Below are 243793 nucleotides of genomic sequence, written 5' to 3'. Positions count from 1 at the left end.
CAAGGGGGGTGGCTGGTGACATCAGCGTCCCTGTTGATAAAAAAAATAAAGGTCCTTGCAAGCCCTGGTTCCGCTACACCACAGCGTCCGCCTCGTGTCTGTAAGGGTCTCAGAACCTTAACGTGGCAAGCCGGAACACGTTCCCAAGTAACCATGAAAACAGAACGCTTGCCCCCGTGGCAACGGGCTCCAGGGAGTCAGTCCTCCGGGATACGCCCCCCCCTTGCCCACAAAGGGCGTCCGCATGGGAAGTCCGCCCTTCCACGCCACAAAGGGATTATGCAGCAACCCAAGATCTTTTACCCCCAGCAGGAGACGTATGCCCCCCGGCCTTTAGAGCGACCGGACGGCCAGCCGAACCGGCCCTTCTCGGCTTTCATCCTTCCTGAGAACCTTGCCTCCGTAGGTAGGACAGCCGTTTAAGCCGCCAACGGGTTTCCCTCGGTCTTCCTGCAAAATGATCCCGTAGGACGGGCGTCCCGCCTGCAGGGGAAATCCTGTGGGATCTGGGCAGGGGTTTGTTCAGCACCAGAGGAGGAGCCCAATTCCCGTTGCAATTTCCTGCGGTACAAAATGGTGCAAGCACCGACAAGCCCGTGTTCTCCCAATAGGACATCCCGTTTTGCTTTCGCAAGGGGAGGATGGATTGAGTTGGCCTGCCCGCCAATCACAGCTGTGTCCATTTCACAGCCTCCCCTTGGCTCACTCAGTCAGGATAATTCCTGTCTAGGTGTGCAGGGTTCTTTTGGTGGGTTCAGAGGAGGGCAACGAGGAGGATCAGGGCTCTGGAAACAAAGCCCTATGAGGAGAGACTGAAAGAACTGGGCAGGTTGAGCCTGGAGAAGAGAAGATGGAGGGGAGACATGACAGCACTCTTCAAATACTTGAAAGGTTGCCACACAGAGGAGGGCCAGGATCTCTTCTCGATCCTCCCAGAGTGCAGGACACGGAATAACGGGCTCAAGTTAAAGGAAGCCAGATTCCGGCTGGACATCAGGAAAAACGTCCTGACTGTTAGAGCGGCACGACCATGGAACTAATGACCCAGGGAGGACAAAAACAGGAAAAACCGCAGCTGGAGAGTCCTTTGTCTGAACAGCAAAGCTCATGGCAATGCATGCACAGCCCAGGCACAAGGAAATGGTACAACGGGTTTAAGGAGCAGACGGGCCGAGTTATCCATGGTGAAGCAAAGCCAGCAGGCGTAAATGAGCAAAGTAGCATGCAGAGGGGACATTTTGCCAAAGGTCGTGTCCGAAGGTCATAAAATCAGACGAGTAGAGTTAGAAGGGGCCTCTAAGGCCATGGAGTCCCACCCCCTGCTCAATGCAGGAATCCACCTCAAAGCATCCCTGACAGAGGGTTGTCCAGCTGCCTCTAGTGTGGGAGAGCCCACCACCTCCCTAGGTCACTGGTTGCATTGTCGTACTGCTCTAATAGTCAGGAAGTTTTTCCTGATGTCCAGCCAGAATCAGGCTTCCTTTGAGCCTGTTATTCCGTGTCCTGCACTCTGGGAGGATCAAGAAGAGATCCTGGCCCTCCTCTGTGGGACAACCTTTCAAGTATTTGAAGAGTGCTCTCATGTCTCCCCTCCATCTTCTCTTCTCCAGGCTCAACAGGCCCAGTTCTTTCAGTCTCTCCTCATAGGGCTTTGTTTCCAGACCCCTGATCATCCTGGTTGCCCTCCTCTGAACACGTTCCAGGGCGTAAGGGGCCCCTACGGAAAACCAGCCCGCGAGCATAAACTCTCTTCTGTTCGTGTTGCAGGGACGCCCAGCTTGTACCACTGCCCCAATCAAGAGAAAGAGCTTTTCGCCGCACCCCCGGCAGGTAACGCTGACGCGGTGCGTAGAATGTTCACGACCAAGGGGCGGCCGTTGCAGGGGGTGGGGGTGAAAGGGCGGGGCGGATCCGAATTTGGAGGCAGGGCGAGCTTTTTTCTTTCATTGACAGCATTTGTAGGTTATTCCACATCGAAAGAGGCACTTTGTTGATCGATATCTACCTCTCTCTGTGTGTGTAAATGCAGGGGTGTAGTGAAACCAGAGTGCACAGGGAGTCAGCCCTGGGACTTTTTTAGTAGCAGGGATCTGCCACCCACCCCAAAAACGTCCACGCCCCTCCTGAGCTGAGCGGCCACCCTCACCGTAGCTATGCGGAGAAATGAATGCCTGAGCTGTGAGATCATAGAATCATAGAATAGTAGAGTTGGAAGGGGCCCATAAGGCCATCGAGTCCAACCCCCCCGCCCAATGCAGGAATCCACCCTAAAGCATCCCTGACAGAGGGTTGTCCAGCTGCCTCTTGAAGGCCTCTAGTGTGGGAGAGCCCACAACCCCCCTAGGTAACTGGTTCCATTGTCGCACTGCTCTAACAGTCACCATGCGTGACAGGGAAAGGCGGGATGGGGCAGGGGCATGTTTGGATTTGAACCTGGGGTGGAGGTGGTGATACTCCTGGAGTACTCCGGGCCGGCGTGATCATGCCATTGGGCCAACGGCACACCGCGGGGACAAATTCTTCCGAGATTCTACCGCTGCAAACTGAACACTAGCGGAAGCTGCAATAAATGTTTGCAGCGCTTCCTCGCTTCCGAACGGGCTTCCGGCAGCACAGAACCCTTGACCCCGATTTCGTTTTCTGACGAACCGTCGGCATTTTTGTATCTACGGTTTCCACCCCCCCCCCCCAGGTTTCCCCCCTTAGCTTTTCAGGAGGGGCGCATGTTAAAGGTATTTCCGTCTGTTGGCAAAAGCCAGGGCTGGCCCCAACGTTCTCACACTTCCTGCTGGCTTTGGCTCCATTTCTGTCGTCGGCACGCACCACTGGCGTCTGCAGTTAGAGTGACGCACCCTTTGAACAGCCTGCTGTGTCTTGTCCGCTTTGCGAAGAGCCTCTTTAATCGCAGCCTGGATTCTGTGGTGCTAATGGGGACGCAGTGGCCTGTGAGGATGTGGTGGGGCCTGGGACTGCCACCCCGTTGCCTGTCCAGCATTCAGACTGGTATCACACTGCTGCGACAACCCAACGAAAAATCAGTGCTCCCCGGACAGCAGAACTGCACATTCTTATAAATGGGTACTCAGAACCAAGTCCCATCGAGTTCAACGGGGCTTACTCTCACGGACGTCGGTGCAGGATCTCAGCCGGAACGGAGAACAATTTGTGGACTGTGGCCAAACCAGTCCACGGGACTAAATGTTCAATCCCCACCATTAAAAAAAAAAACCACAACTTTCCCTGCCTGTAGAAAACTAGTGTGACAGGGAGGAAGCTCCGAGTCTAGCCGTCTTGCGTGCCACTTTTTTTAGTAGAAAAGTGGGGTGTAAATCAAATCAATCAACCGCCTTCTCCTTGCCATGACGGTTTCAGACGTGCACAGTATTGTTCCTTGTGAAGAGCATTCAAACTGCCCGCAGCCAGAAAATAAGTGTCTCAGGGTCCTTGCTGCACCTTCTCCCTGACGTACTTATTTACTACATGCAGGGATGTTCCCCCCTGCCAACGGTGGAGCAGTGAGACATGCAGTCCCCTCCCCTCCGATGTGAAGGAAGGCGAGAGTGAGTAGACGGCACTCTGGATAGGGCCAGGGGCCACTCTCCCTACGTAGGTGGCCCTCGGGCGAGGTCCCTTCTGTTCATTTTACTCTTTCCTTCCTCCCAGGTTTCCACATGGCTCCGTGCGGATGCTTCTTCGACCCCAGGATCTACCGCATCGAGTGGGCAGCGGCCAATTTCGTCCAGCCTTCGGTGTACAAACTGTCCGGCGGGCCAGGCCCGCAAAACACGTACCTTCTGGACAGCCAGAAGTACCTCAAGGGGCCTCTCCAGTCTGTCCCGTACCAGCCCTACCAACCTGTCACCAGCAACCCCCAGTTCGTCCTGCCTTTCTTCAAGCCCGAAGGCCCCGCCACGGGCAACTCGACGGATCACGTCGGCTTCATCGGCAACCCTGGCCACGGCTCCCTGTTCGTGGATGCAGCCCGTCTCCCTGGCGAAGGCCCGGTGCCAAGCGGAGCACACACACTACCGCCAACAGTCCCCGGGTCGAATCTGAAGGAGCCTCCCAGTAGCCAGACTCCCGTGGCTTACGAATGTCTCACCGGGCCGCTGCACCACTGCTCCGATTTGGCCTTCCAAGCGTTCAAGGGTTTCCTCGCAGAAGACGGAGACCTGAGACAGGATTTCGCAGAGAACTCTCCGGTCCGTAATGTCCAACCCGCAAATCAAACCGCTCTCAGCGTCCCCAGAGCAGAGGTCACGGCGGACGCGGAACCCTGTACGGACCTGGACAGCCTGCTAACCGAGGAAAACACTTTGCTGGAAGAAGAGGAGGAATCCTTCAGCCTCCCTGACAAAGTCCTTTTGGAAGACGCCATGAAACTCTTCGATTGCTCTCCGGTGAACTCCGACACCGAAGCTTCCCTGGACAATTCCAGCAACGGCAGTCCCCGCAGGCACCGGGGCGATAGCTTGCGAGACGGCTGCTTCTCTGGCGAAGATTCGTCCAGCGACATCCGCTCCCTCAACCTTCCCGACGAGCTGCTCTCGTTCGACTACAGCGTGCCGGAGATCCTCAGTGCCGTGACAAGCTTGGACTACCTCTACGACATAACCGCTTTTGGGGAGGACGCACAGTGGGAGAGCGGCCGGCCGGCCTCGCAGCCTCCCCCAAGACACGAGCACCGTTCGGATCTGGAGAAAGCGGAGAGCAGCAGCGCGGCACCCAAGAAAACCAAACCCGCGGCCGGAAAATCGAGTCTGGCATCTGCACGGGGCGGTGATGGGGGACCCCGGGAGCCGGAACCTGCCCTAGTGGTTGTCTGACTGGAGTTATCAGCAGGGCTGGACTTGGAACGGTATCAAAGATGGGGCAGGGGGGTTTAGACCCAGCGTCCTGGCCTTTTTGTCTATTAAAAACATATACGAGGTTTTTAGAAATCTGAAGTGTGCACCTTTCTATCGGGGGGCGGGGACGACGACTCCGGGAATATTTGTGGGGTCAGCAATTTGGGCAGGGAGTCGAGTTCCTTCACACGTTCAGGTAAGTGGTGCAGCGAGGTCATTTCAGACTCTGGATTTCACGGTGTCTCTTCTTTCTCTCTCTAACACAGCCTTCCTCAACCTGGGGCGCTCCAGATGTGTTGGACTGCATCTCCCAGAATGCCCCAGCTGGGGCATTCTGGGAGATGCAGTCCAACACATCTGGAGCGCCCCAGGTTGAGGAAGGCTGTTTTAACACAAACACACCTTCTTTAGGTGGCAACACGTACCACTTCACAGTCTTCAAAACGTGCTAAGCTGGCCCTGCTGCTGGGTTTGGGAGTCCCCCCTCCTCGTTCTGCTGGGTGCGGCCACCGCCCACTGTGCCCCGAAGCCTGCTATAATGGTGTCACCAATTCAGGCAACAATTCTTCCCCCCAAACAGGCTGACACCACGTTTGCCAAAGACATTCTCGGTTTTGTTTCCCCAAAGTGGATGGCGGAAGAGTTAGCAACAGCCTATCGTCGCGTCTCTGCACGAACCGGCATTCTGGGCACGGCTGTTGCTCAGAAGATGCCATTACGCCCCCCGCAAACGGTGACTCGTCCAGAGTGCCGACGAGACGCCTCCTTTCGGAACGAGCCATTCTGCAGAGCATCCGCAGCGGGAGAAATTCACTGAGCCGATCAGTCTTGATGCCACGACGTCTCAGGGGCTTGGTTCGAAAGGCACGCAAGGCCGGAGCGAAGGCTTAGCACAGAGTTGGGGAACCTGCAGACGTCGTGGTCTACAACTTCACCATCCTTGAGCATTGGCTCTGCTGAGGGGAACTGGAGTCCAACCACAGCTCTGGAGGGCGTCTGCTGTCCCCGATTTAAGCAACCAAGTATATCCTGGGGCAACTGTCCCGGATTACTCCACTTCACAGGGGTCTCCGAAGCTTTTGGAATTTTGAGAGTGCCCTAGGCACAGTCACAAAATGGCTAGCACAGTGGGCACGGCCAGTCACGAAGCGAAAAGAAAGGAGAAACGAATTCTCAGGATGCTGAACTTTTTATTGTAGATTGTAAAGCCCGACGCGTTTCGGCCTGTACCTTTTCAAGGCCTTCTTCAATGGGATGTAGGAAGAGTTCTGCAAAGATCTTCTTAGCAACAGAATGTGTTTCTCTGATTCATAGCGGCAGTCAGAGAAATGAACCGTCAGAGGAAGACATTCTGTTGCTAAGAAGATCTTCGCCGAAATCATCCTACAACCCCTGGAGAAGGCCTTGAAAAGCTACAGGCCGAAATGCGTCGGGCTCTTCAACCTACAAATCAAAAGTTCCGCATCCTGAGAATTTGCTTCTCTGTTCTTTTCGCTTCATTGGATGCTTTTCTCCCCCTGCTTTTGCTTCCAGTCACAATGCACCTGTCGCGTTTCTCAGAACGCTCTTACTTTCGATGGGGGGCAAAGGAGGAGGCTTGCTAAGCAATCTACAAAGCTTTTATTAAGCAACAAACGTCTCTTCTACCTGAAGCGAGCCTAATCTCTTGGAAACGTCCCCCTAGGCAAAATTATGCAAACTAAGCGAGACAATTGTCCGACCAAGGAGAACAGGAAGCTCCTTCTCAAACGCCCCCGTAACTTCAGGGAGCCTGGTGCGGAGGCAGGTTCTGGCGTAATCGAACTGACTTTCTCACACCTTCCTTCCGCCCTGTGTGTTTGAGCTTCCGGCAGACCCTAGCATCAGCTAGCTTGTTGGGACTCTCACTTCCGGAAGAAAGCTCACTTCCCACTGAGTGCTTAGGATTTGGCCTTGAGGAGATAAGCTCTGGAGAGGACTGACTCCCAGCTAGTGAATCGCCCGTGAGAGCTTCCTCCCTCACTGGTACAGGCTGGCTGGTGTCTGGCGCCTCCTCCTCTAGGTCTGAATCTGATTCTGATTGATTACTTGAAACATCTTCTCCCAAAATAGGGGCATCAGGGTTAGATGTGACAGCTCCCATTTCCCAGAAGGCAAGCTGGTGGGGCTGAAAGAAAAGGATCTTGCTGCAGAACCCAATATGAGCCGGCGGTGGGGTCTATCCGAGCCAAATCACATATCCAACCCCAAAAGAGCCCAACAAAATACCCATTTCACAGAGGGAACACTGATAATACTCAGAGATACACACACACACACACACACACACAGAGAAGCACACTGGGAAATTAATACGCTGAAGAGCAGCACTTCATGCCAGCCTCCCAACTAATTCTTCGAAATTATTAATTTGAAAATAAAATAGAAATCAGAACGGGCAATGAACCGGGCTGGTGCCAAGGAAGGGATCCGTGGGAACAGAGGAACTCCCAGAGCCGGGCATGTCTGGGGAAAAGGGATGGCACGGTGTAGCAAAACCCATCCTGGGCAGGAGGGCCGTTGCTAGAACGTTAGAAGAATTAAGGACCGAGACCTAAGAACACTTGTGCCTCCACATGCAAACTTGAAAGCCATAACTAAGATTCCGTTCAGAGCCACGGAAAGCAAAGACGGCAATGGTTCATTTCTTGACCCAAATCCCACCCACCCCCAAATAAAAGGAAAAAAAGTATTCAATTCACTCCGCCCCACCACATGATCCCAAATTAAGATTTTCCTCCTCTTCAATTGCTCCAACCCAGAAACGCCTTCACGTCTGCCGTGCGACGGAGTCGCCAGCAGAGGGTGCTGGTGCCCCGTTTAAAATCGATCTCGATAGGGATGCATGAGAAATTCAATTCAGTTCGTTTTTGATCAGGATTTACCCGATCTGCGCCTTCCGAAATGCGATGCGCCGACCAGACTTTTGTGTCTGTCTGGTGGCATGTGCGTACGTTCGGAAAAAGCGCCCGGAAAACGCATACTTCTGAAAAAAATTCACGCATACGAGCTTTCATCAGTGGGCGAAGGACGCGTACATTTCAAAGGTGGCACAAAGGACGTTTACATTTGGGGAAATACGCACGGACTTTCATGTGAGAAGGAAAAAAACTCAGAAGCGCGCAACCCGACAGGGACTTGAGTCAGGAAGATCGTCCGGGGGGAAATAGGAGCATTTTGGTGCGAATGGCTGTTGCTGATTCACACCTCCCTAATTCTAGGCGGAGGAGATTTGGGGAAGGATAAACCACGGAAAGATAGATCAGCACGAATTGAGAAGATCTCTTGCAATACTTCATAGGATCATAGAATCATAAAATAGTAGAGTTGGAAGGGGCCTACAAGGCCATCGAGTCCAACCCCCTGCTCAATGCAGGAATCCACCCTAAAGCAGCCCTGACAGATGGTTATCCAGCTGCCTCTTGAATGATTATTATTATTATTATTATTATTATTATTATTATTTATTTATTTACTTATATAGCACCATCAATGTACATGGTGCTGTACAGAGTAGAACAGTAAATAGCAAGACCCTGCCGCATAGGCTTACATTCTAATAAAATCATAATGACTCTAGTGTGGGAGAGCCCACAACCTCCCTAGGTAATTGGTTCCATTGTCGTACTGCTCTAACAGTCAGGATGTTTTTCCTGATGTCCAGCCAGAATCTGGCTTCCTTTAACTTGAGCCCGTTATTCCGTGTCCTGCACTCTGGGAGGATCGAGAAGAGATCCTGGCCCTCCTCTGTGTGACAACCTTTTAAGTATTTGAAGAGGGCTATCATGTCTCCCCTCCATCTTCTCTTCTCCAGGCTAAACATGCCCAGTTCTTTCAGTCTCTCCTCATAGGGCTTTGTTTCCAGACCCCTGATCATCCTTCAAGAGGCAGCTGGACAGTCATCTGTCAGGGATGCTTTAAGGTAGATTCCTTCATTGAGCAGGGGGTTGGACTTGATGGCCTTGTAGGCCCCTTCCAACTGCTATTCTATGATTCTATGTAAATGCACACCCACCCACACCCACCCACTCAACGTTGACCCTTCTTCTGCTGCAAAGGATGTTAAGAAAGGAACTCAGGAACTTTTTTTTTTGCCACAGTGTAAATTTATTTGGCAAGGCGGGGAGGAGTGGGGAAGGGGCCCACACACCCCCTTCTCGGGGGGGGGTCTCTCCCAAATGAGGCGCGATCAAGGGGAACGGAGAGGGGGGGCGGGCTACAGGGAACCAAGCAGATCCGTATCACAGTGGTGTCTAGGGAAAACCTGAAAGAAAAATCTGGGGAGGGGGGGGTTTGGGCTGCCTCCGCCAATTCTCCCTGCCCCCCCACAATTCCCTCCCTCCCCCCCCCCCCCCAGTACTTGAACAGTTCTGCAATCTGTTCAGCGAGTCAGTTAAGGCAAGAGAAAGAAAAAGAGAGAAATTCCTGCGTAGGAAGGGGCCGGGTGTCCCTTGGAAGAGAAAAATCTGGCCTGTGGCACAGCTGCCCGTCTCGCCGGCCCCGCTCCGCTCTTCCGCGAAGACAAGTAAACATTAAGAGGAAACTAAGAGGCACTCGTATCCTGGAGGAGTCGGAAATCCGGCTGATGGGATCCCGGAAAGCTTTGGAATTTGGCTTTTGAATTATTATTATTTTTTTGTGTGAATGGCGCTTCTCCCGCGCTCCGGCTCTAGACCTCCTGCAACGAGGGACCGGGGTCGCCCCGCTCGCGTTTCACGAGGGGCTCGCCGGGGCACCGGGAGTCCGCTTCCGCTTCGCTGCCGAAGTCGCTGATGTCGTCTGCGGGGGAGGGGTAAAAGGGGGGAGGGAAACGGTCACGGCCACGGAAGAGAAGCCACGAAGAACCCCAGGCTGCGCGACTGACCCCCCCCCCACCTTGCGGGGGAGGGTGGGGGATTGCAGAGAGACCGGGAAGACGCGAAGCGACACGTACCTTTGTCGAGGAGAGCTGGCGACATGGATGCGAGATCGCTGAACTGGAAGAGGAAAAATCGGGGGGGTTGAATTTGGCTTTCAGAGGATTTAACAGCCACCCCCCCCCCCCCGGCTTGCCTATCTCCCTCCAGACCTGTCCTCTTTTAAGCTCAGGCTTGTCTACACCGGCCGGCAGCCGCTCTGCAGTGTTTCGAGCTCCAGTCTTTTAGATGCCGACAGTCCCAAGTTCCACACGGAGATGGGTGAGGGTTGAACCCTGTGGGACCGTCGGCAACTAAAACACAGGCTCTAACACGGAGCTCCAAGCTTCTGCTTAAAAACCAACCGAGTTTCCAGTTCTCATGGTTCCGTACAGAGGGCTGTCAGGGATGCTTTATTTTATTTATTTATTTATTTAAGGATTTTTATGCCGCCATTCAGCCAAAAAAGGCTCTCACGGCGGCTTACAAAAGTATTTCTTGACAGTCCTGCACTGAGCAGGGGGGGTTGGACTTGATGGCCTTAGAGGCCCCTTCCAACTCTACTCTTCTAGGATTCTAGGATTCATTTACACAGGAAACTGAATCCTGTGCAGCCAGACCCCTGGGTTAATCGAGCTCAGTATCGTTTGCACTGGCTGGCAGCAGCGGCGTTCCAGGGCCTCAGGCATCGGTTTCTTTGGCGCTACCTGGAGGGGCCGGAGATTGAATCCGTGACCTTCTGCATGCGAAGAAGGGTCTCTCCCACGGAGCTACGCCCCTTCCCCAAAAAGTCTAGCCGCTCACGAAACCCGTTTCATGGCCGTTTTAAACTTCTGGAGAAATGGTCGGACGGGCGGGATGTTAATCCCCTAAAGCGAACTCAGCAGCATCAAGGAGAAAACGTCTGTTTTGCTCTGCGCGGTCCTGCAGCTGTGCCGGGAACCGCCTCCGGCGCGGTGACCGTTCCCTCCAGGGCTCCGCCGGTTCTCACCTCTCCCATCACGGCAATGGGCGTCTCCCCCGTGGCCTGGGCCACGCGGTGCTCCACCAGGTAAAACATGTACTCGTCGTAGAGCAGGCGGATCAGGTGGAAGGAGCCGAAGCTGGCGGCACTGCGCAGGGTCAGGTCACGAATCACCATGGAGCTGGCGGCGGGGAGAGAAGAACGCAAAAGGGTTGGGCGCCGCTCGGGGTATCGGCGGCCGAAAAAGGCCATCACCCCCCCCGGAAAGGCCCCTGGGACCAATCCACGGCCTGTGGACGGGTGCGAGCCAGGATAAATAAGCAGAAGAGGGTTCCCCAAACATCTGGGGCGCATTTGGAGTTTGCGAGAGCGTCGCGGGTGCTCTCGCAAAATGGCTGCCGTGGTGGGCGCGGCTGGACCCAAAAGACGCATTTCCCTGAAGGCAAGGTGGCAAGACTTAAAGAGAAGTAACTCGGCCTTCCGCGTTTACACGCCAGCCGCTCAGTGAAAAATTGAAAAAACGAGCTTAAGGAATGAAATAAAAACCAGGACGGTCAGGGTGTTAAGAGGGGGGGGGAAGAGAGAACCTCCAGAAGTAGTGGCAGTCTAGCTCAGAGTACACCACGCCCAAGGCAGTGCTTATAGGCTGTTTCTGAGCTTCTGGGGGGCATTGTTATGCTCCAAACAGACGCCTTTAAGGTCTGTGGAACGCACCCCACTGTAAAAAAAACAAAAAACTCCCCGCAAACAGAAAACTAGCTCATCCAGGCAAGGGTGTTGCTGGATGCAGAGGAGATTCAGGGCCCAGGCCAGCTGGATGCAAATCTGTACGTGCTAATTGACCTCTAGATACGCAAATTTTTATCACGCTTTGCTTCCGTGTCTTGGGGTGCTACGCCGGACTCAGTTTTCAGGGGGTGGGGGGAACCCACAGGAGAGAAGACGGGATTCCGGTCACCAGAACGTCTTCCTCCTCCTCCTCCTCCTCCTCCTCTACAAGACCATGGGCGAGGCTTACCTGTAGAACGACCACTTCAGCAAGAACTGCCGGGCCGCTTTCGGGAAGCCGGCGCCCCCCTCGTGGTGCCTGAGGACCTGGGTCACCACGCGGTCCAGCCAGCCAGCCCACTGGTCCAGAGAGCTCTGCTGCTGCAGGGTGAGCTTGAAATCCTGCTCCAGCTTCTGCACCAGCCCTTCCTCGCACTGGCACACCCACGAGGCTTGCTCCTGGCGGGCGGAAGCGGAAAATCAAGCAACAGTAGAGCTGGAAGGGGCCTCTAAGGCCATCCAGTCCAACCCCCTGCTCAGTGCAGGAATCCACCCTAAAGCATCCCTGACAGATGGCTGTCCAGCTGCCTCTTGAAGGCCTCTAGGGTGGGAGAGCCCACCACCTCCCTAGGTCATGGGCTCCATTGTCGTACCGCTCTAACCATCAGGAAGTTTTTCCTGATGTTTTGTCACACAGCTCTAACAGTCAAGACATTTTTCCTGATGTCCAGCCAGAATCTGGCTTCCTTTAACTTGAGCCCGTTATTCCGTCTCCTGCACTCTGGGAGGATCGAGAAGAGATCCTGGCCCTCCTCTGTGTGACAACCTTTTAAGTCTTTGAAGAGTGCTCTCATGTCTCCCCTCCATCCTCTCTTCTCCAGGCTAAACATGCCCAGTTCTTTCAGTCTCTCTTCATAGGGCTTCCTTTAACTTGAGCCCGTTATTTCATGTCCTGCACTCTGGGAGGATGGAGAAGAGATCCTGGCCCTCCTCTGTGTGACAACCTTCTACGTCTTTGAAGAGTGCTCTCATGTCTCCCCTCCATCTTCTCTTCTCCAGGCTAAACATGCCCAGTTCTTTCAGTCTCTCTTCATAGGGCTTTGTTTCCAGACCCCTGACCACCCACCCTCGTTGCCCTCCTCTGAACCCCCTCCAGCTTGTCTGCCTCCTTCTTTGAGCAAGGGGCTTCTTTGAGAAACGAGGCCCACAGCGGCTTCCAGCACCGGATCGAGCGATGGAACGCAAACGGCCCTTTTCGGCTCCCGGAAGTGAAAAATGCCAGGCTTGCAGGAGGCACCTACCCCCCCCCCACTTGCAGATGAGTTTGTACTCCAACTTCCATCATCCCAGGCCAGGGACGATGGAAGCTGGAGTCCAAACGCACCTGGGTGGGGCCAAGTTGTGGGGAAGCTGAGGCGTAGAGAGAGTAAGTGCAGAAAACGCGAACCTTCCGCCCCCCCCCCCCCCCCCCCCCCGCAAAAAGCATCGCACAGAAGATTTGGGGGAACACGAAAGAGAGAGAGAGACGGAGACGGCCTGCACCCACCTGTACATTCGCGAAATCCACCCGGTTGAGGTCGCTGAGCATCTGGTTGATCTGGGAGGTGTTCTGCAGGACGGCCCGAGCCGCCTGGGCCAAGTGGTTGAGGGACGTGTAGCGGCGCAGCGTCTGCGCAAAAGCGCTCACCACGCCCACCTGGTCCGGGGCAGGGGTGGGGGAGAAGAAAAGGAGAATGAGGCAGGGCTCCCAGAGGGGGAACATTTGGGAGAAGCGGGGACACCCTTCCGGAGGGCCTCCCCTCGGCTCTGGTTACCCCTCCAGCGCCGCTGCTGAACAGTTTCGGCATAACGGCGAGAACCGCGGCCAAAGCAACCGGCAGGAGGTCCCTGCCCGCAAGGAGCTCCCAATCTAAATCCAAAGCAGGGGACACGAGAAAGAGAGAGAGAGAGAGGCAGGAAGGAAGAAGACGAGAGTCACTAAAAATCTGTGTTTTCAATTGTGGGTTGTTTTTTATTTTCTCAGCATTTTAACACCTAATTTAACTTAAATAAATTTAAACTCTGCTGTTTTAATCTCATATCTTAACCTATATCAATTTTTGCTGTGTGGTTTTATCCCGGGTCGTGCTTTTTTATTTTGTATTTGCGTTTTTTAAATTGTTGGTTGTTTTATTATACTCTTTTCTACATGGTTTTTAGTTTTTGTGAACCGCCCAGAGAGCTTCGGCTATTGGGCGGTATAAAAATGCAATAAATAAATAAGTATGATCTCCAGGCGTTCCCTTACCGCAACGTGGGAGTCCCATAACGCGGAGGCCACGTTGCTCAGGGCCCGGAGACAGGAGCACCCGAGGAACGGCCCACGTCCACCACCATGAGCTCCAACACGGAAGGCAAAGCGTGATAAAAGGACCATACAGCCGGCACGCCTTTCTTTCGCTCTGCCCTACGACGGATTTGTAAGTTGCAACTAGCGTTAGTTTGGAAAAACTGCCGGCCTTAATATTCTCCACCCCACCCCAGGCGCGGAGAAGCGCTCGCTCCTTCAGCCTGGCGTGCCTCGCCGTGACCCTTTCACGCTGACGAATGTGACCACGCCGCCACCCACTCCCCCGTGCCTTTAGGACTCTTCCTTCGAATTCCAGATGGGGCTAGCTTCGCAGCAGCGTTAACACGGCTCCCGCTAGTAGTGAGCCTGGGCGGCGGCGTGCCGAAAAGGCCTACTGAGAAACAAGAGGGCGGTGGAGGGGACCCCGAGCTTTGCGGAAATATGCTTAAAAAACAGGCACACGCGCCGAGGCCACCCTAGCGAGGACCGAGCGTGCTCACAAGAGACGGACGTTTGATGCTATGCCTTCTAGGGTAATGGAGGGCAGATTTGGGAAAGTCCCACTATCAGATAGATGCTGCCCCTGTAACAACGAGGAGGTGGAATCTATCTCCCACGTGTTATTCAACTGCAGCTTCTATCAGGAGGCCAGAAAAGCCCTTAACCATCCTTTCACGCAACGATTACCTGGACGATCGTCCGCGACCCTTATGTCGGTCCTTTTACAGAGTCAAGATAAGCATGCCACCGAACAAGTTGCTAAATTTCTTAATCACGCAATCCTTATCAGATCTGTTATGGCGGCAGGACTTTCCTTTGCTTCTAGCACAGAACTTTAAGGAGGCTCATGTAATCATACTCTGTTTTGATTCCATGTGTTTTAAATATTTATTATGTGTTTTTATATGTTTTATTGGCCTGTTGACTGTAATAAAAGGAATTGAATTGAGTGGAAACGGGAAAGGGGGAACAGCAGGGCTGGAGGAAGCAGTCGCAGCAAGATGTTGTCGCTCGCCGGAGCAACACCTCCAAGGCAGGTCCCTGCCCGAAAGAGCATACAATCTGGGATTCAGCGCCGGCGAGGCAGCGGAGGGAGAGGAAGGGAGACGGAGGGCAGAGCCAACGGGGGAAGGATCTGGGCTGCATTTCGGCTGCAGGCACGAGGAGGGGCCACGTGGGATCACGAGACCCATCGTTCCCGGACCGCACACACACACACCCACCCCAGGCTCACCTTGGTCTGGACGATTTGCTGGGGGAATTCGCTCATGGCATTGATCAGCCAGCCTTCCAGGCTCTTGGCGAAGTTGCGGATGGCTTGGGTCAAGGTACCTGCCAGGCGAGGAGAGCGACGCTGCGTCAGGCCGGCCCCAATGACCCCCCGGGGAGAGCGGAGCGAAACCTTTTCGGGCGCAGTCCCAGGCGTGCGGAGATGGGGAAGACGTCCTACAACTCCCGGCACGCTGGGAACAGCAGGACGTTTCTCCCGTCTCGCAAGGCCTCGCCTCGTGCCCTAGTTTGATTTCCTCGCTCCGCTCCTGCCCCGCCTTTTCCTCCACGGAGGCCGCGCAAAAGCGACGCGCGGGGACACACCTTGAGGGCTAGCCGCTTGGCGTATTTGGGGCCTCGGGGAGGAGAGCAAGTGGGAGAAGAGAGGGAGTGCGGTGGCGGCGGGACCCAGCCGAGCCTACTCACCGGGAACGGGCCGGAGGACGTCCGGGATGAGGATCTCCACCAGGGTCTGGTACAAGACGTGGTCACAGGCCCGCATCCACATCATGACGGGGTCGTGTTTGCACAGGGCGACCAGCTTGTGCCGGGGGACGGCGGCTTTGCAGGGTTCTTCGCTGCTCGAGGGAGAGACGGCACGTTCTACCTCACCTTTCCCTCGCCCGGGGGGAGACTTACCGCAGCCGTCCCCATCCTGGGACCCCCTCCAGATTTTTAGGGGATTTCAGCTCCCATTATCCCCCCCCCCCCCGACGGTCAGAAATCCTGGGGGCCGTGGTCCAGAACAGCACCAAGAGGGGAAGAACATTGGCAGAAACTAGCAGGCAGCAGCAGCAGCCCAGGGGTTTCTCCACCTTCCATCACACCCCAATAAATCAAGTTTCTAGTCCTCGTGTTCCTCAATTAAAGCCTGATTTGAAGAGGAAGGTAGGAAGTGACCTAGAAGGGAGCAGCCCCCCGCGTAGTCCAACGGGCGTGTAGGCTGGGGAAAATGGGAGTTGCAGTCCAAGCGAAAGGCATCAGGATGGAGGAAGGTTGCGTTATGGGTGGAAGGCGGAGCGGGCTGCTGGTGGAAGGAGGCCTCGGATTTGGGGAGACAGGGCCGGCAGCTAAAACGTGTATCTGACGCGTTTATGGGATGTAATCTGCGGTGGGGGGGGGGGGGAAGAGAGGAGCACGTGATGGTTCTGTCGCTACAACTGCACACGGGAACCAAATCTTTCCACGCTCCCAAGTACAGTTTGTATTCCTTGCAGGCATAAAGCAGCTTATCTGGATGCTACCAACCGAAGGCAGGTTCAAATTTAACATTTTGCCTTCAAACATGTGCAAAGTCACCCCTTTTTTTTAAAGAAAGAAAGAACTTGGTTTTATAGAAAACGGGGAAATGATCATATTCCTCAAGCGTCCATCACCGCCAGCCGTTCTAGCCGGCTGTAACAGTGGGAGATGGGAGGCAACGCAGGGCCTTTCCATCAGCCCCGCTTTTAAAACGCTGCTTCATTTCCTCCTCCCTCCCCACCGCTTTCCCCTCTTATGCTGTGCCTTTTCAGATTATACGCCTGTGGGGAGGGGGGGGCTGTCTTTCTTTCACCATAGGTTTCTACGCTGCTCCGGAAGCCTTTTGGGGCTGAGGAGTTGCATTAAAAAATAATGTAAATAAATAAATAAAAAATTGGGAGGGGGGGAATGCAAGAGGTCTCTCAACCCTAAGGATTCGGTTTCAAGTCTTTCCGTTCCGGCAAAACCGATAGCAAGATGCCGTTCCGTCTCTCCTGCTAACACAGCCTTCCTCAATCTGGGGCGCTCCAGATGTGTTGGACTACAACTCCCAGAATGCCCCAGCCAGCTGGCTGGGGCATTCTGGGAGATGCAGTCCAACACATCTGGAGCGCCCCAGGTTGAGGAAGGCTGTGCTAACAACTGTCACTACTGAGGCCATCAGAGAGAGAAAGGAACTGGGAGTCAGGCATTCCCACATCATGCCTTGATCTATATGAGGCTATTGCCGAGAGAGGAAAAGGAAACAGCTGCTGAACTTTGCAACTAAGACTCTAGCGCCTGAATTTCCTGCTGCTTTTTTCCTCCTCCCTCCCCATCCCCTTTCCTTTTGTGCCGTGGTTTTTTTGTTTTTAGATTGTAAGCCTGTGGGTAGGGACGGTCTTAAAAACGTTTTCGTAAGCGGCCTTGAGAGCCTCTATTTTGGGGATAAAAGTGCTATAATAAATAAATAAACCGTCTTACCTGGGAGCAACGGCGGCGGAGTCTTCGCCGGAGCGGGGCTCCGAATTCCAGAACGACCGCCAGAGCTTCTCGACGTAAGAGAACTGGAGGCTCATCACGACATCTACGTTGGCCTAAGGAGAAAGAAGGCGCGTCAGATCCGCGGGTCAGCTTTTACCGCCCCGCCTTCCCCCCTCCAAGTAAAAGAAATCCGACCCCCACGTCCAGAAACCTGCGTCAGATTCGCGGACAGCGGTTTAGATCTAGCTATGCAAACTTAGAGATAATGACGAGGGTTTATTTCAATTTCCCAGGAGGCGACGCCAAGCTGAGTAATTCATTCTCCAAATCCAACCTAATAAATCATTTCTACGTTTGCACCCGGGAGCCAAATCATCCCAAGCCAACGTGATCTCCCCCCCTTTTTTAAAAAAATAAGCTTGATTACCATACAGAGAGAGATGTGGGGGCAGAGGGACGGAGGAGAGTTAAGCCCCCAGCCCCGGCTGCAATTCACTTGGAAAATCAGCCCCTGCATGGCAAATTTTTGTGAACCGCCCAGAGAGCTTCGGCTATGGGGCGGTATAAAAATGTAATAAATAAATAAATAAATAAATAAATTCAATGGACACCCAGGAGCCCCGGGAAATCCATCAGGGGCCCTCGGGAAATCGATTTTGGGTCCAGGGAGCCATGGGAACTGCCGTTCGATGGAGAGAACAGTGGTTCCCCAAGACCGATTCTCACGAGGCTTTGCTGTGGGCGTCCCCGTCCGGGCCACCCACGCCCAAAGAGGGCCGCCTCATCCTCGAATCACCTCGCAATGCCGCCTGTAGAGGACCTGCAGGTTTTTGACGTCGTTCTCCTCAATTCCCTCCTGCAGAAGGACGTCTTCCAGATCGAGGCCAGGGAAGTCGGGAAGGACGCGGGTGACGTCTGCGGGGCCACGAGCGGAAAGAGACGTTTGGGGAAAGGGGGAAAAAACTACCGCGTCCAGGCAGGGGACCCGGCCTCCGCCCAAGAAAAAAAACAACCGCGCCTGGGTTAAGCTGAAACATCCCAGAATACCAATGCAACGCCCTCTCGCCGGCAAAGAGCCCAGTGGACGCAAAGTGATGAGCGATGGGGAGGAAACCCATAAAAGAAGAGCTGGGATGGAATGGAGTACGACTGAAAAGGGTATGGCCGGCGGAAATCCCAGACAGAACAACTTCATTCCGTGGTGGGTTCCACTTACCTATATCTGAGGATGCAAATGTATCAGCAATGTTTTCTCACCTATGAACTGCTGGTGGTGCTGGCTCTGGGCGGCTATGGACTGCTCCGGTGTGGCGTGGAGACTATTCGATCCTCCCTCGGCCACGCCGTCCAGTTTCTGGGAAGGTCTGTACCTACGGAGCACCGGGAGGGGGGGGAACACTGAGAACTGAGGCTTCTGAAACACAGCTCCTTCCATTCTGGAAAATCCAATCTCCTCGGAAAGTTTAAAAACAAGAAATAAAGAGCGGAGGCGGCAGGTGGGACATGATCGCCCAAACTCACCTATCCCTATGGACAAGTCACAAAAGCTGCCTTCAAATGACATCGGTCAGTTCTGTCTATGATAGCTGCAGCACTCCGTAGGGACTCCACCCACCCACCCTGTCCCTGCCTCGTAGGTCTCAGGGACGGAATTTAAGCGAGAAGGATCTTGGAATCGTCGTAGATCACAAGTTCAATATGAGCCAACAGTGTGATGTGGCTGCAAAAAAGGCCAATGCTATTTTGGGCTGCATTAATAGAAGCATAGCTTCCAAATCACGGGAGGTCCTGGTTCCTCTCTATTCGGCCCTGGTTAGGCTTCATCTAGAGCAGCCTTCCTCAACCTGGGGCGCTCCAGATGTGTTGGACTACAACTCCCAGAATGCCCAAGTCCAACCCCCTGCTCAGTCCACCTTCAAGCATTCCTGACAGATGGTTGTCTAGCTGCCTCTTGTGTGGGAGAGCCCACCACCTCCCTAGGTAACTGATTCCATTGTCGTACCGCTCTAACAGTCAGGAAGTTTTTCCTGATGTCCAGCCGGAATCTGTCTTCCTTTAACTTGAGCCCGTTATTCCGTGTCCTGCACTCTGGGAGGATCGAGAAGAGATCCTGGCCCTCCTCTGTGTGACAACCTTTCAAGTATTAGAAGAGTGCTCTCATGTCTCCCCTCCATCTTCTCTTCTCCAGGCTAAACATGCAACGCGTGCAACGCAGGGATTTGTGCTCCCAACCTCCTACCTTTGCTTCTGGTGGATGGGTTGCTGCCTCATGGCCATGTACTGAGCGTCTTCCTGCAAGCGGTTGAGCGGGGAGTCCGGCTTGAGACGGATCCCGTAGTAATGGTATTTTGAATTTCCCCTTCAGGTAAGAGAAAAGAGACGCGTTAAACCCAAAACGAAACGCCTTCCAAGTCTAAGACTTTTTGGGCATTGCTGCTCTGCGTCGGACGCTTTTGGATCGGAGTAAGACCCGGCCCCCAAATACAGCTCTGCCCGCACACCTGGTGCCCAGCCGGCGCGTCCTCAGCCCCATGAAGACGGAGCGGATCAGCTTCCCGAAGGAGGCGGCGTTCACCGGATCCAGTTTGTGGTCGTGGCAGTGACGCAGGTAGTGATTGTAGAGGGAACTCCGGGGCAGGCTGACGCCCTCGGCGGTCTCGTAGTTATCCAGCAGCCATTGGAGCTAGGTGAAAAAAAGAGGCGGGGGGGGGAAGGAGAGGAGAACTCAAGAGACGGTCACTTGGGAGTGAAGCGGGGGGGGGGATCCGAACCTCGCACGCAGGACGTCTTCACGATCCGGGCGCCAGGCCTGGACGACACAAATCTGTAGAACGTTGGCATAAGCTGGTGTGTGGGTGGGGGTGAGTGGGGGTGTAAAACCGGAAGATTTGCCGTCAAATAAAAACACTGCAGTCAATTCTTGGCCCGCTTGCATTGGCTGCCTATACGTTTCCGAGACCAATTCAAGGTGCTGGTTTTAACCTATAAAGCCCTACATGGCTTGGGACCACAATACCTGACGGAACGCTTCTCCCGACATGAACCTCCCCGTACACTGCGCTCAACATCTAAGGACCTCCTCCGGGTGCCTACTCCGAAGGAAGCTCGGAGGATGGCAGCAAGGGAGAGGGCCTTTTCAGTGGTGGCCCCTCAATTATGGAATGATCTCCCCGATGAGGCTCGCATGGCGCCAACGTTGTTATCTTTCAGGCACCAGGTCAAGACTTTCCTCTTCTCCCAGGCATTTAAAGGCATCGAACAACACTAAGTTTGTTTTTCAATGGACCCCAGAATTGTTGTTTTTAAATGGATGCTGTTTTTGTTTTTTTAAATTTTGTATACTTTTAATGTTTGCCATTTTTAATTGTTGTAAACCGCCCAGAGAGCTTCGGCTGTGGGGCGGTATATAAACGTGATAAAATGAATAAAATAAATAAATAAATTCCTGCCCCGCTCCAACCCGGCAGCTCCTCTTCGGTGACGTCTAATTTGCAAATCCCTGCCGCCCTCCTTCCGCCGCCTTGCGGCTTTTCCTTTTCTCTCCGGGAGCAAAACCGCTCCCATCTCAGGCAACGGAGCAGAAAGAAAACCCTCCAATAGCACCAATGGACGGGGGTGAAGGGGGATTTCTTTTTGGGGGTGAGTGTGTGTGTTCCAGAATGTCTGGAGAGGACGGCTAACCCTCCCCTGCTGCAATCCCCCACACACCCCCGGTGTCAATATCACCCCCGGCAGGGAAATTAAGTTACGAAATAAACCTCCCATTGGCGTGAACGGGAGCTCTGGGGAGTAGATGCAGGGCCTCACGTGGCCTGAATGGAAGCCAGGGAGCGATACGTGGCCCTCCTAGCCCTACGCCCGGATCCGTCCCTTGCTTTCTCGCCGCCGCGTGGCATTCCTCCCATTTCTCCTTCCCGTCCGGTGCACCACCGCCACACCGGCCCCTTTCTCCTCGCGCCCCGGGAAAAAAAATAAACATCAGAGAACCCACGCAGAGCTTTGTTGAGGACTAGGAGCATGAACAATGCAGGAACCGCGAAGACGAGGGAAAGGGGGGCGAAGCAGAGGGGGGGCGCGAAGCGACTCGAGGCAAGGGAGAGCCAGGTGGCCAGAAGCAAGGGGTGTTCCTGAGCAGCGCGTTTGCGCCGGGCGGTTTTCAGGGGGCGGTTCAAGGGCCATCGCTCTAGCTTGGCATGCAGAAGAGGTCCTGGGTTCGAGTCCAGCAGCACCTCCAGGTAGGGCTGGGGGGAAAAACTCTGAAACCTTGGGAAACGGCTTGCTAATAGGTGGACCGAGGGTCCCACTAGGCAATTTCCCACAACCCTTTCCTCTGAATCTCAACAGTTTGCCTTCCGGGAAAGAGAACTTTTGTCACTGGCCAGGTTATCAATGGGCATGCCCCCGCCCCAACAGCAAGCCATTTTGTGAGAGCGCCCACAAGGCCCTCTCAGAATTCCAAATGCGCCCATCGATGCAAACAGGTCGGTGAGCCCTGTTAATAGATCTATTCTCCGGCGAGGCTGGCCTTGTAGGTCAGGCCAGGGGTTCAACTAGCGCCAGCAAACGTTCTGAACGGGGCCAAAAAAGAAAGGGCAAAGTCAGAAAAGCGAGGCGCTGAAGTCCGCAGGGATGAGGAGCCGGGGCAGGGGAGAGAAACAGACTTACATGGCTGTTCAGCAAACTGCTTTTGTGTGATGTAATGCCTTCGTTTTTTTGGAGGTTTTCAATCGCCATTTCAAGCTAAAAAAAAGGGCAGCAGGCCAAAGAAAGGGAGAGAGAGAGAGAAATCAGACACTCCGAAACAGCCAGGGACTCGATTAATGCAGACGGTCGATTCAGCGCTTCCCGCAAAAGGGGCGGAAGGAAACTTTTCGCTCGACAGACAGGCAGGAAGGAAAGCAATTGTGCTACGCGAAGGGCAGAGAGAGGAGCAAGGGGGTGAAAGTGTGCAAAGGGAAGCCATTCTGCAGGGGGGGCAAGGAAGGGGGGGCAAACCCGCACGCACCTGCGTACCAGCTTGCGCTGCAAACCGCCAAGTTTCTATCCCTCACCGATTGAGGAGTAACGCTGAAAAGGGGAAGGCGGTGCCTGGGGCAGCCAGAGTCAATCGGGGCGGGATTTCCCAAGGTAGCGCGTGGGGTTTTCTCCCCCATTTCAAGGCCGCTGCCGGACTGAACGCCCCTTCCCCGGGGGAAAGCAAGAGTGAGGCGTGCCGGCTGGAATGATTGCTCGCTCCAAAGCCCACAACTGCCATGGCCCCTCATCACTGGATTGGCCGGCCGGGGTTGGAATCGTAGGGAAATCAACAACTCTCTTCCCACGCCTCGCCATTTTAGTTCAGCCGCCTTCGCCGTGTACTTGAGTCCATGGCCGCGTGGCTTTGCTTTCGGTCTCACCGCTTTCCCTTCCGAGAAAGGAGCATTTGGCCACCGCAAACGCCCAGCGCGGCAGCCAGCGTGGGAGCCTGCACCGTGGCCATTTTGTGACAGCGCCTACGACTCCTGAAATCCCAAATGGGCCCGCCGACCCCCAAAAAGGTTGGCCACCCCTGGTGGCCAACTTACGGCCCTGCAGATGGTTGGGCCTATTCTCCCATGAGCCCTAGCGAGCAGACAACGGACAGGGAGGGTGGGGTCCCTAGGCCAAAACAACCAGAGAGTCCTAAGTTGCCTGCCCTTGCAGTAAGATCCTGGCCCTCCTCTGTGTGACAACCTTTCAAGTCCTTGAAGAGTGCTATCATGTCTCCCCTCCGTCTTCTCTTCTCCAGGCTAAATGTGCCCAGTACTTTCAGTTTCTCCTCATAGGGCTTTGTTTCCAGACCCCTGATTATCCTGGTTGCCCTCCTCTGAACACGCTCCAGCTTGTCTGTGTCCTTCTTGAATTGTGGAGCCCAGATGAGGCCTAACCAGGGCCGAATGGAGAGGAACCAGGACCTCACATGATTTGGAAGCTATACTTCTATTAATGCAGCCCAAAATAGCATTTGCCTTTCTTGCAGCCATATCGCACTGTTGGCTCCTATTCAGCTTGCGATCTACAACCATTCCAAGCTCCTTCTCGTTTGTAGTATTGCTGAGCCAAGTATCCCCCATCTTGTAACTGTGCCTTTGGTTTCTATTTCCTAGATGTAGAACTTGGCATTTATCCCTCTTAAATTTCATTCCGTGCAGAAAACCCGTCAAACGAGGACGGCTTTGCTGCCCCCAGGCGGATAACTAATGCCCCCGCCAGGCCGATTCCAGAAGCCTCCCTCCCCGACGTACCGTGGCTGGAGAGGAGCGCGACGGGTGGGTGAGGGCCTGCCGGGCGTTCTCCATCCCGCTGTGGATGAGGTAGGCGCCCGAGCCGGAAACGAGTTGGCTCCCGCCGATGTCCATCGTGATGCCCACCAGGCCGTGGGCGGGGAGGGATGTGGGGGAGGACCCCCCCGGGCTCACCTGGGCGCTGCCCCCCTGCGGCTCGAAGTAGGAGGAGGTACTGCTGGGGGCGTAGATCTGGGCTTCGGTGTTGTACGAGTAGGCGGAGCGTCTGCGGAAGGTGCGGGGAGGGGGGTGAAGGGGACCGAGAGACCGGGGGCAGGGCGGGGAAGAGACGTTAGAACTCACGGACAGACGGACCTTTCGGGCAAGACCGCAGAAACGACAACCCCCCCCCCCAAAAGCCAACATTTGGGACCACAATACCTGACGGAACACCTCTCCCGACATGAACCTCCCCGTACACTGTGCTCAACATCTAAGGTCCTCCTCCGAGTGCCTACTCCGAGGGAAGCTCGGAAGGTGGCAACAAGGGACAGGGCCTTTTCGGTGGTGGCCCCTCAATTATGGAACAATCTCCCCAATGAGGCTCGCCTGGCACCAACATTGTTATCTTTTCGGCGCCAGGTCAAGACCTTTCTCTTCTACCAGGCATTTAACAGACCCCAGAGCTGTTGTTGTTTGAAAACGGATACTGTATGCAGTTGTTTTTATATTTTTGATGGTTTTAAATTTTGTATACTTTTTAATGTCCGCTGTTTTTTCAACTTTTGTAAACCGCCCAGAGAGCTTCAGCTATGGAGCGGCATATAAATTTGATAAATAAAATAAAATAAACGTTTTCAGGCCAAAACGTAGCAGGCTCCATGTTTATAACAGGCCGAGGGCTGGATGCCATTTTGGGGAGAGGGGCGCGTTTCAATGGCGGCAAAGACAAAAGGGGTGATTTATTTATTTAAAATATTTATATCCCGCCCTATATCAATCACGAAGATCTCAGGGCGGCGTACGGATAAAAACATACAGTATAAAACAATAAATATACACAGTTAAAAACAAATTTAAACCGTGATCCAAGTTAAAACAATATATAATTTAAAAGCAATAGCCCCCACTCCAAAAAAAACCTCCCGGCATATTTCAGCTTAATGTTCTTACTGCTATTAAGGGTCAAATTCAAGCTTGGAGGACGGTAAGAAGGGAGAGGGCCTTCCCTGTGGTGGCTCCCCAACTGTGGAACGATTTCCACGATGAGGCCCAACCGTCGCCGACATTGTTATCTTTCCGGCGCAAGGTCAAGACTTTCCTTTTCTCCCGGGCATTCAACAGCATATGCTGAGTTTTAACTGACTCAAAAACTAGCTTTGGCCTGGCTGAGAGTTTATTTATTTATTTATTTATTTATTTATTTATTACATTTCTATACCGGCCAATAGCTGAAGCTCTCTGGGCGGTTGACAAAAATTAAAATCATAGTAAGACAACCAACAGGTTAAAAGCACAAATACACAATACAGTATAAAAAGTTTAAAACTTTATGCTTTTAAAGTTTTGTATATCGATTTTTAACGTTCAGTCTTTTAGAGTTGGTAAACCGCCCAGAGAGCTTTGGCTATGGGGCGGTATATAAATAATAATAATAATAATAATAAGAAGAAGAAGAAGAAGAAGAAGAAGAAGAAGAAGAAGAGGAGACCCATTAAAGTGAATTGGACTTCAGCAAGATGTGACTAAATCCCATTTATTTCAAGGGGTCTAGTCTAAGTAGTTGGATTTTATACGGAAGAAGCCTCCGCAGACCCAGATTTAGAAAGAATTACTAGGACGCCTTCGAATTTCACAGGAGGCCTCAGAAGGCTTTCACTAGGGAGGTCTCAGATAAAAGAAACACTTTTAAGCTTTGGTGTTTAAGCTTATTTACGATGCAGTGGGAGATTTAGGGCCATGGGAGGGGTGTTGCCTCATGTGGGAAAGGGAAAATCTCCCCCTTGAAAATTGCCCCCTGTGTGGCAATTAAGCTGGTAATTCCCCGGCGGCCAGATTCAGTCTGGGGGGGGGGGTCTGGTGGCCGACCCCTTGTGGGGCACAGAGAGAGAGATTGAGAGAGAGAGGGGTGCACTTACATGGTCTCGTTGGTGTACACGGCTTCTCCACCTTCCACGTACTGGACTTGGGTGGGGTACACATGCTGTACCGTTTGCACCTGGAGGGGATACACACAAACACACACATTTTTATGCTTTCAGAGCCAGCAAACAAGCACACACACACAGAAGGAGACACGCCGTCTGAAACTGCCGTCCCCCCGCACCTCCTCCCTTCGAAAGAATTCGGAACGCCGGAGCAGAAAGATGCCTCAAAAATAAATACATAAGCCCCTTCAAACTGAGCAGGCTGATGGGGGGCCCAGATCCAAGCATGGGCTTTCCAGCGGCTTTACGGAGCACTCGGGAACATTTCCCCGTCCTCGTGCACCAGATTTGCGTTTTTTTCCCTCTTGGCTGCTGCTTTAAAATGTTGCTGCAACAGCTGATGAGGGAGAAGAAGATTCTGACATCTACTTGTCCGGGATGCTGGCTCCGTTCCCAGGCGCAGGTGCGGGGCCTCGCAGGTGGCGTCTGGATCTGCCCCATTGGCATTTCCTTTGCCACCCATGCATCCCGCTGAAACTGACAAGGCCGGGAAGAAGGCACGGCCAGTTTCACCAGACAGCAGAGAAGCAATGGGCGAGGCGGGGCGGAATAGTGCATCCAATGGGCTTTATAGAACTGATAGGACTTTCCACTCTTCGAATACTTGAAAGGTTGTCACACAGAGGAGGGCCAGGATCTCTTCACGATCATCCCAGACACGGAATCATGGGCTCAAGTGACAGGAAGCCAGATTCCGGCTGGACAGCAGGAAAAAAATCCTGACGGTTAGAGTGGTATGACAATACAACAGGGAAAACGTCCTGACTGTTAGAGTGGTATGACAATGGAGCCCATGACCTAGGGAGGTTGTGGGCTCTCCCACCCTAGAGGCCTTCAAGAGGCAGCTGGACAACCCTCTGTCAGGGATGCTTTAAGGTGGATTCCTGCAATGAACAGGGGGTTGGACTGGATGGCCTTCGAGGCCCCTTCCAACTCTACTATTCTATGATTCTATGATTTGTCCGTTTCAGCAGAAAGCGGAGAAGGAGCCCTCAGCGGATCAGAGAAAATTACGACGTTTTCCTACCACACTTTTGGACAGGGTGTGCGTGTGTATGGAGTGGCTAAAAGTTTGTCCCCCCAAGACTCAGCTTTTCGTTGGAGAACAGAGGCTGTCGACTGAGAAGGAAGAACTACATGGTCAAATTTAGGGTGACCATTATGGAAAGGAGGACCGGGCTCCTGTATCTTTAACAGTTGTGTAGAAAAGGGGATTTCAGCAGGTGTCATTTGTATATATGGAGAACCTGGTGAAATTCCCTCTTCATCGCAACAGTGAAAGCTGCAGGAGCCCTGCCTACCGTGACCAGATTCAGAAGAGGGCAGGGCTCCTGCAGGTTTCACTGTTGCGACGAAGAGAGAATTTCACCAGGGGCTGCATGCATACAAATGACACCTGCTGAAATCCCCTTTTCTACACAACTGTTAAAGATACAGGAGCCCGGTCCTCCTTTTCATAGGGTCTTGCATTCGTGGAAGAAATGCAAGAGAGGTATAAATCTTGGCTCACAGGGAGCAAGCAACAGCAAGCGAGAGAGACAGAGATAATGGACAAAAACATTGTGTGTCAACCGCGCTCTGAAGTCCTGCCACAAGACATCTGACCCCAAAAGTCCCAGTTGCCGAAACGTCTCCAAAACTTCCTTCCGTAGCCACGAGGACTAGAAACTTGGCTGTTCCTCTCAACTTAAAAAAATATTATTATTATTTATTGCATTTGTATTACCGCTCCATAGCTGAAGCTCTCTGGGCGGTTTACAGAAGATTAAAACACTTAAAAACAATATACAAAAATTAAAAACCACAAAAACATACAATATTCACATACGTTTAAAACCACTGTAACAACTTTATGTGTGCATGACGTTCTGCAAAGAAGGCAAAAGGGAAGAAGGGGATAGATACCCTGCCTACATATCAGGGGTAGCTTTAAAAACGTGAGAGTCTGATGGAGGTTTTTGACTGCCTGGAGCTGGGTATTTATTTATTACATTTATATCCAGCCTTTTTCCTCCAAGGAACCCAGGGCGGCGTACATAATCCTCCTCCTCTCCATTTTATCCTCACAACAACCCTGGGAGGTGGGTTGGGCTGAGAGTGTGTGTCTGTTCCAAAGTCACCCAGTGGGTTTCCATGGCTGAGTGAGGACTCGAACCCGGATCTCCTGACTCCCAGTACAACACTCTAGCCACTACACCACACTGGCTTATCTCTCTCTCTCTCTCTCTCTCTCACACACACACACACACACACACAATATCTGAGCTACTTATTAAAAAGTATTACCTGCTGGCATCACAAAGTAAAAAAGGAGCTATAAAGCCCTAACACAGCCTTCCTCAACCTGGGGCGCTCCAGATGTGTTGGACTACAACTCCCAGAATGCCCCAGCCAGCTGGCTGGGGCATTCTGGGAGATGCAGTCCAACACATCTGGAGCGCCCCAGGTTGAGGAAGGCTGCAGGGCCTAACAGGACCTCCCAATAAAATGGAATGACATTTTATTCTGGACTAAGAAACATTAAATATCTTATCAACGGTGGAATATTAAGCACCACATCCCCAGATTTCTGCCAGCTTAAATCCGCTCCTGCCACAACTCAGTGAAATTTAACGACAACGGTGCTGGGATTTTGATGGGTCTCTGATGCATGATAAAGGAGACGCCGGAACAAGCTTCCAGCTCTTAGACAGATTCTGAGAAGCGACGCCAGTAAGGGCCGGCTGAAATTAACACTTTGCCCCTGGGTTTTGCTCCCTTAGCTGCGGACGTAATCAGGACGACAGAAACCTAAGCAGGGCATATGCCAGATGTCCACCTGGAGCTCGAAGGGCGGATCGAAGGCTGATCCTGCAGCATATTTGTAGAGTCAGCCTGGACGATGCATTAGACTGCCTAACCCAGACATCATGCTGTACTTTGCATTAGTAATTTGCATTAGAGCGGGGAACAGAACTCGCTGTTGTTGTGGGGTGGGGGATGGAGAGAGAGAGAGAGAGAGAGAGAAACAAGCTTTCTGAACTTCAGTTTTAAATTCAGAAGCCCGAGGAAGCAGCAGCCAGGCACCTCTCCATCGTGCCTGGGTCCAGCTCTAGCTGAGAGCCCCCTCCCTCCTGCTACCAACTGTCACTGCAGAGGCTACCAGTGAGGGAGGAAGCAGCAGCCAGGCACCTCTCCATCGTGCCTGGGTCCAGCAATAGCTGAGAGCCCCCTCCCTCCTGCTACCAACTGTCACTGCAGAGGCCACCAGTGAGGGAGGAAGCAGCAGCCAAGCACCTCTCTATCGTGCCTGGGTCCAGCTCTAGCTGAGAGTCCCCTCCCTCCTGCTACCAACTGTCACTGCAGAGGCCCCCAGTGAGGGAGGAAGCAGCAGCCAGGCACCTCTCCATCGTGCCTGGGTCCAGCTCCAGCTGAGAGCCCCCTCCCTCCTGCTGCCAATTGTCAACTGTCACTGCTGAACTTTGAAACTAAGATTGTAGTGCCTGAATTTGCTTTCCTTTTCCCCCTCCTCCTCCTCCTCCTCCCTCCCAATCCCCTTTCCTTTTGTGTCATGTCTTTTAGATTGTAAGCCTGTGGGCAGGGACTGTCAAGAAATACTTTTGTAAGCTGCCGTGAGAGCCTTTTTTGGCTGAATGGCAGCATAAAAAAAATCTTAAATAAATAAATAAATCAAAACAGTGGTTTGCCCGGCTATGAAATGAAAAAGAATAAGATTCCAAACTCCCGAGGGTGAAAACAACAACAGGCTTTTTATTAAAACCTGCGACCTGGTCTAGCAGCCACCTGAAAATGGATTCCCCCCCCCCGCCCCGACTTTGCATTTTTAAACTATATGAACCAGGATTTCACTTTGGTGTGCGTGTGTCTGTGTTTATTTAGTAGGAGGGGAACAGAGCAGGTTGTTAACACCCACAGGCTGGCATCTGGAGATCAGGCTCTGTCACTGCGTTTGCCTTTGGGAGTTTTCTGAGTCTGTAAGGACGACGGGGGTAGGGGTTTTTCCTCCCCACCTCCATAAGCTCTGGAACCAGGTCATGGTACAGCAAAACCATCAGGTGGTTCACTTTCAGCAGGCAGAAAAGTGCAACTCAAACGATGAATTTGCTGGAGCGTCTGCCCTAGGACGGAAGGTGACAACAGCTTGGAAAAAAGGAGGCTGAGGAGAGACAGGATACAGGTGTGCAAAATGATGCCTGGCGTGGAGAGTGTGGAGAGGGACGCATTTTTCTCCCTCTCTCAAAATACTAGAAGCCATGAAGCTGATGGGTGGGAGATCCGGGACAAATAAAAGGAAGGACTTCTTCTTCACACAGCGCATGGTTAAAGTACGGCATTCGCTACCCCAACATGTAGTGATGGCCGCCGATTTGGATGGCTTTAAAAGGGGGTTGGATCAATTCCTGGAAAAGGTTATCCAGGGCTACTAGCCCTGATGGTTGTGTGCTACCTCCAGTATCAGAGGCAGTAAGCCCATGTGCACCAGTTGCTGGGGAACATGGGTGGGAGGGTGCCGCTGAACTCATGTCCTGCTTGTGAGTTCCTGGCCGACAACTGTTTGCCACGGTCCTTCTCTGTGAGTCCCTGCCAAAGGAAGTGAGGCAGGTGGCTACCAGGAGCAGGGCCTTCTCTGCTGTGGCACCCCGGCTGTGGAATGAGCTCCCTAAGGAGGTTCGCCTGGTGCCTACACTATACTCTTTCAGACGCCAGGTGAAGACCTTTTTATTCTCTCAGCATTTTAACCGTCCGGCGATTTTATTTTAACTTTGCTGTTTTTTTAAATTGGCATTTTAAATCTGTATTAATGTCTGCATTGCTGCGTGATTTTATCCTGGTTGTGTTTTTCTATTGTATTTTACGTTATGCTGCTATACTGCTTATATTTCGATTGGTTTTGATGGTTTAAATTTTTGCAAACCGCCCAGAGAGCAATAAATCAATCAATAAACAAATCAATCAATCAATCAATCAATAAATCAATAAACAAACCAACAAAACACTGGACTAGATGGGCCCTTGGGGTCTGATCCAGCAGGGCTCCAGGTGCTGGAACTGTGTGGAGGAGAGAATTAACGCTCCTGCGGTTTACAAACGGCTCCCGCGTTTTGTTCCCCAAAGACAATCTCCGCTCAACCCCAAGGAAACCGGCCAGGGGCTATTTATTCCCAAATCTGTGCTCCATGTGGCAAGCTCAAAACACGACCAACGGCATTTTCAGAGAGTTGAAAACAGTGGTTTTCGAAGCCACGTTTCGGAAACCGAACCGGTCCGATGACGCAAAAGGTCGGTCGGTGTCATTCCGAAGACGACCCTTGGCTTGAGCAAAGCCGGGAGCCGCCCGGACAACGCGCGGCGGGCACGTTACCTGATGAGAGACCTGTTGGACTCGGGGGACGGTCAGCTGCTGCATCGGCGTCCCTTTGGGAGCGGAGCCGGCCGCTTGCACCAAAACCCTCTGGAAGCGTGAACAGAGAAACAAAAAGGTTGACGTTGACAAAGCCGCCTCTCCGCCGTCCGCACCCGAGAATGTAAAAACCCTAACCAGGAAACGGGCCAGAATGCCTCAGCCCATCCAATCAGGAGAAGCCGGACTTTCCCCGCACATGTACAGCTAGTGCAGCTGCAGTAGCGTTTAGCCTGCTAGTGAACATCAAGGCCTGCTCCAGATGAATTCTACCTCTGCGCCCCCGCCCTTTTCCCAGGCCAACTGCCATCAACTGCCCCGTGGAGAGAAGAGACGCAGAAGCAGGCAAAGAAAACAGTAGAGCCGGCTGCGTTTGGACTCGCCAGCCCCTGAAAGATGAGAAGAGGAAGCAACGCCAATCCAGCAACTTAATTCAGTCTATTTAATTCCTTCCCCATTGCCTCTTCCTTGCGCGATTGTAAGCCTACAGCCAGGGGCTGTCTAGCTGCTTGGAGAGGCTTCTTTTCTCCCCCTTCAAGAGCACTGGGTTAAAATACGGATCCATCCACCAATCCACGCATATTTGGCTGTCCTCCTCAGCCCCAATGCACAGGGGTGTTTGTCAGGATGAACGAGACACAGATCACATCCCGAGCGTCAGCGCTTTTCAGACATCCCACCACTCCGTGGTTTGCGCTAACCATAGTTTAGAACCCCAAACCAGGGCTTGGACTTCCACACACCAAACCATAGTGCTTCCCCACCCACACGCCACTCCTGTTCCCAACTGGCGGGGGGCTCTGGAGGCGGAGCAATGGCAAGGTCATTTCACGAGGTGAAGGGTCTTCGGAGAGGTCAAGCCCAGGGTTGTTTCCCCTGCAATGCATCTGTTGAGCCTTTAAGGGAGGCGCCACCAGACTCTTCGAATCTAAATAGTTTCCCGGCCGATGGGAAAATACGGTTTGTCAGTTTGGACACTGCGCTAAAGTAAAAATGGGCTTCCTCAACCGGAGTTTGGCACGGCGAGCGCGATGGCCTGGATCCAGTTTTACGCTGGATCAACTGAAAGCCGACTTCCCAGGCCCGTAAAAATGCAACACAGAGCGTTTGGGAGACATTGCGAAATGAAGTGACCTCTGTGTGTGTGTGTGTGTTGGTAGGAGATCCCCCAAAATTGGGCGTTGGGACCTCTTGCAGAAGGCAAATCCTGTATCCAACCAGATAAGCATAATATTCAACATAGCACAGGACCTTCAAGGGTCCAAACCGCTCCCCGGGCGTGATCCTTTTTACAGCTTTTATTCGCACGGTCGAGCACGGATTATTTTCTTGTCTTCTTGAGATTACGTCAACCGCTTTGATAACTGTATAGGAAAGCAGTATGGAAATCTGAATAATAATAATATTTCTTATGACAACCCTGTAAGGTAGGTCCGTCTTATCAGACCCGTTTTGCAGATGGAAGGACTGAGGTGCGGAAAGACAGCTGCTCGCTTGCGGCCGCCTGGTGAGTCCACGGCACAGGCGAGATCATAGAATCATAGAATAGCAGAGTTGGAAGGAGCCTACAAGGCCATCCAGTCCAACACCCTGCTCAATGCAGGAATCCACTCTAAAGCATCCCTGACAGATGGTTGTCCAGCTGCCTCTTGAAGGCCTCTAGTGTGGGAGAGCCCACAACCTCCCTAGGGAATGGGTTCCATTGTCGTACTGCTCTAACAGTCAGGAAATTTTTCCTGATGTCCAGCCGGAATCTGGCTTCCTTTAACTTGAGCCCATTATTCCTTATCCTGCACTCCGGGATGATGGAGAAGAGATCCTGGCCCTCCTCTGTGGGACAACCTTTTAAGTATTTGAAGAGTGCTATCATGTCTCCCCTCAATCTTCTCTTCTCCAGGCTAAACAACATGCCCAGTTCTTTCAGTCTCTCTTCGTAGGGCTTTGTTTCCAGACCCCTGATCATCCTCGTTGCCCTCCTCTGAACACGCTCCAGTTTGTCTGCGTCCTTCTTGAATTGTGGAGCCCAGAACTGGATGCAACACTCTAGATGAGGCCTAACCAGGGCCGAATAGAGAGGAACCAGGACCTCACGTGATTTGGAAGCTCTGCTTCTATTAATGCAGCCCAAAATAGCATTTGCCTTTCTTGCAGCCATATCGCACTGTTGGCTCCTATTCAGCTTGCGATCTACAACAATTCCAAGATCCTTCTCGTTTGTAGTATTGCTGAGCCAAGTATCCCCCATCTTGTAACTGTGCATTTGGTTTCTATTTCCTAAATGTAGAACTTGGCATTTATCCCTATTACATTTCATTCTGTTGTTTTCAGCCCGGCACTCCAGCCTATCATGATCCCTTTGAAGTTTGTTTCTGTCTTCCAGGGTGTTAGCTATCCCACCCAATTTTGTGTCATCTGCAAATCTGATAAGATGGAAGACGGGGTGGGGAGGGTGGGATTCCCCGTTTGTGGCTGGGTGTCTTTAGCCCCAGCTGTGAATCACCAGGAAAGGCCCGGCCTCCCCCTCGGGGGAAACCAGGGATGGAGGAGATTTGGCAGGAGGGTAAGTAGAAGAACTGCAGACCACACAACCTATGATGATACATTTATCCCTGGTAAGAGTCGTGTGTGTGTGCGGGTTCTTTAAAAAAGCAGGCAAATATCATTTAGGGAGTGGGGCGGAGATGTCCTTACCTGCTGAGATGCTGGTACCGGCTGAACTACAGGCGCCTGGACCGACACAGACGTCCGGAGCGCCACGGGAGCCACGGAATCCGAACCGCCCTCCGATCCTTGCATGTTTGCCTCTGCAAGAGAGAACCAGGGGTTGAGGAGGACGGACGGACAGACACGGCTCTTAACTGCAGGAGCCAATTCCATCATCCGTCAGAGAAAGCAGTCGCTCAGAGTCAGGTGGCCGAGTCTCGAAAAGAAGACCACATGGCCTTCGGCGGGGGAAGGGAGGGGCGGACGCATGTGCCCAGAGCAAGGCGCACCAACAAGCAAAGTCAAAGAAAGGCTCTGTGCCGAGTTCGGATCGCGACGAAGTTGGCCGTTCACGGAGACCCGAAACCAGAATTCTGACATATTCAAGTTCGGGTTGGTTTACTTAATTCGTTAACGCTCCGCCTTTCTACCCAGAAATAGCTCACGAGGCAGCTACTAACAATGAAGACACCACACATGCAAGGATAGGTGTGTTTTTTAAAACAAATAGCATCAAGACCGAAATATTATACAAACACCACATCGTGTGACTCCGTCTCTCCTGCCAGTAACGCAAAGCGTCAGCCGGCTGATTTGAGAGTCTTTCAAACTCCGGTTTTCCAGAACCGATCAAGCCACCGGCATTCGAAATAGGCAAAGCTAAGAAACTATTATTTTTTAGGAGGAGGAGGAGGAGGAAGGAGAAGCTGTAAGCACATTTTTGAAAGCAAATCCACAAATTTCTCCCTGAACCAGATCGATCCCAGCACGCCTTGACATTCCGTCTAGGGCAGGTTAGGGAAGTCCGCACATTAACCTGGAGGTCCACACATTCCTGTCACCTGAGTTACAGGATGTGAACTCTACAAGATAGGAGTTCATCAGACAAGTGTTTTATCACATGCTCACTACTGTCCACTCACAGTTTTTCATGCATCCTTTAGACGATGCTGTCCGCCTCTCACATGCCTCCTACTCCTTCTTACTTTCTTCCCATGACAAAATATACCCCTTTTAATCTGACTTTTTTGATTTTAAAAAAATGGAATACGCCACCATTTCCTGCTGCGTGCAGGAAAAGTGGTACGATAAAAACGACCCTTAAATGGGCCATGTGGTCTTTATTTACTTTCGCTTTCTTCTCCGGGAAGAAAGAGGAAGCATTGTGGTACAGAAGCAGGGCCGGAGAGGCGATGGTAAGGAACCGTGATTTCCCCCCATCTGATAGAGCTCGTAGTGCCTCTGCGTTCAGGACCGGTGGGCCGAATCGGGGCCGCTGATGTCCCCAGAAGGCCACGCCCCTTTCCCCAGAAGCCCCCCCCCCACCATTTATCGTTTGGTAGTTTTACATAGCTTGCCCCCCCCCGATCTTAAAACGTTGAAGATGCCTCGGCAAAGGTTTTTCGTTACTATCCATAAAAGCAATAAACTAATATATTTCTTGGGGGGGGGTTAGCGGTTTTAATCGGCTTCAGCCATTTTAAACAACAGAGGAACAGAAGCAGAACAGCGGGTCCCTGCCCCACGGCGCTTCCAATCCAAGAGGGCGAAGAGCTCAGAAGGCCGGGATCGACGCTGGATCGCAAAGCCGAGGAAACCCCCGAGTAACTCAAACAGGGTCCGTTCAGACACAGCCACGCAGCGCCTGCCCAGGCCACGTGGGGGGTTTCCACACGTCCCATCGTGGTTTTGAAGCGAGCGGCAGACGGAAACTAGGCTGGACCAGGTGTGAGACGGAATGCAACCCTGGAAATGCAGCGGGTTGCTTCGTTTTATTTTGAATCCGAGGGACCAGGATTTTTCAATGATGATGATGATGTTTATTACATTTAGATACCGCCCCATAGCCGAAGCTCTCTGGGTGGTGCACAAAAATTAAATTAAAAAAGACTGAACATTAAAAATCAATATACAAAATTTAAAAACATGAAAACAGCTAACGTTTAAAAGAATTTTTTAAACGCTCAGCCAGGCCGAAGCTAGTTATGGAGTCAGTTAAAACTCAACATATGCTGTTGAATGCCTGGGAGAAAAAGGAAAATCTTGACCTGGCGCTGAAAAGATGACCATGTCGGCACCAGGCGGGCCTCGTCAGGGAGATCGTTCCATAATTGGGGGGGCCACCACTGAAAAGGCCCTCTGCCTTGTTGCCATCCTCCAAGCTTCCCTCGGAGTAGGCACGCAGAGGGGGACCTTAGATCAGCCTTCCTCAACCTGGGGCGCTCCAGATGTGTTGGACTGCATCTCCCAGAATGCCCCAGCCAGGGCATTCTGGGAGTTGTAGTCCAACACATCTGGAGCGCCCCAGGTTGAGGAAGGCTGCCTTAGATGTTGAGCGCAGTGAGAGGGTAGGTTCATGTCGGGAGAGGCGTTCCGTCAGGTATTGTGGTCCCAAGCCGTGGAAAGCTTTGTAGGTTAAAACCAGCACCTTGTATCGGTTGGGAGCACAATGCGAGTGGAACGGTTTTGTTTTTTTGGGGAAAAAATCTTCCTTGACCTGGCCCGGGAATAATCACACACAAAGCTCAGTTGTTGGGCAGTGGGGATGGAGATCTTCCCAGCAGGGGAAGAAAGGGTTAAAAACACCACCACCCCTCCACGTTTGCTGAGCACGTAGTTTCCAAGCTGGTAACAGCTCCAACCTGCTCTTCAAAACCAAAAATAATAAAACCTGCATCATGAACGGCAAAGACGTCACGGGCTCTGAGTTGCTGGCAGAGACGCGCCCCAGAGTAGCCGGGGAAGCCTTCTTCAACCTGACGCCCCCGCAGATGTGTGGGACTACAGCTCCCATAACCCACCGGCTGGCTCTACAGCAGGCGCAGCCGACCGATGGGAGCGAAAATGCCACAGACGGTACCGTGGTGGCAAAGGAGTTGACGCAAGGGGAGAGAGAGAGAGGGAACAGTCTTTTTTAAATAAAAAATAGCAAAAATAGAACCTAGAGCAGCAGAAAAGCGACTGTGCCGTTCCAGCTGGGGATGGTGGGCGTTGTAGTCCGACAGATCTGACAGATGTACAGTTAGCAGCTGTTGTTCTTAACAATAGTCCGACACTTTGTCTGATGTTACGTGAGTGGGAATATTTGCTGATTAACACACACACACACCCTACTCCGTTCCTCTCCAGTTGCCCCGGCAAAGCTTTTACTGGCCTAGCGGGCAATTAAGGAGCCGGCCGGTAAGTGCGCTTTCGTAACGCAGGAACCCGGGTCGGAGGGAGAGAGTCGCAAATAGACGCTCCCGCCTGCGTCACCCGCGCCGAGCCAAACTCCGGAGGACGAGGCAGATGGCAGTCCTTAGAAACCGTCTCTGTTTACCCTGCGGTATCCAGGCAGAGAGCATGCAACAGGAAGACGGACTGGCGTGGGGTTTTTATTTTAAAAAGAAAGGAGGCCAGGGGATGGAGGGGAAGAGAAACCATCCCAGAAGCAGCTCCTGGTTCTATTTCTGGCTTTCGCCCCGTTCCGAAAACCCGGAGGAGACGCACGGCGTTTGGAACGTGCCCTGTCGGCCAGGGACCCGCAAAGCAGGACACAGATGCAACAGCACCCTCCTACCCATGTTCCCCAGCAACTGGTGCACCTAAGCATACAGCCTCTGATGCTAGACGTAGCACACAGCCATCAGGACTAGTAGACAGGACTAGTTCTCCTCCAGGAATTGTGTCCAATCCCCTTTTTAAAAGCCTTCCAAATTGGTGACGGACGTATTTTTTTTAAGCGCGGGTAGGGTGTTGGGACTACCAGTCCCATTGTCCCCAGCCTGCGAGGAAAAGCCTGATCTTGACAGAGGGTGTTCTATGTACATTGTACATAGAACACTATGTACCATGAACGTTGATGGTGCTATATAAATAAATAATAATAATAAAAATAATAATAATAATAATCTAAAGCCAAATGAAGAACGGTTTACAGGGGTATCCCTCATCCTTCTTTTTCAGAGGAATCCTACGAATATGATGGACCAGCGATCTTGGTCTTAAAAAAGGCATCGCAGACAGATCTCCTGAGAGCGCATTTCGGGGTTTTGCTGATGGGGTTCCCCTGTCCCCCCCGTGACCGTCTTGGAGTGAGAGGCACAGCAGCAGCGCTTGAAGCCGTAGGCTCAAGTCAAACAGGCGTGGCAGGTTTTTGCGATGTTTCCGCAAAACCTCTCAAAACCGCTTTGGCCATGAGTGTCACCAGGACCGAAGCAAACCCCCCTCTGCGATATAAATGTGATCAGCCATGCTCTCAGGCTGCGTCGATATCCCACACCAGCCCTCATAGAATCATAGAATAGTAGAGTTGGAAGGGGCCTATAAGGCCATCCAGTCCAACCCCCCCGCCCAATGCAGGAATCTACCCTAAAGCATCCCTGACAAGACAGCTGTCCAGCTGCCTCTTGAACCCACAATCTCCCTAGGTAACTGGTTCCCTTGTCGTGCTACTCTAACAGTCAGGAAGTTTTTCCTGATGTCCAGCCGGAATCTGGCTTCCTGTAACTTGAGCCCGTTATTCCGTGTCCTGCACTCTGGGAGGATGGAGAAGAGATCCTGGCCCTCCTCTGTGTGACAACCTTTTAAGTATTTGAAGAGTGTTCTCATGTCTCCCCTCAATCTTCTCTTCTCCAGGCTAAACCTGCCCAGTTCTTTCAGTCTCTCCTCATAGGGCTTTGTTTCCAGACCCCTGATCATCCTGGTTGCCCTCAGACTCATTCTGTGCGGTCCTCAGCACCGTCCGGCTCTCCGGAGGCTGCAGGACCACTGTCGCTCTCTCTTGCGAGTACATGAGAAAGATACGGGGGTGACCCAGGGGGAGAGAGCGAGAGCGCGCTGCTATGGGATCCTGGCCGTGCTGCAAGCCCCACCTACTTTGGCTACTGGCTCCGCCCACCGACAGCTTCAGCCCTTCATCGCCTTTGATTGATTAATTGATTGATTACATTTCTATAAGGCCCATTTGCTGAACCCTCCTAGGGTCAACGGACCTTATTTATTTATTACATTTATATACCGCCCCATAGCCGAAGCTCTCTGGGAGGGTTGCAACAATTTTCCTTCCTAGGAAAACCAAGGAGTCTGGATTCGGCCTCTCCAGCTGAGGCGCTGCCTTAAATGCAAGCATGAATAGGCCTGACCTGTTTTATTATTACTCCAAATAATGTTATTGCAGTATTATGAATTACGATGAGCGTTATTATTGCTACTAGCGTTACCACCGTTGCTATTACTACCGCGGCTACTGCTATGATCACTACTATTTTAATTTTATTTCCTCCTAGGCAAACTTTTGACCTCCCTCCAACCTCCGGCAATGCGGAAACCGCTATAAAGGTTTTGCTAAGACAGCAAAGGAAAAAATAAAGGGGGGGGGGGGAAGGCAGCAAAACTCTCTGCAATCACGAAAAACGTGACATTTCCAAAGCATTTCGAAGTACACACACACACACACACACACTCCGGATCTTAGCAAACCCGCCTTTTTTCTCCGTTTGTCTTCCGTTCATCAGAAAGCTCTTCCGTCCCTCGTTCAAAGCCGGAGGGGTGTGTGTGTGGCAAGCCACAGGGCATGTGCAAAGCGGTTTCATTTACGGATGTGCAAGAGCGAGCAAGGGTCTTACGGGACTCTTGCAGGACAGAAGAGGGAAGTCATTTCGTTACTATTCCTGAAAGGATGTAAGGATTCCTTCTTTTTTTAATTTCCACTTCTTGCACCCTACAAATCTATGCTCGTTTCTTTTCTGAGGATTTGTTTTTAGGAAAATCAGGCTGGGGGCGGTGGAGTTGGAGGGGGGGTTGTGTCCGCTGTTGCAAAACAAACAGAATTAAAGGTGGGGAGAGACACAGTTTCTCTTCAGTTACTACAGAGAAGGAATGATTATTTTCCTTCTCCTCCCTCCTCCCTAGTCCTCACCCGCCCTGGAAGGGTTGACAAATCCGCCTGACATATTTGAGCGTGTTTTCGAGCCGTTTAATGGGAGAAAGGCGGGCGAGAGGATGGCATTGTTTAGTTTGGGAAAGCTTTTTATCCGTCGCCGAGCAACCGGCCCCTGGAAACGGGAGTGGACCACGTCGTCCGGGGCAACCGTTGTTACTCGATCAACAATGCAGGACCGGCGCAAAGACAGACGAAGCGGCCAGCTTCCCGTTATTAATTGAACATCTGCATGAGCTTCTCTTTCGACCTGCACCCCCCCTCCGTGCCCCCACCACGATGAAAACTGCAGGAACACAGATCCTCTGTAAGGCCGGAGTTCGGAGAGGAGCCCCCCCCCTCTGCAAAGCGATTATCTCGGCGTGCAAACAACTCTGGCACGAATCGATAATATTGTCGGAGCCTTGAATGCAAGAGTTTTTTTGTTCTTTTTAATTTCGGAGGGGGGGAAGAGGAGAGGGTTTTATTTTGGCACTCGATAATCCCGGCCAGCACGGGGAGGAGATAAAAGATTTTTGGCAAGGGGTTGCCCTGTCAGCTTGGAAGCGTTCGGCGGCTGTAAAAGCAAGGCAGGGGAAATTGCGCCCTGTCCGAATCTCCCCCAAATCGCGCCCCGTCCCTCCACCCAAAAGAGGGGGGGAAACCGCAGCGAACCACAAGGGCAAAACCGGAGGTGCAAAAAACCAAAGCCGCCCACGTCCGTAGCGGGAAGTTGCTAACCTTAAAGGCAAAAGGGAAGAAAGCAACCAATAACGTTGCAGAGGAACAGGTTAACTGGAAGAACGAAACGGCAGCGATGATATACGTATGGCGATAAAGCGTACAAGAAGACCAAAGAGACGTTCCCAGTTTCAGAACCTTCTATTTATTCTAGGGGGGATTATTAACCCCCCCCTTCCCACAGTCGCAAAAGGTTTCCTGGTAATGGTAGACCAATTTTCACTGGTCTTCCGTCAACCTATAATTCGAATTTCCCCAACTCAGGCTGGAAAGCTGCTCTAATCCAGTGTTTTAACTGGACCCGGGAACCGCTTGTAGTAAAACGGTGTCTCTGAGCATGTTCAGAGCGGCTTCTGTCCAATGAGTTCACTGCGACGAGGCCCCAATGCCTCTGGGTTTAGAAGAGAGGCGGCCAATTTCTAGAGCCAGTGTGGCCTAGTGGCTAGAGTGTTGGACTGGGAGTCAGGAGATCTGGGTTCTAGTCCCCACTCGGCCGTGGAAACCCACTGGGTGACTTTGGGCCAGTCACAGACTCTCAGCCCAGCCTACCTCACAGGGTTGTTGTTGTGAGGATAGAAATGGAGAGGAAGAGGAGGATTATGAACCCAAAATCCTTGGGTTCCTTGGAGGAAAAAAGGCGGGATATAAATGCAATAATAAAATAAAATAAAATGTGCTACTGAATGCTAGTCTCTTCCTTGTAGCCTTTCTTCCTTCACTTCTGTCATGGGTAACAAGTTTGGGAGCTCCCAAATCTCATCCCTTTGGAAGAGTGGCTGAAGCAAAACCCATTTTCTGGAAAAGACACAAAGATACGTTACTCGTTCAGGCAGAGCGATAGAGCGACATTGGGTGTGTGCACGCACACCTGTGAGGTTCTGATCCGTGCTTTTTATACTGTATTTCTGTATTTGTGTTTTTAACCTGTTGGTTGTTTTATGACGGTTTAAATTTTTGTGAACCGCCCAGAGAGCTTCGGCTATTGGGCGGTATAAAAATGTAATAAATAAAATAAATGCTTGTCTTGCAGAGTTCTGATCCTTGGATGGTCGCTGGACACGTCACAAAACACTCAAAGGGGGATGCTAGGCCATAGCGACTGGGGAATAGGGCCCCATGATGTCGGGTCACCTCTCAAACCCAAAGTGATCCACAAGAACAGCACCAGAGGCACAAGAAATCAAGCCCTCCAACACACACATTCGAAAACACGCACGCCGGTGCGAATTCACCCCGGGCATTTTCTGTCCCCGTTCCCCGCATTCGCCCGCTCGTTATTATTTTTTAAAAACCAGTTCCCCACAAAGCTTCACATTCAGACCTGCGTTTCAACGAGCCTTCCGAAACGAATTCACTCCCGAGCATTTTGGGAAACCGATTTTAGCGTGGTTTAAACGACCAAGGCCCAGGGGACGACGACGCTAAAACGAGGGCAAAATCCGGCGGACGGCCTGATGGGCACATTGACCCGGGCGAATCCGACGAGTCCACAGGGGGGATTCCTCACGACGGAATTCCACAAGCGCCAATGTGTGGGGCTTGAGGAGCGGGGTTTACGGGTTCACCTCCTCACTCAGCCCAAGAGCTTTGGGCATGCAGTGGTGGGTAGGAAGCGGGGGGGGGGAATCCTTCTATCGCGGTGCTACGGCTTAAACGAGATCAGGGTACGTCCGGCGGGGGACCGTAATCTGAACCTTTTCCATAGCTTTGGCGCCTGGGAGGTGAAAGAGGCAAGACGCCCACTCTCCTCTCCCGGCCAAAAGACCGTGTTTGAGCGCGTGTTGCCGGGGCAAAGAGAGACACAACGTCGCCCCAACCGCTCGTTGAAACATGCTGACACAGTTCACCCCCCCACCCCCGCAACGGATAAAAGGATTGCAAGGCGAGGACTGTCAAGCGAAGCACGGGCCGATTTAGTTATTTGTCTAGACCGGGGGGCTTTACGTCACACAGGAGGAACCAAGCCGAGATCTCTGAAAGTCATAAACTCTGAAAGAGCAACTTCACACGAGACGTGCTTTGACGTCCCGCGGCCGTTGCCTCGCCCAAAAGGTGAGCCCCGAAAGGGTCTCACGGGCGGATCTGTAACCAAAACAAAAAATAAGAGACGCACCAAAATCCTGCCTTCGCCATGAGGCCGATAGTCCAAGGTGACGAAGCTGAAGCAAACCCAAATAATTGACATCTTCCCCTCTATTTACACCGTGTCAGGTTTTCCTCCCTCCCTCTGACGTTTCCTGTATGTGGAACATTAGATTGGAAGCGCCTCCGGGCCAGAGACCTATCCTTTCGTACTCTTGCCCAATGACCACGATCCACTCGGGATTATCCCCTCACTGACATCAAAGAAAGGAGCGAGGGAAACAGCAGCATAAGAATGTAAGACGGATCAGCATCTCGTCCGGCGCTTTGTTCACAGGGGCCAACCAGCCGTCGGCCAGGAACTCGCAAGCAGAACATGCGTGCATCAGCACCCTCCCACCCATATTCCCCAGCAACTGTTTTACAACATGGGCACACTGCCTCAGGTAGCACATAGCCACCAGGGCTAGTAGCCCTCTCCTCCTCCAGGAATTTATCCACCCCGCTTTTAAAGCCATCCAAACTGATGCCATCACTACGTCTTGTGGTAGTGAGTTCCATGGTTTAACTCCGCGCTGTGTGAATGAATCTCCCACCCATCAGCTTCATGGGGGGACCCCTTTGGCTTGTAGTATTATGGGAGAGGGAGAAAAATGTCTCCCGAACAACGCCATGCATCATTTTGTACGCCTCTCTCATGTCTCCCTTCACGCCTTTTTTCTAAGTGAAACAATCCCAGATATTATAACCTTCTCGAGGAGGAGCTGAGGAGCCTCATGACGAAGGTGAAAGAAGAAAGTGCAAAAGCTGGGTTGCAGTTAAACCTCAAAAAAACCAAGATTATGGCAACCAGCTTGATTGATAACTGGCAAATAGAGGGAGAAAACGTGGAGGCAGTGACAGACTTTGTATTTCTGGGCGCAAAGATTACTGCAGACGCTGACTGCAGCCAGGAAATCAGAAGACGTTGACTTCTTGGGAGGAGAGCAATGACAAATCTTGATGAAATAGTTAAGAGCAGAGACACCACACTGACAACAAAGGTCCGCATAGTTAAAGCAATGGTATTCCCCGTAGGAACCTACGGCTGCGAGAGCTGGACCATAAGGAAAGCTGAGCGAAGGAAGATAGATGCTTTTGAACTGGGGTGTTGGAGGAAAATGCTGAGAGCGCCGTGGACTGCAAGAAGATCAAACCAGTCCATACTCCCGGAAATAAAGCCAGACTGCTCACTGGAGGGAATGGTATTAAAGGCAAAACTGAAGTACTTTGGCCACATAATGAGAAGACAGGACACCCTGGAGAAGATGCGGAAAGTGGAAGGCAAAAGGAAGAGGGGCCGACCAAGGGCAAGATGGAGGGATGATATTCTGGAGGTGACAGACTTGACCTTGGGGGAGCAACGGCCGACAGAAAGCTCTGGCGTGGGAAGGTCCATGAAGTCACGAAGAGTCGGAAGCGACTGAACGAATAAACAACAAACTCCTAGGGCAAATACTCCAGCTCTTTGATCATTTTAGTTGCCTGTTCCTGCACTTTTCTCATCTCTCCAATATCCTGTTTTAGGTGCAATAGCCAGAATTGCACAAAGTATTCCAAGTGTGTTCGCACCATAGATTTGTAGAAGGGGACTACGACACTGCCGGCGTTATTTTCGATGCCTTTCCTAATTAAGCCCAACGCGGAACTGGCGTTTTCCACAGCAGCTGCACACAGGGTGTCAACAGCATCACTGAGCTGGCCACCACAACCCCAAGATCTCTTGGAATTGTTGTAGATCGCAAGCTGAATAGGAGCCAACAGTGCGATATGGCTGCAAGAAAAGCTAATGCTATTTTGGGCTGCATGAATAGAAGTATAGCTTCCAAATCACGTGAGGTCCTCTCTATTTGGCCCTGGTTAGGACTCAGCTTGAGTATTGCGTCCAGTTCTGGGCTCCACAATTCAAGAAGGACGCAGACAAGCTGGAGCGTGTTCAGAGGAGGGCAAGGTTGATTAGGGGTCTGGAAACAAAGCCCTATGAAGAGAGACTGAAAGAACTGGGCATGTTTAGCCTGGAGAAGAGAAGATGGAGGAGAGACATGATAGTACTCTTTGAATACTTAAAAGGTTGTTGCACAAAGGAGGGCCAGGATCTCTTCTCGATCCTCCCAGAGTGCAAGACACGGAATGACGGGCTCAAGTGACAGGAAGCCAGATTCCGGCTGGACATCAGGAAAAACTTCCTGACTGTTAGAGCAGTACGACAATGGAACCAGTGACCTAGGGAGGTGGTGGCCTCTCCCACACTAGAGGCCTTTAAGAGGCAGCTGGACAACCATCTGTCAGGGATGCTTTAGAGTGGATTCCTGCATTGAGCAGGGGGTTGGACTCGATGGCCTTGTAGGTCCCTTCCAACTCTGCTATTCTATGATTCCTGGACAGTTGCCACTAGCTCAGATCACGTCAGTATATATGTAAAGTTGGGATTTTTTGCCCCAATGCGCTTATCTCAGCTTATTCACTTTGGACTGATGGGTGCCCCGCAAGGCAATTCACACCACAGATCTCCAGGGATCAGGGCCTCCAGATGACAATACATTTCCATACCTGCCAATGGGCAAATTCCACTAGGACTCAGATAATTTAACATCTTGCAGCTTGCAAGACCTTAGAGCTGAGCTACGCAGCCGCTACGTTTACACCTCCGTAAACAAGGGAGCTGAGGTCTTACCAAGAACTCTGCTGCAATGACGGCCCACCGCATTGAAAAGCTTCACGCGGAACGATCCGGGAAGAAGCCAGCTTGGCTGACGTTACTTTGGGCTCGTGGCCACCCTCAGACAAGGAACTGAAAGACAGAGCTGGATAATTAAGAGGCTTACAGCAGGCCGGCACAGAAACAGAAAGGAAACCGGGGGTCTCGCGGATCTGAAATGCAATCACAAGCCAGGCCAAAAGCTGAAACAAGGAAGGTTGTGCTCTCTGGCTGCAAGCCCCGGCACGCCAGACAGACAGAAAGCAGCTCCCGAAGGAATGTTAGCCAGACTTTAACTGTGCTGGCATTTGAAGTCTCGGGAGGTGGGAGGGGATGTTTTAAATATATCTCAACAGCCCTCAGCAAGAACAACCGCTTTGCAGAACGGGAAGAGGGTCGAGGGACCGTTGGCAAAGGGACGGCAAGACCAAAACGTCGAATCCAACACTCCTCAAGGGAACGCAAGAGCCGCTCAAGTTCCTTTGCCTCGGCAGTGCTACAAATAGTGGTGAAAGAATGTACACACACACACACACACACACACAGAGGAGAGAGATTTGGGCTTCTACGCAAACTCCGGAATCCAGACATGGAATTAAGCGCGTGCCAAGAAGGCCACTTGACGCTCAACGCCTGCAAATTCATTCGGCTCCGACAGTTGGCGATTCCGAAAAGGGTTGAGTATGCTTTGGATCATGGCAAACGCACCTCACAAGCTGCTAAAGTCTTGCCAAGTGGATCCTGCACGTGAAAGACAACCATAAAAACCTGGAAATAAGAGCTTGTGGGCTGCTGGTGGTGGAGAAATCCTTACAATCCTTGTAATAAATAATTTGAACCCGCTACCGAGGACGCCAGAGTATTTTTTTTTCCAGGTCTGAAGCGTGGAAATTTGGCACCGGCACTGAAGGATTTGAAAGATCGCCCCCCCCCCACCCAGATCCGTCCCAGATGATGGAGAAAGATAATTGAATATTTTATACAAGAGTCATATCTGTGTAATTTGAGCACCATGGAAACGGCCCGGTCCTTACCCTATTACCGCAAAGGTTTAAACCCCGTGACGCTAACCAGAAATGCTTTCCCGGATTCTCCTATGTTTCCTCTCGCTGTGCATTAAAAGCTGTTGTGCTGTTTTGAGAAGAAAGGGTTTGACCTGCAAAGAATTTAAAACGTGTAAACACAATGCGAGCCCTGGAAAGGGACAGGGGGAAAGAAGAAAGGCTCATATATATTCCTCTTTTCTCTCTCTTTTTCTCTCTCATATAGGCCTTCACTCTTGTTAATTTTGCTAGCTGCCTTGGAAACTTTTAATTCTAACATTTCACCCTCGGTTTTAAAGCCACAGATAAGGCACATATCACTACCGACTCATAGGGCACGGATCGAACCCGAGCTCCCGTTCAGTCAGAAATCAGGAAGAACCAAGATGAGAGAACTCGAGGGCAGCGAGCCAAGCCACATGCAGCAGCCTGGAGGAAGCGAGCAGACAGATCCTGCAAGATCGCCCTCGCCGGAGAGCAGATAGAAGCGGCTTTAAAATCGCAAGCATGCTGGTTTTTAATTTCAGTTTTTTAAGCAGCACCCAGCAAGGTTATTTCCTGCACATAAATCCGCAGAAAGTTCGCTGGGCGATTGAGGCTGCTGTTACGTGTGTTTACACGGGGACAGACCCCACAACGCAGCGGGGCTTACTTCTGAGTATACGGGCACGGCATTTTTAGTGTATCTTGGAGAAGGCATGTAAGCAATCCAGGTCTGAAATGCAAAGAGAAGGAAGTTAAAATGTTCTTATTTTTATTTATTTTTGCTACAACGCTGGTTCCGTAAAACGCTTCGGGAGACGGCGGGCCTGAAAAGAGGGATTTTAGAAAGGCTTGAACTAAAGGAACGACGAACAGGCGGATGAGAACCGATCCCAACGGCAGGCGGGGGGAAAAGAATTATTCTGGGGTCAGTCTGTTTGCTTAGCATCGCGAAAGACGGGAAATGGGGGGCGGAGGAGGGTTGCGGGGGGCACGGACACAGACCCCCCCGTCCAAGCGCGGGGAACCTCCTCCCTGGGTGGAGGATTTGACAGCTGGCCCGGCGGAACCAGGTGCGGGTTCGAGTGACGCGTGCCCACGCTGGATTTTGTACGCATCTGCCTACTCTCCAGGTGACCTGCCTCCTGCCCCGTCCTGGATTTGCTCCAGCCAACTTCCACTAGTTATATGTTTATATATATATTAATTGTACATGTTTTTATCTTGTAAACTGGAATAATAATAATAATAATCCCGATCCAGAGCGTGCCTGGACTCCCTTCGGCGGCCCAATCTGGAGCCGCTGCTCCTGAACTGGGATCTGGAGTCGCTTCCAATTCCGCTCCCAAATCAAACCTTTTCCCTCCGCCAGCCCGGAGTCACCCCAAATTCTCTCTCTTTTGCTCCTGCTCCCTTTCCAAACGTGGCGCCTTCTTGCCGCCAGGTGTCACTCCGAATTCTCTCTCTCTTTTTCCCTGCAAAAGTCACACAGCTCTCCCTCCCTCCCTCCAAGCTGGAGTCACTTCGGCGCCCTCGGGAAAACTCTTTTATTCCCCCCACCCCCGCACGGCTCTTTGCCCGCCAGGCAAGGACCCATCTCGCACGCGCCGGCTACAATCCGGAGTCCCTGCGGATCATGACCCCCACCCTCACCCTACCCCACCCCACCCCCAACGCGCTCGCCTCGCTTCTAAGAACCCTCAACTCAGAACTCCTCCATTTCTCTGCCCCGAAACCCTACTCTGACCTCAATCCGGATTCGCTCCGCATTGCGCGTCCCTCCCTGGCTTCCTCTCCGAGGCGGAGTCTCTTCCCTCCCGCGGCCGCCCAATGGGGGTCCTGCGCTCCGGCGTGGTGTTTGGGGAGGGGTCAGGTGGCGCTAATCCGGAGTGACTCCGGTTCCGGACGCGGAGTAACTCCGGAAACGGGAGGGGAAGGGAGGGGAGGGCGCCCCGCCTCGGCTTACCTGCCCTCCCCGGCGGCGGCCCCGCCGGGCTGGCCTCCTCCGGGCTGCGCTGGGCTCGGGCGGCCGGGGCAGCGGGCGGCGGCGGCGGCTCCCGTTGGCAAGGAACCGTCTCCAGGGCTACGGTCACTATGGCGCCTCCTCGCGCGGGGTTTCGAGGCAACTGTTGCTAGCCTCCCGCGTGACGTCACGCGTCACCCGCCCGGCCACGCCCCCTCGCCTGGCGCCTCGTTTTCCCTCCCGGGAGGGGGGCGGGGCCGGGCTGTGCCGCGCGCTGATTGGGCTGCGTCTCCGGGAAGGCGGCAGCCAATGGCGTGAGCCTGAAGGGGAGGGGGCGGGGCCGGCGGTTGGCGCGCGTTTTGGCGCGAGGAGGGCCGGCGGGGGGAGGGGCGGAGCCGGTCGCCTCAGCAGAGCGCCTCTGAGCGCGTGCAGAGCGCCACTCCCTCACCCCCGGACGCCTTTCTTTGAGGGCGAAAGTTCCCCTGAGGGTGCGCAGAGTGCCTTCATTCTTCCACACACACACACCCGTCCCGTCAAGTGCCCCTGAGCGCGTGCAGAGCGCCACTCCCTCACCCCACCCCCCCTTCTGGACATACGCAGAGCGACTTTTTCTCTCCGCCCTCCCCGCGAAAGCAAGCGGACGACGTACCTCTGAGCATGCGCAAAGCACCGCCACGCCTGAGCATTCGCAGAGTGCCTTTCTTCTCTCCTTCCCCCAGAACAAGAGGGGCCCAAGCCCCCCTGAGCACATGCAGAGTGCCATTCCCGCCTCCCAGAGGGTGAAGGTGCTCCTGAACATACGCAGAGCGTCTTTCTCCCCCCTTCCCCCAACAAAATAGGTCCACGTGCCTGTGAGCATGCGCAAAGCACCATTTCCTCCACCTGGAAGCATTCCTTTAAAGGGGAAAGCACCCCAGATCATATGCAGAGTGCTTTGCCTCTGAACACAAGAGCAGCACCTTTTCTCCTGAGCAGAGTACAGAAAACACACAGGGTTCCCCCCCCCCCCATACAGGGCCAAGGGCTCCTAAGCATGGGCAGAGTGCCCTTCCCTCTTTAGTATTTTTCTTTTGAATGCCAAGAGCCCCCTAAGCATGCACAGAGGGCCTTTCACCCAGCAGAACAAAATGTTTTATTGCATCATCATCATCATTATATTTATTTATATCTTGATTTTTGCCCAATGCTGGGCCTCAACATTACAAAATTTAAAACACATCCATTAAAAACCTATAAATAGGGATATACAAAAGTTAAAAGAATGACAGTGCATTGCGCACAAGTGACCCACAGCGCAGCCCTACGCATCTCTACTCTGAAGTACATCCCCACTGAGTTCAATGAGGCTTACTTCCAGGTAAGCGGCTGTAGGATCTCATTGCAAAAACGTAGGTCTGGCTAGTCAGAAGACATCACGAAATACTTACTTTGTGAATCTCAGGCAGCCAAAGTGTTTGAAGAAGACGCTGCTGAGCCCGGCTGAATCCTGCACCATCCTTCTTCACCTGTTCTGGCCTCATTGAGAGGAAAAAGCACTCTGCCCATGTTCTGGAGGCACCTCACCATTGTGATAACAGCTCAAGATGTGGCATTTCCAACTGTGGCTTTTGCCTCCGAAAGTGGCAAGTTGGCCACTTCTCTGCCCCACACATATTGGTGCATATAGTCCACCCTCAGGACTCAGGCACACCGACCCATTGAGGAGTGTGCCTGTTGCATCTGTGCATGCTACACACTCTGTGTGTGTGCCTGTGTTGTCCGTTGACAGAATCCCTTCTATTCTATGAAACTAAACAGTCAAGAGATCTCCCCCCATCTAGCGTCCAAAAAGGAGAAAGCAGGTAAGCGAATTCGCACAAAGGATTCCAAAGTTTTCCAAAGTCATAGAAACATTGCCGGCCGTTGCAACACATGGATTTTGGCACATTGCAAAAATACTGCACATATATTCATTAGCATATATAGCACCCGTGGTGAGAATTTGTTGTCTTTTCGGCAACAGGTAAAAGACCTTTTAAAAACGCTGCTTGCTTCATTTTGTTAAATAGGTTTAATGCTGCATTTTAAACCCATCTTCTCTCTCTGTCCTTGCTCAGTTATTTCTTTTAACTGCTGGAGGTTTGACACCCAGAGAGCTTTACTTATGAGACTCATACGTCAAATAAATAAAATAGAAAGTTCTCCATCCCAATGCCGTTAGCTTGCAGAACCCGCTGTCACAATGTGTGACGGTGGATTTAGAATGTAACTCAATTCTTGGACAAGAGAGATCCATCAGTAGTTTTTTTACTGTGATATTCAAACACTAGTTCTCATAGAATCATAGAACAGTAGAGTTGGAAGGGGCCTACAAGGCCATGGAGTCCAACCCACTGCTCAATGCAGGAATCCACCTTAAAGCATCCCTGACAGATGGTTGTCCAGCTGCCTCTTGAAGGCCTCTAGTGTGGGAGAGCCCACAACCTCCTGAGGTCACTGGTTCCATTGTCGTACTGCTCTAACAGTCAGGAAGTTTTTCCTGATGTCCAGCTGGAATCTGGCTTCCTGTAACTTGAGCCCGTTATTCCGTGTCCTGCACTCTGGGAGGATCGAGAAGAGATCCTGGCCCTCCTCTGTGTGACAACCTTTTAAGTATTTGAAGAGTGCTCTCATGTCTCCCCTCCATCTTCTCTTCTCCAGGCTAAACATGCCCAGTTCAATTTAAATCAATGCAAAATGCATTGCAGCAATAACTAATTTCTGTGAAACTTAACTAAGTTGGTCTTTAGGGACCAATTCTATGTGTGTTTAGAAAGAAAAGAGTCCTACAACTCCCAGAATGCTGGGAATTGTGTGGTTTTTCTGTCTGCATAGAATTTCACCCTAAAAGTAAAAAATTCTCTCAAATACACACCCCGCTTCTCTTTAACCTCGGTGACACTCAGTGATGTAGGTTTTTCCAGAAAAAAATCCAGTGCGTATCTGGTTAATTGGTATACCATCGTTCACATCAGGAAATTTCAGTTTGCACTGGAACATTCCCTGATGCCCTGGATTCTACGGCATAAGAAAAATCTTCCAATGCAAATTGAAAATTTCTGTAGGGTTTATAGAATTATCTAATTTAGCGTGTTTATTTAACTTGTCTTTAGTAAACAACAAAGCTAAACACACAAAAAAGGTCACAATATACCGCAGGTATTAGAACTGAAATATTTGAGGGGGAAGAAACGAAAGCACACTTCAATGTGATTTAAATGTAGTATGTAGAACTTTTTATTGGAATACCTGTAAAAATTAAAAGCTTGGATTCTTATAGGCCAGCCTTCCTCAACCTGGGGCGCTCCAGATGTGTTGGACTGCACCCAACACATCTGGAGTGTTGGAGTCCACATCTGGACTACAACACAGTTGTAGTCCAACACATCTGGAGCGCCCCAGGTTGAGGAAGGCTGTTATAGGCACTTGAGCTCTATGCATATTTAGCAGAAGGTATATTCCACCAAGTCCAATGGACTTCTGAACGAAAAGGCGGCAACCTTACTTAGGAATAAATGCCATTGAACTCCATGTTTACTTCTGAAAATTGCAGAAAATAAGAACAAGTATTTGCAGAACTAAAGGGAAGAGAATAAACAAGACACAGTAAGCTGTTCATGACATTTATTTAACACTCTTTCTAGCAAAGCAGAATAAGAGCGCATTAACTTTGTCCTATATTGATTGTGCCTTTTAGAGCTTTTTTTTTTAAAAAAAAATGAGATTAAATAATTACCTTTCCATGATTGTATTACATCCAAAACCATCAAAGATCCAGTATTACAGTCCAGTTTGCCCAACGCCTCCCCCTCACTCCGCTTTGAAACACACAAGAGATGTGGTTCGCATGTAACCATTACCGAGAGTATGAGTTGTCATACTCTCGTGGGTTGTCCTCATGTGTGAACCCTGCAGCATGTTAACCATGAACAATCCAGAGTTTACAACCCGACAGACCAACCATGGGTTCTTTGTGGTTAAAACCCATAATTAAAACATACTGCAGGGTTCACAGGTAACGATAACCCATGATTCAGCCACAACCCACGATTCGACGGACAAGCCATACTCGGGGTTGTCGTTACATGTGAACCAGGTCAGTGTCGAAATCATGCACGCCAATAACTTCTCAGCTCAAATGGGACACCAAAGCACATTCTTCGTCTCTTTGGATAGCTCTACGTTTTTGTTGTTTGTACATGCCGGTAGCAATTGCTGTAAATTCATATAAATAGGGGGTAGATTGATATAAATAGTATGTGGGGGGGGGGGGGAGAGAGAGAGGGAGTAAAAGCAGGGGAACAAACCATGCAACTCCCTGAAACTTTAACTGGAGATAGGTCTTGCATTTACAATAGAGCTAGCCAATGCAGGCAAACAACCCCAAAAAACATAACTGAAGCAGGGAAAAACAGCATCACGCTTTTAGCTAGAACAGCTAAAAAAAATTATTCAGGAAGCTGACTCATTCTCTGCCTATGTTCTAGAAATGCTTGTAGCACCAGGGCACATAATTTTAGGTTATGCTGCTTGCATTTCCCACAGGGGAGGAGGGGAAATGCCGTATGCACCCAAAGGCTGCTATCGACGTTGTCTTAGTGGCCGAGGAGATGTCAAAACTAGTCACCGGGAGGGCTGGACTTGACACCATCAGGGCCAGGAGAAATGTTTGTGGATCAAGGAGCCGTCTATGATTCCTCGAAAAGCGGCGACACATACCCGAATGTGAGTCTTGTCACGTGTGAAGCGGAGACCCCAAGAACAACCTCGCTGTAAAAGGGGGCGGGGGAGTGAGAAAAGAGTTTGGTGACTGTGCTGGATTTCCTTTTATCCAAGAGCGTTCCACCGCACGTGCAAAGTTGACCGCTGTCACCTGTGGACTGCTTTGAGTGGGTGGGGTGAGTGGGTGTGTAGTGCTCTGTTAAAAGGCTACAACACGGCACAGACTGACAAAAGGAAGCCACATCCATAAAATATTCCAAGTACATGGGCGGCATCCTCAGGTGGTTGGCTAGAACAGCATCCTGTAACACAGAGGGAGAAGTGTGTGGTTTGTACAACGACACACACACAGAAAGAGAGAAATCCCTTAATTATGGAATCAAGTCCTCAGTACATTCATTTGGGAAGGATCAGGTGAGAGAGGGCAAGAGGATACAGACGCTGGCGGAAAAGGCGAGATATTCTTGCAACCATCTTCAGCCACGAAAATGACAAGCGTCCGGCAATTTGCACTACCAGAAGGGCAGTTCCTGGCAGGTTATCCAAAACCAGCCCCGGGGGAGATGGAGAAAGAGAAACACGGAGCATGGATGGCAGAAATGCTGTCAAGGTGTTGCAAAGCAAACACAGAGAGGGGCTGGGCGGAGAGAAGTAAAGGACAGCTGAGTTCAGGGAGCTGCCTTTATTGAAACCTCGTTTATCAAGGGAGGAAAAGAAAAAAAAGAGGCGGTGTTTCTCTCTGGGCAAGAGAATCCGTGCAAAAACAGGGTCGCATTTACAAAAGACAGCGGAGAAGAGCCAAGGCTGGACTTCTAATAGAGGCAGACCGGAGTTTGAGCAGCAATTCCGTGGTTATTTGTCGATTGTTTCCGAGTAAAGTTGGTCTATCTGCTCTTGGTACATCTTGACCACCACAGGCCGCTTGAGTTTCATGGTGGGGCCTAGAATAAAACAGGGGGGAGGGGAAGAGGCAGAATGTCAGGACGGCCGAAGAGGGGTGGAATTCCCAAGTGAGATTACTGCAATGTGCTCAATGTGGGGCTGCTGAATTTCCCCACGGGGTGCAATTTTCAGAGAGAGTTGCAGCTGGGGAAGAAAGGGTTAACTCTTCCCTGCCCATGTGCCTCAATACCCGCCCCCATCTTCCCCTGCACGGCAATAGAATGTGTGTGTGCGTGAGGGGGGGGGGGGCTAATTTCTATTGGCTTGGGATCATCTGGGTGCAAATTCGTTGAAGAATTTATTTTCTTTGTGGCGATTTGGATGAGGACTGATTTGGCCTCCTGAGAAATTGTAATAAATCCTAGCAATTTTCGCTACGTTTGCAAAGGTCGCTGCAGATTAGCAAATGCGTATTTCTGTCTCCCATAGGGATGTATGGATTGCCGCAGAGTGTAAAGTGACTCTCTTTCCGTCGTCTGCACATTGGTGGAACTGGGTTTTCCCCAATTCCCTGAATTTGCGCAGATTCGCATATACGTAAATCCCCACTTGCAAAAATGCGCAAATCTCACATGTCATGCGTCAGCCTATGGGAGGGGGGAATGTGCATTTTCAGATGTGTTTTTTAAAAAAAAAACATTTTCTGTGACCAAAATTATGCAAAACTCCAGAAAGTTAAAAAAACAACAACACCCCAAACACGGTCCACAAAATCTGTGCGATTTCGGAAAAGCCTGCGGAACCTGCGGGTCGGATTCATAGAAATCTGAACTCCTTTGATTCCGTTTGCCGTTTTCTCTGACATCCCTCGTCTTACAGGCCTGGGCCCTTTAAAGGTCTAGCAACACCCACGGGGTCCCTTAATTGCCTGTCCCACCCCGTAAGCAGTACTGACGGCTTGGAAGCTGGGCACCCACTTCAGCCACTCACCCAGTTCGCCGCCGCTGATGGAAAAATCCTTGTCGAGGAGGATCCATTTCTGGATCTTCTGGGCGTTCGAAGTCGCCTGTTCGTTGACGGAGGTGACCCCTTTCTGGATGGCAGCAAACACGACCTGATCTTTGCGTTTTATGATGTCGGAGACTTTGGTGCCTTTAGCACCCAGCTTGTGAAAGAAGTCAATGACGTCAGGCGTGAGCTCGTCTTCTGGCTCTCCCGTATCCATGTTCACGTTGCACTGGAAGGCAAGGAATTGGCACATCTCAAGGCGGTCCCACCACAATAGAACTCGATAGAACTTCAAGAACTCGAAAGGTTGTCACAGAGAGGAGGGCCAGGATCTCTTCTCGATCCTCCCAGAGTGCAGGACACGGAATAACAGGCTCAAGTTACAGGAAGCCAGATTCCAGTTGGACATTAGGAAAAACTGCCTGACTGTTAGAGCGGTACAACAATGGGACCCGTGACCTAGGGAGGTGGTGGACTCTCCCACCCTTTCAAGAGGGAGCCGGACAGCCGTCAGGGATGCTTGAAGGTGGATTCCTGCATTGAGCAGGTGGTTGGACTAGATGGCCTTAGAGGCCCCTTCCAACTCTGCTAGTCTATGATCAGACGTGTTGCAAACAGCAAACTGTCCTTTTGCAAGCAGCCTGATGGGTGGCAAGAAAAAAGGAGAAAGTGAAAGGAAGAGAAAGATACAGAGAAAACACTGTAGAAAGAAAAAGAGGGGGGAAAACAGAGGAAGAGACAGAAAAGATGAGAAAAGACAAAAGGAGAAAAACAGAAAAAAGGAAGAAAGAGATAGAAAAAGAGAGTCAAAGAGACAGAGAAAAAGAAAGACAGAGGAAAGAGCAAAAGATAAAGTCAGAAAGGAAGAGAAAGGCGTCAGAAAAAAGAAAAAGACCGAGAAAAGAGAGAGAGAGAAAGGAAAGGGTAGAGACAGAAAGAGAACAGAAAAGATAAAGAAAAAGAGATGGAGACAGACACACAACGGAAATAAAGACAGTCAGAGAAAAAGGAAGGAAGAAAAGGCTCTTGTTCCCCCACCCACTGCCTTCAGCCCTGACTACTGACAGTGTGACCCCTCCTCCCGTTGACAGATTATCCCCACATAACACTTTAATGCGGAGAAGTGGGAGAAAAAGATTCCCCCATCCCCAACTCAAGGTCTTTTCAGGCACCGTTTGGGGAATTGTTGCTCTAGCCACTACACCACGCTACCTCTTGGGGTGGGGTGGGGAAGGGAAGGAGGACCCAGAAATGAAACCAGTGTCCGGGGAAGAGGCGTCAAGAGAAGAAACGGAGACGTACCTTGAGTGTCATGAGCATCCCAAGGAATTTGGCCTTGTCGCCCACCAGCATGACGTTGCTCAGGAAGGGAACGGCCTCTTTGACGGCGTCCTCGATTGGGACTGGGGGAATGTTTTCTCCGCCTGCCGTGATGATCAGCTCTGGGAGAGAGAGAGAGAGAGAGAGAGAGAGCACGGCCCACGCCCGTCAGGACCCTAGACCCGCTGTACCACACCAAGGGCCCCTGACGGCGGTGGGAGGGGGCCCAGGTACTTGGATTTATTCTGGATCGAGTTGTTTGCAAAGTTGGACATGCATTTGCAAATTGTTCTACAGTTTGGTCTGTTGAAAATTCCTTTCCGGCTGGTAGGATATGCACCCTCCTCCCCAGCCTCAGTCAATACGGAGGACCACCAAGTACCCAATAGGTTGCGGGTGGCAGCTATTGGCCAGCGTCTGTGCCGTCACCAGCACAACTCTCACCAATGGTATCACAAAGGTTCTCTCTTTTTTAAAGAAGTTAAAGAATGCACATTCTTTATAAAACACATTATATTAAAAACCAAGAGGATGGCTGATGGCTGAACCAAGGTAGAGAAATGAGCTCGGAGTTGTTAAGTGGGAATCCCACTGTGAGATGTAGGTATGTATGTATTATTAGAATGTAAGCCTATGCGGCAGAGTCTTGCTATTTACTGTTTTACTCTGTACAGCACCATGTACATTGATGGTGCTATATAAATAAATAATAATAATAATAGTATGTATGTGCACATGCATACATACACACTTAGGTGTGCTGAACCCAGTGGGATTCCTTCTGGGAATGCATGTACACACACATGCGGACATAAAGTATGTAGGTATGGTGCCGGTAGTGCCATTTTGGCTATGAAATGGCCAGCATACACACGTGCTGCTGTTAACAGGAATTATATAGATCTACAGCATGTTCAGAGGAGGGCGACGAGGATGATCAGGGGTCTGGAAACAAAGCCCTATGAGGAGAGACTGAAAGAACTGGGCATGTTTAGCCTGGAGAAGAGAAGGTTGAGGGGAGACATGAGAGCACTCTTCAAGGATTTGAAAGGTTGTCACATAGAGGAAGGCCAGGATCTCTTCTCGATCCTTCCAGTGTGCAGGACATGGAATCATGGGCTCAAGTTCCAGGAAGCCGGATTCTGGCTGGACATCAGGAAAAACTGCCTGAGTGTTAGAGCAGTACGACAATGGAACCAATGACCTAGGGAGGTGGTGGGCTCCCCCACACGAGAGACCTTCAAGAGGCAGCTGGAGAGCTGTCTTGTCAGGGATGTTTTAACGTGGATTCCTGCAGTGGGTTGGACTCCATGGCCTTAGAGACCCCTTCCAGCTCAACTATTCTATGATTCTATGACACACACACACAGATATACATATGCACACACATAAACATATACACACACACACCCCTATCAATCTATCTCGTTCCTATTAATAGCAGCATACAGGTGTGTGTTGGTCATCACATTGTCAAAATGGCAGTACCCAGGTACAAGAGGGAAGTCTTTTTGTTTGTCCGACTGAACCTTCACGTTTGCACAAGTACTACCGTATTTCTTCGATTCTAAGACGCACTTTTCCCCCATATAAACATCTCTAAAAACGGGGTGCGTCTTAGAATCGCGGATGCGTTTATTATTTCTTAGAATCAAAGCTTTTTTTTCCTGTTGGTGGTACTGAAATTAGTGTGCGTCTTAGAATCGAAGAAATACAGTAAATAAAGATCTGGGGACACAGCAGGTAAATCCCACACCAGGTAGCAGACCCAGCTTCAATGGCTAAGCCATGAGCCCACAAATACCTTGGTCCTTCCGAGGACAGTAATAAAAAAGCGGGACGGGACTGGATTTACCTTTGATTCTCCCAGTGATATAGAGGAAGCCGTCCAGGTCATGTTTACCGAGGTCACCGGAATGCAGCCAGCCCTCGTCATCAATCGCCTCTTTGGTTTTCTCTTCCATATTTAGGTAGCCCATAAATACGTGGCGCCCAGCAAAGCAGACCTCCCCGATGCCTTCGTGGTCCGGCTTGAAAAGCATAGTTTTGCAGCCCGTGATCTCTTTCCCGCAACTGGAGGGAAGTTAAGCGAAGGCCGGCGTGAGAGGCTGGGCCCAACAAGGGACACAGCTCCAAAGTAAGTTTGCATATATATACATACACACGAAGACCAGCTCCTTCCAAATGGAGTGAGACTACCACGAAGACCAGCTCCCTCCAAATGGAGTGAGACTACCACATCCATCATCCCCAGTCAACACCCTCCACAGATGTAGAACGACATTTAATTATTATTATTAATTATTATTATATTTATTTATATCCTGCCTTTTGTCCAATGCTGGGCCTCCTGCATTGAGCAGGGGGTTGGACTCGATGGCCTTAGAGGCCCCTTCCAACTCTACTATTCCATGATTCTATGAGGCATTACAAAATTTAAAGCATAAACATTTATTTATTTATTTATTTATTATTGCATTTCTATACTGCCCAATAGCCAAAGCTCTCTGGGCAGTTTACAGATTTAATCTGGGTGGTTTACAAACGCCCTTCACCCCGTTTACACTTTTGTTTTCCTCCTGCTTGTGCTGTTTTTATGCAATAGTCTTTAACGAGACTGAAATGGATTCATTTAATAGAACTGGGTCATTTAACACGTTTGGAGTTCCTGCTAAAGTTCCTGCTTTGCCTCAACCCTGGCGTTTTGAGATCAGGCTTGAGAGTGCAGGACACGGAATAACGGACTCAAGTTAAAGGAAGCTAGATTCCAGCTGGACATCAGGAAAAACTTCCTGACTGTTAGAGCAGTGCGACGGTGGAGTCAGTTACCTAGGGAGGTTGTGGGCTCTCCCACACTAGAGGCCTTCAAGAGGCAGCTGGGCAAGCATCTGTCAGGGATGCTTTAGGGTGGATTCCTGCATTGAGCAGGGGGTTGGTCTGGATGGCCTTGTAGGCCCCTTCCAACTCTGCTATTCTATGATTCTATGACTAGAAGCGAAAGAAGAGTATTCTTTGGATGCTGAGATTTCACACATAGTACAAGGTTAGATGGAAACGTGACACACACGCACACACACACACACTTCTAATTACAGCTGCCCCAAGAGATTTTGCTGCCTGAGGTGACGGACATTTCTCCCATTCCATGTAGAAAGACCCATTGGACTGGTAACACTGGTGATGAGCACCATGTACATGTACAGCACCATGTACATTGATGGTGCTATATAAATAATAATAATAATAATAATAATAATAATAATAATAATGAGACGTCCTCCTCCACCACGCCAGAAAGCAGCAGGTAGTTTAGGGGACGTTGGGTAGGTCATGCATCCCGCAGCGTCCTCCCTCCAACACGTTGCTGCCACCCCCCCAGAATCTGCTGCCTGAGGCTACTGCCTCACGTCAGGGCGGGCCCCGCTTCTCCTCCTAACCTTGTCAACCGGTGCGCATTCTTGTAAGAAACCGTGTGAGGCCCGGTGCTTTCGCTCATGCCGTACAGCTCGTAGATCGGAATGTCGAGGCTGAGGAAATACTCCAAGGTGTCCTTCATGATGGGGGCGGCCCCCGTGTAACACTTCGTGCAGCGGTCCAATCCCAGGGCCTTCCGCACCTTCTTGAAGACGAGCGTCCTGGCCAGGCGGTAGTTCATCGGGAGATCGGTAGACCTGCAGAGGCGGGAGGGAACGGGTGCTGGAGACGGCGGGGAAAACCTCACGCAGCCAGCGAGGTTTCCGAGAAGCCGCGGAGGTCTTACCGCGAGGGAACCGGAGCCCTGACTCAGAAAATTCAATCTCCGGCACAGCAGGGTTCGGAAATTATTATTATTATTATTATTATTAATCTAGCACCATCTGTGTACATGGTGCTGTACAAAGTAAAACAATAACTCTGTCTTTCATGAGGACTAGTATCTTGCTTTATGCAGTCCCCAGCATCTGTCCAAGACCCTGGAGGGCACCCACACAACTTGGGAGCAGGGATGCCCGACAGAAACAGGAAGAAATTATGCAGGTCGTGGAGGAAGCGGAGACACATAAAACACAATCGTTCGTTTAGCAGGTATTGGGGAAGACGGAAGGAGAAATAGGATATAGATTCTTCGCACTTACTCAAGAAGGAGGGATGCGGGAAACAGAAAGCGCACGGCATGGTTTTTGCACTCTAAAATAAAACTTTGGAGGGCTTCTTTTGTCAGGCTAAGTGAGGGAACGCGCAGCACATGTGTCAGGCTCAGATCGAAAGGAGCCGAAGGCAAAAAAAAAACCCCACGCAGCTACGAAATGCAACGGGCCCCTTTGCCTCATCCTTTCGTTCCCAACGGCTCTGTGGATGTACTCCCGGCCTTCCCTGTGGCCCAGATATGTTGGACCGCAACTCCTATCATCCCCAGCAGTTGTAGTCCAACATACTCGGAGGGCGCTGCACAGAAGAGCAATGCTGATCTTCTCCGTACCTTCCCAATTCAGCAGCTCCCAGCCTCCGTGGCTCGGCACAGCGCCAGATTTACGGCTGAAACGGCGCACGCGCACACGTGTAAAGTTCCGCGCCCTCCCCGCCACCCCCTCCATTCTTCCTACCCATTGAGGAGTTTCAGGTTGGTCTCCAGACCGACCATCTTGGCCCACGCGGCGATCCGCCTCTTCAGCGCCGAGGACTTCGCCCCGGCCGATTTCATCTTCTCCTGCATCTTCTCCCAGACCCGAGGGACCCCCATGAAAGCCGTGGGCCTCACTTCCTTCAGCGTGTCCACCAAGGTGCCCTGAGAGATCGGGGTGGGGGGAGTGGGGGAAGAGGCGCCGTGAGACGGGAGGACCTGGGCTGCACACAGGAGGTTCCTGGTTTGAGTCCCGCCATCTCCAGGTAGGGGTGGGAACGACCTCCCCCTTCTCCAAAACCCCGGAGAACTGATGCCGGTCGTGTGGAGATTACAGAGAGCAAGACGGACCACGCATCGGATTTGGTCTAAGCCAGCTTTCTGCGTTCTTATTGAACACAGAAATGTTCAATAGGAACTTCAATTAGGACTAATACTGCTTCTTGAGGACAACCCCCCTTCCTTTTTTAAAAAATCAAGAGCCAGTATCTTCTCTTACTTCCTTTGGTACGTTTACCTTTAGCGCGTCCGGCTGTGCAAAGTACGTCTGTATCCCGAACGTTACTGGCAGCCAGATGTCAATCATCTGGGCGGCGACGTGACTGAGGGGCAGGTAGCTCACCACGATCTCTTGCTGCTCCGTGGCCTTGCTTAGGTTGACGTATTCCCCTCCTGCCCGGGCCGTCCACGTGATCTGGAATGCAGAAGACACGCCGGATACTGCCTTGCACACAAGCCGAGAAACTCCCAGTGTGCGAGTTCCCTAAGGAGCACTGTAAAGATTTACACACAGTGGTTCACTGAAGCCGTTGCTCACAGGACAGAGACGTGGGCCATCATCATCATCTCTCGCTCATGGTGGTTTTTCTAGACAGACATGATGGGCTTTGCCAAGTCATGCTGTCTTTTACAGACTCAGGAATTTCCTAACAATTGAGCATGTTTTGAGTCTGACTGCTTTCTGGATGCTGGTGTAAATGTATTTTGGTAGGCCTGGTTTCTGAAGTTCTTCTGTATAGTTTTTTGATGTGACTAACGGAATAATTGTGACCTGTTCCTGTGGCCATAGCTCTTTGACTTCCATGACCAGTGGTGTATATTTTCCTCTCTTTTTGTCTTCCTTTTCAACAACATTTTTGTCATTCGGTATTGCTATGTTGATGAGGTATGTGTATTTCTCTTTTTTTGCCTATGACCATTATTATTATTATTATTAGCGGGGAACACCGACATTACCTGCCTTTCCCCGATCTTCCCTGTTCCCTCTTAGCTCAGCTAGTTTAAAATTAATTTCCCCAACAATAATCTATGGCTCCCTGTTATAATGCAAATTATTTGGGGGGGGGGCAATTAAGACCAATCAGCTTCACCAAAGACCAGGTGCCACATTGGCTTGTGTGTGTAGTTTTTCCCCCCCAACAATGCCCCAAGACGCCAGGAACTCTGGGGGCTTTAGGTACTATCATATCCCCTTGCCTCAGTTTTCCCTTCTTTAAGTACAAACGTACCCATTTCCTTCCATCTTACGTTGCGGGAGTCAGTTTCGGGTCCCCTGATCTTCTCAGTTGCCCTTCTCTGAACTTGTCCCGACTTGCTCTTGAGGTTACCAGCACCTGAGTGCTGAGTGCGGCTAAGCAGGCGCGGGCCAGGAGTGGCCCGAGTGGGTAAAAGCCGCCTCCTAAGTCAACCGAGGCCGCCTGAGCCTCCAGTGACAAGAATTAATCTAGGAGTATCCTCAAAGCTACGCCCGTTCCATCCAAGTCAGGCATCTGACCTACTCCCCGGATTCCGTCACGCCACCCACCCACATTGTCCTGCCAGGATTCAAACTCAGGTTTATCGGTCCTCATCCAACCCACCAACAGTCCAGAGCAAGGCAGGAACAGCAGCCATACGCCGAGTCGGAGTTTTCCCTCCTGCTGCCAACGGAATTCGGATTGAAAAACAATGGGCGCATACCTGTCTTTTTGATAGAACGCCCGTTCTCTGCGCGACTCCACCACCAGGATAACCAAACCTGATCTGATAAGGAGGCAGAGTTTTGCCTCCCCTGTGGAACCGGCAGAAGCCTGTTCCTGGCCTGGGGACGTTTTTTGGGAGCTGTGGGAGGTCGCCGGGCCGGGGTGGGGTGGGGTGGGGATGGGGAGGGAGAAGAGGGCCGTGACGGCACCCCCGAGCGAGGGCGTTGCTTACATTGTCATGGCTTAGCATGACTCCCTTGGGCTGCCCCGTCGTCCCCGAGGTGTAGATCAGGGTGCAGCACTGGTTTGGCTTCTGAGACGCAATTATTTTGTCCAGCTGGTCGTCCGAGACGGTGCTGCCCAGCGCCATGAATTCAGTCCACTGCGTGAGACCCGGGAACAAAAATGAAAAACAAGGAAGTGCAATTGGGTTAGGAGGTTCTACTGGTGTTTCTTTCATTTTAGTATTATACGTATGCCCTGCCTCCTCACCCCACATTCTTGTAAGGAACTGAAAAGGCTCTTCTCCTGGCTATTTTTATTCTTACAACAACCACCCTGTGAGGTAGATCAGGATGGGAGTCAGTGACGGGCCCAAAGACGCCCAGTGAGTTTGAGGGCTGAGCGGGGAACCCAGGTCTCTCCCGTCAACTCTCTTAACCACAATACCACATTGGCTCTATTTTAGACATATCACCAGAGTTCACCAACGTGCAGTGTGGTGTAGTGGTTAGAGCACAGTAGGCGCAAGGTATTTTGCTGCCCCATCTGTAAATAAAAGTCTATTTATTTCACCTCCTGAGGCCACAAATGCTCCCCACCCCAGGGAGTAAAACAGATACAAGCGATATAAATTAAACGTGAAATTTGCTGCCTTTTTAGGACACTGCAAATGCACTGCCTAATGGTGGGGCTGGCCCTTGGTTAGGGAGCCCAAAGGCTAGGACCAGCGAGACCCGGGTTCAAGGCACCCCTCGGCCATGAAGTTTGCTGAGTGATCTTGGGAGCCTCTCTACCCTACCTCACAGGGTTGTTGTGATGATAGAATGGAGGAAGGTGTACACCATTGCGAGCGCCTTGAAGGAATCCCTACTCAGCCATGAGGATCATTGCTACCTCCCAGTCTAACCCACCTCGCAGGGCTGTCGTGAGAATAAAATGGGGTGGCAGGGGCAACAGAACGCACACTGGCCCCATTCAGAAGACACCTTAAACCATGGCTTCAACCGTGGCGAGTAAAGCAAAAGGCCTTATTCACCGTGGTTAAAACCATGGTTTAAGGTGTCTTCTGAACACAGCCTGGCTTTCTGGCTTAACCACCGTGGTTAAAGCCATGGTTTAAGGTGACTTCTGAATGGCCCCACTTTTACAGTCTTTGGCAGAGAAGTGGGGTAAACGCCCAAAAGGAGCAGGGACCGGATTGCAGATTCCCAAGGCTCTTAAAGTTTCTAGTCCTCAATGGTTGCAGAGAGGAGGTATGGAGGGAACGATCTGGTGGCGAAGGCTCAAATATCTCAGGAGAGCAATAGGAGGAGGAAGCCGCCCTGAGCAGGCTCCTCTTCCAACCACTCTGAGAAAAGCAAAAGCAAACGTGGTACATCAAGACGCGCTCAGGAGAGGCAAGCAGAAATTGGACACTCACGGAGTAGAGATTTGGCTTTTTCTCCTTGACTTCTTCGCCATACATGATGATTGCTTTCAGGAGAGGCAGTTTGCCTTGGATCTAGAGCAGAGAACAGCCGGGGGGGGGGAAAAAACTCGTGAAGTGGAAATCCAAGCGCCGCGTCGTTCCTCAGCTATTTCCCAGGCACGATTCTCCTGGCTGGAACACACCACGCGCACCCTCACCCAGGAGGAAAGCACGCCCGACAGCCATAGGGACGCAGCTCTGGCCAGAGAGGGGAGACGTTTTCGCTTGCAGGCGGGACATCCTGCTTGTTAGCAAGGGCGCGGGACCTGTTTCACCGGCGGGCTCTTCGGGGGCCGCGTCCCAGTGATGGGCGGGGCTCAAGGTTAAAAGAGGCGGGGCTTAAGGTTAAAAAAGGTGGGGCTAAAAAGACCCCAAGCACAATTTAGCTTCGTGCATTTCCTACCCGTCACCAGGAGCGACGTTTCGACCTTTTGAACCGGAGGAGAGAAACGGCGCAAAAGCTGGAAACCACGAAACAATTGGTGGTCAAGGGAAAGGGGGTGGGATTTGGGGAAAGGGGCGTGGCCCTCTGGGAAACTCCAGAGGTCTGGATGTGAAAAAAAACCCCGGCCCGAGGTTTCCCATCTCTGCTTTATGAACTTCCCGGTGGTTTCTTTTCTGGTAAGACCAGGCTTTCCCCGACCTGAGATGTGTCAGGATACCACCTCCCATCCTCCACAGCCCTCCGGTGCTGCTTTTTAAAACCACCTCTCCCTACGCTACAAAGGCAACGCTTGCTGTGTTGCAGAAGAGACCCTCCTTTCCGTAAAAGAACCCTTTCAAGCAGGGATGCAGAAAGAAGACAACGGAAGAAGTTTGGGGAGATTCGGGCCGGGGCGAATTTCAGCCCTGCTGTGAAATCATCAACAACAAAAATCCCACAAAGTGCAGCTGGTACACCATAGAAAATCTGTTAACATTTAGGAAATGGTTTTTTTTGTCTTCTGCTGATTAGATTTCCTATTTTGCTATACATACGAAACGTAAGAAAATTTGTCTGTACAGTTCGTAAGATTATACTTAGACAAAACGGCAAGACACCGGAGGTTCCGCTGAGTTATAAGATGGCTATCATGCACGACCGTTATCACAGATATGATATCTGTGCATTGGTATCACGGGCGGCATCTTTAATTTGGTGTAGTCCCGTGATCGTGCCTTGTTTACTTGCTTTATTCCCGGAGGAGACGGTTATCCATGGCTACTATGCCTGACGGCTATGTGGTATCAGAGGCAGTAAGCCTATGTGCCCCAGTTGATGGGGAACATGGGGGGGAGGGTGCTGTTGCACCATGTCTTGCTGGTTCATCCCTGGTTGGCCACTGCATGAACGGAGTGCTGGACTAGATGGACCCTTGGTCTGATCCAGCATCAGGGCTCTTATGTCCTTACTGGGTTATAAAAAAAAACTCATGTGTTTTTGTTGATTGCTCGTTGGGGATCTGCTCCGTTTGTGCTTTTTGCTTTGCCCACTAAGAGCCACAGGTGAGCAATACACCCAGCGTGTCTCACCTCTTGGATTTTCTGGAGCTGCTTTTCATTCTCCACCACGATTATGTTGGCCCCACAGTTCTCCGCTACGTACTGGCAAGCTTCCGGAGAGTTGGTCGTGTAGATGCCCACCGCAAGGCCCCTGGGAGGAGGAGGAAAAGGAGGAGGAAGAGGAAGAGGAGGAAGAAGAAGACCTCTTCAGCCTCGGAGCGCCAGACTTGCAACCTCATCCTGAAACACACACACTCACCCCAGCTGAGAGAGCAAACGGATTCCCAGCGAGGATCCCCCATGCCTCGTTCAGCCCCAGGACTCAAGTTCCATTCCGGAGAAGTCAGAGACACCGGCGAAGGAGCGGGCCAAAAACGCCAGCCCGTCATAGCTGAATGATCTCACTGCTGGTGACTAAGCCCGTGGGGGGGGGGCAGTTCAGTTTTTTACAACAGAGGGGAAATGACACCAAAAACGAGGAAACCAGATGATTGGCAGTTGAGGAAAAGGGGGGATTCCCACCCCTTCAAAAGAGCCCTAGACAGGTGCTAAGTCTCCATCAGGAGCCGTTGCCCTGAACTCGCTAACTTTCTCCGAAGGCCGGGGTCGGACCGCTTACCCTGCGAAAATGGCCCCCACGTCGGCGATGAACCATTCCGCCGAGTTGAACCCCAGGATGCAGACTCCGTGGAAACGATCAAGACCCAGCTGCAAAACGTAAGAGGCGAGACACGCGTGAACCATCTTTCTCCCGGACTCAACCAGGCAGGTTTTATTCCCGAAAGCAGAGGGAGGTTCTTAAACTGATCTTACAATAGCAGCGGAAGTCCATCCGGTAAAGACCCAAGTGTGGCTGGGAAGGCTTATCTATTGCACACAAGTGGGGGTGGTTGCCAAATGACCCTGCCTTGCACGTCAACTGGCACCGGCAGGCTCACAGCCTGCTGCTCCACCACGTTGTGTACAGACCACCAAGCGTGGAGTGGGCCACGGAGCGAGGAATTCTCGTGCAGGCCCAGTGGAATCAGTGATTGCTTTGAGGGCCCTGATCCAATTCACCAGGATGTTCGGACGTACAAGTCTTGCTTGAAGCTACTGGGCCAAGGAATACGAGTTGATCTTTGACCAGTCGCAGGTTCGCTCAGCTAACCTACCCTGCAGGGTTGTTGTTCGGGGGTCCTGGCCCTGAATCTCATTCCCAGGGCCTCTGGATCTCTTACCCCAGGGTGAATCACATCCAGTTTCCATTAAACCTGAGTGTCCACTGATACCAATACAGGGGGCAGTTTTCAAAGTGGATTTCCGCTGAAGAGGGAATCGTTAACGCTGCCCCTTCCCACATACTGAAGCCACCCATCCACCCCTCCCATACCTTCCCATGTGTGACAATTAAGCTTAGAAAAAACCTTTTCCCCATTGCTTTGAGATAGTTTCTAATTTGGATAGGAAATTAACCGGTTGGATAGGAAATTAACCGGTTGGATAGGAAATTAACCGGTTGGATAGGAAATTAACCGGTTGGACAGGAAATTAACCGGTTGGACAGGAAATTAACCGGCTGCTAAGACATTGAAACACAGCCTAGTCATTATTTCTGAATGTGCAGAGATAGATCTAAATTAGCATGCGCAGATTTGCACCCTGTGGGGCACACGCACTCCGCCTCCAAGTCAAAGGCCCTCGCGTCTCATGTGCATGCAACCCCCCCCCCCCAATCCCTCCCCCTCGAACCTTTAAGAAGCTTTTGGCTGCCACCCTGCATTCTTCGTAGTACTGCCTGAACGTCATCCTGGTCCATTTGCCGTGCTTCTTCGAGGCCAACGCAGAGAAGTCCCCGTACTGGTTCACAGTGTTCAGGAAGAGTTCGTGGACTGTGATGGGCGGCTCACACCCAATCCCGCTTTCGTCCATCCGTAGCTTGACCACGCCATCCCGCTTGGAGGTCCACAGCCCCACAGACGAGGGTGCCGCTGTATACCCACAGAGAAGGAAGTTGGGGTGAAGGAGAAGTAAGGAGGAGGGGAAAAAACAATCAAATAGCCTTAAGAGGCAGTGTGGTCTAGTGGCTAGAATGATGGACTAGGGAGATTCGAGTTCAAGACCCCTCTCTGCCGTGAAGCTCACAGAATAACTTTGGGCCAGGCGCTGACTCTCAGCCTGACCTACCTCACAGGGTTGTTGTTGCGAGGATAAAATGGAGATTCCGACCTACCTTTGGATCGGAACATCTCTGCTGCTGACTCTTCGGTTTGTTCAGCTGCCTCCGCCGGATGGTTTTCGACGCTGCAGAAGGAATTGACACGGATCAGGTAGTTGTACTGCTTTGGCTCAAAGAAGGTGAAATCCTTCTTGACATTTCACACACACACAGAAAGGATGGGGAAGGAGAAAGATTTGCTTACTTAACTTACCCGTGGGGAGTGAATCCAGACTGAAGAAGCCCCCGCCCCTGCCCCAGTTGCTAGAATCAAAGCACCACCCAACAGAGATATCTACAAATTTTGCTAAAATTTATGCTGATATCCTGTAACTGAACATACCAATAGAAAATTGGCTGTTAATCCTCTGTTTCTACTTCTGGCTCCGTCACAAAACTGAGATCCAAGCACTCCATGAGAGTGTTTGCTTTACCACTGCATAACCTCTAGGTGGCACTGTGGTGTAGTGGAATGGCACAAATGCACAGGAGGAAAGTGCACGTTCTTTCGCTTTCCCAATTAAATGCTGCATTTTCCCTGCTCTAAAAAAAGCTTGCTGAAAGAGCTGGTTAGACACGGGAGTGAAACCAGACAGGCCAAGTCTTCCTCTAAAGAACCCATAAACCATCATGAGTAGGGAATGATGAACAGAGCACACGATAAATGCCTCCTGTAGAAAAGCCCATATTTATCCACATCATTGCTGATGGGAGCAAGGAGAATTTATTCAATAATAATAATCCAGTTTATGTGTTGCCCTTTAGCTAAAGCTCCCCAAACAAGCAACATAATCAAAGCAAATAAATGAATCCATTTTAAAAACAATGAAAACACATTAAAAGAGTTTTTTTAAAAAAATGTTAAAAGCAACACACAATTTAAAATAACTTTAAAGAAGGAAATCTCCAAACAGCTAAATGATGTGGAACATGTTTTTTTTAATATTATGTTAGAATGCTGCATTTTAACAACACAAAAGCGGCACTTAAAACCCTTTTTTAAAAGCCTGGGAGAATAAAAATGGCTTCGCTGGTGGCAAAAAGTCAACAGAGGCGGAAGCACCTGGCCTCTTTGAAGTGCATTCCACAGTTTGGGAGCCACCACAAAAAAAGCCCTGCTCATGACTAAGCTGCCCACCGAATCTCAGTATGTGAGGGTACTCGGGATAAGGCTCTGGCCAAACAGGTGCAGAAGGCTTTTTGTTGCATTTCAGAACCCTGCCGAACCTGTTGAATCGGCGAAGAGAGAAGGGCAAAAAACCTCTGAAGGCACATCTGAGTTTTTTACAAAGCAGACGGCCCTCTGCAGTCTTGGGACGTCTCCCTCGAAAGCAGATACGGATGTATTCTTACTCTCCAGAAGCCATCCCTGGGTGTTCAGTACCTGGCTTCCGGACACTGAACGGACCCAAGAGAAAAAACTCAAGGAAAGATTTAACACAAGTTGCAGGGGGCACCTGGCTAACGTTTTGCAGGAGAAGTCAGAAAAAGGTTCAAAATACGGGCCGCTGAGAAAAGGCGCCCGGTAATTCAAGTCCGCACACGCACCGCCTGTTTTGCTGCTACCGTCACTCCACGAGGGCGGCGGGGTGGTTTTACGCTTTAAAAGACTTCCTTCCCCCCCATGTCAACGGGGCATCTTCCGGCTTGCGGGGAGGGAAAGGAACAAGGATCCTCCCCTGCCTCCTTTTCATTGGGAGGCACTGGTCTTAAAAAGAGGGTCCCCTCCCCCCCGCCCCCCCCACCCCACCCTGTGCACCCAGCAGGAGGGTGACGTCCCGGCAGTGGCCTCCCCGGTACTGCTAGCCAATGCGGGCCAGAGTTCTAGAACCCAGCACTTGTGACGTCAGCCCCCGGGAAGAGCCAGAGTTCCGCTTCTCACAGCATCCTCGGCAGGGGCCGAATCCTAGCCTGAGAAAAGGAAGTGGAGAACCGCCATCGGCCGCGGTCGGTGGGGGAAGCGAACAAAACTCGGACGTTGTCCCGAGGTGGGACACGTTTCCCGAACAAGGCAAGCGCGCAATTGCAACCGACGAGAAAGAGAAAGGAGGACTCCTTTTAAAAACAGCTTGCAGAATTACTGTCTTCGGGGAGGGTTGGCATGGTACAGAAAGCCCTAAAAAATGAAGGATCGGATTCGTCTTTTCGCAGCACCGTTGATCTCACGCCCCAAATTGCGTCGGTTAAAAATGAGTTTAAAAAGCGGAGTAAGGAGAAAGAGATGTAAACACTGTACCAGGTAGATCATAGAATCATAGAATAGCAGAGTTGGAAGGGGGCCTACAAGGCCATCGAGTCCAACCCCCTGCTCAGTTTAGGAATCCACCCTAAAGCATACCTGACAGATGGCTGTCCAGCTGCCTCTTGAAGGCCTCTAGTGTGGGAGAGCCCACAACCTCCCTAGATAACTGATTCCAACGTCGCACTGCTCTAACAGTCAGGAAGTTTTTCCTGATGTCCAGCCGGAATCAGGCTTCCTTTAACTTGAGCCCGTTATTCCGTGTCCTGCACTCTGGGAGGATCGAGGAGAGATCCTGGCCCTCCTCTGTGTGACAACCTTTTAAGTATTCAAAGAGTGCTCTCATGTCTCCCCTCCATCTTCTCTTCTCCAGGCTAAACATGCCCAGTTCTTTCAGTCTCTCTTCATAGGGCTTTGTTTCCAGACCCCTGATCATCCTGGTTGCCCTCCTCTGAACACGCTCCAGCTTGTCTACGTCCTTCTTGAATTGTGGAGCCCAGAACTGGACACAATACTCTAAATGAGGCCTAACCAGGGCCGAATAGAGAGGAACCAGGACCTCACGTGATTTGGAAGCTATACTTCTATTAATGCAGCCCAAAATAACATTTGCCTTTCTTGAAGCCATATCGCACTGTTGGCTCATATTCAGATCACCTTTGTGTCAGCTGTTCAACCCCCTAGATGTTTCGGACTACACAGCCCAGCATTCCCAACCATTGGGTGCTGATGGGAGTTGAAGTCCCAAACATCAAGGTGGGCAGGTCTTTATTCATTTTGTATGAGGATTTATTACATTTCTATCACGCCTTTTCCCCTCTGGCAAGGAGTCCAAGGTGGCGTACATGACCCCGCTCCTCTCCATTTTAGCCTCACAACACCCCTGTGAGGTAGGTCAAGCCGAGCATCAGGGACTGACCCAAAGTCACCTTGGAGATTCACGCCCACGTGGGGATTTGCACCCGGGTCTCCAGAGTCTCATTCAAACTCTGAACCACACTGATTAAATAACTGCAATCTCCCAAGAATTCCAAGCATTTCTATATGCCGTCTATAATTGTGTTTTTCAATTCATTCATATATCTGTATACACATACCTGCAAACACACGTGTCCAGACCCGCACGCAAACACATGTGTGCGCAGGTAACCAATATAAGGCCGTTTTTAATTTATTTATTACATTTTTAAGGCGTGTACTCAGTGCTCTTGCCTCAATCAAGCAAATTGTTTGAAATGCCAATTTAACTGAAAACTGGAACAGGAATCCAAAAGGACTAACCACGAACATGTGTCATACATATACGGCGGGGCGTCATGGCACCCTCCACCCACCCGCTTAGCACACGCTCAGCCTCTTCCTCAAAGAACCTAGATAAGAATAGAAGACACGGAGTTCTCGGAACGAAGGAATTGCAATGCACGGGTGACGACTCTGGTGATGAGCTGGAAATAGAATTTCCAGAAATACTTCCCTTATGTGACGGTCCCAAATCGGAACTCGAGCCTAGCAAAGCTTTCGCCACCACCAGATTTGTCAAGTTTTTATGGTGTCGCATGGCTCGCTCCTGTGCACCGCGCAACTGGCCGGCCTTCCAAGACCCGGCAGCTGCCATTATTTATTCTTCTTCTCGGAACCAACGGCATAGGGATTCCCCCACATTTTTTAAAAGGCTTCAACTGAACTTCAAAGCCAGAAGCAGAGCAAACGGCTTGAGAGAGGCAGGGCCAGGAAAGATCTCAGGAGGGGATTCCTGGGCACTGGAGGAGGCCTTGCTTCTCAGAAAGGCAGTTTTTGGCCTCTCCTTAAAAAGGAGTCTGAAGTAGCCTCACCAGATGACCTTACTTGTTGTGGGGTCCCACACAGTGATCCCCAAAGATTCTCAGGACTTAGGGTCTCCATGCCTCACAAGGCATGGAGAGAGACTGAAAGAACTGGGCAGGTTGAGCCTGGAGAAGAGAAGATGGAGGGGAGACATGAGAGCACTCTTCAAAGACTTAAAAGGTGGTCCCACAGAGGAGGGCCAGGATCTCTTCTCGATCCTCCCAGAGTGCAGGACATGGAATAACGGGCTCAAGTTAAAGGAAGTCAGATTCCGAATGGACATCAGGAAAATCTTCCTGACTGATAGAGCAGTACAACAATGGAACCCATGACCGAGGAAGGTGGTGGGCTCTCCCACCCTAGAGGCCTTCAAGAGGCAGCTGGACAGCCATCTGTCATGTATGCTTAAAGGTAGATTCCTGCACTGAGCAGGGGGTTGGAGTCAATGGCCTTATAGCCCCCTTTCAACTCTACTATTGTATGATTCTATGGTTTAGGAATCCAGGGCTAACCCTGGTTAAAAAGGAAACCCACCTTAGCTAAAAAAAGAGGAACTTTATTTACTCAATGAAAGCAGGCACTTTGGCTTGAGAAAGTGAGACCCAAGCTGTGATGCTAACCTTGCCTGGAGCAGAGTCACGTAGCTGCTCTTGGTGTTACCCCAATCCTCACACCTAGACCCATATTGCATGCCAACGGCAAGGTGCTCACCCTTTTAAGTCTAAGCACCCAATATGCAATCACACCTGGGTGCACGTCAAGGGCCTTTTCAGGAATGATTGAGCATCTCTCCTCTCAATACTGAACTTAAGTGATGAGTGCTGACAGGCTTAAGAGCCAAAATGGGCCCACTGAGAAATCAGAGTCTCAACTCCAGCCTTCATTCCGATAGATCTCATTGGAGACGTCCCATCCTAAGCTGGCTGTTTTCAAGCACCATGACCATCGTTGGGGAACAATATTAATGAAATACATCAATTAAAGCGTAGACCAACCTGGGAGAAGCGTTCACCGAGACATCGTCAAGTGAGACTTCCTGGGGTTCCGGAAGGGGAGATTGAACAGAGGCCACAACGCATGAATCCGGCACCATAGCTAGAGTCGCCATCTTGTACAGCTGCTCCCTGAAATAGAAAAGTCCTTCATTTAGATGGGAGAAGGGAACAGACAAAACAGAGGGTGACCCAGATGGTGGTCTGGAAACCAAATCCTGCGAGGAAGGGTTGAAAGAGCCAGGGATGTTTCACCTAGAGGAGAGACGAGATGAGGAGATAGTGATAGCGGACCTCAATTACGTGTATGGCCGTCGTGCAGAGGACAGAGCAGACTTGGACTCGATGGCCTTATAGGCCCCTTCCAACTCTACTATTCTATGATTCTATGGTTTCTGTGGCTCTAGAGGGAAGGAGTGGAATGGATGGGTGGAAATAGAGAAGTGGATTTCGGCTGAACATTAGGAGGAACTTTCTAGCTGTTTGGCAGTGGAAGAGACCATCACATTTACTGGAGATATTTTAGTTGTGGTTGGACAGCCGTCAGGCAAGGATGCTGCTATTTCAAGGGTGGAGTAGATTATCTCCAACAGTCCTATCCTCATTCTTTATCAAGGCTGGGCAACTGGTGGCCCTCTGAATGTTTTGCCCCACAATGTCCACCAGCCCCAGATAGCCTGGCTGATCAGACTACAACTCCTATTGTCCCTCACAACACATCTAGAAGCCTAGTCTAGACACTAACAGCATAACCTTAGCCACATCTACTCAGACGTAAGCCCCATCAGGTTTAATGGGGCTTACACTCAATTAAGCAGTTGGATAGGATTACAGCCCAGGAAGTTTTCTTGAGTCTTCTGTCTCCTGGCTCCCAAGGGAGACAAAGGAATCTTTTTAACTTACATTTTGTTATGGGTCCCCTCTGACCCTTTGTTTCTACCCCTATTACACGTTTTTAACTTCTGTTTGGTTCTGGGCTGGTTTTAGCTCATTTTCCTACTGTGCTTTCTCAGGTCACATAATCTAACGCAAGAGCTGTGCTGGATCCTGGCCCAACATTTTGTTCTCACAGCAGCCAGCCACAGGCTCCAATGGGGAGCTTGCCAGCAGAACAAGAGGGAAAGTACACTCTGCCTTTTTATTGTGGTGGTTTTGAGCTCTGAATGTGACTACTTCAAAAATAATTGGCACGGCACTTGAAGAACTGGTTTTCTAGGTATCGTCAACATCTAAGGCCCTCCTCCGGGTGCCTACTCCGAGGGAAGCTCAGACGACAGCAGCAAGGGAGAGCAGGGCCTTCTCTGTGGTGGCCCCCCAATTATGGAACGATCTCCCCAACGAGGCCCACCTGGAGCCAACATCGTAATCTTTTCCGCGCCAGGTCAAGACTTTTCTCCCAGGCATTTAACAGCATACGTTGAGTTTTTAATTGACCCAGAATAGATGGATATTGTATGCAATCTGTTTTTATGGTTTACAATTTTGTATATTTGTTTTTAATGTTCAGTGTTTTAATCTGTGTAAACCACTCAGAGAGCTTCAGCTATGGGGTGGTATATAAATGTAAATAATAATAATAATAATAATAATAATAATAATACAAAGAAATCAGAAATACACACACACACACACACGAGTGGAATATATATTATTGGGTGACCCTTTTTGCTTTATTTAGCTGACCATCCAGCCCCACAGAATTAGAGATATTTATTCATGGCTTCATTTTATCTGGCTGAACCTCCTAGGATGGGGTGGGAAGGGCTTCAGGGCTGTGTGTTTGTAGGGGGGGGGGACACAACCATCCCGATCAATTTGCAGTTTTCCTTCCCTGTTCAAAAAGTTCAAAATGCCCCTCCTAAAATTTTATGACTGGCAGCAAGAACTTAAGGTGACAATAGTCTGGCAGCTTGCCCCCCCTCCCCATCCACGACAGCTTATCGGATGCAGAACCAGCCCTTGAGCTACAAGACGAAGCCCACCCTGTATCCTCAGAGGTCTTACTAGACGACGGCTTAGTAAGAGGGACCGGGTTTCCTATTTGCGTCACTTAAAGCCCCCGGGGTTCTTTTCCAGGGGAGGGGACCCACTCCCTGTTCCTCTCAGCGCACTCGAAGATGTCCATCTGAGGGCCGGCTCTTCCCCGGAGAGCAGCTGGCCTTTGGCTGCCGTCAAAGCAGACGTGCTTTCCCGCACTTCCTCTCCTCTGGCTTTTTAATCTGGCCGCTGTGACTGTAGCAGCTGATGTCAGGCGGCTTCCCTGCCTCGCCATTGGAGAGAGACGGCCATCACCCCACGCGCCGTTGCCCTCGGAAGGAGGCAAACCTGCCCTCAAACAGTTCACTCCCCCCACCGCCACCAGTTCGAAATCATCATCATCTTTCTAGCCCAGCTATCTACCGAGATAATTTCCGTATCGGGGAAGGCAGCTGCAATAGCGGGAAATTCAGCAGGGATCGTACCGCTTCCTGTGCAAACAGATGTGCGAAGTTGGCTCACAACATGCGTGGACAGAGACACGTTTTATGCTGTCGGAGATGCAAAACCTCAAGTCTAGAGGGGGGGAAATCTCCCCCCGTTCTACCCACCCCACCTCCGGCCCTCAGTGCCAGGCTGCTCCATATCAGGAGTTTCCATTTTTTAAAGCTGTCCTGTCCAACTGATGTTTCTAGTAACCGTTTTGGAGGGCAGTGCTGTTTAAATAACACCCTCCCACCCACGTTGGAGTTTGAGCCTCTTCCTGTGCTTTCCTGCACGCACACAAACAGGCCGAGCGCTGAGAATCCTGTTTCTACAGAGCAGAAGCGCAACTGAAAAACTCAGAAACAAACACACTGAATTTGATTACGACATTGCAGTAAAACCACTTCTGTTTACAAACCTTTTCCTGCTCACCTACGGTTTGAACTCCGCCTGTGCGTTCAGCGGGTCCGATTATTTGCTCATTTGATCGGACAACCTGGTTAAAGATTAAGAGGCGATTTCTACAACTGTAAAGTCAATGTTTTGGCAGGAAGAGGCAAGCCGTCACTGTCAGAGATCCAGAAAGTCACATGGGCAGGCAGGAACTGAGATAGGGCTGTGAGCATTTCATAAGCCCACACAAGCACAGAGATCTGGCTCGGGACCCAGCACACCTGAAAACTGCAGCGTCGGAAAAGAAGTTTCTTGTCCTCAAGTCTGCAAAGACCAGCTTGAGAGAACCTGAACAGTGCTGGCGAAGTTTCAGAGATGGGGATTTGAAAAACTCAGCAGTGAGCTCACACAGTTCTCTGCCCTGCCCTCGTCAGTACATATTGCAGCTTCCTAAGTGTGATCGCCTCTGGCAAAGAAAAAAGTCGCCTCTAGGCGATCAGCCAGGAAGACGAGCTGGATTCCGTTCTCTGATGTGGGCTAATTATGTGCCTTTTTTGTGTGTGTGGCCAACTCTAGCCTAGAAAAGTCACGTACACAACATAGCAAAGGGAAGGAGGATTGAGACTCCAATGAACCGATTTCCCAAGATGATATTGGGATTGGGTTACACGTCCCCCCCACCCAGCAGTCACGCCACGGTTAGCGCAACCTCAGGTAAATAGTCTCAGGTTGAGACGCAAGGGTTACTTTGCCCCCGCGGTTTCGACAGCACCGCCGAAAGTGGGGAAATGCACCGTCCGGCTTATCAGGTTGACCAAACATTTGGGAAGGGCACACTTTTAAAAAAGAGCGAGACTGTGAACAAACAGAGTCAGGGCCGGCGGGAAAAGGCTTTCGGCTGGATAAACCTCTTTGGATTTTATGCCACTACAAGGAGATGGGGTACAACAACCTTGCGAGGCAGGAAAAGCAGCTGGTCCCTGGCTAATTCGCTACCGTTGGCTTCCAACAGTTCACGTTTGTCACAGAGCAATTTCCTTACTCCTATTAAGATTTATAATTATAGATGCAGAGTGTAAGCTCCGTGGGGCAGGGAACTGTCCTCAATGCTCCATAAAGCACCATGCAAATTTCATTGAAGAACACGTTGAACTAATCTGCTTCGATTTCTTTGATTGAGCAACCGTCTTCTAAGAGACATTGCAGTCCCTCTGCTACCAGTATTCAGGCTGCGAATGCCATCACTTCAAACGGCACCGCCCGGGCGCAAGAGGGAAGTCATCAGCAAATCCGGGGGTGTGGGGAGAACCCTGATGTTTGCAGAAGTACAAAAAGGTTTCAGGATACGACACTAAGGGGAACTCTCCAAATCAGTCCATCAAGGACTGAGTGTGTTGAGGTAGCAGATTTGTTTTGTTGGGGCGGAGCAAGAACCAGAAACTTGGAGTGTGTGAGGGGGAACGGAATGGAGTCGGCTGAAAATAGATGGCTGGATTTCCCAGTGAGGAAGCATCTCAAACTGCAACAATTCACTCGTGTCTTATGTCCTTCGTCGGCAGACAACCAATATGGAACGCACCATTTTCCTCTGCCCTCGCCTTCCCTTTTTCCTTGTGTGACGTCTCTTTTTAAAAGTGTAAGCCTGAGAGCTGGGGCAGTCTTGTTTACTGATGACCCTTTGGGAAACCCCTCAGCCTGGGAGAGACTGTGTGTGTGTTGTGTGTGTATACACACACCCACTCATAAGAACACTCCTTTACTTCCTTTGGCAAGATTTTGGCTAGAAATTCTGGAATTCCTAAACTCTGACTTGGGATCCTGATGAATGAGAAATGGTATTTTTAAATAAGTTATCCTGGAATGAAAGTTCTTTTTAACTAGCTTCCCTGGAATTTTATCTGGAAGTTAACCTGGAACGTTAACTCACCTTTAACTAGTTTCCCTGGAATTTTATCTGGAAGTTAACCTGGAACGTTAACTCACCTTTAACTAGTTTCCCTGGAATTTTACAAAGTTACCTTGGATTGCTTCTCCTAAGGCTCTGAGATTCCAGAGCCTTGGGAATCCTGAATTTTTTTAACACGCTGACGAATCCCTCGCCCGCGTGCCACTCCCCCCCCCCCGAATCCCGTTTTTCCTCCTCCTTCTCTGGCCTATGCTGCAAATGGCAGAGGGAGAGGGAGGAGGAGACAGCCATCCCTTGCTCAACGCCAGTGCTGTGCCCACCTGCTCTTCTGCTGCAGGCGCTCAGCCGGAGAATCATCCAAGCCGGCTCAGCCAATGGGAGAGGCGCGAGGCGTCATCCCAGCACCGGTCACGTGGGAACGGTCCCCAGACACTGCTGGGGTTACTCCAGCACATTCACCTACATGGGCGGGCAAGGCTCCAGAACACGCTCCGTTTTGCCCTCTCACCCACAAACGGAAAAAGAGACGCCATGTGCTCCTACCGTGGTTTTCTGAGTCACTGTGAAGCAATCTGCCTTCCACCTGCCACACGTTACAAGGAAAGCGGCACATGCGAAGAATTTCAACACCATCACAAACACAAAACAGAGGGACACAGCTGGTGCCCAGGGTCGGGTCGGGTCGGGTTGGCCAGGCAGTTGCTCCACCTCTTCACCATTGCAACCTGCTTGTTCACCTGCCTTTTGCTCTCGCCCAGGCAACGGCGGCTGCCTGTCGAAAGCTAGCATGTCTGGGGGAGGCTAATCCGGAAACCTTCACCCTTGCTTTCTACATGCAGGGAATATTGTCACAGAGGAACTTTCTGGGGTGCAAGTCCACCACCACCCCTTGCACCCAGAAGCAGTACAGCCCTCCCTGCTTAAGTGGTATAGACCCCTCCTCCAGGTTAGGCCGACCACCCAACCTCCGACCCAGAGACGTGGCGTGGCCACCACCAAGCACCAGCAAAAAGCCACTGAAGTCGCTGTAGGCCACGTGGCTCCATTTTGCATACAGCTTTTCCTTCCTCTTTTTAAAAAAGAAACTTTAAAACAGAACGGTTCTCCTAGCTACAGCTTCAAACGCTCTCCAAAACATCCTGGTGTCCGCTTTGCAAAGACAGGTCATGTTGACAAGCGGCAGCATTGTTTGAATATTTGCATAAGGAAGTGAAGCGACAGCAGCAGGAAACAGATCAATTTTATTCTCTTCCCCGCTAAAGATCTAGTGCAGGAGGGAACCTGGGGCCGGCCGTAAGCCACTCACGAGGAATGCAAGTGCCATTCCTTTCCGTGTGTCTAGTCTAGAGGGGTCCAAACTGGATCTGAACCCTGGAGGCCGCGAATCTGGAGAAAGCGTCATCACAACAGTTTTCTCTTCTTCCAGCCATTCAAAACAGGAACAGACCAGCATGTCTAGTGGAACACTGGGCAAAACTCAGTTCAAGTCCTACTTAGAGTAGACCCACTGAAACAAACCGGGCTTTTTAATCACAGCCATCTTAAGTCCCTCTCATTGCGATATGCCTACTTTAAGGAGGACTTTGCACCGGATTTTGGCCCTTTGGGTTTCATGTGCAAAGTTCAAGGTGTTGCAAGCAAAGCGCGCAGAGCAAGGCAAAAGCCGCCACCCTGATTATCGGAAAACTGACCGGTGACGTTCTTTAAACCCGCAAGACGCCAGAAGTGGGCCAACCACACCACTGACATTCTCCTCGTGGCGGTATGTGGTGGGCCTGCGAGGGGGGTGTCATAAAAAGGCTTTGAGTTCCGCTTTTAAGGCGCGCACATTGTTTAAGCGCTAAAAATAACTCGACTCCCTTTTGTCTTGCGTTGCAAGGAAAACTGGAAAGACATCGCTCCAAACCTGAGCCTCTGTGGACCGCTCCCAGTGCAGCGATGAGCAGAAAACAGGATTAGCCATCCCCGTCAGAGGAGTTACTGCAAGTTCACAGGGTCCTTTAAGATGCCATAGGTCAGAACCCCAGCCAGAAAGGGGGAAATCAGTCCAGCCCAAGGTGGCACCCTTGGGCGCTTAACTGTCATCAAAACCACGAACCTATCAAAGCGCTGGACAGGTAAGTGATGGATATACCCTGGATACACTCTTCTTTTAACCTGAAAATGCGGTTTTTATTTAGACTTTCGCATAGTGAGGGAGGCACTCCCGATTCAAGGCTTTCTCCCTAACCTATACCCCTGGGTACAAAAATATAGAGTTATCAGCAGGCAGAGGGCCGAACGGCAAAGGAAAAAGTGTTTTCAGATCTACACCTGTGTGGGTTTTATTTTGCGTTTAATTTTGTGGGGAAGCAGGAGGGAGAAAGGAAAAAAACCAGAGCCGTGGCCCTCTAAATTCTGGCGGAGTCCTAAAATTAAAGATAAAAGATTGCATGTTCTTGTTAAGCTGGCAAAGCCTTGCTAGACAGGGACAGAGATAAAAACAGAAACTCTAAGTCTCTCGGCTGGCTGTTTGATGTGTGCTTCCCATTGTGAAATAAGTGTGTGTGTGTGTGTGTGTGTGTGTGTGTGTGTGTGTGTGTGTGTGTGTATATATATAGATTCCCTTTTTGAAATAGCAAAATCTATTAGGATGTCTTTTTGATCCTTCTCTTTTTTAAAGGAGGCAGATCAGAGGTGAGTTAGAGCATCTAATACTACAAGTTGCACCCTAAAGACGGGAAAATTCCTCATGCATCCATTCCAGTCACTGCAAATCTGCCCTTGCTGTAAAGTAAGGAGACACACACCCTCTCCCTGATTCGGTGCCTTTGAAACTCTGGACACTCCCCTACTACAACTCCCATGATGCTCAGCGAGTCCGCTCAGACCCCACGACTCTCGCAGCCTACCTCAAAGGGCTGTTGGGAGATAAAGTAAGGACAGGAGAAGGGACAGGTACACCCCCCTAAACTTCCTGGACGAAGGGCAGTATTTATGGAGCAGTGGTGCATAGCGGTTAGAGGCATTCAACTGGGGAGACCCGGGTTCAAGTTCTACAAAGCTCGCCGGGTAACTTTGGGCCAGTCGCTGACTCTCGGACTGACCTCCCTCACAGGGCTGTCGTCAGGATAAAACAGAGAAGAAGTTGAGAAAAGCCATCCGTGTACCTTGCTTTGGACACCGTGGAGGAACAGCTATGATATAAATGCAACAAATATAAATACACATAAATCCTCCCTTGTCACCACACCAAATGCCAGGAGTTTTTCCTTGCTCAACCTGGAGCTGGCAAACGACCACACATTATCTCCTGCTCAACTCACAACACCCGTTCGCCAAATTTTCACCAAACCCACAAGGACGCCTCCCATGGCTACGGAGCACCCTTAGCAAAGCACTGGGTGCTGCACCCATAAACACCCGCCCAGACACGCCTCCCAAACTCCAGAGCTTTTTCATCGCGAGCCTCAGTTTACCCACCTGTTATCGTGCACGCATTTATTTTTGGTTTAAAAGAACGCAGCAAACAGGGCTCTAGTATCAGAGACCTACTAAAAAAAAAGGAAAAAAGGAATCTATACTGAACGACAAACCCCCACACATGCATTGCCGTCAGGCTGATTTTATTTATCCATTTTCATTGATTTTATTTTCCCAATTAGCCACAGACCTGCAAATTGCAATTAAACACACACACAGCACCAGGTGTGTGTGTGTGTTTGCTTTGTCTTGCTTTTAAAAGCCACCCCCCCAAAAAAAGCTCTAACAAAATGTTTAAGTCCCGCTTAAACGTAAAGCGGTTTAGCCACCTCCTAATAGGACATAAAACTCTTCTCAAACACACTGGATATATTATATATAACACATTTATACACCACCCCATTGCTGAAGCTCTCTGGACGGCTTACAAAAATTAAAGAGATTAGATTAAGAAGACTAAACATTAAAAACCAATAAACAAAATGTGAAAACAGCTAACATTTAAAACTTTTAAATATCTATCTATCTATATATCAAGACAGAAATACAAACACACACAAAAAACCACATCTATACACATACAAATTCCATAAATATATACACACACAAACAAACACATTTATGCATGCATACACTTTACAATTACACATACATTTATATTTTTATATATATATATATATTTCGCAGCGCTGAGCATTGCAACCCTCTTACCTGTCTCCGTGGAGGACAACCCTTCACTGCCTAGCAAGTGCCGCGCGAGATGCCTTTTAAAGGCGGGGCGGGGCTCGCTCCTTCCCGTAGCCGGCCTTCCATTGGCTGGCCCGCCCAGGGCTGATTGCAGACGCCTGAAGCAGGCGGCGCCATCTTGCGCGAGGGCAGAGGAGGGCTTCCCCCGGGCCCCGCCCCGCTCCATTCAACCCGCCTGCAACTCGCGGTCATTGACCTCTGCGGCGAACTGATGAATGAATGAATGAATGAAAGAATGAATGAATGGCACGTGGTTGATGGGAGGGGGGGGGGGATGTCAGAAAAGGATTGGTGGTCGGGAAAAGGGGGCGAGGCCGACTGAGTGGGAGCAGTGGGATGTAGGGTAGTGCAGTGTAGTGGTTGGAGCGTTGGATTGGGACTTGGGAGATCCGGGATCTAGTCCCCACTTGGCCACGGAAACTCACTTTGACTTTGAGTCAGTCGCTGACGGTTGGCCTAACCTACCTCGCAAGGTGGTTGTTGCAAGGATAAAATGAAGAGGATTAGATGTGCCAAAGGTTGCATATAAATGTATATGTATATGTGTTTATAAATATTTATACGTACTGCGTAGAGATAGTACATTCATAATAATAACAATAATAATATTTCTTACCCGCTTTTCCCTCTGGATCGAGGCAGAGAACAACATTGAATAGAAAAATATAAAATACATAAAACGTATTAAAAAAAATAAAACCAATACATTATTAAACTCCTAACACCTTTTAAGACATTTTAAAATTAGACTAGGTAGGCCTGCCGGAAGAGATCCGTCTTTTTCGCTTTTTCAAATTCAGAAAGGCCATTAAGCTGGCGGATAGGCCTCATCTAGAGTATTGCGTCCAGTTCTGGGCTCCACAATTCAAGAAGGACGCAGACAAGCTGGAGCGTGTTCAGAGGAGGGCAGCCAGGATGATCAGGGGTCTGGAAACAAAGCCCTATGAAGAGAGACTGAAAGAACTGGGCATGTTTAGCCTGGAGAAGAGAAGATTGAAGGGAGACATGGGAGCACTCTTTAAATACTTAAAAGGTTGTCACACAGAGGAGGGCCAGGATCTCTTCTCGATCCTCCCAGAGTGCAGGACACGGAATAACGGGCTCAAGTTAAAGGAAGCCAGATTCCGGCTGGACATCAGGAAAAACTTCCTGACTGTTAGAGCAGTACGACAGTGGAATCAGTTCCCTAGGGAGGTTGTGGGCTCTCCCACACTAGAGGCCTTCAAGAGGCAGCTGGACAACCATCTGTCAGGGATGCTTTAGGGTGGATTCCTGCATTGAGCAGGGGGTTGGACTCGATGGCCTTGTAGGCCCCTTCCAACTCTGCTATTCTGTGATTGTATGATCTTATGCACTGCTATTAAGCAGTATATAAGTATTGTGAATAAATAATGTAATAAATAAGTGTAATGGCGAAGATGACAAAAAGGGTGAGAGAAAAAGGAAGAGAGAATATACACATAAGGCTTAACCGACTTGCGGAACTCCCTGCCTCAGGATGGGGGCCACCTGCTTGCGGTCTTTTGCTGTGTTTACTCGGGAGTAAATCCCACTGAGTTCAACAGGGCTTTCTCCCACACAGGTGTGCACAGTCCTAAGATGGCTTTATGGTTTGTTTTGAAATAGGAAGAGAAGTTTCACCTGCAAGTCATCCCCACTGAAGACAGTGGGGCTTCCTTCTGAGTAAACACGCGCAGGATTGTGCTGCTCATTAGTTTATTTATCAGCTGCTCTTCCTATCCAAGGGGTGGGTGGGTGGTTGCTCCCTCTTTTATCCTCACAACGACCCTGCGAGGTGGGTTAAGCTGAAAAAGTGTAACTCCTGCCCAGCGGTCACTCGAGGCTTCAAACTGGGCCTCTCCACTCTAAATCCAGCCCCTTACACATAACGCTGCCTCCAACTCACCTGTGAGGGCAAAGGGATCCTCCCAGGAAGTCTGCCTCCAAACACCGGTCTAAATTCTAGTGTGGGAAAAGGGATTTCGTGAAGAAATCTCCACGTGATCAGCTCAAGGGAAGAGCTCCAAAATCAGCAGTAGTCTATCTCGATGCCAGACACTGGGGTGGTGGTGGCAAACCATATCAAAGGGCTGTCATTTTTCTGCCCGGCTTGTGGGCTGCCTGTTGGGGCATCAAGCTGTCCGCCATCAGAATCGGGATGCTAGGACCAGTTGGTCCCGACAAAGCTATTCTGGGTGGAGAATCGATCGATTCACAGCCCTTCGGGGGGGGGGGGGTTGAGGACGGGGTTCCCCAAACCGCTTGGGTCAGTGGCCCGGTTTGGAATGTCGAGAGCGGGCCGTGGGTGCTCTCGCAAAATGGCTGCTACAGGGGTGGGTGGGGCTTGGCCATTCATAAAATGGCTGCCACAGAGGCGCAGGCAAAACAGTGAAACGGGCAAGGAATGGGCCAAGAATGGAGCTAACCAAAAACACAAAGCCATCCTTCTGAAGCCAATTAAAGGTGGCACCTGGAGGGCGGCATGCCCGATTAAAAAACTTATTTTTCTTACAAAACCTTAATAACATAGAAGAAATATCAGGGGGGAGCAGTGGGGTTAGTCGAACTTCCATGTTCAGTAGCAACCTATCTTCGAATAACCAGCTCCTTGGAGGAAACTGAGGAAAGGCGTTTTCATCATATGCACCCACCTTGCAGGTTTGCGACAGGCCACTGTTGGAAACAGGATAGTGGTCTTGATCGGACCATGGAGTGCTGCTACGACGACCTTTATTGCAATTATTTTTCTTCCTGAAGCGAAGCTGACCTCCCCTCTTTTACAGCCTTTCCCCCAAAATAACAGCAAAAGTTCTGTTGCTGTTTAAAACCACAAAGCGTTGTTTAAAGCAATCCTTTCGCAATGGGTTTCTTTAAAAAGGTTATTATTATTCAACCGTTTTTGTTCTTTTAAATAGCAGAGCTCAGGTCCTTTAGCTATTGCAATTAACAGCCTGTTTTGCCTGTTGTCGCAAAAGCAAAACACCCAGAAGTCCCCCGGGGTTTCAACTCTCCTCAGCTCGGCTTCTGGGAATCTCATTTCCTCAAGGGCCGTGTAGCCGAACTCTGGAAACTGAACCAATCTCTGTGGAAGGCTTCCAGATACTTTAAAAACACTCCCCTCCCATGTTCTTCCAGTACTAGGGCCTTGTTCTCATGGAGTTGGCAAGCAACTTAATTGTGGGGCTGGACCCCTTTGGTCTGCAACTGGGGGGCTGGCAGGATGGAATTTTCCTCCAGACGCGCCCCCCCAATAAAAAAAAGTCTCCCAATTGAGAAGAGCTGAAGCCTAGCATCCACCCTGACATGCTAGATTTCTACCGGCGGGGAATCGATCCCTCACTTTCAGACATTCAGGCTGTGAGCACCATTGCCTATTTAGTGCAAAATAGAGGTAGTGGAGAGGCGGGAAAGAAATCGTGTTATTATTATTTCCAAATTCAGCTAAAAAATGTCCCCCCGCCCTTCTTCCATAGGATTCCCATCCGGGCACTGACCAGCCTTCAAGCCCTAGGGACCCCCCTCAACAGGCCACGGTGCAAAATTATTCGGTTTACCAACAGAGCTCCGCTTCGAACTTTCACGCGAATCGGTGTCGTGCAGGCTTCGCGCTGGCGAGATGCTTTTCTCGTGAAGCTGTCCACTGTTGGAAACAGCGCAATGGGATAGTTGGGCCTTTGGTCTGCTCCAGAGGGGCTTTTCCTTCAGAGAACTCGACCGATGGCTGTTAGCCACAACAGAAGCGCCATGTCACGAGGCAGTCTATCTGTACCCAGTTCGTAAGATCCTCAGGACGGTGTCACCCAGAAGCCTGTTCCTTGGCCAGCGTCAACAGGATTTCGTTCTCGGGTACGTTAGGCGGTATATAAATGCTAATAACTAAATCAGTACTGGTTGCTGGGATTGGGAACGCCTGTGATGGGATTGGCCTTGCTTGTGGGTCTCCCGGGGGGGTACATCTGCCAGCCACTGCGGGAAATGGGGAATAGATCCCCGTTCAGATTGGATTTCATCTACGCGGCTTTTTATTCCTATGGGGAGCGTTATACCTTGCCGTTAGGGGACAATGTACCTCCCACGAAGAACATCAAGGCAAGGGGTGGTGTGGGGAGACCAACCTGGCCCCACAGATCGGCCAGAGAAAGAACAGCCGTTTCGCTCTTCCCTGCCAGAAGGAACACCTAGAAGAACTTGGAACTAAAAACTGGTGCCTGAGTTTTGCTTTCCCCCCCTCCTTCCTCCCAACCGCTTTTCCTTTTGTGTCGTGTCTTCCAGATTGTAAGCCTGAGGGCTGGGATGGCCTCATTCCTAATCTTTGTGAGCCGTGTTTTGGCCCAAGGGCAGGGGGAAAACACTGTAAAACAGCCTTCCTCAACCTGGGGCGCTCCAGATGTGTTGGACTACAACTCCCAGAATGCCCCAGCCAGCTGGCTGGGGCATTCTGGGAGTTGTAGTCCAACACATCTGGAGCGCCCCAGGTTGAGGAAGGGTGCTGTAAAGCAACCCGTGTCGAGAATGTCGTTCCGCTGCTCAATTTTCGGGCGGCCGTGCGTGTGCTCAATGTTCCGCCCGTATAGCGGGATGCGCCTGCCTTCCCGCAAACGTGGACGTGGCTTTTCTCCTTACTCCATAGCGAGCGACAAAAAGAAACCGAGAGAGAGAGAGGGCGGACCTGGAAACCGGACGGGAGACAGCCGAGAGCCGAGAGGGGCGTTTGCTTTGTCTTGTAAACCCCCCACTCCACCCCAACCTCCATCAAGAGAAACACCACAATATGGGCCCGGCGTGACTCTCTCACCTTTATTTCGTGTTTTTCCTATAAAACTCCTCCATAAAATTTCACAAATTTAACAAAAAAAAAAGCTTCAAAGTCAGGACGAAAAACGCTCCCATAACTTATTACAAACATTTTTCTCCCCCCCCCGACCTCCGTCACCCCATTTCAACCCCCCCCAAACTCCTTTTCAGGTTTTTGGAGCCTCTGGCCAGGCGTATGTCTTACACCTGAACAAGGAAACCCCCCTCCCCCGACACAATTTAATATCCTCTACACATGGACCCAGGTATTTCATACCTTTTGCTTCTGGCAGGACACAGCCTCAAAAATACAACCCAAAGAAGGGACCAGGTACTTGTTCACTTCCTTCAAGAGTGCAAAAACTCCTGTTTGTTCTCAAGGCCTAACACTCATGACCGCCCCCCCCCAAATGAAATTCCAATACGTTTTATGGTTATTCTAAGTACAACCAGGGGAGGGGGGGGGGAGAGAAGAATCCGAATACTGCAACCTGTACACATCTCATGCGAATCTGCTTAATCTGTATAATTCTGTTAGAATATGCATAATGCTGGCAAGCCTTCAGGACTAGAAACTTGCTTAGTTTTTGTTCTGAATGGGAGAAAAAGTGTTTTCGGGTTCTCAGGAAAGAGGGGAACGGTCGCTCCAACTTCGGTGAACGAAGGGCGGAAACGAGAGAAAGCGTTCGCAACGGCGCCTGGGGACGTGGAGTTTCAGCCAGCCGAAACGGTTAAAAATCCGATTTTGTTCCGCAGGAGGGGCAATCGCATCCGTGAAACCCGCTCCTGCCGAAATCACGAAGGGAAGCGCCGAAGCGGGAACCGATTCGAGGGACTTCGGATCGGCTCTTTGGCAAGGACGCATCCAAAGGGCAGAACCGGGTTTACGGCCCCTGAGATCGGCCTTTTACCGGCAACGGATGATGAGGAAAGAGGAAAGAAGCTCGCGTTTCTCAAGTTGGCTCCGAGGCTCAAAAAAAGCAGCCCTGTGCATTCACTTTTACAGCAAGCGACAGTCATAAACATTTCTGCTTGTTCCCAGAGAGGAGAAAACCCGGCGAGTGGGTGTCCAAAATAGAAATGAGGAATCGGGGGGGGGGGGGGGGAAAACCCAAACAACTCGTGAAATATTTACTTCCACCGTGCAAACCGGTGAAATGACTCGAGTTGCATAAGATGGGTGTTCACTGATGAACTTACCAGAAATGAATGCGCTTTTCCATTTCGACTTTCTCCTCTGCCCAAACAGCTCACCACACTGTTGGCTGGTTTCCGAGACCCAGACTTTTGCACTTCTCTCAAATTAGGGAAGGGTTAGGGTTCTCCTCGGACATCAGCTTCTACAAATCTCAGCGTGGCTGTGGGGCCTAAACCCTCCCCCCTCCGCCTCCCAAGCTGTGCTCACCAGGCTAAAACGTCTGCTCACCACAGGCGAGTACATTTGTGGATCCCGGAAATAAGCCTCTATAGGTTGCTAGTCCACACCGGGATTTTTTGTTTAAAAACACCGCCTTCCCCATAGACGCGTCAGTCGCGCATAGATGGCTTTAGGACCGCCAGGTTTTCTATTGCCGCTTCATCTGGCCACGTGCGAAGCGATTTTAAACGGCCGCCGTGGATCAGACAAGGGGCGATTTTGACGCCTGCCTAAGGTAGTGTGCAACTACAGATCCACTCGCAACACCGAGCGTATTTGTAATTATTGTGTAAATGTTAAACAAACTCACAAACAAAACAAGGGAAGAAATTACACTTGGAACGAACGGCATAGTTTCGCCTGCCAAGTTGCACTCCACGTATCCCACGCCTTTTAAAGTGGCGGAATTGCATATAACTGAGGTTTCCCCCAAATCCCACCCACCCCCTTTAGACCACAAAACCCAGAATACTGGGTGGGGAGGGGGGAAATAGCTTTAGGATTTCTAAATGTTCACAACTACTTAAAACACTCGTCTCCCCGCCCGCCCCGCTTCGCCCGGTAGGTTTAGGACTTCTAAAAAATTTCACAACTACTTTACACCGTTGGTCTCTCCCTCCCGTCCCCCGGTTTTATACAGAGATCTGCCCTGAAGAGACAGATTTTGCCCAAGCAGAAATCACCATCCGTTCCAGAATTTCCCCCAAACAGGCTCTTTAAAAACACCAAATTGGAAAGACGGACAAACAGACGACAGCTGTGTCAGTTTTAAGGAAGAAACAGACAAAGTGAGGCAAGGCCGGAGAGAGAGAGACCGAAGGGCATCCATTTGAATCGTCAACTTCCATTCCTTAAAATCTGTACTTGATTTTCCTTCGGGGCACATGCTAAAGCCCTGCAGCAGCAGCCGCCCCGGCTCCCAACTATTTTGCTGCTCCAGGAAAGGGACACGACAACACTATAGTGGACCCACAAACACAGCAGCCGGCCGAAGAAAGGATCTACGATGGAAGGAAAACGAACAGCAGGGAAAGAGACCCTGCAGCCCGAGACAGAGCGAGCAGACCCAACAGGTCAACCACCGAAAGAGGCGTTTGGGGAACACCACGGAGGAAGATGGAAATGGGATAAACCCAAATCGGAGGATGGCCACCAGTCTTCTTTGGGAGAAGATAAAATCGGGGGATTGGGGGGGGAATTTGCATTCTAAAAGCAGTCCTCAAAATACTTCTTTAAAAGTGGGAAAAGCCCGTTTTCAGTTCATTCTCCTACGCTCCCCCCAGGAATACTGCAGTTTCAGAGCTGTTCTGATCAAAGGGTGTTCATTCCTAAACGCCCCGGGGGTTCTTCCAGCCTACCCAAGAATGCAGCGAAGTATGTGGACAACAATACAGCCAGAAGCACAAAGCAGGGAATACTATGCCCTCTTGGGGAGACTTGTTCTCAAGGAGACCTTCAAACCCGACGCTCACGTGAAGGGGATCCTGGCAAAATGGGGCGCATTAGAAGCTGGTGGGGGTGATATGCAGGAGAAGGGGCCGAAAGACCTCAAACTTTGCTGGGCAAGTGGGTGGTGGTACCGGATCCCCACTGCAGCGGATCTGACCACCGTTGGAAGGCCTCATCCAGAAGCTGCCTGGTCTTAGTGCCACAGCCTGACCGACGGCGTGTGTCCTTCTGTGCCAAGCTGGCTGCTTTCCTGCCCGGAGTTTCCCAACGGCTCCCCTTCTCCGGAGTTTCCCAGTGCGCTTGGCCAGAGAGAAAGGGTCGGAGCGAGAAGGCAGGGAAACGCTGGAAGTTGGCATCGGATCTCGAAAGGCAAACAACCGCCGGTCCGGACAGACAGACAAACGGGGACGGAGGGAAGCTCAAACAAGGGCTGGTGGTGGTGGGGTCAACATGACCTCACCCAAGAACAGCGGATCGCCACGTCAGTCTCTTTAGTTGTAACATTTGCACGATAAAACGAGGGGGGGAAGAGAAGAGAAATCCAGACCGAGCGACTGAACACCAGCGTGACTCTGCACAAGCCAGGAGGTCCCCCGCCCCCCAACCTCTGAGGGTCCACTTTAGGAGTCCGAAGCGAGCTCAAAGCAAAACAAAACGTTTTCCTATCCCCCAGTGCCCATATACGTAACGTTTGGCAAACACTCGAGACCACAATCCTATGCCCCGGTTTCCTGGAAGTAAGCCCCACCAAACTCAATGGGGCTTCTTTTATTTTTAGCCGATATGGAAAGGACCGCAGTGTAAAACTCTCCGGCTGAAGATCAGCAGCACCTTGAAAGTGCTACGGATGTGGGGTCGGTGTGTGTGCGTCAGGAAGAATTTCTGCCTGTTTTAACTTCACGTTGAGGATTCCCTCCCAGCCAACAAATCCAGACCAGCCGAGCAACAGAACATTTACATATATTCCAAATGGAGCTGCCCAGCGCTCACGAAAGTCTGTTTTGAAAACCTCGGGAATTTCCAAGGCCTTAAAACGGGAGAGAGAAAATCCCAGAAGAGGGAGGTGCCTTTGATTTAGTGCCAAAACTGCTATTCTAGGAGGAGGAAGGACACCGTTAAGGATGGCAACGACGAGAACGCATTTTGGCAAAGCAAGTTCTTTGAAACACTGACCGGGGGGAGGCGGGGGGAGGAGGAAGGCAGGGCAAGCAACGGGCTGGGCCCCGATTCAGAGCACGGCGTCCTCAGCTTCGCAACTCTTAAGAACTTTCCCCAGAGGCATTTTGAACAACACCAAAAATCAAAAAAAGCAGGTCAGCCCCTACTTTTCCTCACTGCCGTTTTTCTTTTAAAGTATTAACCGTCCCGTCCCCCCCCACCCCTCTGCCCCCCAACTCCTACACGCCCCTCTGAGACCTCAAGACCCAATTAGGCCCTTTTTATACCGTACATATATATAATATATATATATATATATATAAAATAGACAGCGTACAACAATGTAGTCCTTACAGTTAAAGCAGATCAAAAAGGGGGGCGGGAGAAAAGCGAAGGCTTTCTTGAGAGACGGGATTCAGCGCTGTCAAAAGCCTCAAGTGTGAATCTTCCCCGCGCACACAGGAGCGGGTCCAAGCCTGCGTATGGCTGCCTGCTGAGCACAGCGCCTCCCGCCCAGAAGGGGTGGAGAGCGACCCCCACGGCGACCCCCGGGACCCCGGTCATGGCGGATGTCTCAGGGCCGCCACACGATTCAGCTGCACCAACGCCCGCCCTCGAGGTGGCACAAACGTCTCTCCACATTGCGGGGCAGGAAGAGGGGCACCGGGCAAGGTGGGGGAAGCTTCAGACACTGCAGGCGAGTTTCGTCACGTCCGTAGAAGCAGTAACCGCTGAATCGATTCCGTGGCTTCAAGCGAAGCCGTAAAAGTGTAGCCTTAAAATCACAGCTGGAGAGAATCTCATTCTAAAAGGGTTTTTTTTTCTTAAAAAAAAAAAAAAAGAAGCCGGATTTTTTTGTTTGTTTAAAAAAAGACGCAAACGAACAGACAGGAGCGGCGCAGCGGCGCAGCGAAGGATCAGCGCGGCTTCGACTCTACCAGTTTTCAAGCAAGCTTCCGAAGCGAGGGAGACCAGAGTCGCCAAAGGCGAGCGAGCGCGCGGCTGGAGCCCGAGAGGAGAAGTGCAGCTGGCGGCGGCGTGGCTGAACCCTAAGGCAGTGCTTCAGGTGAATCGAGAGGATAAGGCAGCGGCCAAGGTCCACGGGTCCATTCCTGATACCAAAGAGATGGGAATTCTGGTTCCACAAAAAAGCGTCCGGCTCGGGAGGCCGCGGGTCACGTCGCCACGGCCTCCAGGTAACTCTGCAGCTTGCGGACGGTCGTCTCGTCCAGGGAGAACAGGTCGAAGTCGAAGGTGGTGTTGGTGACGTTGAAATGGCCGGTTTCCTCGATGAGGTTGACGATCTGCCCGAGAGAGAAAGAGCGACGTTAGGGACGCACGTACCAATTATGTGCCCAATACGGGGAGCATACATACATACTCTTTCGGCCTGTTCTATTGCTAATACTCAGCTTGCAAGATGCCGGAGGTCGGGACGGCCTTTGAAAGCTACGTCCACTCTTTAAAGGGCCACGTCCAGTAACAGTGCTATGTAAGTTATTTATAAATGCCTACACTACCCCCTTCAGTAAAAAAAGTGCCCTGTGGGTGGCAGCATGACGAGCAATAAAACTACCACCGCAACGATAAACGGAAAAAACAGAACCGTAGAACCAAAGCAACATAGGAAGAACCAAACACAAAGAGCTCGCGCGAGCAGGCCGAAAGCGACCCAGGTGTTGTTTTTCAAGAAGATCTGGGAAAATAAAGATGGAAGAAAAGTATGCGGTTGCCGGAACGCCGCAAGCAAAAAGGCCAACTCGGCTATTGTCAGAAGGCAGGGGGAAATATTTCATAATCCAAAATCGTTCAGTGATTTTGGAAGAGACACCAAAAAAAAGGTCCCTGGGGATAAAAAGAAAGGAAAGAAACCCAGAGAGCCTCTCGAACAGCGGAGGCAGGGAGAGGGTTAGGGTGCTCTACCGTCAAATGTCTGGCGACCCCGTCACCAAGGGCCCCGCCATTTTCCCGCTGGGAACGGGTGTTGAAATTACAAGATCTGCCCTGTATGAGAAACCCAGCTAACTTGGCAAAAGGCAAGAGGAAAACACGAGGGAGACTGCAGAAGGGTCCGCCGTTCATAAGCGTGCGGAATGGCAAAGATCAAGCCTTCTGCATTACTGGGGAGGCAGTCACGGGTAGGCAGCACTAAGCTGAGTGAACTTTTAGGAAGGTCATACAATTCTAGTTTATTTAGATATATAACAAAAGGTTCGATCGCATAAATCATATGGGAGTGTGGATTTAATTCGGAATCGGGCGGCTTGCTGCTCTATGTGTAGGTTAGCAATGGAAGCGTGCGCAAGAGAAGTCTGAAGTTTTTTAAAAGAATAGTATTCCCACCTGCCCTCCGCAGGAAGATGGGGGTCTGGATTTCGGAAGCCAATGTTTCGCTCCAGCTTTTCTCCTGCCTTCTACCAGAGTCAACTGCCCCTCCCCCCCCCCATCGCCCCTGTGCGCCCCCGTACCTGCTGAAGCACGTTCCGTTCCCGTAAAGCCATCAGCCTCCGGTGAAGCTCCACCAACTCATCGGTGTAGGCCTGGGGGAGAGGAAAGGCGAGAGATGAGCACACGGAACGCCGGATCGGGTTCACGTCCGGGCCTATTTGTGGAAACGGGACAGGGTGGGGGGATCTCCCGATGGAAGACCCTGCCATGTGGCAGCCGAGTTGGGAGCGGCTTTTTTGGGACCCGGCGACGGGACAGGGGCGCCCTGGAGCTCCACGGGTAAATGCTCCTCCCCAGCCAGGAGCACCCAAAGGGCAGGAAACAGGCGAGTTGGAATCCAGGCGGGCAACGCAGAAGAAGTTGCCCTCCTTTGCCTGTGGACATGGCAGGGGACGGGGGGACAAACGGAGGAGCCAGAATTCACGCTCTGCATGCAAGAGGGCCCAGGCTTAACCCCCAGCTTCCATTAAAGGGTCTCGAGTAACAGGGGCCAGTTGGAGGGTCGTGTGAGCGAGCCACGCCCAGTCCTGAGGGCACAGTCCTAGGGCAAGCTGGACAAACGATCTGGCTCAATGGCCTAGGAGGCACTTTGGTCATTCAAAAGGGCTTCTACCTCAGAGATGGCTTGAGCCTGTCAGGCGGGGAAGGTTCTGGAACCTCTGGCCCACAGGTTCTATTCTGGACGCCAAGGCTCTGTCCACTGGATGAGACTCCTGCAGCCCCGCTTTTATCTCCGATCTGAGGCTGGAGATAAGAGCGGGGCTCTGCCGGTGGCTGCTTTTTCTGACGCCGGCCCAGTCCTTTTGCTGTGCCTCTCTCAGCGCAAAGACAAAAAGGTGTGGGTGACCGCCCACTGACAGCCTTCTGGCCTGTGGAGGGCCCGGCGGGGAGTACTTTGTCCTCCCAACATAAATGGGCTCTGCACCTTTGCTGTTAGGCCTGGTTTGACTTCTCCCCCTTTCCCTAGTCGGGGCCTCCCTCCTTCTCCCACTCCGAAAGCTCTGCCACTCGACGGAGATACCTTGTCGTAGGTCCCTTTCTTCAAGATCTTTTCCGGCTTGCTGCAGGACTCGGGGCTCTTTCTTCCGGAGATCTGAAAGCAGCCGAGAACAGAGTGCAGAGATGGGCGTACGTTTGCCAGGCGGAGCCAAAGCGTTTCATTTGGTCCACGGAAGGACACAGAAACAGGGGTTCTCTTTCTCCCTTAGGCCTGAAAACGGGCAGCGTCCAACTCTCCTTCGGACCGTGACGACCCCTTCCAGTCCTGCTCAGCCCCCAACTGAGAACGTGGGCCCATGTTGGGGAAGGAGGGGAGGCATGAGCGGAGGCCCCCAAATTGCGCTCCGTTCACCATGGAAGTTTGAGCCAGTTTAGGAGAGGCGAGTAAAGGACCCGCCCGATCTCAGCTCAGCTGTAATCTCTCTGGATGCCCTCCGGCATGCCACTCAGCAGCCTCCCCCACATCTTGTGATATCTGGGGGCGGTGGTCTGTCTTGCGGGGTTGCTCCAAGCAGGATTCACCCCCCACCCCAATGTATCCACCTGGGCTTGGCGTACACGGCGCAGTGAGCATTGCTGTCAATCTGCCCCGTTTATCTGCCTCAGCCGACAGCTGCCTTGGGAACGTAGGTCCACCCACGTCCCGGCTCGGTTCAGATGTAACACTGAACCACAATTTAGCCCCCCGTGGGCAAGCGTCCCCCTCGTTCTCCGATGCGGCTGCAAGACTGGAAACACCTGCGCCCTGATTTAAAACTACCCCCCGTTTGCCTTTACGTCAGAACCAGGAACTGAGTTTAGTTTAAACCTTGGTTCGTCGAAACGAGACAGAAACACACTGTGGTGGCTGATCCCAGCTTGCTTCCGGTGAGCTAAGGCGGCCTTCCTCGGCCTGGGGCCCTCCGGATGTGACGGACTACAGCTCCCAGCATTCTCCAGCCAGCCTGGGGAATGCTGGAATGAAAAGCTGGTGAAGGCGGGATTAAAAGTCCAAACTAACCGCGGTTCCTGGTTGAGATGCAACGACAAACTGTGGTTCTTTCGATCTAGGACGGGGATGCTTCCACGGTAGCTCGCCCAAGCTCATTCAGGTAGGGCCGGAAGCTTCCCGAGGATGGAAGCTTGCTTTATAAAGCACACCGGGAAGAGGCCTGCTCCATTGCGGCGTTACCTTATTGTTCAAAGGGGGCAGCTTCTGGCTGGGAGGCGTCTCTCGACTCGGAAGGCAGGAGTCCGTGCTGTTGTCGCTGTCACTGTCGCTGTGGCTGAGCCTGGAGAAGGAAGCGCAGGGAGTCAGGAGGGCAGACGGCGCGGGCGGGAGACCCACGCCTCAATCCCAGAGGAGGAGAAAGAGAAAGCTGGAGATGATAAAGTAAGACCACGGTCTGTAGAAGCACCTATTTGCTGCAACAGCTTGAGGACGGAACTCCGGGCCGGCCCTACCATCAGGCAGGGCGAAGCGGTCGCCTCAGGCAGCAGATGCTGGGAGGCGGCAGCAGCAAAGTGCTGAAGCGAGAAAGGTGTGCCAAGCGGCCTTCCCCGAACCCCCCTCATTTGGAGGGTATCATTCCATCCTCCGCTCTGGAAGAAATACTCCAGCCCGCTTTTGTACACGGGAAGGCAGCAACGGAGACTCTTTACATTTGGACGCCTGAGAATTCTCGCCTCCCACTGAACACAGAGGCCCGAGGCCGGCTGTACCGCTTGTCCGCTGCCACGCCCCACGAGTGGAAAAGTCGGAGGGGGGTAAAACCTGGCTCGAGCTGAAGTGTTTTTAAAGCCGAAAACAAGCAGGCTTGGAGAAGATAAAGAACCCATGCGGTTCCCGGGCATGTGAAGTGAACTCTTGGAGCCCGGGGTGGGGTGGCTGCAGGCCTGAGCGGGAGATGGGATGTCAGTGAGGCGAACAGGGCCTTCTTTCTCTCCACCTGGCTCCTGGAGCTCGGTGGCAGAGGCCCTGCTTTGCATCTGGAAGGTCAATGGAAAAGTCCCCGCACTTGGAAATCTAGGACAGCCACTGCCAGTCAGTGTCAGCGTTCGTGAGCTAGAGGCTCGCAAAGACTGACTCAGGATCAGGCAGCTATCAATGTTTCTTCTCCTCCAGCCCTCCTCAGATTGGACTGATGATATTTTTAGCGCCCCCCCCCCAAAAAAACGAGTTCTCTGAGTGGATACTAAAAATAAATCAAAGCACGGTACAGCATAAACCACCTCCGACAATAATTATCAGCCCAAGAGGTTAAAAATGCAATATCAAACAGGTAAGAGCAGCCAATGCAACGCTCTGCAGGCCCTGGAAAAACTAGCCTCTAAAATGCCTGGTGCCAAAAGGATTAGCACTGATGGGGCCAGGTGAGGGGGCCACCACCGGAGGGGAAAAAAGGCTCTGCTCTCTTATAGCGCCCCCCCGCCTAATTTCATCTGCTCGGGGCACCTGGGAAAAGGGCCTCTTCGAAAGGAGAAGGATTTCCTTTATATCCCTCTGGACCCAAGCAATTTTAGGGCTTCTCAAGGTCAACACCGGTGCCGATCAAGTAGGGTCTGAAGGCAGCTCTCCCGATGCTTGGGACTTCAGTTCCCAGAAGCCCCTGCCAGCAGGCCAGTGGTGAGGGAATGCCTGGGAGTCCCAATCCTCCGGAGATCTGCTTCCTGCCCACGCTGAGCCACATCTGGAGCAATCTGTTCAGGCTGCAGCTCGACCCCACGTTCAACCCAAGACAAAATTCACCAGGCCTGGACGGAAAGATGGCCGAGCCGCTGCCGCCGCTCTCACCTGGCGTCCCTGCCCACCGGGGTCACCTTGACCGCCGCCTCTTCCCCCGAAGAGCTGTCGTCGTCGTCGTCCGACTCTTCCGACTGCAGGTCCTCGACCATCGAACGCAGCGGCCCTGGGGGGTCAGAAGCCGAGGGGGAAGCGGTTTTAAAGGGGGGGAGGCGTGCCGCGGGGAATTCGGGCTTGGCGCCAAGCAGTCGTGCCGGGCTGTTTCAGAGGGCGCCGTCCGTTTCGGCTCCATTCAGCGCCCCTCAGAAAAGGCACATAGTCCAGTGAGTGCAGCCACGCTACCCTTAGAGGAGGCTGGGGCGACTTAAGACAAATGCAGCCGGCCAGCCGTGCCTGGGGCAGCAAAATAAAGGGTCTGCCAAGCCACAGCTAAGGAAGGGGCCTCCGTTTACCCTGTGTCGGCCTGCCCCAGAGGAAAGGGGGGGCATTATGCAACTCCTCTATCACCCCCCGAGCTCGCCCTGCCTCTCGTAAGAGACCAAGGGTCCATCTAGTGCCGCCTTCCTCAACCTGGGGCGCTCCAGATGTGTTGGACTGCACCTCCCAGAATGCCCCAGCCAGCTGGCTGGGGCATTCTGGGAGTTGCAGTCCAACACATCTGGAGCGCCCCAGGTTGAGGAAGGCTGATATAGTGTGTCCAAACTCTAGTGTGGCGGTCAGGGCCGGCCACCCCTTCCAGAACAGGAAGAAACTCACTCCAAAGGTGCTCTTGCACCCTGAGGACCGAGTTTGAAACACCGCTGGGAAACATGGGTCAAATGATACGCCTCGTTTATTCCGTTGGGTTGCTCTGTTTGGGCTGCAGAAATGACGGTCGCCCGAGGTTGGCCACCCCAGAGGCGTCCGGACTACAACTCCCACCCTCCCCAGCCAGCATGCCCTGGGAATGATGGGAGTTGCAGCCCAACACATCTAGGATCCGCACCAGGTTGGGATGGGGAATGCTGGATTAGTAACATCAGTGGGAATGAATTCTAGCGACTACTTTTAAAAATTAACCAGCAGCGTTTTCTTCATAAACGCCAATATCCGGTATGCGTTTAGCCACGCTGCTGTTGAACCGTTCGCTCTGCCCATCTATGGACCCGCAGAGAAGGTGAATGCACGAGCTCCTTCCAGGGGGCAATGCCCCGCGTCATGCAGGTAACCACTTGGTGAGGCAAGGCGGGTAGATTTTAAAAAACGCACCCTAAAAAAAACACCCTGTACTTCTGGGTCTAATTGGGGAAGTGCTAAAATTCTGCCACGCGGCCACGGCTTGTTCAGCAGGAGCTGCAAACCAGTCGCTGCCCTGCCGCGTGCGACACCTTGAGCCCACCTCGTGCCCTCCAGAGTTCCAGGGTACTCCTCGCTTAGGATGTGTCTATTTAGAGCTGTCGGCGCACCGTTGCAGGACAACCGAAAACACATTTAAGCGACCCGTAATTCACAGGGAGCGGGCGACAGGTGTGGCTTTGCCGGCTACCCGTCTGGTTTCTAGGCACAATTCGAAGGGGTGGTTATGACCTATGAAGAAGCCCTATATGGCTCGGGAGCAGGCTGACTGAAAGGCGCCCGTCTCCCATACGAGCCTGCCCGGGCCTTAAGGTTTTCTGGAGAGGCCCAGATTCTGAGATCTTCAGAGGCGCGTTTGGTGGCGACACGGGACAGGGCCTTTTTGGTGGCCGCTCCCACGCTGCAGAACTCCCTCCTGAGGGAGGCTAGGTTTGCTCCCTCTCTGCTGTCCTTCCGCCGGCGATAAAAACCCTCTACATCACCGGCGCTCCCGATGTGTTGGACTGCATCTCCCAGAATGCCCCAGCCAGCTGGCTGGGGCATTCTGGGAGTTGTAGTCCAACACATCGGGAGCGCCCCAGCTTGAGGAAGGCTGCTCTACATTCAAGCAGGCCTTCGAGCCGGGCTGTTTGGCTGGGTGCCGTTTTTATTCTGCAACTTTTGTGGTTTTCATAGTGATTATTTGTTTTATTACCGTTTTAAACCTGTTTTTCTTTATCTATGACTGCAAACCGCCTTGAGCCCCATTTCAAATCAAATCAAATCCAAAAAGACCACACCAATGAGTGCCTGATTTTTAACGGACTGGATCGAACTCGCTCAATCTTGGTGCCCCCTCCAGCTCCCGCTAGCCTTGACCACTGACTGGGGATTATGGGAACAGGAGTCCAAAACATCTGGGCAGGTGCCACCTTTGCTCATCCTCTACGGTAGCTTACAAAGCCTTTTTGCCACAGCCCACTTGGCAGGCTCCCTTCTTGAGGGGGGCGTTCTGATTTTTCTTCAATATGCAGAGAAATACATTGCTTCCCCCCCCCCTTATAAGGCTCTGTGGTGGGTCGCTTAAAGCACACCGTACGGGGAAGAGATATGCAAACAAAGCGACTGACAATTTTGAAATGTCAGGGGCTTTGTTGACGTTTTGTGAACCGCCCCGAGAGCTCCGGCTATTGGGCGGTATAAAAATGTGATAAATAAATAATTTCCAACAGGTTTTTAAAAAACCAGTCAAACGTATATTGATGTTTAAGCGCCGCTTTAACTGGGCTCCTCGGAGGATCGAAAAGAGGTTTGCGAGTGCTGGCTGCCAGCGGATCGTGGCCTCTGCTTTATGCAAACCGGCGAAGCTCAGCTCACCCCCAGCCAGAAGCTACGTTCTGGAAAGCTAGCTAAGCGGCCCGACTTTCGAGAAAGGCAGAGGGTGGCTGGGTGTGAGGAGTAAAAGCTTAATGAGGCACAGAAATGTCGGGTTCATCTTATGAAGGTAAGAGCAGCAGGCCTGCGGGAACAGGCAAGACGCTTTTACTGTAGATGACTAGGAGAGAAACAGGCCTGACGCCCTTTCAGCGCTGGGAAAGCGCCACGCTCAACCGACCGACGGTTTAACGAACACCAGGTAACGACACGCTCTTACTCGGGCACGGAAGGCTGAACGGACACCAAGACTCACGTGGGGTCTCCACACAGCAACGCACCTTGGCTGTGGTTCTGAGACGGCTCGAAATCAGAGTCGGAGCTGGAGTCGGAGCTGGAGCTGGAGTTGGAAGGGCTGGAGGGCGCGGACTTCACCCCCCACGGAAAGAGAACAAGAAGAGAGAGAAAGAACCTCAATCCTGCAGGTCGGGCGGCAGGTAGAGACGGCACCCGTGACACACACACACACACCCGCCAACCGAGGGAGTTTTTTAGCCACCAAGCAGATCAGCAGCGGGTCTCCAGGTCTGCTGGGCTACAATCCCCAGAAAATCCCCCCGGCCCGAAAATGTGACGCCGAAACGTCTCCGTTTCCTGCGCTCGTGGGTAACAAGGAACGGACGCTGATTGCAAATATTTGATTAAGCTTCAAAGTTGCGATTAACGTTTCCAGGCAATTAGCAACCCGGTGGGAGGACCGCAGTTAGAGCAGCCACGCTGCGGCCGGCGTCCGCCCGCCCAGAAACGGGAGCCAACCCCAAGGCGCCCCCGCTCCAGCCTCCCGAAGCCGCCTCGAGACGCTCACCTCTGATTTCAGAGAAGCCTCGTCCTCCGAATGGGACTCCTCGGCCACGGCCACCTCCAGGGGCTTCTTGACGGCCTTGGTGTCGCTCTCCGGCTTCGCCTTCTCCGCTTTGGCGCTGGGCTTCTCCTTGGCCGGCTTCTTCTCGGCGTAGGACGCGGTCCGGGGGGAGGTGGCCGGGACGGTCTTGGCCGCCTTGGAGCTGTTCTTCTTGGGTTTTTTGGCACTGGGCTTGGGGGACTCCACAGCCGGGGGCCGTTTGCTGGACGGCTTGGCCTCGGGCGGCGGAGGGGGCGGCGGCGGGGGCGGCCCGCCCTTGGGGGACGCGTTCTCCACCTTGGGCTCCTTCAGAGCCAGCTTGGGCTCCTTGAAGGCGGCTTTAGGAACAGGCTTCTCCTCCTTGGGTGGCTTGTTTTCCATGGGCTTGCGGGAGGAATCCTTCGGGGGCTTGCTCGGCTCCCGGTCGGGGTCCCGGGAGGGGTTTTTGCTCTCAGAGTCTTTCCGGGGCCGCTCCCGATGCTCCCGGGTGACCTTGTGGGGCTTGGAGGCTTTGCTGCCGTCTTTGCTCGCCTCCTGAGCGCCGGGAGGAAACGGGAGACGGTCAAAGGAAAGCCCAGGGTAGAAACTCCCGGAGGCTCGACAGCCACACCGGAACCATACAGGAATTTCAGAAGGGGCAAAGGTCGCGAGGTGATATGTGCAAGACGACGCTGCCTTGGACAATCTGGGCTCAGATGCTGAATTTGTCAGTGGAGGCTAGTAACCTTCCGCCGGGGGGGGGGGGGAATGCATTACAATAAGGGACCTTGGAGATCCTCTAGTCTGACCCACTGCTCACGGCAGGAATCTCGCAACTTCAGCAGCCTCCCTGGGAGGTGAGCGTTCCCCCTCTGCTCAAATCCCTCCAGCGAAGGAGAACTCTTCCACCAATCAGCGCCTACCATTAGGACGTTTCTCTGGTTTATTTGAGACGTTCCTTTACTGCCCAATACTTGAAGCTCACTGGGTGGTTCTGTAACAATTAAAGCCATAAAATACAAGGCCCCAAGACCCGGGAGCGAAGGCACGTGGGTTAGCCGCCTCGCTGAAGCTAAGCAGGTCTTTTGTGAACCGCCCAGAGAGCTTCGGCTATTGGGCGGCATGAAAACGCAACACATAAATAAATAAAAGTAAATAAGCCGGTCTGGGTATGGGCAGTGCTTGCACCTGGAAACAGCATATGGCCACCTTGACTTCCATGATGGAAGAAAAGCGGAATGTAAGTGCAATAAATAAATAAATAAAGTAGAGGACGATAAAACTGTAATATAAATCTTAACACACACACACAAGAGCAGTGTACATATTTAAAAAGACAATAAGGGCAGAATCCTTCACATATTTAGACCGGGGGGGGGGGAGTCCTCTTTTGTTATCTGGTCACGCTAGGCAGGACCCCTGCAGCTTTCACTGTTGTGATGAAGAGGGGATTTCATAGAATAGTAGAGTTGGAAGGGGCCCATAAGGCCATCGAGTCCAACCCCCTGCTCCAGGTGCTGCGTACCTACAAAGGACACCTGCTGAAATTCCCTTCCAATGTGACTGTGAAAGATACAGGAGTCCCGTCCTCCTTTCCGTAGGGTCACCCTAACGCGGAGGATTAGAAAAAGTGCTCTTCACACTCTTTCAATACATAGAATCATAGAATAGCAGAGTTGGAAGGGGCCTACAAGGCCATCGAGTCCAACCCCCTGCTCAATGCAGGAATCCACCCTAAAGCATCCCTGACAGATGCTTGTCCAGCTGCCTCTTGAAGGCCTCTAGTGTGGACACAACCTCCCTAGGTAACTGATTCCATTGTCATACTGCTCTAACAGTCAGGAAGTTTTTCCTGATGTCCAGCCGGAATCTGGCTTCCTGTAACTTGAGCCCGTTTTTCCGTGTCCTGCACTCTGGGAGGATCGAGAAGAGATCCTGGCCCTCCTCTGTGTAACAACCTTTTAAGTATTTGAAGAGTGCTCTCATGTCTCCCCTCAGTCTTCTCTTCTCCAGGCTAAACAGGCCCAGTTTACTTATGGGAAGGGTGGAGCTTCTGAACAGCAGTTGCAACCGGAAAGATTATCTGGCCTAGAGAATCTCCCCCTCACTTTTCCTGTGGACACAACTTCATCCATCTCATCTCCGGAGGCCGGACGGAGGAAGGGGACACCCAGCGTGGGCCACAGCTCTGAGGAGAAGGCCTCTGGCTGGCATCTGCAACCCCTAATCATTCTAATTTTTCCCGACATCTATGTGGAAAAGGGAACTGAAGGTTTTAGACCTCCTCTTGTATCACAAACTTTCCCAACATCGTGCCCTTCGGATGTGTTGGATTGCAACTGGACTACATGCTGGGGGATGCTGGGTGTTGTAGTCCCACACATTTTGCAGGGGGGGGGGGAGGCTGAAGATGCAGCCGCCTTCATTCCCTCACAGCGCTTTCTAGAGAGACTCACCTTGGACCCGTGGGAGGGTTTGGTCTTCTTGGGGTCGGAGAAGGCGGACAGCGGGATTGTGGGTAACATGGGGTAGTCGGGGCTGGGCCTGGACACTGTCTCCGCCCCTTCCGGCATCACCATCACCTAGGACGGATGGATGGACAGACAGGCAGGTGAGCAGGGCTAGCAACTATCCCACGGGTGGCCGGTTAGGAAAAAGAGCGGGGGGCGAGTCCTCGGGATGCAAACGTTTTATTTCGCAAAGCCCGACACATCCCTGCTCCCTCCAGACTTAAGACGCAATCCTCCTTTGGGGGAAATGAATTTGCCCAGAAGCCACCTATGGCTTTGGGGCGGCTTGGTCTTGAGTAAGCGAGGGAGACCGTCCACGTGGCAAAAGACCTGCTCCTTGGGGAGACGCAAACGGGCCTGGAATATCGGTATGGATCAACCCAGTTGCACACCTGCTTAGACTCCCCCCTCGGGGTGTGTGGCCATGGGGTGGGGTGGGGAGGCCTGCCGCAATTGCCGCAGCGAGGGCCTGCCGCCTCAAATGCGCCACTACGTCAGGGCCGAGGGCCGGCTCCGCTCTTCCACATGCCGGGCGCCTCGGCTACTCACCCCTCCCGCACGGATGAGTTTGCGGCGGAAATCCTTGGTGGGGTTGTTGAAGGTGAGCTTCTCGCAGCGGAGGTGATTGACGGGCGGGTTCCCCTCCAGGTTCAGGAAGAGGTCGTAGGTGAAGCACACTTTCTTGGGCTCCTCCTGAAAAGCCAAGCGGGGAGAGCTTCGTGAAGGGGTCGGCGTTCAAGGCCTTCAAGAGGCAGCTGGACAAGCATCTGTCAGGGATGCTTTAAGGTGGATTCCTGCATTGAGCAGGGGGTTGGACTCGATGGCCTTGTAGGCCCCTTCCAACTCTGCGATTCTATGATTCTATGGTTCAAGAGTAGTACGACAATGGAACCAGTGACCTAGGGAGGTTGTGGGCTCTCCCACACTAGAGGCCTTCAAGAGGCAGCTGGACAACCATCTGTCAGGGATGCTTTAGGGTGGATTCCTGCATTGAGCAGGGGGTTGGACTCGATGGCCTTGTAGGCCCCATCCAACTCTGCTATCTATGATTCTATGACTGTAATTTAACAGTAACTGTCTGAAAAGTGGGATAAAAATGCAGAAAATTAATAAACAAACCCCAGATTATTTTTCCTCCTTTGGTTATTTCTCTGGCTTGTTGGGAAAAGAGGCAAGCCGGAGTTTCTGGTTCACACGTGATGTTAAAATACAAACGCAGGCCACGGTTTGTTGAGCTGCTCAAGCCTGCGTTATTGTGACACACGCAAGCCACGTCCAGTGGTCTCAGCGCTTTCTTAGAAGGAACCTGGGCACGTTATCTGTTAAAATCTGGCAGGGCCAGCAGGTAGAATGGTGCGGTCACCCTTCTTTGAAAAGGGGGTGGGGTGAGGGAGCAAAAGGAAGAGAGAATTAAACAATACCTTGTTCTTAAAGTGGACTTCAATTGGCATAATGAAACCAGCGTAACCAGATTCTTCCACTTTATAAGGAGGCTCCTTGCAGACTGAGAGGGAAAAGAGGCAGAAAGGGCGTTAAAACTTCAGCGCTAGCCGAGCTCAGAGCAAACGTAAGGCACGGAAAGCCACCCTCTCGCTCTCTCCGCCCGGCCTGAGACCCTTTCCCACCTGGAGGATGAGGAAAGGCTCATGCCGACCTACCTGACAGGGCTCCTGTCACGATCGCAAAAGAACGAACATGTGGAAACACTCCAGCGTGTCGTCATTTTAAAACGAGGAATCGAAAATAAAAGTGCGGGTACCGTACAAAGCTCAGGTGCCACCCCGCCTGCGATGCTGTGTACAGCTCCGGTCAACACGCAACTTTGGGGAAGGGTCAGGGAAAGGCTCGCCAGGGTCTTGGACAGGGGTCTTCCTCCAAAGCGTACCTGGAGGTGCCCGGGGAAGGAACTGGGGCCTTCTGCCTGAATGGCGGAAGCTGCAACGCTGAGCTACGGGCGTCCTCCCCTTCTCAACTCCTGACAGTCCCGGCCGGCGTGGCTAATGGGGAAAGCCCGTTTCTACGGCATTCGGCTGCCCACGGTAGCCAGCCAGGGTGTTTCTAGGAGGCACGCACGTGGAGGAGGCCCCCTGCTAGCCCGCTCCTGACCCCGTACACCCCAGCACACTCACCACGTTTGGGTTTAGGGAAGCTCTGGTGCAGCCGGAAGACGACCCGCTCCACAAAGTGCTGGATCTCAAACTGCTCCGGGCCACGCACGAACACCATCCAGTCGTGGGTGAACCCCTCGGTGGTGGGCTTCTTCCGCAGCTGCGCACGGTGGCCCAGCTCCAGCTTCACCTGGACTGTGCACTGGGAGGGGAGAAGGAAGGTGTAGCAGGGGGAGGGAAAGAGCAAAAACAAGAGAGAGGAGGGTTAAAAACCACAAGGCGTGGATTTCGTAAATGAGGTCGGATCCACCCGTCTTGGGGATTTGGACGTGTCCCACAGCCGACAATTCCTTCGTGGCCGTTAACGTCTTTCGGCCCTTCCCCAACTTGCTGCCCTCCAGATGTTTTGGAGTAAAACTCCCAGCATTCTTGTTCATTGGAAATGGTGCCTGCAGGGAGTTGAAACATCTGGAGGGCACCCGGTTGGACAACGCGGCCCTTCTGGGTCGTAGCCAGACCACGCCACCCCGAAAAACACCGTGCTTTTCAGCGGAGTCGGTTCACGCGATCAGCTCCCAATTAGGCAGCATGGAGTCATTTAAGGGGAAAGAAATCCTGCATTCAATCTGCATTCAATAACAAGTCATATTGGGAATACGCTGATATAAATCATAGAATAGCCGAGTTGGAAGGGGCCCACAAGGCCATCCAGTCCAACCCCCTGCTCAATGCAGGAATCCACCCTAAAGCATCCCTGACAGAGGGTTGTCCAGCTGCCTCTTGGAGGCCTCTAGTGTGGGAGAGCCCACCACCTCCCTAGGTGACTGATTCCATTGTCGTACTGCTCTAACAGTCAGGAAGTTTTTCCTGATGTCCAGCCGGAATCTGGCTTCCTTTAACTTGAGCCCGTAATTCCGTGTCCTGCACTCTGGGAGGATCGAGAAGAGATCCTGGCCCTCCTCTGTGTGACAACCTTTTAATGCCGGGTATTACCTGTGTGTACACACATTATTTACATAAAAAAAACCTTTGTATTTTGAGAACGTGTTTACAGAGCTGCACATTTAAGTGCACGTTCTCGTGTTTATGCAATGAGTACCCAGGGTAATACAAGGATCTCAGGATCGTACATGCAGCCAGCGTGTTATTAGGTAGGGGGGTTTGCACAGACACGCACTGAGTGTGTGCAGGTTACAAACACCCCTAATTTTGCTGAATATATACTTACGTTAACACGTGAAGGAATGCAGCTAGCTACTATTTATATATCACAGCTGAAGTCTACAAAGCATTTAGCCTCTACTTTCTACAAAGTCTACAAAGCATTTAGCCTCTACTTTCTCGGCCATCCTCACATCCAGGCAAAGACAGACACGGGCGCCCGATAGGTCACATGGTACGCAGATATAAAACGCATGCGTAGCTGCGCATGGCTACGCGCGCACACATGCACGCAGGCCCGGCGTGGTGGCCCTGGGTGCGAGAGCAAGGGCCTGGCTTGGAGGTGGCCTCTGCCCAGAGCGCCTAAGGAGCTGCTCACTCTCAGCCTCAGGCCCACCATCAGAAGAAAGAGGGAGATGACGGCACTCGGCCTACCCTGCGAGGCTGTTGTACCGAGTTGGGGCCGTCCAGCCGTCCAGCCCAATATGGCCAGCACAGAGAGGACAGCGCTGTCCAGGTTGCCAGGTGTGTGTGTGTGGGGTCTTTCTCCCAGCCACACCTGGAGATCGGAGCTCCACGTGCAAAGCAGGTGCTCCGCCGCCCAGCCGCTAAGCTTCCAGTCCTCATGGCTCCAAAGAGGAGCCTCACCCACACAGAGGCTGTCAGACCGAAGGGGGAGGAGCCAAGCCTCTTTCTGGAAGAGCTCCTCCCACTCCCCTGAATTTTGGGAGCCAGAGCAGTGCTTCCCCCAACCCTCCCCGACTATAGCAGGTGTCCAATACAGCCAGGCCCCGCCCCCTTTCCCCAGAGTGGGCAGGGCCTGGAGCCCGGGCAATAGAGCTGGCCACTCCCCCTTCCCCAAGTGGGTGGGTCCTGGTGGCTGTCCAATGGGGGCAGGCCCCACCCCCTTTCCCCAGAGTGGGCAGGGCCTGGAGCCCGGCCAATAGAGCTGGCCACTCCCCCTTCCCCAAGTGGGTGGGTCCTGGTGGCTGTCCAATGGGGGCAGGCCCCACCCCCTTCCCCCAGAGTGGGCAGGGCCTGTAGCCCAGCCAATAGAGCTGGCCACTCCCCCTTCCCCAAGTGGGTGGGTCCTGGTGGCTGTCCAATGGGGGCAGGCCCCACCCCCTTTCCCCAGAGTGGGCAGGGCCTGGAGCCCAGCCAACACAGCCAGACCCCGCCCCCTGTCCCCAGAGTGGGCAGGGCCTGGAGCCCAGCCAATGGGACCAGGCCCCTCCCCTTTTCCCCGAGTGGGCGGGCCCTGGTGGCGGTCCAATGGGGGCAGGCCCCGCCCCTTCCCAGAGCGTGCTGGCGGGCGGGGGAGCGTGCGAGGAGCAGCGCCCCTCCTCCTCCTGCTGCTGCTGCTGCTCACCTGGGTGTCCATGGCTGGGCCCGGCCCGGCCTGCCCGCCTCCTCCTTCCTCCTGGCTGCTCCTTCCTCCTCCTCCTCCTCCTCCGTGGCTTGGGGCCTAGCTGGGCCTGGCTCGCCTCCCGCCCTCAGGGCTGCTGCTGCTGCTGCGCCTCCCCGCGCCGCCGCCTCCTCATGGCTCGGGGCCCGCGTGCGCTCGCGCCGCTCCTCGCCGCCTGCGCTGCTCCGGGCCCGGCCCCCCTCAGCGTCTCCCTTTGGCTTCTCCTCCTCCTCCTCCGCCTCCCTCCCCCCTCCTCCGCACACCGGAACCGGAAGCCGCGCGGGCCTTCCTCGCCCCGCCCCGCCCCTCGCGCACGGGGGCCAATCGGCGCCGCGCGGCCTCCCGCCCCTCGGCCAATGGCAGCGCAGCGCGCGCGCGCCGGCCCAGGCGAAAGGTGCGCGCGCGCGCGCGTGTGGCTGGCTCCAACGGCCGGCGGCGCCCCCGGCCAATGGGAAGGGAGAGGGGCGGGCGGGGCCGCGTTGCCGGGGAGACGGGAGGGAGGGAAGCGGAGGCGGCCTCTAGCGGCCGCGGAAGGTAGCGCTGGGAAGGCGATTTGCGGTGCGTGGGGGGGGGAAGGCACTCTGCACATGCCTCTGGGAAAGGCACTTCGCCGCCTTCTCTAACCTCGTGCTCTACACGTGGGTTGGACTACAACTCCCATCAACCCCAGCCCAGCATGGGGTTGTTTTTTTTTACATTTATTACATTTATTTATACCGCACTGTAGCCGGGTTTGGGTGCTGGCTGCAGCTGATGGGAGTTGTAGTCCAACCCATCCGAGGAGGCACCAGGTTGCACGTATTTTATGGTATTTTTGCATTCAATGTTCTTCCCCACCTCGATCCAGAGGGGAAGAAATAAATTTATTATTATTATTATTATTATTACGCTCCATGCTACCGTTCCTTGTATGGTTATTGTAGTAATTTGGGACTGTTTTTATCAGTGCAATTATAAGTGCAACTTTCACTGCAGTTGGAACAGTTGTTAACAGCGTATTTATATGATTTTTTTAAAAAAATGTTCATATGCAAACCCTCAACAGATTTTAATTATATTCAGCGGTATAGAAGTATTACTAACAAATAAATACTGGATTGGATCCACCTCTGCAGGGAAGAAAAATCCCCCTGCGGATAGAAAAGTTGCACGCGAAGGAGGAGGGTTCCAGCCTTTCCCTGCCACGCTAGTTTTCTATGTGCAGGGATTTGTTTGTTGGGATGTAAGAGCTGTGCTGGACGCTGCTTGCCAAGCGGCCAACCAGAGCACGACAGCACCCTTCCTTCCGCTCATATGGATAAGCATTCAAATGGAAAAGCAGCATCAGATGCAGGGACTTTCCAGTCGGCATCCCTGCACTTAGAAACCTAGCACTTCAAGCAGAAGAGTTCTAACCATGCCTCCGATATGCTGGGTGGTTGCTTTTATTTTTTATAGTACTGAGGAAATGTCACGGAGGAGCGTTCCGTCATAACTCAACAGTAAATAAACAAGCACATCAAGGGGAAGAAGCGATCGAACCTAAATTTTCAAGTGGAAGGTGTGCAATTCAGGCGCAGGTAGACTGTGCCAGCGAGAACGAGACCCAAATGTCAGAGAGGGAGGACGTACTCCTTTCTTTGGCGCATGCAAGAACATTCAAACTCCCTCCGTACCCAGGACCAGCACACCAGGCGGAAGCAGCTAAAACCTCCTGCCCCGCAGGGCTTGATTTCTACATGCGGGGAACTGCTTCCTGTACGGAGGAGCAGCCGTTCGCCGAGTGGGACGATCGTTCAGGAAGCAAACCCGGGTGCAAGTGATCCCAGAGCAGGCGTCTAGGCAAAATCTTCCTCCCTCCTGAACCCTCTCCGGTCTTAAAAGTTATAAGACTTGTAAAACCACTCTGGGACCCTTTAAAATGCTTTGAGTAAATAGTCAAATAAAGCTGTGAGGCCATTTCGCCTGGAGGGATTTTGGAGATGTTATTAATGGCTAAGATGTTATTAATGGCTAAGAATGACGTATCCTGAGCGGGAATTTTTGGATCTGAAAGAAATCATGAAAATCCCCCGCCCCCCCATCCCCAAATCCCTGTAGTGCCAACACGGATTGCAAATGGGACACCTTTTCGGCCTCTGCTAAAAAAACTTACGATCCCTCCTAGGACTATGCTTAAAAAGGTGTAAAAGGGTAAAAAACCCTGCTTTTCCCCCATTTTCCTCTCTGCTTCCCCAGAGTGGAATCTCAGTGTGTAAGCCCATTGGGGCAGAGACCCTTTTTCTCATACAATGCAAAGCTCCACCCTTGGTGACATTGCTATGAAGGCCACAGAGCAACCTTCCCCAACCTGGTCCTCAGAAATGCTGGACTACAACTCCCAGCGCCCCCAGCCAGGCTGGGGAACGTCGTTACAGAGGCTGTGCAGCTGGAAACACAGCAAGTGAACTTCAAACGCTCCCAGGTCAGGGGAGACTTTCAAATTTGGGGCGCGTTAAGATGTCCGGGAGAGGAGGGGCCGTGGGATCAATCTTGAGATGACACAGCCAGCAAATTAAAAATAGAACCTTTCTTTTAATTAGTATTTAAACTGAAAGAGCCACGACGTGTACGTTGACTTCCCGAGAGGAGGCTGCGCTCCGTCTCCCCGCGGCTGCCGTCCTACTTGTAAGAGTTTGCCTTGTGTTTGGGAAGGAAAGTAAAATTGGCCGGCACGGGACCCAACAACATCTCACTGCAAAGAGAGAGAGAGAGATTATTTGGGTAAAAAATCTGTTTAGTTTTTCCAGTATCACCCTTCCGCCAAAATCCTCTGCCCGTGACAGACTTCTGAATGAGGACCCCGTGCAGAACACGGAGGCCGGAGGTATTTAAGCCTTATCGTGGATGCTGTAGTTGTACGATCCCTGCCCTGAGTTGCAAGGGGTTGGACTGGATGACCTCCATGCTCCCTCCCAACTTTAAAACGATTCTACGTTTAGGCTTCTGCACGTGTCCTTTTCTACAAGGATCTGGAGCAGGGGGTGGGGGGTGGATCTGAGGCCCAGGGGCCAGTCAGACCTCTGGGCCAGGATTCCGCACGTGGCCGGGCCCCCTTGTGCCGAATCTGGTGGCCGGACAGCTTTTGTCCAATTCTAAATGGTTGAAATGCTTCTCTTGAAGACGGAGTTACTGGCAGTAAGAGCTGCAAGCCAAAATAAGCAGGTATTTTGGGCTGCGACCATTTTGCTGAAATGGAATCCGGCCCCACCCCGGGGCAGAAAGGGGTTCTGAACCCCCTCATCCAGAAAAGGAGGCAGGAGCGGCTTTCTCATGAAGAGAAGGTCACCGTTATGACGGCCATCCACTTGCAATGCTTGCGACACATTTGCGTCTCTCGCTGCACCTCCAAAGAGTTCACGGTCAGGTTTTCTCCTCGCAACAACCCTGCAAGGCAGGACGGGCCGAGAAAACGGGAGTGGGCCAGGGTTCCCCCCCGAGAGGGATTCACAGCTGAGCTGGGGTCTGAGGCGGCCTTTCCCACCACCCACTGCACCGTGACAGTCCTCTGTTCTCACACTGCAGGGTTAGGAGGGGTTTCCTTTCGCTCCGGAGCTGCCAACGTTCTTCTCTTCCTATACTCCTCTCTGCCCAGCCCTGCGCCAGGAGACAAGGAGCCGAGTTCTCCAGAAGCCGGTGCAATGGAAGAGATTCGGTGGGCACGCTCCGCTTCCCAGCTGCTTCGGGAACAGCCGCCAAGCTTGACTGCTGTAATAAGCCGTGCGTGGGGCTGCCCTTGGAGACAATTTGGAAGCTTCGGCTGTGGATTGGGGAATGCTGGGAGTTTTCCCGTCTAAACATGCATCCTAAATGTTGCTCTTTGCCCCAAGAGGCAGGGCAAGAAAGCAGAGGAAGGAGGAAGCCATCTCCAGAAAAGGCAAGGCCTTTTACCTGATCTTAATCCAGTCGCCCACATTTTGGCTTGCCATCAAGGTCTCCAGGTAATCTCGGCCCGTGTAATACGGGGGCCTCTCGTTGATTCTCTGAGGCAGACGCTCCAGTAAGCCGACCGGGATGTACCTGGCCGATGCCAAAGAAGGGGAAAAGTGACCCGGGCGTCTCAGCGGCACAGATTTTAATAACGACAACAATAAACGCTTTGCATTTCTATACTGTTCTGAAGCGTTTGGAGCATCTGGGATCGGAAGCAGGCTTTCAGCATTCCGAGAAGCTCCAATTTCATTTTTAACAACACACGTTTCTAGTCCTCATGGCTGACGAGAGAAGCTTTCGAAATGCGCCGGCTGCTTCCGTCAGAAGCAGGAATAGCAGCAGCCTAGGAGAAACGCAACTACCCAGCAAAGATATGACGTTTTTATTAATTTGCACAATTAAAAATAATAATAATTCTGTATTCAGAAGAACTGCTCGAACATAGATTCCATGTACGACTTGGGTTGTAAAGTAGCAGCGAAGAAATATGAATAGATCTTAAGAGCCCCACCCATTGTCAATAATTCAATTTAAATTCCATGTATTTCTTTTTATTATTATTATTTATTTACCTACCCACCCACCCCTAACTCTTTATTTTCTCTCTCTCTTTTTTATTGATTTTGTCCTGGAAAACTTATAAAATCTATCTATGTATTTCTTTTCTTCTCCTCTCTCCCAGCCCCTACTAGTTCTGATAGCTATATGTTACATCAAGTATCAGAGGCTGTATACAGAGGCTGTATACGCTGTATACATGGAAAACTTCCTGACTGTTAGAGCAGTATGACAATGGAACCAGTGACCTAGGGAGGTGGTGGGCTCTCCCACACTCGAGGCCTTCAAGAGGCAGCTGGACAACCCTCTGTCAGGGATGCTTTAGGGTGGATTCCTGCATTGAGCAGGGGGTTGGACTCGATGGCCTTATGGGCCCCTTCCAACTCTGCTATTCTATGATTCTATGGACCCTTGGTCTGACCCAGCATCAGGGCTCTTGTGTTCTGTGTAAGCCAGCCTTCCTCAACCTGGGGCGCTCCAGATGTGTTGGACTGCATCTCCCAGAATGCCCCAGCCAGCTGGCTGGGGCATTCTGAGAGTTGTAGTCCAACACATCTGGAGCGCCCCAGGTTGAGGAAGGCTGGTAAGCCATCCTGGGTATCTTTTTGGGCCAAGGAGCGGACTAAAAATGCTGTAAATAGGTAAATAATAAAGGCATATATTTACCGAAGGTGCAGAATTCTGCAATTTGAGCAGCACAGAAGAAAGACCTAACGCGAGCTCTACTAGATGAGGCTAAAGGTCTGTCTAGTCCAGCATTCGGTTTCCCAAAGAGGCCAGCCCCGAGGGAGCCAAGAAGTAGGATGTGAGGGCGGCTGCCCTCTTCGGCGGCGGCTGCTCCCCAGCGTACTGTCTCTGACGGTGGCAGCAGAGAGTCACCCTTGCAAATAACCAGTCACCCGGTTTGACTGCAACACTCCAGTTTTAATCGGGTCAAACGGAGGTCCCACAGAAGCCCTCCCCGGGAGCCTCACGCCACCCACCGGTACGGCGTGGCGGGACGTGCGAAACGCATGAACGCCGCAGGGGCTGGGGGGGCGGCCGCTACCTGCACAGAAACGAGAGCCACTCCAGGAGGAACTTCCGGGTCTTCTCCACCCCCTGTGTGTCCGACCCCCAGTGCTCCAGGCCGAAGTTGGTGTAGTCTCTCAGGACGCCCAGCCTCTCGCCGGAGGAGATGTCCCAGTGCCGTTGGTCTTTGATTTCGGTGAAGATCCAGGGCTTGATCAATGCCCCCCTGGGGAGAGGAAGAACGACGACAGGGTCAAAGGGACGGGTGACGCCAACCGGAGGCTGCAAACACACCCACACACACCCGAACACATCTGTAGCTCTAAATACTACGGGGGACTCCTCGTATTCAAAGCCCTCCCGTTCAGATAGTAAGACGTGATTCAATAAGGGCTCTTTATTGCAACCTTATTGTCCTTGGGGATTTAGAGATGAACACATGACCTGGGGTGCAATCCTACGCATGTTTAGACCGGGGGGGTGGGGGGTGGGGAGTCCTACAACTCCCAGCATTCCCCAGCCAGCTGGGGACGCTGGGAATTGTAGGACTTTTTTTCCTGTCTAAACATGCGTAGGATTGCATACGTAATACACTGCAATTTCTATCAGGATATCAGGACATCGCGCCCTTCATACATTGCAATTTCTATCAGGATGTTATAACGCTGGGAATTCTAGGACTTTTTTTCCTGTCTAAACATGCGTAGGATTGCGTCCGTAATACACTGCAATTTCTATCAGGATATCAGGACATTGCGCCCTTCATACATTGCAATTTCTATCAGGATGTTATAAAGCTGGGAATTCTAGGACTTTTTTTCCTGTCTAAACATGCGTAGGATTGCGTCCGTAATACACTGCAATTTCTATCAGGATATCAGGACATCGCGCCCTTCATACATTGCAATTTCTATCAGGATGTTATAATGCTGGGAATTCTAGGACTTTTTTTCCTGTCTAAACACGCGTAGGATTGCACCATTAATACAAAAAGGTGCTACGTTTTTTTCTCTCTCTGCTGCGCCAAGAGCTCTATTAGCATGTTTTTGATTTGTTCTGTGTGGACGGTACACTGTTCTATACCTCTCTCTCTCTCTCTCAGGCCTTAGCTAGACCTAAGGATTATCCCAGGCAAATGGAGGGGTCGTCCCTGCCTGCTCCCGGTATCCCCGGTGTGTCATGGATGTACAGGGATGATCCCGGGATAGCCATGGCCTCAATCTCTCTCTCTCTCTCTCTCTCTCTGTGTACTGCTCAATATGTCTTTGTATAGATAGATTTTGTGAATCTTGCGTTCTCCGTCGGGCCACGGACTGTAAGAAACATGTCTGGTTTGAGATAAAGCATGAAAGCCTCCAGCAGAAAGCCTTCTCACGGGTGAAGGAGGGGAAAGAATGGGTCGCCCACGTAGGGAACTGCCTTGTCCTGCGTAAGGCCTAGATCCGTTTTGTCTACATTAAACGGAGGCAGCTTTCCAGGATTGCAAACGGAGGCCTCTTCCCACCCTACCTGGAGAACCCCGGGGGGTTGAACCTGATACCTTCTGCATGCCAAAAGAGAATCCGGTCATCAGTTCCCCATAACCGGGAGCATTTTTCCCACCTCGGGTTGAAAACGGTAGAGGGAAGTACTCGCCTAGCAATCATAATCCCCGAAACTCCCGTCTCCAAGGCTCGGTTCGCATCTTCGAAAGAGAAGATATCCCCATTCCCTGCGCGAGAAAGGAAGAAAGACGCCGGGGGGGGGGGGGTCAGCTTGACATCGCTTCGTTCGGGAAGCGGAGGGCGAGTCGGAGCTGCCTGGCTTAGCCGTTCCTGCCTCAGCAGCGCTTACGGCTTTTGGGCCTGCTCCAGGCCCCAAAGTCACGCCTTTTACGAGTCGACATTTATCCTGCAGCGCCCGATTCACAGAAAGCTCGGTGCAAATGGGAAGGAGGCCGCAACCTCCACAAAGACAGGGAGAAAAAGCCGGTCCGAAAACCACCTACCGAAAAGAGGCACCGGGTCAGCGATCTGGGCGCACTCCGCGATGTAGCTCCAGTCTGCCACCTTTGTGTATCTCTGCTCTCTCGACCGCCCGTGAAGCTAAGGGAGCCGGAAAAGACGGCAGTTGGCGTCACAGAGGCAAGAAACACGCCGCGCTCCCGTTTCTGGCTCTTTCGGGTTGGAAGACGGAGGACGGGGCTCCCACTGACTAATATCTGAGCTACGAGAAGAAGCTGGCGTCCGGAAAAAGGCCTGGTAGGAAGGAGAAGGTCTGAAGCAACGTGGCCAGAGTGGTGGCAGTGGCGGAGGGTGCGTCTAACCCACTGGGAACAGGTCCTACTCTGGGCATCTTCACCTAAGCAGCTGCAGAGTTGTGGTTTCATTTTCACATGGACTCTTCTCTCTGACCGAGAGCAGTACGGGAGTGGACAAACACCACACGGGCAAAGGAAGACTGCCACGTCCAAGAGAGGAAAGTTACTAAGCCAGGGGTGGGAACATCAGGCCCAGGGTGGAGGGCAAATCCTGCCCTCACAGATGCCCTCGCTAGCCACAACCCCTTTCTCCCAGCCACGGATGTTATTATTATTATTATTATGACTATTACTATATTTATTTGTATCTCGCCTTTTTCCCAATACTGGGCCTCAAGGCGGCCTTACAAAATTTAAAACATATGCCTTTGAAACACATGACGATTTTAAAAGCCCTTAGCACAGAGGGAGGCCCAGATTAATTGCCGGAACAAAAAAGTCTTTGGCTGCCTCTGAAAACCCATCAAGGAGGGAGCCGGCCTAGCCTCCCCGGGAAGAGAGTTCCAGCGCACTGGAGCAGCCACCGAAAAGGCCCTGTCCCGCGTTCCCACCAGGCGCGCCTGTGATAATGGAGTCCCCGTCCCTGTCCCGCTCCCCGCCACAACCTGGCCAATTCTACCGTGATCAAAGCAGCTCCCCAGTCCCGGAGGTTGGGAATGAGTTTGTGAGCCAGGTTGGTCTTCTCTTGCACACCGGTCCGGATCTTGACTGTCAGGGGAACATCCAAGACCTGGCAAAGGGGGAGAGAGAGAGAGAGAAAGGGAAAAGAGGCCACCAGTGAGGGAGGAAGCAGCAGCCAGGCACCTCTCCATCGTGCCTGGGTCCAGCTCCAGCTGAGAGCCCCCTCCCTCCTGCTACCAACTGTCTCTGCAGAGGCCACCAGTGAGGGAGGAAGCAGCAGCCAGGCACCTCTCCATCGTGCCTGGGTCCAGCTCCAGCTGAGAGCCCCCTCCCTCCTGCTACCAACTGTCTCTGCAGAGGCCACCAGTGAGGGAGGAAGCAGCAGCCAGGCACCTCTCCATCGTGCCTGGGTCCTGCTCCAGCTGAGAGCCCCCTCCCTCTGCTGCCAACTGTCACTGCTGAACTTTGCAACTAAGATTGTAGTGCCTGGATTTGCTTTCCTTTCCCCCCTCCTCCTCCTCCCTCCCAATCCCCTTTCCTTTTGTGTCATGTCTTTTAGATTGTAAGGGTGTGGGCAGGGACTGTCAAGAAATCCTTTTGTAAGCCGCCGTGAGAGCCTTTTTGGGCTGAATGGCGGCATAAAAATCCTTAAATAAATAAATAAATAAAAAGGTGCGTCAGAAGCAGATTCCCGGCTTCTCAGAATTCACCCATTGCCCAAATCTTCCTACACGACGCTCCGTACAGAGAGCGAAGCATCCCCTCCCACGGAGGGGGAGCCGAGGGGGCTGATCCCGCAGGGAGCAGCGGTAACCCCCGCGGGCCTTGCACTACAAAGTCAGTAGATTATGGCAGATACAGACTATGGCTGAGATGATCTGTCCACACGAGGTTCTGTGGACGACTGTGTATTCTTGTTACAGATCTGCGGTGTGGTTAGTATCTCTAGGGTGAGAATGGTCGATTTGCAGCTGACTGGCTGAGAGAGTGAGGAAGAGGGGTGAGCGTGTGTGCGAGACACCGGGGGATGCAGGCAGCAGTTTGTTGCGGGACGGTTTGATCTCAATAACGAACACGTCATCTTTCAATGGCTCTATCAAAAGAGGTTCTCTCGGACCTTGATAGGCCAAAATCACGCGCTCAAATAATCCCTGCACAATTCCTGCAGCCCTGTGTGTGTGTGTGTGTTCACAACCCTAAAATCCTAATGCTGAACTTGTACCCTAATTCCTTGTATCTGACCTAAGGGGGTCAGCTCAGAGTTAGGGTTTTAAGTTTGAGAACACACACAGTGAATGGACATCAGGAAAAACGTCCTGATTGTTAGAGCGGTACGACAATGGAACCCGTGGCCTAGGGCTCTCCCACACTGGAAGCCTTCAACAGGCAGCTGGACAGCCATCTGTGAGGGATGCTTTAGGGTGGATTCCTGCATTGAGCAGGGGGTTGGACTTGATGGCCTTAGAGGCCCCTTCCAACTCTACAATTCTATGATTATAGATGAGGCTGCAGTGATTGTGCAAGGATTGTCTGAGAGTTATTTATTTATTTATTATCTTTTTATACTGCCCATCCACCGAAGCTCTGGGCAGTGCACGTTTAAAAACCGTGAAATAACATGTATATATTTAAAACATCAAAAAGATTAAAAGGCCATATAAGACCAGCTACATTAAAGACCAGGGAAAGCCTGTTTAAACAGGTATGTCTTCAGGGGGCGTTTAAAAGATGTTACGTTTTCCGCCTCCCCAAGCAAACGAGGGAGGGATCCTCCAGAGGGCGGGGGCCGCCACAGAGAAGGCCCTGCTGCCGAGGTTCTTCAGAAAGTCAAAGCCAAAAGTCTGTGTGTCCCCAGAGAGGACCGGGTAACCCTGAGCCTTAAAGGGCCTGGTGGCAGCGAAACCGTGGGTGTGTGGGAGAAGGTGGAGTAAGACAGGCCTCAGAGGAAGGGAATTCTTCCCCAGGCAAGGCAGGAAGGCCACACCGGCTAAGAGAAGCCCCTGCCCGCCAACTTACGTAGTCCATGCCTCGGACGATCTGCTCAAACTTGTTGGTGCGACTCATTAAGGCACAGCCTCCACCCTGGGAAGAGAAAAAGAGAGGAGGGTGACGCACACGCCTGAGGCGGCCTCCTCCTCCGGGGCTTCGCCTGCTCAGCAGTCCTGGTGGCAGAGCGTAAGGAGGACGTAGGAAGAGCCCGGAGGCTTGATCGGACCCAGGCTCCATCCAGTCCAGCGCTCTGTTCGCACAGCGGCCGACCAGCCGTCGGCCAGGGAGGAACAAGCAGGACACGGTGCAACAGCACCCTCCCACCCATGTTCCCCAGCAACTGGGGCACACAGGCTTACTGCCTCGGATACTGGAGGTAGCCCACAAACATCAGGGCTAGTAGCCATGGATAGCCTTCGCCTCCAGGAATTGATCCGACCCCCTTTTGAAGCCATCCAGATTGGTGGCCATCACGACATCTTGTGGTAGTGAGTTCCATCCGCCTACAAAGAAGGAGGGGGGCAGGCTGGATAAATGCCAGGAGGTGAAGGCTATCTATGGCTACCAGCCCTGATGGTTATGTGCTACCTCCAGTATCCGAGGCAGTAAGCCTGTGTGCACCAGTTGCTGGGGAACATGGGTGGGAGGGTGCTGTTGCACCGTGTCCTGCTTCTTCATCCCTGGCCGACGGCTGTTTGGCCCCTGTGTGAACAGAGTGCTGGACTGGATGGACCCCTGGTCTGACCCAGCATCAGGGCTCTTCTTACGTTCTTATGATGCTGCCCAGAGAGACCAGGACCCTGTCAGGATGCGACCAGCTACCTTGTTGTAGATCAGGTCGATGGGGCAGCCCACGTTGACGTCAACGAAATCCACCTCGACCGTCCGGTTGAGCAGCTCTGCGCATTTGCTCATGGTGTCCGGAAACGCCCCTTCCAGCTGTGGAAAAGACAGGGGAACGGAGCGCCCCGCTGAAAACTCGCAGGGCGCCCGGACGCACAGGGTCCCGTACCGCGCAATTCAGGAGCATTCACAACTAATGTCTCGAGCAGGAACCGCCGAACTGAAGGGGGCTGTTTCTCCTCGCCCCCCCCTAGGTGCACACCCTAATGACATCTGCTGCCCACACGTCTATGGTCAGAGACAGGACACTGGGGCAGAAGGACAGCATTCGTCCTGCCGCTCCGCCCGGCTTCTCCATCCCGCGGGTATCGCGCTACCTGGACGCCAAAGAGGTCCTCCGTGTGGTGCCGCTTCAGCAGCGCCCACTCCGATGACTGGCCCTGGAGAAGGTTCGTGCACACGGCCATCTCCCCGCAGGTGACGTCAGCTCCGTAGCGCTTGCAGATCCTCCGGAAAGGGAGGTTCCCGCACTGGAATCCACGGGAGAGACGGGAGAGGACGCGGCGTTACATTATGCCCGTGTGACTTGCAGTGCCTGCACCTGCCGAGGCCTTCAATAACCAGGACGGGTGCCGAGTTCAAGACGTGGGAAACTGGGGGGCTGAACGGGAAACGTCGTTCCTGCAGGAGCAACCCTTCATTCCATAATTGGGGGGCCACCACCGAAAAGGTCCTCTCCCTTCTTGCCACCCTCCGAGTTTCCTTCGAAGTAGGCGCCCGGAGGGGGACCTTAGGTGTAGAAGATCTATCTATCTATGTTTCCCCCTTCTTTTTCAAACCGTTATGCTTTAACTGTTATAGCAACCAAATCGTACGCAGACTGACTGGTGGGTATAAGAGTTTGCAGAGGGCAACAAGGACGCCTGGCTCTTGTCCCTGCGAAGTCAAGATTACTTGCGAGTAAGCGGACCGGTGCAACAAGTCGTTGGTAAGGAAAAGGGAACCCGAAAAGTCATGGAGAATACCCAAGGCTGATCTTTAAACCCGGTCCAGGAACTTGTGTGTGGGTGTGTTTACATATATACATTCCTGTTTGTAGAACAAATACGAAAGGACGTTTTCCCTCTCTTGCTTATCTGGTTCTGCTCAGCACGGAGCAGCGCATCGACTTACCGTTGTCAACGGGGCCAGATAAAGCTTGCCGCGGAGATCCAGCTGTGGAGAAAACGGGAGAAAAGCATGAGGCACGAGGGAGGCGTGAGCCATTCCGACGCCCCAGAGTCTAAAAAATAGCGGCGTGGCATTGGAAAAAAAGGAAAGAGAAAAAGGATGAGGCTAGAATGAATGTTGACCCCCCCTGGAGCGTACGTCTTCGTTTCACAGCAAACTGGGGTGGCTGGAAGCACAAGATGGCTGCCGAAAACAAGGCGGGGATTTGCGCCACGCCTCACCCATGATACGTGACATCATTACCCCGTCCTGTATCCACCTGCCTGGGCCCTAAGATCATCCTCAGGGGTCCTTCTCTGTGAGCCCCTGCCAAAGAAAGTGAGGTGGGCGGCTATCTGCAGCAGGGCCTTTTCTGCTGTGGCACCCCGGCTGTGGAATGAGCTCCCAGGAGAGGTTCGCCCGGCGTCTGCGTTGTGCTCCTTTCGACACCAGGTGAAGACCTTTTTTATTTCCCCAGTATTCCAGCATCCTAGTCGCTTCGCTCTGCCGTTTGAAATCTGTCTTTCACATCTCTGCATTGCTGCTCAAGTTTTATTCTGGTTCTGCTTTTATATTGTGGCTTCATAATGGCGGCTGCATATATTTTATGCCGTACTTTGTGGTTTTCATTGTTGTGAGAGCTTCGGCTATTGGCCGGTTTAGAAATGAAATAAACAAAATAAATAAAGAAATTACATTGGGGGGGGGTTAGAATGGGCACCTTTGGGGGTCGGCAAAACCAGCGGACAGCTGCCCCTGCAGTCACGAAGGGACTCATGTCTGGGGATGACCCCTCTCCGCCTGAGAGCTGCAACCCAGTGAGTTAGAGAGGCCCTCTGGCTGCGTTCGGACCATGTAGTAACCAACAGTGGTTTAAGTAGTCAACCATTAGTTGAACAGTCAAGCGTTGGTTGTTGTGTTGGCTGGGGAAAAACCACCCCATGGTTCACTATTCCGCCAAAATAACCAACAGAGAAAAACACGACCGTTGGTTAGCGTGTCGTCTGTTGGACAATTTTGCCCCGTTGAGTCGACCGTTTCGGCTGCCACACAGAGTCCTCCGGCAAGAGCGGCCAAAGCAGAGGCTGCCGCTCTAGCCCAGCCGGCAGAACTCGCAATGGAGGACCGGGGTGGAGAGAGGGGGGGGGGGGATGTGTCAATTACACACAGTTGACTAACAGTCAACTCGACGCCAGGGTTAATCCACTCCAGGGCTGATTATAATCGTGTTGTGTGGGGCGCACCCCCTTGATAATCAACCCTGGAGTTGACTATTAACCCAGCATTGACTATTGGGTTGTCCGAACGCAGCCTTCCCCGGAGTGAGATCCACGCAGCTTTCTTCCGTCCCTTCGTGCGCCTCCAGGCGTGAACACAGAAACATTTGCAGAGCGCCGCTACAGAGGAACAGGAACGCCCTTGCTGGCTTCAGATACAAAGCCCTCTTCCTCCTTACCTTTCGCTTCTCACACGGCCGGAGTTTCACGATATCCTCATCCGTCACAGCGCCGGCTGTTTTGAGAGAGTCCCTGCCGGAACCTCCTTCCTGCGACGAAGGGGAAGCGTCCGGCGCTTCTTCTCCGCCGGCGTTGGGGCCCACGCTTCCTTTGGAAGCAGAGTGGCCCACGACCCCCGGCTCTCCCGGGGACGGGTTCTTTCCTCGGCCCTCGGACCCCCTTGCTGGGTGGGGCTTGGCCAAGCGGCTGAGGTACTCGTTGGACTTGTCGAAGGGGAATTTCTTCTTGCGTAGTTGCTGCTGGAGTTCCTTGCTGAGGCTGTTCCTCACCGCCGGCTTCCCCTCCCACTGTTTCAGCAGCTCGGCGTTGGTGACGTTCTTGAAGTCCTCCCCGAAGTGGGTCCCAGCGAACCGGCAAGTGGGCCCATAAATACACTTGCCAAACGTCTGGAAGAGCACGCAGCTGTCCCCGAGGTCCGGCGGCTTCGTGGCCATGTATTCCTTGACGTCGTGCAGGAAACGGCATCGGGGGCCGAAGAAGCATTTGTCTGCACGTTCCTTCAAGGAGGGAGAGAAAGAGAGAGAAAGATACCGCTATACAAGATGGTGGCTGGCAAGAGGACTCTTTTTTCCTAAAAGGTTTTTATCTTCTCTTACTGCACACAAGCGGCATTCAAGGTGGCTTGCGTAATTCGCTGAAACAAGAAACAAAGGGACGCTGGGTCGTGCCCTGGTAATCTCTCGCCTTGGCTAGAACATAGGACCAGACCCAGGGTCCATCTAGTACAGCGTTCTGTTTGCACAGTAGCCAACGGGAAATCCACAACAGCACCCTAGAATCGAAGAGTTGGAAGGGGCCTCGAAGGCCATGGAGTCCAACCCTCTGCTCAAGCCATCTTCAAGCATCCCTGGCAGACATCTTTCCAGATGCCTCTTGAAGGCCTCTAGTGTGGGAGAGCCCATGACCTCCCTAGGTCATGACTGTTAGAGCAGTACGACAGAGGAATCAATTCCCTAGGGAGGTGGTGGGCTCCCCCACCCTAGAGGCCTTCAAGAGGCAGCTGGACAGCCATCTGCCAGGGATGCTTGAAGGTGGATTCCTGCATTGAGCAGGGGGACTAGATGGCCTTGTAGGCCCCTTCCAACTCTACTAGTCTATGATGCTATGAAACCTATTTACCTCTAAATAGGGGTAACCAGGGAGTCTCAGAACTGTGCGGAGTTTGGGGAAATGTCTGTGCTATGTTCTCTGCTCAGAAGTTCCCGATGGAGGCGGCGTGAGGCAGAGATTTTCAAGCGATAGGAAGCCGGTTCAAGGAGAGAGAGGGAACTCACAGGCGGCGCCTGGCCATGACCTACGCCGGACTCGCCCGTGCACGCTTTACCTGGACGACCGAGGGACACAGGCGGTCCTTCTCGTAGTGAGTCGGTTTCATGCATGGGCGGCTCTTGTTCTGCCCCCGGTTCCTCTTCGGTCCCTGATGCTCCTTTGCGTCTCCACTCGCCGCTTCCGGCAAGTTCGCTTCCTCGCTTCCGCCACCTCCCAGCTTCTGTAGCTTGGCCGGAGGCTCGCTCAGGTCTCCGCTGCAATTCTCCTTCGCGCTGTCGCCGTCTTTGTTACTCCGCAGCTCCCCTTCCCGGTCAAGGTAGGTGTGAAACTCATCTTTCGTCGAGAGGTACCTTGTGAGGAACAGGGCCGGGCGTTAAAACGTTGTGGGCACAATTTTTCAATTTTATTATCGCGTTGATATCCTGCCTTTTTTCCTCCAAGGAACCCAAGGCGGTGAGTTCCTCCTCCTCTTCTCCATTTTATCCTCACAACAACCACCCTGTGAGGTAGGCTGGGCTGAGAGTCTGTGACTGGCCCAGAGTCACCCAACGGGGACTAGAACCCAGATCTCCCAACGCCCAGTCCAGCATTTCAGCCACCACACCACGCCGTCTCTCAAGCGGTTCTGTATGGCGCTGAGCGGCTTTCCCACAGCCGGGTCCCTCCAGTTCAGCCTTCCTCAACCTGGGGCGCTCCAGATGTGTTGGACTGCATTTCCCAGAATGGCATTCTGGGAGTTGTATTCCAACACATCTGGAGCGCCCCAGGTTGAGGAAGGCTGCTCCAGCTGTTTCTGAATGACAAGTCCCAGCATTCCAGACCACTAGCTGGGAGTTAAAGTCCAAAATACCCAGCCTGCACTAGACTAGGACTACAACCTCCAATGCTTCCTGCATCTTTTACCCCCTGGCATCTGGCAGGCCGACCCAGACGAATTCTGAACCAAGCATTTTAAGACGTCTCGATGGCTGTTTTGATACTGTATTGGTTTTATGTGCTCTTTTAATTAATTTCATGTATTTGATTTATATTGTATTGTACTAGTGTTGTTCCCCCGCCTGATCCAAAGGAAGGGGCGGGTAAGATGTGTATTACTATTATTATTATTATTATTATTATTACTACTATTATTATTATTACTATTATTATCATCATCTTTGTTTTTACTTTGAAACAATTAAGCTTTAGCTATTATTATTATTATTATCTTCATCTATTTAAACTTGGGGATTTTAAGATATTCTCCAACGGATGGGGCGGAACATGGACGTTGCATGGAGGCATTTGGGGCTCCAATGGCCTCCGTTTGACAATATCGAGGCCGGGAGAGGCCCCTGCCTCGGGGAACCATCCGCTCGGACTGGGCTGGATGCAGCAAAGCGTCGCAGACGTTTAGGGCTGAGGAGTTAATTTTTAAAGCGAGGTGTGTGGGGGTCTCTGTGTGTGGTGTGTGTGTGGGGGGGGGGGGTGTAGGGAAGCAGCTGTCATAGTTGTATTCGATCCAGAGGGAGAGGCGGGTAAGAAATATATTATTATTATTATTATTATTATTATTATTATTTCATCAGTAATGTTATCTTCTATCTACGACCAATTTAGTTGTTTGTGGCTTTTGCACTGCTTGCTCAAACTAGCTTCATTTACGGCTGGGAGGAAGGGAGAAATGGGGGGGAGACAGGTGTGGGGGGAAATGGGGGGGAGAGGTGTGGGGGGGAATGGGGGCAGACAGGTGTGGGGGGAAATGGGGGGGAGACAGGTGTGGGGGGAAATGGGGGAGGGGAAACATGTGGGGGGAAATGGGGGAGGGGAAACATGTGGGGGGGAAATGGGGAGGGGACAAGTGTGGGGAGAAATGGGGGAGGGGAGACAGGTGTGGGGGAATGGGGAGCAGGCAGGTCTGGGGAGAAATGGGGAGGGGACAAGTGTGGGGGGAAATGGGGGGGAGACAGGTGTGGGGGGAAATGGGGGGGAGACAGGTGTGGGGGGAAATGGGGGAGGGGAAACATGTGGGGGGAAATGGGGGAGGGGAAACATGTGGGGGGGAAATGGGGAGGGGACAAGTGTGGGGGGAAATGGGGGAGGGGAAACATGTGGGGGGAAATGGGGGGCAGACAGGTGTGGGGGGGAAATGGGGGAGGGGAAACATGTGGGGGGGAAATGGGGGAGGGGAAACATGTGGGGGGGAATGGGGAGCAGGCAGGTCTGGGGACAAATGGGGGGAGGCAGGTTTAGGGAGAAATTGGGCAAACTCCTGTATACAGTAGGGGGCTGCATATGGTAGGGGGCTGAGGGGGGTTCCTGCCCCCCATGGAAGGGGGAGGCTGGCAGGCTATAGGGAGGGGGCCTGCAATGGAGGGGGTGGGGGGGCTCTTAGAATGCGTGGGTGGGGGCGGAGGGAGGGGTCGAGCCTGTAGGGGGCAGAGCCCTCCCCCTCCCGCCCCCCTACTCACTGGGCCTTGATGGGGGCCACCCCAGCAGCAGCCTCCATTGCGGTGGGAGGGACGGCCATAGAGGCAGAGGGGGCTAGAGAGGCACCACGCGGCTGGGGGCGCCCCGGCAAGGGCACTTCCGCTCTGCACCGGAAGTGCTGTCGCGGATTCTTTTCTTCCAGCCCCTATCTGGGCATAGAGATTTGAAGGCCTAGAGCGGCGCCGGAAGTCTTGGCCTGTGTGTGTTGGTGTCTCCCCTCCTTTTGCCCCTCCTCCACCTGTCAATCTCCCCCCCCTAATATTACTACCTCCCACTCATAAAAACCAGCTGCCCAGACCCACAGGGAAATGAGCCCAAGGGGCTACCAATCCACAGGGCTTCTCCAGTTGTGGCCCCATCTGCCATTCAGTCTTCAGCTTTGGCTCATCGCTTTTGAGATTGAGAGGCGAAAGTGAGTTAAAATCAATTTCCGCCCGCCGGGGCCGAGATGGGGGACACTTGGCTCAGCAATACTACAAACGAGAAAGATCTTGGAATTGTTGTAGATCGCAAGCGGAATAGGAGCCAACAGTGTGATAGGGCTGCAAGAAAGGGAAATGCTATTTTGGACTGCATTAATAGAAGTATAGCTCCCAAATCACGTGAGGTACTGGTTCCTCTCTATTCGGCCCTGGTTAGGCCTCATCTAGAGTATTGCGTCCAGTTCTGGGCTCCACAATTCAAGAAGGACGCAGACAAGCTGGAGCGTGTTCAGAGGAGGGCAACCAGGATGATCAGGGGTCTGGAAACAAAGCCCTATGAAGAGAGACTGAAAGCACTGGGCATGTTGAGCCTGGAGAAGAGAAGATGGAGGGGAGACATGAGAGCACTCTTCAAATACTTAAAAGGTTGTCACACAGAGGAGGGCCAGGATCTCTTCTCGATCCTCCCGGAGTGCAGGACACGGAATAACGGGCTCAAGTTAAAGGAAGCCAGGTTCCGGCTGGACATCAGGAAAAACATCCTGACTGTTAGAGCACGGTGGAACCAGTGACCTAGGGAGGTTGTGGGCTCTCCCACACTAGAGGCCTTCAAGAGGCAGCTGGATAACCATCTGTCAGGGATGCTTTAGGGTGGATTCCTGCATTGAGCAGGGGGTTGGACTCGATGGCCTTGTAGGACCCGTCAAACTCTGCTATTCTATGATTCTATGATATAATGCCAGAAAATTATGGGGTGGGATATTTTTTTATTAAGCGCTGCCCTTTGTGCCTACAGACAGACGAAACGTCGGAGTGATACATCGGTCAAAACTTCTGGTTTAATTTGGTTCTCGGCGTCGCTGCTCCGGCCCTTTGTATCTCGATGATCTTCTTTAGGTAATGTTGACTATAGCTAAGAAGGGAAGGTGCAATTGTGGTCTGGACCCGAAGCCTCCACGGCGTGCCGCTCTAGCAGTCTGACATCTATGCCTGCGCTCCAGGGATCTGGTGAGGACGCGAGGTTGCTGGTGAGATCCCCCAGGCAGCCCAGGTCAATATTGGGGGCACAGCTGAGCTTCAACACCTCTTACAGGCAAAAAGAAATGCAAGTAGACCTCAAAACCTCCCGGACAAGAGGAAACTTTAGAATTTAGGACCAAATTAAGAATGCGCCGGTTTAAAAAATGTATTCAAAGCAGGAAGAAAAGAAACGCCCCACGGCGTGCGAACGCTGACTTCCTTCGTGGACGCGGCCCTCCATTATATGTTGGCTGGAAAAATGAATCATTCAGGCCTGGGACCCAGAAACATGTTGCTGAAAGGAGAAAAGAAAGAGAGGGGGAAATATTTGTACACGCATCTGTTTTAGAGTTTCCAGTGCCGCGCTTTTGCGAGAATCCTCCAAGGGTTTTGATCTCTTCGTGGTGGAGGGGAGACGCCCCACGGAAGAGGAGGTGGGAGGAGGCCGCAACACGCAGACGTGGAAAGGGGAGGGAAAAGGGGGGGCGTTTCGGTTTGAGGGGAGGAGTCTGGAGAGGCCACGGTCCGAGCTATCCTGAGCCTCCTACAGTGTCCTTCCCTCCTGCTCCGAAATGCCTTCACCAGGAGCGGGGAAAAGCCCAGCCAGCAAAAAATGCAGAGCAGGAGGCCAAGGAGGTGAATAACGTCTCCTCCCACCCTGCATGGAATGACCGTTAAGGCTCTGGATTCGGGGGCTCAGAATCATCGCATAGGACCTTGCCCCCTTCGTCTTTCAGGTGCAACAAACAACACTTTTGAGAACCCGCAGGACCTTTCACCTGATCTTAATCCAGTCTTCCTTCTCTTGGCTGGCCATTAGGTTCTCCAAGTAGTCTCCGTACACGTATGGGCCGGGCTTGTCATTGATCGTCGGAGGCAGGTGCTCCACCGTGCCAACGGGAACATACCTGCCCAGCGGGAAAGAAAGGGGTGGACAACACCGCTCAGCACCGGTGCGATTTTAACCCTGTTGATACGGCCAATAACTCTGAACCATCACGTAGTGCTTTAAGGGGTCCAGAGGGCTTGATGGAATACCTGTTCGCATGAACCAGAGGGAGCGATATGCTACAGGCAGAGCGATATGAAGTCGAGAGTTACCAACACCCATCAAGAATTGATGCCAATCCACAGAAACCAGCCCTATGAAGAGAGACCGAAAGAACTGGGCCTGTTTAGCCTGGAGAAGAGAAGATGAAGGTCCTGCCCGGACCTTAAGATCATCCTCAGGGGTCCTTCTCCGTGAGCCCCTGCCGAAGGAAGTGAGGCAGGTGGCTACTAGGAGCAGGGCCTTCTCTGCTGTGGCACCCCGGCTGTGGAACGACCTCCCCAGAGAGGTTCCCTTGACGCCTACATTGTTTTCCTTCCATCGCCAGCTGAAGACCTTTTTATTTTCTCAGTATTTTAACACCTAATTTAACTTAAATTAAACTCTGCTGTTTTAATTTCATATTTTAACCTATATCAATTTTTTCTGTGTGGTTTTATCCTGGTTGTGCTTTTTATATTGTATTTTGTATTTGTGTTTTTAAATTGTTGGTTGTTTTATTATGCTCTTCATGGTTTTAATTTTTGTGAACCGCCCAGAGAGCTTCGGCTATTGGGCGGTATAGAAATGAAATTAATAAATAAATAAAATAAAAAATTAAGGGGAGACATGATAGCACTCTTCAAATACTTGAAAGGTTGTCACACAGAGGAGGGCCAGGATCTCTTCTCGATCCTCCCAGAGTGCAGGACACGGAATAACGGGCTCAAGTTAAAGGAAGCCGGATTCCGGCTGGACATCAGGAAAAACTTCCTGACTGTTAGAGCAGTACGACATGATTCTATGATTCTATCTATGATTCTATGATTCTATTTATTTATATCCTGCCTTTTGCCCAATGCTAGGCCTCAAGGCGACATCACAAAATTTAAAACATATACATGAAAAACCTATAAATAGAAACATACAAAAGTTAAAAAATTATTAAATATAGTCCAATATTAAAACATTTAAAATGACAATTTTAAAAGTCCTTGGCGCGGACGGAGGTCCAGATTATTTGCCAAAGGCCTGCCGGAACAGAAAAGCCTTTGCCTGCCTCTGGAAGCACACCAGGGAAAGAGCCAGTTTCGCTTCCCTGGGAAGAGAGTTCTAGAGCCCCGGAGCAGCCACCGAGAAGGCCCTGTCCCGCGTTCCCACCAGGTGTGCCTGTGATGGTGGTGGGAGCGAGAGAAGGGCTTCCCCTGAAGGTCTTAAAGCACGGGCAGGATTGTAAGGCAGGATAACCTGGACCCGAGCCTTTCCTGTACTGAGGGTACACCGTTTAATTTCAGTGACAAATCTTGAGTCTGCAGTCCTTTGAGCCTGCCTCACACTTCACCTGCCGGCGTGCGCAGGGTCCTAATTTAAACCCAGATAAGCAGGACGCCCGCCCGCCACGGAAACCCAGGAGCTTAGCCAGGAGCGAAGGAGAGGAGCACCCTACCTGCACAGGTACGAGAGCCATTCCAGAAGGGACTGCCGGGTCTTCTCCACGTTGGAATCGTCCGACCCCCAGAACTCCAGGCTGTGCTTAATGAAATCGTTCAGCATTTCGAGCCTCTCCCGCGCCGAGATGTCCCAATGCCGCTGCTCTTTGATTTCGGTGAAGATCCACGGCTTGATCAGAGCCTCCCTGGGTGGGGGCGGGGGGGGGGAGAAAGGTGAAGGACATCAGCTAGAAACTGGAAGCAGACACACACACCCTTTGGAAACGCTCAGTTCCAAATAAACAGATCTCTGCGTTAGCCCGGGGGACTCATTCCACGCAAAGCCATCCTTTCAGATGACGACAGGCTGTCCTTTCACCGTGCAATCGTTCCACCTTTTAATATATTTTTTTTTGCAGGGGGAGGTGTGATCATATTACGTTGTACGATTTACTAGCAGACTCAACTCAGCTTTGCACAGGTTGGGAGACCCGTTCCATTCGAGACGCCAAAGACTTCGCGCGAATGTACGCAGCGTTCGAGGTCCTTTGGCATGCTCCTTGCCACGGCACATCTCTACCGTCCCCTGAAGAAAGGGACGGTCTGCTGCACTCCCCTGAGGGGCGGGGACACCCTGCAGCAGGAGGAGAGTCAGCAGAGATAGAACCGCGCCCCTCGGCCTACACCCCGCTGGCTTCAAGCTGTATCAACAGTCGATAGTCCACCACAGAGCTGTGCGCTGGTTAGGAAAGGCTGCCACTTAGTGACTGGCAAATGCTAGTTGGGGCTGCATTGGTAGAAGTATAGCTTCTAAATTGCGTGAAGTACTGATTCCTCTCTATTCAGCCCTGGTTAGGCCTCATCTAGAGTATTGCGTCCAGTTCTGGGCTCCACACTTCAAGAAGGACGCAGACAAGCTGGAGCGTGTTCAGAGGAGGGCAACCAGGAGGATCAGGGGTCTGGAAACAGACCTAGCCGGAGATGCCAGGGTTCGAACCCGGTACCTTGGGCACGCAAGGCAGGTGCTCCAACACTGAGCCATGGCTGCTCTGATGAAAAGCAGCTCTGGGTTCTTGCTCCTGAACACAGGAAGACTTGGCCATTAATATGAAGATGAGGCTCAGCCACTCTAGAGGGATTTCTGCCAGAGGCGCTGGTCACAAACGCTTAAAACAAGAAATATCTGTTCCGACATGAAAGCGACTTGAAAAAGGAAAGAAAAGACCCCTTGTATATGGGAAATCCTCCTTCGCAGGGGACATATTTTCCATGCTTTTATTTAAAACCGCATGGAAGAAAAAAGGGGGTTGAGGAGGAGACACTTACCTAGTAATTAACACCCCCGAAACTCCGCTCGCCATGGCTAGATTAAAGTCTTCGAAAGAGTAAATATCCCTGTTTCCTGCACCAGAAGGAAGGAAGGAAGGAAGGAGCCAGGGGTCAATAAAAAGCGGAAACACAAGATGGGTTTCTTACTCGTGGCAGGTGTGGGTGATAAAGGAGGAGCCAGGAAGGAATGAGTTGGGGCGTGGTCCTCTGTGGTCTCCTTGGTGTCAGGCCCATGTACAAAATGGAGGAGCGCTGCTGGGTCAGAATTCGGTGGCCCCATCCAGCCCAGAATCCCAGGGAAGCCCACGCTCAGGGCCTGAAGAGAAGAGGCCTTCTCTGCTGTGGCCCCCTAACAGCCGGCATTCAAAGATCGGCTGCCTCTGAAGAGGGGAGTTTCTGTTTAGCTATCGTGGCTCATAGCCAAGGGAAAAACCTCTCCTCCTCCTCCTCGACTTGGTCCATTAGTTGTAGCCATCACTATCTCTTGCGGCAGTGAGTTCCGTGCATTACGTGATGGACTTTCCTTGCTCTCCTCAGACCCTACTTCATTGAGCCACTCCGAGTTCTGGCGTTGTGGAAGGGGAGAAGCGAAGACAGGAAGGGCCAACCAGCTAAGCCCAAACTAGAGCGAGCCGCCCCCAAATGCAAAATATTTATCTTGCCGTATCGGATCCAGCAGGAAAAAAGCCAGGAGCTGGCATGAAGCGGCTGAAATCCGCCCGCAGAACCTAAGAGGCGCTGACCCAAAGCCACCTACCGAAAAGAGGCATGGGGCTGGCGATCCGGGCGCAATCCGCGATGTAACCCAAGTCTACAGACTTCTTTTTATTCTTCTTCTGTTTCATTTGGCCGTGAAGCTGGGAAGGTCAGAGAAATTACAGTTGGCTCCTGGGCCACAGATCCATGCACGAAAACGCAGCGCTTTGGGGGCCTTTGGGGGTCGGAACGCAGGGGAGAGAGGTCCGTCGGCATCTATGGCGCACGGCAGCTCCTCCGTGCGCCTGTCGGATTCAGAGGCGACGGAACTCCGGTGTGTGTGTGTGTGTCTGTGGCCAAAGGGCAGGAGCAGGCAATAGGCATCCCAGAGGCACTGCTGAAAGCTGCCCTGCGTGGCCCCATTCATACGACACGCTAAACCATGGTTAACGGAATGCTTAACCATGGTTAACGGTGTTGTCTGACACACATTTTCCCCGAACCATCTGCCCCGTTAACCACATTGTGGTTAGGCCCACTAACCATGTTGAGCAACGTGGTTAGCAGCACTAACCATGGCTAAAAGTGTTGTCTGACACGAGTCTGGGGTTAAGGGGTTAAGGCATAGAGTATGAAAAGGAGGACAGGGCTCCTGTATCTTTAACAGTTGCATAGAAAAAGGAATTTCAGCAGGTGTCATTTGTATATATGGAGAACCTGGTGAAATTCCCTCTTCATCACAACAGTTAAAGCTGCAGGAGCTATACTGCAGCTATACTGTGACCAGATTTAAAAGAGGGCCGGGCACCTGCATCTTTAACTGTTATGATGGAGAAGAAATTTCACCAGGTTCTCCATATATACAAATGACACCTGCTGAAATTCCCTTTTCTATGCAACTGTTAAAGATACAGGAGCCCGGTCCTCCTCTTCATACGGTCACCCTAGCATAGAGCTTCCAGTACAGAGTTGCCTAACTAGGTGGGGCCACTCTAGCCAGCGAGCTCTATGGCTGCTCTGGACTGCTGATTCGTGTTTTGCATTAATTTTTGGGAGCGATTTTTGCTCTTCTTAGCAGAGCATGCTTACCGCAGAGCTTTCAAAATCCCCGCTTGCAATTTCCCCATACGAAGCATCCGTTTCTCCTCCTTCATGGAAGCGCCATTACACCCCTCAGGTTGTGATTGTTGTGGTGCCGCTGCCTGATGGTGCAGCCGTCCTGGAAGGCTTCCGCCTCCCCTGTGTTGACTGTAGAGGTATAGCAGGCATGGCGATTGTCACGGCTAACCCTACTGCCCCTGTTTTGGGAGAAGGTGTTTCAAGTAATCCATCAGAATCAGAAATAGAGGCGGCGGCACCAGACACCAGCCAGCCTGGACCAGTGGGGGAGGAAGCTCTCACGGGCGATGCTCCAGCTGGGAGTCAGACCTCTTCAGAGCTTATCTCCTCAAGGCCAAATCCTACACACTCCGTGGCAAGTGAGCTTTCTTCCGCTCTGTGCGTTTCAGCTTCCGGTGGACCCTAGCATCAGCTAGCTTGTCGGGGCGCTCTCCTTCGCAAGTAAACTCACTTCCCCCTGAGTATGTAGGATTTGGCCTTGAGGAGGTAAGCTCTGGAGAGGGCTGACTCCCAGCTGGGGAATCGCCCGTGAGAGCTTCCTCCCCCACTGGTCCAGGCTGGCTGGCGTCTGGCGCTGCGTCTTCTCATTCTGAATCTGATTCTGATCGATTACCTGAAACACCTTCTCCCAAAACAGGGGCAGTAGGGTTAGCCATGAAAGCGATGCAGAAAGCAAAATGGGGCGATGCAGGCATGTAAGCGCTGATTTCATTGGTGCCTGTTCTACAATGACGGCCGTAACTGCCAGGGCTCCTAGCGCTAGGGCTGCTGGGATGCAGCCTTCGTGGTCTGGTCCACCTTTATTGGGTACGCCTGAACGTGCTGTAAGTTACTTGGTTATCCTGAGAGCTTCGGCTACAGGGCGGTATACAAATGCAATAAATAAAATAATAATAAATAAATAAAAAATACTGAAAGAACACGGCCGGGGCATACAGGCAGAAAGGCAGGGTACCCCTTTTTCTAAATGGGGGGAGCCGTAGCAATGGTTTTGCTTACACAGACCTTAACCAGGCTCTGCAGAGCCCGGTTACAAGAGGGTACCGGTGATGTAACTGGCACGAGGGGGATGTAGGAGACCTGCCTTATACCCAGTAAGACCACTGGAGCGGCGCTGGTGAAACGGGGTGCGTAAAACCAAAGTCAAATCCTTCCTCTGAATAGGTGCCCCGGAAGGGGCAAGGAGATTACCATACCGTGACCAAAGAGACTCCGCAGTCCCGGAGGCTGGGAATTATTTCGTGAGGCAACAGCCTTTTGCTGTACCCAGTGCACATCTTCAAGGCCAATGGAACATCCAGGACCTGGAGGAGGGAGGGAGGGAGAGAAAGAGTGAGAAGACGGGGGCAAAAGGGGGCTTCAGGAATCCATTCCATGCTTGACAAAATACACGCTTCTTCGGAAAGCTTTCTGACCGAACCTTTCCCCCAAAGGCTCCTTAAGGTGGGAGTAAAGGAATGGCAGAATCAATGGTAATCACTTGTTGCGGGTCAGTGGTGGGTTTGGGGACCGGACGCCGAAGGCCTATCCCCTGCACAGCTGAGGGAAGCGGAGCTTTGTCCCGCTTCAGCTGGGTGAGTCTAAACTAGGCAAAGACGGAGCGTTGCAGCAATGGCGTTGCTTCCAGCACCAGCTAGGCTGAAAATGAAGGCTAATGTAGCCGGAGCCTCCTGAGCCCCACTCAGGGCTCAGCTATAGCAAATGAGAGCCCTCTGGCGAGAGGAGTCCTTTCCTGCGGAGGAGTGCCCCTTTGGAATCAAGCACTCCTGCCCAAAGGAGCCCGATTCGCCTGCCTTTTGAGGGCGGCCACGCTCCTCTGTGTTAGCAACGGAGTCCCCTGCCCCTCGCAGGGACAGACCTGAGGCCACCTCCCCTGAGAGACCAGGCTCCACCTGGTGTTCTGACATGGACTGTTCTGGGCTGCTCTTGATCTCTGGGAGATCTAGTTCCTCCTTCGAGGAGGTTTCCTCCAGTGGAGGCATGAGAAGCCCTACCCTTGTCCACTTGAGAAGAGGGGAAGCCCAGACCAGGGAGAGATCTTCCGTTGGCCTGAGAGAACTATAGCCTGGTATTGCAGCAGAGCTGCAGATGACACAAAGTTATTCAAAGTAAGTACGAGGAAGGTTAGAGCAGTTACAGAAAGTCCTTTGTGCCCGATCCCCGCTCGGTCAGGAAGCTCGCTGGGTAGGCCAGTCACTAACTCTCAGCCTGACCTACCTCAAAGGGTTGTTGTGAGGATAGAGTGGAGAGGAGGATCATGTATGCCGCTTTGGGCTCCTCCGATGAAGAGGCCAGATATAAATGTAACTAATAGACAAACAAACAAATAACCCAGCACAGCCGAGAGAAGACCCACGACGTACATAGTTCATGCCTTCGAGCTTCCATCTAAAGTTGTGGTCCAGTTTGTTACTGCCCTCACCCTAGGAAGAGAAAGAGCGGAGGATGAAGCAGATATGGACAGATCAAAGGCACCTTCTCCTAGCCTTCCAACCCAGAGGAACTTTCCTCTTCTCACCTATAGAATCATAGAATAGCAGGGTTGGAAGGGGCCTACAAGGCCATCGAGTCCAACCCCCTGCTCAATGCAGGAATTCACCCTAAAGCATCCCTGACAGAGGGTTGTCCTGCTGCCTCTTGAAGGCCCCTAGTGTGGGAGAGCCCACAACCTCCCTAGGTCACTGGTTCCATTGTCGCACTGCTCTAACAGTCAGGAAGTTTTTCTCTGTGGCTTCTGGCCAGAGAAACGGAGCATTACATTCCTGGAATCTAGGGGTTATCATCATTTTTCACCAATCCAAGGAAGTCATCTTCCACGCACATTGAAAGACACGTTTCTAAAAAAAAACTGTCACCCTGTAAAAGTGTTTTAAATCTCCTGGCTGTAGAATATTTGAAGGAAGAGTAAGAGGTCTGACATGAGACAGAGGTTGCGAAAAGTGCTTCCTCCTTCTCAAATTAATTCCTGCAGCTCTCGAGAGTTTGGGGGAATAAGGAGGCCGTGGCCAGTTAAGTCAGAGGAAGCGGACTGCACCTTGGTCTGCCTTGCAGGACATCAGGACATCAGAGGAGCCCTGAGGCTGGATCAGACCAAGGGTCCATCCAGTCCAGCACTCTGTTCACACAGGGGCCGACCAGCCATCGGCCAGGGATGAATAAGCAGGACATGGTGCAACAGCACCCTCCCGCCCATGTTCCCCAGCAACTGGTTCACACAGGCTTACTGCCTCGAATACTGGAGTCAGCACGCAATCATCAGGGCTAGTGGCCATGGATAGCCGTGGCCTCCAGGAATTGATCCAGCCCCCTTTCAGAGCCATCCAAACGGGTGGCCATCACAGGTGGGAGGCTTCCGTCCCAGTGCGCTATGAAGAAATACCAGAATACTTCAGAAAGCCGTAGGGATGCGACAACGCTACCTCATCGTGGAACATGTTCCAGGGGTTATCGACGCAGACTTCCACAAAATCGACTTCGAGGGTCTGTTGGATCAGCTCCGCGCATCGGATCATGTCGGTCGGCGCCGTGCCGATCAGCTGCAGAGGGACAGAGAGGCCAAGGGTCACCCCGGCTGCGAACGCACGGAAGCCCGTCTTGCGCACGTGCCGCCTAAGGAGACGAGAGGCACAACCGCTACCCCCCGAGTGCAGTAGCTCTGCTCTTTCCGCCTTTTTCTGTTTGCCAGAGCTGGTGACGGCCCCTGGCTAAGACTGCTTAAAAAGGGGACGAATCAGAGTCCTGGAGGAGAAGGCCAGCAAGGGTTATTAGCCAAGGGCTAGGAGGCACTCAAGGGGGTTCCATCTATTGGCCAGCGGAAGAACATAGAATCACAGAATAGCAGAGTTGGAAGGGGCCTACAAGGCCATCGAGTCCAACCCCCTGCTCAATGCAGGAATCCACCCTAAAGCATCCCTGACAGGTGGTTGTCCAGCTGCCTCTTGAAGGCCTCTAGGGTGGGAGAGCCCACCACCTCCCTAGGTAACTGATTCCACCGTCGCACTGCTCTAACAGTTAGGAAGTTTTTCCTGATGTCCAGCTGGAATCTGGTTTCCTTTAACTTGAGCCCGTTATTCCGTGTCCTGCACTCTGGGAGGATCGAGAAGAGATCCTGGCCCTCCTCTGTGCGACAACCTTTCAAGCATTTGAAGAGTGCTCTCATGTCTCCCCTCAATCTTCTCTTCTCCAGGCTAAACAGGCCCAGTTCTTTCTGTCTCTCTTCATAGGGCTTTGTTTCCAGACCCCTGATCATCCTGGTTGCCCTCCTCTGAACACACTCCAGCTTGTCTGCGTCCTTCTTGAAGTGTGGAGCCCAGAACTGGACGCAATACTCTAGAGGAGGCCTAACCAGGGCTGAATAGAGAGGAACCAGGACCTCGCGTGATTTGGAAGCCATACTTCTATTAATGCAGGGAGATGGATCCCTTCCTTCCTGGCCAGGAAGAGTGCTCAGCTCTGGCAACTGCAGAACAGAAGTGATGCTCGGACCAGCCTCTGCCGTTGGCTAGGGCCGAGGACTACTTCGGAGAGGCTTTTTCTGCCCCCCAGGTCCCGGCAAAGGCAAGACCACACGGGCCACCTCCTTCGGCCAATGAAAGAGCAGCCGCTCTAAAACTGGCTCACGTCTTCCCTCCGCGCGTGCCTCTTTCTTTTTGCAGTGTGTCTTAAGAGGGCAGCGGCAGTCCTGACTATTAATAGCTCTATAGCGCGCAGAGCATTGTAGGCGCTGTGTAAATGCTAGAATCTTAGTACTAAGAGCTATGAGTGGAAGTCTATGTTCAGATGCAAGCCACAGAGGAGGGCTAGGATTCCTTCTCGATCAGTGCAAAGTGCAGGACATGGAATAAGGGTCTCAAGTTACAGGAAGCCAGATTCTGGCTGGACATCAGGAAAAACTTCCTGGCAGTTAGAGCAGTACGACAAAGCACCAGGAAAAACTTCCTGACTGTTAGAGCAGTACAACAATGGAACCAGTGACCTAGGGAGGTGGTGGGCTCTCCCACCCTAGAGGCTTTCAAGAGGCAGCTGGACAACCATCTGTCAGGGATGCTTGAAGGTGGATTCCTGCATTGAGCAGGGGGTTGGACTCGATGGCCTTAGAGGCCCCTTCCAACTCTGCGATTCTAGGATTCTATGACCTCTGAATACCTCTGGATGGGGGGGGTTTCTTGAATTCTGGGCATGGTGTATCATGCGTGGTCTGATCCAGCAGTGCTACTTGTATCCCTACGCTCCCTTCTCCCTGCCCTGTCGGCATCGATCTACCTGGACGCCAAAGACATCTTCCGTGTGGTGCCGCTCCAGCCGCGCCCACTGAGACATCCTCCCGTTAACCAAATGATCGCACATCGTCTTCTCCGTGCAGGTGATGTCGGCCCCGAACTGCTTGCATATCCTCCGAAACGGGATTTTGCTGATCTGAAACCCAGAAGCGAGATGCGAGGCAGAGCGGCGTGAGGACAAGACCTGTGTGGATGCTAAGGTATCCAAGCAGGGACCGGCCTGGATCCCTGCACTGAGCGGAAACAGCGCCTCAGTCCCCCTGAGGCCAGGGGGAGGGCCGTGGGGACAGGAGGTGGCGAGAATCGTTTCCTGACCCTCCCGCATCCCGTTCAGAGTTCCCCCCCTTGCTTTTCTGGCTACAGGCAGCGTATTTACTTAAAACATTTTATTGTAAACTTTTCTCAGTCGCCGTCCATGGCAGAAGCTCTCACCAGGCGGCTTACAACATTTTTTGTTAAAAAAAATCAGTTTAAAACTTTGGAAGCCATAAAAATCACACACAGCAAAAGAGCGGTTAAAACAAATAAAAGAGAACGATAAGTCAGGAGTCCACTAACCTACCCTTTCTGTCGAGGAAAAGCACAGCTTGTTGCGGAAATCCAGCTACGAGGGAAAAGAGAGAAATAGTGAGGGACGAGGGAGGCAAATCCACATCTAGAGGTCGGCACCTTAAAAAGAACAGCGCTCGAACCAAGGCGGAGGCGAAAATTAAGTTTCTACGCCCAGATCGCGCCGTCGCGCTCCGCAGCAAACGGACGGGTCCCGTACCTTTCGTTTCTCGCACGGTCTCAGTCTCACGATATCTTCGTCTGTCACGGTGCCGGACGTTCGGACCGCTGTGGTGTCCGCCGACGCGTGACCCCCGGGACCCTCTGCGCAGCGGGACATGGGCGCGGCCGACATGTACTCCACGGAACGGTCCAAGGAAAACTCCACCGTTTGCACCTTCTTGAAAAGTTCCTCCGAGAGTCTGTTCTTCACTTGCTTCCCTTCCCACTGCTTCCAGAGGTCCACGTTGACAAGGTTTTTGTAGTCCTCTCCCACGTGGGCTCTGGAGAACCGGCAGGCGACGCCAGAGGGACACTTGCCGAATGTCTCAAAGGCCACGCACCGGTCTCCGAGGTCCGGTGGCTTCATGGCCAAAAATTCCTGGATGTCGTGCTTGTAGAGGCACCGTGAACCATAGGCACATAACTCCGGACGCTCCTTCAATGAGAGAAAGACAACGCTATTCCATCTCTCCGGCGCTCAGCGGCTAAAGCCACAGTCGTCTCTCACCACTCCGCCTCCTCTCTTTAAAATCCCTACGCTGGCTGCAGGCCCGCTCCCAAATCCGGCCAGGACTTCTTATCCTTACCTTCAAAGACCTCCGGGGACTGGGCTACCCAAACATCGTCCATCCTGCTCTTAGGTCCAAACGCATCCTGGCCTGCCAATCTTCGCTCCTCCAACTCCACAAACACACACACAGCCCACCTCCTCCATCAACAGACTTCCTTGTGTCTCCCTCGCTGCCCCTTACACCTGGAACTGCCTCCCGAGAGACCGGCGTAGGGCCACTTCGGATCTCTATCAATCCCCCTTCAAAATCCTCCTCCACCCCATCAAGGCTTCAGCCGTATCTCCAAGCCCTGGAGTATAGAAACCTCTTTCAGCCGAAGGATTCCGTTTCATAGGGCCTGCATATCAGTTGTGGACATAGGCGTGTTCAAGGGGTGTGCCCAGGCACACCCTAATGTCTCCAGCAAGAAGCGCCAAATTGAGGGGGCCATTGAATAGGCTAATATTGCCTCGTAAGCCCACCTCTGGCTAGTGTCACCACAAAGCCCCACCAACGATGGGACTTCAGGACCGTCTCCTCATTCGCCCCCACCCCTTCCCTGCAACGGCCCTCCCACGGCCAGGCAAGCTGAACGCGGAGTAGGGTGTCAGTGTTTAATATGCCAGCGTCTTGGTGCTTAAATTTATTTATTTATTTATTTATTACATTTCTATACCGCCCAATAGCCGGAGCTCTCTGGGCGGTTCACAAAAATTAAAACCATTCAAAGTATAAAACAGCAGTATAAAACCATAATATAAAATACAATATAAAAGCTCAACCAGATAAAAACAGCAGCAATGCAAAATTACGAATTTAAAACACCAAGTTAAAATTTATTTATAGACTGTTCAAATGCTGGGAGAATAAAAAGGTCTTCACCTGGCGTCTAAAAGCATATAATGTAGGTGCCAAGCGAACCTCCTTAGGGAGCTCATTCCACAGCCGGGGTGCCACAGCAGAGAAGGCCCTGCTCCTGGTAGCCACCTGCCTCACTTCCTTTGGCAGGGGCTCACGGAGAAGGACCCCTGAGGGTCCGGGCAGGTACATATGGGAGGAGGCTTCCTTCAGATAACCTTAAAGGTTATCTGAAAGGCCGTAGTCTCCCATATGAGCCTGCCTGTGCTCTGAGATCTTGTGGGGAGGCCTTTCTCTCAGACCCTGATGGGTACGTGGGAGGGACAGGGCCTTCTCGGTGGCTGCTCCGGTGCTCTGGAACTCCCTTCCCAGGGATGCCAGACTGGCTCCCTCTGTGCTACACTTTCGGAGGCAGGCAAAAACTTCTTTATTTCGGCAGGCTTTTGGAACTACTCAGGAGACCCGGGTTCCAGTCCTCACTGGGTGGCTTTGGGCCAGTCGCTGGCTCTCAGCCTAATCTACCTCACAGGGTTGTGGGATATAAATGTAACTAACTAATTAATTAAGAGGCCCGCATCCAACGTTTTTATGCTGGCCGCAGAGGAGCAGGCTAGGTTTTTTTTTAAAAAAAATGTAGGTACATCACTTTTGTGGACTTCGTTACAAGGCTGGTTGCATCTGACGGGACAAGGCCTCAAAGAATCATAGAAGCATAGAATAGCAGAGTTGGAAGGGGCCTACAAGGCCATCTAGTCCAACCCCCTGCTCAATGCAGGAATCCACCCTAAAGCATCCCCGACAGATGCTTGTCCAGCTGCCTCTTGAAGGCCTCTAGTGTGGGAGAGCCCACAACCTCCCTAGGTCACTGATTCCATTGTCGCACTGCTCTAACAGTCAGGAAGTTTTTCCTGATGTCCAGCTGAACCACTCCAGGGCGACCCATCGTCACATACTTTACCCGGGCTACTGAGCGGCAAAGCCAAGTTTCCCATTTTTTCCTGCTCCTTCTGGAATCCTTGTTCATGTTTTGCAGGTGTATTCCTTGGGTTCCATCCTTTTCCGGTTTCGGTACCTTCCACAGCTGGCTCGGATCTTCAAAATTGTCCCCCTGAGCTCCGTTCTCGTTGTTGTCCTGGTTCGAACTCATCTCCTCGTTCGGGCCGGGATGCGAAGGAAACCTTTCCTCCACAGAGATGTTTCTAGAGAGTAGGATTGCAAGTTAAGCTTGCATCTACAACAGCTTTTACCAAGATGTCACTAGTAACATCTTTTTTGCCGCACACGAGGATAATCTTTGCCATTCTCTCCCGGTGCCAAGCCCACAGAACAAAGACATGGGTGGGATCTGCCCCCCCACCCCACACACACCCTCCAATTCCCTCCTCACATCCGAGACAGGCGCTTAGGGCCACCTGGGAAAAAAAAACCCTGACACCTGGTAGCTTAAATCTGGAACTCTTTTTTCTTTGTCTTTTGAATGGAGAAACTGACCCATCCAAGATGGATGGATTTACGGAAGTTTAAGCCAGGTGCATTTATGGGACGGGTTCCCAGTTTAGGGATGGGGCATTTGTGGTCCTACAGATGTTTTGGACAACAATTCCCATCAGCTCTTAGCCAGTGAACCCTGGGAGTAGGGGGGCTGAAATATTGGGGGGGTCTTTGGCAGTTTTTAAAGGGGGGGTTAAGAGGGGGGGCAGAGACCTTGATGCAGGAAGGGGGGTGGGGGTATCTGGAATTGTGGGGGGGCTTTGACTACTTTTAAAGAGGGGAGTGAGCCCTGGGAGTAGGGGGGCTGAAATATTGGGGGGTCTTTGGCAGTTTTTAAAGGGGGGGTTAAGAGGAGGGGGCAGAGACCTTGATGCAGGAAGGGGGTGGGGGTGTCTGGAATTGGGGGGGGTTGACTACTTTTGAAGAGGAGGGTGAGCCCTGGGAGTAGGGGGGCTGAAATATTGGAGGGGTTTTTGGCAGTTTTTAAAGGGGGGGGTTAAGAGGAGGGAGCAGAGACCTTGATGCAGGAAGAGGGTGGGGGTGTCTGGAATTGTGGGGGGGGCTTTGACTACTTTTGAAGAGGGGGTGAGCCCTGGGAGTAGGGGGGCTGAAATATTGGAGGGGTTTTTGGCAGTTTTTAAAGGGGGGGGTTAAGAGGAGGGGCAGAGACCTTGATGCAGGAAGAGGGTGGGGGTGTCTGGAATTGTGGGGGGGGGCTTTGACTACTTTTGAAGAGGGGGTGAGCCCTGGGAGTAGGGGGGCTGAAATATTGGGGGGGTCTTTGGCAGTTTTTAAAGGGGGGGTTAAGAGGAGGGGGCAGAGACCTTGATGCAGGAAGGGGGTGGGGGTGTCTGGAATTGGGGGGGGTTGACTACTTTTGAAGAGGAGGGTGAGCCCTGGGAGTAGGGGGGCTGAAATATTGGAGGGGTTTTTGGCAGTTTTTAAAGGGGGGGGTTAAGAGGAGGGAGCAGAGACCTTGATGCAGGAAGAGGGTGGGGGTGTCTGGAATTGTGGGGGGGGCTTTGACTACTTTTGAAGAGGGGGTGAGCCCTGGGAGTAGGGGGGCTGAAATATTGGAGGGGTTTTTGGCAGTTTTTAAAGGGGGGGGTTAAGAGGAGGGGCAGAGACCTTGATGCAGGAAGAGGGTGGGGGTGTCTGGAATTGTGGGGGGGGGATTTGACTACTTTTAAAGAAGGGGTGAGCCCTGGGAGTAGGGGGGGGTGAAATATTGGGGGGGTCTTTGGCAGTTTTTAAAGGGGGGTTAAGAGGAGGGGCAGAGACCTTGATGCAGGAAGAGGGTGGGGGTGTCTGGAATTGTGGGGGGGGGCTTTGACTACTTTTAAAGAGGGGGGAGCCCTGGGAGTAGGGGGGCTGAAATATTGGGGGGGGGGTCTTTGGCAGTTTTTAAAGGGGGTTAAGAGGAGGGGCAGAGACCTTGATGCAGGAAGAGGGTGGGGGTGTCTGGAATTGGGGGGGCTTTGACTACTTTTAAAGAGGGGGTGAGCCCTGGGAGTAGGGGGGCTGAAACATTGGGGGGGTCTTTGGCAGTTTTTAAAGGGGGGGTTAAGAGGAAGGGGCAGAGACCTTGATGCAGGAAGAGGGTGGGGGTGTCTGGAATTGTGGGGGGGGGGGGGCTTTGACTACTTTTAAAGAGATTGGGGGAGCCCTGGGAGTAGGGGGGCTGAAACATTGGGGGGGGTCTTTGGCAGTTATTCCGATGGAGCTCAGAGGGTCCCTGAAGGTTATGGGGCATTTGGGGGGGTTTAATACTCACTGGTCCCGGTTGGGGAACAACCCAGCAGCCTCCATGGCGGGGGAGGGGCGCTGGCTCGGACCCCCGACCCTCCAAGGAGGAAGAGGATGGCGACACCATAGACGCGAGGGGGCTAGAGCGGCACCCCCAACTAGGGGCACTTCCGGTACGAACCGGAACTGGCCTTGTCTTCTCTTTAGTGCCAATCTCAGGGACGGGCATAGAGACTTCGAAGGCTAGAGCGGCTAGGGTTTCTTCGGCGGGTGTCGCCACTCTACCATTTGTCCGCCTCTATGGGCCAAGCGCTGCAAGCGGCTGAGAGAGGGAGGGGAGAGTGGGGCGTGGCCGTGGTGGGCGGAGCGTAAAAAGTGGCAGTTGATAAAAAGGCGGGAAAGGCGCCTCCCCCCTCCCCCCTTTTCTCCTGGCAAGTCGGAGTAGGGGGATGGGAGTCCTGTTGAGGCAATAATAATATTCTATTTATTTTAATTTCTATACTGCCTGTTACATTCTCTAGGCAGTTCAGTTAAAACCATAAAACACAACAAGCCAGGATATATTTAAAGCATTTAAAGCTATGTATTATTATTATTATTTATTTGTTTATATAGCACCATCAATGTACATGGTGCTGTATAAAGTAAAACGATAAAATAGCAAGACCCTGCCGCAGAGGCTTACATTCTAATAAAATCCTAATAAAACAATAAGGAGGGGAAGAGAATGCACCAAAAAGGCACTGGGTAGGGTAAAACTAGTAGTATAAAGTCAGAACAAAATCAGGTTTTAAAAGCTTTAGGAAAAAGAAAAGTTTTTAGTTGAGCTTTAAAAGCTGTGATTGAACTTGTAGTTCTCAAATGTTCTGGAAGAGCGTTCCAGGCGTAAGGGGCAGCGGAAGAAAATGGACGAAGCCGGGCAAGGGAAGTAGAGGCCCTTGGGCAGGCGAGAAACATGGCATCAGAGGAGCGAAGAGCACGAGCGGGGAAATAGTGTGAGATGAGAGAGGAAAGACAGGAAGGAGCTAAACCGTGAAAAGCTTTGAAGGTCAACAGGAGAAGTTTATATTGGATTCTGGAGTGAATTGGAAGCCAATGAAGAGATTTCAGAAGTGGAGTAACATGGTCAGAGCGGCGAGCCAAGAAGATGATCTTAGCGGCAGAGTGGTGGACAGAGACCAACGGACTGGTGTGAGACGAAGGAAGGCCAGAGAGAAGAAGGTTGCAGTAGTCCAGCCGAGAGATAACCAGTACGTGAACGAGAGTCTTGGCAGAAGAGACAGACAAAAATGGTCGAATCCTGGCAATATTATACAGGAAGAAGCGACAGGATTTAGCTACTGCCTCAATATGAGGAATAAAGGAGAGCGAGGAGTCGAATATAAAGCCAAGGCTACGAGCTTCCTTGACCGGAGTAAGCGTAACATCATTGACAGTAAGAGAGAATGAGAGATGAGGAGAAGGTTTAGTTTCAAACGACGATGAAGCAGCCAGGCTGAGATATCTGAAAGACATGCCGAGATACGATCGTGAACATCAGAAGGTTCCGGAGATGACAGATATAGTTGTGTATCATCGGCATACAGATGATATTGGAGGCCATGAGATTGAATAAGCTTACCCAAGGGCAACATGTATAAAGAAAACAACAACGGGCCAAGCACCAAGCCTTGCGGAACCCCTACTGAAAGGGGAAAAGAGGAAGACGAGCTGCCGTTAGCCAACACGCTGAAAGAGCGACCCACTAGATAGGAGGCGAACTAGTTATAGACAGAACCACAAAATCCAAGGTCATGAAGGGAATCTAAGAGAAGATCGTGATCAACCGTGTCAAAGGCTGCAGTTAGATCAAGGAGAACAAGAACGGAATAGAGGCCTTTAGACTTGGCAGTAAGAAGATCATTGGTGATCTTAGTAAGGGCTGTTTCAGTGGAATGCAAAGGACGGAATCCAGATTAAAAAGGATCCAGAGCAGAGTTACTAGAAAGAAAGTCAAGACAACGAGAGTAGACCACACGCTCCAGGATCTTTGAAACAAAAGGCAACAAAGAGACAGGTCGGTAGTTAGACAGAGATAGCCTATCAAGAGTAGGTTTCTTGAGAATGGGAGAGACTGTAGCATGTTTAAAAGCAGAAGGAAATGAACCAGAGGACAGAGAAAAATTAATAATATGAAGCAAGGAAGGGAGGATAGCGAGAATAAGATTTATAAAGACGCGAGAAGGAATCGGATCATGGGAACAAGTGGAAGGCTTCGAAGAGCGCAGTATTGTAGACAGTTCATCCGCTGAGACCGAAGGAAACACAGAGAAATTTGCAGGAGGAACTGACAGATGAGGAACAGGAACTGGAAGAGGTATGAAGCCCTATGAAGAGAGACTGAAAGAACTGGGCATTTTTAGCCTGGAGAAGAGAAGATGGAGGGGAGACATGAGAGCACTCCTCAAATACTTGAAAGGTTGTCACACAGAGGAGGGCCAGGATCTCTTCTCAATCTTAGCATCCACACAGGTCTTGTCCTCACGCCGCTCTGCCTCGCATCTCGCTTCTGGGTTTCAGATCAGCAAAATCCCGTTTCGGAGGATATGCAAGCAGTTCGGGGCCGACATCACCTGCACGGAGAAGACGATGTGCGATCATTTGGTTAACGGGAGGATGTCTCAGTGGGCGCGGCTGGAGCGGCACCACACGGAAGATGTCTTTGGCGTCCAGGTAGATCGATGCCGACAGGGCAGGGAGAAGGGAGCGTAGGGATACAAGTAGCACTGCTGGATCAGACCACGCATGATACACCATGCCCAGAATTCAAGAAACCCCCCCCATCCAGAGGTATTCAGAGGTCATAGAATCCTAGAATCGCAGAGTTGGAAGGGGCCTCTAAGGCCATCGAGTCCAACCCCCTGCTCAATGCAGGAATCCACCTTCAAGCATCCCTGACAGATGGTTGTCCAGCTGCCTCTTGAAAGCCTCTAGGGTGGGAGAGCCCACCACCTCCCTAGGTCACTGGTTCCATTGTTGTACTGCTCTAACAGTCAGGAAGTTTTTCCTGGTGCTTTGTCGTACTGCTCTAACTGCCAGGAAGTTTTTCCTGATGTCCAGCCAGAATCTGGCTTCCTGTAACTTGAGACCCTTATTCCATGTCCTGCACTTTGCACTGATCGAGAAGGAATCCTAGCCCTCCTCTGTGGCTTGCATCTGAACATAGACTTCCACTCATAGCTCTTAGTACTAAGATTCTAGCATTTACACAGCGCCTACAATGCTCTGCGCGCTATAGAGCTATTAATAGTCAGGACTGCCGCTGCCCTCTTAAGACACACTGCAAAAAGAAAGAGGCACGCGCGGAGGGAAGACGTGAGCCAGTTTTAGAGCGGCTGCTCTTTCATTGGCCGAAGGAGGTGGCCCGTGTGGTCTTGCCTTTGCCGGGACCTGGGGGGCAGAAAAAGCCTCTCCGAAGTAGTCCTCGGCCCTAGCCAACGGCAGAGGCTGGTCCGAGCATCACTTCTGTTCTGCAGTTGCCAGAGCTGAGCACTCTTCCTGGCCAGGAAGGAAGGGATCCATCTCCCTGCATTAATAGAAGTATGGCTTCCAAATCACGCGAGGTCCTGGTTCCTCTCTATTCAGCCCTGGTTAGGCCTCCTCTAGAGTATTGCGTCCAGTTCTGGGCTCCACACTTCAAGAAGGACGCAGACAAGCTGGAGTGTGTTCAGAGGAGGGCAACCAGGATGATCAGGGGTCTGGAAACAAAGCCCTATGAAGAGAGACAGAAAGAACTGGGCCTGTTTAGCCTGGAGAAGAGAAGATTGAGGGGAGACATGAGAGCACTCTTCAAATGCTTGAAAGGTTGTCGCACAGAGGAGGGCCAGGATCTCTTCTCGATCCTCCCAGAGTGCAGGACACGGAATAACGGGCTCAAGTTAAAGGAAACCAGATTCCAGCTGGACATCAGGAAAAACTTCCTAACTGTTAGAGCAGTGCGACGGTGGAATCAGTTACCTAGGGAGGTGGTGGGCTCTCCCACCCTAGAGGCCTTCAAGAGGCAGCTGGACAACCACCTGTCAGGGATGCTTTAGGGTGGATTCCTGCATTGAGCAGGGGGTTGGACTCGATGGCCTTGTAGGACCCGTCAAACTCTGCTATTCTATGATTCTATGATATAATGCCAGAAAATTATGGGGTGGGATATTTTTTTATTAAGCGCTGCCCTTTGTGCCTACAGACAGACGAAACGTCGGAGTGATACATCGGTCAAAACTTCTGGTTTAATTTGGTTCTCGGCGTCGCTGCTCCGGCCCTTCGTATCTCGATGATCTTCTTTAGGTAATGTTGACTATAGCTAAGAAGGGAAGGTGCAATTGTGGTCTGGACCCGAAGCCTCCACGGCGTGCCGCTCTAGCAGTCTGACGTCTATGCCTGCGCTCCAGGGATCTGGTGAGGACGCGAGGTTGCTGGTGAGATCCCCCAGGCAGCCCAGGTCAATATTGGGGGCACAGCTGAGCTTCAACACCTCTTACAGGCAAAAAGAAATGCAAGTAGACCTCAAAACCTCCCGGACAAGAGGAAACTTTAGAATTTAGGACCAAATGAAGAATGCACCGGTTTAAAAAATGTATTCAAAGCAGGAAGAAAAGAAACGCCCCACGGCGTGCGAACGCTGACTTCCTTCGTGGACGCGGCCCTCCATTATATGTTGGCTGGAAAAATGAATCATTCAGGCCTGGGACCCAGAAACATGTTGCTGAAAGGAGAAAAGAAAGAGAGGGGGAAATATTTGTACACGCATCTGTTTTAGAGTTTCCAGTGCCGCGCTTTTGCGAGAATCCTCCAAGGGTTTTGATCTCTTCGTGGTGGAGGGGAGACGCCCCACGGAAGAGGAGGTGGGAGGAGGCCGCAACATGCAGACGTGGAAAGGGGAGGGAAAAGGGGGGGCGTTTCGGTTTGAGGGGAGGAGTCTGGAGAGGCCACGGTCCGAGCTATCCTGAGCCTCCTACAGTGTCCTTCCCTCCTGCTCCGAAATGCCTTCACCAGGAGCGGGGAAAAGCCCAGCCAGCAAAAAATGCAGAGCAGGAGGCCAAGGAGGTGAATAACGTCTCCTCCCACCCTGCATGGAATGACCGTTAAGGCTCTGGATTCGGGGGCTCAGAATCATCGCATAGGACCTTGCCCCCTTCGTCTTTCAGGTGCAACAAACAACACTTTTGAGAACCCGCAGGACCTTTCACCTGATCTTAATCCAGTCTTCCTTTTCTTGGCTGGCCATTAGGTTCTCCAAGTAGTCTCCGTACACGTATGGGCCGGGCTTGTCGTTGATGTTCGGAGGCAGGTGCTCCACCGTGCCAACGGGAACATACCTGCCCAGCGGGAAAGAAAGGGGTGGACAACACTGCTCAGCACCGGTGCGATTTTAACCCTGTTGATACGGCCAATAACTCTGAACCATCACGTAGTGCTTTAAGGGGTCCAGAGGGCTTGATGGAATACTTGTTCGCATGAACCAGAGGGAGCGATATGCTGAAAGAACTGGGCATGTTTAGCCTGGACAAGAGAAGATTGAGGGGAGACATGGTAGCACTCTTCAAAGACTTGAAAGGTTGTCACACAGAGGAGGGCCAGGATCTCTTCTCGATCCTCCCAGAGTGCAGGACACGGAATAACGGGCTCAAGTGACAGGAAGCCAGATTCCAGCTGGACGTCAGGAAAAATATCCTGACTGTTAGAGCAGTACGACATGATTCTATGATTCTATCTATGATTCTATTTATTTATATCCTGCCTTTTGCCCAATGCTAGGCCTCAAGGCGACATCACAAAATTTAAAACATATACATGAAAAACCTATAAATAGAAACATACAAAAGTTAAAAAATTATTAAATATAGTCCAATATTAAAACATTTAAAATGACAATTTTAAAAGTCCTTGGCGCAGACGGAGGTCCAGATTATTTGCCAAAGGCCTGCCGGAACAGAAAAGCCTTTGCCTGCCTCTGGAAGCACACCAGGGTAAGAGCCAGTTTCGCTTCCCTGGAAAGAGAGTTCTAGAGCACTGGAGCAGCCACCGAGAAGGCCCTGTCCCGCGTTCCCACCAGGTGTGCCTATGATGGTGGTGGGAGCGAGAGAAGGGCTTCCCCTGAAGGTCTTAAAGCACGGGCAGGATTGTAAGGGAGGATAACCTGGACCCGAGCCTTTCCTGTACTGAGGGTACACCGTTTAATTTCAGTGACAAATCTTGAGTCTGCAGTCCTTTGAGCCTGCCTCACACTTCACCTGCCGGCGTGCGCAGGGTCCTAATTTGAACCCAGGTAAGCAGAATGCCCGCCCGCCACGGAAACCCAGGAGCTTAGCCAGAAGCGATGGAGAGGAGCACCCTACCTGCACAGGTACGAGAGCCATTCCAGCAGGGACTGCCGGATCCTCTCCACGTTGGCATCGTCCGACCCCCAGAACTCCAGGCTGTGCTTAATGAAATCGTTCAGCATTTCGAGCCTCTCCCGCGCCGAGATGTCCCAATGCCGCTGCTCTTTGATTTCAGTGAAGATCCACGGCTTGATCAGAGCCTCCCTGGGTGGGGGGGGGGGGGAGAAAGGTGAAGGACATCAGCTAGAAACTGGAAGCAGACACACACACCCTTTGGAAACGCTCAGTTCCAAATAAACAGATCTCTGCGTTAGCCCGGGGGACTCATTCCACGCAAAGCCATCCTTTCAGATGACGACAGGCTGTCCTTTCACCGTGCAATCGTTCCACCTTTTAATATATTTTTTTTTGCAGGGGGAGGTGTGATCATATTACGTTGTACGATTTACTAGCAGACTCAACTCAGCTTTGCACGGGTTGGGAGACCCGTTCCGTTCCGATCAGGGGTCTGGAAACAGACCTAGCCGGAGATGCCAGGGTTCGAACCCGGTACCTTGGGCACGCAAGGCAGGTGCTCCAACACTGAGCCATGGCTGCTCTGACGAAAAGCAGCTCCGGGTTTTTGCGCCTGAACACAGGAAGACTTGGCCATTAATATGAAGATGAGGGTCAGCCACTCTAGAGGGATTTCTGCCAGAGGCGGTGGTTACAAACGCTTAAAACTTAAAACTTCTTATGCCACGACAGGCTCTGAACACCAGACCTCCCATCTGCCACCACTTATTATGGGGCGACACAGGCTCTGAACACCAGACCCGGCCGAGGCTACTCCCTGCTCAAGCCAAGCACCACCGCTTGATACGCCTGAGGCAAAGGATAAAGCCCACCTTCCTCTAAACTATGTGGAGAAAGGGGTTTAAAATGGAGAAGGATTTTAATATATATAATAATGCACTGTGAGTTATATCTGCTTAGGTGAACGATTGTCAGAGTGGGTGTTAAATGTGTAAACTTAAGATGATAAACGCCAAACAGACACGTGGGATTTTTGTGGTAGTTTTAAAAACAAAACAATCAAAATGTATTTTTAAAAGTTCATAAGCTTTGTTTCAAACAACATTTAAAAACCTTTTTGAAACCTTCCATACAATCCGGTCACTCATACACACTCGCGCTTTCCTTATTCTCACACAATCACTCTTGAACTTTCTTTATTATCAGTATTGATTAATATACTTCCACTACGTGCCCACCACACCCTAAAGACACCACTCACTACACTGACTCTCAAATTTCCTAGAACGTAAGTACCATAAATACAGAGAGCACTACAGACTCAAGAGTACCTAACAAGTCTCCCTGAAAAGGTTCCCTGAAAAGGTCTCCTGAAAAGAACAAGAACCCGAACAATAATTAAAACAAGAAATATCTGTTCCGACATGAAAGCGACTTGAAAAAGGAAAGAAAAGACCCCTTGTATATGGGAAATCCTCCTTCGCAGGGGACATATTTTCCATGCTTTTATTTAAAACCACATGGAAGAAGAAAAGGGGGCTGAGGAGGAGACACTTACCTAGTAATCAACACCCCCGAAACTCCGCTCGCCATGGCTAGATTAAAGTCTTCGAAAGAGTAAATATCCCTGTTTCCTGCACCAGAAGGAAGGAAGGAAGGAAGAAGCCAGGGGTCAATAAAAAGCGGAAACACAAGATGGGTTTCTTACTTGTGGCAGGTGTGGGTGATAAAGGAGGAGCCAGGAAGGAATGAGTTGGGGCGTGGTCCTCTGTGGTCTCCTTGGTGTCAGGCCCATGTACAAAATGGAGGAGCACTGCTGGGTCAGAATTCGGTGGCCCCATCCAGCCCAGAATCCCAGGGAAGCCCACGCTCAGGGCCTGAAGAGAAGAGGCCTTCTCTGCTGTGGCCCCCTAACAGCCGGCATTCAAAGATCGGCTGCCTCTGAAGAGGGGAGTTTCTGTTTAGCTATCGTGGCTCATAGCCAAGGGAAAAACCTCTCCTCCTCCTCCTCGACTTGGTCCATTAGTTGAAGCCATCACTATCTCTTGCGGCAGTGAGTTCCGTGCATTACGTGATGGACTTTCCTTGCTCTCCTCAGACCCTACTTCATTGAGCCACTCCGAGTTCTGGCGTTGTGGAAGGGGGGAAGCAAAGACAGGGGGTGCGTGGCTGGGTTGCATCTTCCAAGACAGCACAGAAATGGCACAGCTAGAGAGCGGGGCTGGAGCAGGAGAGGACGACGGCGTGGCGGAGACAGGAGGGGCCAACCAGCTAAGCCCAAACTAGAGCGAGCCGCCCCCAAATGCAAAATATTTATCTTGCCGTATCGGATCCGGCAGGAAAAAAGCCAGGAGCCGGCATGAAGCGGCTGAAATCCGCCCGCGGAACCTAAGAGGCGCTGACCCAAAGCCACCTACCGAAAAGAGGCATGGGGCTGGCGATCCGGGCACAGTCCGCGATGTAACCCAAGTCTACAGACTTCTTTTTATTCTTCTTCAGTTTCGTTTGGCCGTAAAGCTGGGAAGGTTAGAGAAATTACAGTTGGCTCCTGGGCCACAGATCCATGCACGAAAACACAGCGCTTTGGGGGCCTTTGGGGGTCGGAACGCAGGGGAGAGAGGTCCGTCGGCATATATGGTGCACAGCACCTGTCGGATCAGAGGCGACGTAACTCCGTGTGTGTGTGTGTGTGTGTGTGTCTGGCCAGAGGGCAGGAGCAGGCAATAGGCATCCCAGAGGCACTGCTGAGACCGCCCTGAGTGGCCCCATTCAGACGACACGCTAAACCATGGTTTAACGGAATGCTTCACCATGGTTAACAGTGTTGTCCGACACACATTTTCCCCGAACCATCTGCCCCGTTAACCACATTGTGGTTAGGCCCACTAACCATGGCTAAAAGTGTTGTCTGACACGTGTCTGTGGTTTAGGGGTTAAGGCACAGAGCTTCCCGTACAGAGTTGCCTAACTAGGTGGGGCCACTCTAGCCAGCGAGCTAGAACATGCTTACAGCAGAGCTTTCAAAATCCCCGCTTGCAATTTCCCCATACGAAGCATCCGTTTCTCCTCCTTCATGGAAGCGCCATTACACCCCTCAGGTTGTGATTATTGTGGTGCCGCTGCCTGATGGTGCAGCCGTCCTGGAAGGCTTCCGCCTCCCCTGTGTTGACTGTAGAGGTATAGCAGGCATGGCAATTGTCACGGCTAACCCTACTGCCCCTGTTTTGGGAGAAGGTGTTTCAAGTAATCCATCAGAATCAGAAATAGAGGCGGCGGCACCAGACACCAGCCAGCCTGGACCAGTGGGGGAGGAAGCTCTCACGGGCGATGCTCCAGCTGGGAGTCAGACCTCTTCAGAGCTTATCTCCTCAAGGCCAAATCCTACACACTCCGTGGCAAGTGAGCTTTCTTCCGCTCTGTGCGTTTCAGCTTCCGGTGGACCCTAGCATCAGCTAGCTTGTCGGGGCGCTCTCCTTCGCAAGTAAACTCACTTCCCCCTGAGTATGTAGGATTTGGCCTTGAGGAGGTAAGCTCTGGAGAGGGCTGACTCCCAGCTGGGGAATCGCCCGTGAGAGCTTCCTCCCCCACTGGTCCAGGCTGGCTGGTGTCTGGCGCTGCGTCTTCTCATTCTGAATCTGATTCTGATCGATTACCTGAAACACCTTCTCCCAAAACAGGGGCAGTAGGGTTAGCCATGAAAGCGATGCAGAAAGCAAAATGGGACGATGCAGGCATGTAAGTGCTGATTTCCTTGGTGCCTGTTCTACAATGACGACCGTAACTGCCAGGGCTCCTAACGCTAGGACTGCTGGGATGCAGGGTGGATCAGTTGGAGGAATCAGGTGCTGCACTAGCCACTTTGTGGTTAGTGTGTGTGGTTAAGGAAAACTTAACCACAAAGGGGTTAAAAGTGTTGTCGGCAAGCATTCCGCATGTGGTTAGCATTAACCACAGCTGAACATGGTTAAGCGAACCACAAAGCCCAGAGTGTCGTCTGAACCAGGCCAGTGATGGAGACCTGGTGGCGTAGGCCCACAAGCCGGCAGGCAATGGCTACTCTCAAAGGCTTATGGGTAGTAGCTGCTGCTGCTGCTTCTAACATAGCAATTTGCTATTTTCTGTATTGTTTTGCAAGCCTCTTTCTGACTGATGGGAAAAAATGGGTCAGAAGCACGGTCAATGAAAAAAGTGCGCTCATGAGGCACCTGGTACCTTATCTGCATGGCTTAACGAGCCTGGTACCTACTAACGAGCTTACACTCCAGAGTTGCTCTGTTCAGAAGCTATGCCAAGACGCCCCATCAATCAGTTGTGATCTCATCTGTGCCAAGAAGATCGCCCTAATTTATGCCAAGAAGTGTCTTACCTATCAGTAATGCCAGTAAGTGCTATAGCACCCTAGGCTGAGAAAGAGTGCCTTATTATATAATCCCAGTAATCAATCACTTGCTTAACTTGGCCACTGTGCCAAGACCAGTATGCTATAGAAGTTGCTTTCGCACCCAGGTCAGGGTCCAGACCGGTCGATGGCTTTGTACAGGAAGCCTTCGTGGTCTGGTCCACCTTTATTGGGTACGCCTGAACGTGCTGTAAGTTACTTGGTTATCCTGAGAGCTTCGGCTACAGGGCGGTATACAAATGCAATAAATAAAATAATAATAAATAAATAAAAAACCTGAAAGAACACGGCCGGGGCATACAGGCAGAAAGGCAGGGTACCCCTTTTTTTCTAAATGAGGGGAGCCGTAGCTATGGTTTTGCTTGGAAAGGAAAGGAACCTCTCGTGCAAGCACTGAGTCATTACTGACCCTTGGAGGGACACCAGCTTTCGCCGATGTTTCCTTGGCAGGCCTTATAGCGGGGTGGTTTGCCATTGCCTTCCCCGGCCATTATTACCTTTTCCCCAGCTAACTGGGTACTCATTTTACCGACCTCGGGAGGATGGAAGGCTGAGTCGACCCGAGCCGGCTGCCTGAAACCAGCTTCCGCTGGGATCAAATTCAGGCCCGGTGATGTAACTGGCACAAGGGGGATGTAGGAGACCTGCCTTATACCCAGTAAGGCCACTGGAGCGGCGCTGGTGAAACGGGGTGCGTAAAACCAAAGTCAAATCCTTCCTCTGAATAGGTGTCCCGGAAGGGGCAAGGAGATTACCATACCGTGACCAAAGAGACTCCGCAGTCCCGGAGGCTGGGAATTATTTGTTGAGGCAACAGCCTTTGGCTGTTACCAGTGCACATCTTCAAGGCCAACGGAACATCCAGGACCTGGAGGAGGGAGGGAGGGAGGGAGAGAAAGAGTGAGAAGACGGGGGCAAAAGGGGGCTTCAGGAATCCATTCCATGCTTGACAAAATACATGCTTCTTCGGAAAGCTTTCTGACCGAACCTTTCCCCCAAAGGCTCCTTAAGGTGGGAGCAAAGGAATGGCAGAATCAGTGGTAATCACTCGTTGCGGGTCAGTGGTGGGTTTGGGGACCGGACGCCGAAGGCCTATCCCCTGCACAGCTGAGGGAAGCGGAGCTTTGTCCCGCTTCGGCTGGGTGAGTCTAAACTAGGCAAAGACGGATTACCAGGCAAACATGTTTTTTTTCCGGAAAAGGAGAGCCGAACGACGGGGCATCAAACAAGTATAATCAGAGCTCCAGAAAGGCGGTGCCAGGCAGAAGTCCACAAGCCGTGAACACAGAGATCCAAATACGAGTCAAGGTCAAGATGCAGGCGTTGCAGCAATGGCGTTGCTTCCAGCACCAGCTAGGCTGAAAATGAAGGCTAATGTAGCCAGAGCCTCCTGAGCCCTACTCAAGGCTCAGCTATAGCAAATGAGAGCCCTCTGGCAAGAGGAGTCCTTTCCTGTGGAGGAGTGCCCCTTTGGAATCAAGCACTCCTGCTCAAAGGAGCCCGATTCGCCTGCCTTTTGAGGGCAGCCACGCTCCTCTGTGTTAGCAATGGAGTCCCCTGCCCCTCGCAGGGACGGACCTGAGGCCACCTCCCCTGAGAGACCAGGCTCCACCTGGTGTTCTGACATGGACTGTTCTGGGCTGCTCTTGATCTCTGGGAGATCTAGTTCCTCCTTCGAGGAGGTTTCCTCCAGTGGAGGCATGAGAAGCCCTACACTTGTCCGCTTGAGAAGAGGAGAAGCCCAAACCAGGGAGAGATCTTCCGTTGGCCTGAGAGAACTATAGCCTGGTATTGCAGCAGAGCTGCAGATGACACAAAGTTATTCAAAGTAGGTACGACGAAGGTTAGAACAGTTACAGAAAGTCCTTTGTGCCCGATCCCCGCTCGGGCAGGAAGCTTGCTGGGTAGGCCAGTCACTAACTCTCAGCCTGACCTACCTCAAAGGGTTGTTGTGAGGATAGAGTGGAGAGGAGGATCATGTATGCCGCTTTGGGCTCCTCCGATGAAGAGGCCAGATATAAATGTAACTAATAGACAAACAAACAAATAACCCAGCACAGCCGAGAGAAGACCCACGACGTACATAGTTCATGCCTTCGAGCTTCCATCTAAAGTTGTGGTCCAGTTCCTTACTGCCCTCACCCTAGGAAGAGAAAGAGCGGAGGATGAAGCAGATATGGACAGATCAAAGGCACCTTCTCCTAGCCTTCCAACCCAGAGGAGCTTTCCTCTTCTCACCTATAGAATCAGAGTTGGAAGGGGCCTACAAGGCCATCGAGTCCAACCCCCTGCTCAATGCAGGAAGCCACCCTAAAGCATCCCTGACAGAGGGTTGTCCTGCTGCCTCTTGAAGGCCTCTAGTGTGGGAGAGCCCACAACCTACCTAGGTCACTGGTTCCATTGTCGTACTGCTCTAACAGTCAGGAAGTTTTTCTCTGTGGCTTCTGGCCAGAGAAACGGAGCATTACATTCCTGGAATCTAGGGATTTTGTTCAGGAAAATTTCTTGGGATCCCAGAAACGGGAGCATTAGATTCCCAGAATCTAGGGGTTATTATCATCATTTCTCACCAATCCAAGGAAGCCATTTTCCACGCACATTGAAAGACACGTTTCTAAAAAAAACCTGTCACCCTGTAAAAGTGTTTTAAATCTCCTGGCTGTAGAATATTTGAAGGAAGAGTAAGAGGTCTGACATGAGACAGAGGTTGCGAAAAGTGCTTCCTCCTTCTCAAATTAATTCCTGCAGCTCTCGAGCGCGCCTGGCTAAGAGTTTGGGGGAATAAGGAGACCGTGGCCAGTTAAGTCAGAGGAAGCGGACTGCACCTTGGTCTGCCTTGCAGGACATCAGGATATCAGAGGAGCCCTGAGGCTGGATCAGACCAAGGGTCCATCTAGTCCAGCACTCTGTTCACACAGGGGCCGACCAGCCATCGGCCAGGGATGAACCAGCAGGACATGGTGCAACAGCACCCTCCCGCCCATGTTCCCCAGCAACTGGTTCACACAGGCTTATTGCCTCGAATACTGGAGATAGCACACAGCCATCAGGGCTAGTAGCCATGGATAGCCTTCTTCGCCTCCAGGAATTGATCCAACCCCCTTTTGAAGCCATCCAGATTGGTGGCCGTCCCAGTGCCAATACCAGAAGACTTCAGAAAGCCGTAGGGATGCGACAACGCTACCTCATTGTGTAACATGTGGCTGGTGTTATCGACGCAGACTTCCATAAAGTCGACTTCGACGGTCTGTTGGATCAGCTCCGCGCATCGGATCATGTCGGTCGGCGCCGTGTCGATCAGCTGCAGAGGGACAGAGAGGCCAAGGGTCACCCCGGCTGCGAATGCACGGAAGCCCGTCTTGCGCACGTGCCGCCTAAGGAGACGAGAGGCACAACCGCTACCCCCCGAGTGCAGTAGCTCTGCTCTTTCCGCCTTTTTCTGTTTGCCAGAGCTGGTGACGGCCCCTGGCTAAGACTGCTTAAAAAGGGGACGAATCAGAGTCCTGGAGGAGAAGGCCAGCGAGGGTTATTAGCCAAGGGCTAGGAGGCACTCAAGGGGGTTCCATCTATTGGCCAGCGGAAGAACATAGAATCATAGAATAGCGGAGTTGGAAGGGGCCTACAAGGCCATCGAGTCCAACCCCCTCCTCAATGCAGGAATCCACCCTAAAGCATCCCTGACAGATGCTTGTCCAGCTGCCCCTTGAATGACTCTAGTGTGGGAGAGCCCACCACCTCCCTAGGTCACTGATTCCACTGTCGCACTGCTCTAACAGTCAGGAAGTTTTTCCTGATGTCCAGCCGGAATCTGGCTTCCTTTAACTTGAGGCCGTTATTCCGTGTCCTGCACTCTGGGAGGATCGAGAAGAGATCCTGGCCCTCCTCTGTGTGACAACCTTTCAAGTATTTGAAGAGTGCTCTCATGTCTCCCCTCCGTCTCCTCTTCTCCAGGCTAAACATGCCCAGTTCTTTCAGTCTCTCTTCATAGGGCTTTGTTTCTAGACCCCTGATCATCCTGGTTGCCCTCCTCTGAACACGCTCCAGCTTGTCTGCGTCCTTCTTGAATTGTGGAGCCCAGAACTGGACGCAATACTCTAGATGAGGCCTAACTAGGGCCGAAAAGAGAGGAACCAGGACCTCACGTGATTTGGAAGCCATACTTCTATTAATGCAGGGAGATGGATCCCTTCCTTCCTGGCCAGGAAGAGTGCTCAGCTCTGGCAACTGCAGAACAGAAGTGATGCTCGGACCAGCCTCTGCCGTTGGCTAGGGCCGAGGACTACTTTGGAGACTACTTCCCGGCAAAGGCAAGACCACACGGGCCACCTCCTTCGGCCAATGAAAGAGCAGCCGCTCTAAAACTGGCTCACGTCTTCCTTCCCCGCGTGCCTCTTTCTTTTTGCACTGTGTCTTAAGAGGGCAGCGGCAGTCCTGACTATTAATAGCTCTATAGCACGCAGAGCATTGTAGGCGCTGTGTAAATGCTAGAATCTTAGTACTAAGAGCTATGAGTGGAAGTCTATGTTCAGATGCAAGCCACAGAGGAGGGCTAGGATTCCTTCTCGATCACTGCAGAGTGCAGGACATGGCTGGACATCAGGAAAAACTTCCTGGCAGTTAGAGCAGTACGACAAAGCACCAGGAAAAACTTCCTGACTGTTAGAGCAGTACAACAATGGAACCAGTGACCTAGGGAGGTGGTGGGCTCTCCCACACTAGTGGCATTCAAGAGGCAGCTGGACAAGCATCTGTCAGGGATGCTGTAGGGTGGATTCCTGCATTGAGCAGGGGGTTGGACTCGACGCCTTAGAGGCCCCTTCCAACTCTACAATTCTAGGATTCTATGACCTCTGAATACCTCTGGATGGGGGAGGGGTTCTTGAATTCTGGGCATGGTGGATCATGCGTGGTCTGATCCAGCAGTGCTACTTGTATCCCTACGCTCCCTTCTCCCTGCCCTGTCGGCATCGATCTACCTGGACGCCAAAGACATCTTCCGTGTGGTGCCGCTCCAGCCGCGTCCACGGAGGCATCTTCCCGTTAATCAAATGATCGCACATCAACTTCTCCGTGCAGGTGATGTCGGCCCCGAACTGCTTGCATATCCTCCGAAACGGGATTTTGCTGAACTGAAACCCAGAAGCGAGATGCGAGGCAGAGCGGCGTGAGGACAAGACCTGTGTGGATGCTAAGGTATCCAAGCAGGGACCGGCCTGGATCCCTGCACTGAGCGGAAACAGCGCCTCAGTCCCCATGAGGCCAGGGGGAGGGCCGTGGGGACAGGAGGTGGCGAGAATCGTTTCCTGACCCTCCCGCATCCCGTTCAGAGTTCCCCCCCTTGCTTTTCTGGCTACAGGCAGCGTATTTACTTAAAACATTTTATTGTAAACCAGTGGTTCTCAACCTTCCTAATGCTGCGACCCTTTAATACAATTCCTCATGTTGTGGTGACCCCCCTCCAACCATAAAATTATTTTCGTTGCCACTTCATAACTGTAATTTTGCTACTGTTATGAATCGTAATGTAAATATCTGATGTGCGGGATGTATTTTCATTGTTACAAATTGAACGTAATTAAAGCATAGTGATTAATCACAAAGGAAAGGAAAGGAACCTCTCGTGCAAGCACTGAGTCATTGCTGACTCTTGGAGGGACACCAGCTTTCGCTGACGTTTTCTTGGCAGGCCTTATAGCGGGGTGGTTCGCCGTTGCCTTCCCCGGCCGTGATTTCCTTTCCCCCAGCTAACTGGGTACTCATTTTACCGACCTCGGGAGGATGGAAGGCTGAGTCGACCCGAGCCGGCTGCCTGAAACCAGCTTCCGCTGGGATCGAACTCAGGCCGTGGGGAGAGTTTCGGCTGCAGAAACTGCTGCTTTACCGCTCTGCGCCACACGTATTGTTCACAAAAACAATATGCAATTATATACTGTGAAATATTTATTTCTTATTACAAATAAATGACCATCGGAAATATGTGTTTTCCGATGATCTTAGGCGACCCCTGTGAAAGGGTCGTTCGACCCCCAAAGGGGTCACGACCCACAGGATGAGAACCGCTGTTTTAAACCTTTCTCGGCCGCCGTCCACGGCAGAAGCTCTCACCAGGCGGCTTACAACATTTTTTTTTTAAAAAAAAATCAGTTTAAAACTTTGGAAGCCATAAAAATCACACACAGCAAAAGAGCGGTTAAAACAAATAAAAGAGAACGATAAGTCAGGAGTCCACTAACCTACCTTTTCTAATGGGGACAGGTACAGCTTGTCGCGGAAATCCAGCTACGAGGGAAAAGAGAGAAATAGTGAGGGGCGAAGGAGGCAAATCCACATCTAGAGGTCGGCGCCTTAAAAAGAACAGTGCTCGAACCAAGGCGGAGGCGAAAAATAAGTTTCTACGCCCAGATCGCGCCGTCGCGCTCCGCAGCAAACGGACGGGTCCCGTACCTTTCGTTTCTCGCACGGTCTCAGTCTCACGATATCTTCGTCTGTCACGGTGCCGGACGTTCGGACCGCTGTGGTGTCCGCCGACGCGTGACCCCCGGGCCCCTCTGCGCAGCGGGACATGGGCGCGGCCAACATGTACTCCACGAAACGGTCCAAGGAAAACTTTGTCGTTTGCACCTTCTTGAAAAGTTCCTCCGAGAGTCTGTTCTTCACTTGCTTCCCTTCCCACTGCTTCCAAAGGTCCACGTTGACAAGGTTTTTGTAGTCCTCTCCCAAGTGGGCTTTGGAGAACCGGCAGGCGACGCCGGAGGGACACTTGCCGAATGTCTCAAAGGCCACGCACCGGTCTCCGAGGTCCGGTGGCTTCATGGCCAAGAATTCCTGGATGTCGTGCTTGTAGAGGCACTGTGAACCATAGGCACATAACTCCGGACGCTCCTTCAATGAGAGAAAGACAACGCTATTCCATCTCTCCGGCGCTCAGCGGCTAAAGCCACAGTCGTCTCTCACCACTCCGCCTCCTCCCTTTAAAATCCCTACGCTGGCTGCAGGCCCGCTCCCAAATCTGGCCAGGACTTCTTATCCTTACCTTCAAAGACCTGCGTGGACTGGGCTACCCAAACATCGTCCATCCTGCTCTTAGGTCCAAACGCATCCCGGCCTGCCAATCTTCGCTCCTCCAACTCCACAAACACACACCTCACCTCCTCCGTCAATAGACTTCCTTGTGTCTCCCTCGCTGCCCCTTACACCTGGAACTGCCTCCCGAGAGACCGGCGTAGGGCCACTTCGGATCTCTATCAATCCCCCTTCAAAATCCTCCTCCACCCAATCAAGGCTTCAGCCGTATCTCCAAGCCCTGGAGTATAGAAACCTCTTTCAGCCGAAGGATTCCGTTTCATAGGGCCCGCATATCAGTGGTGGACATAGGCGTGTTCAAGGGGTGTGCCCAGGCACACCCTAATGTCTCCAGCAAGAAGCGCTGAATTGAGGGGGCCATTGAATAGGCTAATATTGCCTCGTAAGCCTCACCTCTGGCTAGTGTCACCACAAAGCCCCACCAACGCTGGGACTTCAGGACCGTCTCCTCATTCACCCCCATCTCTTCCCTGCAACGGCCCTCCCACGGCCAGGCAAGTTGAACGCGGAGTAGGGCGTCAGTGTTTAATATGCCAGCGTCTTGGTGCTTAAAGATTATCTGAAAGGCCGTAGTCTCCCATATGAGCCTGCCTGTGCTCTGAGATCTTGTGGGGAGGCCTTTCTCTCAGACCCTGATGGGTACGTGGGAGGGACAGGGCCTTCTCGGTGGCTGCTCCGGTGCTCTGGAACTCCCTTCCCAGGGATGCCAGACTGGCTCCCTCTGTGCTACACTTTCGAAGGCAGGCAAAAACTTCTTTATTTCAACAGGCTTTTGGAACTACTCCGGAGACCCGGGTTCCAGTCCCGACTGGGTGGCTTTGGGCCAGTCGCTGGCTCTCAGCCTAATCTACCTCACAGGGTTGTGGGATATAAATGTAACTAACTAATTAATTAAGAGGCCCGCATCCAACGTTTTTATGCTGGCCGCAGAGGAGCAGGCTAGGTTTTTTTTTAAAAAAATGTAGGTACATCACTTTTGTGGACTTCGTTACAAGGCTGGTTGCATCTGACAGGACAAGGCCTCAAAGAATCATAGAAGCATAGAATAGCAGAGTTGGAAGGGGCCTACAAGGCCATCGAGTCCAACCCCCTGCTCCATGCAGGAATCCACCCTAAAGCATCCCCGACAGATGCTTGTCCAGCTGCCTCTTGAAGGCCTCTAGTGTGGGAGAGCCCACAACCTCCCTAGGTCACTGGTTCCATTGTCGCACTGCTCTAACAGTCAGGAAGTTTTTCCTGATCATAGAATCATAGAATAGCAGAGTTGGAAGGGACCTACAAGGCCATCAAGTCCAATCCCCTGCTCAATGCAGGAATCCACCCTAAAGTATCCCTGACAGATGCTTGTCCAGCTGCCTCTTGAAGGCCTCTAGTGTGGGAGAGCCCACAACCTCCCTCGTTAACTGATTCCATTGTCGCACTGCTCTAACAGTCAGGAAGTTTTTCCTGATGTCCAGCTGAACCACTCCAGGGCGACCCATCGTCACATACTTTACCCGGGCTACTGAGCGGCAAAGCCAAGTTTCCCAATTTTTTCTGCTCCTTCTGGAATCCTTGTTCATGTTTTGCAGGTGTATTCCTTGGGTTCCATCCTTTTCCGGATTCGGTACCTTCCACAGCTGGCTCGGATCTTCAAAATTGTCCCCCTGAGCTCCGTTCTCGTTGTTGTCCTGGTTCGAACTCATCTCCTCGTTCGGGCCGGGATGCGAAGGAAACCTTTCCTCCACAGAGATGTTTCTAGGGAGTAGGATTGCAAGTTAAGCTTGCATCTACAACAGCTTTTACCAAGATGTCACCCTTCAGGGGTTTAAGACTGCAATTTCCAGACTCCTGAACGTTGTGTTACACTCGCAGCCTTCCTCAACCTGGGGCGCTCCAGATGTGTTGGACTGCAACTCCCAGAATGCCCCAGCCATTCTGGGAGTTGCAGTCCAACACATCTGGAGCGCCCCAGGTTGAGGAAGGCTGTGTTACAGCTACATCTTTACAGATACGTAGATTTTATATGTAGTAAAATGGGCTTTTTTGCCGCACACGAGCTTAAATCTGGAACTCTTTTTTCTTTGTCTTTGTAATGGAGAAACTGACCCATCCAAGATGGATGGATTTACGGAAGTTTAAGCCAGGTGCATTTATGGGACGGGTTCCCAGTTTAGGGATGGGGCATTTGTGGTCCTACAGATGTTTTGGCCAACAATTCCCATCAGCTCTTAGCCAGTGAACCCTGGGAGTAGGGGGGCTGAAATATTGGGGGGTCTTTGGCAGTTTTTAAAGGGGGGTTAAGAGGAAGGGGCAGAGACCTTGATGCAGGAAGAGGGTGGGGGTGTCTGGAATTGTGGGGGGGGGGCTTTGACTACTTTTAAAGAAGGGGTGAGCCCTGGGAGTAGGGAGGCTGAAATATTGGGGGGGTTTTGGCACTTTTTAAAGGGGGGGGTTAAGAGGAGGGGGCAGAGACCTTGATGCAGGAAGGGGGGTGGGGGTGTCTGGAATTGTGGGGGGGGGGGGCTTTGACTACTTTTAAAGAAGGGGTGAGCCCTGGGAGTAGGGGGGCTGAAATATTGGGGGGTCTTTGGCAGTTTTTAAAGGGGGGGTTAAGAGGAGGGGGCAGCGACCTTGATGCAGGAAGGGGGTGGGGGTGTCTGGAATTGTGGGGGGGGGCTTTGACTACTTTTGAAGAGGGGGTGAACCCTGGGAGTAGGGGGGCTGAAATATTGGGGGGGTCTTTGGCAGTTTTTAAAGGGGGGGCTAAGAGGAGGGGGCAGAGACCTTGATGCAGGAAGAGGGTGGGGGTGTCTGGAATTGTGGGGAGAGGGCTTTGACTACTTTTAAAGAAGGGGTGAACCCTGGGAGTAGGGGGGCTGAAATATTGGGGGGGTCTTTGGCAGTTTTTAAAGGGGGGGTTAAGAGGAAGGGGCAGAGACCTTGATGCAGGAAGAGGGTGGGGGTGTCTGGAATTGTGGGGGGGGGGCTTTGACTACTTTTAAAGAGATTGGGGGAGCCCTGGGAGTAGGGGGGCTGAAACATTGGGGGGGGGTCTTTGGCAGTTATTCCTATGGAGCTCAGAGGGTCCCTGAAGGTTATGGGGCATTTGGGGGGGGTTTAATACTCACTGGTCCCGGTTGGGGAACAACCCAGCAGCCTCCATGGCGGGGGAGGGGCGCTGGCTCGGACCCCCGACCCTCCAAGGAGGAAGAGGATGGCGAGACCATAGACGCGAGGGAGCTAGAGCGGCACCCCCAACTAGGGGCACTTCCGGTACGAACCGGAACTGGCCTTGTCTTCTCTTTAGTGCCAATCTCAGGGACGGGCATAGAGACTCCGAAGGCTAGAGCGGCTAGGGTTTCTTCGGCGGGTGTCGTCACTCTACCATTTGTCCGCCTCTATGGGCCAAGCGCTGCAAGCGGCTGAGAGAGGGAGGGGAGAGTGGGGGCGTGGCCGTGGTGGGCGGAGCGTAAAAAGTGGCGGTTGATAAAAAGGCGGGAAAGGCGCCTCCCCCCCCCCCTTTCTCCAGACAAGTCGGAGTAGGGGGATGGGAGCCCTGCTGAGGCAATAATAATATTCTATTTATTTTAATTTCTATACTGCCTGTTACACTCTCTAGGCAGTTCACAGTTAAGACCATAAAACACGAGAAGCCAGGATACATTTAAAGCATGTAAAGCTATGTAAACAGCCCAGAGTGCTTTGGCTATGGGGCGGTATACAAATGCATTTAATAATAATAATTAATTGAAATTATTATGTAATTGGATTGTTGTATTAAGAGTACAACAAGCCAGGATAAATTTAAAGCATTTAAAGCTATGGAAACCGCCCAGAGTGCTTCGGCTATGAGGCGGTATACAAATGCATTTAATAATAATAATTAATTGAAATTATTATGTAATTGGGTTGTTTTATTAAGAGTACAACAAGCCAGGACAAATTTAAAGCATTTAAAGCTATGTAAACCGTTCAGAGTGCTTCAGCTATGAGGATATATACAAATGCATTTAATAATAATAATTAATTAAAATTATTATGTAATTTCTTTATTGTATTAAGAATTCAACAAGCCAGGATAAATTTAAAGCTTTAAAGCATTTAAAGCTATGTAAACCGTTCAGAGTGCTTCGGCTATGAGGCGGTATACAAATGCATTTAATAATAATAATTAATTAAAATTATTATGTAATTGGATTGTTGTATTAAGAGTACAACAAGCCAGGATAAATTTAAAGCTTTAAAGCATTTAAAGCTATGTAAACCATTCAGAGTGCTTCGGCTATGAGGCAGTATACAAATGCAATTAATAATAATAATTAATTAAAATTATTATGTAATTGGGTTGTTGTATTAAGAATACAACAAGCCAGGATAAATTTAAAGCATTTAAAGCTATGTAAACCGTTCAGAGTGCTTCAGCTATGAGGCGGTATACAAATGAAGTTAATAATAATAATTAATTGAAATTATTATGTAATTGGGTTGTTGTATTAAGAGTACAACAAGCCAGGATAAATTTAAAGCTTTAAAGCATTTAAACCTATGTAAACCGTTCAGAGTGCTTCGGCTATGAGGATATATACAAATGCATTTAATAATAATAATTAATTAAAATTATTATGTAATTGGGTTGTTTTATTAAGAATAAATATCAGCTGTTTTCCTCCTCCACCTCTCCCAACTGCTTACCATCAAGGGATGTTGTGGCCCCCAGTAGACCCCAGTGTGTATGTGGAAGGGGGTGGGTAATAATAATAATAATAATAATAATAATAATAACCCCCATTATCCCTTCCTTATTCCGTGCCAGTTTCTAATATTGCGACAGAAGGAGAAAACCTCCCCTTGATTCTCCCCATTGCCTAATTTTATACACCCCCAAACCGTGTCTTCCACCCTTGTTCTTTTCCCAAAATCTCAAAAAGTCCCAAGCCTTATCGCCTTTCCTTGTTCCAGTTCCCCAATTATTTTGGCGTCCCTTTCGGGCACCTACGTCCAGCTCCTCAAAATCACATCTCTGAGATGGGGCAACTAGAACTCAACCCGGTGTCCCAAATGCAGCCGCACCACAGATCTATATAAAGACCCGTTGCATTTGCAATATGGGCCCCATGATGTTTTTTCTTTTAGTGCAAAAGATCTCTTTCGTGTCATTTGCTGAAGAGGGCAGCAAAAGATCTCCTGCTTGCAGGCCTTGAATTCTTCCCGTGGGAGAGAGGGAAAACGCAACCGCGCATGGAGTCAGAGAACCTCTGGCAAATGGTCTAACCGTTCACCAAGGACCTGAGATAGCTTTCAACTTCTGTTTGGCTGTGTAGAGACCCAGATCCAATTCTATGTTTTTATTTGTTCGTTTTGTATACCGCTCAACTGGCAAATGCTCTCATCATCTCATCATCATCGAAAGCAACGACGGCAAAATAACCAAACGAAACGACGACAATAAACGTGTCAAAGTACTGTAATATGAAATGTTAAAATATTAAAAACATGAAGGAGCCGGCAGTAAAATGACACTTTTCTCGAAGGGGCGATCTCAGACGGTGGTGCTGGGGGACTCCTGCTCAACGCCGCGGCCGTTGGCTTGTGGTATCCCACAAGCTGTACTACAAACAATGTATTTACTCCTGCAAAGCCAAAAATTGGGGCGATGTTCTACCAGGGGAAGAGTTCAAAAGATAAGGGTCTATATTTGATGCTACAGTTTCCAGGGGCGGTCCGGATGTCTGTGCCATGGCCTGCAGATTGTCATTTAGCAGCGACCGGGAGCTGGGCCTTCTCTGTGGTGGCACCCACCCTGCGAAATCATTTCCCCTCTCGATTCTGGTGTGTTTTAGATGTTTGCTGAAAACGTATCTGTTTGCTTTGGCTTTTCTGCAGCCGTGAGCTGTCTTTGAAGCGAGCTCTAATCTACTACTTCAGGGCATTTTTTCTAAACGATTTTGGGATTTGTTCAATGATAACGGATATATAAATAATATATATAACATGCAAATCTATTGAGGAAGAACAAAACAGGTTGCAACATTTTAGAAAAACATCGTCGTCATCATCATCATCACAACCACGACAACAACCATTTCCCCTTTCTCTCATTTGGCGTTCCGTAGGGGGAAGAGATGGAAATTATCTGAAAGTGAATTCCAATCTGGATTTAAATTAACAATATTGATTCCTCCCTTTGCTTTGCTTGTGTGTTCAGGAACCCAGATCTATCAAAGTGCTCCAGTTTTCACCACCCAGGTTGCTGGCAGGATATAGGTTCAGGGGCCAGGAAAATTCAACCAGTTGCACTCATTAGAGAAGGCCTTTTCATTTTTTAATTATTATTTTTTTGCTTCGCCGTTGAAAGGGAAACACAAGAATAGCCTTGTGCGGTTGACTTAGTTATTAAACTCGGTTCCTCCAGTTTATTTTAACAAGTGCCTCTCTCTTGATTGTCAGAAAATAAACCTCACGTGCCAACCACCTTATGGCCAAGGCTATCAAAGCAATGATTGCGTTTAATGAAGACAAGGGGGGCCATTAAGCTATTTCGGCTGGCGGCTTAGCTCAGTTGACTCAAAGAGTTGAATTGCAAGGGGAGACGATTTCACTGCAGGAATTCTAACGGGATAAACTCTTTGGCAGAGAAGCAGGCTACCTTGGAAGGGTCTTCCCAAGCCGTGGCTGCATGGGCGTCTGTCAGGGATGCTGCAATTCCAAGGTTCCTGCATTGATCAGGTGGTTGGGTTAGATCCCTTCCGAAACGCTGATTCTATGAATCCTTGAGGTTCCTCAGAGAAACCCCTTCTTATTGGGGTCCGTCTCCCACTATGAACCTACCAGTATACTCCGCTCATCATGTAAGACCCACCTCCAAGTGTGACTGATGGCAACGATCCAGGGAGGGGGCCTTTTCAGGGGTGACCCCCCATTTCGGGATGATGATCTCCCAGTAAGGTCCACCTGGTGCCAACGTGAACCTACCCGTACACTGCGCTCAACATCTAAGGTCCTCCTCCGAGTGCCTACTCCAAGGGAACTCAGGTGCTGAGTGCTGGCATGACTGGAGCCAAGAGGGAAGTTTCAGCCTGCCTGGAGGAACCCAGAAGATTTTTTATTTATTTATTTTTTTAAGTAGCCCAAGAGGGCACATTCCCCCACCTACATGAAAAGAAATGTGCTGAGAACTGAGCCTTAGAATGTTGAATGTCAATTGCAAAAATAATAATAATGGAAAATTGCACGAGTGTGGAATGGAGTACCGTGCCATAGGGCATGGCTGGCTGAGGGCAGTCTTTAACTGTTGCTTTCGTTGCACAACAGACAAACGCGGCTAGCCCTCTGGAAATAGTTATTTTCTGGCTGGTCCGTTCTCAGCCCGCTCCATCCCAGCCAGGCCTGGTGTTTTCCTCCTTTGCTTTCCTATAAATGCACTCGAGGGCTTTCCCCTCGGAACGAATTCTTCTCTGTCATTTCCACCAAACCCTTTTTAACCGGCCTTTGCTTATTTTTCACTGCACAAGGCCCATCCACCACCATCAAATGTTTACAGTCTTAAAAGCCTGTTCCTGTTCGCTGCTTACTCTGCACCTAATCCTTCCCTACTTTAACCATCTTGGCCTCTGTTGCGCATTCCTGTTTGGCAGGAATCGTGGCCCTGCAGATCCCCAGCTGGTCTTGGGCCAATGCTCCCCATCTTCCTGGACTTTATATCCTTGGACTCTCTCTGCTCAGGCCCTGGCTTCTGCACCCAGCCCTGGAAAAATGACAGGACGTTGCCTTATATTCCTTGTTTTCCTTCTCCCTCCGCACCACTTTTTCCTTTCATGTTGTGTCTTTTTAGGCGTTCAGGCTGAAGCCAGGCACTACCTTCTTTTTATTATCCATCTGTAAGCCAACCTGGGAGCCTTTCTGGCTGAAGAGTGGTGTATAAATGCTTCAAATAAATAAAAATAAAATGATAGCGGAGTCAAAATATTGTTCCATGTGTGCTGGTATTAGTTACACGGACCACCAGCAGCTTCCGGGGACCTCCGGGAGACATCTTTCTCAGCCTCAGCTGGAGATTAAACCTGAGAACTTTTTAATGCAAAGTTGCTACAAAGTTATAGCCCTACCCCTAAAAACAACGCAAGGTTCCAGTCCTCATGATTCTGACTAAAGGGCTGATGGAAATGGTTATATTGGAAGCTCCCTTATATACCATTGCTACATGTAGCACTGAGCGGTAGCAGCTCTACAAATAAAAGGAAGGCCTTTGCACAACAGAGATTTAGTGCTTCCCAGCGGAAACGCTCCTTTCTGGTTGGGGATGGGTCGGCGGAGCTGCTTCTGCCGTCTCCGCCAACCTGCACCCTTTTTTGCTCGTTTCAGATTGCCCCGGAAGTGCTAACTCTTCATAACGCAAGCGGTGGGCGCCACTTGCAGATGGGAATTGGCAGGACGTCAGAGAATCAGCGGAGGCGAAAATGCCCCGTTGGATTCTGTCCAGAGCTGCGGCAGAGGACTCAGCGAGGGCTGCGAAACGAACACTACCCGGGCCGCGTACGTCCCGCACGTTACCCACGCCTGTTTTAAAGAGCTGGTAACTGACGAAGTTCAAGGAGTGGCCCCAGAGGGATACGGCTGGCTGAGAGAGAGGCCAGAGTTGATACGGTCTGGCAGACACCTTCCTTCCTCTCGACATGGGAGCGAAAACCAGGGGATGAAGGAGAAGCCAGATGCCTCCGCCGTGAATCAGAGTCATGCGGAAGGCGCACGTGCCTCTGGCAACACCCCAAGGACTGGGATCTTGCAGGGACAAACCCCGTGAGGACGGCATTCCCACAAGCAGGCCTGGCGAAAATGCTGGCAAGCTGTTCCCCATCACGGACGCTCTTGCCTTTCTTGGTCTTTATGGGTCGGAGAGGCGATAGAAGAAAACGCTCTTTGCCTGTCGTCGTTCCAGCTCTGATAGGAAGCACTTTAGCCTAAAAAGCCAACGCTGCTTCGCCCCCCCCCCCGCCCCCCCCCACAATCGTGGGTCAAACTCCACTTCGTCCCCCCTTCTCCCTTCCTGCCTGGCAATCTTGGAAGATAACCGCTTCGCTCTACTGAAGTAAACGCCGGTTGGAACAGGCATCACGCCTGCCCGACACCCTCCCCGCTTTGCACTCCACAGCACCGCTCCACTTACGGGGACCATCATACCACCGCCTTGTAAATGTCAGCGGTCTGTTCACCCGACATCCGCGCATGCTTTTCCCATTGTGGCGTGTGTCCGTGTGACCCCCCCCCCCAACCCGTCGGTGTGTTTTAACTTCCCAAAATAGGTCGCCCTGTTCTGACCGGGGAGATAGTTGCGCCCCATTTCGGTCTGTGCTGGAATGCAGCAAAGTAAGCTGGGACCCTGGCCAAGTGTATCACGGCCGTTGTAACAAACAACGCCGCCCCCTCCTTCCAACACTACCCCCCTCCTGCTTAGAATGAACTTCGAATGAGGATCCTGGTTTGTTTGCTTTGGCTCTGGTCCGTTCTTCCGTCCGGCGAACTGTGGTCGTTGCGCGTTTATAAAAGAAAACAAGTACACAAACTCCTTAAGAACGCTTCGTGAAATGTTTAGTCCAACAAGGGATCTGCTTATACGATAGCAAATCGTGTCCAGCAACGTTCACTAGCCGGAAAAGCAGTTATTTCAGGAGGCGGTGGAGGCATAAAGGACACGAAATGGCGCTCTGGCCGTTGGCATCTGTGATGTGCATTGACATTCATGTGCTTCGGGCATAAGAACATCAGAAGAGCCCTGATGCTGGATCAGACCCAGGGTCCATCTTGTCACACAGTGACCGGCCAGCTGTCAATCAGGGACCAATAAAGCAAGACATGGTGCAACAGCACCCTCCCACCCATGTTCCCCAGCAACTGGGGCGCACAAGCTTACTGCCTCGGATACTGGAGGTGGCACACAACCATCAGGGCTAGTAGCCATTGATAGCCTTCTCCTCCAGGTATTTACCCAACCACCTTTTCAAGCCATCCAAATTGGTGGCCATCACTATGTCTTGTGGCAGTGAGTTCCATACTTTTACTATGTGCTGTGTGAAGAAGTCCTTCCTTTTATTTGTCCTGAATCTCCCACCCATCAGCTTCATGGGATGACTCCAGGTTCTAGTATTTTGAGAGAGGGAGAAGAATGTCTCTCTGTCCACATTCTCCGCCCCAGGCATAATTTTGTCCACCTCTATCATGTCTCCCCTCAGCCTCCTTTTTTCCAAGCTAAACAATCCCAGTTGTTGTAACCTTCCCTCCTAGGGGAGATGCTCCCGCCCCTGGATCATTCGAGTTGCCCCTTTCTGCACTTTTTCCAGCTTGTCTTGATCCCCACCCCGATATTTTAACTTTTTGTCCAGTCCCTAAAGCGTGAAATGGGGACGGAATTGGAGGCGGTGAGTTAGTAGATGCTCTGAGTCCAACAATCCACACTGTCTTGAGGATAAATTAAATCCTGTAGAAGCTCTCAGGGGCTGCATTCCGGGGGTGGGGGCTGGCTGAACACCAAAAAAAAAAAAGGGATGTGGGGTCAAAAATACAAAAGATCCCAACGTATTTTAGCTTCAAGCTGTTTTAACTTCAGCCCATAAGGCTTAAGAGAGACATTCTGACCCTTTTAGAATGGGAGGAAAACGGCACGGAATCTGCACTATCGATGGTTGGGGGAAGTGGGTGGAGCCAGGGGAGGAGGCGTGGCCACAGAGCCCTCGAGGGCCAGGTTTGGCAAGCCGGCCTGAAGTTCCCCACTCCTGGTCTAGAAAGCTGCTGCAAAAGCAATAGGGCCCACTGGCCTTACTCCATACGGGGCTGCTTCTTGTGTTCCTATTGAGACCAGCCCGGAATAACGGGCTCAAGTTAAAGGAAGCCAGATTCCAGCTGGACATCAGGAAAAAATTTCCTGACTGTTAGAGCAGTATGACAATGGAATCAGTTGCCTGGTGAGGTTGTGGGCTCTCCCACACTAGAGGCCTTCAAGAGGCAGCTGGACAACCATCTGTCAGGGATGCTTTAGGGTGGATTCCTGCATTGAGCAGGGGGTTGGACTCGATGGCCTTGTAGGCCCCTTCCAACTCTGCTGTTCTATGATTCTATGATTCAGAACCATGAGGACTAGAATATTTGTTTTTTAGGAGAAGGCTCGTAGCACTTGCGTTGCGTTCTGGTGGTCTCGGGTTCAATCGCAGGCTGGGAAAGACCCCCGTTCCGAACCCCTGGAGAGCTGTCGTTGCTCAGTCGAGACTGAATTAAGCTTTTATCTTATCTTATTTTAAGCTTCCATGTTTCGATTTGGCAGGGAGTACAATCCTGTCCCCTTCGTCCGGGAGCTGAATCCGCCTGGCCGCAACCCTCCCCTGAGCGACTGCTCATCGACAGCCGTGCCAAACCCAGGCCGAAGAGCTTTCTCTTGACCCGGCTAATGGATTCCCCGTTTGAAGGCTGAGAACTCAAGGCTTCTTTCTGGATTAGAAGCCAAACCAGAAAGCTCTTTAGAGCACAGACGGACCGCATCCGCTTGGACTTGGGGTCACCGCCGGACGAAGACAGCTGCGGAAGGTCTGCTTTTGCGTCCTCCCGGGTTTTTGCCATGGGGAGGGCTTCGTTCATCGACGGCTTTCTCTGCCGGGCGGAAGGGGAGACGTGTGGACGGTGCCGAGTGACCCTTAAATGGGATGGCGGTCAGAGATTTCCATTAGGTACTCCGCCATTGTTTATCTCAGCCGTCACGTCTCCGGCCCGACTTGGACAGCTGGCAAATGGGGTGCTGGTAGTTTTCACCCTGAGTGACCCCGGAGGTGTAGTGTGTCAAGGTGATGACTGATGCCTGGAGGGGGTTTGTTTGGTACAAAGAGGCATCCCGGCCCGTCAAAGTGCATCGTGGGTGGCCTCGCCAACACCTGCGTTCAACACGAGGGCGTCTCGGAGGATATAAACACGGGAGGGAAGCGATCCCTATCGAACCAGTGGAGGGGAGGGCGAGGGTGCCTCTAAACCAGGGGGTGGGACCCTGTGGCCATGGGCCAGATGGGTAAGGTGACCCTATGGAAAGGAGGACCGGGCTCCCGTATCTTTAACAGTTGTATTGACCGGGGAATTTCAGCAGGTGTCCTTTGTATGCATGTGAAATTCCCTCTTCATAACATCGTAACAGTTAAAGTTCTTTAGAGCACAGACGGACCTGCCCTCTTTTGTATCTGGTCACTCTAGTAGAGCTCCTGCAGCTTTAACTGTCGTGATGAAGAGGGGACTGCACCAGGTGCTGCAGGCATACAAAGGACACCTGCTGAAATTCCCCTGTCAATGCAACTGTTAAAGATACGGGAGCCCGGTCCTCCTTTCCCTAGGGTCACGCTACAAATGCGTCCTACCAGTCCTACCCCCCCGGGGTTCACAAGATGGCCATGTCGCTTTCCCTAATCATTCGGTGGTCGCCGTAAGACGTAGTGATGGCCGCTAATTCGGATGGCTTTAAAAAGGGGTTGGATAAATTCCTGGAGGAGAAGGTTATTAAGGGCTACTAGCCCTGATGGTTGTGTGCTATCTCCAGTATCAGAGGCAATAAGCCTGTGTGCACCAGTTGCTGGGGAACATGGGTGGGAGGGTGCTGTTGCACCATGTCCTGCTTATGGGTTCCTCATGGGTAGCTGGTTCACCACTGTGTAAACAGAATGCTAGACAAGATGGACCCTTGGTCTGATCCAGCATCAGGGCTCTTCTGATGTTCTTATGAAGTCCTGGTTTTTCTCGAATTCCACCCCACCTTCCCATTTAAAATGGTGGCGTTTTGGGCTCTGTCTCTTTCGCCTTCCACCCCTCCCACCACCGGAGTGCGGCCCCCAAAAACATCTCAGGAATGACATTCAGCCCTCGGGCTAAAAGAGGTCTGACACCCCCCCACATTAGAAGAAACTCCCTAAGAAGAAGAGGTGTTCAGCAGTTGGACAGGATGCCCTGAGAGGTGGTAGACTCCCATCTGCTCGAGATAGTTAAGCAGCTGCAGCGTGGCATGTAGCAAGGATGCCGTAGTGGCCCGATTCCTGCATTGCAAGGGGGTTGGTCTAGATGACCTCTGAGATACCTTCCAATTTGATTTTTTAAAAAAACAACTCCTGCAAGTGTATTATTATTATTATTATTATTATTATTATTATTATTGCAGAACATTATTATTATTATTATTATTATTAAAATGCCAAGGCAACAAACTTTTTTTTAATTGTTCTGGGTGAAACCGCCATCTGCCCAGCATTCGCTACAAACGATCTCTGAAAATCAATTCTGCGCGTCTCTGGCTCTGCCTTGGTTGCCATCTCGTCATGGGTGGGGTGGAGAAAATGACATCATCCATGACAGCACACCGTAAAGGACTCGCAAACATTTCCATCCCGGCCTGTTTCTAAGGCAGGAACCGTATGATGTCGAAGTCTATATTTTACTGGGGCCGGTGGAATAGCTCAGGGTGTTGATAGTAGGGTGGGATTCGAAAGCTCTCTGACTTCAGGGCTCTTTCTGGGGGTGCGTGTGGAACGTCTGTCTGAAGCGAAGGCCAAACAGATGTTCTCTGATCAGCTCTCCCAATGTTTTAAGTTTTAATTAAAAAGCTGTCAGCATCCTTCTGCCATTTGGGTTGGGGGCAGTAGCACTGGAGGAGGGGGAGAATAAACTCCCACCCCCGTCCTTTTCATGCCCTAAATCCCCCCTCCCAGCTGCTCCTAGCCTAGCAGTTGAAAAACATAAATCAGAGGTGCAGAATGTCGGGTCCAGGGTTCCAATTCTGGGCTCTCCAGATGACACCATCTCCTTTCCCAGCCTTTGTGAACTGGCAGTAAGCGCTTTAAACTAAAACTAGCGTGACTCATACAGACTAGTACTTTATTGCTCGGAATCATACTTTTCTGGCTTTTCCACAGGCACCTGGGTGCAAGGTCGACCGAGGGTCGACCGAGGGTCCATTGGACTCCCCCCCCAGCTGCTCACCTACCCACCTATCTGCAGGATCTACCTGAGGCCTCCGTGTGTGCCAGCAAGCCGCCCGGCCTCCTTTATAGCTTCTGCCATGGGCTTCCCCCCAGCCACTCCCCACCCTGCTCCCAGCTGAGTTTATGTATCCTGTTGCTTAGCCGCACAAAGTTCTTCTCATAGCTCGGAACCTCCACCGTGCAAAGTTCTTCTCATAGCTCGGAACCTACACCGTGCAAAGTTCTTCTCATAGCTCGGAACCTCCAGCATGCAAAGTTCTTCTCATAGCTTGGAACCTCCAGCGTACACAGTTCTTCTCATAGTTTGGAACCTCCATGCCACGCATTGCTATGCATCGTCTTAGCGCATATATATATATGCTGGTATTTTCATCCTCGCCCCTTTTGCCTTCGGCCCCACCTACCGCCATAATGCCTGCCCCCCAAGAGCTTCTCCGAAATGGAATTTGTCCCCAGGTTAAAAGAGGTCCAATACCTCTGACATACAGGATGTTGTCCATATTTTTTTGTCCCCAAGCATCACTAAACGTGTTGCCAAGGAATATTGCTCCCGTTCAAGTCAACGTGATATGTTGCACATAACCAACTCAGTGCAATAAAGGGAGGTTTTTATTGTGCAATCGATCTTCGCCTTTCATGGAATTTTATGAGGGGCTCGTGTGCTTTCCGGTTTCAGCCACCACTTCTTGCATCTTTTTTCTTCCTTTCCACAAACAAGCAAACAACAACAGGACACTAAGGGCTTTGAATTGGTAGCGCCAATAGCACCAGGAATTCTCCGTCCAGACATCGTCTGGATCCATTTTCCTGTCTCATCAACGCTTTCCCAAAACGAGGCATTTAAATGATGAGAAGTTTCTGCGGTTTCACGCATTTCTCAGTCAGTGGGGGTAAACCTAAATTAGATGGGTGTGGGGGAGGGGGAGGGAGAGGGGCTAGTTTTAAACCTGGCCTAGAATTATGGGACGTAAATATAGAGATGAGCTGTCCCAGAAGCACAGGAGAACGTTTTTTTAAAAAATTGTTGTTGTTTGTATTTTTCGGCCAAAAACGTAGCGATGAATTCTGTGTACAGTCGCTCAGCGAAATACAAGAGTCAGGGGAAGCCGTAAGAGTCAGGAATCCGGCCCCCGAGATGGAATCCGGCCCTCGGGCCGAAGGAGGTTTTGCACCCTCGTATCGGCGGGGTGTTTGTGTGTGTGTCTTCTGGTGTGAGCTTCGCAGCGCTTGGTAAAACCCGCAACCGGGATGACGTGGCCAGGGAGGAGGGGGTAGCCTGCCGGCTGCAAATCCCCACATCTGGGAGGCAGATGGGCCGGAGAAGCAGCCGGAGCTGAGTTTGGGCGAGGCCAGCCCCCAGGGTACAGCTCCCGGTGCGCCGGTGGCATTCAGCAGTAGCAGCGGGGCATGAGACCTGGCCAATCAGGGACTGCTGGGTGAGAAATCCTAGAATCCTAGAATAGTAGAGTTGGAAGGGGCCTATAAGGCCATCCAGTCCAACCCCCTGCTCAGTGCAGGAATCTTTCATGCCCCTACTTGAGGAGGAGTCCTCAGAGGAGCAGCTAGAGGCCCCAAAAGCCCAGGGTGCCCCGGAAGCCGAAGCCCCAGACCCAAGTCCACCATCAGACCCGCCGGCGCCTGAGCCCTCTGGGGAGGTCATTGCAGGACCATCCTTGCCAGATGAAAGGGACTCTGACCCCCGGGAGCGACGTCGCCTCAAGCGACAGGCGAGCAAGGCTCCTGTGCGACAGAGTGCTCACCTGCAGAAAAGGTCTCCTCAGGGAGAAAGGGTCTCCTCAGGATTAGGGCTCTGAAAGGAGAGCTTTGATGACTGCAGCTGAGCTCTGGGTGGGGTCGAAAAGGCTTTGGGCTGAAAAGCCTGCATTTGGACTCAGCCAGCGTTGGAACAACTTCGGTCCATCCTGCCTTGAACCGGGCTTCCTGAACCTGGCCTGATACCCTGTTTCCTGACCTTTTGGACTGTCTCCCAACTCTGCCTCCGGACTGTGTAACGTACCGACTGTTTACCTGTGTTTTGACCTTTGCCTGTTCTTATGACTACTCCTGTTTTTGCCTGACCCTCTTGACTGATTGACTGCGTGTGCTCTGACCTTGGCCTGGATCAATCGTCCCTTTGTATATATCTGATCTATAGAGCATCCTATAGCCTAAGCATGACAGAATCCACCTTATGGGCCTAGGAAAGATCAATCTCACGTCATGCAGGATGCGGGCCGTTTTCTGCTCCCCCTCCCCGCCCACCACCACGCTGAGCAGGGCAAAGTCATCATAGAATCATAGAATAGCAGAGTTGGAAGGGGCCTACAAGGCCATCGAGTCCAACCCCCTGCTCAATGCAGGAATCCACCCTAAAGCATCCCCGACAGATGCTTGTCCAGCTGCCTCTTGAAGGCCTCTAGTGTGGGAGAGCCCACAACCTCACTTGCAACTGATTCCACCGTCGCACTGCTCTAACAGTCAGGACGTTTTTCCGAATGTCCAGCTGGAATCTGGCTTCCTGTAACTTGAGCCCGTTATTCCGTGTCCTGCACTCTGGGAGGATCGAGAAGAGATCCCGGCCCTCCTCTGTGTGACAACCTTTTAAGTATTTGAAGAGTGCTAGCATGTCTCCCCTCCATCCTCTCTTCTCCAGGCTAAACATGCCCGGGGTAGGGTTTCAAACGTCTCGTTGTGAGAAGAGGGTACTCATTTTTCCTCGTTTGTAGAGGGTGTAGCTGCGTCAGCCTATCACAGCAAAGCCAATGAAGAGGCTTGAGTCGCAGTGAGATTAGCAATACTTCAAGCGAGAAGGATCTTGGAATCGTTGTCAATCACAAGCTGAATCTGAGCCAACCGTGCGATGTGGCTACAAAAAAAGCAAACGCTCTTTTGGGCTGCATTAATAGAAGTACGGTGTCCAAATCACGTGAGGTGCTGGTTCCTCTCTATTCGGTACTGGTTAGGCCTCGTCTTGAGTATTGCGTCCAGATATGGACAGTTGTGGGAAAAGAGGGAAAAAGCACCATGAAAAGGCTATGCGAAAAAGAGGCGACTCACTCTGGTGCTATGAAACGTCCAAAGAGGTTTCTTTATTTTTCTTATCCGAAATATAAAAAAAACGTTAAAAAAAACCTTTCTGGTTTAATCTTTTTTATTATTATTTCCAAACACGATAAATAAAAGACACTGCAAAGCAAAAAACAAAAACGAACAAACAGAAAACGCAAAAATAAAACGTTCTTCCAATATTCTCCCCAGCAAAAAAATATGTAGCAATGTTATTATTTTTCTTACTCTATCACTGTCAAATCCAAATCTCTAATTTCTCTCTTGACATTTCCTACGTTATTGGTTGAATCCACAGATATACAAGTCATCTTTTTCTCGTCCCTTCATAAAATTTACAAAAGGTAGGGTGACCCTATGAAAAGGAGGACAGGGCTCCTGTATCCTTAACGGTTGTATTGAAAAGGGAATTTCAGCAGGTGTCATTTGTATATATGGGGAACCTGGGGAAATTCCCTCTTCATCACAACAGTTAAAGCTGCCCTCTTTTAAATCTGGTCACTCTAGTATAGCTCCTGCAGCTTTAACTGTTGTGATGAAGAGGGAATTTCACCAGTTTCTCCATATATACAAAGGACACCTGCTGAAATTCCCTTTTCTATGCAACTGTTAAAGATGCAGGAGCCCTGTCCTCCTTTTCATAGGGTCACCCTACAAAACGTTCCCATTCAGTTATAAATCTTAAAGTCAATTTTTCTCTCATTATTGCCATGAGTTTCGCCATCTCCGCTAGTTCAAACATCTTCAGTAGCCGTTCCTCTGTTGTAGGCACTATTTTGCCCTTGCATCTTTGAGCATATAATAATCTTGCAGCTGTCGTCCTATATAAGAATATAGTCCCATGATTCTTTTTCATTTGCTCATCCATAAATCCCAAAAGAAATTATTCCGTTTTCATTTGGATATTAATTTTTAGGATTTTTTGGATTACAGAATGGATTTGTATCCAGAAAAAAACTTTCAACCAAACTTGTGCAGCGCTCAACGTTCCAGATCTGGAGATCCTTCGTCAGGAGCTGTACAATGAAATTAATTACTTTTTGAAGTAATTATACATTTAAAACCTTATAGATATTTTTTACAAGGATTTTTTTTTTCGAGGAATGAGGCAGCCAGAGGACATGATATAGTGGGAAGCCGGGGAAATCAGCCAATCACCTTCTCCTACTCTCAAAGCTCCGCCTACATGCCAAAATGTGATTTAACTGCCCCAACGGCACATAGCCATAACTCTGTGCAAACTCGGACGTGATGTAAAATTTGTGGTAAATCGCGAATGCGAAGGTGCGCATTATCGCGTTTAAAAACTCGGCGCTACGGTGAACGGATGGCTGCGTCATGTGTCCTGAAATGTGAATATGCACATTTAGGTCGGGGTAAAGAAGCTGTATAGGGCATGAATAAAGCAACTGGAAATTTCAGGATGTTTCTCTATCGTTTCCACCATGTGCTTGGGATGGAAGACTCCCCAATTCCACGGCCACCACCGCACGGTAGCCTGAAAGGAAAAACCTCCTGATTAGTTGTGTTGGGTTCCTGTTTTCTCCTTCCCACCGCTGCCCCACCCTTTCGTTCTAGTCTGGTTTCTTTCTCTCCAGCCGCAAATTCACCCGATTACGAAAAAATAAACACACCATTATAGCTACTCCATGCTCGCTCCCAGCTGGCTTTCATCTGTGGAATCTAAACAGTTGCGGGAGCGCCGTTGCAGGAATACGGCTTGGCTTATATTGAGAGCCCGTGTTCAGTGTCGGGACGAAAGCCTACAGCGCACAAGTCCCGGTCGAGGCGTTGATGTATAGATCGGTCAACCATCTGGGTGGGGAAAGGTTCCAAAATTCCCTGCTGAGTTTGCCCCCAGACTTTCGGAGACCTGAAAAGATCTCTTCTTGTTTTGTTTTGTTTTCCTCCTGGGCCCATCTGGACAGGAGCGGATTTGATCAGGTAGCTAGTAGCCATCAGCCACGAAGAGCCGTTGAGGTCTGTTTCACAATCGCACACCCTTCCAAGAGGGCCTTTTTGGTGGTAGCCCCCTGGGCCGTGGAATGCTTTCCCGTCAGAGGCCTGCCTCGCGCCCACATTCCCCAGGTGGTCATGCCCCTGTTGTGTACCTCAGCTCTGGTTTTATGACCTCGGTGGGTTTCTCATTGCGCAGAATTCTACCGGAAGAACATTGTTCCGTTGTCCGGTCGCCCGAATCAGATGATGAGAGACGCATTTGATCAAAGGTGTGTGTTTCTTTTTACCCTCTGTGTGTGCCCCAACACCCCGTGGCAAAAGAAGAAGCTTTTTTTCCTTTTCCGGGTACGAAAGATAAAACAGCGGTACGATTCGGAAAGCGAATCGTCCTGCCCGAATCTGTAAAACTTCGTTCCCACTTTCCCTTCGTTTACATCCCCAAAAATAAATACAGGAACCCTTGCGCAACGCCCGTCAAGTTGCTTTTGGCAAGGGCGGCTGTGTATGTTTGAGTGAGTGCAGGAGCCGAGGGTTTCTTTACATAATTATATCTTATTACCGCTACGCAAATAAACAATTGGGATTTGTGGTGGGCTGGATGAAACGGAGGGGGTGTTGCATGGCTTTGTGTATGTGCGGGTGGGTGGGTGGAGGCTGGTGCGATTGCCATAAAACGGTCTGAGAGGAAGGCTCGATCGAAGGGATACATGCAAGAGGACGGATCGATGGGTGGATGTTGGCTGTGATAGCGAAACGCTGCCTTGTAAGAGCGTCGGAAGAGATGTGCAGCATCAGACCAAAGCCTCATTGGTTCAGCATTTTATTCCCGCAGCTGCAAGCAAGATGGCTTTGATGCAAAAAGCCGGACATCCCACCCATGGTCCCCAGCAAAAGGGGCAGCCCATGAGAAGGTACTCTGCTCTCCATGTTCCTCAGCCACTGGGGTACATAGGCTTACTGCCTCTGGTACTGCAGGTAGTACAAAGCCAACAGGGCTAGTAGCCACTGATGGCCTTCTCCTCCAGGAGTATGTCCAACCCCCTTTTAAAGCCCTAGAAATGGGTGGCCATCACTACGTCTCGTGGCAGTGAGTTCCAGAGTGTAACTCTGTGCTGTGTGAAGAAGTCCTTCCTTTTATCCGTCCACCAATCAGCTCCATTTGGGGTTCTGGTATTACGAGAGAGGGAGAAAAATGTCTCCCGATCCACATTCTACACACCATCCAAAATTCTGTGCACCCCTATGATGGGCATGCCTTCTTTTAATGTAAAACCATGCTCTCAAAAGCACCTGGAAACTCACGCGCGTGTGATTTTGCATTCAAACAAGGTGCAAAATCTTTAAAGGGCAAATGTGGCTTTTTCCTTGTCGTGTCCCCGCGCCGCCGAAATTTGGTGGGGCATATGTCATTCACAGGCCACGTGTTAGCCCCTTCTAGTATAGAGTTAATACCTTCAGCCCTAGAAATCTAGGGTGTCAGGGTTCTAACCTAGGCATTTCCCTGAGCAGCTAGTTCTCTGTGTGCAAAGATTTTAAATTTATTTTTTCTCCTGAAATTGTCAATTCCAGACATAGGCTGAGCATCTCCTACACCACGGTGGGGGAACTCTTTCAGCCCTCGAGCTGAATTTAGTTTTGGAAAAGTGGAGGGCGAGTCTGAAGGCCACGGAGGTGTGGTCAAAGTCAAAAAAAGGAGTCCCACTGGCAGGAGAGCCATAGGAGAGACACCAACCTTTAAGAAGGGGGAAAGAACAGCACAAACGCTGGAAAAGCTCCAGATGACCGATGGTTGGAGAAAAGGGGCGGGGACAAAGGAAGTAGGCGGGGCCATCTAGAGGAGCCTGGATCCTCAATCCCAAGGAGACCAAGTATAGAACTTATGTTGCTGCAGAAATTTAGAGGTCGCGTCCTCCTCCATACTCCAAAACAATGGCCGGCTATGTTTCTGCATCGAACACAATCAATTCGAGGAACGTGTCCCCTTTCTAAGGTTGTCTGGGCTTGTCGCGGCATTCAGGTGCTGCGACCTGTCAAACCGCTGACGCCTGCTAACTTACCTGGCCTGTTCACGATGCCTTCAGACACCTGCAAGCATTCATGGCCAGCCAAGAAGTTTTCAGGAAACACGTTTTAAGTGTTTAGCTATTAAGGGATGCTTTATTTCTTCCTTTGACTTTTAATCCTATTTGCACCGAGTGAGTTCCTTCGCCACCTCAATCTCTCCCGTCCCCGGTCCTGTCCCTCTGCCTCTTGGTGAAGTCACTAAGAAAGAGCGTCGCGTGTTTTTTTCCGTACAGGGTCCGTTCGCGGAATTAAGTCGGCTCGTGTTTTGTTCATAATGGAACCGGTGAAGGCAGGCGGGTTTGATTCATTCATTCATTGCATTTCTATACTGCCCAATTGCTGAGGCTGTCTGGGCAGTTTACACAGAAGAAGAAAAAATTGGGAGGGAAATTCTGAGTTCCTCTCGTGAGCAATGAACATGAGAATCAGGACTAGATGGGAGGTGTTCAACCTATTCTGGAGGGGGTTGCCCTCCCTCTGAAGGAGCAGGTTCATAGCTTGGGGGTTCTCCTTGAACCATCTTTGTCACTTGAGGCCCAGGTGGCCTTCTACCAACTCCAGTTGGTGGCCCAACTACGCCCCTCTCTGGTCAGGGATAACCTAGCTTCAGTCGTCCATGCTACTTTTTTCCCCCTTTTACGCACCCACGATTTCCACCTCTGTTTCATTAGCGCGTCAAATGCCAGCCATTTCGCCTTTTTTACCTTTTAACCGCCACTGGCTCGTGCTTCCTGGTATCGCCACCTCGCCCCTTCCTCTTCCAGTTCATTGGTTCTTGTGGTTGATGGGCATTGTGATGGACGTGGGCGCCTTTCCACCCACCTCGCTCTGGTTTTGCGGTCTACTGTTTTAACAATTTAGTGTTTGATCGATTAGGCGCCGTTTCTGCCTTTCGAGGGGGAGAAATAGCAATGAGACGGCAATGAGTGAGGGGTTGGAGCAGCAGAAGTTTGTTCGAGCGACTCAGCCCTCCCGCCTCTTTCATCAGCAAGACAAACACACACATCCCAAAAGCGGATCATTCGGACATAGCACAAAGATGGCAATGCACGTAGACCAGCCTTCCTCATCCTGGGGCGCTCCAGGTGTGTTGGACTACAACTCCCAGAATGCCCCAGCCAGCTGGCTGGGGCATTCTGGGAGATGCAGTCCAACACATCTGGAGCGCCCCAGGTTGAGGAAGGCTGGCGTAGACGGAAGATCAGTTTTATCCCGCGTGGAGAAAAAATACTGCACTTTTCCCGCCTTAGAAAAACACGGAAAATGGAGAGAAAGAGGCTCTGCCCTCATTTTCACAACTTAACCCGTGTCTGGGCTGTACCACTTCATACTGCTAGTGAGGGCTTGCAGAACACTATGGGTTTCCATACACTTTTTTAAAAAACACACCCCGCAATATAGAAATCTAGTCTCTCAGGGAAAAGGCTACACAGGAGCCCTTCGGCCTGCCAGCTTCATTTTCTGCATGGAAGGATCTTCAGCCTCCTAGCTGAAGTGCGACGCTGAAGTCCCGACACGGAGTCCTCCCGTCTCGGTGAGAACTAGGGCAAAGTTTCGAATCCAAGTCACACACCCCGCTTGGCTTATTAGGGATTAAAAGAACAAAGCGCTTATTTTTCTTCACCACCTCAGGGCTGAAGCGTGGTTGAGCGTATTAACGCAGAAAGGCCGCTGAGCGGCGGCTGCTTTGTAGCTTTCACACGCGATTGAAGACTCAGAATGGCTCCTTGGACGTGTATCGTGCGAGACCCCAGGGAAGCTTCTGGGCTGAGCCGGGGGCAAGGCCACTGAGGAGAAAAGTACCCCAAGCCCCCATGCCTTGGGATCCAGGAAAACTCCAGCCAAGTACAGCATCTCGCACTGGTCAGTGTCTGGCTCAAAGTCGCCCAGGGAGCTTCATGACCAAGCCAGGACTTGAACTCACAACTCCCCGGTACAACACTCTAACAACTACACCGCGTTAGCTTTTCGACCATATGAAACAAAACACTGGTACCAATTTACATTGATTCATGTCATTGAATCCTAGACTAGTAGAGTTGGAAGGGGCCTATGAGGCCATCAAGTCCAACCCCCTGCTCAATGCAGGAATCCACCTTCAAGCATCCCTGACAGATGGTTGTCCAGCTGCCTCTTGAAGGCCTCTAGTGTGGGAGAGCCCACAACCTCCCTAGGTCACTGGTTCCATGGTCGTACTGCTCTAACAGGAAGTTTTTCCTGGTGTTCAGCCAGAATCTGGCTTCCTGTCACCTGAGCCTATTATTCTGTGTCCTGCACACTGGGATGATCGAGAAGAGAACTTCTTTTTGTGGCATTTTTACAAAGGTGTTCAGAGAAGGGCAACCAGGATGATCAGGGGTCTGGAAACAAAGCCCTATGAAGAGAGACTGAAAGAACTGGGCTTGTTGAGCCTGGAGAAGAGAAGACTTAGGGGAGACATGAGAGCACTTCAAATACTTAAAAGGTTGTCACACAGAGGAGGGCCAGGATCTCTTCTCGATCCCCCCAGAGTGCAGGACACGGAATAACGGGCTCAAGTTACAGGAAGCCAGATTCCGGCTGGACATCAGGAAAAACGTCCTGACTGTTAGAGCAGTACGACAATGGAACCAGTTACCTAGGGAGGTTGTGGGCTCTCCCACCCTAGAGGCCTTCAAGAGGCAGCTGGACAACCATCTGTCAGGGATGCTTTAGGGTGGATTCCTGCATTGAGCAGGGGGTGGACTAAATGACCTCCATGGACCCTTCTGACTGTATAAAATTAAAATGGACAGGTCGGTAAGAAATAAATTTATTATTATCATCCTTGGAAATTCTGTGACGCCCACGTGGAAAACCCCGGATCACTCCTGAGGCCTTCCCTTCATGCGTCCATCTGCCTGATGCTTCCAGCCTCTTTAGCATGGATTTTATCTGGCTTTACGTTCCCTCATCCAAGAATTTTCATTGCTTCTCTTTGTGTACAGAAGGGTGATTGTTGTGGAACGAGCAGAGATTAATCATGATGACTCCGTCGCTTGGTTTTTCTGGAATGTGTGTGTGTGTGTTTTTAAAAAAATATTATTATTTTTGATGCCTTTGCATTGATTCATCCATCATCTCAGAACGCGGAGTCCGGGATGGCTTGACATTCCAGAGGGTTTCATTGCTCCAGCTCTGTCTTTTTAAACACTTAAGGACACTTGTCCAGCATCCAACTTTTGTCATAAGAAGCATTAAGCATGCTGCTGTGGCTGGATCGGGCCCAGTTCTTTGGGCTGTGTGTGTGTAGGGGCTGCTCAGAGCAGGCAAAGATAAGAAGCACAGAATTAGCAGTCAGGAAGATAGAAAGTCCCAAAGCGGGGAGTTTGAGGCAGAGACAGTCAAGTCGAATTCCGAATTGCCCCCCCCCCCGGGTCCAAGGAACCGGGGGGGTTCTCAGGGGTGCAGGGGGTCAGCAACACAGGAGATCAGTCTAAAGAAGAATCAGGGGCCAAAAATCCCCCGAAGTTGCCAGGTCCCGGGCCTTGAAATAAAGGTTAAGACTTTAAGCCAGCCTTCCTCAACCTGGGGCGCTCCAGATGTGTTGGACTGCATCTCCCAGAATGCCCCAGCCAGGTGGCTGGGGTATTCTGGGAGTTGTATTCCAACACATCTGGAGCGCCCCAGGTTGAAGAAGGCTGCTTTAGGGTGACCCTATGAGAAGGAGGACAGGGCTCCTGTACCCTTAACAGTTGTATTGAAAAGGGAATTTCAGCAGGTGTCATTTGTATATATGGGGAACCTGGTGAAATTCCCTCTTCATCACAACAGTTAAAGCTGCCCTCTTTTAAATCTGGTTACTCTAGTATAGCTCCTGCAGCTTTAACTGTGGTGATGAAGAGGGAATTTCACCAGATGCTGCATGCATACAAATGACACCTGCTGAAAATCCCTTTTGTATGCAACTGTTAAAGATACAGGAGCCCGGTCCTCCTTTTCATAGGGTCACCCTAGTTAAGAACATCAGAAGAGCCCTGATGCTGGGCTCACAGAGGTCAACCAGCTGTTGACCAGGAACCCATAAACAGGACACGGGTGCAACAGCACCCTCCCACCCATGTTCCCCAGCAACTGGTGCACACAAGCTTACTGCTTTTGAACCTGTTGCTCAAGTAGCACAGCTACAAGCTGCTAGCCCTGGCTTAAGCATCTCCCTTTGGCGGAGGAGACCCTGGCTCTTGAGTAGACCTTTGGACTCCCCAGGTGAGGTTCAACCGATTGTTTTGGGAATTCTACCTTGAAGAACAGATTTTGCTTTTCATTCCTCCTCCATCCTCATCCCTTTTTTCCTTTTGTGCTGTGTCTTTTGGCTTGAGGTCAGGGGGCAAGGTGGGAGCTGTCTCTTTTTCCTTCTTTTTTTTAAAAAATCAAATCTATAAACCATTTAGGGAGTGAGACTTTTTTTCTGCTGAAGAGCGGAGTAAGGCATCATATCGAAACAAAGAAATAAACGCCGAAAAAACGCCGTGGAAATAAAAGGACAGACTCTTTTTCCCAAATACCTCTTTTTCAGAGCTGGTTCTTGGCCTTGCGCTCACACGGCCTAATTTTGGGAACTTTGATCCCTTAAAAAGTGGTGTGTGTGTGTGTGTGTGTGTGTGTGTGTGTGTGTGTGTGCTGAAAGCAATTTAGGCAGAGCTCCAAAACTCAGGGCGAGCGAGGAAGGGATGGAGAGGCTGCCGTGAGAAATCCACGTTCTTTCCCGTTCCCACGTTTGGCCCGTCCTTGACTCCCCGTCCGCAAGCCGAGAACCGGAGCGCGTGAGAAAAGTGCTGGGAGCCAGATCATTGACGGGGATGTAGAAATGGGTGAAAAATAAACAAAACGGTCAAACCTAATATATAATAACTTCGGGTACCGGCCAGGATTCGCCTGACATAGACGAGGCCTATTGAAATGAATGGGACGGTTGGCTTGGACTAACTTAAATCTTATTCTTTTCAGTGGGTCTACTCTACGTAGGGTGGACGTTGAATATAACTTTTCATGTGCAAGCATGCATCAGCCCTTAGGGTTAGGGTGACCCTATGAAAAGGAGGACAGGGCTCCTGTATCTTTAAAAGTTGTATCGAAAAGGGAATTTCAGCAGGTGTCATTTGTATATATGGGGAACCTGGGGAAATTCCCTCTTCATCACAACAGTTAAAGCTGCCCTCTTTTAAATCTGGTCACTCTAGTATAGCTCCTGCAGCTTGAACTGTTGTGATGAAGAGCGAATTTCAGCAGGTTCTCCATATGTACAAATGACACCTGCTGAACTTCCCTTTTCTATGCAACTGTTAAAGATACAGGAGCCCTGTCCTCCTTTCCATAGGGTCACCCTACTTAGGGTGCAAGCCTAGGTGTATTTAGACAGTAACAAAAGGGTGGATCTTTAGACAGGAAAAGAGGACTTCAGCTCCCAGTATTTCCCAGTTAGCCATGCTGGCTGGGGAATGCTGGGAGCAACAGGCCTTTTTTCTATGCTTAGGATTGCACACTTAGCGTCTTCAAACTGAAATGCTTCCTACTTTATAGAACATTCAAATGAATTATATTAAAAACAAACGAAAAACAAACCCATTCTAGCACGCTGAGCTGAAGGAGATGCCCGGAAAAACAGAGCCATTCTGCCAGCCCTCTTAAAAGCATTGATTCCCCTCTTTCCTCTACCCTCTTCACTCCTGTTTCCTTGTGTGCTGTGCCTTTTAAATCGCGAGTTCACAACCATGACCCTCTTGTTGAATTAATCATGTGCAAGGCACTACGGGATCCTTTTTTGGGGGGGCTGACACCTCTCAGCCAAAGGAATTTGGATAAAAATCCTTTGAATCCTTTTGGCTGAGGAATGAGATAAAAAAATCTTTCAAATAAAGACATCAATGAACAGCAAAAACAATCACGGTTTTGCAAAAGCAGCCTGCTCTCTTCAAAAAACGCAAGCGTCCGACGGCCGTCCGGAAAAGCAAACAAAACATAAACCCAAATGGGTTTTGACCGCAGTTCGTCTTCAGTGGTCTGATATGTAAAACAAATATGAGTCTGAGCTCCCTGCACTTGAATTAATGTTTTGATAAGACAAAGGCTTTGCGTAGGAGGCAGAACTGGTGGAGAAATTGTAATCCATGTTGTGGATCTGGGCACGGAGTTTGGATAGATGGGATAGATATGTTTTTGTACATCTATGTCTATGTTATATATTTACATATTAGATCTCCAAAGAAGATCTGGCATGAGGAGGAAGAAGCCATGAAAAAAAGATGTATGTTCAGGCAGCTGGCTGTTTTAATTTCGTAGAAGCCTCGCTTTGGAAGGGGTCTATAAGGCCATCAGTTCTGACCCCGTACTCAGTGCAGGAATCCAGTTAAAAGCATCCCTGACAGATGCTTGGGTACCTCCAGCAACGGAGAGCCCGCTGCCTCCCTCGGCCGTTCCATCGTCCTAATGTTTGCTTTTCAACCAAAATCTGCGTCCCTGTAACTTCAGCCTGTTATTTTGCGTCCAACGGTCTTGGATGATGGAGAAGAGGTTGCAGCCCTCTTCTGTGTGACAACCATTATTTCCTTGAAAAGTGCTGTCATATTCCTGCACAGTCTTCTCTTCTCAGAGCTAAACGTACCCACCTCCGTCAAACTTTCCTCGTAGGACTTAACTTCCAGTACCCTGATCCTCTTTCTTGTCCTTCCTTGAACTCGTCCCAATTTATCAGAATCCTTCTTAAAGTGAGGAGACCAGAACTGGACACAGTTTTCAAGGGGAGGTCTGATCCGCACACAGTAGAGGGGAATGATCCTTCCTGTGATTTTGAAACTATGCTTTTATTGCTGCAACCTACATTCGTATTTGCCTTTTTTGCAGCCACATCACGCTGCTGGCTCATATCCAACTGCTGATCAAGACGAGCTGGAAAAAGTGCAGAAAAGGGCAACTCAAATGATCCAGGGGCCGGTGTCATCTCCCCTACGAGGGAAGGCAACAAAAGCTGGGATTATTTAGCTTGGGGAAAAAGGAGATTGAGGGGAGACATGATAGAGGTGGACAAAATGATGCATGGTGTAGAGAAAATGGACGGGGAGACATTTTTCTCCCTCTCCCATAATACTAGAATCCCAAAGCTGTCATTATCCCATGAAGCTGATGGGTGGGAGATTCAGGACAGATCGAAGGAAGGACCGTCTTCACACAGCGCAGAACTTGTGGAACTCACTACCACAAGATGTGGTGATGGCCACCAACTTGGATGGCTGGATAAATTCCTGGAGGAGGACAAGGCTACCCATGGCTCCTAGCCCGGATGGCTATGTGCTGCCTTCAGTGTGGGGGGAAGCAAATCTATATACACCAGTTGCAGGTGATCAGGATTAGGTGTGTGCTGTTGCACCCATATCCCTCTTGTGGGTCCCTGGTCGACGGCTGTTTGGCCACTGTGTGAACGGAGTGCTGGACTAGATGGACCCTGGGTCTGATCCAGCATCAGGGCTCTTCTGATGTTCTTACGAGGTGGTGGGTGGGTGAAGCCCACCAGCGGCTCTCGGTTCTCTGGCCAATGGATCAGGCCGGAGTCTGCAATCCAAGGGGATGCTTTAGGCCTGGGCCAGACGGCGGAGGAAGTGGCAGGAGAGCTGATTGAAGGCCTTGTCTACACAAGCTCCTTTCGGCAGCTCCATCCAGAGAGGGCTGACGCACGGCCCCTTCCAGCTCCCCACATCTGTGCAGAAAACATCTGGGAATCAGGGCCTAGGCACGAGAGGAACATGTGTGGAGGCCGTAGAGATTTCCCGGCTGGGAGCGACGCTGATATAAAAAACGGGTGTGGACAGAAAAGGCTCGTTAACCCCTGACTTACGGCTGCGTCACGGAGGGTCCGGTTGCTACACAGGGGATATTACGGGCGAGGTACGTGACCTCGGACTGTTAACATCTGATGCTGAGCTGTACCTGCGGGACGGTAATTTTGGCTCCGATCTGAAGACGGGGATCTCGCTTTATTGTTAGGAAAAGGGCCCAAACTTAGCAGCAGATCCCCCGTTTTGCAGGTATGGAACCCCAAGTTGGATCCGTGGATCTCCAAGTAGGAAGACGCCTGCCTGAAACAGCAGAGAATGGTCCCGTGTCAATTTCACTGCAGAGGAGGATGAGGTTTTGTCAGTTTCACTGCTGCAGCTTCTTGGACATCCATAGCTCAGGAGCACTTGATCTCCATGCAAAAGATCCCCAGGATCTCCAGGTAGGGCTGGGAAAAAACCCAGTCTGAAACCATGGAGAGCGTCTACCGGTCAGTGTCGGCACTATGGGGCCAGATGGAACAAGGCAGGCAGGCTCTCCATGTTATAGAAATCAGCCATTTATTCAGAGCTATAAGGACTGGAATCTAACTTTATTCTTTAATCTTTCCACACGTCTGTCTTTTTAGCTGTCAAAAGGGCACGGAGACATTGACCATTTGTTAATTTCCACAAAGGAAGGAAACAATTGGGAAGAGAGAGAAAAAGACTGTCCCAGGACAAAATTGATCCCTGTAATAACTTCCTCCACTAAAGAGGCTACGTTGAGCAATGTCAAAACATATGCTTAGCTGAAGCATTTGCTGTATCACGCTGCCAGCAATTAGCTGAATAAGACAATCCCTTATCAAAGAGACGTCACGGTGTCCAATAGTCACAAAACAAACTTTTTTTTTTTGCTGAACAAGACGAAAGAACTGGGCATGTTTAGCCTGGAGAAGAGAAGAGAAGATTGAGGGGAGACATGAGAGCACTCTTCAAATACTTAAAAGGTTGACACACAGAGAAGGGCCAGGATCTCTTCTCGATCCTCCCAGAGTGCAGGACACGGAATAACGGGCTCAAATTAAAGGAAGCCAGATTCCAGCTGGACATCAGGAAAAACTTCCTGACTGTTAGAGCAGTACGACAATGAAACCAGTGGCCTAGGGAGGTTGTGGGCTCTCCCACACTAGAGGCCTTCAAGAGGCAGCTGGACAACCATCTGTTAGGGATGCTTTAAGGTGGATTCCTGCATTGAGCAGGGGGTTGGACTCGATGGCCTTGTAGGTCCCTTCCAACTCTGCTATTCTGTGGTTCTATGAGCAGGCCACCTAGGTAGATGCCAAAGTGGTGATCCAGTAATTCGGCATTTTGTGATCGACACCCGTTTCTCAAATTCCCACTGCGCCCACAGGTCCGGAAAGGTTGTTTTAGACAATATTAAGAAAACTGGGCCGAGGATTTGACTGGATATGAAGTAGCTCCTGGTGTTCCAGGCACGTGTGTGGGAGAGAGTAATGTTGTCTCCAGCTATTGGGAGGCCAAGATGAAGTCTTTGGATCAGCCAGGCGGAGTAAAAACCCTGAGAAGCTGGTTTTCTGCCCTTACCTGGTTGACGAAGCTGAAGTTTCACCCCGCCGGGCCCCAAAGGCTCTGCAATGTTTTCCACGGCTTGCATCTCCGTGCAAGCGTTTGGAGACAGCTCTCTTCTCCCAAGAGGGAGAGAGACTCCCTCTCAGTCCTGCCAAGACTTCAGTTAATTTGTGATCATGTTCCGTTTAACAAGACAGCCTAAATATTTAAAATAGATTTGCGAGCGCGGGGGCCTCCAGATCCGAGCGAGAGAGTGCTCCGCAAGGCTCCCCGGCTGATCGGGTTACGGAGAGCCACAGATGGAAATCGTTACGTCTCCGGGCACGTCGTTTTTATGTGCTGGTGTGACAACGACAACAACAACAACAACAACGAGAGCATCAAACCGAGGCAGCTGTTTGAATCCCGATAATTCAATTACGCCTCCAAAGTAACCGTAATTGCGAGCAGGTGGGCTGGCTTGAGACCGCAGCTCCGTTGGCCGGTGACGTGCAGGAGATGGTCTGTCTGGCAGAGGGCGAGACCAGGGGGGGAAACAGCCCAAAGCGTCGTGCAATCGAGGAGGTCAGGACCAGAATATATGAAATTTCCAAAAAGGCACTACTCTTGGAAGGACGTGGTGTCAGCGGTGGGATTTTTCTCAAGTCAATAAATAAATCAGGACTGGGGAACCTCTGGGACTCCAACTCCCATCAGCTCCAGGCAGCATGGCCAACAGTCAGGGTCCTCACTTCTGAAATTAATAAATATAACCCCTGATTACCCTCGACCGATAATAATCCTGTCAATAGCCAGGTTGCTGGACTGACACCTCACTGTACGGAAGCACGGCAGCCTTCAATACTAGTCGTAGGGAGACAGACCATGTGGGAGGGGGCGGTTCTCTTTAGGCCCTTTTCCCTACCAGATTCCCCTTCCTCTTATTTATTTATTTTATTTATTGCATTTTTATACCACCCCGTAGCCGAAGCTCTCTTAGTAAGATACGACTCGTGAATTGCAATAAAGGGGCTGGTTTAAATAGGAACTTGGGACATTGCCGTATACGGTGCCCCTTCTACCTAAAAAGACAGTAATATTCTAGTCCTCGTGGTTCTGAATAAAGGTACTGGTTTAAATAGGAACCGAGGAAGCTGCCTGATAATGGGTCAGACCTTTGGCCCACCTGGCCTAGTATTGCTGACACTGACTGCCAGCAGCAGTTCTCCAGGCTTTCGGGCAAGGGAGTCGTCTTCCCCTTCTCCAGCTGGGGATGCTGGGGATTGAACTTCTGCATACAAAGCAGGGGACTCCGCCCTTTTCCCATGTTCCCGATCTGTCTTTCAAGCCCATTCAAGCCACCTTTCCTTTTATCACGTTGGTGTCCCACGCGTCTTCCTGGGAGATCACAACGACCCCCTGATAATGCTTGGGATTGAACCGTTGGGATCCTCCTTTATGTCTGCGTTAACCACCTTGTGGCCCTTTTCAGGACCGGTTCTTGCTTTTCCAAGGGCAGCCCCAGGCAGAGCGCGTTGCAGTAGTCTAGTCTATATGTGCGCTGCAAAGGGGAGAGACCAACCTATTCCTATCCATCGGCCAGAGACGGAAGAGCTGCAGGAAGCTTCTTCTTCCCTCCCCTGCCTGAAAGAACACCGCTACAAGCTTTGAAAGGGATGCTTGAGTTTTGCTCTCTTTTTTCCTCCTCCCTCCCAATCCCTTTTCCTTTCGTGTCATAACTTTTCGATCGTAAGTCTGGCTAATTATTAACCGTTTTTCGTCTGAAGAGGGGGTTTGGATACGGTATGAACAGAGTGCTGGACTAGATGGACCCTGGGTCTGATCCAGCATTAGGGCTCTTCTGAGGTTGTCATGGTTGTCCAGCTGCCTCTTGAATGCCTCTCCCACACTAGAGGCCTTCAAGAGGCAGCTGGACAACCATCTGTCAGGGATGCTTTAGGGTGGATTCCTGCATTGAGCAGGGGGTTGGACTTGATGGCCTTAGAGGCCCCTTCCAACTCTGCTATTCTATGATTCTATGTAAAATACTGCAAATAATTTTTTTTTAAAAAAAAATCATGTATGGCTGAGCCAATGTCTAACAGGTGGACCTTGACTGCACAGAAGGGGTGTTCTAAAAGGTGCAAATAATCACCCCTTCTGAACATCTATGCAGGACTCCTAAAGATGTCCAGAGTGGTTGGCTCTTTTAGGCTGGGCGCGTGCCACCATTTTTGAGAGAGCCAGAAAGTCTGTTCTCTTCGCACACCCATCCCTTTCTTTCGTCCGGTTGTCGACTCTGTTGAAACTGATTTTGGAAGGGTGCCCCTGCCCCCAACCAGGTAAAAAAAGCGAGCGCTGTTGGCCAGAAGCGACGTAGTGGCGCTGAGCGTGTACACACCACATTAAATCTCTCTATCGCACCTCCTTCAGCAACCTGGATTAAAAAACGACAATCACCCACATGACTGTAGCCGAAGAGAACTCTCCGGTGTCAAAACGAAACTCGCCATTCTTTCGTCCTCTCGCGCCCTCAATTTATCCTCCGATGCCACTTGGCCGCACCAGGGATCCCGGGCTAAGCTACTTGCTACACCTCATCCCAGTTCTCCTTCCACCCCCCTGGCTAATCTCCGTACCAATAACTCAAAGGAAATGCCAAAAGCTTGCGAGCCACTGTTGCTAGTGGCAACTGTTTTATTGGTGTTTCCACATGTCGGGCACATGTGTCCAACGGCTTTCTGTAAGAGGCCTCCTCCTCGATTCCAGCCGAAGCAGCCTTTCCTAAGCGAAAGAAGCCCTGAATTTGAGTGCTGGCAGGGACCAAGGAGGTCATCCAGTCCAACCCCTCCTCATCTCAGGATGCTGATGAAGAAGCTCATGGCGGTTTTTGTAGACCAGCCTTCCTCGACCTGGGGCTCTGGGTTCTATAGTGATGGAGAAATCTGTTCATTTCACTTTGGCTCACTTTCTGATTTTCCCTCCATCCTCAATTTCATCCTGTCTCTGTTATTACTTTAATAACAACAATGAAGTCCATACAAATATTCAGGCGAATTGTGAGAGCCAGTGTGGTGGAGTGGCTAAAGTGTTGGCCTGGGGGATCCGGGTTCGATTCCCCACTCGGCCATGGAACCCCACTGGGTGACTTTGGGCCAGTCACAGACTCTCAGCCCAGCCTACCTCACAGGGTTGTTGTTGTGAGTCTAAAATGGAGAGGAGGATTATGTATGCCACCTTGGGTTCCTTGGAGGAAATAAAGCGAGATATAAATAAAATAAATAATAGGGAGTCTTCTTTGTAAAGACTCCGCCCCTCTGACTGCCAACAGCGTTCTGTTTTAGTTCCGCCTTTTAAAATCTGCTCTTGTATTTTAAACCGCAGCCTCTCCGCTAGGTTTTAGTCTGGTTTTGTTCTTATATTGTAGTTCGAAACTTTTAGATCTTGTACTGTTGTTTTATATATTGCATTTTGCGGCTTTAAGTGTTGCGACCCACTCAGAGCGCTCCGGTTACTGGGGCGTATAGAAATGCAATAAACAAAGGTTTATCTCTTCCGGCAGGCCTACCCGGTCGAATTGTCAGACGCCTTTTAATCATGTATTAGTTTTATAGTTTTAATCAATTATATGAATTCGATGGCGTTTTCTATTTGTGTTGTACCCTGCCTCGATCCAGAGGAAGAGGCGGGTAAGAAATAATAATAATAATAATAATAATAATAATAATAATAATAATAATAATCAGGCAAACATGCACGGCACCCCAGATATTTAGCATTGTGCTTTAACTTCACATTTTCCCGGCTCCCACTTCTAGCACATCCTCCCTAAGCGATTGCTCTCTCTCTCTCTCCTTCCTCCTTCCAAATGCCGCCACCTCCCCTGTGGCCTAGGAAAACCTCAAGAAAAGGGAGAAGAATCAGAAGAGCAGCAGCAAAGGAAGAAAAAGGCAAATGTCCCTGCCCAAAGCTAGTAGCTGCTAAGCAAACATCATAATCCGAACCAGGCTGGAGGGCAGCAGAAGAGAAAACAAGAGATAGGATCACAAAGGCGGAGGAAAGACACAGCACAGCTGGCAAGAGAGAAAAAGGGTGCAGGAGACAGATGCAGGATGGAGAAAAATAAATGAGAGAGAGAGAGTTTTAGTTCTGGTTTCAGTTCAATCGTGGCAAAAGTGATTGTTGTGCTGTTCTGCTTCACGCTTGATTAGGAGTAGGGTCTGAACCTCCACCGCCCCAGGGTAGAAACATTGGCGCACGTTACTCTGCATCCCAAGGAATAATTCCTCACTCCTCCTCTTCTTCTTCTTCTTCTTCTTCTTCTTCTTCTTCTTCTTCTTCTTCTTCTTCTTCTTCTTCTCCTCAGGAGAAGAAAAGGTCTGCTGAGCAATTCAGCCCCACAATGGGGGCGGTTCAATCCCGGCTCACGCGGGACACCTGATCCACGTTTCGCTTCGCCTTTCTTGCAGAGCGGGCCGGAGCACGTGAATAGGGTCTACGTGGTGGCGAGGAAGGCCTGTTTCTTATTCGTGGGGTCCGTTTGGCCTCTGAGCTGTGCTACTCCAGGCTGGGGTGTGTGTGTTGGGAAAGGACTCCCATGGTCGTACACTCGTCCGTGCGATAAAGAAAAAGTAAAGCGATCCAATCCACATAGAAAACCAGCAAGACCTCCAATACTAAGTGCCGCGTTGCCGTGCTTTCTCCATATAAGGCAACTCTGCTATAAGTCACACCAGATTTTCCAACGTAACCAAATCAATTTCATCTTTGTTATCTTACATTTTCGTTATCGCCAACATATTTAGAGGCTTTTGTCTTGACTTACTAGCTTTCCTAGACCAACACCCTAACCACTATACCCAGTGCTGGATTTAGGAACGAGCCAAGCAAGCCACGGCTTAGAGCCTCATATTATGCAGGGCCTCTAAGTACGTTGGAGATAACTAAAATGTAAGATAACTAAGATGAAATTGCGTTGGCTGAGATACGTTGGAAAATCTGGTGTGCGTTACAGCAGAGTTGCCTTATATGGAGAAAGTGTGGCAACGCGGCACTTAGTACCGGAGGCAAGGAGCACAAACTAGATCCAGTTTAAAAGAAGTTCAAATCAACTTACTTTATTAGTGCTTTTATTCATGTTGTCAGTTATCTAACACTGTTGAATTACAAGCACCTCCTAACGCTCCCTATGGGAGAAGACAGTATATGTGTATGAGAAGATTGAGCTTTTGTCTTGCACAGAAATCTTTTTCAAAAGTGCAAATGCTGCGATCCACGCCGCGTATGTCGTGTTGGTAAATCAGTCTATGCCATTTACTGTCCTTCCTGGTGGTCAGGAGGGTTCTACCACATTTCTGCACCAGATCCCCCTCCAAAAAAAAAAGTTAATGAGAAAAAAAGGTCCATAACTTTTCCTTCTTCGTCGCCAAAAGGTTGTCTTCAAAAAGAGGCAAGGTAAAAGTACAAATATAAATCCTTTATTTAAAGTATGCCTTGCAAGGCCGAAATGCTATCCCCAATCTCCCCTTATAGATTGCCCAGCCTTCAACTGAGTCTAATCCCTGCTCTCTTAAAGGTACGGTACTATATAATCTCCACATCCTCCTTCTGTGTCTCTGCATGACACACAGTTCGGAGTGCATTTTCTACTCTGGCTGAAGGATCAGTGACTTGCGTGGGGAAGCAACAGGCCCCCTCATCTGTAAGCAGGGAACTTTACACTGTCCACATGCCTTTAAATAATAATAATAATAATAATAATAATAATAATAATATTTTTTATTGTGAATTTCTAAACAAAATAAAAACCATAAAATAATGTAATAAAATAAAATAAGGAAAAAATTGACATATGCAACTGCATACTTCAAAAGCCTCAGTTTCAAATATCACAGTTTCTAAATGAAAAAAACAAAAAGAAAAGTAGCATAAATTCCACATAAACGTCCGTAAAAGCAGACCAAATGTCAGCGTAGAAAGTCCATTCGGAAGGGGCGCCTGCCTGCCACTCTTGCAAATGTTGCTAATGTTGTTAAGTCTTCAATCCATTGCCTTATAGGGAGTGGTGTTTTTTTTTAAATCTTAACAGGGACTGAGTGATCCAATCTGAATTAACCCCCCCCCACCCGGACCTGGATTGGAAGAACAATGCAGGAACTCATACAGGGAAGCGGCAGGCATCTCCGTGTCCGAGCAGGCTCACAATGAATTTCTCGTGAAGCACAAGGAGGCGTCCTCTGGGAACAAACCCTTTTCAGGGCAGGCATGGAAGTGGTCTACCCAGTTGTCTAGACAGGGCTTAATAAATCCGGATCCGCTAATCCGCTCTTAAGTTCTTGCCTTCTGCAGAATAAGGAAAAAGCTCAAATCAGGCAACGTAAGGTGAAATGATCCCTTATTGTGTGCAGTGTATGTGCGTGTGTTTGAAATGTCGCTGTTTCTATTTTCTTTTGGAAGGGAGGAAAAAAAAAAGCCACCATAATATCTTTCAGGTGGCCACCCCTCACCCGCCTTTCACATCTGGAAATCTCCTTTGCTGGGGACAGCTGGAAAGGTTTAGCACCTAACATCTGCACGGGTACATGGGTGTTGCTGATGCTGCCTCTCACCCCTTTGGAATGAGGAGATGAGTCAACACGAAAGAGATACGTGGACATCGCCCTGTAGCTTTGGCTTTGGGGGCGGTGGGGGCAGAGTCAGTGGGCTCAACAAAGTGCCACATTTTTGCGAAAAGTTCCATTTCGGGCCGCCGACACCCTGAGCAATTTTCTTCATCTGCCCTGTTACCCAGGGCCTTCTTTACAACAGGGTTCGCTAGAAGAACGCCACCACCTGCCGGTGGTAAGGAGAAATAAGCACACCATGCATTTCAATGCACCTTGGTACTGTACAATTAACTCCAATGCACTTCCAAACCCAAAAGACACAGAGGTGGAGAGAAGCAGCTGATGATTCCGGCAGCGGTGTGTGAATGAAGCAGCACCTACACTGTGCGGATGGCCAGAGTGCGAGATTTGCACTAGCAGGACTGGATTTCACCCCCGGGCTTGCCGTTAGGCACCTCTAATATAGCAGAAGGCCTTCAGCTAGGTTTCTGGGTCCTGAGTCATTTAAGGGCTTTGTAGGTCAACACCAAAACCTTGAAAGTAGCTCAATAGCTAAAAGCTAGGGCTGTGCACAGACCCCCCGAACCGCTTCGTGGCCTGATCCGGAACTTCTGGACCGCTTTGGATCGATCTGACCCTCCTCCACTCCACGGAGCGAGATCCGGAAGGGCGAATCAAGATTTTGCCCCCCTGCGTTCGGAACTCTGGATGGAGGCAAACCGCTTCGCCTCAATCCGCAGCTCCCCCGACCCGATTTGGCTCCGCCTTTGGCGGAGGCGAATCTGGCGACTCCGCTCTCGCTTCTATGACCCGAAACGGAGCGGAGCACAGCCCTACTAAAAGCCCATTCTTGTTTTAAAACCACACAGGTGTGATCTGTTTATAGCTAGGTGCTCCGTGCACATCTTAGCTGCTGCGTTCTGCACTAGCTGCAGCCTCTGAACCAGGCGCAAGGGCAGCCCCACGGAGAGCGTGTTGCAGTAGTCTAGCGGGGAGGTCACCAGTGCATGGATCGCAGTTGGCTGGTGCAACAGGGTTTGCCCCGGCGTTGAACCTCGCTGGGAAAGGTGCGTGCTTGCGTGCGCAGAACTAGATGTGGAAATAACTAGCACTGGAGCCGTTGCTGAACAGCCCAAAGGGAATTCTCAAACTGAATCCGCTTACCCCCATGGAGAACACGCGTGTGGGAGAGAGAGAGAGGGAGAGAGGGAGAGAGGGAGGGAGGGAGGGAAAGAAAGCCTTTTCCTACCCTGCCTGCTTCTGTAGCTAGAATATGCTTTAAATGGGCAAAGCCATACCGTGGGGATATTTTATTAATCATAATAATTCCAAATCCAGGTCAGCTATATAAAGGCCGATGTCAAGGAATCCAAACCCTACGAAAAATATACACACAGTCAACGCTTCGACCGGCGTCGCCAAAAGCGTGGGGTTTTTCTTCTCATTTTTTATAGCCCTCAGATTTACAGGGAGGTCAAGTGGCGCGGGCTATTTCGGAGGGTAACTCGTGGCTGAGGTCCAGGACGGAGTTAACCCTTTCGGGGGCGGTGTGTGTGGGACCGTCCTTTGCCTGTTTATTTCTTGATTGATTGATTTGATATATGTACGGTGTTTTTAGCCCACTCTTCAGCCAAGGAAAAACATGCAAAAATTAATCACAAGTCAGTCTCTGCCCTCAAGCTTATACTCCGAAAGTCACGACACAAAAGGAAAACGAATGAGGAGGGAAGAGGAAGGGGGGGGGAGCCACGAGTTCTCAGTCTGGAAGTTCCTATATGTGTTCTTTCTGGAAGAGGTAGTTGAACAAACCCTGCAGTTATAGCCTCTTTGGCTGACGTATAGGGGCGGGTTGGTCTCTCCCTTGCCATGGTGTAGTGGTTAGAGTTTTGGACTGGAACTCAGGAGATCCGGGTTCAAATCTCCCCTCAGCTGTGACCCTGACTCTTAGCCAGACCTACCTCACAGGGTTGTTGTGAGGATAAATTGGAGAGGAGGATGAGGATCATGTATTTATTTATTTCATTTATTTGGAATGTTTATATACCTCTCCCCATTCAAAATTCCGGAGCGGTGTACAAGATCAAATCAAATAAAAGCAGAATAAAACCACGTTAAAATAGATGTTTTAAAAAGCAATTACGTATGCAGTTTTGCGCTCCTTGCAAAAGGAAGAGTTGGGATAGAAATGTAATGAAGCAAACTAAATGAATTGATAAATGTTGTTCCTAGAAGGTTGGGGGGTGGGGGCAGCCTCCCCGTGACCCCCAGATCCTGTAGATCACTAAATGCCCCTGGGAAGTCTACAAGCTGGCCTGAAGCCATGAGCATCCCCTGTTACACAGAAGTAGACCACCTCTGAACATTTGAGGTTTCTGCTTCTCCAGTTCACTTCTTTGCCTGTGAGATCCGTTAGCTGCTTTATACAATCCGCTTCTCTAAATGACACAGCCAAGGGAAAAAAATGAGGGGTTTCTTTCCTTCTTCCCCACCCCAGTTTCTCTTTCTTCTCAAAGTGCCTCTGGGTGCGTGCAGAGTGGCTTTGCCAGTGCCAGCATTTGCAGGTCCGGAGCCGGGGTGCAATGCGCCGGGTGAGAAAGGCAGGCCCGATCCTGGCGAAAAAAATACCCCGAGGCCTGGACGTCGGGGAGGTATGAGCTGCAGTCTGAGTGCTCTTCTGCGCACCCCACATCCACGGTCCCGGCCTTCGCCTCGGGGCCCGAAGGGCGCGCCTCCCCCTTCCCTGACATCTGCTTCGCAAGCTGGAATCTGTTTTACGGCCGATGACTCAATGGCTGGGAGGAAGAGTGGCCAGCCAACGCAGGTTATTAAAGGGCGCTTAGGTGGGAAAAGCCAGCATGATCCAATCCATCGTCCCCTTCCCAGACCTGGCAGGCAGGAGAGCCCCAGACCTGGTTTGCAGCGGTGTGGAATCTCTGGTCAATGGTGATTTCTCTTGCCGTTGTAGGGAACTAAGGGCATCAAATCCAACCCCCTGCTCAGTGCAGGAATCCACCTTAAAGCATCCCTGACAGATGCTTGCCCAGCTGCCTCTTGAAGGCCTCTAGTGTGGGAGAGCCCACAACCTCCCTAGGTCACTGGTTTCATTGTCGTACCGCTCTAACAGTCAGGAAGTTTTTCCTGACGTCCAGCCGAAATCTGGCTTCCTTTAACTTGAGCCTGTTATTCCGTGTCCTGCACTCTGGGAGGATCGAGAAGAGATCCTGGCCCTCCTCTGTGTGACAACCTTTCCAGTCTTTGAAGAGTGCTATCATGTCTCCCCTCCATCTTCTCTTCTCCAGGCTAAACATGCCCAGTTCTTTCAGTCTCTCATCATAGGGCTTTGTTTCCAGACCCCTGATCATCCTGGTTGCCCTCCTCTGAACACGCTCCAGCTTGTCTGCGTCCTTCTTGAATTGCGGAGCCCAGAACTGGACGCAATACTCTAGATGAGGCCTAACCAGGGCCGAATAGAGAGGAACCAGGACCTCACTCAATTTGGAAGCTATACTTCTATTAATGCAGCCCAAAATAGCATTTGCGGTTTTTGCAGCCACATCACATATTCAGCTTGTGATCTGCAACAATTCCAAGACCCTTCTCGTTTGTAGTATTGCTGAGCCAAGTATCCCCCATCTTGTAACTGTGCGTTGTGTTTCTATTTCCTAGATGTAGAACTTGGCATTGATCCCTATTAAATTTCATTCTGTAGTTTTCAGCCCAGCGCTCCAGCCTGTCAGGAAGGTGGGCGCACTGTGGGAAAAGGGTCCACGGAGGGTACTCTCCCAAATCAACCATAGCCCACACCGTGCAGGTGCCTCATTTATTTCTTGTTTTTTGCAAGGCTGTATAGTATGGTGTAGGCTGTTTGATGAGGTTGAATTTGATGGCCTGTTGTTGGTGAATTATTTTTGCAGCCGTATCGTGTCTTTCCGTATAGTCCATTCTGGCCAGAATTTTACATTCTCCTGTCACATGGTTTATTGTTTCTTGAAATTGGTGGCGTGTCCTGCATAGGTCTGTTGTTTTATTGTTATCTTTCATGATGTATTTTTTGGTAGTTCTTGGTTGCTATAACTTGATCCTGTGTAGCTATTAGGAATCCTTCTGTTTCTGGAAAGAGCTCACCCTTTCTGAGCTCTTCGTACGATTGCTCTTCGTTTATTTGTGGGTTGTTATTATTTTATTTATTTATTTATTTATTTATTTATTTATTACATTTATGTACCGCCCCACAGCCGAAGCTCTCTGGGCGGTTTATTATTGTTATTTTGCCTAGCTAACTTTACGCTACGAACCAAACGAAGATGCCGCGTGAAATTCCACCACGAAGCCGTCTAAGGGTGACGAATCCGCAAAGCCGTTCCGAATCGAGCGCCTCACCTGGACTTTAAAAGAAAATAATCCCTGCAGCTTCAACTGCCTTTCTGGCATCTCAGTTTCCTTCTGTCTTCTCACGGTTTACTTCCTGTGGTGTTTTTTTTTTTGAGGAGCTGCTCTGCTCGTCTTAGGAAAGACATCCTTAACCTTTCAGGCTTTGGGAGAAACCTGAAACCTTCTGTCTTGGTTTGGGAGGCGGGGCTCGTGCAAACCCCGCCCCCTCACATCTTCAGTTGTGTGGCTAATGCCTTCTCTGCCCCCCCAAACTCCCCTTCTCCCCCCCCCCCCCATCTGGAAAGCTGGAAGGAACAGATCCACCAAAGACACTCTCGGTTCTTCGCTCCCTGGTCATTCCTTTCCATATTTCGTTCTGTTTCCCGTGCATGGCTTTGAAGGCAGAAGTTCCAGGAGACAGCAGAGAGAAGCAGTGAAAATTGCTAAGGAACGGTGGAAAAAGAAAATCTGTGAAAGAGGGGAAGGACACCTTCAAAAGTGACAGATCCCAAGGTTCTCTGCTTACTTTATTTTTTTTAAAGCCTTTCTTTCTTTTCTCACCCCCCCACCCCCTTTTCCCTCTCCACTCTGCAAAGGGTGTCAGCTGGATAGAAGAGCGAGAAAATTCAGTTGAGCGCGTCTGCACGACAGACGCATGCCAGCGAACGCGTGCTCCAGATGCGTTTCGCGGAGGCTGGGTGAGTTCCCCTCCGAGCGGGCGATCCGTCTGAGCTTCTTTTTCGGTGGGGCCTGAGAGCTGTGGGTTTTCCCTGTGTTGGGACGGGTCCGAGAAAACAATCCAGTCTGACCAATCGAACAACCAGTCAAGCCACTGGAGAAAGCGGATTCCTCCCTCCAGATTGCCCCGGGTGGCACATAAAAATGTTGCCGGGCTGTGAAGATCGCGTCCAGCCGAAGCGAAGTCCGGCGAATTAGAGAATCGACCCTGGCGACGGAGTCCACCTGCCTGGTCTGCAAAAGGGGGTAGGACCTCCAACCATTGGGAGGAAGAGAGAGATTGAGAGAGAGAGGGAGAGAAAGAACTGGGTGTTCTCTACGAGTCCACTTATTTCGGAGTGCCGTCTCCGGATCCTGTTGGATCGATGCCACTCCGTGCCAAGAAACGTCCGCGATGGTGTGCAAGAGCAACGCTGCTTTGGATGGGCCAAGGAGGAGACCAGAAGTCGGAATAAGATCCCCCCAGGGTGGGCAACTGAAGCAGGATTGAATCCGAGCCGGGCAGTTGTTTGGAGTGGCTACCTTACCGTTTGGATTTGGCTTCCTGGGGGTCGTGGGGGTCATGGGCCCATCGAGGTGATTCATCTCCCCAGACCTCTTTCATTTTCATTTTTTGGGGGAGTCGGTGGGGGGTGGCATTGTTTGGTTGCAGCATTCCCCCCCCCCCCTGCCATGGCTCCGGAGAACTCAGGAGAACAGTGCTTTGATGGGAGCGTTTTTTGACGGAGGACTTTGGAGAGGCTGAGAGGTAAGACCTGCCTCCCCCACTTGTTCCCGGACCCTAAGGGGAGGAAAAAGGGGGTGGGAACGCGTGAAAAGGGGGAAGCAGGCGAGAAAAGAGAGGTGCAGATCAAGGCGGCATCCCTCCCCTTCGCTGGTTTAAGGGTGCATACTTGAGATCCTTCAAAAAGAAAAAAGCCATGTCAAATCGCTTCTCTGAAGAAGCGTTCAACCGTACCAGCACGGAGCCTAGTCGAGGGAAAAAACCTGGATTGTTCCTCTTCTGGCTACAGGTGTGGAGGGGAAATCACATTTGTGAATGCCTCGCCCATTAACACACACCCCGCAGGAAGAAATCTAGCACAGGGAACACAGTGGGATGTCCCGTCTCCTTGGGGTGCTAGTTTTCTCTAGCAGGGAGAGTCCCGTCCCCCCCCCCCGGTTGATGTGTGTGTGTGTGTGTGTGTGTGTGTGTGTGTGTAGTGTTTAAAAATGGCATTCCCCCCAGCCTGCAATTTGGAGTGGTACAGCCCACTTTGTAACCTCAGGACTCTACCACCTTGGTTCTGATTTGTGAACCAGGGTTGGGAATTCATTCCTGGGTTGATTGACGCAGCGTCCAGCAGCGTACGGGATAAAACTTCAATAACGGGGAAACACCTCAGAACTTGGGCAGGCAATAGATTCTGTAGCCTCCCAATGAAGGGAGTCAGGCACTGGGTTTATTTGGATCCCTCTGCCATCCAGGGTTCAGGAAGACACCCGGTGAAGAGTGACCTCCCCTTACGTCTAACGCTTGAACTAGCGGATGAATTAACATCCCCAATTTCCCAGTGTTTTGGGAGCTGTGCAAAGTCATCACCGCCAGGGAAGAATTTTGTATGTGGAATCTGCATGTTTTCACGGTGTAAAACAACCAAAAAGCATCAACGTTTGAGACGAACCTTTGCTTTCAACTTGGGGGCTGTAGAGGCGGGAGATGGGAAGATTGGAACCCAGGACCGATTTCCCATTGCTGCAATTCTGAGCTCTTTCCTGATTGCGCTCCAGATCTGCACATCTAGTTGAGGGGTCAGAATCACAGAATCAGTAACGAAAATCCAGGTCTCTCTCCCCCCCCCCCTTTCATAATCCTCCTGTCTTGGATGCTTGCGAATCGGATTAGAAATGGGTTTGCTCCCGGTTCGGAAAGACACGAGGCGCTTTGCTGTTTTGCCCCCATCCGGCAAACTGAAGCCATGCGCTGAAGCACATTTCTGCAGGTTAAAGGTCAGCAGCTGATGCGCCCTGGTGCCATATCTGTCCCACAAAGGGAGGGCTAGAAGGGCAGGTTCAGAGGAGGGGACTCCAACTCCCATAATTCCTGAGTGTTGGCTAGGCTGGATTGAGCACCCTCTGGGAAGGGGCCATCGGGGATACGACACAGCAGCAGGGCATTTGGGGGAATGCGGATTGGGGCCACTTAGTACCCTGTGCCGTCTAAAACTAGGGTGCAGAGAAGGGTCTGATCATGGTTTCTGGTGGGTCCAGTTTTTGGGGGGAGAGAAGGAAGGAAGCTATATACAGGAGTGGGACAATGCAGGGGGGGTCCCCTCCCCCTCCCCCCCTCAGCCATAAATCATGTATTTGTTTCCCTGCATTTCTGCATCTTAATTTTGGTTTAGTTTCTGGCAGGTTTGGCTTCCTCTTTCTCCTAAGGTTCGGTTCTCGGGAGTAAGAAGTTGAAACTAAAATTGGTCAGTGTTTTGGTGTCTCTGGCTCCGCCCACTCCTGGAATAGGCCACGCCCCCGAAATGCGCTTCGGCCCTCTGGCTGAAAAGAAAATCTCCCCACTCTGGGGTAAGGTGCGCATGACCCCAACGCCTTAAAGCGGGAAGGTCAAACGGAGGCATCGCCAATTCCTTCCTGGCCCGCAAAGTCCTTTTCTCTGCTCTCCGGCTCAGCTCTGAATCGAGGCGTTGTAACGTTGTTGGAAAATAATAATAATAATAATAATAATAATAATAATACTCCATGGAGGGTGGGCGAGCGTGTTTTGGGCTGTAAATATCTCCGGCCACTCGCAGCTCGGAGGATCTGTCAAGCGCCGTTGAGTGTCTGTGTCATATAAAGTTTTACTGTGTTGCAATTTCAAGTGCCTTCCGGACAAGGCTGCCAAACTGCCTGGAGAGAAAACGGCATTTGGGGGCGGGGGGGGGGGGGAGAGTTTGGCAGTTGTACCCGAACCCCCCCCCCAGCCCGGCACGCTGCAATCAGCGATCTCGTGGTCTCCAACCGCACATGCGCCCCCTTAGTGGCTGGGACAGCGATTGTTGTCTCTGCGCACATGCGCACCTTAGAACTGAAGCCCTTTGTGGCCAGGGTGGCTGTTGCTGACACTGCGCACATGCGCACCTTAGAACGGAAGCCCTTTGCGGCTGGGACAGCGATTGCTGACTCTGCGCACATGCGCTCTTTAGAGCTGATGCCCTTTGGGGCCAGTGTGTGTGTATGTGTGTGTGTTTGTGCTGTTGCTGATGTTTCGGACAGGTGTTGCGATTATCTGCTCACTTCCGCTGCCTGCTTGCGAAATATGGATAGGCAACGTGTTTTTATGGTTCTTGATGGACGAAATGGACTTGAGAGCCGTCCTCAGTAAAAGGGGACGCGTGGGGCCATGTTGCCCTAAGGACTCAGTCACAGGGGCTTTATTGGTCTGATCCAGCAGGGCTCTTCTGATGTTCTTAACTAAAGGTGTGGGCTGGTACAGACGAGTGTAGGTTCTCCTTTTATTTGCCCAAACTGCTTAGGGCTTTAAAAGACCCTTAAGTCAGGCCCAGGAGCGAATCCTTGTGAGCGCTTTGCTGAGAGGACTTTGCGGCAAACATTACAATGCCTTGAGCATGTGCAGACTTGCGTTTCCTACTCTGCACATGCCCAAAGGCATTGTCCTCTCTTGTCCATGTCCTGCAAGACTAAGAGTAGGACCTAGATCTGACCTCAGGCTCAAGATGGGAATCCTGTCAGACAGAATGCAGTCTTCTGTCAAAACTCCCCCCCCCCCGCCCCCGGCATCAAAACAGACCAGGGCTATGTATGCGCCTCTCTGCGCTGAAACAATTAATATTCTAATGTTGTGCCAAGAAAAGCAGCCGGGACGCATTATGCAAATAGAGGGAATGTGCAGGGATCCTCTTATTTTGCATAATTCTGGTTTTGCCAGCCGTGGGGTGTGTGAAAGCACAGTTCTGGGCAGAAACGAAGTGAAATCTCATACTGATTCTACACGGGCCTTTCAGAGCACTTCGTAGCCTCCCTTTTACCACTGATGCCCTGATCTGGAAGGCAGAAACGGTGTTTCTAAATGCATTTTACTCCCTTACTTTTCTTTCCTTTTTTAAAAAAAAGTTCGGTGAGCAAGCAAGACAGCGTGATAGCCTGCAGAAAATTAACGGGAGTCATGAGAGCAAGGCATTTTTCAAATAGCCGAAAGGCTGTCATGCAGAGGACCAAAGAGAAAACCTGTCCCCTTTGTGCCAGAAGCCAGGACAGATGGGTGTTAACATTAGGGAGTCAGATTTCGGGGAAGCGGTAGGAGAAACGTCCTAACAGTAACAGCTTTGGCCGTGGAGCAAAACTGTCTCAGGACGTGGTTCTTTGGAAGGGTTTAAGCAGAGGCCAAACTGCCACCTCTCAGCAATGCTGACATTGCAAGATTCCTACCGTGAGCAGGGGGTCAGGCCAGATGATCTCCAGGACCCCTCCAGATTCTAAATTTCTATGTGTTTACAACTGTATACTGTCCTGTTCACATGATTGCTGCAGGCTGTGGCTTAGATAAGCCATGGTGGGCTGCAGTGAGCGTGCGAACTGGCCCTCTGAGTCAGACAGCCTTGGTCCATCTACACCAGTGCTGTCAACACTGGCTGGCAGCAGAATTTTTCCGCTTTTTTCGTCCCTGTGTCAAGAGGCAGCCAGACAGCCATCTGCCAGGGATGATTTAAGGTGGATTGCTGCATTGAGCAGGGGGTTGGACTTGATGGCCTTAGAGGCCCCTTCCAACTCGACTAGTCTATGATGGCTGTTTTTTTCACGGTCCCTCAACTCACCCCATTCCAGTGAATGGTCAGGCAAAAGCCACACCATATTTTCACGAGCGCAATGGGTTCGTCCAGACGGACGTTTTAATTCTTTGACTAATTCATCCATTAAGTTAAAAAGATGTCTATCCTGCCCTCTCCCCAAGGAGGTCAGGGGCGGTATACATCGTCACAACGACCCTGTGAGGTAGGCTAGGCGGATTGAGTTGCTTGCGCAAGTTCACTGAGGGAGCTCCGTAACTGGGTGGAGATTTAATCCAAACGTGATACTGTGAAAACAGCTACACAAGCCCACAACGGAGGAGGCGTCAGCGCTGGTGAAACTGACACGCCCTTTCCTCCATCTTGTCACTTTTACCAAAATCCAAGGGGAGGAAAGAGCGAAGCAAAAAAGGCTCTTTCTTGTACATGTCAATTTCACCTAGGAATTTTTGGTGAAACTGGCAACTCTGTCAGTTTCACTAGGGTTTTTCTCAGCCTCCCAGGATTTGTGGCCCTCCAGACACCATGGAATATAACTGCCATGGGCACTGGCTGTAGGTGCTGGGCATGATGGGAGTTGTAGTCAAACACACCCAAAATTCACCAAGTCAGGGAGGGACGTGCTAGAGCAGGGGGCGCGCGAAAGAAATAGTTGTGCGGAAAGAGGCGAAGTAATTGAGCAAAAGGGTTCGCCAACCGCCCTGTCGTGGGATTTCAGCGGAACCTAGTTGCAAAGCCTTTGAGGGTCAAAATCCAGGTAGACAAGTCAGATCATAAGAGCCCTGTTGGATCCGATCAATGGTCTATCTGGATCAGCGCTCCGTGCCCTCATCTGCGTGTGGGGAGACCATAAGTAGGAGATGAGAGCAGTAGCACCCTCCCACCCATGTTCCCCAGCAACTGGTGCACATAGACACACTACCTCTGATACTGTTGGTAGCGTAGAGGCACCAGGCCTTTTCTCTAAGCTAAACAGTCCCAGACATTGAAAGCTTTCCTCATAGAGCGGACCTTTTCAGAACCATTTGCACTTGCCGGAGAGTTTGCACACGTGAAGCGCCCAGCCTGTATGTGAGAGCAATGCGAATTAACTGAAGCTGGACGTGCATTCCTCAGGGACCTCGCCATCAAGGGCAGAACCTTGCTCTTTCGTTATTAACTAATTTAAAGCAAGCTGAGTGATTCGGGAAGTCGAATTCGGGGGGCCCTGGACTGCCCTCTGCGAGTTGACAGAACCGTTGGAGAATCGCAGCATATAAAGCCTGGACCTCTTTCTGGTTCAACAACGAAAGAAGACGTGGCATTTGGGAGGTTACGGGATAAATAAGTCGCTTCCTTTGGGGTCTCTCTTGTACTTCCCTTTTATCGCCCGCCAGGTGCTCACAAAGATTTCCAGGTTACTTTTCTTTCTTTTAAAGATGGACGAGAATTTTTGGAGGGGAAATCGTGAAAACTTTGGTAGGTTCTTCCACCCAGAGCACAGGTGATAACCTATCCTCCCTAACAGTGCAATTGTCTGCATGTTTACTCAGGCGTAAGTCCTGTGGTGTCCAATGGGGTTTCCCTAGTAGGTTTAGGATTGCAACCCACCTCGTTGGGAGAGGTGCCACAAAAGAAGTCTGAAGTCAAGATTGAAGATTTCCCCAGGAGGCTCAGAGGAGAAGAGGGAACCCGGGCAAACATCCAATAGCGTCATTCTGCAAACTCAAGTTTGCACCATCACTGCAGTGGGATCCTCTTTCACGTAACCTGAAACCTCATTTCCGCTAGCACAACGTCATTTGTGTTGAGGATTGACATGGTTGGATACCAGCCGTTATTTGGTGTTTGTATGTGTGTGTTAAAGGTTCCGTAACCATGATTGAGATTATGGATTTGGGACACACAGAAGTTTGGCAGAGGGACAGAACTGATCCACCCCACCCACCCCGGCACAACCCACCAGGCAACCCCACTGAAATGGACGTGGATTACGGAAGAACACTACCTTGAACAGAGGCCATGCAGTTCAATGGGGCATGGGCAGAGGGATTTCACCCGGTCAGTTGTGTGCCGTATGGATTAGCAATAGGCTCACCTCTTCAGAGAACATTTCTGATCTCTTTTTTTTTTTTTAAAAAAAAAGAATGTATTTATCCTTTAATCAAGCATATTTCTCTGTACATAGGGAGTAAGTGTAAAACGCGGCCTTATACCCCGTTTTGCTTCCAAATGGATCGGCACGGGACCACCCACGTTCGGTATTAGCAGGAGCAGCGATGCTAATTGCGAGAGAAGTGCAATTGCGTGAGATTATTAATTGCTTCGGAAAAAGGGGCCCGGGGAAACTCCGCCCGTGCGTAGGCCAGGGATCTGACTCCATGAAAAGGGCAGCGTCATCTGTTCAATATCGAATTCCTTCTCCTACGGATCTGAGGGTTTCTCAGCTTTCCAAACGGTTCCATATGCGTCCGTTGAAGAGTGGCAGAAGTGTCTTCTTTGTTTGAGAAGATGACTTTTAAAACACACACACACACAAACGCAAGCCCATAACATCTGCTTCGCTTTCTCATAGAAATGGCTGCTTATGATTTTAGGGACCCCAACATTTTATGGACGGATGGGTGGATTATTTGTGTACACTCCCGCACCTTTTATCCACCCCAGAAGAAGCTTATGCACATAAAATGTGAAATCACCAACCACTGACATTCCAGAGACTGAAAGAACTGGGCAGGTTTAGCCTGGAGAAGAGAAGATTGAGGGGAGACATGAGAGCACTCTTCAAATACTTAAAAGGTTGTCACACAGAGGAGGGCCAGGATCTCTTCTCGATCCTCCCAGAGTGCAGGACACGGAATAACGGGCTCAAGTTAAAGGAAGCCAGATTCCAGCTGGACATCAGGAAAAACTTCCTAACTGTTAGAGTGGTACGACAATGAAATCAGTGACCTAGGGAGATTGTGGGCTCTCCCACACTAGAGGCCTTCAAGAGGCAGCTGGACAACCATCTGACGGGGATGCTTTAGGGTGGATTCCTGCATTGAGCAGGGATTTGGACTTGATGGCCTTGTAGGCAGCTGGTCGGCCATTGTGCAAACAGAATGCTGGACTAGATGGACCCTTGGTCTCAAACAGCAGGGCCCTTCTTACGTTCTTACATTCTTGTAACCCCGAGGCAGTTTCCCAGCTCCCTGTTTAATCAGCCCTTTATTTAGAGCCATGAGGACTGGAGCCTTACTTTATTCTAAAGGAATGGACTGTCGCACAGAGGTGAGAGCACGCACTTCGGCTCGGAGGTTCAATTTCTGGCATCTCCAAGATCGCCAGCCTCCAGAAAGCAGCTGCCTGCAGGGGATAAATATTCCTGGCCGGGACAGGCCAGCGATCCAACTTGGCCGCGTCTCCCTGTTCATGAGATCCGGAAGCCGCAGAGGTTGGGGAAAGGTTTGGGCCTTGCTCACCACTGCTGCGGTGTGTATCTGAAAGCAGAATTCCGTTCGGACCTCTCTGCCGTCGCTTCGGAGCTGGAGGTTTTCCAGTGCGGTGGAATCTTCCACGGGATAAAGGAAACTATTTCAAACATCTCCTGGCTTTTCCTCTGACCAGCTCCAGCTGGGGGAAGCCAGCTGGCTGGAAAGAATCACTCGACCAGCTTCCTTTCGCCGTAGAAGAGGCTCATGGTGCTTCGTTCGGAAACGGGAACGCCGCCCCCCGCCCCCCACGGCCTCCCTCCATGCTGTCGTCTCTGGAACGAAACGAGAACCAGTTGCTTCATCCCAACTTTCCTTCGACGGTTTCGCTCCACTTTTTCAGAGGGCCCCGTTTCTGCACGGACGAGGCCAAACGGCTTCTGCGTGTTGGGGGACCGCACTGCCTCCATCGCGGGGGGAAGGCAAGATAGTTAAACGTTCCGGGTGTGAAATTCTGCTCATATTTTGAGAACCAAGGTGGTGTCGTGGTGAGAGTGTTGGTTCAGGACTGGGAAGACCTGGGTTCTAGTACCCCCTAAGCAGGGGGTTGGACTTGATGGCCTTGTAGGCTAGGGTGACCCTATGAAAAGGAGGACAGGGCTCCTGTATCTTTAACAGTTGCATAGAAAAGGGAATTTCAGCAGGTGTCATTTGTATAAATGGGGAACCTGGGGAAATTCCCTCTTCATCACAACAGTTAAAGCTGCAGGAGCTATACTGCAGCTATACTGTGACCAGATTTAAAAGAGGGCAGGGCACCTGCAGCTTTAACTGTTGTGATGAACAGGGAATTTCACCAGGTTCTCCTTATATACAAATGACACTGCTGAAATTCCTTTTTTCAATACAACTGTTAAAAATACAGGAGCCCTGTCCTCCTTTTCATAGGGTCACCCTAGCCTACAAGGCCATCAAGTCCAACCCCCTGCTTATTGTAGGAATTTACCTTACAGTAGGGTGACCGTATGAAAAGGAGGACCGGGCTCCTGTATCTTTAACAGTTGCGTAGAAAAGGGAATTTCAGCAGGTGTCCTTTGTATATATGGAGAACCTGGTGAAATTCCCTCTTCATCACCACAGTTAAAGCTGCAGGAGCTATGCTAGATTTAAAAGAGGGCAGGGCTCCTGCAGCTTTAACTGCCGTGATGAAGAGGAAATTTCACCAGGTGTTGCATGCATACAAATGACACCTGCTGAAATTCCCTTTTCTATGCAACTGTTAAAGATACAGGAGCCCGGTCCTCCTTTTCATAGGGTCACCCTACCATTGCGATGGGCCGCCTGGACAGGGGAAAATGCTCAGCTCCGGACACTGCTGGTGTCCGGACACTGCTGGTGCCAAAGAAAGGATGGTTGGAAGGAGGTTGGAAGAGCATCCCGGGTAAAACCTGACTCAGATGAGGAACCTAGGCAAAGGACCTGTCGCTTGGGGGCACACACGTCCAGTCCTCAGCACCCCCAGCTAGGGGTGGGGAAGTGTCTCTGGATGGTGTAGCACTACCATTCCTATCTGCCCCGGGCTGGCCAGGGCTGATAGGAATGGTAGTGCCAAACCATCCAGAGCAGCCTTCCTCAACCTGGGGTGCTCCAGATGTGTTGGACTACAACTCCCAGAATACCCCAGCCAGAGATGCAATCCAACACATCTGGAGCGCCCCAGGTTGAGGAAGGCTGATCCAGAGGGTGATGGGTTGGGGGAAGGCTGCAAATCGGAGCGTTCCCTTCAAACGTGAGCTCCGGCACCTCTTTCTTGCAGGGTGGTTGGGTGGCTGCACGGCTTCCGTGCGCCGCGCTCCAGCTTCCCTTTCAACGATGTTGATCTTGGCTAGCGACTCCAGAAGGGCCTCGTGGCCTATTTATTACTGCCTCTTGTTGACTCCTGACCCGGCCCCTATAAATGAAGGAAGTCGTTCTAAACAAAAGCTGAGGGCTTCCTCCCACCCCTTGCACGCTTTCTGAGGGAGGCAGGTTTTGCTCTCTGGAGAGTTGGGAACTGTGTGTGTGTGTGTTGTGTTGAAGTTGTGGCTCTTGGCGAAAGCAGGGATGCAGTCATTTATTTATTTGTGCAAAGAGAGGAAGAAGAAGAAAAGAGAATCTCTCTCTGTGTGTACAAAGTTCTTCTCATAGCTCAGAACTTCCAGTGTACAAAGTTCTTCTCATAGCTCAGAACCTCCAGTGTACTCTCTCTCTCCATCCATCCATCCATCTATCTCCAGGTTGGGCCGGGCGGGTATATATGTGTGTGTGTATTGTGTTTGTGCGTGTTCTCTCTCTCTCTCTCTCTCTCTCATACACACACACACTAACAACAAATAGACATGAAGTGCCATCTTTACAAAAAAATTAAAAAAGAAGATGCTCACACATCCACAAAATATAAAATTACTCACTAGAGAAGATTACGTTAAAAAGGAGGCCGCTGGTTTAAAACCAGCCAGGTTGCCTCTAGGAAGAGAGCATCTTTTCTGTTAGAAGGAAGGATGGAAGGAAGGAAAAGGATTTCTTTTGTTCTACCTCTTTTCTATCCTTCTGCCTTGCAAGTCACTCTTCTCGAATCCTGCTTTAGCGAGGATAGTGTGGTGTAGTGGTTAGAGAGAGGTGGATCCATATCTCCGGTCAGCTGGGTGGCTTCTGTTGGCCACCTCTCAGCCTAACCTACCTCGCAAGGGTGTCACGATGGGATGGATGGGAGGAGAAGCCAGGGACTCTGTCTTGAGCATCTTCTGGAGGAAAAGTCGGAGGCCAGAGAGAAATAAGTTTGATAAAATCGATCCTGGAATTTAAAATGTCCAGGACGTTCAGTTTTCATGTTCGGTAGCAGTCAACTGCTGAACCACATTCTGGGCAACTAAGAAGAAGAAGGAGTGTTTGAATTTAAATCAGTGCTTTATTCAGAACCATGAGGACTAGAAATTTTATTTGGATTTAAGCGGGAGGGCCATAGTATAAGACCTGCAGGCTCGGCTAACAGGGCAGAAGGAGATCATAGAATCGTAGAATCATAGAATAGCAGAGTTGGAAGGGGCCTACAAGGCCATCGAGTCCAACCCCCTGCTCAATGCTGGAATCCACCCTAAAGCATCCCCGACAGATGGTTGTCCAGCTGCCTCTTGAAGGCCTCTAGTGTGGGAGAGCCCACCACCTCCCTACGTCACTGGTTCCATTGTCGTACCACCCTAACAGTCAGGATGTTTTTCCTGATGTCCAGCCGGAATCTGGCTTCCTGTTACAGACATGATTCTGTGTCCTGCACTCTGGGATGATGGAGAAGAGATCCTGGCCCTCCTCTGAGTGACAACCTTTCAATCACTTGAAGAGTGCTATCATGTCTCCCCTCCATCTTCTCTTCTCCAGGCTAAACCTGCCCAGTTCTTTCAGTCTCTCTTCATAGGGCTTTGTTTCCAGACCCCTGATCATCCAGATCTCTCTGGGTGTAGGATTTTCTGACCTGGCAGCTCCCAGCCAGAAGACCGATGACATTCCAAGGGGATTTGCAGACGGGGTTGTATAACCTCAAAACGGGGCACCCGATTCAAGCCTGTGCAGGCCAACTTCATCAAATCCACATATCTCTCTCTCTGGAGTGTTTTGGGAGCCCGGAAGGCTTGCCAGAAAGTTAATGGATTAGTGTTAATTAAGACGAACCAACAGCCTTTTAACTTCTCCGGCAACATCCTGGAAGGCGGGGTAAACACGGCACACGATGGAATTCGGAGACAATTCTCTCTTGGCAAGCGGGCCGTGGGCCTCCGGGCAATCGCAACTTAAAAGTGTCCTTTGAGGCCCTGCCGCTGTGCAGGAAAGGCAGGTCATACGCGTTTACTCGCTCACGTTAATAACATGCTTTGATGGCCTTGTGTCTAGGGCTGGAGGAGAAACGTCCAAAGAGCCCTGAGGTTGGATCAGACCAGGGGTCCATCTAGTCCAGCCTTCCTCAACCTGGGGCGCTCCAGATGTGTTGGACTACAACTCCCAGAATGCCCCAGTCAGCTGGCTGGGGCATTCTGGGAGGTGCAGTCCAACACATCTGGAGCGCCCCAGATTGAGGAAGGCTGATCTAGTCCAGCACTCTGTTCACACAGGGGCCAAACAGCTGTCAACCAGAGGCCCACAAATCAGGACACGGTGCAACAGCACCCTCCCTCCCATGTTCCCCAGCAACTGGTGCACACAGGCATACTGCTTCTTCAAACTTGCCTTCCCCGGATTGTCCTCGTTCTAGCCTTCCCTTTTGTGTCAATTTCTCCAGGAGAGCGATCCGCGCGCTCTCCGGCACCAGCTGTCAATACAAAGTGCTTCCCGCGACTCCCAACGTTTGCCTACCCTTTGACATCCGCTTCTCCCACAAGACGACCGAGCAAAACAAAACGCAGATGCGTTCCTGTCAGGGTCCATGCTTCCGCCAAGCCCCGGCTTCGTCTCCCCGCGGGCGTGAAAAGTGTCAAAGCTCACGCCACTGTCGTTAGGATTGTACCCTTCCTAGGTTTAATTAGATTCCTCCCTGCCCCCCCCCCCGGCTCCTTTAGAAAGGCATTTTTCACCATTGTGGGGAGATGTTTTGGGGTCCGTTTGCGCTGTGCATGGCCCTCCACGGAGCCCTGACATGCTGCAGACGTCTTGTGCTGTGAACAATCAGCCCTATTTATGTTTCTTACTTTATGTCCAGCTGCCAAACACCTTTCTTGAACCACCGTTTCTCTCTCTCTCTCTGTTTTACGAGAGGGAGGGGAAACGTCTCTTGGTTCATAGAATCATAGAATCGTAGAGTTGGAAGGGGCCTATAAGGCCATTGAGTCCACCCCCCTGCTCAGTGCAGGACTCCACCCTAAAGCATCCCTGACAGATGGCTGTCCAGCTGCCTCTTGAAGGCCTCTAGACAACCCCTCTGTCAGGGATGCTTTAGGGTGGATTCCTGCACTGAGCAGGGGGGTGGACTCGATGGCCTTGTAGGCCCCTTCCAACTCTGCTATTCTATGATTCTATGACTCCAGGCACCGATGACCTGACTCATGGTTTTCCCTAATGTTGCGATCCTGTACACCAGGGGCCCAGCCCCGAAGTCTGGCCCTTTGGGTTTCCCCAGAGGGACACGCCCCCTTCCCAGGTTTCAATCCCTGTCCTCTCCCAGTAAATTCAGGAAAGAGCTCCTTTCTGAACTCCGAAGGGGGCACCGCCAGTCAGCCTAGACCATCCGGAGCTAGACGAGCCAAAATCCTGATTCAATACAAAAGCTCCTTTGTTGTTTGTGAGACTGCTCAGGGGAGCCTCAGTGCCGCGTCCCGAGTGACAGATGACTCACTTGTAGGACCACGTGGACTAGAGCCTTAGTTTTATTTTAGGAGAGCATGAGGACCGGTGGCTTAATGGCCCCAGGGCTCTCAGGGACAATGCACTGGGACGCCTTTATTAGCAGGGATGCCACCCTCACTTGCCCGCCCCAGACTTCTCTCTTCCCTCTGAGCTGAGCTGGAAATATCGCAGCAGCTGCTGGGAAATAATGTTCCAGCTACAATACACTGTTCCCTATTTTATGCAAAGTATTTTGGGGTTGGCATTTCTGCATTGCTGCTGGCTTGGCTAACATTTGCAAACTGAGCTGTGCTTCTTCTTCTTCTTCTTCTTCTTCTTCTTCTTCTTCTTCCAGAAATCCGAAAACTTCCCCTGCCCTCGTAAACTAGAAATTTGTGGAAATTGCTGGTTCTTCTGGGCTTTTCCATTTTGCGGAGTGTGATGGGGTGGGTGGGAGCAAAACCCTGCTCTGAAATAAACCAATTTTGCCTTTTTACAATCTTTGACTCAGTGTATGCTGCTGTCCTGAGGTCTTTAGTATCCCCACTGGGCAACAGAATCTATTCATTGCGCCAAAGGTTGAGCGGCTGTTCCACAACCTCTGGACGCAACGGACTACAGATTCTACCATCTCCAGCCACCTCCATGTCAACTGGAAGCAATGGGATTTGTTGTCCCTTCAGGGAAAGGCTTGTCCTGTGTGAATGTTTTGGGTGTGTGAATGTTTTGCCCGTTGTATTTTTTGCATCCTCCGCTGGTCAGGCTGCATACGTGAATTCGCATTCTCAGCCCCAGTAATAAACTCGCTGAATTAAGATCGCTGTCCAGAAGAGTAGCAGCAGGACAAGGAGGAATTGTAGGCCAAAATACACATCCTGCTAAAAAGTCCATTTGCCTCTCACTGCAAGGGCGGGATCAGGTGCTGGCAGAATCCGTGCCGTGTCCGTCCTCCGAAAACATCAGCCGAGACCGCTGTAATTCCCGACACATGTGCAACCTCGTGGCCCAGGCACTGTCCGTGAGATGCCCTCGATGGCGTTCCCATCTGACGTGAAATGTTGACAACTCGCTCGCATAGCTGTGGCCCCCTGGCTGCCCCTGCGCCGTTGAGCATTTCGGGAAGCTGCAATTAGCCGGCCACCCAGCCAAGTCCCCACTCCATTCCGTTTTGTTTTCCAACGGACGACGCGGACTTCTGCAGCTACGAACAATGCTCAACCCTCACTTGGCCATTTTATAACATCCCCTTCCTCACCCCCCCCAATCTGCCCCACTGTATACGTTGTTAACATTTCTAAAGTACTTCTGTAAACCTCGCGATTCCCAAAGCGTACAGATTCCTTCCTTTTGGACCTGCTCTGGCTCTTTGCCTCTTGGCACTCACCGGCTGAGATCGCTCGGAGCGAGAGTGCTTTTCCTCCAAAGGAGAAGAGGAAGAACAATGTGTGTGTGTGTGTTTGTGCATGTGTGTGTGTGTGTTTATCTGTGAAACCGAAGTGGAGGCAAAGTGGAATCGAGTCTGAGCGAAGGATCGGGTAAGGTTCTCTGCACGCCTGTCCGTTTATGTGGGGATTTTTGCCGGCAAACAGCACCATCTGCTCTTGGTCGGGCAGGGCGCTCTGGTTTTGGTTACGGCCTGGACGGAGGTACATGGGAAAGAAGCTGAGAGAGAGAGAGAGAGAGAAATGCAACCTGTTAATAATAACGTTAATTGAGTGCTGCAGCATGTGGAGTTGGCGCCCACAATTCCTTGCTCCCAGCACGGATCTAACAAGCCCTTGTTCTCTTCTGCTTTTCTCGCGATGGCCTGGCGACAGGCGGAAACCGACGCGCTTCACCGTCTGGGTTTCTGCCTGCCATGCAACCTTCCGGGGTGTTTTGATGGGTCGCACATGCTGAGCGCAAGACCTTTGAGGAATACCGTGACGCTCAGGAGGGTTGATGCCAGAAAGGGGGGGGATCCTTTCATCCCGAGAACGCAATTTCAGAGACGGGGGCATCCCGGGGGTGGGATGGGGGTCCGGAGGCCATAGGGGCGGGGCTAATCTACACCTGCCAGTTATCCTGGAGTCTGTTCGAGGTCGTCCCTCTGCATCCAAATGACACACAGCAGCATCCCAGGGTCAACCAGGAAGACCTCACAGTCATTCTGGGATAACCAGCACTGTGGTTTTCCTGATCTTCCTTGCGGTCCCGGGACAACCCCGAGGACCTCATTGGGGTGGGGGTGTGCAGCATTTTCGCCATCCCTGGCATGGCTCTTGGCAGTTTGGGTGCGCCGAGTTTTCCGGGATTTTTTTTAAAGAAAAAACACTTTTGCCACGCAATTGTGCAACATCTCTTCTTTTTAAAAAGCAACAACGCTGTGCAGGAATGTCCCTCTTCAGTTCCGGGACGGCGCGCTGGCGTTTAGACGCAGGGGAACGATCCTGGAAGCAGGTAGGCCTGGGATCCTCCTGTCCCCCCATCCCAGAAGGCCTCAAGGTGTAGATGAGGCCCGAAACATCCTAAACGCCGGCCTATTTTAGCTTGCAGATCTTACAGGAGAAGCCTGGAGGGCCAAATTGGACCCTCGGGATTGGACGGCGCACCTGAGGTTCTCCAATCCCCGTCTACGCTCTTCTACAGCCCTTCCCATGAAAGAAACTAAGTTTCCAGCTCTCATGGATTTAAACTTGGAACACAGGAATCGTTCCGCTTATTCAAGCGAATCATTTGTTGTTTTCCGAGTGGCCACTGGGGGCGCAGGATCATGTTTAAAGAAAAATTAAACAAATGCTTACATCTGCGTAAGTTTTAAAAATAAAGACATCAAAATTGGCACAGTAATAGATATTAAGGAGAGCTGTAAGCATACCAAATTTGAATCGGATTGGGTCATCCGTTGATTTTTTAATGATTTTTTGACATTTCCCTCCTTAAACTCTTTTCCTGGTATGCAAAGGATCTTAGCAGCACTGCCGCCCGAATTAGCAACAACCACCATGACAGCTAAACGCTGTAGGGCAGCCTTCCTCAACCTGGGGCGCTCCAGATGTGTTGGACTGCAACTCCCAGAATGCCCCATTCTGGGAGTTGCAGTCCAACACATCTGGAGCGCCCTAGGTTGAGGAAGGCTGCTGTAGGGGATGATTCGAGGGAAACAGGTATGTGGGATGAAGCCTTATATGTGTGGTGTTTTTTTTTAAAAAATAGATAGGGTATTGGCGTGATCTGGCAGGGGTCTTCTTTTGGAGAACAGCTCCCCCCGGACGTAAGTTCAATAGAACCTCCTTGTCCAAGAGCAGTCTATCACTGAACACCAGCTACTTCATGACAGCCAGCGCAGCAGCACCTGGGAATCAGACGCTGGGCGGCGTGGACGCTTTGCTTTGATCCACCGAAGACCTTACCTTCTGTTGACGCCGTTTGTAGGCACCTGAGAACCCGACTGACGTTTCTGGAAGCGGCGGGCTCAGCTCTTGCAGGCAACAAGAAACCCCGGTTAGGGCACCGCTGCTCATAGTAATAATGGCAATAAGAAGAAGAAGAAAAAAGGGATAGGAAATACAGGGTTTTTTTGGTCACCATCCCTATTCTGCGACGACCGCCAAGAAAACGTCTCCCAGCCCGGTTGGACGGATTGAAAACAAATCTCCGTTTCCTGGTGGCTTTAATCCCCGACGTTTTGCCAAGACAAACTTGGAGGGTTGTGTCTCTCACCTCTCCCCACCTGGATCATGCTTGTGTGTTTCAGGATTTGGCCCCCGGATCGAAGCCTTGATCAAACGACGCAGCGCCGAAACAGCAAGGCTTTCTTTAGCCATGACCCCTCTCTTATTTTTAAAGAGCTGGATGTGATTCAGGACGGTACTGGAAAAACACCATCACGATCAGGACAAAAAGAAGCAGGCCTGTTTTGGGTTGAACAAAGGCACGAGTGTCTTTTGGGGCGGTGCACGTCTCACTGCCTGGAATAAAAATGGCACCAGTGATGCCACAACCTTTGCTGGATCCCGGTAAAGGTCCTTCCATCTTGCCCTGTCTCCTGATTCCAATGTGGTCCAGATAGAGGTGTTCACAAACAGGTCAACAAAGTGATGCCCTTTCTTGTTTGTGCATCCCCTGGCTTTTCAGGTGTTTCCAGGTAGACCCTTTCAGGACACGGAGGCTCAGTGATTCAGACACGGCTCATCCCGTATTGCCAGCCGTCTCCAACCTGGGCCCCACCAGAAGCTGGAGCGTGTTCAGAGGAGGGCAACCAGGTTTATCAGGGGTCTGGAAACAAAGCCCTATGAAGAGAGACTGAAAGAACTGGGCATGTTTAGCCTGGAGAAGAGAAGAGTGAGGGGAGACATGAGAGCACTCTTCAAATACTTAAAGGGTTGTCACACAGAGGAGGGCCAGGATCTCTTCTCGATCCTCCCAGAGTGCAGGACACGGAATAACGGGCTCAAGTGACAGGAAGCCAGATTCCGGCTGGACAGCAGGAAAAACTTCCTGACTGTTAGAGCAGTACGACAATGGAATCAGTTCCCTAGGGAGGTTGTGGGCTCTCCCACCCTAGAGGCCTTCAAGAGGCAGCTGGACAATCCTCTGTCAGGGATGCTTTAGGGTGGATTCCTGCATTGAGCAGGGGGTTGGACTCCATGGCCTTGTAGGCCCCTTCCGACTCTGCTATTCTATGATTCTATGATTCTATAAGCCTGCAACACCCATCATGGGTGAGGGCCTTCTCTGCGGTGGCACCCCGGCTGTGGAATGCCCTCCCCTTGGACGCCCGATTGGCGAAAACACTGATTTCATTTCGACGCCAAGTAAAAACAAAGCCTTTGATGGTTAAACTCACCGGCACATTGTTCTAACTGCTTTTAAATTATATATTGTTTTAACTTGGTTCATGGTTTAATTTGTTTTTAACTGTGCTTATTTATTGTTTTATACTGTATGCTTTTATCTGTACGCCGCTCTGAGATCTTAATGATAAAGGGCGGGATATAAATGTAATCAATCAATCATGCCCAGCCAAACTCATTCTCTGAGGTCTGGATTCTGATGGCTGCCAATTTGGATGGCTTATAAAGGAGGTTGGAGCAATTCCTGGAGGAGGAGGAGGAGGAGGAGGAGGAGGAGGAGGAGGTCCCTGGCTACTAGCCCTGATGGTTGTGTGCTGTCTCCAGTATCCAAGGCAGTAAGGCTATAAACACCTGTTGTTGGGGAACATGGGTGGGAGGGTGCTTTTGCATTCATGCCCTGCTTTGTGGGTCCCTGGTTGACAGCCGGTTGGCCACTGTGTGAACAGGACTCGATGGACCCTTGGTCTGATCCGCCCGGGCTCTTACGTTCTTACCAGGCGGAAGAAAACTTTTCGTAGTGACCCTCCGCATCTATGGAATGCCTTTCCCAAGGAGATCCGCCTGGCAACTTCAGTCCCTAGATTTAACTGCCAGGTTTAGCCATTCCTCTTTAAGCAGAAGTCTCGGCTTTAATCTGTTGGTCTGTGAACTTCCCTGTGTCCCTTCCCTGTTCTTATTTTTTATTATTATTGTTTTGGAAATGTTTACTACTGTATAACTTTGATACTTGCATGGTTGTATGACTACTCCGATTTGCTTCAGGGTCCCTTTGTTTGGTTTTGGGATGGTAAAAGGCCAGCTGATTATTGATATACCAATAAATCAAACGAATGTAGCCAAAATGGGCAGGAAAAAAGGAGGATTTGCAGAAGAATGAGCGAGGGGGAAAAAAGAAGTTAGGGAAAGTAAGCCTAAGGGCAAAACTCATCAGAAGAGTCCATTGAGTGTTAAGCATGCTTGTTGGCTGCAGAAGGAGAGTTTACTGGTGTGTCTGCAGGGTGTACAGGGTAGGAGACAGAAAACTGCAGGGGAAACAAATGGAATGGAACACCCCGCAAAAGGGTATGGCTGGCTGTTTGGAATCATGAACGGGTGTGTGTGTGTGCGGAGGGCTCCACAGCGTGACATCTTGTGAAGGTCCCATTGTTTTTGAAAGCAATGGCGAAGTTTGTTTCTACTTATTTGGGCCTGAATAGAGACAACGGTTTTCTGTTCCATTCCACATGTAGGTCTCCGGTCCACCAGTGCTCTTTTATCGTCATATTAAAAAGCGGCACGACAGATTCAAGGCTTGTGCCACTGCTAGGGAGACCACGGGCTGCTCCTCTTCAAGGTCGCAGCCGGACAACTTCCCACGCCCCTCTTGCAGGAGATTCCATTCCAGTCCATTCTCCTCTGCCCCCACGGTCAGCTAGGAATGAATGAAACTGTTAATTTCACTTCTGCTCAGTTTCTCAGTTTCCCTCATCGAGAGAGTTCACGGAGTTCTGTTTCAGCATCACTTTGCCGCTTAAAAACCCAGGTTTGCTGAATAGAAACAAGCAGTTTCCCTTAATACCATGCTCTTTTGCACATTGCCCCCAAGAATATACCTGGGGAGCAGGGTGGGATGGGGCTGGATTTGGTTTGAATTTCAATCAACTTTGGGGTTCCAAACCCTGGGGTTCCCTCTCATAGAATCATAGAATAGCAGAGTAGGAAGGGGCCTACAAGGCCATGGAGTCCAACCCCCTGCTCAATGCAGGAATCCACCCTAAAGCGTCCCTGACAGATGATTGTCCAGCTGCCTCTTGAAGGCCTCTAGTGTGGGAGAGCCCACAACCTCCCTAGGTCACTGGTTCCATTGTCGTACTGCTCTAACAGTCAGGAAGTTTTTCCTGATCATAGAATCATAGAATAGCAGAGTTGGAAGGGGCCTACAAGGCCATCGAGTCCAACCCCCTGCTCAATGTAGGAATCCACCCTAAAGCATCCCTGACAGAAGGTTGCCCAGCTGCCTCTTGAAAGCCTCTAGTGTGGGAGAGCCCACAACCTCCCTAGGTCACTGACATCTGCTGGTCTACATAACAACTGCCAGAGGCCATTACTCGAAAGTTTTGGGGACCAGGCTCATAGAACGCAAATCTGCATATATCTATACAGTGGTGGCCAGAATTGTGGACACTTTTTGAAATGTTCATGTTTTGCAACTTTGCCTGCGTATAGAAAATGTTCCGTTTCACGAAATTCAAATGTTTATATATCAATTGAAAGAGATTTGAATGCTGAATTCAATACAAAAAAACCAAAATGCAAATACCTGCAGTAGAAAAAAGTTATGCTTGCTTTAGTCTAAAGACGAGCACAGGTGTGATTGAGTGAAGAAGCAGATTGGAATTGCAAACCTTACTGGCCAATCACAGCCCTTGATCTGGGGACCAATCGCATGGCGGTAGCTGCGATACTTCGTGTTTCAAGTTGGGGAAAGTCAGTTTTGCTGTTTGTCCAATTGGAGATTGGTGTGAATATTTGAAGTATTTCTCAAATTAAAAGTGTACGTACATCATCAATAGAGGAATGGCACTAAAGAAAAGCGTGGATTGGACACCCAGGAAAAGAAGCAGAGTTGTTTTATTACGCGAATCAGGCCTTTCAATTGATATAGAAACATTTGAATTTCGTGTACAAATTTCGTGTAAAAATTCGGATTTTTGGGCATGTCTATTTATTTATTTATTTATTACTTTTACATACTGCCCAATAGCCGAAGCAGGTAAAACTTTGTATTTGGGAACATTGTCTACAAAAGTGCATGGATCTGGGATGGTTGCGTACGAAAATTCATACGTTTGGAAGTGTCGCATATGGGGGGCGGGGGGGGGGGGGCGAAGATGTCCAAGAACATTGTGAGCAAAAAAATACACCTATTCCAGAATGTGGCATACAAAATGCGCATATACTGAAACGTTGCGCAGAAAAATATGTGCGTTCGGGAATATTGCAGCTACGACAATGCCTCTATTCGGGAACGTTGCAAAATTCATGCGTTTTGGACACGCGCGCATCCGGGAACGCTGCGTACAAAGGTGTGTCCGTTCGGGAGCGTCGCGTACGGAAAGGTGTGCGTTCGGAAACGTCGCACAGAGCAATGTGAAGGTTCAGGAAAGTTGCGTATGCGACATTAAGGAATGGAACTTAGAATGGACACGGTCCGGATAGAGGCATATTTGTCAAATGTGTGTTTTTCTGCGGGATAAGAATGCAGGCTCCCGCGTCTCCCACCCCCACCCTGCCCCCTCCCAGTGTTTCTGAGACTCTTCACAGGGGTTCCGTAGTCCTTACCACCACAACTGTTTCCACTTACTTGCTCGGGGGGGGGCGGAGGAATGGAACAAGGAGGCCTGGTTTTCTTTTATATATTGGAGAGATTCTCCCTCGTTCTCCCTCCCTCTTGCCTTGCTCTTTGCAAAACTTTCTTTAAGCCTTTTAATCCAGGCCTTCCCTAAATATCTTGACAATGTCTCTTTAACAGACAAGCCGGGAACTTAAGTGCCGAGGGGGTAAATTAGAAAAACAGATCCGCTGGCGCTGTGGTGCGCCCCCCCCCCCTCCGCTGACAAAGACAGGCTGCTGTTTGACTAAAATAACCCTCCTCGGTTTTATGAGTTTTAAATAAAAAAGTTACTCTGTGTGTGTGTGTGTGTGAGAGAGAGAGAGAGGGTGAATGGAAAGGGCCTTAGATATTATTATTATTATTATTTTTTTTATTATTATTATTATTATTATTCCACCCCATAGCCGAAGCTCTCTGGGTGGTTTACACAAGATCACCACGCTTAAAAACAATATACAAAAATCAAACCCCACAAAAACATACTTCGAAGATGTGTAACTTCGCATGTAAAGGGAAGTTACACAACATCTTGTGTAAATCGCCCAGAGAGCTTCGGCTATTGGGCGGTATAGGAATGCAATCCATCAATCAATCCATCAATCAACGTAAGCCCTATGTGGCACGGTGTTGCCATTGAATTGTTTGACTATGTACAGCATCATGTACATTGAGGGTGCTATATAAATAAATAAATAAATAAATAAATAAATAAATAAATAAATAACATACACATACATTTAAAACTGCTATAACAACTTTAAAACCAACAGCAATGATGAGCTTAAAAACCAGACCCAGGCTCATCCCATATTGCTAAATGCCTGGGAGAAGAGAGAAGTCTGGACCTGGCGCTGAAAAGATGACGTTGGCGCCAGGCGGGCGTCATCGGGGAGATCGTTCCATAATTGGGGGCCACCACAGAGAAGGCCCTCTGCCTTGTTGCCATCCTCTGAGCTTCCCTCAGAAGGAGGCACCCATCGGAGGACCTTTCATCCCCCACCTCAATGTGGCTGGCTGTACCGTTAAAGAACAGCAGAGAGATCTCCGTTTGGGATTTGACGTCTGTGGTCCGCGTGGGGCGGCAGAGGCCAAAGACCTGGTAGAGGGGTGCAACTGATCGTTGCAAGCTCAATGGTGTCTCCAGTTTCCTGCCTGAGTCCTGGGATCTGTTGGAGGACTTCTTCTCTGTGCCCCACCAACGCGAGATACATGCTATGGTGGGACGTGGGAGAGGGCCTTCTCTGTGGTGGCACCCCGGCTGTGGAATGCCCTCCCCTTGGAAGCCCGACTGGCACCAGCACGGCCTTCATTTCGGCGCCAGTTTAAGACTCAGCCTTTGATGGCTAAATCCACCAGCCGGCACACTGTCTTGTTTTAATTGGCTTTCACCGTTTTAAAATTTCACATTGGGTTTTAACATATGAATGGTTTAATTTGTTTTAGAATTCTATATTTATTGTTCTATTTCATATGCATGGTTTTAGCTGTACGCCGCCCTGAGATCTTTGTGATATAGGGTGGGATATAGTCTTGACGAGTTTAAAAAAGCTATAAAGACTGGTCTCTTCCGACAGGCCTACCCAGATTATTATTTTTTAACATGTCCAATGGTTATTTTAATATCGTATCAGTTTCATCTGTTTGTAACCAGTTTTATGCATTTCATTGTGATTTTGTATTTCATGTTGTTCCACGCCTCGGTCCAGAGGGAGTGGCGGATAAGAAATAAATATTCTATTCCACTCTCTATTTTAATAAAATTTAAAAATAATGAACGCCCGCCTAAAGCAGAGAAGAGCCAGAGAGACCACATCATGCCAGTCCTTCTACAACAGCCTTCCTCAACCTGGGGCGCTCCAGATGTGTTGGACTATATCTCCCAGAATGCCCCAGCCAGCTGGCTGGGGCATTCTGGGAGTTGTAGTCCAACACATCTGGAGCGCCTCAGGTTGAGGAAGGCTGTTCTACAACTTCATTGGCTGCTAGTCCGGGCCCGATTCAAAGCCCTAAACGGCTTGGGGCCAGGCTATTTGAAGGAACACCTCCTCCCATATGTACCTGCCCAGACCTAAAGATCATCCCCAGGGGTCCTTCTCTGTGAGCCCCTGCCGAAGGAAGTGAGGCAGGTGGCTACTAGGAGCAGGGCCTTCTCTGCTGTGGCACCCCGGTTGTGGAACGAGCTCCCCAGAGAGGTTCGCTTGGCACCTACATTGTTTTCTTTCCATCGCCAGCTGAAGGCCCTTTTATTTTCTCAGTATTTTAACACCTGATTTAACTTAAATTTAAACTCTGCTGTTTAAATTCCGTATTTTAATCTATATCCATTTCTGCTGTGCGGCTTTATCCTGGTTGTGCTTTCTATATTGAATTTTGTGTTTGTGTTTTTGGACTGTTGGTCGTTTTATTGTGCTCTTCACGGTTTTAAGTTTTGTGAACCGCCCAGAGAGCTTCGGCTATGGGGCGGTATAAAAATGCAATAAATAAATAAATAAGGGCAACTCTGACGCCATCCAGCCCACGGAGACACCCAATGCAGCCCACAGAGCGTTGGGCATTATGGGATACAGGAATACGAAGCACTTATAATGTAGGGTATAGATCTCAGGTGGGGGGTAGATTGGGTGTGTGTGTGGTGCAACCCCCTTTAAAAATCACCCCCTGTGTGGCAAAAGCTGAGGGGAAATGCCCCAACGGAGACTCAAGGATCTGTGGAGGAGTCTCCGGACCCCGGAAAATACATTTGCGCTCCGGGAGCCCGGAGGCCAGGCCTACTGATGACCCAGACCCTCGCCTTGCGCTGTCTTCTCTGGGACTCAGCTGGTTTTCCGCTGCTGTTCCCCGTTTTCTTTCCTGCCCAGCAGCTGCCATGGTTGCTTCAGCTCCCCTGCAAAAGACACGGAGCCCCTGCGGGAAAGGACCGGCCTTGCGCGCACCCTGGCCGGCATGACCAAATTGGGTAACGCACTTATCGGCTTCTGGATCTCCTTGCAACAACACCCTCCGCCCCCCAAGTAGAAAAAGAGCCCATATTTGGCTTTTCGCTCTGTCCCGTTCGCTCTGTCACCTCTCGGGGGAGTTCTGCACAAATAACACGCTGAGCTTGGTCCCACTTTGGGCTCGGATCGGCGTTTCGGCAGCCGCTGCGTCTCGCTCCAGTGTTGGGAGACTCAGGCGGGGCCTGTCACATCGGAAGGGCCTCCCTTCGTCTCTGTGTGTGTAAAGCACAAACATATGTTTCTATCAGAGAGAGAGAAAGCGTGCTTGATTTCCTGCCTAGTCTGGCGTTCTCCAGATACTCGGGACTACAAGCCCCAGCATCCCCAGCCAGCACACTCGGGGATACTGGGAGTTGTAGTCCAACACATCGGGAGTGGAGGAAGCTGGCTGAAGGTGTTCTCATCTGGATCGCCAGCCGATTCCCTCGGGTTCCGCAGAATCGCAAAGCGCTCGAAGCGAAGGGAGCCCCGCGCTGAAGCTGGCTTTGACCTTCAGGTCTAGGGACGGGCAAACAAAGGGTGTTTTCAGCTTGCCAAGTATTTCTGAACCTCGGCTCGCTGCCCGCCTGTCCTCGATTCGTGCTCGCTGTTCGTTCGGCGCGAAGCGAACAGCTCTCGGACGGGAACGTCGCGCAAACCCACAACGGCACAAAACGTTCACCTAGGCGGCAGCGTGGATGTTATCAAACTTATGCCTTTTGAGCCAGTTGTACCTTTTGAGTAAGTTTGCGTGTTTCGAGAGCGTTTCGCATCTTGGGACGTTCTACATTTCGAGGAAGTTGTGTATTTTGCAATCGCAAATTTGGGCATTTGCGAACAATTTTGGAGAAAACGGGTTCCCGTTCGTGGTGGTTATTCTGTACGCCTCTATCATGACTCCCTTCAGCCTCCTTATTTTCCAAGCTGAACTAGTCCCAGTTTATGTAACGTTTCCACATAGGGGAGACGCTCCAGCCCCTTAATCATTTGAGTTGCCCTTTTTTGCACCTTTTCCCAGCACAGAGACATCTGTGATGCCTATGGAAGTTAAGGAACCTATCAGGATAGAAGGGGTAGCAACCGTAATTCAGCATTCACATGGTTGAATACATTGCGATTCGGACACAACCTTTGCGGAGCGAAGCGCTCAAAAACCTTGACTAGGATAGACAAATCTGTCCGTTCCTGCTATATATGAAGAACTTTGCAGATTGAGCTGAATCCTGATGAAAACTGAACTGAAACGAAACTTTCGCCCATCCCTATTCTGGGGTAATTCCGAATTCAAGGATCTGGGGAGAAATTTGGAGAAGGAGCCTGCCGGTTCCAAAGGCTCTTGCCTGCAAGACCGCAGAACCTCAACGAATCGTCAGGAAAGGCCTTTCAAATCTCGATGCTCCCACATTATTATTATTATTATTTTAAAAAAAGAAGCAGCAGTTATGGTATTATTTCCACCCTCTCATCCTCCGTCATGACTTCACGGTTTCGACGGCCAAAGGGCGATTATTTAGTCTGTGTCTAGACACGAAGCGATCCGGGGTGTGAAGTGATGTCGTCTCTAAGGCGTCGGTACGGCTGGAGCCAAGACGGTCGAAGAAGCTCCATCAGCCGTTGACCGCAAGAAATGGCTGGTTCTATCGCGGGGTTCTTCCAGACAACCGACCCCCCCCCCCAAAAAAACCCATGCTGCCAATGGGTGGTGTTTTTTGTTGATATTTCCCCCCCCATAGAATAGTAGAGTTGGAAGGGGCCCATAAGGCCATCCAGTCCAACCCCCTGCTCAATGCAGGAATCCACCTTCAAGCATCCCTGACAGATGGCTGTCCGGCTGCCTCTTGAAGGCCTCTAGTGTGGGAGAGCCCACCACCTCCCTAGGTCACTGGTTCCATTGTCGTACTGCTCTAATGTCAGGAAGTTTTTCCTGATGTCCAGCCGGAATCTGACTTCCTGTAACTTGAGCCCATGATTCCGTGTCCTGCACTCTGGGAGGATCGAGAAGAGATCCTGGCCCTCCTCTGTGTGACAACCTTTGAAGTATTTGAAGAGTGCTATCATGTCTCCCCTCAGCCTTCTCTTCTCCAAGCTAAAATTCTCATGTTTGGTAGGGCCGTGCACAGCCCTCCAATCTCCTCGGAGGCCGATTTGGAGTTTCCGAATCGCCCCCAGTTTGGCTCGGGGCGCCTCGGAACCGCCCGGCCCTCTTTGGATTTGGTTCTGAATCTGAAGCAGGTGGCTTTTGTGGATTCCCAGGAGCCTGGAGGACTCTCCTCTCCCCCTCCCCCAGTGCCTGGCTGCAGGACTGATCTGACCTTTCTGCTCAGGTTGGCGAGCTGCCCGTCCTACGGCGGAGGATGGCTCTGGCCTGCTGTAGTTCTACTGTTGCAAACTATGGTGGCCAGAAAAGGCCATGAATTTTGCAGCATTAGATCTACAGCAGGCCACCATCTTCGTTAATGATGGCGGTTCTCCTGGAGGATGGTTGGCTTGCTTGCATGTGTGGAGAGGTCAGGTAAGTCCTGCGGGTGGCTTGCCATCTGGCTGAGGCAGCCCAATCCAGTCTCAACTCAGATTCGGGTAGAGGCAGGACAAATTGGCTCGCTTCGACTCGGATATGGGATTCGGGACCGAGGCAGTCCACATGTCTAATGTAGTGGTACCAGGACTTGCAGGGATGAAGCACTGGGACTTTTTTTTATTATTATAAGCAGAGACATCACCTGCCACCCCCCTCACAATTCCCTGATCCTTCTGAGATGAGCTGCGATCGTTACAGTAGCTGGATGGAAATGCATTTTCCCAGCAATGCTGTCCCTTATTGCAATGCAAAGGATTTGGGCAACAGCACTGCCTGGGTGTTTGGACTCTCCTTGATGTCTTGGGCTGTGGCGATTGTCACGCTGAGCACCCGCACACCACTGTTGGGCACGGAAAGAATCTGGGGTTGAAACGTTGAAATATGGGAGAAACCAAAACTGACTGATTTATTCCTGCAAGCTCAGGGCTTTGCGTGTTTAGCTCTTCAAGGTCTGGGTTCGAATCCCTATGTGTTCAGCCGTGTTTGTAGTGCTGATGTAGAATTCCCCTCCCTCCTCCCCACCCCTACAGGCACCTCATCACCAGCGATGTAGTAGGCAAGTCCAACATCTTCCTCTCTACGCTGGGAACAGCTGTTCCTATCGGATTTGGCCAATTCGGGTGGATGCAAATTTAGTTTCAGTTCACTTTGGATCAGCCTTTATGAAGGTTTGCAAATGTCTTCACATTCAGGATGGAAAGGAGGTTTCTGTGTGTGTGTGTGTGTGTGTGTGTGTGTGTGTGTGTGTGTGTGTGTGTGTAAGGGCTTTACCCCTGAGCTATGCTCTTTCCCTTAAAAATAAACTAAGCCGCCGGTCCTCATGGTTCTGAATGAAAAGCTGATTTCAATAGGAAACTACCTTCTACGAAGTCTGACCTCTTGATGCATCTGCCTGAGTATTATCTATACCTGGGGGGTGCACAATTGGTAGCCCTCTAGATATTTTGGCCTACAACTCCCATGAGCCACCACCGTTGGTTGTGCTGCCTAGAGCTGATGGGAGTTGTAGTCCGAAACACTTGGACGTTCCAACCAGTTGCCCATTTCTGATCTACACCGGCTGGAAGTGGTTTTCCTGGGACCTTTGTCAGGTGATGCACAGGCCTCGTTCCATGGTGCGAGTTCGAATTCCTATTTTGGTGCAACTCAGTGCCCTGCGAAGTCCTCCTCCTTCACTCCCCCCTTGGCATCCTTTCGCCAAGGCAAGGGGTTGGACTCAATGGCCTTATAGGCCCCTTCCAACTCTACTATTCTACGATTCTATGATTCTCCCCTGCTGAAAGGCCTCAACCTGGAAGGAAGGCGTAAAAACAGAGCCCTGGGACTGAGACCATCAGCAGGCTGCGTGCCAGTTTAATTTGGAGAGGAGTCACAAGACGCCGCCCCGGGGCATGGGCCGGGTGCGCTCTGTCAGAGGGCATGCAGTGGGTGGGGGAGGTGATGACGTAACCCTGGGCGTGGTGTCCGAAGCGTGAGGAACAGCTCTCTCTGTTTATCACCCCCCCCCCAATAAATGCCAACTTGTCTTTTAAGCCGGGACATCACCCCCCCCCTCTGCCCCGTCCTCTGAGATGATAATGGAGCTGGCACTGGAAATTCACCATCCCGCCTTGTCTCCGGGGCACATTTGAATCATCGGAATAATTGCTGTTTATCTCGCTCGGCGTTGACAGGAGGAGGGGGGGTCAGGCTCCGGGGAAAGGAGCCGGTGAGGCCCGGATGCGTCCGCATCGCGTGCGTGACACGGATGGGCATTTTCTGGCAAGTTAAAGAGCCCTGGAGTTCTCTGTCGGGACGGTAGATTCCCGACCCGTGCCGCTCTGACACCCAAGAAGATTCCCTTTCGTAATGTGTACAACAGGTGTGCAGAAAGCACGTCCAAATCCGAGGGCCGGTTTTCACTTTGTTGACGTCCTTGGGGGGCGTGTTCTAGCAGTGGGTGGGGCCAAACCCCCCCCCCAATGTTTTATCTTGAAGCTGGGGGGTAAACTACGCAAAAGCTAGAAAAAACACAACAGCTCAGGGACAGCAACGAGAGGGCCTTTTCAGTGGTGGCCCCCCAATTATGGGACAATCTCCCTGATGAGGACCGCCTGGCACCCACATTATGGGCCTGCCTGGCCCCCCAATTATGGGACAATCTCCCTGATGAGGCCCGCCTGGCGCCCACATTATTATCTTTTCGGCACCAGGTCATGGCTTTTCTCTTCTCCCAGGCATTATTGATTGATTGATTGATTGATTTAGCACCATCAGTGTACATGGTGCTGTACAGAGTAAAACACTAAAATAGCAAGACCCTGCCGCCTAGGCGTACATTCTAATAGCATCATAATAAAACAATAAGAAGGGGAAGAGAAGGCACCAAACAGGCACAGGGTAGAGTAAAACTAACAGTATAAAAGTCAGATCGAAACCAAGTTTTAAAAGCTTTAGAAAAAAGAAAAGTTTTTAGCTGAGCTTTGAAAACTGTGATTGAACTTGTAGTTCGCCAATGTTCTGGTGTTTTAATGGACCCCAGGCCTGGCTGAGAGTTGTTTTTAAATGTATATTGTCTTTGTATGTTGCCTGTTTTTATGCCTTTATGGCTTTAAATTTTGTATATCGTTTTTTAATGTTTAATGTTTTCAGCCTTCCTCAACCTGGGGCGCTCCAGATGTGTTGGACTGCATCTCCCAGAATGCCCCAGGCTGGGGCATTCTGGGAGTTGCAGTCCAACACATCTGGAACGCCTCAGGTTGAGGAAGGCTGGACTAGATCTTTGTAAACCACCCAGAGAGCTTCAGCTATGGGGCAGTATAGAAATGATGATAATAATAATAATAATAATAATAATAATAATAATAATAATAATAATAATAATAATTCATGAGGGATGGATTTGACCTCCAAGTCTCAGCTCCAACTCCCCCGGCATACAAGGAAAGCGCCCATTATTCAAACGAAGGAGTCTGGGGCTGAGAGACTCTATGAGGGCCCTGAGGGGGTTTATGCCAGAGCTAAGATTTGAACTCGCCTCTCGGCATGAGAGGAATCTGATCCGATCTGAGGAAACGGATTCTAGCTCACGAAAGCCCCTACCAACAGAACTGTGTCCATCTTTTAAGGTGCTACAGAATTCTTCGTCAGTTTGGCCTCAACAGGCGGAGATGAAAAAATCCTATAAATTCCTCAATGGTTACTTACTAGTTGGTGAAATATGAGTTCCGCGAGCGATGAATATATATTTCATTTGCAAATGGAACGGATTTCCCTTCGTGGTGTCTTGGGAGTTTAGGCTTTAGTATTTATTTGTTTTGAGACTTTTTGCCTCATTCATCAGCAGATGAGGTGTCCAGAGAGGTTTATGTACGATCAGGAAGAACAAAAAAATGTATATTTGACACTGCAATCCCACACAAGTCGTATTGAGTCAATGGGAGTTACTCCCAGGTAAGCTGAAAACCATAAAAATAAGGCATTAAGGGTGAAATCCTATGACCACTTAGCAGTAAAAGTCACTGAAATATATGGGATTTGGCTATACCAGCCTTCCTGAAAGGCTGCATTTTTCCTCTTCCCTCCGCATTCCTTTTTCCTTGTGTGTCATGACTTTTTCCATTGTAAGCCTACAGGCTGTCTTGGTTTTTTTTACTGATTATATGTAAGCCACTCTGGGGCCTCTTTTGGCTGAGGAGTGGAACATTTTAAAATAATAATAATAAATCAAACAATTTACACCTGAGTAGTCCTTGTAAAGGATCATGTTGTTAAAGGGTTTTTTTGCTTTATTTATTTTAGAGCATTTGTATGCCATTCAATAACAGACTTTTCTCGGCGGTTTGCAACAATAAAACATCGATCAACAGCCATTAACACAATAAAAAGGAACATAAAAATGTCAGCGGCAGCAAATAAATCAGGAAACAGTGGTAATATCAGAACCATTAGAAGCAGGATTTGAATCGTAGTGGATATTAAAAAAAATAGAAATACAGATGTTTTTAAAAAATAGCCTGGGGAAATAAAATAGTGTTGAGCAATATAAGGCACCAGGTGAGCCTCCTCAAGAGCATTTTAAAGCCAGCGTGCCAGCACTAAAAAGGCCCTGCGTGGAGACACCTTCCATTGCAGCTTCCTTGGGTACTGGATTAGTTTATAGTAGGTTTTTTGCTCAATATGGGGCAGAGGGGAAAGACTAATAGAAGGAGGAGTCTCTGTGTGCCGCCCCCCAGTACTACGGTGAACCTATGAAAAGGAGGACAGGGCTCCTGTATCTTTTCCAGCTTCATTGGCTGCCAGTCCAGGTCCGGGCCGTTTCAAAGTGCTGGTATTAACATTTAAAGCCCTAAACGGCTTGGGGCTATCTGAAGGAACGCCTCCTCCCATATGTACCTGCCCGGACCCTAAGGTCATCCTCAGGGGTCCTTCTCCGCGAGCCCCTGCCAAAGGAAGTGAGGCAGGTGGCTACCAGGAGCAGGGCCTTCTCTGCTGTGGCACCCCGGCTGTGGAAGGAGCTCCCTAAGGAGGTTCGCTTGGCACCTACATTATATGCTTTTAGACGCCAGGTGAAGACCTTTTTATTCTCCCAGCATTTTAACAGTCTATAAATAAATTTTAACTTGATGTTTTAAATTTGTAATTTTGCATGGCTGCTGTTTTTATCTGGTTGAGTTTTTATATTGTATTTTATATTATGGTTTTATGCTGTTGTTTTATACTTTGAATGGTTTTAATTTTCGTGAACCGCCCAGAGAGCTCCGGCTATTGGGTGGTATAGAAATGTAATAAATAAATAAATAAATAAATACTGAAAAGGAAATTTCAGCAGGTGTCATTTGTATATATGGGGAACCTGGTGAAATTCCCTCTTCATCACAACAGTTAAATCTGCAGGAGCCCTGCCCTCTTTTAAATCTGGTCACTCTAGTATAGCTCCTGCAGCTTTAACTGTGGTGACGAAGAGGGGATTTCACCAGATGGTGCAGGCATACAAAGGACACCTGCTGAAATCCCCCTGTCAGTTACAACTGTTCAAGATACAGGAGCCCGGTCCTCCTTTTCATAGGGTCACCCTACCCAATACTGACCAGGTGATGGGGTTGGTGCGGAGGTGTTTGTAACGGAAATGATCATTTTATGTATTATCACTTTCCTCTCTCGCCTTTCTCCCTCTTGCAAGGAACCCAAAGCAGCTTACGTGACCCTAAAAAAAACCGGTATTGTAGAGCTGGAAAAAAGTGCAGAAAAGGGGTAGTTAAAAATGATTAAGGGGCTGGAGTATCTCCCCTACGAGGGAAGGTTACAACAGGTGGGATTGTTTTTTGGGGGGGAAGGAGGCTGAGGGGAGACACGACAGAGGTGTGGAGAGGGAGACATTTTCCTCCCTCTCTCATAATACTAGAATTTGGGGTCATCCCATGATTGGAGATTCAGGGCAGAGAAAAGCAGACCGCGTTTAGGGAATTCACTACTACAAGAGGTAGCAATGGCCAACCAATGCTGGCCGTTGTGTGAACAGAGTGCTTGACTAAATGACCCCTTGCTCTGATTCTTCTTGGTCTCCTCTCCGTTTTAATCCTCACAACAACAGCCCTGTGAGGGAGGTCAGGCGGAGAGTCAGCGAACGGCCCAAATCCCCAGTGAGCTTCTTGGCCGAGTGGGGACTAGAACCCAGATCATCCGCGTCCCGGTCCAAATCGCTCCTTAACCCCACCCCAACGCCACCCTGGCTGCCTTTTCACGGAGTTTCAGTGTCCCCCCCCTTCTTTTTTGTGTGTTCTTTTGCAGAGTTTCAATGTTCTGACCCGGTCTAAGATGAAGGTATGGAAGTTTGCTGCCATAGTCTCCATGGTTTTCAGTTCCATGCTGTCCGTGTTGGTTTGTAGAGACCTGTTTGGCGGGAAACCCACGTCCACCTTCTTCCGCTCCGCGCTTTTCCCGAGAACGTCCTCATCGCCCCCTTGGCTGGCGGAAGGCTGGAGGAGGCACCCGCGGGATCTGGAACGGCACCGCGCCCTGATCTCCCAGTGTAAGCTGCTTTATGCTCCCCCAAATTCTCCCCTGGGCATGAAAAGGCGCACGCCTGCAGCTGGAAGAAACCTGGGTGGAAGTCACAGACACTCCACAGCCTTCTTTGCAGAGCAGCTCCAACGCAGAGTTCCCCGCCCTGGCATCTTTCAGATGTGCCTGAAATGATCCCTGGGGAGAATGGGAGTTGTAGTCAAGCACAACAGGTTGGGGAAGTTCCTTTAAAGACTCAGCCGGTCCACTTTCGCTTTCCAGATTTGGGGTAGGACACAAACCCCGGCTCCCTTCCCCTCGTTCATTTCGCCCCAATTTTCATCTCCTATAGAATTGTAGAGGGTTCTTAGAGGCCATCTAGTCCACCTCGCTCATTTGAATGGGATGCATTTGTCTGCGGCACAAAAGCCATCACGAAAAGCAACGCTGCATAAAATACAGTGCTCCCAAAACAGTTTTTTTATAGAAAATATAGCCATTTGGATTACCAAGAAAAGCAACCAGACAGCAACAGCCCTTTACAAAAGGTCTAGAACAGCCTTCCTCAACCTGGGGCACTCCAGATGTGTTGGACTGCATCTCCCAGAATGCCCCAGCCTGGGGCATTCTGGGAGATGCAGTCCAACACATCTGGAGCGCCCCAGGTTGAGGAAGGCTGGTCTAGAACAAGGCGTCTCCTTTCCAGACCTCCGCAGACGGCTTGAAAGGAATTGTGACGGGTTCCTTGTGTCGCTCCCTAATTTGCAACGAAACTGCTATAATCTGCCAACATGTCACAGATAAGGTCAGCTGGTGGACACTGTGTTCTTGTTTTCGGAAGATTTATTTGTTTTTATTATTGCATTTATATCCCGCCTTCTTTCCTCCAAGGAACCCAAGGCATAATCCTCCTTCTTTGCTCCATTTCTATCCTCACAACAACAACCCTGTGAGGTAGGCTGGCCTGAGAGTCTGTGACTGGCCCAGAATCACCCAGTGGGTTTCCATGGCCGAGTGGGGACTAGAACCCAGATCTCCTGACTCTCAACCCAACATTTTAGCCACTACCCCACACTGGCTCTCCCAGAAAGTGGGCCCGGAGTTCCTTATGCAGGGGAGAGTGTAACAGCTAATGGGGTACGTCGTCACCTCTGCCAGTCCCACAGATCTGCAACCCCTGTGCATAGACTGAACCGTGACCAAGCTATCTAGCTCAAAGCTGACATGCACCTACGGCAACCCTGATAGGTACCCACCTAGCCGCTTGGAACGTCCCTCGCCAAGAAATCTCTTTTTTGTTTTAGCTCGACGGACTTCTGTGGCCCACACCTGCGGGCTGTTCCCCAAACTCTGGGAACTTTTGCGAGTCATTTTCAGGGGACATTTCTGCAATTCGCGCAAGGTTCCGAACAATTCGCACGAATCGCAGCCGAAGCTGCTCAGATTCGGATGGGGTACGCGCAGTTTGCGCAAATCTGGCCCCAACGTGCAGAAACGGCTCAGAAATGCACGCAGATTGCGGGGTCTCTCCTCCTCACCCCAAATGTGCAAAATTCCAGAAAAATCCACGAACGGGCCCCATTTGCTGCAGATCAAGCGGTAACTGAAACAAAGTTAAATGCCTCCAGCAGAGAGCTCAGCGGCGCTTCGCTCTTGAGGCTGCTGCTTCTACTATTGAACAGCTCTGCCTGTTAGGAAGTTTCGATATTTATTTAGTTACTTATTTAAAAGACCCCGCTGCTCCCCCGATCCTCTTCGCCTCTGCCTTAAGGGGAGGCGAAGCCCCCCGATCCGCTTCTGCTTCTCCGGCACTGAGTACATCCCTAGTACTCAGTGCGCGCACACACACACCCTGCCATTTACTTGAACTTTTGCGCCTGGCTCTCTGCTGTCGCTAACCCCTGTCTTGCTTTATTTTTAAAAAAACAAATACATATCCAGACAGCACGTTGTTCGAGACCTACACGGAGAGAGAGATCCGCCAGTTGATCTCCACGTTGATCGAGAGGTACAGCCAGTCCATGAACTCCGGGGCCCACGAGCTGCCGCTCTTCGCCAGGGTCAGCAACCGGATGAAGCGTGCCAAGGCCCGCCACAAGCCCTGCTCCCTCAAGGAGCTAGAGGTGACCGTCCGCGAGCTGGGCCTGGGTTACAATTCGGACGAGACGGTCCTGTTCCGCTACTGCAGCGGCACCTGCGACGCGGCCGTGCGGAACTACGACATGTCCCTGAAGAATGTCCGCAGCGCCCGGAAGATCCGGAAGGAGAAGGTGAGGGCCCGGCCGTGCTGCCGGCCCCTGGCGTACGACGACGACGTCTCCTTCTTGGACGCGAAGAACCTGTACCACACGGTGAACGAGGTGTCGGCTAAAGAATGCGGCTGCGTGTGACGGAGCAGAGGAGGCTGAGGAGTAAAGAGCGGAGCCTGGCTCTCCATTCAAGTGGCGTTCGGAGGCTGGTGACGCAAGGGGGGTTATCCGAAAGAGAACCAGAGAGAAAGAGAGGACGGTTCGGGACACCACCCCTGCTCAGAACGGTCAAGCAGTCCGACGGATTTCACGTCTCCCTCGGGGCTACTGACGGATGCACCACGCCGAGGGAAACCCTGGACCACGTGCTTGGGTCGAGGGGCCCGCATCTTTGCGGCCCAGAGTCCAGGAGCCCTTCCAGCCTTGGCTTTCTTTCCAGGAGTTCACAGGGCGCGACAGCGGAAGGGTACCCCTCCGGGTTTCCAGCGATACGTCCCGTCGCTCCGCTGTTACTGGGAACGGGGCGTGATTCCCGATGGAGGGGGAGGGAAAAAACCACAACAGCAGGCGGTTCATTCCAAGCTTTAAATCAGGGACAGAAAGAACGAGACAAGAGACGGAGAAGAGCGTTTGTGATCCTCTGGAGATCTTATCGGGTCCCAGCCAGGAACAGCTACCATTTTGGCGAAGGATGAAGGCTTCCTTGAAATGATTTCACGCGGGAACTCAAAGTGAGGGTGGGCGGCGGCGGGGTCGTTTCATTCCACGCGCGCCGAACCTTTGGGGACGCGCAGTGGGGGAAAGGGGCCGGCGGATCGAGGAGCTCGCGTCTTGCACCCTAAGGCGGCCGTCTTCCCGTTACGTTGATATCCATGCACAGTTGTAACGGTGCCGTGTAAATACAGACATATAGATATATAAATAAAATATGTATAGAATTATATACACGAGGAAGGTAGACATAGGTTTAAAATATGGACACGTATGTACGAAACGCCGCCATTCTAATCCGGCATTGCAACATCTTCTTAACGGAGTCCTATTCACGAGGTGTCCCCTGAGCTGTCGAGAACTGAACGGAACCCCTTGTCTGAGTTAAAGGCCGGGGAAAGCTGTAGTAGCTCAGTGGCAAAAGGTCCCGGGTTCGATTCCCGGCAAAAAAAAAAACTTGTCTGAATCCTTGGAGAGTCGTCGCTATACGGTCTGGATGGTGTAAAGGCCCACCTCCACCCATGAGGACTAGAAACTTAAGCTAGTTTTAGTGCTTTTCAAATAACGGGAATGTAGCTGACCGCCCCCCTCCTGAAGGAAGAAGCCTGAAAGGGCGTGGGAGCATTTTTAGTTCTCAAGGGTCACGTGTTCTTGGAGGTCATTTGCTGGGGGGGGTGTCCAGTGGGTGGGGCGGAGCCAGCTGTGGGCGGGGCCAAAGCCAACCCGCCCTTCCTCGCTTTTTCCTCTTCAGTCTGGGGCGAGTGGCTGGGGAAAGGAATTTGTGGTTGTGGGAGGAAGGTTAAACTGCAGGCATCTGTGCCTGCAAATCCATGAGGACTGGCAGCTTGAGGAGGGGCAGGAGAAAATGCCCTGCTGGTAACCAGACAAGGATCCCTTTGTTCTTTGTCACGGGAGACGTTTCGCCCTGGGCCTCTGTGCTCTGCCCGGACAGAGGGCAGCTGGTCCTCCCTCAGCGATGCCCTCGGGCTTCCTCGGATGGCCCTCTCTCTCCGCTCGCGCCCGTGACGGACCGCAGAAGTTTGAGGTTTGTTCTCCTGTTTAGCATTTTCTCAAGCTGGGAAGGCAGCCAAGAAAGAGAGAGGGAGGGAAAGAAAAGTCTCTTCCAGGAGACAAATGAAGTCCGAGACCTCATTTATTTCCTCCCGAGTAAACAAGGGTGACACGGCTGCACAAGCCCTGCCTTTTGCCTCCGCCGTCTTTGTGGAAGGGAGCCCCAGGTTCAACTCACACAGCTCCCCTCCCCCACAGACTGGCAGCCTCCAGGTGCATCGGACTACAATTCCCATCACTCACAGCTATGCTGGAGACCATGGGGGTTGTAGTCCGACACATCTGGAGGGGCGTGCGAATGGACGGGGTTCTCCCATATGATGCAACGACCCTGCGAGGTAGGTTGGGCCGAGAAAAGAAAGAGACGGGCTGGCCCCTGAGTCAGCCCAGTGAGTAGGAATTGGAACTCGGCACTTGCCTTCCAGAGAAAATCCAGTTCTCTAACCGCTCATTCTGATGCTTGATCTTGCCACCATCCGTGGTCTGTCAGGTGCAGCACTGAGTCCGGCTGTTGGCATATTCCTGACCACTGGCCGTACTGGTTGGGGCTGATGGGAATTGTTGTTGATGGGGCAGGATGGTCAACACAGGCTGTCCACGGCTGTCCAACGTACAGTCGCAGTACAAGTGTGTACTGTGTCACCAAGCTATGCCCAACCCCTTAAAAAAGAAGAAGTACAATTCTAGTCCTCATGGTTCTAAAATTCAGCCTTCCGCAACCTGGGGCGCTCCAGATGTGTTGGACTGCATCTCCCAGAATGCCCCAGCCAGCTGGCTGGGGCATTCTGGGAGTTGTAGTCCAACACATCTGGAGCGCCTCAGGTGGAGGAAGGCTGTTCTAAATAAAGGGCTGACATTCTCATGAAAAATGAGGGGCTTTGCCATTGAGAGAGCCTCTCTTTCTCTCTGTCTCTCTTTCCATCCAAAATCTATTCTTCCTTCCCTGGCTTATTTTAGCTCAGGGGCCCGCCCTCTCCTTTCTGTCTGTCTTTCTTTCTTTCTTTCTCTCCCCCCCTAAATTCGTCCAGTCTGCCAGTACATTTCTCAATCAACAGCGGCCTGTTTTAAAGATGCTCTTTTGTGGAGATTGTTTTCCAACAGCATCCCGTCCAACGCCCCCCCCCCCCCGGTCCTGCACCCTCCCCCCTCCGAGCTTGTACTTATTTTAAGATGACATTTTCATTTGCGACCCACGTACAGAGAGAAAGGGCACGCGAGAGAGAGAGAGAGAGGCAGGACGGGCGGAAACATCTGAACGCAAAACGCCCCGTGCATCTTTGCCGTCAAGAGCTGCCCACTGCTCCCCAAAGTGGAAGGCTTCGGTGACCCAGAGGCCCGTAATTACACGCCCCGCCTGGATTTTTCCAAGCTGGCGAATGTGTCATGGAGGGCGCTTTCCAGGATCTGTTCTTTGCCTTGGCACGGCCTTCCTGAACCCGTCCAGGTGACCTCAGACCCCAAAGCATTTCTGTTGCCGGGAAAGCGTTTCCCTCTGGGGCCATGGTCCCAACCAGGTGCAATATCGCATCCATGGGTTGCGTGACTGCAACGGCCATGCGTCCTCCCCAGGAAAGCATCCTTAAAGAGGGCCAGGTTGGAGAAAAACAGCAAGGAGAAGGAGTGCTTCTCTGTACCCCCACTGTCAAATATTTTCTCTTTCTCCTCCCCTCTTGCACTAAATATGACTGACTCAGGACCTCTTCTCAATCCTCCCAGAGCACGGGACATGGAATAAAGGGCTCAAGTTACAGGAAGCCAGATTCCGGCTGGACATCAGGAAAAACTTCCTGACGGTTAGAGCAGTACGACAAAACATCAGGAAAAACTTCCTGACTGTTTGAGCAGTACGACAATGGAACCCATGACCTAGGGAGGTGGTGGGCTCTCCCACCCTAGAGGCCTTCAAGAGGCAGCTGGACAGCCATCTGTCAGGAATGCTTGAAGGTGGATTCCTGCATTGAGCAGGGGGGGTTGGACTAGATGGCCTTAGAGGCCCCTTCTAACTCTACTATTCTATGATTCTATGTATAAGTAAGACTAGTCTGGAAAATCCATCTCTCTATGATATCCAGACCTAATCATACTCATCTTAATCACCCTCTGAAATCAAAGGGATTTTAAATTAGTCATGGCTAACTTGAGTCTTGTTGATTTCAATGGATCTGCTCAAAGTATAGCTAAGTCTGGATCTAACCCTAGAGAGTTTGATTATCTATCTATATCTATCTATCTATTCCTGCTGTCACATCGTGTGTTCCTGGGATACATTCATCTGACGTGCTTCTTGAGTGTTATCCTGAACTCAGACCCGTCAAGAAGTTGCTGCAATCCCTCTGTATATCCCTCTGTATATTCTTCTAAATGAACCCTATTTATACAAAGTAACTTATACTATTTATTTAGGTACCATCAAGTGCATTCTACCTAATGCGTTGAGGGGTCTTCTGTATGTGTGTTTCATTTCCCTCCTCCTAATTTATTGCACAGACAAAAATGTTGCCAATGTCCGCTTGACTTGTGATTGGAATTTGAGAAGCAAACGCCATAAAACACACACACACAGATGTGCGTACCCAAGACGTGGAGGGGAAAATGATTAAAAGAAAAGGGCAAATGCAAGTGGTGTGGTGTGTGTTGATTCTGCATGGGTGGAAAAAGACATCCATGGTCCTTTCATTTCACTGTTATTCAGGTTGGCTGATGAGTCAACTCCTGCTCCAGAGCGAGAATCCAGAGCGAGAACATCAGAGCATATATAAACCTATAACGTCCTAAGAAATTGTATGTAAGCTTTAATAAAAGAGGACCAGATATCCTAACGAGTTCCCATTCGAAGATGGCATCAGCCGTCGATGGGAGAATCAGCAAAGCCCGAGATGGTAGAAGTTCTCCAAATTCCATCTTGACGCTCGATGCAACTCAAGTCCGTATCCGACGGAGAGCGTTGTTTTGTTTTCCTTTGCATGAAAAGCCATGCGTATCTTCGTGCATAGTTTTAGTGCGTCAAAACATCAAAAGAGCCGTGCGGGAGCAGTCCAAGGGTCCATGGAGTCCAGCATTCCGTTCACACACAGGCCGACCAGCTGATAAGAAATGACCCTTTATGGCCACC

At 51.0% G+C, this 243793-nt stretch overlaps 8 protein-coding genes across 13 annotated transcripts; 2 read left to right on the top strand and 6 right to left on the bottom strand.

The window, feature by feature from the left end:
- The first annotated feature begins 279 nt into the window (after positions 1-279).
- Positions 280-4826, top strand: PRR22 (proline rich 22). Its single transcript, XM_063147300.1, has 3 exons — positions 280-406; positions 1768-1830; positions 3664-4826. Exons 1-3 carry the CDS (start codon positions 280-282, stop codon positions 4824-4826), a joined length of 1353 nt encoding a protein of 450 aa, XP_063003370.1.
- A 4420-nt stretch (positions 4827-9246) lies between these two features.
- On the bottom strand, positions 9247-48481 carry RFX2 (regulatory factor X2). Of its 2 annotated transcripts, XM_063147241.1 has the most exons (18): positions 48299-48481; positions 33837-33949; positions 31107-31196; positions 25676-25755; positions 23559-23823; positions 21961-22035; positions 19797-19978; positions 19535-19654; positions 18553-18665; positions 18092-18210; positions 17296-17408; positions 15517-15668; positions 15056-15153; positions 13039-13188; positions 11743-11951; positions 10752-10905; positions 9799-9841; positions 9247-9644 (listed from the first exon to the last, which is right to left on the bottom strand). In XM_063147241.1, exons 2-18 carry the CDS (start codon positions 33939-33941, stop codon positions 9535-9537), a joined length of 2178 nt encoding a protein of 725 aa, XP_063003311.1. In that variant the 5' UTR covers positions 33942-33949; positions 48299-48481; the 3' UTR covers positions 9247-9534. The 2 variants fall into 2 exon arrangements, with proteins under 2 accessions (XP_063003311.1, XP_063003312.1); XM_063147242.1 differs by lacking the exon at positions 21961-22035.
- Positions 48482-51922: 3441 nt separating this feature from the next.
- Positions 51923-82210, bottom strand: ACSBG2 (acyl-CoA synthetase bubblegum family member 2). Of its 2 annotated transcripts, XM_063146958.1 has the most exons (15): positions 82166-82210; positions 73234-73362; positions 68191-68261; positions 67710-67948; positions 66598-66686; positions 66009-66129; positions 64449-64529; positions 63039-63188; positions 61363-61539; positions 60829-61010; positions 59683-59916; positions 58101-58318; positions 56228-56367; positions 54908-55154; positions 51923-53976 (listed from the first exon to the last, which is right to left on the bottom strand). In XM_063146958.1, exons 2-15 carry the CDS (start codon positions 73344-73346, stop codon positions 53888-53890), a joined length of 2151 nt encoding a protein of 716 aa, XP_063003028.1. In that variant the 5' UTR covers positions 73347-73362; positions 82166-82210; the 3' UTR covers positions 51923-53887. The 2 variants fall into 2 exon arrangements, with proteins under 2 accessions (XP_063003028.1, XP_063003029.1); XM_063146959.1 differs by lacking the exon at positions 51923-53976 and having other exon boundaries at positions 55010-55154; positions 56228-56365.
- A 9070-nt stretch (positions 82211-91280) lies between these two features.
- MLLT1 (MLLT1 super elongation complex subunit) lies at positions 91281-107935 on the bottom strand. 2 transcript variants are annotated; one of them, XM_063146890.1, is made up of 12 exons: positions 107905-107935; positions 105396-105576; positions 104688-104770; positions 103816-103959; positions 103213-103338; positions 100742-101311; positions 100218-100305; positions 97240-97354; positions 95638-95737; positions 94489-94560; positions 93488-93559; positions 91281-92323 (listed from the first exon to the last, which is right to left on the bottom strand). In XM_063146890.1, exons 1-12 carry the CDS (start codon positions 107914-107916, stop codon positions 92195-92197), a joined length of 1692 nt encoding a protein of 563 aa, XP_063002960.1. In that variant the 5' UTR covers positions 107917-107935; the 3' UTR covers positions 91281-92194. The 2 variants fall into 2 exon arrangements, with proteins under 2 accessions (XP_063002960.1, XP_063002961.1); XM_063146891.1 differs by lacking the exons at positions 91281-92323; positions 93488-93559; positions 94489-94560 and having other exon boundaries at positions 95644-95737; positions 100193-100305.
- Positions 107936-110473: 2538 nt separating this feature from the next.
- On the bottom strand, positions 110474-125729 carry DUS3L (dihydrouridine synthase 3 like). Of its 2 annotated transcripts, none has more exons than XM_063147044.1 (13): positions 125658-125729; positions 123263-123557; positions 121878-122435; positions 120386-120427; positions 119590-119742; positions 119192-119308; positions 118397-118462; positions 116379-116489; positions 115448-115544; positions 115096-115171; positions 113498-113686; positions 111850-111978; positions 110474-110653 (listed from the first exon to the last, which is right to left on the bottom strand). In XM_063147044.1, the coding sequence occupies exons 1-13, from the start codon at positions 125714-125716 to the stop codon at positions 110581-110583; spliced, it is 1965 nt and encodes a 654-aa protein (XP_063003114.1). In that variant the 5' UTR covers positions 125717-125729; the 3' UTR covers positions 110474-110580. The 2 variants fall into 2 exon arrangements, with proteins under 2 accessions (XP_063003114.1, XP_063003113.1); XM_063147043.1 differs by lacking the exon at positions 125658-125729 and adding an exon at positions 124111-124310.
- A 941-nt stretch (positions 125730-126670) lies between these two features.
- LOC134412918 (tRNA-dihydrouridine(47) synthase [NAD(P)(+)]-like) lies at positions 126671-143568 on the bottom strand. Of its 2 annotated transcripts, XM_063146888.1 has the most exons (13): positions 143444-143568; positions 141137-141377; positions 138768-139205; positions 138561-138602; positions 137982-138134; positions 136139-136255; positions 135083-135142; positions 133916-134023; positions 131662-131761; positions 130902-130977; positions 129593-129781; positions 127898-128026; positions 126671-127413 (listed from the first exon to the last, which is right to left on the bottom strand). In XM_063146888.1, exons 1-13 carry the CDS (start codon positions 143476-143478, stop codon positions 127383-127385), a joined length of 1719 nt encoding a protein of 572 aa, XP_063002958.1. In that variant the 5' UTR covers positions 143479-143568; the 3' UTR covers positions 126671-127382. The 2 variants fall into 2 exon arrangements, with proteins under 2 accessions (XP_063002958.1, XP_063002959.1); XM_063146889.1 differs by lacking the exon at positions 136139-136255.
- Positions 143569-147585: 4017 nt separating this feature from the next.
- LOC134412917 (tRNA-dihydrouridine(47) synthase [NAD(P)(+)]-like) lies at positions 147586-164507 on the bottom strand. The gene is made up of 13 exons (XM_063146887.1): positions 164379-164507; positions 162765-163005; positions 160630-161067; positions 160423-160464; positions 159162-159314; positions 157370-157486; positions 156269-156328; positions 154946-155053; positions 152204-152303; positions 151345-151420; positions 149787-149975; positions 148638-148766; positions 147586-148153 (listed from the first exon to the last, which is right to left on the bottom strand). The coding sequence occupies exons 1-13, from the start codon at positions 164411-164413 to the stop codon at positions 148123-148125; spliced, it is 1719 nt and encodes a 572-aa protein (XP_063002957.1). The 5' UTR covers positions 164414-164507; the 3' UTR covers positions 147586-148122.
- Positions 164508-236443: 71936 nt separating this feature from the next.
- On the top strand, positions 236444-239040 carry NRTN (neurturin). Its single transcript, XM_063147103.1, has 2 exons — positions 236444-236678; positions 238592-239040. The coding sequence occupies exons 1-2, from the start codon at positions 236465-236467 to the stop codon at positions 239038-239040; spliced, it is 663 nt and encodes a 220-aa protein (XP_063003173.1). The 5' UTR covers positions 236444-236464.
- Positions 239041-243793: the final 4753 nt, after the last annotated feature.

This window comes from Elgaria multicarinata, chromosome 23 (genome assembly GCF_023053635.1).
Source record: "Elgaria multicarinata webbii isolate HBS135686 ecotype San Diego chromosome 23, rElgMul1.1.pri, whole genome shotgun sequence".
Taxonomy (NCBI): Eukaryota; Metazoa; Chordata; class Lepidosauria; order Squamata; family Anguidae; genus Elgaria; species Elgaria multicarinata.
The sequence above is the reverse complement of the archived record's forward strand: the minus strand, read 5'-3'. Positions and strand labels throughout refer to the sequence as shown.

What these genes read in the sequence shown, in the direction of transcription:
- PRR22 (XM_063147300.1), top strand. Translation starts at nt 280, where the DNA reads ATGCAGCAACCCAAGATCTTTTACCCCCAGCAGGAGACGTATGCCCCC. An exon ending in TGAGAACCTTGCCTCCGTAG is followed by an intron (nt 407 to 1,767) that starts GTAGGACAGCCG and finishes TTCGTGTTGCAG; the next exon opens with GGACGCCCAGCTTGTACCAC. An exon ending in TTTCGCCGCACCCCCGGCAG is followed by an intron (nt 1,831 to 3,663) that starts GTAACGCTGACG and finishes CCTTCCTCCCAG; the next exon opens with GTTTCCACATGGCTCCGTGC.
- RFX2 (XM_063147241.1), bottom strand. Translation starts at nt 33,941, where the DNA reads ATGCAAGGATCGGAGGGCGGTTCGGATTCCGTGGCTCCCGTGGCGCTC. An exon ending in GCACCACCAGCAGTTCATAG is followed by an intron (nt 18,211 to 18,552) that starts GTGAGAAAACAT and finishes GTGGCCCCGCAG; the next exon opens with ACGTCACCCGCGTCCTTCCC. An exon ending in AGCAAATCGTCCAGACCAAG is followed by an intron (nt 13,189 to 15,055) that starts GTGAGCCTGGGG and finishes GCCCCGGACCAG; the next exon opens with GTGGGCGTGGTGAGCGCTTT.
- ACSBG2 (XM_063146958.1), bottom strand. Translation starts at nt 73,346, where the DNA reads ATGGCGACTCTAGCTATGGTGCCGGATTCATGCGTTGTGGCCTCTGTT. An exon ending in GTGGGGGCCATTTTCGCAGG is followed by an intron (nt 66,130 to 66,597) that starts GTAAGCGGTCCG and finishes TCCTCCTCCCAG; the next exon opens with GGGCCTTGCGGTGGGCATCT. An exon ending in AACCTGAAACTCCTCAATGG is followed by an intron (nt 59,917 to 60,828) that starts GTAGGAAGAATG and finishes CCGCCTCTGCAG; the next exon opens with GTCTACCGATCTCCCGATGA.
- MLLT1 (XM_063146890.1), bottom strand. An exon ending in AAGTCCACTTTAAGAACAAG is followed by an intron (nt 103,960 to 104,687) that starts GTATTGTTTAAT and finishes TTGGCTTTTCAG; the next exon opens with GAGGAGCCCAAGAAAGTGTG. An exon ending in CCGGTGGGCAGGGACGCCAG is followed by an intron (nt 95,738 to 97,239) that starts GTGAGAGCGGCG and finishes TTCCTTCTCCAG; the next exon opens with GCTCAGCCACAGCGACAGTG.
- DUS3L (XM_063147043.1), bottom strand. Translation starts at nt 124,223, where the DNA reads ATGAAATTAATTAAAAGAGCACATAAAACCAATACAGTATCAAAACAG. An exon ending in AGGACCTCTTTGGCGTCCAG is followed by an intron (nt 119,309 to 119,589) that starts GTAGCGCGATAC and finishes TCTTTTCCACAG; the next exon opens with CTGGAAGGGGCGTTTCCGGA. An exon ending in TGACCCGGTGCCTCTTTTCG is followed by an intron (nt 115,172 to 115,447) that starts GTAGGTGGTTTT and finishes TTTCTCGCGCAG; the next exon opens with GGAATGGGGATATCTTCTCT.
- LOC134412918 (XM_063146888.1), bottom strand. Translation starts at nt 143,478, where the DNA reads ATGGAGGCTGCTGGGTTGTTCCCCAACCGGGACCA. An exon ending in TTTGCCGCTCAGTAGCCCGG is followed by an intron (nt 139,206 to 141,136) that starts GTAAAGTATGTG and finishes CTCTCATTGAAG; the next exon opens with GAGCGTCCGGAGTTATGTGC. An exon ending in CAGCCCCATGCCTCTTTTCG is followed by an intron (nt 130,978 to 131,661) that starts GTAGGTGGCTTT and finishes CTTCTGGTGCAG; the next exon opens with GAAACAGGGATATTTACTCT.
- LOC134412917 (XM_063146887.1), bottom strand. Translation starts at nt 164,413, where the DNA reads ATGGAGGCTGCTGGGTTGTTCCCCAACCGGGACCA. An exon ending in GACCGTGCGAGAAACGAAAG is followed by an intron (nt 160,465 to 160,629) that starts GTACGGGACCCG and finishes TTTCCCTCGTAG; the next exon opens with CTGGATTTCCGCGACAAGCT. An exon ending in GAAGACTGGATTAAGATCAG is followed by an intron (nt 148,154 to 148,637) that starts GTGAAAGGTCCT and finishes TTCTCCTTTCAG; the next exon opens with CAACATGTTTCTGGGTCCCA.
- NRTN (XM_063147103.1), top strand. Translation starts at nt 236,465, where the DNA reads ATGAAGGTATGGAAGTTTGCTGCCATAGTCTCCATGGTTTTCAGTTCC. An exon ending in CCGCGCCCTGATCTCCCAGT is followed by an intron (nt 236,679 to 238,591) that starts GTAAGCTGCTTT and finishes ATACATATCCAG; the next exon opens with ACAGCACGTTGTTCGAGACC.